Here is a 288,358-nt window from a genome sequence, read left to right on the forward strand (position 1 = left end):
TTAGAAAGAATGTGAAAAAGACCAATAATAGTGGGAGAAAATATTTTCAAATTATTTCTCTGATAAAGGGTTTAATATCTGAGATACATACATATATATATGTATATATACACACGTATACACACACATATATACACAAATACACACTGGTACATACATATGTACCAGTATGTGTATCATTACAACACCGCAAAAGACAACCCAATTAAAAACTGGATAAAGGACCTGAATAGACATTTCTCCAAAGAAGTCATACAATTAGACCAATTAGCTCATGAAAAGGTGTTTCAACCTCACTGGTCATTAACGAAATGCAAATCAGAATCACAGTGAGCTATCAGTTCACACCACGAGACGACCATGGTCAGACACTAACAGGTATTGGTGAGGATGTGGCAAAATTGAAACCTGCATACATGACTGGTGGGAAAAGTTTTATAGTTCCTCAAAACGGTCAACATAGAATGACTGTATGAGCCAGCAATTCCATGCCTAAGTATAGACCCAGGAGAAATGAAAACGTACGCCAACAGAGATACTCAGACACAAATATTGATGGCAGTGTTATTCCTAAGAGCCAAATGGTTGTCAGAAGTGTTCATGGGTGGATAAATAGATAAGCCGGCTGTGGTACAGCGATGCAATGAAATATCATTCGGCCACAAAAGTGAGGTACTCAAACTCGCCATGACTTAGATGGACCTCAAACCCTTGATGCTAAGTAAAAGAAGCTAGTGACGAAAGGTCACATATCGTATGACTCCATGTGTGTGATACATATCCAGGATATGTAAATTCCCAGAGACTGAAAGAACATTAGAGGTTCCTTAGGGGATGGATAAGGGGAAAAGGGGGCGTGACCTCTTAGTGGGGAGGGGTGTTTTTATGGATTGATGAAAAAGTTTTGTTTTTTTTTTTGTTTTTTTTTTTAATTTTTACTTATTTATGATAGTCACACAGAGAGAGAGAGAGGCAGAGACACAGGCAGAGGGAGAAGCAGGCTCCATGCACTGGGAGCCCGACGTGGGATTCGATCCCGGGTCTCCAGGATCGCGCCCTGAGCCAAAGGCAGGCGCCAAACCGCTGCGCCACCCAGGGATCCCGAAAAAGTTTTTTTTTAAGATTTTATTTATTTATTCATAGACACACAGAGAGAGAGAGAGAGAGAGAGACAAGCAGAGGGAGAAGCAGAGGGAGAAGCAGGCGCCATGCAGGGAGCCTGATGTGGGACTCGATCCGGGGCCTCCAGGATCAGGCCCTGGGCTGAAGGCGATGCTAAACCGCTGAGCCACCCTGGCTGCCCTGAAAAAGTTTTAAACTAGAGAGAGTGGTGGTTGCAGGACAGTGTAAATACACTGAATATCACAGAATTGTGTGCTTTAAAGTGGTTCGTTGCATGTTATGTGAAGTTCACCTCAATGAAAGACAAAGGGAGCTTCTTTTTACCTCTCAAGGACTCTGTGTGCCCTGCCTGCAGGCCTCACTGTGTAAACTTCCTTAGAGCAAAGAGTGTTGCCTGCATTTTCCCAGCGTAGGGCTATTAGCGATTTCTTGTTGACCCTCTCCAAGCCTGCAGATTCTTCTGGAGTGGTACAAACCCAAGTGGTGGAAGAAGGATTACCACACCGGGGCAATCGCATCCTATTTGAGCAACCATGTATTAATCCCATGCCCCCTTTCCAACCCCATCACTTGTGTGTCACAAGGACCATGTATGGTAGGCAAGGTAAACCAGAATCAAGACACCACAGGGCATGGCTGCATGTACAGAGGTTACTGTGCCCACCCATTGCTGTCTCTGGCCACAGCTCTGGGAAAGGGGCCATGGCTGAGGCCTGTGCCAGCGGGGTGGCAGTGTCTCCATGCAGAGTTCCTGGAATCCATTCGAATGTTGGAGTGGAGAAAGTTTAGGGAAATGTGTGCCCTACTCACACTTGGACTGCCCTTCAAAAAAGATGGGGGTTTCCCGCTTTCTCCAGCCCAAAACACCCTTTTCTACTCTGCCAGGATATGTGGGAGTAGGCACTATGATTGCCCCACCCAGCTGTTCGGTCAACCCCTATCTCCTGTGCTGATGGGCACAAATCCACTTGGACGTGTTGATACCTACCGTAACCTTGGATCATTCCAGAATACCGTTTGGACAGAAATGCTCGTTCGATGAAAAGTGACCAGAGCAACTCTTAGTTTCAAATCAGCCTGGTGTTTAGGCAATGACTCCAGCTCTCAGCAGCTTCCTGTCGGCTCAGATGTGACTTACATGTCGTATTGTGTACCAGCTGTGCTTCCTGTTTTATAATATCCAAATTTAATACCGCCTTCCTGCCTTCCTGCCCTACGTAGCAGGTGAAAGTTAAATTGAAAGGGACTCTGGGTTTCCTTTCTGGGTGGGTTACCCCTACCATCCTCCCTCTCCTCCTGCTCTATGAATAGATTTTTTTCCCCCAGTTGGCACACTATAAGCCTTCTTCGGCTCCTCCAGCCTCAAGGCTTCTTAGAGCAAAAGGCCTAGTCTCTCTCCATGCTGTTCTCTCTCTCCTGGTCATGGGAAGCACCTGAAGTCTTTGAGAGGGCAGCTCTGCAGTAAGAAGCAAAACTTTCCACCACCAAATGCCAGTCTGCATGTCCATAAACCTATGTCTTCTCTGATCACATATTTTCTTTCTTGACCACTTTGCACATTGCTGCTCAGCAGCAAGATAGCTACGTTGCAGGAAGAGACAGTCTCCTCCTCCACTCAACAAACAGATCACAACTGTGCTCGGTGCAGGGTGGCTTCTGCTGCCAACATGCTGGGGGTGGCCAGAGCAATGCCATGTCCCCACAGGGGAAGCTACACTTCTGCTCTAGTGCCATTCTGAAGTGGAAGCAATTTAGGGGAACCCCATAAAGCAAGTCTGATGTTGCCTGGGCCCCCGCTCTGAACTACTTTCCCCAACTAGACCAAACTTGGATGTCCCAGAGCCCCTAGCTCCCAGTAGACCATTCATTTGTTTTATGAAATTATGCTATCATCATTCTCAACCCAAGCACGGCGCCATGTCTCTGTGGGAATAGGCACTCAGTAAACACTGATGGATCGCAATGAGCCTGACATTTGGGAGGAAAAGGCCAGAGTGGAAAAGGAGATGAGATGACAGCTTGCCAAAGGCTCTCAAAATAACTGGGTGTGTTGGGGCTCCAGAAGTGGTTTTCAGATTGTCCTGTGGGACCTGGTGTTGCTGGAACTGATCCAAGTTTCCATGAACACTTGCTTCCAAATATGTGTGCATAAAACATATGGTATTTAAAAACTGTAATACAACCTGAAAAAACCCCTAACATACCTAATGTCATACATCCAGAATGGCCATCGAAGGCCACCAGTGGGTTAGTGGGAGAAGTGGGGTGGCCTCGTTTCTGTGCAAACCTCAAGAGCGATGCTTTTTCTGCCTGAACTTCTTGTAGGCCTTGTCAATCATGGATCAGAAGGCCGTGACCACACCAGGATTTCACGGTTTAGGCCTATGCTTACCCTCTATCCTAAGACTATAGGAGTAAGATCCTTCCCCTCTTCTATGTGCAAATCAGTACCTTCTTGCTGTGGGACAGCCAAAATGGGGTAAAGAAATAAATGGGGTGCTGAGGCTCTGCTTCTATCATCTGTTGCCCCGATTATAAATTTTTATAGTCATCTGAACAGCCTTGTCATTCTCATGAACTTTATAAGTAACCGGTGGACATTTGTAATGTAGACTAACACAATACTGCCCTTCATCTCATCTCTTTCATATGAGATGTCAGCTAAGCTTTTGATTAAAAAGCAGAGTCTTCCACCATGGAGGGAGACCAGAGGTTGAGCAAATGACCAGCCCCTTGTGACTCAGTTGTGTCTTTTTAGAAAGGGAGCATGGGTTCAAGGACGCCAGGGCAGTTGGTGAGCAGAGAGACATGGTACACGGCCACCACCCAGCTGTGCGCTCTGTACTTAGCGCACCCTACATCTAACCTCTGTCCAACTAATGTGATCATCTGTCATGATGGGAGTCGGCAAGCATGGGTCAGTTATATAAAGCACACGGCTCTACCAGGCCTCTGGGCCTCTTCACTGAAACAATTTGAGATGGTATAATCTGATCGTCATCTGTTAAGGGACATTTTTTTAATAATAAATTTATTTTTTATTGGTGTTCAGTTTGCCAACATACAGAATAACACCCAGTCCTCATCCTGTCGAGTGCCCCCTCAGTGCCCATCACCCATTCACCCCCACCCCCCACCCTCCTCCCCTTCCACCACCCCTAGTTCGTTTCCCAGAGTTAGGAGTCTTTATGTTCTGTCTCCCTTTCTGATATTTCCTACCCATTTCTTCTCCCTTCCCTTCTATTCCCTTTCACTATTATTTATATTCTAAGGGGCATTTTTAAATCCGGTTGTCGCCACATTCTTGGGACGAGGTCGACTGGCTTCAGAACAGTGCTTAGCATCTAAGGCAATTTCCTCCCATTCTTTTTAAGATTTTATTTATTCATGAGAGACACACAAAGAGAGGCAGAGACATAGGCAGAGAGAGAGAAGCAGGCTACCTGCGGGGACCCCGACGTGGGACTTAATCCCAGGACCCTGGGTTCACGACTTGATCCAAAGGCAGACACTCAACCACTGAGCCACCCAGGCATCCCTCCTTCCATTCTTGAACGATCTCTTTCCATGGGCCTGGGGGAACAGGAACCCGTCCCATGAGCTACAGGGTCAAGGGAAGCCTTTTAACGTAGGATTTCAAGCAATATCCCCAGGGCCTGCATCAGTTGCATCCTCCCATTCAGCTATTCCTCCTGCAGGTGAAAGCCTAGGCGAAAATGAGGGCTGAGCCTAAATCCACACTTGGCTCCTGTGGTCAGAGCTGCAGGAAGTGAGAGAAGCCATTCTCTGGGCAGCCATTCACCAGCTCTCCCGACTGGCAGCTCTGCCCCCCCGAGCTGTGATTTCTCCATGGCCGACTGCCCCGCCCCCCCCCCCCAGCTCACAGTGATAAGACACCCTTGGGCATGAGAGGGTTTTCCATCAACAGGACCTGCCACCTCCCACACATCCGTGCGCCAGTTCTTGGAAGCAGTGGAGCTATTTCCAGGGCGCCCTAGTGGGGCCTGAAATCCAGGGAGGAAATGCTGAAGCTCCGCAAATAATTTAGGTAGGAGGAGTATGATTATTGAAGTTGAAATCTGTCCAGACCATTGAGTTAACCACTAATGCGATAAAAATTAATGCTGTAGGCTTGTGCAATTACTTCATTCTACCTAAGCCGATTGATATTGTCCAAATCATTAAAAAAATCTTATGTACCATTAAACATGAATGATGGAACCGAGTAAACCTCAAGCAGATGGCCGACTTAATGGAGCACCATTCCACACTGCAGTCGTCCTCCGGGATCTGAGATGGCCGTTTTTAGCCACCGTGATTGACATGAGCACGTGTGCCCGAATTCACACAGGCAGCGGGGCTTTGGGGCAATGTAACAGAAAATCGGCCCGCGTGTATTCACCAGCAATTAATCCCAAAATATGCATGGGACAGCAGAGGATTGAGAACTGAGACAGCAAATGACTTAGAGAGAGCCCAAGGTATTTGAGCAATGTCCTCGGTGGCCTCTCCACGGGGAAAGAGCTAAGGCAACAGCTGGTAGAGGTAGGCCACCAAGAGCTTGCCTTCTCAATGCTAGTGTGGGTGTGTGTGTGTGAGTGTGTATACTCTCTGAGCAGCCGCATCTTGGGCGTTTTTGGATTAAGTCCCTCCTGCACTGAGAACGTGGCAAAGCCTTGAGGGCAGAAGAGAAGGAAGGCTTCCCACCTCCCCAGACGGCTGTCACCAGATAGCACTGCTATTGCTCCACCAGCTCCCACTGATGACACACTGATCCGGAAGAAATTTGGAGCTGGTGGAATTAAGCACAGCCACACTACCACCAGACTTCGGATCTGATGCTTGCCTTAGGTCCATGGCCAGGGCAGACTGTCCAGTAAAGCCTGGACTTGGTCACCAAGCCAGGATCCAGAGTTAGGCAGGAGGACACAGGCAAATCATAGCTTTCCCGAGTGCCAGTTTGGAAAGGAATCAGCATCAGCTTGCACGTCTTTCAACGGTCAGCATTTTATCAAGAAGCACACACAAGACTGAGATCCTTATGATGAGGCAGGCAGGTTGACGAAAGAGACACCAAACGGTAACTCAGTTTTAACATTTTATTGGGTAAATGATTTTAAAGATAGTAACAATAGTGTCAAAACTACTACAATATCTTTCCACAGCCACACCTTACAGACCCACATAAACCTCATTTTTCCCGTTCACTCAGTTTTCATAATTTCAAGCTATACATATCATATAAAATGCCCATTTCCAATAGTTTCTTCAAACTATTAAGCAATTAAATGTGGAAGGAAGGAGGATCTAGTTATACTTGGAGGGGATTTCAGGTAATCTGTGATCTCTCACCATAATCCAAAAACAGGTTTCTAAGAAAGAAGGAAAAGAAGAGCTACTCCAGGTAGCTTTTGCTCATTACGAGTCTCACCACTGTATCACCAAGAACTCAGTATGCTGGTGACTGATCCAAAGTAATTTTGGGGAACATACAAAACGCTAAAATAACTTAGAAACTAGATCCAAGTATTTCAAAAGTAAGCGACTCTGGTATACAAAAACAGTCAGAGGTGGTTACAAAAGTTGGTTTTCTCAGTGCGTCTATGTACCAGCGCAGTTACTAGGTCCAGAGCAAAATAAAAGGTTTCTCTTCTTCTGAAACAGTAATAAAAAACAAGGAAAACAGATCTTTGTATATAAAGGATCAATGCTGGTCTTCAGAATAATGTAATTGGAAACCCTTAAATCGAGAGGCACACAATGGGTTTCTGCTTTTAAAAAATAAAAGGAAAGTCACCAGTTTATTTCAATGGAGGAGGCGCTGACACCCCCTCAAATAAACTTAATTCAATTTCACATCACTAGCAAAAATCACTTAGAAACTGTACAAAAATAAAAAAGTTAACACATTTAATCCTGCAAGGTTTTTGTAAGGACTGGAAGGCAGGCTTTTGGAGCAGCATTTGGGCATGGCTGGGGGCTTCTTTGGTTTGATCTAACACATGTTAAGAGATGGAACCTATTCCAGATGACAGTTTCAAATTTCCTGCACATTTGAAGACACAAAAAGAGGCCAGTATGCAAGCTTCCGGTGTGCTGGGCACTGGGCCTGTGTGTACTGGACTGATAATCTCACAAGTGCTTTAAGAGGGCAGGAGAACAAGAGCACACCTTGCACTTCCTCCATCAAGTACACAGACCTCTCATGGTAGGGGAGACTGGGGCAGGTAGTAGCACACATTCTCGTGCAGTCCGAAGGCCACTTAATAGGGGTCGGGGGCATGGGTGGGGTGTGGGGATGGGGGGGGCAAGTGTTCTTTTTAGAATCTGGTACCTGGCTGATCTTGTTCAAGAACAAGAGAACCTTCCAGAAACGGAAGCCTTTTGCTACATACCAAAGTAAGTGCTGTTTTCCAAGAGGGGGAAAAAATACCCAGTTGCATTTGAGAAACAAAAAAAGGAAAACAACCAGAAGTGGAACTAATTAACATTTAAAAGGGGGCAATGTAAACTTTGTGCTACTCAAAGAAGTTCAAGTATTACTTCTGAGCCGTTTAAAGATCAGTGAACTTACACGATATTCCGGTGATAAGAGTGCAATTCACATTTGTGTTTCTGAACAAATAAGTCACAAATGGCGAAAACACAACATGTGCAATCCGAATCTTCGTCTGAGTTAAAAACACATGCTACATATTTCGACATGTTCAAAGTTAATTCAAACCACGTATTTAACAGCTTTGTAATATCCTATGAAGGTGAAAGGGCCTAGCATTCATTCGTTTGAAGCACACCATTACAGTTTGTACGACACTCTATGCAACAAAGTCTTTTTAGTCAACAGCTAGAGACAAAAAATGCACTGTGCATTAATTTGAAAACAAAAGGAGACAAAACTATCCTTTCCCCCCAAGCCATGGTGGGAAATATTGCTGACCTTGTCCTCTGAAGCCTGCAGGATGGTTATTTCTTCAGTATAACATTATTACACTGGTAAGAAAAAAAATCTGTATAACATCTGCATATATCAAGAATTTTTTTAAAAATCTGATATGATTTTAGAGTCCGCATGACCAGTCACGTGACCTGCTCAAGATTGATTAGCACCGTTAAATACATAAACACACATATGTATGTATGTACATGTAAGCATATGTATACACACACATATGTATGTCATATAGATCTTTTCTTAAAAACAACAATAACAATAACAACAACAAACAACTTCTAACCACAAGCTCACCCAGGATGAGGAGCCTGCTAAACTGATGAGATGATGGATAAGATGGGTCAATATTGATCTATTTTGTCTCTCTTCGGTTTGCTTGTTTTATTTACTTTTTTTTTTTTTTCAGCAGACACTATCATTCAGCTTATGCTTAGTTTCCCTATAAGGGCAAGAAAAAGTCTCCATCAGGTAGCCATTTGGTTTTATGCTGAAAGACGAATCTGCTCCAAAATGCTCCCAAGGAGAAACGAGAGGACTCAAAATCCCTTTCAATGGCCCAACAGCTAGCTTGCTCTGACTAATCTCTAGGTTCAATGGAACTGGCTACCACGATTGCATTTCAGGCTAACAACTGGCTTCTTAGTTAAGGCATCACAACTGACCATGGTTATTTCCACAATGAGCACTGTGGATGAGGGACTACCAACAGACTTCCAAGGACTCATAAAAAACTAAAGCAGTTTCCTCTGCCACAGTGGTGGGCAGAAGGAATTCAGGCAAATCAGCTCACAAACTGGGAAAGGGTTTTTGAATTCGGAACTAGCAGTCTGTCACTTGTCACGGCCGATTTTATGTATAAGCTCTGCCATTTTTGAGATTCAGTGACATCTCAGAGTTTTAGGCTATGTATATTCTGCACCATACTTCTAGTCATCACTTGATATACTGGTTTCCTATTTGAAAAAAATTACACACAAATACACACACACATACACACATATTTACTATAGTAAAATGAAGGTAATCTTTCTCCAGAATCATCTATCATTTTTCCTAGGGACAGACACATGAAACTCCTACTCCTCCTGATGTTAGGAAATTCTCTTTGTATGCACCATGGGAAGACCAACCCTGCAAATGGGCTGGGCTCTAATAACTCTATCATTTCTAAATGCCAGCTCCATTTTCATAGGTGTAACATAACATCTTATCAACATAGTAAATGTGTTTCTATCAAAAGTATGTAGTGCAGAAAGACTCCAGTCTTGTCCCCGTGACAGACGTATCTGAAATCATGGCATATATGAACTTTTGTTTCACTAGATTATTCTTTACTATTTCTTTAAATAGTAGCTAAAATTGTCTCTGGCCAATCATGACTTGTTGAAACCTAAAGCTAACAGATTTAAATTAATATATAATAGACAAATGTCTCTTTTTGGTTCTCTGCTCAAAATAAATTTTTTCACCTTAAAAAAATACTTAAGAGTAAGGAATTTGTCTAATCTGCTGTTTCACATATAGACACAATAAAATTTTATAAGAATAGTTCTCTAAATTGCCTTTTCCCCCTAACCTCTCTTAACTCCATTTAATTATATTCTTCTCAAAGGCACTAAATTCTGTATCCGCTCTCTTCCTGATCTTTGCTGCTCTTCAAAATGATTTCTGTAGCATATCTGAAAGGTAGCTTGTACTTTCTTAAAACAGTGTTGTAGTCTGTAAGTTGGTTCTATAAAATGATGAAGCCATCTCTTCTATGATAACCAGCACAATAGGCATGAATGGTTTCTCTGTGACAAGCCCTAGCATGGGCCTCCAAATGTTCTATGCTAGAACTAAAGTTCATATATTTTAACCATGGGAAAAACACCTAAGGAGTGAAGACCCACATACTAAGCTCTCATAGCAAAATGCATTTTAGACAAATTCAAGAGTAGCACACAAATACCTGAATTTGATATGAATTTGCTTCTAAGCTCAGCTACCAAAACTTCTTTATCTTACTGAGGAAAAACTAGAGAACAACCTAAATAGAATCCTGAAAAACTGCACAATTTCTTCCATCCACAGTCGAAAGAAGGAGGGAAGAGATTAAAAGGAAGGAAAGTAGGAGGGAAGGTAAGGACAGAAATGCAGAACCCTGATTGAGAGAGCAAAGCAAAATTCTACATAATATGGTGAGGAAAGAAAACCCCAGAAGTTATATATGCTGCAAAAAAAATCAATGATCTAAAAATAATAAAACAGAATCTTCTTAAACAAATGCCATTTTCCTACCCGTTACCATGATGATACTGATGATGTCCAAGCTTCATCATGGCAACGGAAACTATCATCATAAAATGGTACAGTAAAAGAGATAGCTAGACCAAGAAGGGGTAGGGTCTCCTGGGAAGAGGTCTGCAGAGAGGCCCAATGACTGGCTTTGCGGCTCAGTGTCAGGAATAATGGTTGTATGGCGGAAGGGGATGCCCAATGCCATTTTGGAAATGATGATGCTGGCGATGAGCAAGGTATTCAGCATAGCTCAGGGTCATCTTTTCACTACGGTACCTGAAAAAGTCAGGGAAGAGACAAAGTTAACATCAAGAAATAGATGACACACCAATGTCAGAGCTGGAAGGGACCTCAGAGGTAACTCTACAGACCAGGAGAAACAGAGGTCCAGAGAGAAGTCGTGACTGCCCCAATGCCATGCAGCCAAGTGGCAAAGCTGAGCTCCAAACCCAGGAATCCAAAGTCTGAGTCCAGTGTTCTTTCTGCTTTACTACTCCTGGTTTCAATTGTTCTAGAAATTTTCATGCCCACCCCGCCAGGCCCCAGTTTGCTAACAGGAAGGAACAGAGGAAAGCCCAACCTATTGCCATTGTGTACGCCTCTCATTCACTTGACTACTCCTTCTTCTAAGACTTTCCCTCTTTTAGCAGCCCTTCATCTCAGGCTATCCTCAGCCTGGTGTTCCTTGGCTCCTCTTCCATGGAAACTGCTCTTTCAGAAGGGTTTGACCTCTCCATTATGAGACCACACACCATTCCCTGTCTGAAGCTCTCCTGTGCCATGGGTTCTACAATCCCACATGTCCCTAGTTCTTCCCTCTCACCCCCACCTCCACCCCCTGCCGGCTCTCAGGCTGCACCTTATATCTCTGACTATTCCTACCGCTCCTTCCTGGAAGGATTTTACTAGGTTTCTCCCTTCGGTTCTTTTGACCCTATACTCTCTGTGCTCCCTCAGGGAGCCCTGCCTTATACCTTCAACTATGACCTCATCACGGATGATCCCCAATCACCATCTCTGGCCATGAGTTCTATCTATGTATGTTTTTGGTGACACATGGGACATTCCTATACAGATACCCCAGGAAGCACTTCAAATCCAGAACCAATGCATAAATGTGACTCTCCTCCTTTGGTCCCTCCCTTAGTTAAAAGGTGCTGTGGTGCCTTGGTGTTTTTTTATCCAGAGTAAAGCCTTGACTTGTTCCTCTCCCCTACTTCTGAATGATGACTAGGGCCTTTCGTTTCTTCCAGTGTCTTCTCATCTGTTTGTGCCTTTCTTTCCATCCCACTGCCAACAGCTCTTATTAAGGCTACCATTTCACCTTCTTTGGATGGCTGCCTCAGATTCTTAGGTAAGAGTAATGTCTTCTACCTCCTTTTCCTGTTTCCCATTCCCATCTTAAACCTTCCCAAATACACCTGTTTCAAGCCCTTCAATGGCTACTTACTGCCTCTCGAGTCAGGTCTATATTTCTTAGCTGGAAACTCAAGGCCCTCCGTGATATGACCCAACCCACCCTCTGGGCCATGTTTCACTCTAATAACCACTTTCTCTATGTGCACTGAAAGACCAGCCAAATCAGACGACTGAACATTCCTCAGAACTTAGCTCTGTACTTCACCACCCACATGCCTTGACTCACTAAATGAATCCTTGCCTCCCTCACCCTCAAATAAATATTCTACCCATTCTTCCAGCCTAGTCTCAAATCTACTTCTACTCTGAAATTTTATGTTATCTAACCCCACCCCTCCTGGAAGTCCTCTTTTCCTACTTTATGACCTCACATCATCCATCACATTCTGCCTTATATGAATAATTATTTTTGTACATGCCCTTCTATTCTCCTAGACTTGAACTCAGGGAAAGCAGAGAGGGAGGCATTTTCAAATTTGTAACTCCTCAGAGCTGGGAAAAGCCCATTTTTAGACTATAAGCATTCATTGTAGCTCTATGGAATTGAAACAAATGGAAACGGCAATCCATTTTCCTAAAATGTTGGATGTTTTTAAAAAATAAGTATCCCTATCATCCCATTTGGAAATGTATTTGGCATTTGTTAGTCTAGCTCAATTGTGATTTTTCAGTAAGCTTTCATGGTAGACTTCTATCACTGCCAACATCCTAAAGATAAATTCAAATTTGAGGAGTGCTTATCAGAATCCAGGGGTTCTGCTAAGCAATGTCAAAAGCTGGCCAATGGCTAATTCCAGTAACTTTCTTCAATAATATGGTGCACAGGCTCAGAAGACTTGCTCGTGTAAAGCCAGAGTAATCACACAGAGCTAAAGGTTGGAAGGATGGGCTTGTACATCACACAGGCTTTACTGCCAAGCAGAGTTCCATCATATCCACCCCCACTATAGCCCTGAAATTCATTTCCATTCTGTTTCAGAAAAGAGAAGCAAGTAAGAAAGACCAAAGAAACCAAAGGGTTATAGACATATGCATCGAAAGGTACTGGTTAGCCTTGTGCTAGAAAACGCCTTCTGTACCTGGTCAGTTTTATGGTTTTCCTGAATTCATTAGTAATCGGAGCTTTATATCCTCCTTTCCTCAGTAAGGAGTCTATGGTCTGAATATGGTCCCATCCTGTGGAAAGTAGACCAGATAAAATACCAGTCAAGCACATGTCACAAGCACTTTCAGTCAAATACAAAATAACTTTGTAGAGGTCAGCTATCACTGTCACCAAATGCCATCAACTCCTTTGGTCCTAAAAACAGTCACACAAAAGAGCTAAGCTTTCCTCTCATATGGAAGCAGGTTCACCACTGCATACCTCAAGTTCTAGCTACCCATGATGGCTGACAACATTGGCTTTTTTTTTTTTATCTCAACTGCATTCAAAGACAGGAAGTCTAAGAGTCTGGCAGTGACTGCTCAGTAGAGACTCGGGAGCAAACCACGGACACTGCCCTCTTCTCTAACAGTGACATCTTTAAAAGGGAGGGAAAAGCCTAGATGTCATTGTGCCAACTCTGTAGTAGTTAGGATTTCCATGCTAACTCATGGTAATTTACTATCCCCAATGGTATCTTCAGGAGTCAGTCACGTGTATTTGTGTGAAGTATGCGAAGGCATTTTTATTGGTTTTGATGTGGGATGGTATACTTAATATCTGAGCCCCCCACCCCATCCTTTACAAAGCCAAAGGAACTACAGGATTGAGACATTTTCAAAAGCAATCCAAATAAATCTTCCAATAGCTGTCTTAAAGACAAACTCCCTTGTCTGCGGGGGAGGGGGTTATCTAATGCTGTTAAATTGTACAGTTAAATAGCTCACATTCATATGAACCAAACGTGAGGGAAATCCAATTAGAGATCCTTTCTGATGATCAAAACAACAAACAAAAAAACCTCTATAAGATATAGAAGAAATATTTATTTCAACTAATATTAAAAAACTAGAATTTTGTAGTCGCTAGAAAGGACAAAGTGCTATGGAATGAAGAATTCTTTTGTGTTACAGTGGGAGTTCATAAAGATTTGTGTTCTATGTGCAAAAACAGAAAAATGTTTGATGAGGAAGTGCAGACCAAGCATATAAAACACTAAGACTTCATGTGGTCTCCGTGCTTCTAATCTTAATGGGAAACCTACAACCCTCACAGTGGCTGAAGGAGCACCAGGCAGCCACCTAACAAGGACACATTTGATATTGACAATATCCTGGGGGGCTGACTGTTAGACGGAAGGCTTGTTTGTGGCAAAAGGCTACAGCACGATGGGATATGGGCAAATGGCACTTCAAATTCATATTCACTGCCTAAAAAGAAAACCCAACTTCTACAAGTCTTTGCTTTGGGGAAATTACCCATTTGTGGGTTTCCACTATCAACCTTGGGCACAGAGATTCAACTTCTGTGTGAGTTATTCACCGATTTCATACAGACATTGCAGTGGCAGTGATGGAAGAATCATTTCTTCTCATTTGACACTGGTCAATTATCAGACATAACTGCAAGGTCACATACTGCATTTCAATTTGTACTATTCAAATTCTCTACCAGATCATACGAAATATAAAGTACAACCATGACCTTGCTCCTTTGCAACCTCCGGTAGGTAGGTGGCGGTGCGTTTTGATCCTTTTTCATTGATGAATTCTATTCTAATGCCATGTACACCCACCTGAAAGAAATTGGCAGTTTTATTAGTACTGTCTTCTCCACAGAAACAGAAAACTTTATAATTTAATTTTCAAGAAAATGCAGTTCTTCCTTTCCCCTTGTTTTTGGAAGGGCACATATATATCATTTCTCTCCTTCCAAAGGGCTGACTTTGGGTTTGAGGGCCATTATGATGGCCACAGAGACCAAAAACATTGACCGACATGTCTTCAGTGTGTGCTAGGCTATGCTATTCTATCTGGCACAGGAACAACCATTCTGCTGTGTGTAGAATGAGGCAGTCAAGGACAAGAACTCCAACCCCACTCCCAAACTGTGGCTCCTGACACTAGGGAACTAGAGCAAAGGAACTGACTTCAAAGAGACAGCAGACACGCCTTGTGTTTTCAGGTACAATTGCCACTTCAGATGAAGTTCTGAAACTTCTGGGGCTGCCGACTCCCTTCCCAAGCTGTCTTGTCTCTTCAAAACCTCAAATTGTACATAGATGAGCAACCCCAGATAAGGCTGAAAAAAGCCAACATAACCAGATCTGACATCATCCCGTGTTCCCTGTAATATTTCTTTTTAAAGATTTTATTCATCTATTCATGAGAGACACACAGAGAGAGGCAGAGATACAGGCAGAGGGAGAAGTAGGTTCCCTGCGGGGAGCATGATGTGGGACTCGATCCCTGGATCCTGGGATCACGACCTGTGCCAAAGGCAGATGCCCAACCACTGAGCCACCCAGGCGTCCCTCTAAAATATATGTTATGGCTTACAGTGGGCCTGTAGGAAGCCCTCACTGTCTACACCACTGCCCTCATACACTCCTGATAAATTTACAAGTGGTAAAGATCTCAAATCACTTTAGGGCAGGGTATTTTTTGCAGTTACTTTTTTCTTTTTATTTTTTTTTAACACAGTTTCTTATATATTAACCCAGAGATCCCTCTAACTTTATGTGAAGCAAACTTTTGGTGATGCCTCAAGCAAGAGAGTTCTCTAAGTAAACGTGGGCAATTTCTTGGTAGTGTTTTAAGAAAGTTACATCCTTTTTCTCTGATTAGCACCTAGTCAGAAGGAATCTTTTCCCCCTCATACCTCGCCTTGAATCGTGTACAGAACTGAGGATCACATAAGGGTCTTCTTTGTAAACGCTGATAACATAAGTGAAATTTCAAAAGCCTAACAACTCCATTCTGTTCTCCCAAATCTACAGTCGCTTTAGATCAATGGTCCCCAAGTGCAGTGTGAGGGGCCTGAGGGAGGCACAAGACCAGGGAAACACTTTTATCCAGGAAAGAGGCTTCTTTTCAGAGCAGGTGAGTGAAGTCATAAACCTTGGCTCTTCCCATCTGTATGCATGTGGTGGTCTAAAAGAGACAAAAGGGTCCATGAAAACTTCTTCTGCTGCTTCTGCCCTGCACCTGAAATCTTCCAGTTTTTCAGGGAAGAAAAAGACCGTTGGAGAATCCATTTTGTTCTTTCCCCAGATTCTTCTTCACACATCCATCCACAAGAGCCTGTCAGATCTTCTGAGAAGGTTTTTTTTTTTTTAAGACTTTACTTATTTATTCATGAAAGACACACAGAGTCAGAGACATAGGTAGAGGGAAAAGCAGGCTCCCTGCGGGGAGCCTGATGTGGGGCTCAATCCTACAACCCTGGGATCACACCCTGAGCCAAAGGCAGACGCTCAAATACTGAGCTGCCCAGGCGCCCTAAGAAGTTTGTTTTTTTATGAAAGCCTATCTCTGTGGCTGTTTCTTCTATATGATATCAGTGCTCTTATGAATCGCCTTCTGCTGAAGATGCAATCAGGGCAGCTGTTTAAAAACTAACACAATAAGGCCTCCCCTACATATCCTGTGGGCAATGACTGTGGACAGCTGAGAAGAAATATGAGTGCTTAGCTATCAGGCATTTCCAGGATAAAGGACATCTACTAATCTCCCCAGTGCCTGACATGGTATGAGACAATGACAAATTTGCAACAGTTTCTGTATATCAACTTTTTGATCTGTGACTTTGAAGTTCTTTTCCTTCAACCATAGCAGCTCCTTCATAATTTGTTTTTTAAAATACCCAGCATAAATAATCTGTGCTTCCATCATTCACTGAAGTGAATTTTGCATCTCTGACTCAATTGACCAAAAAATCTGTCATGTAAAAATTGGAAAGAAATTTGGTAGTTATTAAGACATCTCATCAAAATCGTGAGGTGAAGAATGTTTCTCTGTTTGTGAGATGAGAGTGTTAGACAAAATCAGGGGCATTTAACTGGTATGGGGGGGGCCTGGGAGGCTGTGAAATTTATCAGAATTTCTGGAGGTTTCATGCTTCAGCAAGTATGGTTTGGAAAAAAAGAACAACTCCCCAGGTGATTTTTATTCTAGGTTAACTAGAAAACCTCTAATAATTGGTCTAGCTCTGACAAACTGTGGCTGTGTATTGAAATAAAAGTGATTTAGGAAAATTGGAGGTAATTTAGACACATTAATCCTTTCTTCATAGGAGTGCATTGTGTTCTTTAACAAAAATTTCAGAGATTTTAAAGCCTAGTAATTTAGCAATTAAAAGTGGTTATGACCAGCTGTATGGTATGTGAATAATACCTCAGTAAAGCTTCTATATGTGTGTGTATCACACACACATTTTATATGTATACATATGTAAATATAAAGAAGAAGGTTAAGATCAAACTAGGAAGGACATGCTGACCAAAATAAAATTTACTCATGGATAAAACTGATTGACTTTTGTATTTTGAGAAGGCCCCCACCACAGAATTTAATATGACAAGAAATTATCAAAATTCTCCCATTTAGAATTAGTACTACGTTTACAATTTTTAGTGTTTTTCTCTGCTCCTATGATTCTGAACAATTGAAAGTACCTATAAATTGGCATGTAAGTATGGTTATTTTAAAGTGAACCTTTTGGGAGAAATAACGCCTTTCTCAGATTAAAAAATATACTCCCCAGTGATAAAAAGCCCAAACCAGAGTGACTCATTTCTTCAGCCAGTGGAATCAGGAGAATGGCAATCATGTTCTGACCAGAATCAAAGCATAATAGCTTTTGGTCACCTGTTGAGCAACAGCATTTTCGTTACCCCCAGAACCACGAAAGCCACCAGATAGTCATACTGTGCAATCAGAATAGGAGAGTGGAAATTGGCCTGCTGTGGAGAATGACCGAATCTGGACAACCTGTGGAAATCACTGGCTTTGCAAATTAAGTCATCTCCACTGACGCAAGCACCCAAACTAACTCCATATTGTTTCAGGGAGAAATCTGTCACAGCTGCGACTCCAAAATGTAACCCTCGTGTAGAATAATCGAATCCTCTCTTAGATTGGAGAATCCTGCCGCTGAGCAGCAACCCAAGAGACAAAGGCTCCAGTCACAATTACCAGCTAGATAAAAGATCAACTAACCAGGGAAGTGGTATCCTCTGAAGCCAACTTCCACTAAAACTCTACCACAGTGTCACAGTAACTTTCCATTTCTTGGGCTGGATAAGGAGGTAGCATGTGGGAAAACGATGTTGTCTCCTACTACCTCTAACATTCTCCTAACTACCACTGCCTAAAGGATGGCCAGGTAGGCAAAAACTGGAGATTTGCAAATCTAGCCTTATGGGAGTCTGCTGGTCATTGCCAAAATTATTAGCAGATCTGAGAAAAAAAATGCTTTCAAGGTCCAACAGCTGTGATAATATCCTTTTAATCAAGACTGTACTTTTGCTAAGCAAAGCTATAAATCAACTCGAATGGTAGTAAATTAAATGTAGGACTTATAGATAAGAGGATATGGAATTAAACAGAGCTGTATCTGTGTGTGCACAGGGAACATTAAGACCAGTTCAACGGATTTCTATTTCATGCTAAAAAAGAAAGCCATATTTGTTCTGAACCATGATAGAGCGAGTGCTTTTTATTAATGCTATTATATCATCTTTTGTTTTTAACATTGCCCAGAATGATTCAACATCAAGATTAATGTTTGGACCCTAAAATAGATCTTGATTATTCTGGAGTTGATTATTCAGTTTGGGGATTATGCATCCCTGCCCCCACCTGGCCCCATCCTCTTTCCGCTTTCCATTTCTCTATCACAGAGAGATACACGCAAATTAATCAATTTTGCTACATGGTAAAAGGTTTGGTAGGAGATTATAAATAATGGTGAAAATGAAGCTTCTAGACTGTCTGTAGATTTCATTTTTCCTCATTATCTGGTCCCTTGTTAGAAATGTGACTTCATTTACAACTATTATCCTCTAATGCAGTGACTCTCAACACAGGTGCATTAAAAACGCACCCCTCCCACCCTCATTATAATACAGGTCCCTATTTTGCTCCTTACAACTGCACAAAGACTGACATCCCTTAGTCTGTAAGGCAAGTGTTAGTCCTATAATCCACTAGCAGCATGACCAAAGGCCTCCCTGTTACTTGCAAGCCTCATCAACAAGCCAACCACCTGGATAGGCTCAAACTTGAAAAGGAGTCATCTGGCTAAAAGTGGCAACGAGCATAAAACGTGCTCTGGCTAGGTCAAGAGGGCTCCACGCAAGCCTTGGACCATTTGGATCCACAATTACCTCCACAGTCCTGACCCTTAAAACAAAATATGTCCCTGATCACATCCTGGCCAATAAAACCAATTACCTCCTCTGGTTCGTCCTGTCTTAGCAAATGCCACAGTCAGCCCCAGGCTTTCCCAGTAACCAAATGTTGGGTTCCTTGTAAACAGTATGACCCTAGCTCACTCCACTGATATTTAGTGGGTACACCTTGAATAAATATAAATATATATATGATATATAATATCATATATAAATATGATATATATATATTCTCTCAGAGAGAGAGTGTCAAGAGTCAAGGAATCGAAAGTGGTTTGACATGTCTTTGTTGCGATATCATTTGGCAAAATATGCTTTGCAATTAACAAAGCCAGTCACTGGTCATTCACATACGATTGACCTGCCTGGCCCAATATGCCAGTTCCATTGAACTGAATAAAAGGACTCTGTTCTTAATGAGAGGAGCTCAGGATATTTGGCACACCCTCTAACCTTTAGAGGCTGGCATCATAGAAGACACACATGCTCTTTCACAAAACAGCCCATGGTACCACAGACAGAAACAAACACCGTATTGGACAGCCCATGGGTCTGACCCAGAGTCTAGAGTTTCTTATATTCTTGGGAGGAAAAAGCCATATGTGGTATTTCTCTGAAAAGCCCAAAAGCCACAATGCAAGACATTCCACTCTGTCCCTCATAGCCCCACAGAGCCTTCTGCCCACTCCCCACTCAGCCTTCTGAAGATGACTCTTCCTTCTCCCAGTGAAAACAAATTCGCCATAAGAGGAAAAGATTCCAAACTTGGGCCTACTCCAAGTTTATCCTCTTGAATAATTCTCACTAGGGCAAGAAAAATTAAAATTTTAATCATAAAGGCTGATGACAATTTGTACAGATCCTAATGAATCACTTCCCCCAAACCCGATCCTACCAAAAAAAAAAAAAAAAGTAGACTACATATCCAGATCTGCCCATCGAATTCTCAGAGTTGTGAATTTGCATTACCTCAACCCACCCGCCAATTTTAGAAGGAAGTCTGAAGTTTAGAAGGTGCCCATCTGATTAACAATGAACACTTAACAATTGTTAGCACTTAACACTTCATAATCTGGCTAAATAATACATTTAAAAAATAGCATTCTTACAAATCATTTTTTGCACTCAGTAATTTTTATTTCTGTCAACCTCAACCATCATAACGTACATAATTTTTTCCTGTTTAGAAAAATAGTATGTGCATATTACTGCAAAGAAAATCTCTTTAGAAAAGTATAAAGGGGAAAATAAAGATGGCCTGCTATCCTAGGACCACCTAGAAACTACTCTTGCCTCAGTGCCTTAAAAAATAACCTGAACCAGGCAGCCCCAGGTGGCTCAGTGGTTTAGCGCCGCCTTCAGCCCAGGGCCTGATCCTGGAGACCCAGAATCGAGTCCCACATTGGGCTTCCTGCATGGAGCCTGTTTCTCCCTCTGCCTGTGTCTCTGCCTCTCTCTCTCTCTCTCTCTCTCTCTCTCTCTCTGCATGTCTTTCATGTATAAATAAATAAAATCTTAAAAGAAATAACCTGAACCAACCAGGACTGTCCTGTTAGGCTCTTTTTAATCCATTATCTATCTGCATCTGTCTTCACTTTCTTTTCTTTTTTTTAAGATTTTATTTTTTTATTCATAGAGAGACAGAGAGGCAAAGACACAGGCAGAGGGAGAAGCAGGCATCATACAGAGAGCCTGACGTGGGACTCGATCCAGGGTCTCCAGGATCACGCCCTGGGCTGCAGACGGCGCTAAACCGCTGCGCCACCAGGGCTGCCCTGTCTTCACTTTCAAATCTCCTTTGAGAGAGATGCTTCTAGAAACAGAAGGAATATTAGCAAAATAAACCAAAAAGGTAACTGAGAGGGAAGCCATCAATTGGGCACAAGTAACCTTTTACTCTAGTCTACTCTGAAAACTAGGCTTCGTCGTCTACATCAGTGGAAGTGATTCTTTTCTATTGTTATTTTGTGAAAACAACCGCAAAGGCCTCCTTGACCAAAATGCATATGTACTACTCTTCTCTGAAATCCCTGCAAATGAGTCACCTTTAGCTTTCAAAATTAGTTCCATCTCCATGGACCAATTCTTGGCTTTTGCAGAGTTTACCAAAGGACCAATTAGTGCCAATTTTAATTCATGTAGGAGACTCAGACATCTTGTCTATCAGGAACACAAGCTTGCCAATTTATTTCACAAAGGCCACCGAACAACAATCTGATAACTTTTATTTTAACTAAGGAAACATACAGCTCTACAATACCTAAACTAGCTAATAATCACCCCCATGAACTTTTAAAGAATTAGTTAAGATTTTAAATAAAGCATGGCTAATGACAAGGTGCTTTGAAAAGCTATGAAGTCAAACGTGTTTATATATCATATGCAAGGAAAGAAACTGTTCTTAGTTCAGGTTTTGTGGAGAACAAGTGACAGCTCAGTGTGCAATTAAGGGGGGAGGAAAAAAAACCTCGATTCTCTGTAATGATTAATTATAATGAGCATTCCTTAAAAGTTGAACATCCTGAAGCTTTCCAAAGAAAGTTCAGGCAACACAGGTGACCTTTAACTAAAAAGCCTGCTTTTCATCAGAAGTTAGAAAAATGCATTCCTACCATTTTTTTAAGGGGATGAGGAAGAGAGTGAATTCACAGACAAAGAAACTCAAGAAATTTTCTTGAAACCTGGACATATGAATCCACTTGCTTTTCAATGGCTGGGGAAGAGAAACACCTCTTGGCAAATGTACTCAAGGTGAAATAATGTTGTTTGTCTGATAAGATACAGAAGTATCTTATACAGGTTAAACTGTACATGGAATATCTGGCTCAATATGGTTTTTACTCCACCTATAAGAAATCTGTTCCTAAAAGGTTACATATGTGTTGAATTTATGTAAGTGGATTTTTTTAAATTTTTTTATTTATTTATGGTAGAGAGAGAGAGAGAGAGAGAGAGAGAGAGAGAGAAGCAGGCTCCATGCACCGGGAGCCCGACGTGGGATTCGATCCCGGGTCTCCAGGATTGCGCCCTGGGCCAAAGGCAGGCGCCAAACCGCTGCGCCACCCAGGGATCCCCTATGTAAGTGGATTAATCTTGAAGTCACCAGGAAGGCAGTAAAAAAAGCCATCGAGTCCTGTGAAGCAAAATATCTTTGTCAAGTCAACAGTCCCTCCCTAATTACTTAATTTAGATTTATACCTGTAACATTGCCTTAAAACAGGGGATGATGCAGGAATAAAACAAGGCATTTGCTGTTTAGAATATTTTTTCTTCCAGAAGAGAAGAAAAATTCTTTGTTGGAAAAGGAATCTAGAATGTCCAATTTCAAAAACTGGACTGTTTCTCACCCTTGTTGCCACCTTGCCATTTTAAAAGTTAGGGACCTCTTAATACCATCTCGATGGCTAGTAGTAATTCGTTCTCTGGAAGTAAAATGAAACAGGAGCCATTTTAAAAAGGAGGAGTCACAGCATCACACTGAGTCAGCCTCCAGAAAAACCACAGGTCTTGTACAACTTTTCCAGCATCCTGAGAAGGAACGAGGGATCCAGGAAAGAGTGCACTATAATACAACTCCTAGTGAAAGGGCTGGAAGGGTCTGTCGATTTGGGGGAAGAAGCAGGGAAATGCCTCCCTCCTCCCACCACACAACACATTGGGAGCAAAGCAGGAAGCAACTGGAGGAGGCCTGAGGACAGACTGTGCGAAGCCCATTTCACCAACAGTATCGATGGCTAATGGAAACTTCCTTGTGTTAAATCACCTTCTAGAAGTTACTTCACTTTGTTCAGCTTGCTTCCTCACTAGGCTTCTAATACACTGAAGTGTTGATTCACAGCAAATTCTTACTAGATGGTCAGGAAGCTTGAAGTATTCCTTTCCTCAAGGTTCCACAGCACTTGAAAAAAATGCTTCTAAGTACAGCATCAGGACAAAGACTAAATTATCGTTAATGATAGTGACATCTTATACGAAAATCTCAAGGTCCTTGAGAAAATACCATGAAAAGCATTTTCTTAGATATACAAAGTGCCCTCCATATACATATATATGAATTTTTTCAAAGGTGGGTATCTTTTTTTTTAAGATTGTATTCATTTATTTGAGAGAGGGGTGAAAGCAAGAGCGAATGAGAGACAGAGAAGAGAGAGAGCACATGAATGGTGAGGAGTGGCAGAGGGAGATGGAAAAGCGGAGTTCCCAGGAGAGCCCAAAAGAGGGCTCGATTCCAGGACCCCGGGCTCGTGACCTGAGCCAAAGGCAGACCTTTACCAACTGAGCCACCCAGATGCCCTAAAGGTGGGACTCTTAAGTAAGAGGGGAAGCAAAGCATGGTGTATATTAGAGGAAAAAATAATGAAGGGGGGCTGGACAGAACATATATGACGAGAAGTCACTTCGCTTGTGAGTCATGCTAAACATCTGTGTCTGAATGGAAACTGTTTTCAGTGGTGCATTGAGAGGAGCTAGAAAAATGTAAACCTTTAAGGGGTGAGAGAGGGAGATCGTGACCTTCTAAAATCTATGAGAGATAATGACCATGGCCAATGTACTCATCTCATCTGTTTATGCTCATGAAGGTTATTACAAAAATGCACTATTATTAACTCTAACCGAACACGTCAGAAATGGAGCCGTGCTCACTCAAAAGGTGTGCTTTTTAAAGCTAAGTGCAGCACTCTGAGTACCAGGAGTCTAACAAGGTCAGGCACAATGACAGATGCTTTGGTACTTTAGGGACAGAGTGAGACTAGGGGCTTGGGGGTGTAACTCTAATGTCCAAGGGGTGGGTTTCTAACATCATCCCAGAATTATATTGGCCAGCCCCACCCAGCATGGGTTGATTTCATGTAAGTGTTGGGTGCTAAAAAGGAATAGCCACGATGCATTACCCAAGTGACAGCTGTATGCACAGTTGAGGTATCAGTGACCCAGGGAGCTAGATATCACTAAGAGGGCTTTACGGCTCGTGAAAATGTACCTGACCTATTGAAATATGACCTAATGGTCTACTGGAGAATACAGAAAATATTTCTTCCTCATACCTTCAAAATGATCTTGTCTCTAAGGCACAGAAGTAAAAGATACCTGACTACAACTTAGAAAATACTTTGTCGGGAACCCTGGGTGGCGCAGTGGTTTAGCGCCGGTCTTTGGCCCAGGGCGTGATCCTGGAGACCCGGGATCGAATCCCACGTCAGGCTCCCGGTGCATGGAGCCTGCTTCTCCCTCTGCCTGTGTCTCTGCCTCTCTCTCTCTCTCTCTCTCTGTGACTGTCATAAATAAATAAAAAAAATTTTTTTAAAAAGAAAATACTCTGTCTTCTGTCAGCAAACTGCTGTGATACAAGCTCCTGCAGGATCACTGGTTGGACTATGCCTATGACCCTACCCCACAGGTCCCCTCCAGGGGATGTAGATGGTTCCAGTCCAACACAAGTTTTTTGACAAGCAAAAAGCTTGCTCATTTATATCATCTTGAAAATGAGCAGCTGTGAGGTACCACACCTAGAAGCACCCCTCAAGTCACACTCCAGCTGTTGTAATGTCTTTAGTTTTATATCCTTTCAGATATTGAAAAACAAACATGGCTTCCAAATAGGATAACTACACAAGTTCTGTCCTATATATTATTTTAAAGGACTCCAACATGCTGCATGAGCTTTTCTTTCCTTCTGAAGACCATGTCCGCCATCACTCTGTCATATGGAATTAAGAGAATGCTGTCAATTGAAGAACACAGAGCAACAGTAATAAGTTTTTGTGTTCAAACACAAGACAGGTCACTTCAGAGGTCATCCTGGGGGAGCAATATCCCTCATGGAACATCCATTTTAGCCCTGCAGGTAGATATTTCAATTTATCAGTTAATGAATTTTCCCCCCAAAATCATTCAACTCTCATCTCATTCAAGATGAGAAGTGGATTATGATGGGGTGATAAGCAATTCTTAGAAGGGTGGGTGGGGCCAGTGTTCTAATTTGTCTTTATGGTCTCTGGGGATGGTTTTGCTGTTTTTAGACACCACCCAGAGTTCTTGATAGGCTACCCATAGACACTCATTTTACATGCTATCATTATTATGTCGAGGGACTATAACATGGAGGCATTACTGATCATTCTGCCAATTCAACACTGAATTGAATGAAACTATTGTGAAACCATTTATCAAACATTCCTCACATTTTCAAAGAGAAGCATTCTAGCCTCTAAAACAAAGTCTGATCCTACCTTCCTACTAACTTCCATTATAAAATTAGAGACATGTTACCAAAAGAGAGGTCCCAAACAGGTTCAGTTAAAAACCTTGAAGAGAAAAGACAGTAGCCAGCCCTGTGACAGTTCACTTAATCACCGATCATTTGAAAATTAGGTGGCTATGACCACTGGTCATATCCCTCACCTTCATGACCACGGGAATGTCTCTCCTGTTACCAAAGTTACTCACCTCTAGACTTTGTCCTCTTCTGCTTTGATCTGGGCATTTTTGCCCCTTTTATTAGGAATTCTATTGCAGTAACACGTTTCACCAGTGGGGGTCAACTCTCAAACTGTACTTCTCCCAGAAAAGCCCTATGAGAGAGGCTTCTGCTTATATAAAACATACTCATTACTGATCTCAGACTTAAAAATTCTCTATTAAAATTCTGTCATCGTTTTCTGTTTCCTCCCTGTGGCATCAATTTATACAGCAGCACTGTGCATTTCAAGTTAAATTTAGATACTTATGGTGAATAGGATATTTCATTATTGGAAGAAAAGTTTTACCTATTTTGACAATCTGAAATTTCTCAAAGTGAAATGTATCCTTTCATAATATAGATGGACCCCCTTGTAAAGGAAATTTGCAACATGAATCATTAACTTAGAAAGATAAACCATAAGCAAAGACTTTCCCACAATCCTTTTTAATAATGACTGTATATTCAATATTATCTCAGTTACATGAACAAATATATATATTCATTGATACAAAGACACAGAAAAATACTTTAAAGAATATTCCCAAAACATTAACAGTAGTTATCTCAGAACGGTGTAATTACAAATGGCTTGCCTTTTGAAATATTTTTTGAATTTTCAAAGTTTTCTTCTTCAACAAATTAGCACTATACTATTATAGACAATAGGTTTAAATATATATATATATATGCATATATGCCTTTTATTGTGGTAAAATACGCATATAAAATTTACCATTTTAACCATTTTAAAGTATACAATTGAGTGGCATCAAGTACATTTGCAGTGTTGTACAACATCCAGTTCCATAACATTTTCATCACCTCGAGTGGAAATCCTGTACCCATTAAAAGCAGTCACTTCTCATTCAGTCCCTCCCTCAGGCCCCTGGCCACCACGAATACACTATCTCTGTGGATGTGCTCATTCGCCATATTTTCACATAAACAGAATCATACAATATATGGCCTTTTGTGCCTGGCTTCTTTCACTTAGTATAATGTTTTCAAGGCTCATCCATGTGTCACCACTTCATTTCTTTTCATGGTTGCACAATATTCCATTGTATGGATATCCCAAATTTGGTTTTCTCCATTTATCTGTTGATAGGCATTTGGGTAATTTCTATCTTTTGACTATTATGAATAGTGCTGCTATAAACATTTGTGTACAAATTTTGGTTTCAACATCTGATTTCATTTCTTTGGGGTCTATACCTAGGAGTGGAAATTCCTTGACATACACTTTTTTAAAAATGCTTTTAATTCTACTTTGGCACTCTGTGTTTCAAGTAACCAATGCTTTTTCAGAAATATTAAGGATGACCCTTATGACATCATCCCCACAATAATACCATTCCGTTTGTAATCATTAACTATGGTATATCTTTTTAAAGCCCAAATCATATTCTTTGTACTTAAAAAATCCAATTTTCACTCTTACTCTTTGGGAACAAATTTTTCTTATGCCAGATACTTCCAACTATGAAGAACTAACTGAAAAGGACAGTCTTTCCCTCTTAGCATAGCCATTCTGGCAGTGTCTAATTCATTTTCAAATACTTCTATGTTAAAAGTACAAAAATACATGTATTTTTTTGTTGTTACTTTAGCCAGAAAGCATCATTAAATAGACATCAATATTTAAGCCTTGGGAATGTATTAAATATATAATATACAAGGCATGAGGTTTAATTTTAGCTGTAGACAGTGCCTGAAGTGGGGTAGATGATGGTGTACTCTGTGCTTGCTCATATTTATTTAACTAATATTGGATTCTCCCATTTTTCTTTCCCTCCAAATACATGCATACATATTTTTTAAATATACTTTCATGTACATGCCACACATGCATGCAGCTACACATGTGCAAGCCCGCACACACCACAACTGTACTTCCAACTCAGTGGTGGCAAGTTAGAGTAGGCATGTTTTTGTAGCTTGGTCATCCCTAGATTTCAGGCCTTTCCACCTGTTATGGCCCCCCCACTCTACCCCCATCACACACATGGCACCCTGAAATACAGAAAACAGAAATAAAATTCTAGCTAGAGAAGAAGCCTCAAAACGTAAAAAGAACCACTCAAATTTGAATACTTGTTAATAAGGGATATAATTTGGGATCATTTAAAACTAAAGTACTGAGGAATGTTTCTATGATACTGATAGACTTCACTTTAAGAAAAATTCAAATAGGTGAACAATGAACTTATAGAAAACAGTCAGGAAATTTTAATTCTGTGAAGGTTTTTACACAACCCAACTTCAGTAGGATCAACACTTAATTAATTTTATTTTTCCCCTTAAAAAAAAACCCCGAATGCCTTTGTATTCTGAGAATACTCCAAAAAACCCTGACATACTACAAAACTCAGGAGGAAATCTTTTATCCTACTCTCTGTAGAATGTTTTTTAAAGCTCTGGCCTAGGGATCCCTGGGTGGCGCAGCGGTTTGGCGCCTGCCTTTGGCCCAGGCGCGATCCTGGAGACCCAGGATCGAATCCCACGTCGGGCTCCCGGTGCATGGAGCCTGCTTCTCCCTCTGCCTATGTTTCTGCCTCTCTCTCTCTCTCTCTCTCTCTCTGTGACTATCATAAATAAATAAAAATTAAAAAAAATATATATAAAGCTCTGGCCTAACAACAGTAATTTATATTGTAGGGATTTTTTTTCCACTGAAGGTTAAGAACTTTATAAATGTCTTATTCTGTATGTGGAAAGCTAACTGGCAGCGGAATAAGTTGTCCAAAGTCTCACAAGGAATCTGAGTAACTTCAAAAATAAAATTCAAGTCCAATTAATCATCAAGATGGTAGTCTGTCCACAAGGCAAAATATCTCAGTTACATGGGAGGTAGTCATTCTAAAAAGTCAATAGAATTAAAACATGTTATACCATAAAGATCCAGTCATGTTACTTATGAGTGTTTATGTGAGAGATGCTAAGTGCATCACTGAATCCCCATTGTTTCATTCTTGTACTTTTTTCTTTATGCTTTGTGTATACTTCTTTTCTCTGCTATTAGACTGAAGGATGATTCATGGTGGAGAGCAAATCTTAGGACTGAAGGATGATTCATGGTGGAGAGCAAATCTTAGGACTTTTGTATATGTGGCACAGTGCCTCAAATACAGTAGGTATTCAGTGACATATGCACTATTATGTGTGAAATTTCATAAACACACGCTCAGCTATCTCCTCACAATGACCAAAACAAAATCATGGTGAGAACCTTTGAACTTCCTTAAAAACCCAACCCCACATACTAATGAATAAAAAATATGACAAATCTAGGCTACTTCAATCATGACAATGTTCAGAGATAATCATGATATAACCTTAATATTATTTGTTAGCATGGTTAAGTGCACAAAATAAGGTAGCCAAGAATGAATAAACAAGATTTAACTGTAGTTAACAAACACTCTGATCTGTATCCACAGTCTGATTTCCCCTACTGGTGTATTATCCTAACTTTTTGGCTCCTTGCTTCTGAGATGTGTCCTCACACCACCCAATTGCTGGGTGGCAGTTACACTGAAATACATCAGAATGGAAATAGAAGGAATAAATTCCGATCAGTCCTTCTTACTACTTATTAACAGCTTTTATGAGGGGCTGTGCTAAAGTAATAAGATAAAAATAAACAGCAAATTCAGTTTAAGGACAAAAATGACACATGGCACTTTGCCTTAAAAACAAAAACAAAAAGAAAACAAAAACGGAAAAAACCTCCTTCACTGATATCTCATTGATCAGCTGTGAGGTTTATTTCTCCACCTTACTCTCCTCACCTGCACTACAATAGAGAATGGGCTGAAAGAGTTGCTTCCTGGATCTAATTTTTAACATTTACACAGGAGTTACCTTCATTTCTCTTTCAAAAATGTCTATACTCTTACCTCCCAGTCCAAATAATCACAGACATCTTCAAAGTTAGTGAGAAGAGACACTGAGCAGAACAGCCGTGGCAGCTCATCCCTTGTCATTGGGGGGAAACGGCTATCTTTAAGGGCACTGTGGAAAACAAAGCAAATATTAAAGCAACTACTAGGTATGAAAAAGTTCCCCTTTCAAATGCAGACAATCATTTGAAAAAGGTAGGAGATTTTAAAAAAATCAGTAGGTGACAAAGGTGCTAATAATCTGCAAATGTATTCAAGGGCCCCAGAGATTTTAGAAGTCAATTTATTTTTTTCAATAGACTGTTTATTAGCCAATCCTGTGATCAAATGTAAAGCACGAATGATCAATTACACTTCCTATACAGTCATTTCCTGGTCTACTTCCCTGTTACTTGGAGAATCTGAGAATACTTTACTTTTGAGAAGAATAAAACCTAGGCTAGTGGACATTTATGCAAAGACTTCTAGACCTAGGGCCGATGGAAAAAAATGTATATAGTTTTAAAAAAAAGTTCATACCAGGTTGGCCTTTTACCATAGAACAGCACTCAGAGTTCAAAAAAGACCAAAATTTCATTTTCTTCAAGCAAAAGAAATCAAAGAAAATTTAAATAATCATGCAAATTACAGACTAAAAATACAAATATTTCAGGCCCCCCATAAAAGATAATTCAATATATGACTCAAAAATTGCGAAAGTACAGGAAATTAGGCTAATCTAGGAAATAAAAGTATGATTAGGAGACCATTAATCACATCAATGGATTTCTGAGTACAACTCTGATTGGATCCTGTAATCAAGGGAAATATACTACAGTGCCAAATTCTAGAAAAACCCCTACTATAAAGGACAAAGATGTTGGAAGACCATAATTCTTCCTGCAATGGAAGAACAGACAGAAAATACATAGACACACACACTCACACAGGCACAGTACGTTTCTTGTACTTTTAAAAGAAAACACTTCCTGGTCAAGAAAAACAAACATACCTCTGATTACACTTTATATTAATGGCACTACTGGCATTTGCACCATCAATCTTCAAATTTAAATGTCCTATACAGCAGCCAGGCTTAGAAAATGTTTTCACAGATTAATCCTTAGAAGTTACAAACAATTCCTTTTTCAGTGACTCCCTCATTGCTGATTTTCTTTTTTCTTTTTTTCATTTTTCCATCCCTTCCTTTGCATTCTAAAACTCACCTATTGTATTGTACAAATAGAACACCTATGTGAGTACTTTCAATGCACTTTGGTGCTCATTCTATTCTACTCTACAAAGGAAAATGCTTATAGAAAGATATGTTTTATATATAAAAGTATAATTTTTTCCCATTCCAGGAGCCAAGATTAATCAAGAAAATCAGGACATCTGTGACAATTCATACTCTGAGAACAGCATTTGCCCATTTTATGATTTAACAACATAAATTTTCCTACAGTTTGGCCTCTTTTATTTTCCTATTGGCAAATAAAGTTTTAAAAAGCATTTTCAAATTCTCATTCAAAGCCAAGATAAAGACATATATGTGTGTGTATAACCAACACTCCCTTTCCTAACAAACACACATATTGAACAGAAATTCTAAAACAGAAGAATCCCATCCACAAAAACCAAAAGGCCAATCACACTTTCAGTCTTCTTGCTAAAAAGAAAAAAAGAGAGAGGGGGGAAAAGCCTTATATACATTGGAATAACATAAAATGTAATTTTTTTGGATTATAGATTTTTATTGTGGTAAAATAACTATTTTTAAGGGTACAGTTCTGTGTAATTAAGTTCATTGATGGCTCACCACCATCCATCTCCAGAACTCTTAGCATATTGCACAACTGAAACATAGTATCCATCCAATACTAACGCCCGCTCCTCCTTCCTTCCAGCCTCTGGCAAAAATGTAATTTGCACACACTTTTCCAATTTCAAGTAATTAGGATAATATAGTCACTAATGTTTTTGATATATAATAGCTTATGGAGATGTAATTCACACACCAATAAAATTCACCCATTAACATATACAATTTAATGTTTTTTAGCATATTCACAGAGTTATACAACCATCACCATCATTCTAATTTTAAAACATTTTGTCACACCAAAAAGAAGCCCCATACCCATTAACAGCCAGTCTCCATTTTTCCCTCCTTCCAGCTCCTCGCAAGCATTACTCTCGGTCTATGGATTTGCCTATTCTGGTATTTCATAGAAGTGTAGTCCTACAAATATGGATACACTGACTTTGAGCATAATGTTTTGGAGGTTTCATCCATGCTGTAGCATGTATCAATACTTTATCTTTTCAACTGCCTAATATTTCAATGGTGTGGCTCTATCACATTTTGTGATCTGTTGATCTGTTGAGAAACATTTGAGTTGTTTCCACTTTGGGACTACTATAAATAATGCAGCTATATTCATGCATGTATGAGTTTCTGTGTGGACATATGTATTCGTTTCTCTTGGGTAGATACCTAAAAGCTGAATTGCTGGGTCATTTGGTAATTCTATGTTTAACTTTTTAAGGAACTGATAAACTATTTCCCACAGTGGCTGTACCATTGTACATTGCCACCAGCAATGTGTGAGGGAGTTCCAATTTTTCCACATCCTTACCAACCCTTGATATTTTTTCCAACCCTTGATATTGTCTGCCTTTTAAATTATAGTGCTAAACTTCCTTTAATGAGGAGATTTATAAAAACCTCTCTCTCACTTTTACATTAAAACAATACACATCCTGAAGTTGCCAGACAGTTAATTTCTCAATGTTTGGAGGCAAGGTATTTTGTTTACTTTTTTCCCTAGCAAACCAAGGAAAGGTAAATTTTAGCTTAGTGCAATTCACACTATTTCAAATCAATGAAATTTTCAAGTACCTAAAATGTAACTCTCATGATACAGAGCCTTGTTGTTCAATCATTCTGGGCTTTAAAAAAAAAAGGTTAGAACAATGAATAAGTGGGAGAATATTAACATGGTTAATAGGAGAAACTGACAATCATGCCTCGCCATACCAGGACTCAAATGTATTAACTTCAAAACTGAAATAGTGAAGGTACATTAGTCATGATGGAAACAGTCTGATTTTACAGAAAGTCATTCGAACAAGATTTTTAATTCGGGCATTTTTTGGTAACTCTAACTTTTCATTAAATTCATGAGCATAGAAAAATTCCAAAAGGTAAGAAGCCCTCAGTATTTCTAAATGCAAATTCCTAGGGGGAAATAACTAGCAAGGAAAGCCTAGCAAGTATTTCAGGGATTATAAAATAGACAAAAAATGCAGCTAGAGACTGACCTCCAGAGCTGTTAGGTTGGTATGCATAGCTGATAAAAAACAAGAGGATTCAGCCTCCCTTGGACCTGCTCTCTTTAGCATATAGAATCTGCAATGTGGAAGCTGAAACTTTGGAGGGGCTATGCTATCCAGAGTTGGGAAGTGACTTGGTCAAGATGACCCAGCAAGTTAGTGACACAGGTGGGGATACAACACCAATTCTCTATTCTTTGACTCAAGCCCAAAAGACCTTCTAGGATCACACTTTTGTTGTCACCTTTGAATGGATTTGTCTTTTTTTTTTTTAATTTTAAAAGTAAATGCTTGCCTTACTTGGCAATTCTGATCTCATACCTGTAGTGCCTCTGCCTAAAGAAGATGGATAATAACTTAATAGCATTCATTAGTAGCCAAAGGGTAAAGAGAGCTAGACTTCCTGTCTAAGGAAAATCTACAGGAGCAGAAAGGATTTTAAAATATTAATAATATCCGTGGAAAACATTTTATACCAGCGTGGTATCTGGGAATTTAAATTCTAGGCAGCCTAAGAAACTGACAAACAAGGAGATCTTGTATTAAATTTATATGACGTTCTCTTTCCTACAATAGGAAACCATGTTATAATGTTTAAATATTGCTGAAGGGGGGGGCGCCTGGGTGGCTCAATCAGCTGAGTGTCTGAGTCTTTTTTTTTAATATTTTTTTTATTTATGATAGTCACAGAGAGAGAGAGAGAGAGAGAGAGGCAGAGACATAGGCAGAGGGAGAAGCAGGCTCCATGCACCGGGAGCCCGACGTGGGATTCGATCCCGGGTCTCCAGGATCGCGCCCTGGGCCAAAGGCAGGCGCCAAACCGCTGCGCCACCCAGGGATCCCGTGTCTGAGTCTTCATTTCGGCTCAGTTCAGGAGCTTCGTGATCTCAGGGCCGCAGGATCAAGCCCTCCTGTGTGGGGCTTTGTACTCACTGGGGAGTCTGCTAGGGATTCTCTCCCTCCCTCTCCTTTTGCCCCTCCCCCTTCTAAAAAATAATATAAATAAATAAATAAATATGACTGGGGGGACCTACTTACATACAAAAGCAGCCAGCTGCTCCCTCACTCATGTGATGGATGGGTAAGGTTTAAACAACAGTTTAATTCACATACCAAATTCAAATATATTCAATTCAAATTGGCACCTCACCAAGAATATATTTTACCTAATTGAAAAGCAACATTAACATCTGTCAAAGTTAATATCTAATGTTAAGTAGCTCTTTAATGAAAATGAACATTTAAAAAGGGGAATTAGAACTTTAGCTATCAAAGAATCAAAATTGGTGACAATGCCTGGAAACTATGAAAAAAAAAACCCAGCGGAAAAGAGACGAAACCTTAGCTCTTATAAGGCTCATCATAAATGATATAGCATGGAACAGCAATGATGTAAGTGAATCTAGCTGCTTTGCCATTTACTCACTCATTCCTTCATTTCTTCACTTTCCAAAACTTGGATGACTTTAATCAGTTAACCAGTGGAAAGTTACCAAACTGAGAAGGGCTTCAGGTTATAGGCCACCATTTTTCAGGACAAGGCAACAATTAAAACCAAAATTAAAAATCCCTTTTTGGGGGATATCTGGGTGGCTCAGTTGATTAAGTGTCCAACTCTTGATTTTGGCTTAGGTCATGATCTCAGGGACCTGGGATCAAGCTCTGCAATGGGCTCCTGATCAGGGCATAGTCAGCTTGAGATTCTCTCCTCTCTCTCTCTCCCTCTGTTCCTCCTCCTTCCTGCATACTCTCTCTAAATCAGAAGATAAAATCTTTTTTAAAAAATCCCAGTTTAGATAGGTGAAGAAAAGCAAATCCAGCATCCATGAATCTAAAGTTTAAAAAAAACAGTGTTTTTCATGAGAGGTTTCAATCATCTGGAAACTCTGCCATCCATCATCAGAGATTCTGGAACAGAATGTACACATGGCATGTCTGAATTCCAGAAACTTAGAATGCTAGAATCCTAAACCCAAATCTGAAAAATTATCCATAACCTCTCCTTCACATTAAGTAGTGATTTTAGCTTCCCATTATGAAAAAAAGGGGAGTATAAAACAGAATGCAAAACAGTGACCATTTATCCAACACAAGGGTAGAGAAGAGCAACAAAGGACATGACTACATTAGGTTAAGAAAGGAAGAAGAGGACCCTATTTTGGTGAGTGAGGGCAGTGATCCAGAAGGAAATTTTCAATTGTAAGCCAGATTTAAAATGTTCCATAATTGGGGGATGTTTTTCCCCCTTAGAGTAATAAATACAACCTACTCAGTGCTGGATGCATATAAACATTAAAATGTACTGATTTTAATATATATTTCAAAATGTGCAATATGATGGGGAGTTTATGGGGACTGGAGGAAAGAACTAAAGCATGGAGGGACGCCTGGGTGGCTCAGTGGTTGAGTGTCTTCCTTTGGCTCAGGTCCTGGGATCGAGTCCCGCATCAGGCTCCCCATGGGGAGCCTGCTTCTCCCTCTGCCTATGTCTCTGCCTCTCTCTTTCTGTCTCTCATGAATAAATAAATAAAATCTTTTTTTTAAAAAAGAACCAAGGCATGGAACAAAAGGAAGGGAAAGAGAGCAGGGGACAGAAAAAGAGGAAGGGCACAAATATGAAGAAATAAAAGATGGAGAGGAAGAGAAAACAAGAAATGAGAAAAGCAAGTGGGAGGCAAAAAGAAAAAAGGGAAAAAATAGAGACACACTCACAAAAAGACAAAAAGAGAAAGCAAGGAAGAGTAAAGGTTAGGAGGGAGGGGGAGCAAAAGTGCAGTAGGTCCTGCAGATTTTCATATGTACTATTTGGGTCCTATCCTCTGGGATTCACTTAGGCTTTAGAATGTTCTTGTCCACTGCCCTCTGACTAGCTTCAACTTCTTGAATCTCAAGCTCTTAAAAGCCTTTATTCTCAGAGAGCGCTACAGCTGCCCACCAGGAGGGAAGAATACTCCCTGGGCTGCACACTGTGATGACCATAGCAATATTGTCAAGAATCTGTGTCTTCACCAGGCAAGTTCTTACCTTGCCTTTAAATTGGGAGAATGGGTTGTGGGTCTGCTTTAATGGAGCACAATTAAGACTGGAAAATACAAGATGCACAAAGAAACAGATGGCTATGTGTTTAGTGTGGATGGCAGGTGTTCCTCATTTCCCTCCAAATAATGTCCACATAATGCTCTGTCTGCAGATTTTTCTTGATTTATTCTATCTTGCTTTTAGAAATGAACTACTAGGAACAGTTTTTGTTTTAATTTTTTGGATGAAAAGCTACTGAGTATAATGAACACAATTTAATTTTCTCTTTATGACCCTGGTTCATCTTTTTTTATTGAGGTATAGTTGACAGGCAATATAATATTAGTTTAAGGTGTACAACATAGTGATTTGACATTTGTAAACACTGCAATGATCACCATAGTCAATCTAGTTAACATCTGTCACTATACAAAGTTACTACAATATTATTTACTATATGCCCCTTGCTGTATGTTACATCCCGCAACTCATTTTCTAACTGGAAGTTTGTGCTTCTGGATCCTCTTCACCCATTTCACCCTTGCTCAACCCCCCACTCCCCTCTGGTAACCACCAAAATGTTCTCTGTTTCTATGATTCTGTGTTTTGTTTTGTTCGTTTTCATTTTGTTTCTTAGACTCCAGATATATGAAATCATATGGCATTTGTATTTCTCTCTCATAGCACAATACCCCTAAGGTTCTTTCATGTTGCACAAATGGTAAGACTTCATTCTTTTTAAGATTTTGTTCTTTTTATGGTTGAGTAGTATTCGTGTGTGTGTGTGTATGTGTGTGACATCTTCCTAATTTATTCATCCATTGATAGATACTTAGGATGTTTCCCTATCTTGGCTATTGTAAATAGTGTTGCAATGAACATAGGGGTGCATATATCTTTTTGAATTAGTGTTTCTATTTTCTTCAGATAGGTATCCAGTAGTAGAGGGATGCCTGGGTGGCTCACTGGTTGAGTGTCTGTCCTCAACTTGGGGAGTGATCCCAGGGTTCTAGTATCAAGTCTTCCATTGGGCTCCCTGCAGTAAGCCTGCTTCTCCCTCTGCCTATGTCTCTGTCTTTCAAATAAATAAATAAATAAATAAATAAATAAATAAATAAATAAATAAATAAATAAAATCTTTAAAAAAATGAAAGATACCCATAGTAGAATTTCTGGATCACATGGTAACTACTTTTAAATTTTTGAGGAACTTCCATACTACTTTCCATAGTGTCTACACCAATGTACATTCCCATCAACAGTGCCCAAGGGTTCCTTTTGCTATACATCTTCACCAACATATGTTATTTCTTGGCTTTTAAAAAAATTTTTTTGATAAGAGCCATTCTGATAGGTGTAAGGTGATATCTCATTATGGTTGTAATTTGCATCTCCCTGATGATTAGTGATGCAGGGCATCTTTTCTTTTTTTAAAAGATTTTTATTCATTTACCCATAACAGACACAGAGAGAGAGAGGCAGAGAGTGAAGCAGGTTCCATGCAGGGCGCCCGACGCAGGACTCGATCCCGGGTCTCCAGGATCATGCCCTAGGCTGAAGGCGGCACTAAACCACTGAGCCACCGGGGCTGCCCTAGGGCATCTTTTCATGTCTTTTGGTCATGTGTACACCTTCTTTGGGAAAATGTATATTCATATCCTCTGTTCATTCCTTAAAAGGACATTTGTTGTTGTATTGTGTTGTATCAAGTTCTTTATATATTTTGGATATTAACCCTTTATCAGATATGATTTGCAAATTTCTTTCCCCATTCAGTAGGTTGCTTTTTTGTTTTGTTGATGCTTTCCTTTGCTGTGCAGGAGCTTTTGATATAGTCCCATTTGTTTATTTTTGCCTTTGCTTCCCTTGCTTTTGGAGTCAGAGCCAAAAAACAAACCCCATCATTAAGACTGATGTTAGAGAGCTTACCACCTATGTTTTCTTCTAGAAGTTTCATGGTTTCAGGTCTTATATTCAAGTCTTTCATTCATTTTGAGTTAATTTCCATAAATGGTATAAGATATTGGTCCAGTTTCATCCTTTTGCATGTGACTGTCATGTTTCCCCAACGCCATTTATTGAAGACACTGTCCTTTCCCCATTGTATATTCTTGCCTCCTTTGTCATAGATTACCATACATGCACGAGTTTATTTCTGGGTTCTCTATTCTGTTCCATTGATCTTTGTGTCTGTTTTTATGCTAACACCATACTGTTTTAATTACTATGGCTTTGTGGTATAGTTTGAAATCTGGGAGCGTGATACCTCTGGCTTTGTTTTTCTTCCTCAAAACTATTTTGGCTACTCAGGGTTTTCTGTAGTTTCATATAAACTTTAGAATTATTCTAGTTCTGTGAAAAATGCCATTGGAAGTTTGATAAGAATTGCATTGAATCTGAAGATTGCTTTGGCTTTTATGGGCATTTTAACAACATTAAATCTTCCAATCCATGAGCACCCCTTCTTTGTGTCTTTTTCAATTTCTTTCATTAATGTTTTATGGTTTTTTAGTGCACAGGTCTTTCACCTCCTTGGTTAAATTTATTCATAAGTATTTTATTCTTTTTGATATGATCATAAATGTGATTGTTTTCTTTTTTAAAAAAGATTTTATTTATTTATTCATGAGAGACACACACAGAGAGAGAGGCAGAGACACAGGCAGAGCAAGAAGCAGGCTCCATGCAGGGAGCCTGATGTGGGAATAGATCCTGGGACTCCAGAATCAGGCCCTGGGCCGAAGGCAGGTGCTAAACCACTGAGCCACCCAGGGATCCCCTTGATTTATCTTTCTGATAGCTTGTTATGGGTGTACAGAAACAGAACCAATTTTTGCATATTAAGTTTGTATTCTGCAACTTCATGGAATTCATTTCTTACTTCTAACTGTTTTCGTTGTGGAATCTTTTGGATTTTCTATATACAGTATCATGTTATCCGCAAATAGTGACAGCTTTACTTATTCCTTTCCAATTTGTGTGCCTTTTATTTCTTTCTCTTGTCGAATTGCTGTAGCTAGGATTTCCAATACTGTGTTGATAAAAATGGGTAGAGTAGGCATCCTTGACTTGTTCCTGATCTTAGAGGGAAAGCTTTCAGCTTTTCACCATTGAGTATTATATTAGCTGAGGTCTGTCAGATACGGACTTTATTACATTGAGGGTATGCTTCCTCTCTACCCGTTTTGTTGAGGCTTTATTATAAATGGATGCTAAACTTTGTCAAATACTTTTTCTGCATCTTTTGAGATAATCATGTTTTTCACCTTTCACCCTGTTAATGTGGTGTATTATACTGATTTGCAGATGTTGAATTGTAATAAATCCCACTTGATTATGGTATAGGATTATTTCAACATACTGCTATATTCAGTTTGCTAATATTTTGTTAAGGATTTTTTACACCTATGTTCATCAGGGATATTAGCCTGGAATTCTTTTTTGGGGTGTCCTTGTCTTGTTTTGGTATCGGGGTAATCCTGGCCTCATAAAATGAGTTTGGAAACATTTCTTCCTTTTCAGTTTCTGGAAGAGTCTGAGGAGGTCAGGTATTAAATTTTCTTTGAATGTTTGGTAGAATTCACCAGTGAAACTGCCTGGTCCTATACTTGATTTGTTGGGAGGGTTTTGATTACTGGTTTGATCTCCTTACTTGTAATCTAGGAATCTGTCTATTCAGATGTCCTAGTTTTTCATGATTCCGCCCTAGAAGATTATACATTTCTCGGAATTGATCCATTTCTTCTAGATCGTCCAGCTTATTGGTATATACTTGTTTATAGCAGTCTCTTGGGGTCCTTTGTATTTCTGTGGTATGTTGTAATTCCTCTTTCACTTCTGATTTTATTTATCTGAGCTCTTTTTTTTTTCTTGGTGAGTCCAGCTAAAAGTTTTCCAACTTTGTTTTTTCAAAGAAGCACCTCTTAGTTTCACTGACCTTTCTTATTGTCTCTTTGTCTGTTTCATTTATTTCTGCTCTGATCTTTATTATTTCCTTCCTTCTACTGACTTTGGGCTTCCTTTGTTTTTCTTTTTCTAGTTCCTTTAGGTGTAATTAAATTATTTACTTTGAGACTTCTTATATATTTTTGATGTAGCCCTGTACAGCCATAAACTTCCCTCTTAGAACTGCTTTTGCTGCATTTCATAGACTTTGGTATGTTGCATTTCTATTTTCATGTAATAGTCAAGACCTTGTATCCTGGAGTCAGATATACCTGCAGGTGGATCCTGGCTCCATTGCTTACTAGCTGTGTGACATCTGTGCAAGTCTCTTAACCTCATAAGCCTTAATTTCATCATCTATAAAATGGGGGTGATAATACTACAGAGCTACTGTGACGAGTAAATAAAATAATACCTGCATAATTACCTTGTATACACTATGCTCAATAAGTAGTGGATGTCAAAGAACTTTCACTGTAAGTTTATGTCTACAGAACTGTCCCCATATCATAGCTTGGGGAAAAGAAAGGGAACCCCAAGAATAAGAATGACTCTTCAACATTGATACAGGGGAATCTAAACAAGTTATCTTCTCTAGGAATTAAATGAGGCCATCTCAAGGGATAATGGTTACTCTTCCAGGTATGGTCTTTTTGAGGAGCCTTAATTTGATTTTCCTTCATTTTCAAAATATATGAAGTACCTACTATATGCTTTTTATCATGTCAAGAACCATGAGGATATAAGAAAAGATTAAAAAAATAATATATGGGTATGTATAAAAGACTTATTAAAGGGATGCCTGAGTGGCTCAGCAGTTGAGAGTCTGCTTTCGGCTCAGGGTGTAATCCTGGGGTCCGAGGATTGAGTCTCACATTGGGCTCCCCGTGGGGAGCCCGCTTCTCCCTCTGCCTATGTCTCTGTCTCTCTCTCTCTCTCTCAATTTCTGTCTCTCATGAATAAATAAATAAAATCTTTTTAAAAAAGACTTATTAAATCACATGCAATGGGAATACTGAAAGGAATGGTCAGACAAGGTTTGTTTCTTTTCTGAAAAGGTCTGTTTTACCCTCTCTGCTATTGGTTTACTGGTTACGATGGGACCCAGAATTATAGGTAAATTTATAGAAATGAAATGTATACACTTTTTTTTTGGTTAACCAATCTACTATGTCAAGTAGGTGCTTTTTCATCAAGAATTTCTATTATCCTACAGGCATGCCTTCATATGTTGCTTTGTAACAGTGTTCCTGAACTAGATTTTAAAAATCTCCAGGGCAAGGATTGGTCTTTTACTTTCATACAAGAAATGTTTACTAAGAAATGCAGTTCCCTGAATTGTGATCAGTTTATCTTCAATGGATTTAAACACATTATTATTTATCATAATGCTTGTGCTACATCAAAATTCCTAGGAACAAAACAAGACAAAACACTTTCTAAGCAACAACACAGAATGAGGAATGAGAGGCTCCATGTTTTCCTCATCTAAACCACTGGTTTAGAGGTTTTGATTCTTGTTAGTAAAGAAAGTTTGATCGCATACCCCAAATATGTATATTTATTTATAAAGTGTATACATGTACTACTATCACTAGCTAATATATCCAAAGTACAATATATATTTGAGTAAGCTTTGGTGTTAAAGATAGCATGTATAAATACATACTTTCAGTAACATTCTCGGTCATTTCTTTCTTATTTAGGGGCTGACATCTTGTCAGGTCTCATTAGATTATCTTCATATTTACTTTATAACTCGTCCAAACAAGTTATAACTTGCAGAAGTGTCAGCTAGCTCACCATGTTCTTGTCTTTGCCTTATGTCTATATCATTACTATATCACCAATCCATCATTCCTGTGCAGGAATTTTCTTAAGCCACTAGTCCATCCTGCATGGATCAGCTTTAGCTAACTTATAAACAATGGTCATATGGCTTCAGAAGACTCCTACAAAGAAACTGCAGGTCAAATACTAAGAACCATGAATCCACTTAACCAGATGCATGTAAACTGAAATCCACTGCAATATGCTAAAAGCAAATGAAAGGAGGATGCCACTATCAATTTCCATCAAATCATGGATCTCATATATTCCTCAAGATCCCTCATTTAGAATGTGACAGTGACTTTCAGACGTAGACCTAATGAGGGCACCAGGGCCAGTCCATACATCAAATATCTGTGGAGTTTAAGTACTTTCTTATATTTTAGATAAAAAGATCATAAATCGAATTATTTTCTTCTCACCCTGCAATGGATCATCTAGGTACACCCCTCTTTGGAGACTGCAAATCTAAATTCTAGGAGACTGGTTCTAATAGGTACATGGTTCTAAGAGTTACTGGTTCTAAGAAATAAATCTAGATACATGATACTATGAGCAAAAACAGCTTTAAATACAAAAAAGCCAATATCTGTTGAGGAGCTACACAAGCTAATCATGACTTGCTAGATGAGCCAGGTGCTATAAACTACCTTGCTGGAGTCCTCAAAACCACCCCGTTTATAGATGAGGAAACTGAGATTCCCTGAGTTCAGTGAAATTAAGCAACTTGCCAAGGATCATAAAAATAGGTAACTGAGTTGACATCTGAACTCAACAGGGCTGCCTACTTCTAGAACCCCTTCTCTTTTCATGTTACCACTTCTAGAATATTAGCAAATCAACATAAATGTATGCATACAGGGATCCCTGGGTGGCGCAGCGGTTTAGCACCTGCCTTTGGCCCAGGGCGCGATCCTGGAGACCCGGGATCGAATCCCACGTCGGGCTCCCGGTGCATGGAGCCTGCTTCTCCCTCTGCCTGTGTCTCTGCCTCTCTCTCTCTCTTTCTCTGTGTGACTATCATAAATAAATTTAAAAAAATGTATGCATACACATGTAATCAGTTTTAAGGAAAATTTCTCCAATGAATGCTGCTTCCCCTGGGGTTTCACCAAACGCTTTGGGTTCTAAGGGTGAGCAGGTTCTGAAACTCAAATACGTGGTACATTTTTTTTTAGTCAGAGTATTAGCTTGCTTTTGTTCTCTTGTTTTCTCCATTTAGATCTTGGTGATTCAGAGCTGCTGCCATTGAAAAACACGTTTCATCTCAATTTAATAAGCCCTATCAGTGAGACACTAAGCCTTCCCCCAACTGGAAATTTCATCTGCTGAAAATCATAATAGCATTACTAAAGAACTAGTTTAGGACAGATCTAGACTACAGGCCTGTTTCAGATTTTTAACTTTGCTTTTCCAACCTGAATGAATATGCTCTCACCTACTCACTACACATGCAATTTTTGTCCTCTCCTCCTTCCATGGGAATCAAAATCTAGAGAGTAAACCCTGAACTGCAAAACATATACTGTCACTGTCCTTCACGTACCACGTTAGGGTGGTTTGGTCTTACCCTCTGGTTTACTGTCCTTTCTAAAACGATTGGCAGCCCTAAATGGTACAGGTGTGCTGGGAGCTAGCATGCTGGCTCTGCCTGTGGGGCCTCTGATGCTCTTAGATGTCACCGATGGAGGACTACCAGTAACCAAGTAGGAAAGTTCAGTCACTCTTAAGGATGGAGTACAAAGTATACTTATCAACTTGGTTATGCTGAGGAAGAGAGAGAGATGGAATCCAGCCCCTCCCCACTGCCCCTGAGATGTCTCATCTCTATTTTTCCATCATTATTTTTCTTCTCTTCCACCCCCCCCAACTCTGTCCCCCACCCTCTGGATGTTTTCCTCTCTTCTTTGCTCTTTTACATTAGTAAGGTAAGGAAGAAAGAACAGTAAAATGTCACAAGGAGGAGATGAAAGAAAGGAAACATCACACCAGGCCAGGGTGCAAGGCAACTGCAGGTTCTCATGCTCTGCCATTCAGTCAAATTGATCCCCCTTCCTTTCGGTACTGGTTTTAATGTTATATCTCAGCTTTTGGGTAGTGGTTGGGGGACAGTGACAGAGAAAGGTACAAGAGCCACTACTGGTTTCTCTATAGGGTTTTGCTTTTTTTTTTTTTTTTTTTTTTTTGGAGAGGAAACATCACACTGTATTTTTCTATTATAAACCTAGTGTTTTGAAAAGCTTTCTTTTGTTTCTTTTTAAAAAATATTTTATTGAAATTCAATTTGCCAACATATAGTCTCTCTAACGTTTTAATGGTAACCCTGAAAAGCAGAAGGGGAAGAAAAGTCAAGTGCCTCAACTCCCGCACCACTTCAACAGGCAATGGTTATAGAATCGGTCCTTGATTTGTACAACTTCCAATGGCATATTTTTCTATAATGAAGCATAACTACAGATCTGCTTTTAAGGTTTCTGTAAGTTGCCTTACACTGATTGAAATGGAATGATTTTCATTTTTATCACTGTGATATCTTTGGGGAAGGGTTTCAATCATTCCATCATCTTTGTTTTATACAATGCTTCATAGTTTCCAGAGGGTTTTCACATCTTTTAGCCTAGCTGGCCCTCACAACAGCCCCATGAAGTAGACAGAGCTCATGTTACATTACATCAGAAACCATAATAGGGGGATCCCTGGGTGGCACAGTGGTTTAGCGCCTGTCCTTTGGCCCAGGGCGCGATCCTGGAGACCCGGGATCGAATCCCACGTCGGGCTCCCGGTGCATGGAGCCTGCTTCTCCCTCTGCCTGTGTCTCTGCCTCTCTCTCTCTCTCTCTCTCTGTGACTATCATCAATAAATAAAAAATTTAAAAAAAGAAACCATAATAGGTGTCCTCCAAGAACAAAGCCCCCTATACTCATCGAGTCATCTGATGTCAGAGCTATAAGCATTCAGAGATCATTCAGTTTGCACTCTTGGTTTGACATGCAGGGGAACTAGAGCAGAAAGTGACTGTGCCCTGCATCTCCTGACTTCCTTCATCCCTCCTCCACTGACCTTTCACATATTTGTTGACCTACTCTGTCTTAAGCCAATTCCACTCCAGAATACTCCATGTTCAGGGAGCAGAGAAGAAAATGATACCACAGGCACCAGGGAAGAGCTACAACAATAAGCAGTGAGCTTCCCAGAATAACCCCACACTGCCAGACACCTGGCACCTGTCCACGTGCTGAAGCCGTGCAGGATCCCAAAACAAAGCAGATCAGGGTGGGGAGCAGCAAAGTACCAACCCCAGTGCGGGTGGCAAATGCAGTCCTCACTAGTCCCCTCCTTTGCGTTTCTAATTCATTCCCTCCCCATGTTACTTTATTCTTATATGCTAGCAGGGGTCTCATTACACTTTTTCTTTGCTCTTTTTTTTTGCCCTTGCAGTCCATCCATTATGTTCTACCAATTCTCTCTCATTGCTGAGCTACAGAGAAAGGAACATTCAACAGAAAAGTTATGTGTTTGCTTTTTTAAAAAATAGGGGCAGCCCAGGTGGCTCAGCGGTTTGGCGCCACCTTCACAGGTCGTGATCCTGGAGACCAGGGATGGAGTCCCATGTCGGGGTCCCTGCATGGAACCTGCTTCTCCCTCTGCCTCTCTCTCTGTGTATGTCTCTCATGAATAAATAAATACAATCTTTTTTAAAAAATAGGGCATTTAATGCCTTTTAATCAAGCTCCAACAATGAGAGAATCTGTCCCTGTTGTAAATGCCACTGGATGTTCTGGTTGTGTGTGTTTAAATAGATCAAATTATATTTCTAAAGATTTATTTATTTATTTTAGAAAAAGAGAGAATGAGAGCTCATGTGAGCAGATATGAGCAGGAAGAAGGGCAGAGGTAGAGAGAATCTCAGGCAGACTCCCAACTGAGCACCAAGCCCGACCCGGGGCTCAATCCCAGGACTCTGAGTTCATGACCTGAGCTGAAATCAAGAGTCAGCTGCTTAATCAACTGAGCCAGCCAGGTGCCCCTAAATGTATCAAATTATAAGCTGGTCAGGGCAAGATAATCTTAATGCCCACGTTCAAGTAAATATCACAATGCCATGCATAGATTGAGGACAAGGGGATATGTGGTTCTTGATGTCCTGCTGAACTGCTCAGACTTTAATCCAGCCTATCTTCCAATCCCTTAACATGAACAGATTTTCTTTTATTCCTTTCAACAAATGTGTTTAAAAGTGAGCCTGATCAAAAGGAAAAGGATATTTTAGCTCTCCGTCTCTTGATTGTAGTTATATCTTGATAAACCCGATTTTAAAAGGCAAAGAAAAACTCTACTTGTATAGTTTTCCATCCTCTCACCAGTAAACATTACTTAATTTTCCCATTGAAAGGGTCCTACGCTGATTTTGTTTCCAGGAGAGAAGCACTTGGGGTAATAAAATATGTTGGCAAAGCTTTGCGATACACTGCTGAAATCATGACAATTGCGGATTCTGTACTACAGTGCATGCGTATTAGGGAAACCACACTAGATACAAAAAGGAAATGGCATCATTTGAGGATGGAAAAAATGCAATGGATAAAAGCCATGCAATTCAAATTACAGTCATGTGACAAGAGGGCTGTCCCCCACAGCAGCAGAACTTGCCAGTGGCAGTCCTAATGATTACTGGTGGAAGAGAGTATCTATGAATGCAACTTAATTAAGTCAGCAAATATTTATTCAGTGCCTGCTATGTGCCAAGCAGACTTAGACAACCAATATGGACACGGTATGTTCAATTGCAGATATGTAGGACACCTTACCTCAAAGAAGTTTTATTATACTACCTTGGCACAACTGACACTTATATGCACAACCCAGAACACCTAATGACAAGGACAAATCTCGTACAATAAGTCACATTTCAGAGATGTAAAACAAACAGAAAAGAGGGGGGCACCTAAATTTGCAAGGCCTTACTCCTTCTGGCTTTACAGATAATCATCCTGTTTGTGGAAAATCTACTAGGCTAATAAGAAAAGCCCTATAGAATGCAATGGCGAAGTTTTTTACACTTTCATACCCACGTGTGTGTTATAACATCGTTAGACTGTGAGCTCCGTGAGTATGGTGACTATGCTCATTTTTGCTCACCACTGTATAACTGGTACCTAGCGTTCAGTAGCTGCTGAGTAAATATTTAATGAGTAAAAAGAAAGCATATAGGAAGGTAGTCTCAAATTTAATATACATTTACCGGTAATATAATAAACATTAGATGACCCTACTGCTTTTACTTTATTAAATAGCCAACATTGCCCCATACACTGAATAGCCTTTTATTCATCAACTGAACAACTGTCCACTGAAGTGTGTTTTCCCCTGTTGGATGGCTATTAAATGCTGTTAATTTAGGTGGTAACTGGCCTTTTTATCCTTAAATTACTGTGCATTCACAGTGCAGTACAGTTTGGCAACATTTTTCCATCCCAAACTCAGAGACTGCTATAAATAGATAATAATCCACTTCTATGATAGAGTTAAAGAGTTGCCTTGATCTCATGGGCCCTTTTTCCCCCCAAGGAAAACACAGATACTTTGCATCCTGAAGGAGCTCAATGGCCTCTTATGTTTGTGGGGTTATTCTTACTATTTTGTTGTAGTTTGAAACATATAGGGACCCATATTACCAGTCTATTCTTACACTTTTCACACCTTCTTATAAAAGAACATCTTACGAAATGGATGAATCACGAGTCAGCAAAGGCAGGCACAGAAAAAAAGAAGCACAAGGTAACAGTCTCTCTAAAAGAACACAGGCCTCAAGGAAACCAGACACAAAAAAAAACCTTTACAAAGTCCTCTGCCCACTCTTCGGGTTCTCTGGGCGATCTCAGGAGAGTGAGCATCCAAAGTAAAAAAGGGGACTTGATGGAGATCAATCCTCTGAAGCCATGAGAATGATCTGGTGGGAGAGGAGCTGCCTCTGGGGAAGACCAGTTGACCCGTCTCTGGCGGGGCTGTTGGAGTATTTGTCAACTACGAGGATCTACAACTTACCAGGCTGGCAGGGGTTAAAGTATTAGTATGCACCAGCACACATTCTCTCAATCACATTAGACTTTTAAATTCCCAGGTCTGGTTTGCCTTTTACAAGGAATAATATTGGTTTAGAATGCTGCTCAGAGCCTGCTCCACAAACCTGAGAGACCAGGTTACAGCACCTCATTTTCCTTTGCTAGTGCCATGTCTTCTTCCTCCCCCATGTAACTAAAAGCCACTTCTTAAGACTTTGGCAAACAACATTAAGGAAACTGAAAGAATATTTTCTGTGGACTTAAAACTTTCCTGGAAATAATTATCAGTGATGGAAAGCAAACTCTCCATCACAGAATCAAACGTCATTAATTTGCGATCCCCTAATCCAAGATTTGTGCTAATTCAAACAGACCTAGGCAGACTGGAAAAGAAGGGTCTGCTAGGCTCGACAAATCAACTTTGTAATTAAGGTTGTGAGAGGAGTACGAGACTTGCTGAAAGAGAAACTATTTTCAGGACTTTAGAATTAGCCATCTCCGTGCACTGTAACATCATAATTATGAATCCTTTGTGCAGACGAAAAAGCAGCTCTCTGGAAGGCATCTACTTGGTAGTCCTCTGTTAGCCCGTTCTGAGCTATCTGTGTCCTTAAGACAAGCAAAACTCTTTAAAAATAAATGTTTCATTCATCCTTTATTGATCATGCTGGACTTCCTGCAATTATTTTGAATTAGGGAGCTTTTCTGTTCGATTCAGTGAGGCTCGTTGCTCGCCTACAGTTATAATCACACTGAAGGACCTGTAAGTACAAATCTTATGGTGGGTCATAAATACTGAATCAGAAATATGGCTCAGCACTTGATAGGATGAGCACTGGGGGTTATACTATATGTTGGCAAATTGAATTTAAATAAAATTTTTTTAAAAAAGAAATATGGTCCAGAGCTCCTGATTGAGTTCAATCACTTCCTACCTGATCGAAAGACGGAACAAACTTTTCATACCCTGGGTTACATCGAGCTGTAAAATGGGGGGGGGGGGCGAAAAACAAGCCTACATCCCTGAGGTGATCGACGTACGTGCCAGAACAAACAAAATAAAAGGCAGAGCAACAACACTCTTGGGAAACCCGTAAGTTAAGTACTAAAGAGTCAATCACTGTGAGACAAATATCAAAGGAAAGCCCAACAAAGTAGCATCGCTGTCCAGAGGAACCATTCCTAGTGGTTGTTACTCTTCACACCTCCATATTGGTTTGCATTTGACTCCGTGGGCCTGGCCCACTGCCTCAGAGGCCTGGTTACCTTGTCATAAGGACACGTCTGACCACTCAGATGATATTGTAAATCCCTGGATTTGTACAGGTTTCCTGTAGGCCGAACACACAGAACTAGCATGTCATGGGTGGCTAGTCCATCAATTTCACTTGGTTTAAGGTGGTAAGACTCCCTCTTTTCAGATGCAGAATGGTAAATTAGAACAATAAGGTTAAAGAAAAAAAAAAGAAGGCTCAAAGACTTCCAGTTTCTATAGAAACCTTGAAAATACCAGAACCACCAAATGTATTTGCTTAAGAAAATTCGGGACACTAAAATTGGTGGGGATCCCACAAGACTACTGAATCAAATAATCACAGGTCGATGTTTCAGAGCAAAATGCTAGCCAGTAGATTTTATGGGGGAAAGAAAAACCTGCAACATGGTGTTGGGTGAGAAAGTCTGTACTCGTTTTTGCAAAGCAGGTCTCTCTTCATCTACTGGGTTGATGATCTGTGTCATTTCTGTATCATTGGTGATAACTGAGAGGAATAAGAGGGTCCACAGTCCAAAACTCATCTGCCAACTGGACACCAGAAGCTTGTGCCTCTTTAAAAAAGAGAAATTTTGCTTTTTAAATTATGCCTGGCTTGGGTAAATATTTAAGATAGTAAGCAAACACAGCGCACAAACCAACTGCTGAGCAGGGTGAGACAGCCTGGGGTTGTTCCGTTTTGGGAGGGCTTTTTTTTTTTTTTTTTGGAGGGCTTTTCTATGGAAGATCATAAAAGGCATAATCTACACCTGGATAAAACCAGATTTTCTAAATATTAAGAAACAAATGTAGGGCAGCCTGGATGGCTCAGCAGTTTAGTGCTGCCATCAGCCCAGGGCCTGATCCTGGAGACCCGGGATGGAATCCCACATCAGGCTCCCTGCATGAAGCCTGCTTCTCCCTCTGCCTGTGTCTCTGCCTTTCTCTCTCTCTCTCTCTCTCTCTCTCTCTCTCTCTCTCAGTGTGTGTGTCTCTCATGAATAAATAAATAAAATCTTTTAAAAAAAGAAACAAATGTAGTCATAACACAAAGCAGACACTTGTCTACAGTTTCACTACTTAATGCCAGACTATTGTAATACGTTAACATTTTTTAAAAGTTTGCAGTCTTTTATTCGGGAGAAAAAAAAACTTTTTTTTTTTTTTTTTACTATGTCTACAACAGCAACCACCCTGTCATTTCCACTGAATTTCAGGGTATCTCTTCCTTTTGGAAAAGGCAAATGGACATCTGTACCTAGGGAAGCTTCTTTTTTTCTTCCTAGGGAAGCATTTAAATCATCTTGTGGTACTTGCTGTTCATTTTCACTGCACTATATGAACATTGCTCCAAATGTAATGACCTGGGCTGATACCTGGAAATGTTATTTTCTTTGTTAATGGAAATTACTGCAAGAGGGGCTGGATTCTTCGACTCCAGGAAACTGCCTCCACAGGCAGCTCTGAGAATCAAGGCAAGTCAATAAAGCCAAAGTATCACAGGGCACTCCTACACACATTTCAGAGGACCCCTTGGCTAGAATTACCCCAGTCTAAGTAAGAGTTTCAGAGTTAGAACATTGCTCAGCTACAATATAAAAACAACTCTTCTAAATTGGAATCATATTCACAAAACATCTGGAAAGTTCCCCAAAGGAGAAGTGATTACCCAAAAGTATTGCTAAATAGATGGAAGAGAAGATGCTGACTTGTATCATAATACAAAATTCAGTCAGTTTCCATTGTCTTAGACAGATCAACAGATGTGTTGTTTACCTTTAAGGAAGCCTGGAATCTATTTTAATTCAGCCTTGAAACCCAGACATTCTTAGGTAATAAGTACAGATATTTAAATTCCATAACAACTGCCCAGTGTTTACAAACATTTATTTCTTTATAGCTTTCTCATTCACAAAATGTATATTTGGTTACAAGGAGGAATTTTGAGGGTTCAGCTGTACTTTACCAAATGTTATAACATCAGTGTTCCTTCAAGCTAGTGGTAGCCCTGTAAAAACGATCTTTTATATACAGTCTAAGCTTTGCTTTGTGGTATGGGCCAAAAGAAGAAGGGGTCTTGTTCCTCTACTGTTTTTACTACAGTTTTACATAAAATATTAAATACTATATAATGTAATAATATATTAAACTGTAGGCTCCTCAGGGGCGCCTGGGTGGCTCAGTGGTTAAACGTCTGCCTTTGGCTCAGTTTGTGATCCCGGGGAACTGGGGTCGAGTCCCAAATCGGGCTCCCCGCAGGGAGCCTGCTTCTCCCTCTACCTATGTTTCTGCCTCTGTGTCTCTCATGAATAAATACAATATTTTTTTAAAAAAGAACAGAAACACATTTCATATAAAAAGTCAATCATAGGCATCTCTGTCGCTACTATATCCTGAAAGGAAGCAATGTTCAATAAATCCTTAATTTATTTTCTTAAATTTTTATTTATTTATGATAGTCACAGAGAGAGAGAGAGAGAGGCAGAGACACAGGCAGAGGGAGAAGCAGGCTCCATGCATCGGGAGCCCGATGTGGGATTCGATCCCGGGTCTCCAGGATTGCGCCCTGGGCCAAAGGCAGGCGCCAAACCGCTGCGCCACCCAGGGATCCCTCAATAAATCCTTAATCTAAAAAGAAACTCAGTGACTGTAAGATTAAGGTCAAAATCACTTTGATGTTAAAAATGACTCTTTTACACGCAATGTGTCAAACATGTGCCTCTTCCTGGGCTGCCGATTAGCAGTGTCATCTGCCCATCGCGAAACAGGAACCTTTAAAAAAAAAAGAAAAGAAAGAAAAAAGAAAAGAAAAGAAAAGAAAAGAAACAGGAACCTTTGACCCTGTCTTTTTTTTTTTTTTTTACCCTGTCTTTAATTCGTCCCTTACCCTCACTCCCCATACAAAGTCTCCTCTTGTTCTGGTGCTACCATGTCTCTGTTCTGTGGCTCCTTACATCCTTCCTGCTACTAATCTAATTCACATCTGTAGCATCTCTCATTTAGAATATTTAAAATTAGCCAATTCTTCTCTCATTTCTATCCTTGCCATTCTATTCTATATATAAGTGGCCAGAGTCCTCTCTGAATGACATTATTACCCTGCTGAAAATCTTTCAATGCCAACTTGATGCCTTGAGAAAAGACCCTGGCCCCGGTCTACCATTTTATCACCCACTATCCTCACTGGAACTCAAGCCACACAGGGTTACAGTTCTCCCTCAAACAGAATGCACTGTTCTGTCTCCTTGCATTTGGCTCAGAAAGTTTTTTGGACACCTAATGCATACCTTCTGCACATCCTTAACTTTTCAATGTTGAAATGGAGTCTTAAATGTCCAGAGAGATTCCAATTAAATGTGAGTTGTTCTGTAAAACCTTCCCCAGCATATGCAGCCAGAGCTGATTTCTTTCACTTCCAGCAGTGTTGTTTATACATTTGATGTAGCACTCACTATGTTCTTCCGTGTCCTTTTGTGCACGTGTCCATCTCTCTTATGATACTACAAACTCATTGGGCGAAGGGACCAGATAGTTTGTCTCTATATCTCCACAGTACCGACCACAGTACCTTGCTCAGAGTTATGTGCTCAGTAAATCGAATGCACCTGAACAGATCTTATTTCAACCTGATGTCATTGAGAAGCACGACTGTCAGGATTTATAATAAATTCTATCTTTAACTACAGCTGTGTTTTATAATTGCTGCTTATTTAGAGAAAATACTCAATGCATCTTTCAATCAAGCTTTGAAACTATAGTAACTATTCTAAGTTTGAATTACCTTCTTAAGAAAAGAAGTAGAACAGCAAGAACACTGAAATCTGTAGTAAAATAATGGCCACAAAGAAAGCCCTTTTACAGTACATTCAGCTGAACAAGTTCAGCCAATAAACCACAGTCTTTTTTTTAAACCCAGAATATAAAAAGAGCAATATTAAACATATTAATGAAGACAAGCTAGGAGACACTGGGTAACGCCTTAGTTCTCAATGAGTAACTGCTCCCTACTGCAGCTGGATCTGGATCTTCTCCTACTGAAGGGCTCAGTAGATTTGATCCCACTTAATTTCCAAGTCTGACAAAATCACAACATGGAAGTGGCCTAACTACTGGCAATTGTTAAGCACAGTAAATCCCCTCTCCTTCTCTAATCCCCCTCAGAGGTCCTACATTCACAACTTTTGTTTGAAACCAGATGTTTTGTGGAAATTAACACATTCCTATTATTTTTTTAACACATTCCTATTAAATGCATATAAACAGCACTTTTTTTTTCTCCCCAGTGCAACTGAGCTTTGTAAAAATTGAGCATTCTGTTTAATCTCCAAACAGTTTATTCATTACATAGATAGGTACTGCATAGTATATGGCTGGGGGAATGACAAGGAAAGTTGAGCTCAGAATAGGGTGGCAACCTTTCAGGAGCAAATATTCCCACAGTTGATAATTGAGGCTAGGATAGAGGCCACATCTCTCAAAAGGACTTTTTTTTTTTTCAAAAGGACTTTTTTTTTTTAAAAAAAAGATTTTATTATTTGAGTAAGAGAGAAAGCATGAGTGAGGTGGAGGGGCAGAGGGAGAGCAAGAAGCAGACTCCCCGCTGAGCAGGGTGCCTGACATAGGGCCCTGTCTCAGGACCCTGAGATCATGATCTAAGCCCAAGACAGACACTTAACTGACTGAGCCACCCAGGCATCCCTCAAAAGGACTTTTTTAAACTTGTTAATATAATGATCCAAATGCTATCACAATCCCCAGCCCAAAACTTCTTCCTTGGGGAAATGGGGGGGGGGTCCTGTTTTGTTTGTTGAATTCAAGGTTTATTTCTGTGTCAACGCAGATAATCTACATGGTTTCATTAACAGAATTATTAAGGATAATTAATTAGATATTAATAAATGGCACAACATGAAGGCATGATCTGGGATCGCTTACCTGAAACTTTGGGCCCCCTTCACCCAAGGTGTTTAGCCATCACAGGTAGATCATTTCTGACAAATCACCACCCACTCATCTGAGCTTTTTAAGACTAGGAACTATAAAACTTCACAGCAATAGCCATCTCTCTCTTATAAGGAGTAAGAAAGTAAATACGTGGACACCAGTGCCATTGTGAATAAAGTATCCTTCGTGAAACAATTCCAAAAAGCATCCTTATGGCACCAGATGCTTGTAAGTTGCAACTGTGCACTACAAGCAATACACAGGATCTTAGGCTCCTTCTGGTTCTCTTTTATCTCATCTGTAGAATGAGTATGTATAAGTTTTTCTGTGGGAGCACTTTTTAAAAAAAGTTTTGTTTATCTGCTTGAGAAAGAGAGAGAGAGAGAGAGAGAGAGAGAGAGAGAAGAGGGGGAAGGGCAGAGGGAGCGTGGAACCCGTTGCGGAGCTCGATCCCACAACCCTAAGATCAGGACCCGAGCTGAGACCAGGGATCAGATGCTCACCGGACTGAGCCACCCAGGTGCCCCTGTGGGAGCCATTTTAAACTTTTCATGGTTACATTTTTTATAATAGCAGACCTTAACAGCTACAACTAGTGTATCTTAAATATTTTGTCTGCCTAAAACCTCTCATAAAAATGAAGGGGTTTCAAATGACAGCTGATGCAGTTATAAGGCAAGTCATGCAACAAAAATATCTTGATCTAAGATTATAAATAGAAAACAAAACACAGATTTGTCTCACCTTAGGTTATGTTCAGGTTCCTCAAAAGGAAAGTGAATCGCTTCTGCAAATTAATTTTATTTTCCTCTGATTTACCTTTTCAGAGACTTGTTACCTTCACTGCTCACTTCCCTTGCATAGGCTATGGCTCCTGGTTCTTTAGTGATCGTAACACACCTAGCAAACAACTACTGTGGTATACTAAGGGAACTCACTCTTACTCAAATATTTATTTTGATCTATGCCTAATTCCCCACAGCTACTTAAGGGATGCAAAGGTGTAAAAAATTTAGCTTAGGTCCTTAAGGGACAAGCAACCTAAGTGAGAGAATCACGTGCAAAATTAAGGATGCTGCAAGGCAAGACAAATAAGATGCTGTACCAAAGGTACTAGCACAGTGTAATGAGCACACAAAGGAAGAAGCAGTAACTCTGGGGTTTGAGGAAAACCCTGGGTGGATCCTTTGGGAAACAGAACTCTGCAGTGTGATGCTGGAGAGCCATGAGCATTTACAAAGTTATTTGCTTTGGAAATCAAAGACGTTCCTTCAGAAGGTTCTCTCGGTCTTGAACTTAAAACAGGATACACCTCAGGCAAGAGACAGAACAGCAGCAATCAACTTGGACATCTAACTAGTTGGCAGAATTTCTGCTCTACCAGGCCCCATCACCCTTTCCTCTCACCTCTCTGGCCTATGCCACAAGTCTACAAATGACACTTAAGTGCACTGGTTAGCCTCTCTGACATCCCAGAAACTAAAAATGTTACTAACTCCTGGATAGGCATCTTTAGCCTTGTGCTGGTTTCTCTTTCATGGCATCATTAATTTGCCCTGTTGCCATGATGAGTCTCTGGTATGTGGGACCTGAATATGTGAAATGATGACTTCATGTGCTGGCAACATTCTTTGAAATCCTATTAGGAGACATGAGACATGGACAATGTATCCAGCAACACTGCCATTCCTTTTATAATAATTAGCAGGCTGTATATGAATTTTTAAAAATGGAAAAGTATTTTTCCTGTCAGGCTTTAAAATGCCTCTAACCTGAAAACAGACTTTTGATGATGTGCTATTTGTTTCAGATAAAGATGTTTTTAAAGGGATCAAGGGCAAAAACAAGATACAATGCCTAAGGTTCTAGTTTTCATTACAGTTTACCTCAAAGTTGATAATGTGCCCATAAAAGTCCCATATACAATTTTTTTAAGATTTTACTTATTTATTCATGAGAGACAGAGAGAAAGAAAGAGGCAGAGACACAGGCAGAGGGAAAAGCAGGCTCCACGTAGGGAGCCTGATGTGGGACTTGATCTTGGGGCTTCAGGATCATGTTCTGGGCTGAAGGCAGGCACTAAACCACTGAGCCACCCAGGGATCCCTACAATTTTTAAAAATACATTTAACAAATCTCCCTTGCTTTTCAGATACTCAGATCCCCAAATCCCAAATGCAGTCAGAAAGAGACACAATCTGGATAGTTTCTTTTAAATTATTTTTTTAAAAACCTTCTGATTATAAGACATCTAAGTATGGTACAAGAGACATCATCCATGTCCAAATACATCTAGTTCCTTCTTAAGATTCTTTTTTCATTTCTACAAGAAAAATGTCAGTCATGGATATATTTGTCCTCCATTTATATAGCTGTTTCTTGTTTTATGGTAAGTTGCCCCAAGGAACGTCAACTTGCAAAAAATGAAAACTAATGCCATAAATTTGATCTAAATTATGTGGAATTTGTTCCCTTAATTATAATTTCTAAGAAATGGACTGGTTTCTTACTCCTGAAATTCTCCCTTTTCGAACAGGTGTAGAGAAGAGAAGAGCCAGGGCTTTAACCTACAGTCCCTTTATGGGGAAGCCTTCCCTAACCCCCTACCAAAGTCAGAGTAGATTTCAGCCAGGTTATACCCAATCGGAAACCTGAAGGCTGAACTCGTATTCCATGTAAACTTGCTGGGATGAGATGCAGGTGCTGCACAAAGCAAGTCAAAGCTTGAGAGGGTGGCCCTGAGGAGATGATCTGTCCTGAGGGGACTGAGGGGATCAGTACACAGACCTGGACCAAGAGGATAATAGCTGTGAAGAACACGGGCACATGAAGGAAATGGCATGTCACATGATTCTAAAAGGAAACAGGATCTAGGAGAAGTGGAGTAAAGACTGTAGCTTACGGAGTGCAGGTGTGAGGGATTTTGAGGATGCTAAGTCGAGTAACTGAGACACCACATGAAAAAAAGAGTTGTTCAGTGTTTACTTTTCCTATGAATGAAGGCCGGGGGATGCCGACTGAGTTAGGAGAAAAAATAGCTATAAGAGGCTTTCATAGGAGAGAGAGAGAGAGTAGTATACTCAGTGGCTGGGAACACAGACTTCAGAGCCAGATAGAATCAGGTTCAAATTCAGGTGCGGTCACGTATTAGCTGTGATTCAGCAAGTGCCTTAACCTAAGCTCTGTTTTTCACTAACTGTCATATAAGTGAAATACCTTCAACAGCACATATAACTGACAAGATGAAATGAGGTAACTTACATGAAATACTTTGGATGGGTCCAACGCAAACACACAAATAGAAGCTATTAGTGATTACTGTGATTAGTAAATATAACTAATAGTATGTTGGAGGCCATATTTGAGGAAAAGAGAAATGTAAGATAGGAATAAATATATTTATGTGTATGTATGTATCTGTGTGTGTGTGTGTGTGTGTGTGTGTGTATTTGCTTTGGGTTTTGCTTTGGGCTTGTCTCACAGATTCTGTTACTCCTGGAGTTTTGGTCGAATAGTTCAAAGGGTATTTATTCTTCACTTTATGGAAATATGCCAAAAACTCGATACAAGGCAGATAACTTGGGTGTTGAGACTCTACATTACAAATTGATTATTCTATTACAGGGTGCCTTGGCATGGTATGCTTCTTAACATGAAACTAATATAAATACGTTTTCCTACTTTTATAGAAGCCTTCTGTTGTGAAAGTTGTAGTGATGGTCCCAGGCAAATGTCAGAACACCTGTGTTCTCACTCTGGTTCCAACTTTGTACTATGAATTGCTGGATGGTATGAAAAGATCTTGTACCAGTTCTTTCTTGGAATCTATGGACTCTCTGGCCCAGCCAATTCCAGAAGTTTAAATGTAAGCAGTGAGAGAAGCTGTGGCAGCAGCAGCTTCAAAGCTTTCAATAATAGGGGGCCAGTTACAGTTGTTATGGGTGGGTGGATGGGAGTCAGTTGTAAAGCTACATATCTTACTACTCTTCAATTTCTAAAGGCTCAGACATTACTCAGAGGGTAAGTTTAACCACTGCTGGTTAATGTGGCTTTCTATAAAGAATAAAGTGCTAAATATAGGCAATCTTTGACTTCTGGTGCTTCAACTAAAGCTATGTGGTAACTGAAGTTGTGGCAGTGGGTTTTGAGGTGTTTGAAAAGGAAATGGCTTACTTAACTAGTAGTGAGATCCAAGTCAATGGAGATACTCTGATAGAAGCTCCTTGCCCATTTCTTGGAAGATTTTAAGAGGGATTCAAGTATCTGTTAAAGGTTGGACTGGAGTTTCTTGCGAGGATTCCCTCCAACTCTGTGGTTCCATGGTGAGCAACAATTCGCATTGTGCTTCTTCAATCACTTCTAGCACCTATCCCAAAGAGATCAGCCTTATGTTAACTTGCTTTCTAAAGTGTTCTGGATAAGCATCCCTATCTCCAGGATCAGTCTAACTCCAACTGGCATTAAATTATCCCTCTCACTACCAGTCAGAATCAGAAACTTCTAATAGCTCAAGTACAGTGGCAGCAGGGAACAGTGACAAAGGTGAGCTAACTGAAGCAGACAGAAAGGAAGAGAGTGGAAATAGTTATCTGGATCAAGTTGCTCTACAAAGTGATGACACTTTTTCTATTCATTTGCCTTGATATGGCTTGGTAAACTACTGCTGAGGGTAATTTCAAAAGGGAGAGACAAACATGTAAAGTTAATCATTACAAACCAGCGTGTCAAGTGGTGTCATAGAGGCCTGAACAAAGTGCTGGGCAGACAAAGGGATTGGCCAATTTTCCTGTGGGAGTGTCAAGGGAATTTCACAGAAGTAAGGAGCAAGCTGTGTCTTGAAGGATGGGGAGGAGTTGACTGGGTAGGAACAGAGAGATACGTGGTTGGCAGAGAAAAAAATGGTTCAGAGCCAGAGAGACATGAAAGACATGTATTTGGGAAGTGGTGGATAATTGTGCATGGCTGGAATGTGAGGTTAGGAAGGCTGTGCTTCTTAAGAAGGATGGGAGGAGGGGTACCTGGGTGGTTCAGTTGGTTAAGCATCTGCCTTCAGCTCAGGTCATGATCTTGGGGTCCCGAGATGGAGCCTGCTTCTCCCTTTCCCCCTCCCCACTACTTGTGATATTTTTCTCTCTCAAGTAAGTAAAATCTTGGGATGCCTGGGTGGCTCAGTGGTTGAATGTCTGCCTTTGGTTCAGGGCATGATCCCGGGGTACTGGGATCAAGTCCCGCATCAGGCTCCCTGCAGGGAGTCTGCCTCTCTTTCTGCACATGTCTCTGTGTCTCTTATAAATAAATAAATAAAATCTTTTAAAAAAATAAGTAAAATCTTAAAAAAAAAACAAGAAGGATGGGAATAGGAGATGGGCAGGGGTGAGGCAGGGCTAGACAGAGGGTGATGGCACTGTAAAGCATTAACTTCACTCTAATTGAAACAGCTTTTGGAATGACTTTGGTTTTTACTCTAGGCAAGACAGGAGGGACACAGGGGGACTTCTCGTCTCAGGCATTAGGATTAACAGTCAAAGAGGAGAGTTTAGTCTTGCCAAGGGGTGTGTTCATGCCCAGTGTGGCTATTGGGGTAAGTGTGCTACTCTGAGCAGTAATGAAGCTCTGAAGAGGGAATTAAAATAGCGTGAGAAGCACGCACGTATGCTTAAGACCACACACACACACCTTAGTAAGCAGATTCAGGAGGCACCAGAGCATCTCCAGACACCACAGGTAACAACCTGACAATGGGGCCTTTTAAAAAAGGGCCTTTTGAAAAGAGCGGGTATATTTTACCATATGTCCTCACACATTGGTGAGTTTAACATAGTCCTCCTTTCACCACAGAGGTTGGAAAGAGTGGCTTCGAGCTGAGACTCCCTCTCCTGGCCACTGTTCTTGATTCGAAGTGAAACTCAAGAGAGGAACAAATGAACAAATTCTCCTCTGAGGCCAGGGATGCAACCAGAAATCTCCCCCTTTGTCTATAACATCTCCAGGCCCCCTGAAACCCAACCTGTGTTGGCATTTCCACTTGCTACTCCAAAGAGCTTTCTCCCCCCACATCTTGTTGGCTCTCTCCAGAGGGCTTTTGAAAAGAAATTAATTTTAAAAATATCCTCATTTTTTTTCTTTTAAAATTCAAGGCAATTATTTTTAGAACTATTTGGGAGAAATCTCATGATTGGGTCTTCCAAATGTAGAGTGTTTCCTATTGCTGAGACAAGCCTGAAGTTTTGGGTGTGGTACTGAGTCATCTGCACGCTCTTGTCTGAGCCCCCTTGGAAGTGGGTGCAGTCTATGTTCAGCTGAACAAAGTGACCTGGCCCACACGGGGACTGAACCCATGACCTCATTAGCAGTGTTAATCTAACCAGCCACGTGTGGTTATTTACTGCTCTTATATGCAACACCGCTCCACTCATTTCAAAGGATTAGCAGATTTCTCCAGACCTAGGTGAGCAAATCAATCCCCCTCAGCTAGGGAGCAACAGAAGGTCATCTTAGAAGAATGGCTTTGATTTAAAGCAGCCTAAAGAAGTTTGCGGGTTTTTTTTTTTTTATGTTTTTCTTTTAATTCCAGTATAGTTAACATACAGGTGTGTTATATTAGTTTCAGGTGGACAATATAGTGATTCAGCACTTCATTCATCACCCAGCAGCCTGAACAATTTGAAAGAGACTTTCCTCCCATTCTCAGTGAAGTAGCAATAGTTGAAACCTTTGAAATAAGCTTTGTGGACCATATATAAAGCAGTCCTGAAAGTCGTTGGGTATAGCAACAGGAAGCTGAGTTCTGGGCAATCCCTTTAATCAAAGCTTCTGACGAATTTATTTTTATGGCTTTTTCTAATCTTTTCTTTCACCACTAGGAAGGACACAAAAGTTGGCATTTCAATGTATAAATTAAAAAATGAGGGTTAAAAATAGTGATGTCATGCTGATCTAATTTCAATGATGAAGCCTATACTTCCAATAGATTTATTTATAGGATAATTTTGTGAGCTGAGGTAAAAAGTGTAAAAGAAATAAAAATGAGGGGAATCCCTGGGTGGCTCAGTGGTTTAGCGCCTGCCTTCGGCCCAGGGCGTGGTCCTGGAGTCCCGGGATCGAGTCCTGCATCGGGCTCCCTGCATGGAGCCTGCTTCTCCCTCTGCCTGTGTCTCTGCCTCTCTCTCCCTCTCTCTGTGTATCTCACGAATAAATAAATAAATCTTTAAAAAAAAGAAATAAAAATGAGCTTTCTGAACATGAGACAAATTGTAAAGCTACACTCCACGACTCCAATATATTTTCTTCACTTTTAAATTTTAAACATATGGAAAATGCAAATTTGATACTAATAATTAGAGCCTCATTCTCAACAGAATATGCTAAATACCATTTCCCATCTTTAAAAATTCTCAGCATCCATGAAACTCTTGTTCTAACAGAACTTTTCAAAAAAAAAGCCTCCATTTGTCCATGCCTATTTTATTATATAGTATGGGTTCTTAAACCTTTTTTGTAAAGCAGCAGCTCAGATAAAGTAGCTCTCTTTAGGACAAGACTTTTTTTTAAGATTTTAATTATTTATTCATGAGAGAGAGAGAGACAGACAGACACACACACACACACACAGAGAGAGAGAAAGAGAGAGAGGCAGAGACACAGGCAGAGGGAGAAGCAGGCTCCATGTGGGAGCCCTATGTGGGACTCGATCCCAGGTCTCCAGGATCAGGCCCTGGGCTGAAGGCGGCGCTAAACCACTGAGCCACCAGGGCTGCCCTAGGACAAGAGTTTTATATCAAATGTTTGATCTTTATGTAAAAAGTGAGAGAATGTAAAAAAAAATCTGGAAGTTATTTCTACAACAAATATATCTACAACATGAGATAGAGGGCTGACTAGTGTTTTAGCCTTTAAAGAACACAAAATTGTTATCAATGATGAAAATGAAAGTTTTCCAAAGGCTACTATTTTGGATATCCACGTGAGGTGGTTTAAAGTTTGAAGGAAGGCAAAGAATACAGAGGAAGGCTTTGTTTCTTTACCTTTTAAGGAAATCTTTGAAAAAGTATTTTCTCATGCTTATAAAATAGGAACTAAAAATTTAGTATTATTTGCTGCACCATGTCTCAATATTCAGTTATTTTAAAGTACTAAAATTACTAGCAACACTGTTCCCTAGAAGTGTTAACACATTATTTGGGGCAGCCCCGGTGGCTCAGCGGTTTAGCGCTGCCTTCAGGCCAGGGCATGATCCTGGGGACCCAGGATGGAGTCTGTGTTGGGCTTCCTGCATGGAGCTTGCTTCTCCCTCTGCCTGTGTCTCTGCCTCTGTGTGTGTGTGTGTGTGTGTGTGTGTGTGTGTGTCTCATGAATACATAAATAAAATCTAAAAAAAAGAACATATTATTTGTATGATACCCTAGACAGGAATAATCGCCATGAGCATATATTGGTGTAAGCATCTTATTCTTCCAGGACACTAAGATACAAAATCTCTTCTCTTGTTCTTTCAGGTCCTCATGATTCAAATACTTTAGATACTTATAAGTAGATTCATTATTTATTTTGTAAATGTTCAGACAAAAATAAATATATTGTTAAATGCCTACAGTATGATTTTAGACTGCATCTAATATAATAATGATTTCACACAATTTTGTGTTCTAATTTATCTTTACCACTTCGGTCTTTCATCTGAAAAAAAAATGGAGACAGTCTCAAGCAATGATTCTGACGAAAGGAGGTAGATATCAATTTACTATACTGAAACAAAATATGAATTCATTTTAATGGGACAAGAGAGAAATTGAATCTAAACTATTAACTTTTAATTTTCTTCATTTGCCAAGTATCAGGCTATAACTCAACTGGTTCTAGTTAGTCTTTGGTGAACTGTGTATTCACCACACATGCTCTTTTAAATGTGCTCTATTTCTGGGGTTTTAATTTTTCAATAATAAGTTCATTTTTCCCTTCAAAATATGTATTAATCTCTCAAAAAACTCAATACCTTGTATATGGTACTTTGATATTAATAATTTATACATGTCCTTGGGATTTGGGACTTTTTGTCCATATGGATAAAAACAAACCAAAAAAATGGTTTAGTGGTTTTTATTTTTACTCCAAGTAGACAAAGGATGGACCAAATAAAATAATTTCATTAATTGCTTTAAATGTATTTCTACTTTTATTGCAGATGTACAGTATCTGTTCATCCAGTGCCACCTCTGACTCTTTGGCAAAAATCACCTTCTATCTAGGGCTATAATTATTTATATAACTTACTCTTATCTCTCCTACTATATTATAAATTCTTAAGGGAAAATTTAGACTGGATTTGCAGGATGAGCTGTTTAAACGTGAGTAAAGGGGAAATAGCAGCCTCCCAGGGGCAAAGAATAGGGTCAATTTCTTGTAGTTTACCCTCTTATGAAATGGAAGAACCAAGAACTCTGACATTGCAAAAGCCTATTTTCTGCTTCTCTCACATCTTCACCTTTTTACAGATGGCCTATTCTGCTTTTTCTACTCAAAGGCATTGTGCCTGTGGCCCTAAAAGCAACATGGGGATTCCAACGGGATATCTGAAGATCTGAAAGATATGATAAGGAACTGGAACCTGACATACTCACTACACTTAATTTCTGCAGTAGTAGGTGCTATATGAATTCAGATCATTCTCTATAATTCGGGAGCCATTACCCATACTGGGAATGGTTCATACTCTAGTTTTCCCCTTCCACATTCTGCTGGCCATTTTTCGGCCACATCTCTGTACATTTAGCACAACCATGGAACAACAAAAGAGTGCATTAAACTAGTGGCTAAAAAGAGGATTCCAGATTTCCATAGATTATATTTAATTGTGCTACCTTATGAATAATTTTTAGTAGAGGGTATATAACAATCTAGGTTTCAAACTACACCTTAAATTAAATGCTTGCACAATCTGAGAAACAATTTCTCATTTGGTAACTTATACACTAAAACTAACAAATTAGGTACAAGTTTTAGAAGTCAGGCCAACCTGCCTTTTGTACAAAGGCAACAAAATGTGGACAAATTAAGCTAATTAAGTTTGCATACTTAATTTTTGATACTTCTAATTTATTTTTCCAAAAAGCATATTTTAACCAGGAGTCTTGCCACAGACACTTGCCAAAAGTAGTCTAGCCTGAGCATCTCCAGAATGAGCCTCCATGACAATAGTGTAGTTAGAAGTGACTCATGTACAGCTTTTCTTTTCATGAGAAAAATCAATCTGGGTGATGCTACCATGAGCACTAATATTAAATAAGGTTGTGTGAGGGGTTTGTTTAATCTAATTATTCTCAATGAGCCAAGTCCAGTTACCTAAAATAATTAAGAATAACAATGATCACAAAATAGTCCCCTCTGAAAGGGAAAAACATAATTATGCTGCTTATAATGGTTTTAGTCTCATATTGCCTTAGAAAAATGACAGATGATAACACTAAACACAAAAGCGAATTTGGTTTACAACAAATCTAGTCACCCAGAAGAACCCAATCTAGCCAGGGCCTTTGAAAGTAATAAAGTAGGTCTGTCAGCTCTTTCTAAAAGCTCAAAAATCCTAATAGAAAATGAACATTTATAACATAGAAACAGTCGATCTCAATATCTCTCTCTCATACACACACACACACACACACACACACACACACACACACACACACCCTCTCATTCACAAAACAAACTCCAAAACAAAACACATCACCTTTTATGTGGTCACCCTGTTCTTTAGAAATGAACAAACCTCCATTGCTAATTTCTCAGAATTAAGTAATGCGACAAAGTGGCATGGTTCAGAATCAAGCTCCAGACACTGCCCACACACCTGCATAATTATTTCACTGCTGAGAGGTCTAAGTCCAACAAGTAAATGAGAAGAAAAGATAGTCTTTTAAGTTTGATGACAGGCCACATTTCTGTTTTACAAAATAAGAACATCTCTATTATTCACTTATATGTTCCAGAAGAATTGCCACCAACTTGAATTTATATAAGGAATCAGACCTATGCTTTGCTGGGCAACATATTGGCCAAAATTTTAAGGAATCTTTGTCTGACATGTTTGTGTTCATCTATGTTAGTTGTGATTCTCTTCCTATAAAAGTATATGCTCTAAGTACTAAAAGAAAGGAAATAAGTTTGCCTCAGCTTTCTTACATGTAATGGCCATAAATGCAAGTAACTTGGCAAATACTAGACATTGTTCTTCACCGGGGACAAAGAATATTTCTACTTTGAATCTCTGACCACTAATAAATATAGTAATTTGTGGACCTGAACATGTCACCATGGATAACTTCTATAAATAATTCTGAGCTCTCCATCCTGCTTCTTATTTGCTCTAAGCTTTTCTGCTTTTACCCAGAGTCTCCAAGGACAAGGAAGGAATAGTCTATCTCATAGTTCTACATTATAATTCTCACAGTCTTTCTGCTATCTACACAGAAATTATGCATTTTTACAATTGGGAGGAAATCAGCCTATTTATAAGGTTTCAGTTCAGTCTAAAAGTTTCAATTAGGAGAACATAACTTGACTATGACAAGTGTTTTAACTTTAAAACTGTATGTTTATAAATTAACTTAATCTATGATAGACATTTCATTTAAAAAGGACCTGGCCAATTTTAGATTTAGGTTTTAGAGATCAAGGGACCATAAACAAACTAGATCATTGTCTTCTATAAAATGGTTAGCTTTTTTTTTTTTAAAAAAAAAAAAAAAAGGTCCTCAGGATCCCTGGGTGGCGCAGCGGTTTGGCGCCTGCCTTTGGCCCAGGGCGCGATCCTGGAGACCCGGGATCGAATCCCACATCGGGCTCCCGGTGCATGGAGCCTGCTTCTCTCTCTGCCTGTGTCTCTGCCTCCCTCTCTCTCTCTCTGTGACTATCATAAATAAATAAAAATTTAAAAAAAGGGTCCTCAACCAGATATGTGTATGCCCATGTACACAGCATCATTATTTGTAATAGCCAAAAGGTTGAAGTCACCCAAATGTCCACAGATGAATGGATAAACAAAATGTGCTAGATATACACAATGAGATATTCCTCAGCCTTTTAAAAGAGAAGGATATTCTAACACCTGCTACAACATGGGTGAACCTTGAATTATGCTAAACCAAATAAGACTATAACAAAAGGACAAATACTATACAATTTCACTTATATAAGGTATGTAGAAGAGTTCTATTCAGAGACAGTAAGTAGAATGATAGTTGCCAGGGGCTGGGGCCGGGAACAATAGGGAGTTTAGTGGGTACAGACTTTCAGTTAGGAAAGATGAAAAAGTTTTGGATATGAATGGTAGTGATGGCAGCACATCAATATAAAGAATTATACACTTAAAATTGGTTAAAATGGTAAAATTTCATGTTATGTATATTTCACAATAAAAAAGGGTATATCTGAGTAACCTTTTAAAAACAATAGTCTTATCTAATCACGGGTGAAGACAGTGAAAAACCAGACATTCTAATTTTTTAAAAAAGACATCTCTACCTGGTGAGTCTTTAATTTCAGTTTATTTTTTGTTTTGCTTTCTCCTTCCCTTTTATCCCTAAACCTCTATGTTCATTTGATTCCATTTGTAAATTTTGTGGTTTATGGTCTTTTAAGATTGAAGAACAAATTTCAATAATCAGCAATCATGTTTTAAAAAAATTGTATTCTTCTCAAAGTCCAGTCCATTATTTATGGGTGGCCAGAGAAAACAATTTCAAAACATACAGAAGGATATTTTTGTAATAAGCAGTGTCTCTTTGTACAGTACTAATCCAAGTCAGTTTTCTTCTGACTAGTCTATACGACCCTGTATTATATACTTTTCATAATGCTATCTGTAGATTTTCTGGAATTTAAATAACGTGCCAAAATTTCAATCTTAACTCCTAACTAGATTTTGTGAAGAATTATCAGTCCATGATTTATACAATTTATAGTAACTCTCTTTGAAGTTCATTATTTTCACAACAAATCTGCAAAACATAATTTCTCAGAAAAACTTACATTGTCTTATCTTGAATGTCGTAATTAAGAGCTTGGACTTTATAGTCAGATGGCCTAGGTTTGAATCCTGGTTCTACCACTTACTAGATGTGTAAGTGGATAAATTATTTAAATTCTGTAAACTGCAGTTTCCTCATTTTTAAAATGTGGCATTAATACCTGAGTTGTAAGTAGCATGCATATAAAGCTCCTCTGAAGTTTCAACAAAGTTTTTACTTTGCACGTTTTAATAAATGACAGCTATCAATAATACCATCAACAGCACCTTGTAGAAATGATAAGTGCCCCCTATTTAGCTGAAAGATATTATGCTGCAACTTTTTTAAAGATGACTCCACAGTTTTAACTCTAAGCTGAATCTAGAAAAAAAAGAGCAATTGTATATTGTAAGATGTGTTTTCTTTTGTTCATCTCTTCCAAATAACTACATTCTTATTGCTATATAAGCAAAAGGAATTAAGCCAAACAGAAGCAAAAAGACAAGGGGGATCCCTGGGTGGCTCAGCAGTTTAGCTCCTGCCTTCGGCCCAGGGTGTGATCCTGGAGTCGCAGGATCGAGTCCCACGTTGGGCTCCCTGCATGGAGCCTGCTTCTCCCTCTGCCTGTGTCTCTGCCTCTCTCTCTCTCTCATGAATAAATAAATAAAATCTTAAAAAAAGACAAGGTATGTACATGTGTATACACACACATGAACACACATATCTACTGTGCCATACACCATTTCAGGAAGTTGTATAAAAACATGAGAAGAAAGTTGAAAAATAAACAGGAAGACCATAGATTACAATGAAGGTAACCATATATACAAATGCAGGCAAATTTCCAAGTTGAGCTATTTGAATGTTTCATTCAGAGTCACATTATTGTCAGAAAAATACTAAAATTCTTCTGGTAATACCCCTAGGAGACAGATCCACAAGTCTGGAAAAGTTGAATATTTTCATTCCTTCTTATCAGTGTAGGTAAAGATTTCATCTTTTCTTTAAACAAAACAAACTCTTACTACAGTCACTACTACTACAGATTTCTAAAGTATATAACATTTGATACTGGGATTTCTGCCACAATTTCATTAGAAAGTACAAAGGGTTTCTGTACTATCCACTTGGACTTTTCAACTATAAAGAAAAATGGAAATTTTATGACAGACTTATATTTCTAAAAATGTATTCCTTGGGATACTAATGGCCTAAGACAATGAATGGAGTGGGAGGATAAAAGGGTTCTGTGGTCAAAAGAGTTGAATTGGGAAATGCTGCATTCTAGATCCCACTCTTAGAGACTCACAACACTATTGACGTAAAAGGTTCTGAGAAGTCCTGCAGTGAGCACAGCTGCTTAAATTTGCTTAACCAGTGTTCCCCAAATTTATTTGGCTATAGAATCCTTTTTTTCCAAGCAATAACCAAGGAGCCAGTGTTCCTCAAATAACTTATTTTAGGAAATGTGTAATAAATTGCCTTTGATTATCTATTTAAAAAGTAATTTTGTATGTACTTGTCCCAAAGAGGTAGTCTCTGGCAGAATTTGCTAAAGTCCCAAAATGAGTCCATGGTATTTCATGTCAGGAAAAAAAATCTAACTTGCTTAGACTAGCATTTACGCTATCTTTGGCAAGTTCAAGTCATTTCTAGAATTCGTGTTTTGATCTTTTTACTGCCTGTATGTTCTTAATCAAGTCCAAACACTCAATTCTAATGCCTGTGCAAATATAAAAAGTGAAGGTGACCCTCCAAGCCTTTGCTTTTCTTTCCAGTTTCACTGTAAGCTAAGAAAACCCTGTAGTTGTGAGCTGTACCTTCAACTATAAGAATACTAAACTCAAAAAAAAAGAATACTAAACTCAGTTACCAGTATTTTATTAACTGCTACCACAAGCTGCATTTATACAATCCTATAATAAAATAATGAATGTTCTGCAATGTTACTCCAGAAGCAAAGTAGTGACTGGATATTATTTCATTCCCCTAACACCTCCCTAACATCCCTACTAAGTATATAGAACAAAACCCTGTAATTACTACTTTATCTGTTGGAGGTTAAGCAACGTGCCCCAAGTACCAACAGTCAGCAGGGACCAATTTGTTGTTGGACAGATACTTGTGCATATTACAACTATAGAAATTGTATCAGATAATCACCCTGAAATATGAACAAAAACAGGAAATTCCTTTACTAATAGCTTATTATTTAAGGAATTTTCTTCTTTTGAAATAATTCTGGAACATAATTTGCTAGAAATCTAAACTTGAACCAAAAAAAAAATCAGATGGCATACTCGATAGCTTTTTGTGCGTTTGGAAATTAAAAACAAAGCCTTAACAACTGCAATGAGGCATTCATTACTTTGTCCTTGTGTTAGACGAAACAAAATAAGTAAGCTACAATTAATTCTGGGTAAAGTGTGAATGTGAATGATAACACTGCCAGGCTGTGGCATCCCTTTCCTCCTAGGCTCTCCCCTCCATTGCAGGAGTACATAAAAGTGTAACAATACATGTAAGATGACATCAACAATTCTTACAAAGCCTAACAGAGAAGACACAGTGTTATTAAGGAAATAATACATTGTGGTAAGCCATTGACTTTTGGGCATCCATTTTCAAGTTATACAAAATAAGCTGGCCTTTGAAAGAAAACACTTTAAAACATTTATGGCAAAATACAATGTAATCACAGTATTTTATATTTTGATAAAATGTGGCAATAAAATTTTACCAGGGATAAGGCAAATGTTGAAGAGAAGGAAAAATCTGATGTGAAAGGAGTCAAGAATGTTAACAATTTAGTAAAGCAAAGGAGTTAAAGTATCAGGTTCAAGTTTCATAAGTTTTTTTTTCTTTTAACGTAGAAGCAGAGGTAACAAAAATTGTCTTCACCTGGTAAGTGTGTACTCCCTGAGTCCTGAATGCAAGTTCATGGCAGAAAAAGTACCTATGCATCCACGCAATCTTTTGTCTCGACCAATCTTCCATGTTACAAACAGTGGGCTGTAACGGGAGATAAAAATAAGGTCAATCCATCAATTCAACTCAAGACAGTTATTTATTGAATAATTATCATATGCATGGTTAGGTACCTGAGACATAAAGGACTACATGACAGGCCCCCCAAGGGGCTGGGTCTAGCCCAATGGGACTGCATTTAACAATAATTATTTCTGGAATGTACTGAGTGTATTCTATATGTTAGGCAGCACGATAAATGTTTTAAACAAATTATATTAATCCTCATCAACAACCCTAAGAGGCTGAGTAATTCTATTACAAACATTCCTATTTTACAGATGAGGCAGTCCCACAGTTAATATATAATGAAATAATAACTACAACCTGGACAAAGCCATAACCAGCATGGCCCAACAGCTTGAGTCCTCATTTAAACTTCACGTTATTGATTGATTTGTTAAGTCTAGTTTAGAAAAAAAAAACTCCCAAATTTCAACAAATACTGAATATTATGTATTATGAATGGTGCTACAGGAAATACAAGACTGCCTAAAACATCATCAGAGTGCTCTAGGAGCCAGTACAGAAGGCAGGCATGTTCATGATTAACCAACACAGGCAAAAGAAATTAAGTGCTATAAACTATGTCTAAGATGCCATGAATGAAGCCACAGGGATATAAGAAAATTTCAATTGGGTTTGATTCCCTTCAGCTTGACCTAGAAAAATAAGTAGAGTTTGGAAAGGTAAAGGGCAAGAGCAAACATTAACAAAGTAAGACTCTGAAACCACAAAAATTATTATAATTTTTAGGGAAAAGTATGGCCAACAAATACAATCTCTCAAGCATCAAATACGATGGCGTCAAGAAAGTTCTGTAGTTTTAAATGAAGTTTAACATAGTAGGTATTTTGGATCCTGTAGCAAACCAGTAACAGCCTCAATTAATGGTTGATTCTAGAAACAATTCTAGTTAGAAGCAACTTTATATGTCAGTTTGTATGAGATAAATTAATTTACACATTTTAGCACATTGTGTAAAAAAGATAAATACCCTAGAGTTGGGGGTGGTTCATGTTAATGTGAGTATTCACAGTATTATGGGTATAATATAGTACATTTCTGCTTTCTAAAAATTTAAATTTAAATTTTAGGGGGACATACCATATGTTATGTATTTCTAATAATATGCTGTTGAGTTGGAGAACACATTCTGTATTTAAAGTACTCTCTAGTCAGTCCTCAGCAGTTGGGTGAGAAGATCCTGTTCAACTACTTCAGTCACCCATCTCAAACATTTAAATAATGCCAAATTCTGACAGGTGGTCACAAAGACAGACAGGTTCCCAAATAAATAATGTGTACAAACCAGGAGCAGTGCTAAGAGTTACCTTCTTCCAAGAAACAAATGTCCAGATGCATTAAAAAAATGACTAAAGTATAAGGTCAAATGATTGTCAATGTTAGTATTCAAGTGTTGGATGACCTACATTAAAATTATGAAGATAAAAAGCAAAAGGAAAATTTGAGGTTTTCTGCTTCTACATCATATGAACCTAAACACCTTATAACTTGAGACAAGATACTGATGCTCCACTTGGAGCATTTCTCTAATTGCTCTTGACTAAGAATTATTAGGAAGACAAGAATTAGACGTATAACTCGTGTTAATACTACTGTCTTTAATGATGAATCACCTCTTTATTTTTCATTTTGTAATTTGGAAGAGTCAATGTCAGCAACAATTCTGTGGACAGTAAGATGCCACTCTTCTCCCATAACAGCACTGATAAAAATCCTATCTCCATAATATGTCTCTTGGCAGATTCAGAACAAAGTGAATCACACTATAACATATATATACTAACATGTCTTTAAAATACCATGATGGCTTTTTGATGACCTGGAACTAAATAGTGTATTCTCTTCCTCAGTGACTTGAGTGAGAAACCTAAAAGTGTGAGTGAATTAATTTCCCATCAAAACCTCTAGAGATGAAAGTCATTTAAAAGTGCTCTACCTGGGTGCCTGGGTGGCTCCATTGCCTGGGTGGCTCCATCAGTTAAGCATCTGCCTTCAGCTCAGGTCATGATCCCAGGGTCCTGGGAAAGAGCCCTGCATGACACTTCCTGCTCAGCGGGGAGTCTGCTTCTCTCTCTCTCCCTCCCGCTGTCCCTCCCCACCACTTGTTCTCTCTCTCAAATAAAAATTTTAAAAAAGTGCTTTACTTTCAGTTATCTTATTTATCCCACTAAAATATATGTGTACATCATTCTTCCATAATCCTGCCTATTCAAGCAAACATTTAAAACGTGTAGGGTAAATAGAAAAAGAATACAAATTAACCGCTATATTATGTAATATGTTGGAGGCCATTCAAAACACAGAGTAGGGAAAATGATATACAGTTTCTTATAATGCTTGCTATCACTGATGAAGGGATGATGAATTCAAGGATTAGAGTGCTAGAGGATAAGCTGCATTTTGCCAGGCAGGCTGGGAGAAAAGATACCCCATAATAAGCAAGGGCATGGGGATGTAAAAGAACATAGCACTTTCAGAGAACATAAAGTAGTATGTTAATCTTGATAACTTGCTGTGGTCTCTTGCAGATTTAACATTCTCTGAATCTTAGAAACTGTTGAACATTTGTTCTCAGGAGCCCTCATAACAGGTAAAGCAGATGCAGAGTTGTCTACACTCTCCCTGTTCTTTACCTGCCCCTGGCAACACACGCTTTGGGGGTTGGTATTGCGGGGAAATATCTGTGTCAAAGATGGGAGAGATTGCTACTTGACAACCTCACTGTGTGTAGAGCAGATGCCTGAAGATGGAAGAGATTAGACTTTTAGGAGACAGAATACAACTATGCCTTCACAATCTGGGGCTCTAATTTCTCATTTACAAATGCTCATCCAGCGTACATTATCAAGAACACATATGTGTTCTGTGTTCGAACAAAACACAAACAGACTCATAGATACAGAGAACAAATGGATGGTTGCTGGGGAGGGGAGGGGGATGAATCAAGTCAGTGAAGGGGATTAAGAGATTCAAGGCTATGTATGACAGCTTAGGGAATGTAGTCCATAATATTGTAACAACTTAGTATGGTGACAGATGGTAACCAGACCTAATTGTGGTAGCCATTTCAGAAATGTATGTAAATACTGAATTACTATGTTGTACACCTGAAACTAATACAATATTGTATGTTGATTATTCTTCAACAAAAGAATTTAGAAAAAAATTTTTTAAAGAACACATATATGGAATGGAAAAAAACAAAACACCTACAAGCAACATGTCATGGGGGAAAGAACTTGAGAAAAGAAGCATTTTAAAGTACACTGAAACAGGGATCCCTGGGTGGCGCAGCGGTTTGGCGCCTGCCTTTGGCCCAGGGCGCGATCCTGGAGACCTGGGATCGAATCCCACGTCGGGCTCCCGGTGCATGGAGCCTGCTTCTCCCTCTGCCTGTATCTGTGCGCCTCTCTCTCTCTCTCTCTCTCTGTGACTATCATAAATAAATAAAAAAAATTAAAGTACACTGAAACAGAATAAACATCACTGAGCACAAAAAAATTGTATCTGGTGTGTGATAACTACTTTGTACAGGACAATGACTATGGGAACATTCAATATATATGACCTAAAAATAGCAACAATGCACAGAGGAAAGAAATAGGCAATTTCATCCTCAAATGTGTTATTAAAATGTGTATAAGTTCTCAAAAGGACTTATGAGATCTATGTAATCAGAGATAGATCAAAGTAGAAAAAAGGGATTTGAGCCTGTCGAGAGGAGCTGCTTAGTGACAAGGAACTCTGGAAAAGAGTTCATAGTAAGACAAAGATTGAATGTTTTTGGAAAATGCTTTTACCATATGGTTTGAAGCCACCTACATACACTGAAAAAAAAACTACTACAAGCTATAAAGGGGCTCAAAATGAAATGAAATATTAATGGAAATGTTTATCTGAGAGTAACCAGACATAGCTTTTTAAAGCATTTTCCTACTTGTGAACATTTTGTACCACTATGTTCTAAGAAACCTTTGGAGGAAAGTAAACTCTCCATTTTTCCAAGTCTGTAGACAGGAACAGGAAGTAACCACCTAATCTAGGTGAATCCTCTCTGCCAACTGGCAGTCAATACCATCAGGTCAATAGTACTAGCTCTCAGAGAAACGTAGTTGGAGGGATTCAGCAAAAGTACAGAAAAGCAACTTAAATATGAGCAGAATATTCTCAAGCCCAAGTGGCAATGCCACTGCCTATGCCCCTCTTTTTTTTATATTTTTATTTATTTATTAGAGAGAGAGTGCACAAGTAGGCAGAGAAGCAGACAGAGGGAGAAGGAGAGGAGGGGCTCCCTGCTGGCTGAGTGGGACTCAATCCCAGGACCCCAGGATCATGACCTGAGCTGAAGGCAGACGTTTAACCCACTGAGCCACCCAGGCGCCCCACTACATCCCTCTTTTGAGACTACTGATGCAGAACAGATTAGACACATATTTGTGGGAGAGGGGTACAACTATGAAAAAGGCGTATTCACAAAGAATATTTTACCATAAATCCTGTCTCCCCTCCATACCACAGTAGAAATAGGTTAAATAGGTTGAATAGGTTAATTTGCTCTTCTTTAGAATGAGATTTGTAGCGGGTAATGTTAACAGGATGATATCAATCCCTACCAATATAATGCTAATTACTATAAATGGGTATTCACCAAGGTTATTAATATTACGCATATATATGGGAAGAGAGAAGCTACCTAGCATGGTTCTTTTCTTTTGCCATCAAATAATGATGGCTTTTCAATGATGCTCAGGTTCTTCTGCTACTTAACTCAGTTATCCAACTAAATTACTCATAACATCCAACTCAATACTGTAATTCCCCAGGATCTAGGAGCTCAGAGAAAAACAGAAATGGTATTCTTTCCACCACAAGGTTAAAACATTTCACTTCCTGTTTCAATACAAAGAAGTTACCTACCTCATTTACAAATCACAGAATCTCCACATTCCATTTGTAAAAATGTACTCAATGTGGTTAAATCCTTTATTAGTCTATTTAGGTTACCATAACAAAATACACAGACCAGGTGGCTTAAACAACAAAAATGTATTTTCTCACAATTCTGGAGACTGGCAAGGACAAGATCAAGGATCCAGTGGGGTTCTGTTTCTGGTGAGAGCTCTCCCTCTGGCTTGTAAGTGACTGCTTTGTAATCACTTGGCGTTTTCTCTGAGCATGCAGAGAGAATGAGTGTGTGTATACAAACTTGCTAGCGGCTTTTCTTACAAAAACGCTAATCCTATTGGATCAGGGACCCACCCTTATGACCTCATGTAACCTTAATTATCTCATTATAGGCCCTATCTCCAAATACCATCACAGTGGAGGTTAGAGTTTCAACATATTCATTTTGTGGGGCCAAAATTCCATCCATAGCAAACCCCTAGTGAGAGTTTTAGCACATAGTTCATAATTTATTCAATTACCTAAGATTGTTAGATGAAGGAAATTTTAGGAGATTATATATTTCCTCTTGATTTTACAGGTAAAAAATGAAAGTGATCCAGGGTGATTTAAGTGTAGAGTCACCTTACTAGCTAGTAATAAAACCTGGCTAGTTCTCCAAATCTTACTACCAATGTCATTTCCCCCCCCCCCCAGTATAGGGAGATAAAAAATAGCGAGTAGCAAAGCTAGATGTCTTCTAATATACCAGAGAATAGGAAATTCTTAGGAATACATAAATCTTATTCTCCACCTCCAAGGAAGAGAGAGAAAGATTAGCTAAGAAGATACCAGGACACACTGGAAATGGCTGGATCAGCCTAGACACACTAAACCAACCTTGTAAGTATAAGCTTCTATACTATTCCTGTTGGAAGCTCACAGCAAAACCTATTTTATCTTTGATGGCCTCCCAACACTCTTTCGACTCCCTCTCAACCCTCTTTCTTCACTTTTTTTCCTCTTGTCTAGCCAGCCTTCATCAAACTCAAGTGATCTAATAGCTACAAATTTGTGTCCAATCAAAATTCCCGCCAAATGAAAATTTCCACTTACCACCCCTTAACAATTATTTAGCTAGGTATTGATCTGTTGAGATATTATGTTAAGGTATTAAGTTAAGGTATTGAGCCTTAACTCTTCCAGGTAATCTGAAATTCAAATTAAGAAACCTTAAAGGGAGAACAATAGGAGGTGGTAAATGGGGCCAGGCACGGGGAGAAGGTAAGGTTCTTTTTTTTTTTAATTTTTTTATTGGAGTTCAATTTGCCAACATTTAGCCTACACCCAGTGCTCATCCCGCCAAGTGCCCCCCTCAGTGCCCATCACCCAGTCACCCCAACCCCCGCCCACCATCTTAAACTTGTCTCATCCAATCCTTTTCTGCAGATAAGGAAAATACACTAAATCACCATCACAGCCTCATATGACACTCCTCTCCCTCCAACTTTTGTAAATATCCTGGATCCCATGGGGCTCAGGAAAATAAGGAGACACTATCCTTTTTTTAAAAAAGATTTTATTTATTTATTCATGAGAGACACAGAGAGAGAGAGAGGCAGAGGAAGAAGTAGGTTCCCTGTGTGGAGCCTGATGCAGGACTTGATCCCAGGACCCCAGGATCACGACCTGAGCCAAAGGCAGATGCTCAACCACTGAGCCACTCAGGCACCCCAAGAAGACACTATTCAAACAGACAGCATGGGTTAGTATAGAAGACCACAAATATCTGGAAATGGGAACCAGGAATTACCAAATTTTCAGTAGTTTTCTTTGCCTGGTGTTCCTAGAAATTCTATCATGCAACATTATATTTGCCCTGCCCCCTGCCACCACCATTTTTAGCACCACCATAATGCTAATTTAACCGGCAAATGCCAAGGAAGATAGCCTAAAGTCTTACAGATGACTGGGAAGGTTGAACGATGTGTATGTGTATGTCTTATAAATCAAGTGTAATAACCACCAACATATAACCAGCCAAATCACAAGCATACTTTAAGGGATTAGCTTGGATTCTGCCAAATTTTGAACTGAAAAAACCATTTCTTCCTTTTAGGAAGACCAAATCAATGGTTTTCAGTAAACTTAAAAAAATTCAGTCTCAGACTTGATACATTGAGATAGCCTAATTTTTATAGTCTTATTTTATTTCTTACAGCCCCGAATTAGATGAGAAAGCCTGCCTGTACTGGAAAAAAATACTATATTTAGACATATTTTCTAGTCTTAGCTTAGACTACAGTGAGTATTAATATATGATAGCATCTTAGGATAAAGCTCATAAAATAAGCTTTAAATGACAAAATGCCATAGATTCCACAATGAAATAATTTATATTTGGAATTCCTGTTCTGAAACAATTTGTTAAAAGATCTTTAAGGGCTGGGACTCAGCCTTTACTATGAAAAGAATTAATTATTTTAATATAAGAGAGACCAGGCAAAAAAAAAAAAAAACATTCTACTGAAGTCTTAAGTATTCATTCAATAAGCACAACTGAGAGAGCTAAATTCAGAGCTTTTAGAATGCTTTGATTGAGCTGGTCAACTTTTATTTTTTTAATGCCCTTAAAAACTTTTATGGAACTGTGGTACCAAACGTCTTGTTCCACTTGACAATTCATATGCTGGATGGTTAGGGAATACTTAACACTTCAAACAATGAAGACAACTAAAAGTTTTTCTTTTTTTCACATGTATCTTACCTCCCCACTAATGATCTATCTTCTCCACCATCTTGTCTTATCCTCAGAACCCACTCAGTGACCAGAAAGAGTAGACAGGAAATAAATAAGCTGAATGATTTAAACACTAATATAAAGAGAGCTATAAAGTTATCTAGCTTCTTCATTCTAGATTTCCATCTTTCTTGCTTCCCATTCCAAGGAGCTCCAATGTAATGAGCCAGGTTCATAAGACCTACAATAAATTTGTGATGTAGTCGTTTATGAAGTTTTCTGGGTTTAGAAAGGTAACGGTTTTGATTTTAAGGTCCTTGAGGGATCCCTGGGTGGCGCAGCGGTTTGGCGCCTGCCTTTGGCCCAGGGCGCGATTCTGGAGACCCTGGATCGAATCCCACATCGGGCTCCCGATGCATGGAGCCTGCTTCTCCCTCTGCCTATGTCTCTGCCTCTTTCTCTCTCTCTGTGTGACTATCATAAAATAAATAAAAATTTAAAAAAATTTAAAAAAAAGGTCCTTGAATTGGATTACTTGCTCCTTTGAGAGAAAGGAGCTGGATACTCTCAGCTTTGTAGCAGGAATTCCCCAAACCCTTTGCATTTTAGGGGTTATAAGGAAAGGCAGGATCTAAGGACAAATCAGTCAACTGAGACCATGTTTTTATAACAGGGCTGCTTATGTTGCCTTTATATTCCCCCACTCCCCCCCCCTTTTAACTTTCAAAAAACAGTTCAACCTCTTAAGAACCGCTATTTTGAAATGCCCCAAGAGATTCAGGGGTTTTTTTCTAACACAGAACTGAATCCTCACCTCCAAAGTGTTTTTTAAAAATCACCTTTCTACTTCCCATTAAAGTATAACTTATATACTATAAAAGTACCCATTTTAAGTGTAAAATTCAATGAATTTTGGCAAACGTATACATACATGTAACCTAAAATGCAATCAAGTTATAGAACATTTCCATCACCCCAAAAAAGTTCCCTTGTGCCCCTTGGCAATATAAAATCCCTCTCCATACTTCTGGACCCTGGCAAACACTAACTTGTTTTTAGTCTCAATAATTTTGTCTTTTCCAGAATTTCATATAAATGGAATCATCCTATATGCAGTCTTTTTTGTCTGGCTTCTTTCACTTAGCGTAATGCTTTTGATATTCATTCATGTGTTTTGTTCTTTTAATTGCCGAGTGGTATTCCACTGAACGGGATATACTAAAATTTGTTTCTTTACTCACTCATGTATGGATCTGAGTTGCTTACAGTTTGGGGCTATTATATATAAAGCTTCTATGATAATATTTACATTCAAGTTTTTAATGGGAATATAAGTTTTCATTCCTCTTAGAGAACCACCTACAAAGAGAATTGCTGAGCTATGAGTAGGTGTATGTTTACCTTTAGGAGAAACTGCCAAACTATTTTCCAGTTGGCTGCAACAATTTCCAATAGCTGTACTGACTACATTCCTACCAGTATTGTATGACTGTGCCAGTTGCTCCACATCCTCATCAACATTTGATTTTTTTTAATTCAAGTTAATGTGTAGGGATATCTCACTGTGGTTTTAATTTGCAGTTCTCTGATAACTAAGGATATTGAGTGACTCTTCAAGTGCTTATTATTCATGCACATATTTTCTTTTGGGAAGTGCTTGTTCAACTCATTTACTCATTTTTAAATTGGATTGTCTTCTTTCTACAGGAATTGGAGGTTTTTAAAAAGTATGTTCTGGATGCCAAGCTTTATCACAAATGTACATTGCAAATATATTTTCCTAGTCTGTGGCTTGCCTTTTAATTTTCTTAATGTTATCTTTTGAAGAGCACATGTTTTTAATTTCGAGGAAGTTTAATTTTATGAATTTTTGTTTTCTGGTTCATGTTTCATGTCGGATAGAGGAATCTTTATCCAAAGGTCATGGAAATTTTCTCTTATTGTCTTCTAGAAGTTTTGTATTTTTAGCTTTTACATTTAGGTTTATGATCCATTATGAGTAATTCTTTGTGTATACCGTGAGGTTCATTTTTAAAATTTGTTAATATTTGGTGGTGGACTTTTGTGTGTATGAACATAAGGAATACTGATCTATGGTTTTCTTTTCTTGTAATATATTTGTCAATTTTTGATATCATGGTGATGCCAACCTCATAGAATGAGTGGGGAAGAATTCTATCCTCCTCTATTTTCTAAAAGTTTGATTTGATTTGTTCCTTAAATATTTGGTAGAATTCACAATGAAGTCACTAGAGCTTAGATTTTAATTATGGGATGATTTTTAATTATGAATTCAATTTATTTGATATAAGACTATTCAGATTTTCTAGTTCATTTTGAGTCAATGTTGGTAATTTGTGTCTTTTGAGGAATTCTTCCATTTCATCTAAGTTGTGGAATTTATCGGCCTAGACTTATTCACAATATTCTTTTGTCCTTTTCATGTCTGCAGGATCTATAGTGATGTCTATTGCACCCTTCCTAATATTAGTAAATTGTGCTAACTTGTAGCTTTTCTTTTCTTATCTGTATCGGTCTAGTTATAGGTTTATCAATTTTATTGATCTTTTCAAAGAGCTGGCTATTGGTTTCATTGATTTTTCTCTGTTGTTAGTTTTTTCTGTTATTGATTTCTACTCATATTTTCTTCCTCTTACTTGTGGTTGAATTTGCTCTTCATTTTCTTGCTTAAGGTGGGCTGTTAGATAATTCATTTTAGATCTTCTTTAATTTAAAGCTATAAATGTCCCACTAAGCCCTGTATAAACTACATCCTACAAATTTTAATATGTTGTATTTTCTATTATCATTCAGTTGAATTTTTTTAAATAGGCTCCACACCCAGCATTAAGCCCAATTCAGGGCTTGAACTCACAACCCTGAGATCAAGACCTGAGCTGAGATCAAGAGTTGGATGCTTAATCATCTGAGCCACTGAGATGCCCCAGTTCAAAATATTTTCTAATTTCTTCTTTGACCCATGGTTTATTTAGGGCGTACTGTGTCATTTCCTAATATTTGAGAATTTCTGAGATATCTTTTGTTATTCATTTCTCATTTGATTCCATTTTGTTCAGAAAATATACTTTGTATTATTTCCCTTCTTCTGAATATACTGAGGCTTGTTTTATGGCCCAGAATATGGTCTATTTTAGTGAATTTGAAAAGAAAATATATTCTGGTAGTGTTAGGTCCAGTGTTTCATAAATGTCAGTTAGGTACAGTTGGTTAGGTATAGTAGTGTTGGTCAGATTTTCTATATCCTCACTGATTTTTTTTTGGTCTACTTACACTGTTAATTACTGAGTTAAAAGTGTCAAACTATCCATCTCTAATTGTATATTTGTCTCTATCCTTTCCATTGTATCTGGTCTTTTTTTTTCATGTTTTTTTGAGGCTTTGTTAGAAGCACACACATTTAGTATTGTTGTGTTCTTGATGAACTGACCACTTTACCATGATGAAATGTCCCTCCTTATCCCTGGTAATACTGTTTGTCTTGAAGTATAATCTGTCACATATTGACAAAGTCACTCTAGCTTTTTGATTAGTGTTTACATGACATATCTTTTTCCATTTGTTCATTTTTAACCTATCTAGTTCTTTAAAGTTAGTTTCTTATACATAGTACGTAGTTGGGTCTTACATTTTTATGTAGCCTCTTAATTGTATTTAGAGTACTTATATTTAATGTAACTTTGATATGGTTGTGTCTATCACCTTTACATTTTATATTTGTTTTTACATTTCCTATCATTTCCTTGCTCTTCTTTTTCTGTCTTGTTCTGGATTAAATGAGTGTATTTTAGTATTTTAGTATCCATTTACATTCAAGTTTTTAATGGGAATATAAGTTTTTTAATTATTAGCTTACTAGTTATGCCTTTCTTGGTGGTTATTCTACATTGTATATGATGCATCTCTAGCTTACTACAGTCTACATTCAAATAATATTACATCACTATACATATAACATAAGGGCCTTAGCAGCATACTTCCATTTCATTCCTTCCATCCCTTGGGGCTATTGTCATATTTTCAGATCTATATACCTTATAAATTCCACAACAGATTATTAATTTTGCTTTAAACAATCACTTAGCTTTTAAAGAAATTTTAAAATGAGGAAAAAGTCTTGTATATTTACCCACACTTACCGCACTTATCTGGCACTCTTCATTACTCTGTAGAGATCCAAATTTCCATCTGGAATCATTTTCCTGCAGCCTGAAGAACTTCCCTTAATATTTCTTGTAGTTCAGGTCTGCTGGTGACAACTCTTTCAGTTTTTGTTTGTCTGAAAAAAATATATTTCACCTTCATTTCTTTTCGCTTTAATTTTGTATAGATATTTTCATTGGAGATAGGATTTCAGGTTGACAGTGCTTTTTTTTCTTTCAGCACTTTAAAGATGTCATTCCGCTGTCTTCTTGCTTGCATTATCCCTGATGAGATGTATATAATTTCTTATCTTTGCTCTTCTGTATGTATTGTGTTCTTTTTTTTCCCTCTAGTTTCTTTTCAAATGCTCCCTCTACCAATGGTTTTCAGCAATTTGATTATAACAGCCTTAGTGTGGTTTCCTTTGTGGTTATTCCACTTAGAGGTCACTGAGCTTCTTGGATCTATGGGTGCATAGTTTTCATCATAATTGAAAAATTTTAGCTATTATTTCTTCAACTGTTTTTTATATCTATCCCTCTCCTTTCCTTCTTCACTTTTTTCCATTCTCCATTTTTAGATGGGATAATTTCAATTATTAGATCTTCAAATTCATTGATCTTTTTCTTCTGGAGTCTAATCTAATCTGCTATTAATTTCATCCAGTGACTTTCTCATTTCATGTACTATACCTTTCAGCTTTAGAAGTTCTATTTGGTTCTTGATAGGTGTTCAATTTCTTTCCTCATTATATTCATGCTTTTCTTTCAATTGTTCCACATAGTTTCATAGCTGTTTTAAATTCCTTGTCTGCTAATCTGTAACTGTCATTTCTGCTCCTATTTCTATTGACTGACTTCCTCCTGATGATGGGGTCACATTTTAGTGCTTCTTGGACTATCTAGTAATTTTTTGCATATCAGACATTATAACCATTCTATTTTTGAGTGTTTTGATTTCACTGCCTTCCTTTGAAGAGCGAAGTTTTTTTGTCATGCATCTAAATTATTAGTGGATAATTATTTTTCAAAGCTTGGATTGAAGTTTTGCTAGTTTGGGTTCAGAGTATCCTCTACTTTAGGGCTAACAGTAGCCCTATTAATAAGATATAATCCTTCTGGCATCTCTATTTAATACTTTGTGTACTCAATGAGGTGTCTCATCTCTTGCTGTGGCAACTCAAATGTCTCTCAGTCCTGTATGAGCTCCAGTAAATTTTCAACTTTCTAGCTTATTTTTGCCCAGCCCTATGGTGTTTCTCTCAACACATGCACAGATTCATACTTAGCCAAAGATAAAAGGGAGAAGGGGACATTTATGCAGATTTCTGAAGCTATTTCTGAGTGGCCCCCCACTCCCAATACTCTGCTCTACAAATTCCTTCCACCTAGACCTCCCTGAGTTCCTAGCTCTGTCTCACCAATTCAACAAAACTGCAGGCTCTGCTTGGGTTCCCTCTTACAAGGCTATGGTCCAGAAACTGCTCGTAGGCAAAAAGCCAGATTGACTGGAGGGCTCACTTCATTTGGTCCCTTTTTTCTCAAGGATCACAGGTCCCCTCTGAAAGCAGTTGCTTAAAATCTTTTGCCCAGCTCCTAGCTATTTACAAGGTAGGTGAGGCAGAAGGGAACAAGTCTTATACCAGTTACAACTTCTTGGACTGAAGTGGAAGTCCCAAAGCCTTTTAAAATGGAGTCAGTCACTCTAAGGGTCAAACTCTGTGGTAGGTATGTATTAAATGTGAAAAAAGCCTACCACAAATAGAAGACCATGGCAAACAAGAAAATGGATCAGGAAGACAGAAAGTAAAAGGGACAGATCTCTTCAGCTTTGACAGATGGTGAACTCAGAAGAATATGAAGTGACTCAACCAATTTCAGGGGCAATGCACTACTCAGAACCAAAAGGTTAGAGATGTCAATCTTAAAAAATATCAACTCAAGAACTCTAAAATCCAAAGTAATGAAATAAAAAAAAAATCAAAGCAGTCAGTTTGAAACTGAACTTGACAAAAGTGTCCGTTACAAGTCACACTGATATGACCTTCTTTAAGTCAAGGTCAAAAATAGCCCATCCTCTTATTCTCCCTCCATACAAGTTAAAATGAAAAAAACCCCATAAATGCAATTTAAACAACCTTATTTACCACACCTAAAAAAATCTTGAAGAATTTATTCATAATCATGAATAATGTCTGATATATATATATATATGTATTTTGTTACTGCTACTTTTATAGGGCTATTTTTTCAGCTATGATGATTTAAACAATCTTATGGCACAGCTATTTACCTCACTGCTGTACTAGCTAACACTAACAGTCTTAAAGGTACAAATCTTGCGATCACAGCTATGTCTATAGTAGGGCAGCTGTCTAAGAACAAGCTCCATATTAAGGAAACCAAATATGCAAAGGTTTTTTTATTATGGAACAAGCAGAAAAACAATGTGATATGTGCCATTAAATTATCCTATCAAAAATTATTTTTAAAAATCTCCCACTAACAAGGGCACCTAGGTGGCTCAGTTGGTTAAGCATCTGCCTTCGGCTCAGGTCATGATCTTGGGGTCCTGGGACTGAGCCCTACGTGGGGCTCCCTGCTCAGTGGGGAATCTGCCTCTCCCTCCCCCTCACTCCCACCCTTGCCCCTGCCTCACTCTGCTCTCTCTCTGGCTGTCTCTCTGGCTCTTTCTCTGGCTCTCTCTCAAATAATCTTTAAAAAAATTTTTTTAAATTCAAAAATTTCCCACTAACACATCAGGCAACATCATGATGATTCAATGTTTAGAAAGTAAGCACAGAACAACAGAAGTTTCCACAGAAATTTTGCCTAGCAATAAGCAAGCCAGTGCAGAACCTCTGAGAGAAAAAGCAAAATCCGTGAATGACACTGCCTGAGAAACCAAGGTAAGAAGGTAATGAAATGAGAAGGATAATTGCTTACCTTCTTGTTTTACGCTTCTCTTTAGGTAGTCCTTTATAGCTGCCTACTTCAAAGCCTATAACTTTGTAATCAAATGAAACACGCTAAACAAAGGGACCAAACTCCCTGGGAAGATAAGAAAGAGCACAGAAATCCTACCAACAAGCACCAGTACATCGACTTCCTCTTTATATTCAAATACTCTGGTTTAAAAAGACTCCAGCTAAACTGCTAAGTACTTGCAAGACTACGAATTAGCCAAAGGTGTACCCGGTCTGGAAATGATGGGGACCTACTCAGCTTCATCACATCAATACAAGAAAGATATGCCTCCTGAGCTCCTGAACATGCTCATCTCTGAAAGCTAATTTTGGCCCCCTCAAGCCTAACTCGTCCTCTCCTTTAAAACCAGCAAAATACCCCAAGCCTTTGCTTTGCAGATAGACACCACAGAAAAAAAGTCTTTTATTTTAAACCCAAGCTGTCTCTCTACCTCCAGATCTGAAACGCACCTATGGGAACTCACACTCAATTAATCCAGTGTTTCTATAGAGCTGGAGAACCAAAGACCAGGGAAAATGTAACTTCTCATTGGACTTACCTCTCCCAGCCCTTCTTGATATTAAACTCTAACCAAATTTCCAGTTAAAGATGCAGATCTCAGGATTATAGATGTCTCTGTTGAATACTGCTAGATTGATGAAAAATCTTGCTATTTAAAAAGAGTCCTTGAGTGACCAGCTCAATGCTTTCAAACTTGCCCTGCGTCTTTCCTCATTCTGCCAATGTAAACATACCACAGAAGCACGTCTTCTTCAAAGAAATGAAACTGAGCCACAGCAGCATTACTGCAATCAGCTATAAGAACAGTGAATCAATTATATCCAAGTTGTTTTCTATAGGAACACATTTCTCATTTTGTAGTGCCTGACAGCAAAATTGCCAAATGACTATTTTACTTATAATAAAATGGTTCTCATATGGACTACAAAATTACATAATATATGTGTCTAGCCCAATGCACGATTCCCTAAAAGGCAGCTCTCTTTTCACACCAAATTGGAGAAGATCAATTAACTGCATTGAATTAGAGAAGTCTGGATTATAGAGTTTACAATGAAACAAATGCAGTTTTATCGCTTCAGGCTACACTCATACTTACCTGCCCATCCCGCCTTCTTCTCTACTAAAGTGGTACTTTCATAAATAAGGTAAATAATTCAACAGATGAAAATAACTGTTAATGAATACATCAACGATCTGTATGCAAATGGAAGTTCTTTTAAACCTGAACAAAGCCAACCTTCATTCCATCCAGCCCACATGAATGATCATTAATTTCAAATATGAAATAGGAAAATATGACTGGAAGCCAATCAATAAGGTTTCTATTACTGAAAATATGGGAGCTTTTAAAAATAATTTCAAAGCAAAACAGGAAAACTAACTCAGAATAAGACAGATTCAAATTTTTAAATTACAACTATAAAAAGGAATAAGTCAGGGCACCTGGGTGGCTCAGTGGTTGAGCATCTGTCTTCGGCTCAGGTGGTGATCCCAGAGTCCTAGGATCCAGTCCCTCATCAGGCTCCCCGCAGGGAGCCTGCGTCTCCCTTTGCCTATGTCTGCCTCTCTCTGTGCGTCTCTCATGAATAAATGAATAAAATCTTTTAAAAAAATTAAAAAGGAATGAGTCAGATAAAAAGGAGCATCTAACAAATGGTCGTGACAGCATGTATACATATATATATGCATACACACGTGACTAAAAATGGCTTTTACCAAACATTTACTAAGTGGCAGGCCTTTCTCAAGTGTTTACATGTAATAACTCTTTTAAATCCCTACCACAACTCAATGAGGTAGATCCTATTATTACCCTCCATCTTACAGATAAACTGGGGATCAGAGGAGGCAATTAACTTGTCAGTGGTAACACAGCTACTACTAAGTGGTAGGGTTTGGATTTGGAGTGAGGCATTATGGTATGGCCCCAGAGTCACCTCTGTTTATCACAGTCTACGAATGTGTGTGTGTTGTTTGATATAAACCACCCAAAAAACAGTATTCCAATGGGGAGCTGAATTATTGGCTTTAAAGACTTAACAACAGGAAATTAGAACAAACATAAATAAAATTCTGGACACTGTGTATATCATAAAAATTAAAATAAACAGAAGGTTAAAAGCCTAAAACACCAGAAAGAACTGCCGTAAAGACGAAAATCTGTAGAAAATTATGTTGTAATAATATAAATGGACAGGGTACTAATAAAAAGCATCCCATTGAAAGAAGATCAAAACACTTATATAACATTTTTATTTATTATAAATGTATCGCATATTCACTGTAAAAACATTTTGGAAAATACAGAAAAGTAGAAAGAAGAAAATAAAAGTCACACATAATCTCACAACCAAAGAAAATGAAAATTTACATTTCCTGACAGTCATTTTCTGTGGAAATATGTTCCCATAATGTCATACTGTATGTTTTCATAGTTTGTTTTTCAACTGAATTGCATCAACATTTTCTTACATGGTTAAGATTCTTCAAAAATATTTTACTGGCTCCATGATATTTCATCATATGGGTGTACCATAATTTAGGCAATCATTTCCTTCTTTTAAAACTGGGGAGAACATCTCTGTGCATTAAAGTTTATCCAGATCTCAGATTTATTTTCTAAGGATAGAGTTTTTTTAGAAACATAATTACCAGATCAAAGTACATGAACATTGTTTAAAGCTCTTGATGCATGTTACCAAATTGCTTTCCAGAAAGACAGTGCCACTTTAAAAAATGGACTTCATTGAGTTAAAACTTCAAGAATATTTATTTACAACCAGCATTTATGAATCATTTTAATTGGTGGCAGCTGCTTTAAATGTTCTCATTGTTAAACCAGTAAAACTCCACAATGGAAACACGCTGTCTTAATTTAAGGTCAAATGGCAGTTATAGTTTAAAAATTAAACTCAAGTATATTTGCCTCATGTTAAGAATGGCTTCCTTCCAACTTGCAGAATCTCTGTTTTTCAAAACTTTTAAAAGACGTATGTCAAAAAACAAAAAACCCCATAAAACAAAAGTCCTTATTCTACGGTCTTAACGCCATAAAACAAGAAGCATCTGAAGAGGCTACTTTTTTTTATACCATGTTTTGTTAAACAGAGAAAAGTTGAATAGATATTTAAAAATCCATCTATTTTCATTGTTCCTCATATAAAACACTATAAGGCAAGAGATTACATTTAAAAATAAAGGATAAACACAACTCTATAAGTATTTGTTGGGAGATTGTTTCTCCAGCAGTGTTCTATACCTAACAGCCTTCTGCTACAAGCCTTCTGTCCTTAAGTGTTTGGCCATGTCCTTATACTCCAGCTCTGTCAGGATTACTCACAACCGTATAAAAAAGCAAGGTCTTAGTCCAAAGTATGAAAAATAGAAACTGCTAAGGGGTGTCAGAGCAATGTTCCTTTCAGAGGCCATTTTCCTAATAACTGACTTTTTCAGACAGTCTACCAGGAGTCACCGGTAACTATCACAATCTTTTGGTTTGAGCAAAAAATTTAAAGTGCTTTATTTTTCTTCACAGTGCATATCACTACCTATTTGTTTACTGTCTAACTACTAGATTCCAAGCTCCAGGAGGACAGTCTGTCTTTAGCATGGCTGTTTACCTAGCCCCTGGCACATAGTAAGGGCTAAATATACGTTTGTTGAATGAAATAATTTAAAAGATCTAATGAGGATCACACTAAAAGGGACTGTTGTTGTGGGTCTAGGCCCATCAAATACTGTGTTTAAAGGTGTAGTGGGCATCTAATTGTGGCACACAGAATTTATATCAAAGGCATGGAGCGCATGGGTCACTCAGTCTGTTGAGCGACCAACCGACTCTTGGTTTTGGTTAAGGTCATGATCTCAGGGTCCTGAGATTGAGGCCTGTGAGGATGAATGGCTCCACACTCAGTGGGGAGTCTGAGATTCTCTTTCCCTCTCCCACTGCCCCTCCCCTTGCTCACATGCGTGCACACTCTTTCTCTCTCAACAAATAAAAATCTTTTAAAAAAGAATTTATAGGGCAGCCCGGGTGGCTCAGCAGTTTAGCGCCGCCTTTAGCCCAGGGCCTGATCCTGGAGTCCCGGATGAGTCCCACATCAGGCTCCCTGCATGGAGCCTGCTTCTCCCTCTGCCTGTGTCTCTGCGCCTCTCTCTCTCTGTGTCTCTCATGAATAAATAAATAAAATCTTTAAAAAAAAGAATTTATATCAAAGGCATAAACAGCTCTCTCGGCCCTCTAGGTAGAGCTTTAAACTCATACTTTATAGAGATATCTCTTAGGGAGATAAATGTCTCATGGTTATAATCAAGGGGAACTTAAGAGATGTTTTGTTTAAAAAATAAAAAAAAATTTAAAAAGAGATGTTTTGTTTTAAAGATTTATTTATTTATTTTAGAGAGAGTGGGAGGGGAGGGGAAGAGAGGGGGCCAGAGGAAGAGGGAGAGCGAGAGAGAGAATCCCAAGCTGACTGCCCACTGGGCGCAGAGCCTGCAAGGCTCCATCTCACAACCCTGAGATCATGACCTGAGCCAAAACCAAGTCATTCAACCGACTGAACCACCGAGGTCCCCCCAGAGAGGTTTTGTTCTTAGAATTCTAGTGCTTGGATAACCAGAACCTCAGAATTCAAATCAATGCGGTATAATAGGATAAAAGTACTGGGATAAGGTGGGAAGAGGACAGAAACAGGCTCGAGGCTCTACTCCACTATTCATTAGTCTAGAGACCATGAAAGAGTCCTCTAATTCCCTTCAGCTTCAGACATGAATGCGCAAGATGGGGAGGAGTGCACCATCTGCTCAATGGACTACCACAGGAATCCAAGGATACTAGCCATTTGAAAGGTCCTGAAACCACCAAGTATTATAATGCTGTATCAATAAAGGTAAAATTCTTGTTATCATTTTTGGCTAATGAGACTTCTATTAAGTAGCTCCTCAGGAACCATTAAATTCCTTCCTTGGATATCTAGGAGAAGGAGGGATTCTTGAGTATTATAATTTAGTGTTATAATTTGTTATAGGATGTATTATAATTTCACAGGTGGCTCTTGAATGGATTCTCTATCTGGAGAAATTTAAGATTCTGGTGCTGACAGGTGCACCAGAGAGACTGTGCCTTGCTCAATTGGTGGTTCAGGACTGGAAGAACATTAAAGAGGAAAGTGAGAGTCAACATTCAGTAAGAGCATACTATTAGTCAAATATGATTAGGTGTTTTCACATGCATTTTAATCTTCACAACAACACAATTTTATTTTTTAAGACCTTATTTATTTCACAGAGAAAGAGGGAGAGTGAGAGAAAATAAGCAGGGGGAGCAGCAGAGGCAGGGGGAGAAGCAGGTCCCCACTGAGCAGGGAGCCCGACATGGGGCTTGATTCCAGGACCCCGGGATCATGACCTGAGCCAAAGGCAGATGCTCAACCAACTGAACCACCCAGACACCCCACCATGACACAATTTTAAAAAGGCATTTACAGATGAGAAATCGAGCTGAGAGGCTGATTTACTTCAGCCTAGGACACTGCTACAATGGGGCAGAAGTGACATTATCACCCAGGGCTATCTGACTTCAAAGCCACAGAAAAGGTTTATCGTCTTCAGATAAAAGTGAGCTTCTGTACCATTTCTTTTTTGTTATTTCAATCATTATTGTGATTGATATATGGGCTAACAAAAAAATGCTAGTCCACTCTATACCATCAGCAACCAGATAAGCAGTAAGAAAATTCTGAATATACAGGGAAAGGGTGATTCTCAATCTGGGGAAAAGTAGTTAAATCTGGCCCCCAGGTGCAGGTGGGTAGAAGAGCCATCATAACCCACTAAGCATGTACTGGATGACTGTTTAAAAGATTTCTTACCTCAGGATATCCTCAGCAACCGGAAAAGTCAATTTCCAGTATTCCCTATATGATAAACCACCTCAGGTTCAGGGATTTATAGAAAGGTGCCTAAGGAAGTCTGTTATCTCCAAGAAGTATACCTAGGCTGAAAGACATGCTCTGTCTGAAAATACCCAGAGAAATACCTGGTAAAAGTCCCTTTACTTGTACAGGAACAGAATACTATAAGAAATGTTTAATCAAAAAGGAGCAAAACTGGACATAAAGGAAATGGTTCTGGAGGTAGAACGTTCTAAGCAGAAGCTAGTTAAATCATGGCAGGCAGGGCATATCCAGAGCAAAAAAAAAAAAACAAAAAAAAACAGTAAATAATCAAATTTCAGAGCTAAAAATCTAGGTCAAGAGATAAGGAGAGGTGGGAGCATAGTTACCTCCAAATGCCTAGAATTTTCCCAGACTTGTTCAACACAACTAGAAGCAAGGTTTGGGCTTGTGTTGCTCATATAGCCTTTTGGAAAGCACAAAGCATCCTCTTAGACCACAAGAATCTGGGAGTTCTTTTTAAGGAAACCCAACATCAGGGTAGCTAGGGAGTTGTGTGGATTCCTATACTGCCACTCCTTTCCGAGCAAATTTGCCAAGTGGCAAATAAGGCAGAATCTTAAAATGTCACTAATAGTTACAAGGTGAAGGCAGTGACCATGAGCGGTAGATCACAGGCACAATCCTTGGTATATATTCTTTCTAAGCCATTGGATACCAAGGAATGTGACCTAGGTGGAGCCAGAAGACAAAATTAGCCTACCCTTCAAATTCCTCTGACCCCTGTATCTTTATTGAGGGGGGTGGGGTGGGAGAGGCCGAGGTGAAGAGGAGGGACCCAGTCATAGAGCAAGTATGGAATCAAGCTTGAACAAGGCCACAGAAAGTGCCCAAGGAATGCACTGCCCAGAGGTCAGTCTGAAATCCATGGAGTTCTACCAAGGTATTGTCACCAGTGCCAGCAACAGAGGCTGGAACTGATAAAACCAATGCTGAAAGCCATAAGGAGCTCTTCATGCCCTTTAGGTCTTAGACTTAATATCACTTTCTCAAACAGACTTTCTCTCAACCTATCTAAAGCAGAGGATAGCAACTCTGTTTTTCTCTGTGTTGATCCCTGTTTACTTACCCCAAATACAATTAATTTAGTCTGTTTCCCCCACTAGATTATGCGTCTACTCTTTATCATATCCCCGGGGCTAGCACAGTGCCTAGAACACAGTAAGTGCTGAATAATACTTTAATAAAAATATAATCTATGACAATGATTATCAAAGTATATTCCTTGGACCACCAGCATTGAGGTTCAAATTCTAAGGCCCCACCCCAGACTCACTAAATCAGAAACTCTGGGAGGGGGGGCCAGCAATCTACATTTTAACAAGCCATCCAGGTGACTTTTATGCATGCTCAAATTTGAGGGCTGCTGGTATATAACACGGATGTACAAAAAATGCAACTATCAAGAATAGAGAAATATACATTTCCTGATAATGGGAAGTATAAAGGTAAAGGTTCTTTTATAAGATGGGGTTGGAATGCTCAGCCAGGTCATCCACAGTTCTAAGTCTGGTATGCCAACAATTAATATTTTATCTGGAATGTACCAAGGATTTCCAAATAGAGGCTACTAAATAGAAATCCTGGACAACTGACTTAACCTCTCCAAGCACATTTCCTTATCTATGAGGAGAGACTAATACCATCCTAATAGGTTGTAAGGATTAAATGAGATTTAAAAAATGTACCCAAGTTCCAGTGCATTAGTAAACAATAAATGGTAGTAGATGCTGCTTCCTACTGAATCCATTTTAGAGGCCTGTGAAGATAAGTATCTCACAGGTGCAGTTTTCCATCTCTAAGAATGTCCCAGAAAGAAAGAAAATTGTGCTATTTTTCAAAAAGGTAGCACCCAAATGCTAGGATACAAGTAGCTTAGTGAGACTGTAAGGATACACACCATTTGCAGGACTCCAGTGCAAAGAAGACAGCCAAAGGAAAGACATAAGTTACCACTTGAAGGGTTATAGTAAAGGGAGGAAACAAGATGAGAACAGAACTAGCAACTGCTAGCAGGGGGTGAGAATTTCTGGCAGTGAAAATGGCCAAGCTGAAAGAGCAAGGGTATGCCATGATGGACTCTTCTCATCTGGCAAGAAAGATGTCTTTCTGTGTGTGGTATCTGTGTTTTCAGAACCAAAAATGGTAAGTCTAATGAATCTGAGTATACTTACGGACACAATGGGCTAAACTGAAATCAGGACTGCTCTGGGAAATCCAGAATATATAGTTACTGTCTGGAAATGGTCTATTTTTATAAGAACCCAATACCAGTATGGCTAAAGAGCTACACAGAATTTCACAATACCCTCATAAAGTCTCTGGTTATGACTCAGCCTGAAGGATGAAGGCTGTATGGGCACATGACCCCAAAAAACTTAGAGCATATGTGAGAAGTTACTTAGGGTCATCTTCTCTGTCTTCCCATTCTACCAGATCCTTCTAGTTTTATAAATTCGTTGGACAAAATCTGGAGACCTTAGTAAAAGATCATCAGGTTTATCTCAAGTACCCTAGATTAGATACTACTGCATTTTAATACCAGTTCAAGGGGTTGTTTTGGATGATTTCACTGCCTTTGATGATGGTAAGGAGGGATACAAGGTCTTTCAACATTGAATCATGTTCATGAGTGAGCAGTTTCCTGAGATCCAAATGGAGAGCTAAGCAGACTTTTATAACCACTGGTTATAAAAATAGGGCTGGTTAGAAAAGTTAGTGGTCTTACCGCCAGTGATTCTGTCAATTATGAGGCCTGCTGCCATCAAGTCAGTCACAGGTGGGTGAGTCTGAACCATTTACCTTCTGGTGGAAGTAGCAGGTTTAAGAAAAAGAATTCCACCTACTGGAATTTAAAAGTAGGAGGTCAAAAGAGAAGGATGAAGTTTAGATAAACCACATCTTGCTGTTCTGTCAATTTTCCTTCTAGGAATGCTTTTCCCAAATAGAAATCCAATGCAGAGACACACTAACTGTGCAGGCACCTGTGGAGACTGAGGCATTGTTGAAATAGAGAATCTTCCACTTCAGGAAGATGACTATGCCTCCAGACCTAGGTAAGAACTTTCACATTGTTCTGATTTCTTCTCCAACCCTGGAAAAGAGAGGTCATCTTGCTCTTGGGAGTTGGAAAGAACACAACTGACCACTGGGCCTCAGTCGGAGTGACCGCAATTAGTATGACTTAAGCTAATTGCAATCTGGAGCTGTTTACACCTCCTCAGGTAACCAAGGACTCCATGGTTTCCTGAGTATCAATCATTCTGAGGAAGAAATTAGCATGTATACTGCTGCTCAGAATTCCTCCCCTCAGCCAGTTCTTGTATCTCAATCTTCCAAGTTACTAGTCTACCTGACACTGTGTAGTAGTACCTATCAGAGCTGGGTATACTATGTCCTTGGAGGACTGAGTCTTTTAAATAGAAGCAAGTCAGAACTAGGTTTTGGTGGCATACAGTTGTCTGGACTAAGAGAGATTACAAAGAAAGCTAAGAGGTTTTCCTTGCCCCACTCTGTCAGTAGAATGTGGGGGGCCATCCGACAGGGATAAACAGGATAAAAAGCTAAATACAGTTGATAGGGTCAATTTAGTACAACAAATCATTATGAAGCACCTTCTCTACTATCTGCTAGGTACTAGGGATCAGAAATGAAAAAGACCAACCCTACTTGTCAGAAGCTTATAGTCTGATAGTAAAAGAGGAAAACTCATAAATAGAATTTAATATAAAGCAAATAGCTCTGAATAAGAAGTGTTGGGGCAGAGAAGAAGGTCACTTAATGTGGGAATTCAGGGAAGCAAGAAAGGAGAGGACCATGACTTGGGAAAGAACATTAGCTCAAGATCTGTGGCTCAGAGCCACCAGATTGTATAAATGAAAGGTAGAGCAAAAGGAAGAGAGAAGGCTAGAAAGCTTCTGGTCAGATCCGAAGGAGAATCATTGCTTTCGGACTTCTTTAGGTGACTAAGTCTCTGCCAGGGTGGAGACTTCTCTCTGCACAATGTCCATTCATCTGTTCACATGCACATATACCCTTACCAAAGATCTGACTCGGTGGAGAAATGGGAAAAAGTGGATGTAAAACACTCAGCAGGGTGCATGCCACATAAGTTCCCAGCAAACATCACTGTACTGGGTTTCTCCTCACAAGCTCTACCAGAATTTCAGGAGTCCGAGTATGCACTCTCAGGAGTTGAGAAAAAACTAGAGATCTCTGAAGTATACCTGGAGGCAAAACTAGAGACCTTACTCTGCAGGGCCTCTCCAAAATCCATTGGGTAATGGCAGAGTCCTTCTCTTTGGATGAACAGCGAGAGCCTAACATGAACCCCTACATCACCATGCACATTACCTGGTAAAATGCCAAACTATACCATTTCTCTCCTGTACCACCATTTGTACCTACTTTTTCATCTCAAGCCTAACTTCACAGCTAATCCTTATGTAAACCAGTGTCCTCTCTGAGCTAACCCATTCCAGTCTTCTCTTCACCAATGACTCTGTTCTCAAGGTACCAATCTCTCACTCTGATTCAACCATACAATGCCTATGCCAGTATTTCCCAAGAGAGGAAAAACATCAAGTCAAAATGAATGAACAGATGCTTTAATTTCAAGCCTTTCTCTACAGCACTCCCCGTCCCCCACCTCCCCGGATTCAAGATTTCCTGAATATACTCATTTCCTGATAGTTCCCTGAACAAAACTACTCAATTAATTCTGTTTATGATACTCACTGATTGTAATACCTAGTCACCCCTCAAATTCTAAATCCCTATGATTTCAAACATAATTCAAAATCTTCTGTGAATTCAAAATCCTTCCCCAATTCGCAAGTTTAGTATGACTAATACACCACCCCATTCTCATGTATAATCATGAATACCCAACTCTCCATTATCCATGTGTGGCCATTTCCTCTTTTCACTTACTGGCTTGGGGTACGCTCACTCCAGTAAAGGTGCTGGATGGAGCACAACAGGGAAAGCACAAGCAGACAACTCACAGAACAAGAGGAAAAGTCAAGAAAAAGAGGCAAGGAAATCATTATTTTGCACTATTTACATTAAGATCCCTTTACAGAAGCAGAGATAATGAGAGGTGATTACACATATATGTAAAATTTAATTATATCAATTCATATTAAAAGTTGAAATATACCTTGTAGCCATAGACATAGGCACCTGCTCAGTTAAGTAGAAAAGATGGTTTACTTCTGTATGTCCCAACAAAAAAGCAGACTGGTAAATTATTTGAAGTATACTGGGAGTTTATAGGCCAAGATTAATATGAAATGTGTGTGTGCATAAACACATACTTACAAGGTAAATGTGTCTGTCCTATTCATCCCTGTAAGAAATCTTGCCATATCAAACTGTTCTTTAAACTCCTATTAATCCACAGTAAATTGTCATATACATAGGTGGCACCCAAGTGGTAGCTGACAATGAACTTCAATACTAGCTGATTGAAAACCTACCCAGCCACATGCAGGAGGAAATTAATCTTTAATCATAAAAACACCCAAGAAAAAGATCCTGTGTGTTACAGCATTCTTATAATTGTTCTGGAAGATATACTGTAATTTACTTAGTATAGCCAAGAATTTATAGAACCATGATTCAGAGTTGCACACAATCTGATTTTAGCACTAAAGCTGAAAAATAAAACCTATTGGAATCGATCCAACTTGCTTTATTTCCTGAAATACAGGTAAAAACCCATTATGGCTAACATCAGGATAACAGAGCTTCTAAATAATAATGATCTCTCTCTCATAATGAACCCACGGTAGTTTGTTGATTTAGTTACCAAAAAAATTATTTACAGCAAATAATCAAGGGAAACAAATGTTTTGTTCAATTCTCTTCCAGTAACAGTCACTCCGTACAATGAAAAAATATTTATGTGCTGCTGGCAAAGCAACTCTCAGTTGATAATTCACTGTGAACTTCAGATCTGAAGAGATTTTCCTCCAGTTTTATGTGGCACATCCCCTGTGCTTACCCCCTTAAATTTTACACACAAGCAAATATAACTAATATAGATGACAAGTCCATTCACTGCCTATGCCATAGACATAATCCTCAGAATCAAGCAATTTTGCAACTACTATTAACTATTTTAACTTGTCACGTGTAGAAGATTTAGGCCGATTAGGTTATATGCTTAGTCTGATAATTTTAGTTACACTGCTCACATAAAGATTACACAACAGAAGATGCATTAAAAATACATTTCCATTCTTCTTTCTGTATTCATAGAAGTATTGATATGTACCACATAGGGTTCCATTGATGGAAGTTTTAATGAAATATTTAATGTAATTAAAATTCCATAAAACATTTCTAATGTTCAATAGTAATGAATGGCCCAGTGGTAAAAATGGACAATTTTCATCCTAAATCAATGGCATATAAAATTAAGACCTGATGAAATTAGGCATCTTTAGGGCCTAAGGTTTATGCAACTTCTCAAAATTGTACTTACTAAACATAAGTGTATAAAATAGGTTCTTTGTGAACAGAGCTCTAAAATGCATTCTTTTATCTCTAACAGTATGTATTTCTTTTGTACACATTATGAATTCTTTAAAAAGCCCTTATCAGGGATTATTCTTACTGCTATTTTTAAATATTCAGTGGAACCAGAACCTAATAACCTGCTTACAATTTCTCAAGGAATTCAGCTAGTCTATTTTCTTCCTTTGAATATTATAATGCTTAATGTTTTTGAAATTGTAGTAACCCATTATTAGTTGGCTGACTTCGTGACACACTCTTTTTCTCTCCTACAAACATGGTATGTGTGGGTATTTTAATTCAAAATAATTTTGGTTTAAAACTTTCCTGACACCTTTTGAAGTACCAAGAGGCAGATGAAAAAATAACCTCTTGGGGATCCCTGGGTGGCTCAGCAGTTTAGCGCCTGCCTTTGGCCCAGGGCGTGATCCTGGAGTCCCGGGATTGAGTCCCACATCAGGCTCCCTACATGGAGCCTGCTTCTCCCTCTGCCTGTGTCTTTGCCTCTCTCTGTGTGTCTCTCATGAATGAATAAAATCTTAAAAAAAAGAAAAAATAACCCCTTAACTTCCTTGCCTTAAGACAATTTTTAAACAAAACTTTGCTCAACACTTTTTATCCTACATATATGTATTCCCACTTATGTACAAAGAGGTACATGCAGAGATGCTAAATACAGTTAATCAGGTTGTATTCTGCTCTCCTAGACATACACCTATGATGCTATATCCTCCCAGAGCGGGCATTTTTTTTTTCTAATCCACACAAAGGCAATACATGTGCTAGCAATGACCCTGAATACATGGATATTTATTGTTTCCTATCTTTCTCTCCACCAGCAATGCTACCATTTCCAAGTCCATCAATAAAGCACTAATTAAATGGTACATCCATATAGTGGAATATCTTGGTATATACAGGGAATGAAGTATCTTGCAGGCATTAAAAAACAGGCACTGTAGTCTAATTCTATTGTAGCAATCAATGTTTTGGTATTGACAGTACACTATAGTTATGGAAGATATCATTAGTGGGGGAAGCTGGGTGATAGGTACATGAGAATCTCTGTACTATTTTTTAAAAGATTTTATATATTTATTTGAGAGAGAGAGAGAGAGAGAGAGAGAGAGAGAGAGAGAGACTGTGAGCCAGAGAGCGCAAGAAGGGGGAAGGGCAGAAGGAGAGGGAGAAGCAGACTGCCTGCTGGGCAGGGAGCCCAACACAGGGCTCCATCCCAGGACCCTGAGATCATGACCTGAGCCAAAGGCAGACACTTAACCAACTGAGCCACCCAGGCGCCCCCCCATACTATTTTTGTAACATCCTGTGATTCTATAATTATTTCAAAATAAAAAGTTAAATGAAAAAATAGAAAAACGAGGCATTTCTAGGTGTGCTGATATAGAAGTATATCCAAGATTGACTCTTTACCTGCAAAAAAGATATGGAAAAGCATGTATAGTATGCTACTCTTTGTGCAAAACAAAAGGGTAGGTACATGTGCACAGATGCTACTACATGCATAGGCTATCTCTGTAAAGATAGAGGAGAAATGGCAGCAGCAGTGATTGCCTCAGGGAAAGGGAGCTGGATAGCAGGGAGTCAGGGGTGGGGGTGGGGAAGCTCCATCTCACTGTCCCCTCCTGATGCGTGTTTTTCATACCATGCACACAAACTACTTCAAAAAAAGTTCATCCCTAGGGGGCACACTTTTCTGACCAGATGGTTTTAAAGTATCCCTTCTATCTGATGTATTCCTCTTCATCCCAGGGATTATGGAGTGGGATTTAGAGATAGGTTTTCCATTGATCCAGCATTCTGGGTTCTCCAGCCAGCCAGTGAGCTAGGTACTCAAGGGCAAGGGACCATGGCATTTGCTCTGCTCGGCACAGAGTCTGACATATTTAGGGCCACAGACCATAGGCAGTCTCGAATTGATTTGACCTATTATCCTGTCCCTTTTGACCTACTCTTAAAACCAGAGACCTAGAAGGATTCTTTACCACTGATTCTGCCCCTGGTATGATGTTTAAAAAATTAACTTCTCATTAGCACAAGTCATTCCAAGTTCAACGACTGTCTATCTCCAGACACCAATGCTCAAAAAGATGCAGGCTTATTCTAGTAAAGGCAAGACTTTTTGTGGGAATATGGGTGATCTGTAAAGTTCCTTTTGGTTTTTACATCTGTGTGTCTGTGAACCAGATGACTCCAGTCAGCTAAAATCTTCCATCCACGCTCATTACTCCCTAACTTCTGTAGGCTTTATTTGTCCTTCCATAAGGAGTTTACTCATTTGTATTACAGTTACCTCAGTGCATAACAGCTCTTTTACTAGACTATAAACTTCTTTTTAAGATTTTGATTTAATTGAGAGAGAGAGAAAGAGAGAGAGAGAGAGCGAGAGAGCGCACATGTTTAAGTAAGCAGAGGAAGGGCAGAGGGGGAGGGAGATGGACAAGTAGATTCTGGACTGAGTGCATGAGCGTGAAAAGCCCAACCCAGGGCTTGATCTCAGAACCCTGAGATCATGACCTGATCTGAAATCAAGAGTCCAGGAGTTGGATGCTTAACCGACTGAGCCTCCAGGCACCCCTAGAGTATAAACTTCTTAAGGGCAGGGATGACTTATCTATCTCATTATTACCAAAGTAACTAATATCTAAGTCAATCGTCTTTGGACAGTTCATTTAATTAAGACTTTCCAATTTAAAAATTAACTTTAAAAACTTTTCATGGGATCCCTGGGTGGCGCAGGGGTTTGGCGCCTGCCTTTGGCCCAGGGCGCGATCCTGGAGACCCGGGATCGAATCCCACGTCGGGCTCCCGGTGCATGGAGCCTGCTTCTCCCTCTGCCTGTGTCTCTGCCTCTCTCTCTCTCTGTGTGTGTGCCTATCATAAATAAAAAATAAAAATAAAAAATAAAAACTTTTCATTTATAACTGAATTAATTTGCTTAAAATAAATAGTACAAGTGGGTTTGTTGTGAGGGCCATAAAAGACTTTCACAAGTATATTACAGAAAGAAATTATGGTGTCATAACTAACAAGCTTCATTCTTAAGGAGGTTGCTCTGAACTTCTGGAGGTAAAACCACACCTTTTTAAATCTATATAGTAGAACCTCATCCTCTCTCTCTTCCTCAACTAGGTACAGCTTGCTGCTAAGCTGAAACATCACTACAAAATTGCTAAGCTACTCTCTCTTTAAAGGTGGTAAACACATGCTAACAAAGGAGACTAAGATCCCTGGGCGGAGAGAGAAGATGGTAGTCCCTTCTGAGAGCACTGGTTTAATAGCTTCCTACTTACAAGGAATCCTGCTTTGTCTGCTGGACATCCCTGATCCTGACAGCCAGCTCCTAGAAGCAGTGCAGTTCTTGTTTCATGCTACTTGCAGCTGGTTCAAGATCCCATTCAAAACTGTTCAGAGCTTTTAATCATTTTGTCTGCCACATTACGCTTCCTCAAATAAACAGAACTGAAAGCAAATCAAAATTAGAGCCGATTTTTTCCTCATAGGAACAAATTCCCAATATTATAATGTAAGATATAATGGCATTTATCATTTAGAACAGTTTCTGTATTTCACTAGCGAGTTAGGTTATGCAGTTTCCAAAAGGTTAGGTTACACTAAAACTCTATAATTCATTATTATTTTTAAAGTCAGCAGTAATATAAAATTAATTTAATATTACAATACTTCACACTTGTCCTTAATAATAAGCCTTAATAAGGGCAAGAAATACATCTTTTTTAAATTTTTATTTATTTATGATAGTCACACAGAATGAGAGAGAGAGGCAGAGACACAGGCAGAGGGAGAAGCAGGCTCCATGCACCGGGAGCCGGACGTGGGATTCGATCCCAGTTCTCCAGGATCACGCCCTGGGCCAAAGGCAGGCGCTAAACCGCTGCGCCACCCAGGGATCCCAAGAAATACATCTTATCTATCTTTGAATCTCCCAAAACACCTTGGTCATAGTAATTCTTCAGAAATATTGATTCATATTAACTTTCTCAGGGATGCACTTAATCTACACATTGACAAATGACTCATTTCTAAAATTCAGAAATTTCTATAAAAATGGTACTTTTTATTGACATGCCATATTTATTTCAGAAAAGAACAGATTTTCCGCAGTCTCTTAAGACCTCCATCTGAACTAAAAACAACTTTCCTAGCAATAGATATACACATTTTGTGACAGACACTGCACATCAGACTGAAGGTCTCTTTGAATTAGTTCTAGAAGAGAGGCAAGCAAGCCCAAGGAGAGATTTTTCACGTCTTCAGTTCCTTAAGGGTTGTCATAAAATTCTTAAACATATTAATTTTAATACCAAAAGATAAATATGTGCCATTAACCACTTTTAGGAGAGGGGAGGGCTATGTTATAAAACCAGTGCTTGAGTATTGCAACTCTTACAATGTTGGAAATCCTACCAAGAAGAAACAAGCAAGGCTTAAATTCTCTGCACTATAGTTTTCACATCTTAGGAACTGGATAAGAGCATAATAAATTAGATTAGTTCAGGAGATTGTTCTAAGAATTGATAATTATGAAGTGTTTTCAGTATTTCATCAAAGTTTATCTGGGAAGAGGCCAAACTATTCCATGTAGGCAATACAGTTCAACCTATTTACAGTATATGAAAAAAAACCTTTCAAATAAAACTTAACTTTGAAAATCTTAATTAATCTATAATCTCACTTCCTAGAATCTAACCAGCATGTCATCACAAAGAGATTTCTAAAGCTAACTACCAATTCTTTATTCTGGTTTGAGTCATTTTTTTAACGGTTGCCTTGAGAGTTATAATTAACATCTAACTTTCAAAAATCTAGTTGAGATTAATAGCAACCAATGTCAATAGTTTCTAAAATGTCTCTTCCACTATAGCTGTGTTCCCTACCCTGCTCCTTTAAACTACCATTGTCATTCAAATGACCGCTTTGTTTGTGATAAGCCCCTCAACAGTTTTATAATTGTTGTTTCATTCAGCTGTCCTTTAAATCAGATAGGAGAACAATAGTTACAAACAAGGATAACTTTACCCTTTTATATTTACCTTTGTAGTCACCCTTAGGGGTGCTCTTTATTTGTGTACATTCAAGTTACTATCTAGAGTCCTTTCATTTCAGCCTGAAGGACTGCCTTTAGTATTTCTTATAGAGCGGGTCTGTAAGCAACAAATTCAGTTTTTGAGTATCTGGAAATGTCCTAATTTTTCCTTCATTTATAAAGGATGGTCTTGCTAGATATAGGATTCTTGACAACCCATTTATTTCAGCTCTTTGAATATTTCATCCCACTACCCTTCTGGCCTCCATGGTTTCTGATGAGAAATCAGCTGCTAATCTTTATTGAGGATCCCTCATCTTTGTTGAATCCCTTCATTCTTTTTTTTAAAGATTTTATTTATTCATGAGACAGAGAGAGAGAGAGAGAGAGAGAGAGAGAGAGAGGCAGAGACACAGGCAGAGGGGGAAGCAGGCTCCATGCAAGGAGCCGGATGTGGAACTCGATTCCAGGTCTCCAAGATCACGCTCTGGACTGAAGGTGGAGCTAAACTGCTGAGCTACCTGGGCTGCCCCCTTCGTTCTTGCTACATTCAAGATTCTCTTTGTTTTTGTCTTTCAACAACCTATCATGTGTCTAGGTGTGAATCCTTATGAGTTTATCCTACTTTCAGTTGAGCTCCTGAATGTTGCAGATCAATGTTGTTTAACAAATTTGGGACATTTTCAGCCATTTTTCCTTCAAATATTCTCTCTGCTTCCCCACCTTCTCCTTCTGGGACTCCTATTATATGTATGTTGGTATACTTCATGGTATCTCATAAGCCTCTTAGGGTCTGCTGATTTTTCTTTTTCTTTTCTTTTTTTTTTTTTTGTTCCTTAGATAGTATAATCTCAATCTATTGTCAAGTTTGCTGATTCTTAATTCTGCCACTCACATCTGCTGCTGAACACTTTAGTAAATTTTTCATTTCAGTTTACTGAAATTTTCAACTCCAAATTTTCCATTTGGTTCTTTTAAAAATAATTTCTATCTCTTTACTGATATTCTTTGATGAGACAGTCACATACTTTCTTTTAATTGTTTAGGCATGATTTCCTTTTAATATTTATAATAGCTCATTTAAAGTTTTGACTAGTAAGCACAACATCTGGATTTCCTCAGGTACAGTTTCTTTCTATTAACTGCTTATGCTTATCTCCCTGTGTCATACTTTCTCATGTCTTTGTATTTTATTTTTTGTTGAAAATTAAACATTTTAAATAATATAATATAGCAAGTTTGAAAAGAAGATCCCTCCCCAAGGTTTGTTCTTTTGTTATTTGTTTGTTTAATGACTTTCCTGGACTGATTCTGTAAAGTCTGTATTTGTTGTCAGGTGTGGCCACATGAAGTCTCTGTTCAGTTAGTTTAGGAGTCAACTAATGATTGGAAAGAGATTTTGTAAAATGTCTTGAACCAGAAGATCTTCCACCCCGTGTCAAGAAACCCTGTGTGTGTGTGTTGGGGTATGCTTTCAATGTTCTAGCAGTTTATAGCTCTGCCTTGGCCTTCATTTCCTGCTTCCACAGGTTCTCAAGGTCAGCCACAGGTGAGCAAATAGGGACTCCATAAGTCTTTCTTGGGCATAAACACAGCCCTACACATGAGCGTGGCCTTCTAGACAACCAGGAATATCTTAGAGCTTGCTAAAGCCCCCCATCTTATCCCCAGATCCTCCTTTTAAGTTTTCTGGCCAGCCTCTTTGCCTTCCTCTGGTATCACAAGCTCAGACAGATGCAATGTTAAATAATTGCCCTTGATTGTTTTCAACAAGTACCCTGAGGACAATGCTTTTCACTGAGCAGGGATGAATCAGGTCAAATAGAGATAAGGCTTGTGAATGGAGCTTTCCCAGGGAGCTTCCAGGTAGGTCAAACAGTGATGATTCTTGGTGACAGGAATATTTGGGGAGCTTGACCCCTCCTGTGGGTACTGGTTTTCATAGCTACTGTGGTTGCAAGGCTACTGGTTTCCTTGTGGAACCAGGTAAAGGGAGAAAGGATTAGGGTAAGTTAAAACACAACAAAGCTCACTGTTCTTATGGAAAAATCACCTGTTTTTTAATGAGTAAATGCTCAGGTTGTTGGAAGTCTTTGGTTAATTTCCAGAATTCTAAAAAAGCTGGCTTTGAAAATTTTAGCCAGTGCCCATTCTGCTTGTATAGAAGAGTAGATTTTCTAAGGTTCTTACTCTAATATTCTGGAAATATTTACTTAATTAAATCATCTTACTCTCTATTTGAGTTTGAAAATCATTCTGAAACTGGGATCTTCTAAAAAGACTATAACCTTCAGCTCTTAAAAGGACCCAGAAAAATACGTGGGATCCTTGAAGATATCTACACATTGACTGTTAGGTTAAAGTATTCATGAACATCTATAAAATTTAGAAGAGAGAAAATATGATCAGCCTAGATTTACATTCCATTTTACCTTTGGCGACTATAAGGAAATAAATGTGTTTTTTGATAACAAATGCAATAAAGAGGTATTTATTGTTATTAACATTTGGCTGCATTTCAAGTACTTTTTAAATATTAATTATTTTTAAAGATTCACATTATGTTAGTTTTAAATAAAAGAACATGAGAAATTAGGACTTATCTGAGGCATGGTGGGACTGAAAACATAGCATCTAGTTCAATGCCTAGAGTCATAACAGATGAAAAGTCACTAAGAAAAGGTCTCAGTGTATTTTCTTAGATGAAATGGAGTAGATAGTGATTATAAGCTCTAAGTCTTGAATTTTATGAAGAATCTGACTAAACATTTTAAAAACTCATTTTAATAAGACAGTTACTATCTTACCACACACAATTGATGATTCATTATAATGTTGCCAAACCGAATTACAAGTTATGAAAAAGTCTGACCTCAATGGTAGCATTGTCCTAATACTAAATTGGGAGATGTCAAAATATTATAAGTGGTTCTTCATTTGGATAGTTCTGGGGGTCCTGAATTTAGTTGCAGATATGATATGAAAACAACCTGCTCATACCTTTGTTATGTGTGTGTATTTGAGAAGGAGAAGGAAAATGGGGAGAAGAATAAGAATAAACACATAATACTTTCAAAATAACTGACCTGCCCCTCCTAAAGTACTACCTGGAATTGTACACAGAACTCTGGGTTTAGGGATCATGCTGCAGGGCACAGAGTCATGTTGCAAGAAGAAAAATGTTGAGAATCACTCATGACATGTTTAAAACACTGTGAGAGAGATTACAAAGCAGAGCACCTGGTTGGCTCAGTTGGCTGAGCATCTGACTCTTGATTTTGGCTCAGGTCATGATCTCAGGGTCCTGAGATCAAGCCCCATGTCAGGGTCTGCACTAAGTGTGGAATCTGCTTGTCCCTCTCCCTCCCCCTGCTTGTTCTCTCTCTCTCTCTCAAAAAAAAAAAAAAAAACCCAAATAAATGAAATATTTTAAAAAGGTGATTACAAAGCCATTAAAATCTTGTCTGAGAAAACCAATTTAAATTGAGCATATCCTTAATATAGAGGAAATCACTCATTCAAATAAAAAATAGTCTCAGTGATATTAAGAAGCTATCATTCAGAATTTCACTGTCCTATTCCATACATATTTTTAAAAACCAGCATAAGCATACAATAAGGGTATATAACATGGAAGATTTTCACTGTCTTTAGAATTCATTAGCTTAAAATCTGCAATTTCAGTAATTTATGAGCAACCATTAAAGTCCTTCATTAAATAATTTTTCATTTTGCTAAGACAATAATTTGAAGAATCTGAATCTTGTATACTTTAAGGCTAATATGTATGAATAAGTTGCTAAATTAGAAATTAGTAAGTCTATCCTGCTGTCCAACTATGCTTCGATGTTTTCTTTGCATTGCAAATTATGCAATAACTCAGGAAGTGAAAAAAAATGTTTTTAATGGCCCCCCAAATAAAGCACATTTCTACAGCTGGTGATTAATATAAGGAAATGTCTTAAGAGTCATAAAGCTGTGTTGGTTCTTAGCCAGAAGATATTAATTTTGGATAAGTTAAAGACTAATGTGTTGAATTCAGCTTTGACTCAGAACTATGACATAAACAAGTCTACCATAAAATATGTTATGAAGGAAATTACATGCTAAGATATTATTTGTGCTTTCAGTACAACTTAAAATCCCTTAGGTCAGGCTTCTTCAAATCTATATTCCTTCATCTAAATTATATTAATGTGAGAACAGACACATCAAGAATTTCCATAAAAACAAATAAAGGTATTCCTTTTTTCACCAAATATAGGATTCATCATGGTTGCTGACCCTCTAAAATCCATTCTTAGGCAGTAGACTAAGAATTTCTGGCTGTAGAAATATTAGGAGAGAAGCATTTATCTAAACAGATGGGAACCTATAGTTTAGAACCAATCAGCAGAAAATTAATAGTACCAAATAGCCTTCTTAGTATTCCAAGATTCTGTATGAATGGAATCATAGAGTAAAAGAGAAGTAGGTGATTAAAGCCTATGCCATACCTCTATGAGAAGTATAAACACGTCTCCCCTGTATACAGCTACATATAGCCAGGTCAGTTTCCAAATAGCAAACAATATTAAATAAATCCACAAAGATCTTACAGTATCAGTTACACACATACAGACACAAAGATACCCACTTCCAGGTAAGGCATAGGAAGAAACACAATAGAACATCTCTCATTCTCTGCTTTAAAACCCCCCTAGAAAAGCTTCTAGAAATCTTTGAGATCTAGCACTGCCCCAAATTCAAAATCAGTCCAGCTAAACACACTACTTTAGATATTCAAGTCTGCTGTTTGAAAAAATTTGGAAGTCATAAATTTACAACCTCTCTGTCCTCATCACTCCACCACCCCAAACTGGAAGTCTAGTAGAACCAGTAAACGTTCTAGATAATGCAAAGTGGAAAACACTGCTAGAATTTAAGTGGTAAAAAATATTTAATACAGTTGCTACAAAGTCTTCAGATATTCAAGACTGCTGTCTTCAAAAATGACAAAGCTCCAAAGACAAATTATGTTGAGGAAGGAGAAGAGAAGGATATTTCTAGATATATCCTTTAGTTTTGGGGTGGGGGAGATAAGAGGTCAAAAATATTCAAATAAATCTAACAACAATTTTAAGAAGAAGACAGCACCAGTGACCCTGCTGCTTGCTGCAAATTAATTTAGTAAAGGGTTAATAAATGGTTACTATGGGATGGTGAATAATTACACTCTTCATGGAAATGAAAGAAAGCTTCAAGACTAAAATGCTCCTCTTCTGTAAAAACTGACCTGAATTTCCCTAGACTGAACTGAAATAAACACAGCAAAGGTTCTAAGAATAGTCAATGGAGACAGGAACCAGGACCCTTTGGACCCACACCCAATTTTTCACTTTAAAATAGGACTTGCTTGTTCTCTTACCATCGCCAAAACGGAAAACCACTGACTTTTTTTTTTTTTGCCTTGATTGTGCTCTACACTATGGAAGCCACTGCCCAAGTAACATGCCTATTGTTTGAAGCCTGTGAAAGTGAAATTGGCCTCTAAATGGTTCAACCCTGTATAAACAAAATCACCTCTCCTTCCCTTGATGAGAGTATTCACCTTTGTTAACAAAGATTTCAAACATATTGAGAGTGACCACGGGCCTTTGTGTGGTCTGTCCTAAGGACCATTGGATTCCATTTGGCCTCCTACCCTATTACGTGGAAGGGGGGTCCATGATCACAGACATAGGCCAAACTGTCTCTTCTTCAAAAGCTTGGACTTAAACATATTCACTACCACTATTTTAACATCTGGTATTTCTTTACCTCACTGTAGTATGTAATTCAAATTACAGATTATTCATGTTTCAAGTCTATGACATGAGGGAGAGCTCATTTACTTATAAAAAAAAAAGAAAGGAAAAAAAAACCTAAACTGACCACACAGAGAACACTGTTAATGAGCACTGTGCCAGTGTTGTTTTTTTACTTCCTGAGTACATTGGCACAACGTTCATGGTTATGTGGCTAGATCCTGTCAGAGATCAGTCTAACAGGAAAGAATTTTCTTGTATTCTGAAGCATATTCTGGGGAAAAAAGGAGAGAGGAAAAATGAAATGAAATGAAATGAAATGAAATTTTATAGTGATCCCTGAAAAAGAAGTTTGGGGTTTGAAACTTACCTCTTCATTTAATTAAAGGAAAAGACTAAGAATTTGCTCCTTCTTCTTCAAAGGGTAATTGTTGTTCAACATAAAATTAAAATATGCTGCTTTATTGTAATCGGGAAACCATTTTAGAATTTTGTTTCTAAATAATACTATGAAACCTTTACAGATTTTGCTTATATAGTTTGTGTTTTAGAGTGGTAGCATTCTTGAGTAGGGTCTGTTAAGAACTCTGAGGAACATAGCCATTAGACTAATTGATGTTGAAGCTAAATTAATAAATAACATCATTCAATAATTAGTACACAATTCTCCTAGAATTATAATTCCTAGTACCTACCTTATATGAGTTACACTTGTAACATCCAAACAAAATTCCTTCATTAATTTAAGGAGAAAAAAAGTGGCTTAATGCCATTTAATTCCATAATAATTAGGGTAGTTTATTTTTTAAATTACGTAATCTTTGTTGGTACTCAACTCTCTTAACTTTTTTTTTTAACTCTCTTAACTTCATGTCTGAGACACTGGTTTAGAAGAAAGAAAAAAGAACATGGAACTTAGAAGGCACTCAGGCAAAGGGTGATATAACCAATGTTAATCTAACTGATTTATGCTGAATGTCTATAGATAATGAAAGCACTTTGTCTACACAGCAGTCCTGCTTGTGTTATTTCCCAGTCTCTTGTCCAGGCTTCATGACATTCATGACATTAAAGGAGCTGCTGAGGCATAATTAACTGGACAAAAGGGAAATTTTACCAAGAAAGAGGCAATTCACAGGCCATTAATAGTTTAAAATTGTCAACTGGCGGACCTTCATTTCCCAGTGCTTGAATTATAGCAACAGTCTCCTCACGGGGTCCCCTTTCTTGCTACAATCTCTCCAACTTTAATATACCTTTGATTGGTATCTACTGACTACCGTATAATGCTCATTCTGACCTCTGTATCTTTTTTTTTTTTTTGTGATCTCTCCTTTCTCATTCATGATTTTATTAATTTGAGTCTTTTCTTTCTTCTTTTTTTTTACTTTTATAAATTGATTTTTATTGGTGTTCAATTTACCAACATACAGAATAACACCCAGTGCTCATCCCGTCAAGTGTCCCCCTCCGTGCCCGCCACCCATTCACCCCCACCCCCCGCCCTCCTCCCCTTCCACCACCCCTAGTTCATTTCCCAGAGTTAGAAGTCTTTATGTTCTGTGTCCCTTTCTGATATCTCCCACACATTTCTTCTCCCTTCCCTTATATTCCCCTTCACTATTATTCATATTCCCCAAATGAGTGAGAACATACACTGTTTGTCCTTCTCCGATTGACTTACTTCACTCAGCATAATACCCTCCAGTCTACGGCCATACCACCCTGAACGCGCCCGATCTCGTCTGATCTCGGAAGCTAAGCAGGGTCGGGCCTGGTTAGTACTTGGATGGGTGACCTCTGTATCTTTAAGCTGTTTCCCTGTTTAGAATGCTTTATTCCTCTGCAAAAGGTCTACCCAGCCTGAATCCTACTTTGTCCATGGAGCCCTCCTGTATAATCCCAGCCCACATTAGTTTTTGTCCAAACTCTCACAGGCCTCATTGTCTCCATCAATTATTTAGCCATTAAATCATGTGATTACATTACTCATTTCATGAATCTTGTCTTCTCAATATGACTGCAAGCTTTTTAAGGGCAGGAAGCATGGCTTACACCTATTACAGACCTCTCACCCCCAACCACTATATTACTTGTTGAACTGAAATGTTAGAATTTACAATATGAAGAGCAGTTAGTACTGCTAGTACTAACTGTTAGTACTGTTAGTACATGATAGGTTTTGATATAAGATACACTGTCTTAATATAATGCTGGCAAACAGATCTTGAAGTTTAAACAAATATTCACTTTATAATGTCTACAAAGGGATAATCATAGTGGAAATTCTACTTTCTTCTCTAAAACTATCTCTAGGGATCCCTGGGTGGTGCAGCGGTTTGGTGCCTGCCTTTGGCCCAGGGCGCGATCCTGGAGACCCGGGATCGAATCCCACATCGGGCTCCCAGTGCATGGAGCCTGCTTCTCCCTCTGCCTGTGTCTCTGCCTCTCTCTCTCTCTCTCTGTGACTATCATAAATAAATAAAAAAAAATTTAAAACTATCTCTAAATGAAAGAAGTTAGAAACTGCTCTAAAATCCAAATTAATACACCACAATTCAGTGACAATATTAAAAGATATCTGTACCTCTCCTAATGATAAAGAATCTCATACAGGTTGTGCAATGAGGTAAATAAACAGTTTTAAAGACCCATGACTTGACCATATCTATTATTTCACAGATTCCACTACCACACTGAGTATATGTGCTCCCAAAGTGAGTACTCCACTAACCACCTTTAGATATGAGCTTTTCATTAAAGCAAATAAGGAATTCCAAGAAGTGCTCAACTAAAGTGGTTTATATATACACATACGGACTTAAAAGGCCTTACTTATAATTGCCCATTAGGCAAGGTGTTTTCCAATTTTCCATCTCTCTAGGAAACACATTTCCTCGGAAGTATCAGGTTCAACAGTCAAAACAAATGTTCTACCTTTAATTCCTTCATTGTTCTACCATTAAAAGTGGGTAAGCAAGGGTAAAGTTCCCAACAAAGACGTTTCCTTATATTATTAGCAAATTCATTAGAAAGCCCTAAAAGACAGAGGATGAGAATAACAACTTAAAAGGAAAGCTAGAAAAACCAGTTCTTTTCAAATACAGGTAGGCAGTATTAAGTATACTAATAAAGTAAATGATAAATGCTATATCAAATACTGACACGCTACTAGTTTGAAACATTTTTAATGGTGATTTCTGACTCGGATGCCTTTAATCTAGTTTACTTATAGTTTTCAGTAAGTTTGGACAAATAGATACTTCAAAGCCTAAATTAAGCTCTCTTGTAAATAAGCTCGGTGCAGCTTTAATGTATGTTTGTAAAGATTTTTTTAAAGATTCCCAAAATTATTATGAAACATTAGTTGCTTTAGATAGAGCTACTATCATATACCTTGAAAAACTAAGCTAAACCTGGTGCTGACAGTTATCAGTACTGTGCTAGACACTTAAAATTTTGGAAAAAGGGGTGCCTGGGTGGCACAGTCAGTGAAGTGTCTGATTCCTGATTTCGACTCAGGTCATGACCTCAGGGTTGTGAGATTGAGCTCCACACATCTGAAGAGAATGCTTTAGATTTTCTCCCTGTGCCCCTCCATCTCTGCTCTCTCTAAAAAAAAAAAAAATCTGTGTTTTTTTACCACTGAATAAATACATTAATCAATTAATTTTCTAAAAGCAGCATACATCTGTACAATTGAAGAGAAACTGACTAAAAATGGCTGACAGTCCAGTTATCTGTGAGAACATAACTTACAAATTAGATTGACCATAGTAGGTCCTGTTGAGACACACTGGAGAAAAGCTACAGAAGACATGAGTATGATCAATAGAATGCCTTCCTATGACTGCATTCTGCAGTCAGAAATTATTGTGGGGTCTATCCTTTAACATTATCTGTTCCATAATCTCTATTATGGAGTATGGCTGTGAGGAAGCTGTATAAATGAAACCTTGGGCACCTGGGTGGCTCAGTGGTTGAGCATTTGCCTTCAGCTCAGGGTGTGATCCCCGAGTCCTGGGATCTGCATCAGGCTCCCTGCAGGGAGTCTGCTTCTCCCTCTACCTATGTCTCTGCCTCTCTCTGTGTGTCTCTCATGAATAAATAAATAAATAAATCTTTAAAAATAAATACATAAAAAATAAAACCTCCTACATCTATTACTATCTCAATAAACACACCTGAAAATGAGACACATCTGAGTACTTGAGGATTTATAACTATGTTTACAAACAAGTCAAGAAACAAAGAAAGGATAATGATCAGAGAGTTGGTTACATTTATCTGTTTGGAGTATACTTAAGCTACTTGTCCCATGGCCCCCAAACTTGCCCAGAGGCCTTATTCTCATTCCAACATGGTCTCTTGGAAGAACTAAAGGGATGCATAGGCAAGTCTTCTTGTATAGCTAAACTTTATGCTGTGCATCTGTTTCTGAGAGGAATAATATATACTTTTTTAAACAAGACTGCCATGGCCACTTGTAAAGGAGGGATACTCAGGTTTCTGCACTGTAAAATATGCCTACTCCAGACCAGGCACTCAGTCTCTTTTTCTGACCTGAATCCAGGCTTCACCTCATTTGACTACCATCACATTCTTCTCCCTCCCTGGCTCTCATGTGCCCTCTATTCCTGCCTCAGCCCTAGGTGACTGTTTCTTCACAGAGCTAATGCTTTCACAGTATGAAAGAGTGGATCCTGCAAAACAATTTCCCACACAAGGCAATGATTAGAGGACTTTGTGGAGTAAATCACACCACAAACCACACATCATCTCATTAGTGTCAGAAAAAATAGAAGCTGTATCATTCCCATTTGTTCTTATGAGGATTTTTTTTGAATTGACAAGAGTGTGGGGTATATGGACCCATGAACTGAACAAACAATTTTAATCACTGACTACCTGGCACCTAGTCCTAACATCAAAGAGCTATTCCACAAAATCACCTGGCTATGCCGGCGGCAAGTTTTTGGGTTGTAGTGCCAAAGTGTGGAGAGTTGTTTGTTTTAATCATGGGAAACTTCATAAAATGCATTGAGGGCAATACTCTAACACAGAAAAAGGCCAGAAGACTTCATGACGCTTTCCTTTAGTGAATAAATCACCAGCACCATCTTCCACTTAACAAATAATAATGTGAGAAGGATGTAAAAAAGCACCCATCATCTACACACTTACCTCACTGTTGTTCAAAATCAGGATACAAAAGGTATTTTCCCTTACTACAATGAGGTGTGTACTGAGGCCCAAGTTTCACCAGCAATATATGACTTATTTGCACACCAGGCCACCTATGCCTGTATGGTTGCTAGGCTACATAAGCAATAACAATGTCACAGAGAAGCAGCACACTAGTGTAACTAGCACACAAGCATCTCTTTGAGGCCATCACAGTGCTGTGGGACCTGGAGGCTGACAGCACAAAAACCATTTTTTCATAGATTCTATTCTATGAGAATGACTCAAAGACCCACTAATGCCTGAAGCAAAGCAAAGAATTTGGTGTTAATACCTTGCAGCAAACCAAAGTCTCACTATAAGACATGTTTACTAGAATTGTGTGTTATATGCTTACAGAAAGTATACAGAATGGCAAGGCAATCTACATAGGCTGTTAATCTCACTACTTTCCATTACTAGAGAGCTGGTCAGCATCTTCTGGCAGGATATTGCATAATACAGTCAACTGTGCTCTCCCAGCATTGCATGTGGCTTTGGGTCACAATGTGGATTATCTGTAAAATGAAACAGATAGGGGAAAGGCAAGAATCATCAAGACTATCACAGACCTTATTTTTTAAAAAAAACAACTAATATTAGTAGGCCTGGACTCAAGTAGAACATTTCATATTTGCCCATCCACTGAACATTGCAATGATCATAAAGCAATATGGCTGATCCTGTCCATTGATAGATAGCATCTACCCTTCCTTGTGAGCCAAGCTGCAAAGTAGATCCAGCCTGATTCCTTACTTTCTAAGCCTGAGGACAAAGGCAATACTTCCAGTCCTTCAGAAATTTCCTTTAATCCACAGTCTGAAACTACAAATTCTTGATGGCCCTCCGTGAGGTTCTATTTTGCTGAACACTGTGCTATGACATACGCTACAGAAATATGAGAATTGCTGACTGCTTTACAAATTGATGATATATAATATATATAACATATAAAGTTACCTTAGGGAGACCAATATATTGTCAGGTATTTTTACTAGCAACACAAAGCTGAAAACTACCACTGATCTCTACCCATCCACACATTCAAAGTCAAAACTGAGGTGGAGGTGGCTGGAGAGATCCAAGAGACTGACCAAATCGTCACAACAGCTCTGTCACTGCTCTGTGGTTCTGTTAATTAAAACAGAAATGACGTTTGATAACTGCTGACACTTGAAAAACACATAATAAGAAATCCAACTGCATCTGACCAACTATGTGTTCCTTCCCATTCGTTCACATCCATGCTTTTTAGTGGCACCACCATCCTCCTGGTTCCTCAGGCTTGTAAACTCTGAATTACATTCAAAACCTCTCCCCAACTTCACTTTCCCTAGCAATGGGAATTTGGTCAATCTTTTTTTTCTGCAGTGCCTCTTTACTTACATGCAATCGGCTAATTTCAGGTCCTCCCCCAAAAGCTATCTCATCTATCTTTATATTTGATCCGAACTCTATAAACCAACGTGTCTTCTCCTTTCTCTCAAATTAGATACAGTTGGGAATAGATGAAGAGGGGAAAGGGAAGGTTCTTACACTTCTGATCAAATTTCATAGCCATTCCAACTGAGCTGTTGAACAAACTTTTCCTGAGCACAAGAATAGCTAGGCACAGAGCCAAGAAAAGAAGAGGCAAGGATGGCAGCCAAGGAACAGGTGAGCTGCAAGCTTTCCACTCCTACACAAAACCTGGCCTTGGAGTGCAAGTCCCTCCGTATGTTGATAATTTCTTCCACTTCTTGATTTTGCAACATTCCTATATTCATTAACTCTGCCCTTCGGGTGCCTCTCCTACTTTTCCAATGTCAGTCTTCCTAGTACCCTAGGAACCTCAAGCCTAGCTGGTTTCCCTTACCATGAGATTATTCTCCTTCAAAGTCATCTTACGTCCTGGAAGAGTCTTCTGCCAATACTGTTCTCTTCCTCACACAGGAAACTATATATAATCAGATCCAGTATCTCTTACCCAGCCTTCCCAGAAGGTTCCCAAGAGAAAAAGCTACTTATAATTTCCTTTAAGTTTTCTGATCTTTGAGACCAGAGGAAGGGGAGTGGTATGGAGAATGCTGGGGATGAAAGTTGCTGGCTGAAGACAGCTGCTGGGAATCACCAAGTGCTATGGCAAGGGGTGTGGTAGTGAGCAATGAGTTCAAGAAACACCAGGAAGACCTCAAGATCTACTGGTCATACCAGACTCTTCACCAATAATTTCTGTACCTTTGCCATTTCATAATTGGCTCAAAAGCCATCCTCTTCCTAAAAGCCTTTTACCTAACCACTCCTTTATTCCATGGCATCACCACACTGACATGCTGTTTTCTACTTTTTAACTTCATCTACAATCACATATATAGTGCGTTGTCAGCATTTTAAGGGACTTTGATGTTTGTGTCATACCTTGAACAAGACTGCAAGCTCTGTGAGGATAGAACGACTTCTTTGGTTTCCCACCATGGAACTCAGCATAATGTATATGCTAAAAGGAATAACGGGTTTTTTTTTCCCCAGTGACATATAATTTCCACCCAGCTCTTCAAAACTCACATTTTTAAGGTTGAGCAGGTTTGAAAGTATGATACATTAAGAACTGTAGAAAATACACCCACACTAGATAGAAAAGATGCCACTTATCGTTGGACCAAACATAAAATATGCTCCACCCAACCAACTGCACTATTACACCATACTTCTTCCTTCAGGCTCTTTTATTTCTACTACATAAACTTGTGGCTCGTTTCTGCTCTTAGCAGCACTGTAACTATAGAAGTTCAACTCTAAATAAGTTTACTGTTGGGGAATCTGCTCTTTCCACCTATACAACCACTGGCTTCCCACACCGTCTCCAGTGTCCTGTGAGCAACTGCCCAATTACTGATTGCAGAAAGACAGCTTACACATTGAAGGTCCATTCTTGGCAGACCCTGGCTTTTACTGCTGGTCCTTACTAAGCTTAATTGATTCAGAACAGTATCAAAAAGAGACATTATTACACAAGTTCGGGGTGGGGGGAAAGACTATTGAAGAGAATTTAAATGTAAAAGCCCTGGTCATTGTGCTGTTTTAAAACAGGCAAGCATGTGTGACATTGAGAGAACAGAATAACGCCTATTGAAATAGGGAACTTTGACCATCTTATTGCAAGGTTTTAGTGTTTCACACATATACATTCTCAGAAAGTAAGATGGTCTATAAATGGGAAACATAACTGACTTCAAAATTATAATCCTTTGCGGTAATAAGTTGTAGTGTTTTAACACAAATACAATTGCAAAAAGTGTACAGTTTTCTAAAGACAACAATGTGAATGCTAATATTTCTCTGAGAAACACAGGAAAAAAAACCTACTCATGCATATGGGCTAACAGAGTATTTTCACTTGCTCAGTAGTGGTCTTTCTTCTCATTGGACTGAGAGATCCCCCAGCAAAGATTCCTTCTTGGTTGCCTCTCGCTAACTGGGACCTGAATGCAGCACAAATACAATTCATAAGCAAGCAAAATTATGAGCTAGATTATCATTCTCTTTGGCCATATGGGGGAGAAGGTAAAATAAGCATTGAATTTTTCTTTTTAACTAAATATATTTTGTCCTATATACACCTTTATGCATGTATACAAAAATAATTTTGTAATTTATATTCTTACATCCTTCCATTTCAGTCACTGGCTGTATTTACAGCATAAATGACAACTGGGGGCGTGCCTTCTTTCTTTTCTCTCAGTAAAGACAGGACACCAGACTGCCTTCAAATGGAAATCAACATTGTTGAAAAACAATCCGTGTAATACCTTCAAAAATGCTCAACAATTTTCCAGACAATATGTGTTGGGGTTTTTTCTTGAAGAAGAAGAAGAAGAAAAACTATACATTATGACCACTATGCTAGCATGGATGAGGAACTCTGCAGTGGCATAATAGCATCATCTGCAATAGACAGATAAAACTTTGAACTATTCTGATCAGTCTTCATTTAAAAAAAGATATAATATAATATAATATAATATAATATAATATAATATAATATAATATAATATAATATAATATAATATAATAGCTTGTGTTTAAATGCTGTATTAATACCACTTTGACCCAACCTTCATTCTCAAATCACCTTTTTAACTAACACGTCATAGGACTGCTACCATTCTGGTGAAACAAAGTGCCTGCTTCATCTTTCAAAAACAACCCAATTCCTCCCAAGCATGCTGGAAAACAGTAATTTGACTACTGTGACAAGACAAGAAAAGAGTTAACTGTTCAAACACCTGACTGGAGTCTCTCAAGAACTGCATATCCAGGAGTGGATTTTTTAAATTATATTTTATTCACTGCAATGGAAAACCATATTATTGATGTTAATAGTAAAGTATCTTTTATGTGCCATGGTCTATACAAAATGTAGTAGTGCATTAACTTCAAAGGTGGTAAGAAGATTAAAACAAATAGTTCATGGGACATGACATGCAATACAGCATTAAAGATATAAGACTGAACAATCCCAGTGCCTTGGCAGGATCCTTTTATATTTCTTTGTTAATGAGGGAAATTTTAAAATCCAATCCAGCAAGCGTAAGTGTAAGGAAAAGCTTTTAAAATCTTATCACAACGTGTTATTTAGTGAGCTAATCATCAAAGCATTTTTTATGGCAACAGAAGGGAGCTTTACTTATCAAAATCAATACAACTAACTTTAAGAGACCATATTATGCTGCTTTTAACTCCTAAAATATGCCCCTTGTGTTTAACATTTCTGAAAAAAAATACCTAAAATCATACCACCCGTTTCCAAGAGTCGCCCCTCCCCCCACCTCAGACTGAAACCATCCCAAGAACCTGGGACTCTTACTAGGATCTTGGCACCATTCAATCTCCCCGGTGCTAAGTTAGAAAGAACATGACAAAGCCTGGTGACATGGAAACAGGAAGTTCTCCACTCGAAACTGGCAGGGAAAACTGCCATTCCCTTACAGTTACCGGATGACTTTACTGAGGTCCTCAACTTCTCTCTCTAACCCAGGAGGGGTCTCAACGTGTGGTCCTGGGAACTGTGGCAGCATCACCAGGGAGCTTGTTAGAAATGCAAATTCACGGCCCCACCCCAGACTGACTGAATCAGAAACTCTGGGAATGGGGCCCAGCAATTTGTGTTTTAACAAGCACTCCAGGAGATTATGATGTACTCTAAAGTTGGAGAACCACTCCTCTTCAAACTTTAATGTGCAGAAGAATCACCTGGGGAGCTTGTTAAAATGCAGATTCGAATTCAACAGGTATGAGGGGCGACCTGAGAGCCTCCATTTCACAGCAGCTCCTAGGTCAGGTCTTCTGCAGACCACACTGCGAGGGTTTCCGAACCCGGTTGTTTACCAAAATTACCCAGGGTGCTTATAAAATATGGGTTCCCAGGCACCACCCCAGATCAAATTAATCTGAGTCTCCGGAGAAAGGGCTAGCTGAATACTGCACGACCAGCGGTTCTCTGCCTCAGCTGCACGTTGAAAATCACCCGAGGAGCTTTTAATAATCCTGATGTCCAGGCCCCATCCAAGACCAATTAAATCGGAATATCTGGGTTGTGACCCAGGTCTCCACATTTTTAGTAATTCCCCAGTGGTTCCAATGTGCGGCCCAAGTTGAGAACCGCTGCACTGGTGTCTAACTGCCTCCACACCTGGCACAGTGGATCCCTTTATAGTAGAAAATGTTTTCTTGTAACATGGCTATCTGGGTTCCCACATATTAATCCAAGAGCTCTGATTTTGAATAGTAAAATGCATCTCGGTCATTTTTAAAATGTCTTAAACCTTATTTCTGTAGGCACATGTGCCTATACAACTGAGACCAAGGATTTAGTAATGCAGTCCTAACTTTTAACACGAATATTAGGGGTCTTCCATTAAACAAGTTTTCACTGTCCTCCCAAGCTGTAGCTACTGCTACCTCTGTGCAACGAGGTAGGTATTCCAACAAACAGCAGCCAACAGTAAAGAATTTGTATCCACACAGCCTGTTCATATATTGAAATCCTCTCCCCAAACCTGAAACAGATAGAGGAAATTTCTAATAACCATTCAAAATGGAAGAGTGACTGATCAATCTAGAACTTTTGACCCTGTAAATGGCAGATTTCACTAGTTACAGACATTTTGACAGAAAAGGTTCTGGGAAGGGATGAAAGTGATGTGCTTTTTACACAGGAGGATCTGAACTCTTGAAAGCATGTCTTCTGGTGTCGGGGTGGAGGGGAGGGGGCAGAGACAAGACCTGAAACACTGCCACTAATGACATGACACTAATAACTCAGGGGAAAAAAAAGAAATATGTCTATTTATGGCTTATGTTCTCCAGCACAAAGCCACTAATAAGTACACAAAGCTATTAAATATGTAGTATGTAAAACAGAAAATGTGTGGTGGTTACTAAGGCACTGTCAAGTGATTACAGTTATTTTACTCCCGTGATCAAACACTGCTTTTAAGACATCTTCTTGAATTTTCCACAGTACACCTCAAAAAATACTTTAAAATAAATGAAGAGAAGATGCAGTCCTCTTTCCACTTAAGTAAACATGAGTTCTCCCCTTGGTCATGTTCGGTGTCTCTTCTAAGTTGTTTTGTTGAACACATGACATATTCAAGGCCTGCTAAATGATAATGGTTATTCTTCCATCATCGTTTCAACATATCCCTAGTGGTAAAAAAAATGTGTCTTATTTGGTCTGTTTAATTCCCCAAAAAGAAATCCAGTGGGTGGGGTATTCAAAGACAAGCAATACCTAAACACATGTGCAAAGTAGCCACTGTTAAGATGACATTCTCAAAAGCATTTTCTGTATGAACTGGTCAAGCTCACTTTCCTTTTAAACTTCTTGTTATAGTCATTCAGTTAACCCAAACTCCCTTTAAAATGTGTGAAAATAGCACCTCCTGAAAGTGTGTTCTCATATGCTTTGGAGCAATGGAGCGTGAATAGTAAAATCGCCTTTGCCAAACTCATGTAACTGAACAGGAGTGAATTTTTGCAGTCCCATGACTTTGCAGAGCCAACCTATGTATCATCCCACAACTGGCTTTAATATATCATAGACATCCAAGAGAAGGCAGAAAAGTCATAAATAAGTGAATCAAGCCAATAAATATTTCATAGATTTTTTTTACATAGCAAACTTTTTTAAATGAATCTGACATCTTAACCAAAAAACAAATTGGCTAAGCAAAGGTGTGAGTTTAGGATTTAAGCTCCTACAATTAAAACTATGAAATTTATAAAGACAGTTAATTTACTGGGCAAAGTGTCAGTCTGGATGCTCTTTCATGCATTTTTTATGAATAAGTGCCCAAAGATGAACCAAGTCTGAATGAAAATGCACAGATCACAGAAGAGTGGCAAAAATACAAAATTAAATACATTTAAAGTATTAAAGCCAAAGAAAACAAACAATACAAATTCACAATTTCCAGGACACTTTATTGCAATTTCCACTTTACATATTAATTTAATATTTTTAGTGTAGGCAGAAGTGTTTATACTTATTTAGTAGTAGTCTAATCACCTAATCTCACAAGATGAAAAGAAGCAGTTTAAAAAGAACATCAATTCAGGTATTTATGATATGGGGACAAGGGGCACTCGTCTTAGCAAGGAAAATGGTTGATGGTTCTCAGCATAAGTTTCACTGAAATTTTTCTCCATTATTTTTGTTGTTGTTGATGCAATGTACTCATAATAAAAACAATTGACCTCTGTCATTCTGCCCTTCCTTGGGCTTTACATTCTGTCTAGCATTTAACTCAAAAAGTCAGTTTACACTCAGTTTACACATTAAAAAAAAAAACATATGCCCCATCTCCCACACATCCAAATGGACAGGGATTAGAATTAACCTGCTTTTAGCTGTAACAGTGCTATTTTAAACAATTTCAACACTTGAAGGGTAAAATAACTAAAAGTACAAGCCAAAAGAAAACATAAAAATTCCTACACACTTACTGTTGGATTAACTATTTCTCAAATCGTCAAGCCTAACATAGATTTCTAGAAAGTGAAATCGACACAAAAGCGAATACACGCTTTATGTACAAACTGACAGTGGCTCTATGGGGACAGCTCTTTTTGAATGAGCTGTTACCCAGACGGTGGAATTAAGGGGTGGGGGGGAAGGTCTCACTCTTAAAATGTGAGAGAACTGGCGGTGCGCTTCACTAGAAACACATTTTAATGGGTATATTTGGATAAAAATAGGTAGTAATGGGAAAATGTGTGTGTGTTTTTTTTCTTTTTTCAAAAAACGAAAACAAAAACAAAAACAAAAACCAACCTTCTCCTTCCCCAGGGCAGAAGGAAACCCGAAGGAAAATATGGGTAACCTCATAAGCTCCGGAGCTAAGTTCCATCACTTAGGCAGCACAGAAGTTGGATAGTTGCTATTTTTCACCCTGCAGTGGGATAGTAACTCTCCCTGCGCAAGGTACGCGGGGCGGGAATACTGGCGGGGCTTTCACGTGGGGTAAATGGAAACCAAAGTGAGGAGAGGTCAACACCTAGAGTAATCCAGTTCCCCAAAAGAAGGGCGGTGGGGACGCGGGGTGGCGAAGGCGAGAAGGGAAGGGTCAAAACTCTTCGAAGTTATCGCAAAGAGAAAGCGAACACTTTTGGGAACCAGCGAGCCATCTCTTGCAAGAGCACCCTGCTCCAAGTGTGGGGTGCTTGCCTCGGAGGGCAGAAAGCGCGGGGTGCCCTTACTTAGGTCGAGTGGCTCCGGGGACTGGGGCAGAGAGAGGGGCAGGGGCAGCCGCCGCCGGGGAGGCGGACTCGTACTTTGCTTCAACTCTGAGCCCCATCCCGAGCGCAAGGGAGAGAGTGGCGGAGGGCACGGTACTCACTAGGGCTCGTTGGTGAACCGGGGGGTCCGGGGCTGCTGGTATCCGTACAGGTGACAGTAGAGCACATCGAAGCAAAAGCAGCACATCTCCGCTGACACCACCATCTTCCGGGAGCCGGGCGATGAGGACGAGGCGGCGGACAAGGAGGGTGAGGAAGAGGTGGCGGCGGCCGGGGTAGAAAGTAGGGTCCCCACTCCACAGCTCGGAGGTGGCGACAGGGAAATCCCCCCGCCGCCGCCGCCGCAGCCCTGGGGGGGAGAGAGGGTACAGCCACTGCCGCTACCTCCTCCAGATAGACCTCCCAGCCCGTTGAGCCGCGTGCCGGCGCCTCCTAGTCCCAGCTCCCCAGCTCGGCACTGGCTCTCTCCGCTGCAGTGGGAGGAGGAGGAGGCGCCACCACCGCCACCCGAGCCAGAGGGGGGCGAACTGGACAGTTTCTGCTTCTTCACCCCGCAGCAACCCGCCGCCATCTTGGAACAGTCTCCCCCACGCAGCGCTTCCGATCCATAAGTGAGGCGAGCTGGCGGCGGGGGCGAGCACGCTGCGGCCCCGGCCGCCGGGGGCGCGCCAGGGGCTCGCGGGGCGCGCGCGCGCGCCACAACCCGGCCGGCCGCCCGGCCACACGGCTCCCGCGCGCGCGCCCTCGGCTCGGCGCGCGCCCCGCGCTTTCGCCGCTCGGCACCTCGCGCCTGTCCCGCGGGACTCGCGCCTCCTGGGAGCCGCAGCGTCGAGCCCCGTGGCCCTCAGAGGATGGATGAAAGACGGGAAGCTCTGTCGAAAGGAAAGACAAGGAAACAAGAACGCGAAAGCGGAGAGTAGGAGCAAAGGAAGGAGGGGGACACGCCCGGGGAGGAAGAAGGGAAAGGAAAACTAGTTGGGGGAGGGAGACAAAGAAGAAAGTCCGAAGTTAAGTGTCTGAGTCCCAAAGCACACAGCTCGATGACCCACACTACACAGAGTGTCAGTGACACTTGAGCCGAGTTACGTGAAACCTGAGCCACCGGCCTCAAATACGCTGGTTTCTGAACTGCCAGAGCTGAACAAGCAGGTGCTTGGAGCTCCACACCTGAGGCCGCCCCTGTAAAGTGCGTACAAACCAGTCAGGGGAAATGGCCACACTGCGGTCGCTTTAATACCCACCTAAGCACGCACCCGGGGTCTTCCAAGATTATGGTAAAGGGCAATAATCTTTCCTTATGACAAACATTCAAGCCTGGTTGAATCTATATACTCCTCCCTTGTCCCCCCCCCGCCCCCACCTTTCCCTCCCAGCCCCTTGCAAATGTTTTCGAAAGCAAAAAATAAAGTCCTCACCAACACCTCCCTAGTTCAAAGATGTTGGTCGTGCTCTGGAACTTGCTGCGGTGGGTTATTGTGTGTGTGTGTGTGTGTGTGTGTGTGTGTGTGTGTGTGCTGGCTTGGGAGCAAAGCAATTAGAAATATATCTGTAGTCAGCACAGATCTTACAGGTAAATAGGGCAGGTAGTATCCTTAGTCACAAATTGAAAGGTTTTGTTCATGTATAGAATTAGATGCCTCTTAGTATTCATTTAAAAAAAATTCTCAATCAAAGAATGCTTGAATGAATGAGGAGGCGTGTGATTGAGTCAGTCCCATTCTGGGCACCTAAGACAAATCAAGTGTTACATTCATAGAAATTAGCCTGTTAGAAACAGAAAGTGTGAATTATTTGCGTTGTGTCTACACCATACCAAAACATATAGACAAAGGCAGGTGTCTGTAGATTTGCAGACATCAGAGAATTGATTGATTTTTGTCACCTTTGAGCTAAATGTGTGGGATCTTGCAAATAGCTAAAGGCTATTCATTCCACTCAGGAGAAAAGTTTATTCATGCAACGAATATTGAGCCTCTGCACCACCCTATGTGCACGACACTGTACTTATGTCGAAATCCAGGAAGTATACTTCCCACTCTCAAAGAGTTTATGAATTAAGCCAGATCCGCGTACACAATCCAACAAATAACTACTATTTATTGAGCACTTCTTGGGTGCCAAGTACTATGACTCGACTTACCCCATCACCCTTCAGAATGATATATTACTTCATTTGATCCTCACAGTAACCCTCTGAGGTTGCTCATTTACAGATGGGGAAATTGAACCTCAGAAGTGACTTGCTCAACATCACCCACATAGAGAGTGATGGAGTGAGGATTTAAATGACTGATTTCAACAACCATGCCATTGTGCTATACTGCCTCTCAATGTTACTATTTGATACCAAGGTTAGCGATGGATACAAGATGGTGATGTTAAAACTACACTGGGGGGGATGGAGGTTAAACAAAAATAAGAACTTCATAATTGGGGAAAGATTGAGAAACACTAAATATTACCAAGTAAAAATGAAAAACCTTAATTTGTTTGCAACTGGGTCAAATACAGTATCAGACAATAGGTACTGATTTACTCACCACTCCACTAAAAAGTGAGCACTTCTGGAGTAGAAAACGAGTGCCATTCAATATCACACGACAGTTTAGCAAAGGAAGCAAAGTAGGATACCATGGATGGCTGCTTCTGCTAAAGGAATTTAGGAAAGCAGAATGTAATCTCCCAATTTAGAATTTGGCCAGGAGACAAGAGTCTAACGCCCCTACTTTTGTGAAAATAGCAAGGAATCTTTAATAAGCACCATAATCATGTCCTTATTTCTGCACTTCATCTAAAAGACACAGCACTATCATGGATATCATGGCAGCCTAAGGGACTGAAGCAATGGGAAACCCTAAGACAAGGACATCCCAGCTGAATAACAAAAATAGCTTTTCCCCCAAGGATGTTAAATGCCAATTTCAAACCTCACAAGCATAAAGAAATTAGGCAAACCCAAACCTGAGCTTTGCAGAAAATACACCATTACCTGACCACCAGGAGTTACTATCTGAAGCGCTCTGTTGTATTAGCTGGCTAAAAGTGGGAGAAAAAACACTCTAACCTTTTTCTCTGTGTTAACTTCTCCTGAGCCTGGCTCATCTCCTGTATCAACCTTAAGCCTCAACATGCTTTGCAAATCCCCTGGCAAGTAGTGGTGGTGGTGGTAATGCCTCCTTTTAGCCTTTGAGGAAATGCCTCTTCTTTCCTCGTTTTCTTGCAAAGTCACCAGCATAGAAGTAAATGTATTTCATTCAAACATGAGTGAAATCTACAGATCAGATTCTGTGAAAATGGTGTTGTGGTTACTTTCTTATTTGCTTGTTTGTTTGCTTTTACATCTAAGCAAAGTGCACACTAGATGGAAAAACTGACCTTGCTCAGGCTTCTCTTGACTTGAAGTGTAAAGGTCAAAGTATGATAGAGCACATGTGTTTCTACCCGCCACTAACACTGGAGTGAAGTGATAATACCCTCCAGAGGAAATGTTAAGGTATCTTCTGCTTTTTGCGACCAACTGTCAACTGGAAGGTAAAGATTCCATGTTTCTTTTAAATAAAAGTAAATAGGCCATAGTCTCTTTGTCAACAAAGCACATTCAAGCTATAAGCACTTCTGCATCTGCCTCTAAATTGCTATTAACTAACCATTGTCAAATGTTTTGTTATACAACTGTGAAAAACTGCTTGAACAAAGGTTATGCACAGTATTTGCTATGTGGTAAAGCTGGAAATTGAATTTAACCCAGTAGTTAGTGATTATTTTATCATTACCTCAATGTATCCACATGTTTACAAATATAGTTATTTTTTTATTTCAGGAAAAAAAGAGAATTGTATTTCAATCAGGTAGTGAATACATGCTAACATTGCAAAATTATTTTCTTAGGTTTCCAGGGGTGTGAGTGGGATGAAGAATGTGCACATAGTTCAATGAGAAAAAACTTCCATTTATGCCCAAACAAGTGTTATTTTTATCCTCTGTCATCAAACTTTCTCAACTGTCATCCTTGAACAACTGCAAAATGTAATATTATTAGCCACCACTTTGATCTAACCTTGTACACATATAACACATGGTTGTGGTGGTCGAGGTGGTGATTAGTTCCCTTTTATAGTTGAATGAATATGCAAATAAATACCAGGATTCTTTACCTACTTTTCAATTCAGACTGATAAAACACATTTTCTTTTCTTTTTTATAGATTTTATCTATTTATTTACGACAGACACACAGAGAGAGGCAGGGACATAGGCAGAGGGAGAAGCAGGCTCCCTGCGGTAAGCCTGAAGTTGAACTGGATCCCAGGACCCCAGGATCATGACCTGAGCCAAAGGCAGATGCTCAACCACTGAGCCACCTAGGCATCTCATATTTTGTTTTCTTCGTGACAAAACAAATCTTCCCTCCTGGATTCTTTCTTGATCTAATGAACAAAACGTTAATAAGCCAAAGGACCAGGATCTACTTTGGACCGTTTTCTACTTGTTTCATTTATATCTTCTATTGTCAACTGGAGTGCAGACTAATTGAATGCTGTCTTGTTAGCTATTTCCTTGAGGCAAAATTGTATAAACTCCTTAATGAGATTTAGATATGCTAATATCTACAACAAACATGGAAGAATTAACAAAACTCACTAGTTGTAGATTGGAAAGGGAAGCTTTATTGGGAGGAGATGATCACAGAGTATCCTGTGGCCAGTGGGAGGAGTCAAGTACACCTAAAACAGGAAAGTGTCTACCATAGTTTGGATACTCTTGCTTGACTCTTTTTCTCTTTTCACTCTTCTTTAAAGACTTCATCTCCTCTTCTCTAGGCATATAATGGGGCACAAAAATGTATATACCACAACTGTGCACCCACTTATAAATTTAATTATAGACATTTAGTTATTTTTTCTATAACTACTCTCATCATGTTCTGGAACTCCTACTCCAGTTGTCAGTGCACTTATAGACAGGTGAGACATAATGTCAAATAAAATATAAAAATACGTTCTGAAATAAAAGTCCCTTCTTTGCAAATATTAGTTTAAAGTTAAAACTCCCCCAGGGCAGTGAGGAGAGGAGAATCTGAACCCCATAACCTTGGCTGGATCCTGGTTGAAGAGTAACTCATTGAGCCCCACTCTAGCCATTGGCTTAAAGGTCCATAATTTACAATTTACTCTCTCACCATGGGCAATGCACAGTGATTGTGGCAGGTACTCAGCCATCTCTTCTTATTTACTTACTGGAACAATTTCACCATCTCCCAGAAAACCCCATGCCAAGATGAGCACTGGGTGTTATACTATATGTTGGCAAATCAAACTCCAATAAAGAAATATACAAAAAATAAAAAAATTTTAAAAACCCCTACCAATAAGCACTTTCCATATTCCTTCCACTCACCCTACCCCTGGAAACCAACAGTCTACTTTCTGTTCTTATAGATTTGCCTATTCTGGACATTTTCTATAAATGGAATCCTACAATATCTGTCCTTTTGTGGGCTGCCTCATTTTACTTAGCATACTGTTTTCAAGGTTGTTTCCTTGTCACAGCATCTATCAGTACATCATTCTTCTTTATGGCCAAATAATACTACACTATGTGGATATACTAGATTTTATTCATTCATCGCTTGACTAAATAGTTGTTTCTATTTTTTGGCTATTATGAATAATTCTGCAGTGAACAGTCATGTATGACTTTTTGTGTGGATGTGTGTTTTTGTTTATCTTGTGTATGTATACCTAGTGGTGAGAGTGCTGGGTTATGGTGACTCTACATTTAGCCTTTTGAGGAACTGCCAGACTGTTTCCAAACTGGCTGCACTATTTTAAAAGCCCCCTGCAGTATATGAGGCTTCCAATTTGTCCAAATCCTTGTCAAGGCAAGTTATCATTTTTAAAGATACATTATTGTAGCCATGCTAGTGGGTATTAAGTGGTATCTCAATGTAGTCTTAAAAAAGACTGTATTTTCAAGTAATCTCTACACCCAATGTGGGACTCAAACTCATGACCCAAAGATCAAGAGTTGTGTGCCGCACAGACTGAGCCAGCCAGGTGCCCCTCAACGTAGTCTTGATTTGCATTTCTCTAATGACTAACAATGTTGAATATCTTTTCATATGTTTATGGGCCATTTGTGTATCTTTTTTGGAGAAACATTTTTTAAATCCTTTGCCCATTTTTAAATTGAGTTATTCACCTTATTATTGAGTTATAAGAATTATTTTTATATTTTGGATATACCAGTCCCTCATTGGACCTGTCATTTTCAAATATTTTCCTCCATTCTGTGAGTTGTCTTTTTCATTTTCTTAACATTGTCCTTTGAAACAAAAAAGTTTTTAATTTTGATGTAATCCAATTTATCATTTTTCTCGTTCTTTTGATATTATGTATAAGAAACCATTGCCAGATGGTCATGAAGATTTTCACCTGTTACCTTTTAAAAGTTCCAATTTTAGCTCATATATTTTGGTCTTTGATCCATTTTGAGTTAGCTTTTGTATATGTTGTGAGGAAAGGTTCCAAATTTATTCTCTTACATGTGGATATCCGGTCATCCCAGTAACATTTGTTGAAAAGACTCCTTCTTCCCTATTGACCCGCCCTGTTGAAAGTTTTGGCACCCTCCTCAAAGAATCAATAAAAAATAAATAAAAGGATTTATTTCTGGACCTTCAATTCTACTCTATTGATCCATATGTTTATCCTTGTGCCAACACTACACTGTCTTGATTACTGTAACTTGGTAATACATTTTGAAACTGGGAAGTATGATCCATCTAAATTTGTTTTTCTCTTTCAGGATTGTTTTAGATGTTCTGGGACCCTTGCATTTCCATATTAATTTCAGGATCATCTTGTCAATTTCTGAAAGGTGCCAGCTGGGATTTTGATAGGGGTTGCATTGAATATAGATAAATTTGAGAAATATAAACACCTTATCAATATAAGGCTTCCAGTCCATGAATATAGGATTTCCTTCCATTTATTATGTTCTTCTTTAATTTCTTTCAAGAATACTTTATTGTTTTCAGAGTCAATTTTGCACTGTTTTGTTAAATTTATTCATAAGTATTTTCCTCTTTTGGATGTTACAGTAGACAGAATTGTTTTGTTTATTTAAGTTTTGGATTATTCATGGTATAGAAACACAACTGATTTTTATATTGATCTTGTATCCATCCTACAACCTAGCTGAACTGGTTTATTAGTTCTAACATTTTTTTTTTTGGATACAGGATTTTCTATATACAAGATCATGTCTTCTGCAAACAGATGTTTTTCCTTCTTCTTTTCTAATCAGGGTGCTTTCTCCCCTCCTCTTTCTTACCTAATTGCTTTGGCTAAAACCTCCAGTACAATGTCGAAAATAATTGGTGAGAGCAAACATCTCTGTCTCATTCCTGATCTCAAAAGGAAGGCTTTCAGTCTTTCACCATTAAGTACAATGTTAGTTTTGGGTTTTTACAGATACCCTTTGTTAGGTTGAGGAAGTTCCTTTCTATTTACAGTTTGTTGGGTGTCTTTTTGTTCTGAAAGGTTAGATTTGGTCTAAAGCTTTTCTGTATCTAATGAAAAGATCATGTGTTTTTTGTCCTTTATTCTGTTGATATGGTGTGTTACATTAATTGATTTTTGAATGTTAAACCAACCCCCAATACTGGGATGAATCCTGTTTGATCACAGTGTATAACTCTTTTTTATGTTTCCAGGTCAATTTGTTGGTGTTTTGTTGAGGACTTCTTGCATCTATATTCATAATTAATATTGGTCTGAGTTTTACTGTGACATCTTTGGCTTTGGTATCAGGATAATACTGGCCTTATAGAATGAGTCAGGAAGTTTCTTTCTTCTTTTAATTTTTGGATGAGTTTGAGAGGAACTGGTGTTAATTTGTTTTGTTTTGTTTTGTTTTGTTTTGTTCCATTGACTCAATCTGATTACTTGCTATATGACTATTAAGATTTTTAATTTCTCGGGATTCCTGGGTGGTGCAGCGGTTTGGTGCCTGCCTTTGGCCCAGGACACGATCCTGGGGGCCCCGGGATTGAATCCCACGTCAGGCTCCCCGTGCATGGAGCCTGCTTCTCCTCTGCCTATGTCTCTGTCTCTCTCTCTCTCTCTGTGACTATCATAAATAAATAAAAATTTAAAAAAATTAAGATTTTCAATTTCTCTTTGAGTCAGTTTTGGTAGTTTGAGTGTTTCTAGGAATTTGTCCATTTCATTTAGACTTCTAATTTTTGAGATAAAATTTTTCATAATATTCTATTCTAGACCTTTTTATTTCTATAAGGTCTATATTGATGTCCTCTTTCATTTCTGATTTTAGTAATTTGAATCTTCTTTTTTTCTTGGTCAGTCTAACAGAAGGCTTGTCAATTTTGCTAGTCTTTTCAAAGAGCCAACTTTTGTTAATTTTCTTTATTTTTAATTCTCCATTTCATTTGTCTCTTCTAATCTTTATTATTTTTTTCTTATGTTTACTTGGGCTTAATTTGCTCTTCTTTTCTAGTTTCTTACAAAATATTCCATGTTTACTTGAGAAGAATTTGTGTTTTACTGTTGTTGGTTGGAATGATCTGTATATGTCTCTTAGGTCCACTTGGTCTACAGTGCTATTCAAATACACTGTTTCCTTATTGATCCTCTGTCTGGATGATCTATCCATGGTTGAGAGAAGTACATAAAGGCACCAACTATTATTATATTACCAGTTTATTTCTCTTTCTTAGATCTGTTAGTTTTCACTTTATATATTTAGGTGCTCTAATATTGGGTGCATAAATAATTACAATTGTATCTTCTTGATGGATTGATCACTTTATCATTACATAATGAGCTTTGTTTCTTATTGCCATTTTTAGTTTAAAGTCTATTTAGAATGGTATAAATATAGCTATCTCTGCTTTTTTTTTCTGGTTACCATTTGCTTGAAATGACTTTTTCTATCCCTTCACTCTCTAAGGCTAAAGTGAGTTTCTTGTGGGCAGCATATTGTTAGATCTAGTTTTCTTGTTTTTAAACCATTTGGCCATTCTATGTCTTTTGATTGGAGAATTTGATCCATTTACATTCAATTATTTATCAGTAAGGACTTCAACTGCCACTTTGTTCATTTTTTCTAGTATTGTAGATCCAATGTTCCTTATTTCTTATCCTGCTGTCTCTTTTTCATGTTTGGATATATTTTCTCTTCTAGTTTCCTAAGGTTGAAGGGTAGGTTATTGATTTGAGATGTTTCTTCTTTTTATTTTATTTTTATAAAGATTTTATTTATTTATTCATGAGAGACACACACACACACAGACAGAGAGAGAGAGAGAGGAGAGAGAGAGAGGCAGAGACACAGGCAGAGGGAGAAGCAGGCTCCATGCAGGGAGCCCGATGTGGGACTTGATCCCGGGTCTCCAGGATCAGGCCCTGGGCTGAAGGTGGCGCTAAACTGCTGAGCCACCCGGGCTGCCCTGTTTCTTCTTTTTAAATAAAGGTCTTACAGCTATATAGTTCCCTCTAAGCACTGCTTTAGCTGTATTGACTAAGTTTTGGTATGTTATGATTTTGCTTTCATTTATCACAAAATATTTTCTAATTTCCTTCTGGTTTTTTTTTTTCTTTGCACCATTGGTTATTTGGGAGTATGTTATTTCCATGTATTTGTGAATTTCCCAAATCTCTTTATTTATTTCTAATTTTATTCTTTCATGCTAGAGAATATACTTTGTATGATTTAGATCATTTTAAATGTTTGAGGCTTGTTTTATGGCCTAGCATATAGTCTATCTTGGAGAATGTTCCATATGCACTTGAAAAGATTGTTTTCTGCAGTTATTGAGTGGAATGCTCTAATAATGTATGTGAGGTTTAGTTGGTGTATAGTGTTGTTCAAGCCTTCTTTTTTACTTATTGAGGTGAAAGTGAATCATGCATAGCCAAAGTAAAGATTTGGGCTTTTATGCAAAGAGCCAAATGAGAAGCCATTGAAGGATTCAATAAGATCAATCTTGCTGCTATTAGAGGAAAACAGAGAGGAGGTAAAGAGGCCAGTCAAGAAACGTCCATAATCCTGGATAGGCCACATTGGACCTGGGTGGTAGCAGTTAAGATGAAATGAAGGGAGGTATTCTACATGAATTTTACAGGTAGAGTCAATAATGCTAATATAGATGTGTTATTGAGGTGAGGTAAAGAAAGGAATTATGAATGATGCCTAGATTTCTTGCTTAAGTAGCTGAATCAGTGGTGGTGACACACCGAGATGGAGAAGATAGGGACAGAGCTGGTTGGAGGAGGTATCAAGAGTTTTTGGAATAAGAAGTTTAAGATATCTGTTAGATATCCAAATGGAAATGTCAAATAGATGGTCAAATGTACATGTCTCAAGCTCAAATGAGTGTGTTGACTATAGAGAAATAAATTTGAGAATTATCAGCACATAGATGGTAATAAAAGCCCTGTCTGGATGACATGACTTACAGAAGGGATAAAGGGGAAAAAAAGGACCCAGAGTCAAGTCTTGACGTATCACAGTATTAGGAGAAATCTGCAAAGGAGACTAAACAAGAGTGATCAGTGAGGTAGGGGACAACCCGCAGTGTCATGTTCCAATATGCAGAGAAGAAAATGTTTTAAGATGCAGGAAGTTCAAATAAGATGAGGATAGAGAAGTGTCTAGTCGATTCGGCAATGTGGAGGTTGCCGGAGTAGCTTCCTGAGAAAGGGAGGGCCAGAAGCCAGACTTAAGTGGGTTAAAAGGTGAGTAGGAAGATGAGGAACTGCAGATAGTGTACACAGACAACTCTGTTAAAACATTTGGCTCCAAAAAAGAAACAGAAAAATGACAGACTGGCTAGAGAGGAATGTTGGATCCTAGGAGGGCTTTTTCAAAATCATTGATAGTTTTTAGAGCAATTTTAAATAGTTGTCATTATTATCATTGGTAGCAATATTTCTTTGGTGGTCATCATTACACAATTTTCAGTGAGGTACACCTATAAGAAATTCTTAGATGAATTAGCCCAAACACGTTTCTATCTTGAAAAACACAAATACTGAGATCTCGAAGCATCAATTGTTATTCTTTCTGAGTCTCATAAAGAGGGAGATTGATGAGATAGGATGAAGCCGAGAAGAGAGCGGACTGAGCTGGATGGAAATGGTGAGCACAGAGAGAAGACAGGCAATAAAATGCCTGGGTCTTGGTAGCGATTGAAGAGTAAGGAGAAGTGGACAGTTGAAAGGCAAAGAGGAGGGTGTGCATTTTGTAAACCAGCGATAAGGTTGCAGTGAAAATTTTGATGCCGTGATGTTTTCACTTCTTCAGCAGAATTTTGGTCTCCAGAATCACAAAAGGGCCTAATGATTGCTTTCGGCATAGCTCGTATGGGGCCATAGTAAAAATCTACTCCCAGGCTTTTTCCAGAGTAGCCATTCATTCCTTGTACAACTTTGAGAAAGTTACTTAACTTCACTTTCTCTATCTCTAAATTGCACATTAGTACACACCTCATAGAATTGTTCTAAGGATAAAATAAAAAGAATGCGTGTAAAATGTTTAGTGTAGCATCTCTATTAGTTAGGGCAGAGAAGCATTTATTGAGCATCCACTTTGTACCAGACCCTGTAATAGGGATATAGGTTTCCTGTCCTGTAAGGTCTTAGAAATTGGGCAGAGTAAGAGAAAGACTTGTGAATGGATCATTAAGTGTACTCCACCTCATTTCAGCAACCCTACTTACATGGCCACACGTGGAATATTTTCTTCATTCAGAACTGTTTCACAAATAAAATCTTTAAAACTCCATGTAATCAGAAACTCCGATGCAATCACCTCTCACTCCCTTACTCCCACTAAATTGCTTTGTGATCTCCTGTCTTTGTGGCCTTATGTCGTTGGATCCATTTCTATTCTCTCATCTTCCCTACATCCCCTCCATTCCCCATCTCCACTTCACCTCCTTTCCTGCTCAGCTTGATCCCCATTAGCAATAATTTTGACCAGACTTTCACTAGCTTCTGCAATTCCCTCATATTTAATGCCTTCAACGACAGATGCTTTGCTATCTTCTAATCCTGGATCAACTGCACTGTATGTGGGTTTTCCCCCTTTTCTTTTCCTTGGATTTATTTTGTTGTTCTTTTTTAAAAAAATATTGTATTTATTTATTCATGAGAGACACAGAGAGAGGCAAAGGGAGAAGCAGGCTCCCTGTGGGGAGCCCAATGTGGAACTTGATCCCAGTACCCCAGGATCACACCCTGAGCCAAAGGCAGATGCTCAGCCACTGAGCCACCCAGATATCTCTATTTTGTTGTAGTTGTTGTTGTTTTAAGTTAGATGCCTAAATCTTTTATTTTCAACTTTTGTTTCCTTTCATATATAAGTATTTCAGGCTACAGCTTTTCTTCTACGTGTTGTTTTAGTTGCATCCCATAGATTTTGATAGGTAGGATTTTCATTTTGGTTCAGTTCAAAATATCTCACAATCGCCAATGTGATTTCTTCTTTGATCCATTGTTTATCTAAAAGTATGTTTTTAAAATTTTCAAATATATGTGGTTTTTTTCCAGTTACCATTTTGTTGTTGATTTATGGCTTAATCGCATTGTGATCATAAAATTTCACTTGTATTATCTTAATCCTTTGCTTTACAATCCAGTATATGGTCAATTTTGGTGAGTGTTCCATGTGGGATTAAAAAGTATATGTATTCTGTAATTGTTGGGTTCATTGTTCTACACAGTATCGGATCAATTTTGTTAATTGTTAATTCAAATATTCTTGATACTTATTGATTTTTTTGTATCTAGTAATCAATTAGTGAGAGATGTGTGTTAGAATCTCTCATTTTGATTATAGACTTGTTTGATACTTCTTATACTTTTGTTGATTTTTGCTTAATTTATTTTAAGGCTATTATAAGGTTCTTGCAGATTTAGCATTTTTATATCCTCTTGATGGATTGTATTTTTATAAAAAGGAAATTATTCTCTATATCTTTAGTGGTGCTTTTTTTGCCTCAAAATCTATTTTGTCTGATACTCATATAGCAGCAGTACCAGCTTTCTTTTGGTTAGTATTTGTGTGAAATGTCTTTTTCCATCCTTTTACTGTCAATCTTTCTATATCTTTATGTTTTAAATGTAACTATTGTAAATAGCATGTGGTACGATTTTTTAAATTTAGTCTATCTCTTAACATAAGCATTTAGTCAATTTGTATTTGAATGTAATCACTTATATATTTGGATTCAAATCTGTCTCATTTGAACTTCTTATTTGTCTTACGTATGGCATCTTCTTTTGTTGTGCACTTAGTGATTCTTAACTAAGATCTACTCATTACTTTGAAAAATTATTTGTGAGAATATTTTGAGGCTTAGGAGGAGGTGGGTTCCTGCAGAAAGCATCTGCATTCTGCCAGGTGCCTTCTGGGACCACCAGTCTGGGTCTACTTTAAACTAAATTCAGAGCTTAATGTACTTTGGAGCACCTGGATAATGTGAATTTAGGCTGCGAATCTTTATTAGATGGGATTGTATTCAAATCTCTCAGAGCAGGTGCCTCCCCCTCCACTCAGTTCCAAGGCTGCTTGCCTCAAAGCTTTCTTATGGGTGTGTAGGGAGTTAATTCTGGTTCATAAATACAGTGATGGTTTAGTTCTGTATTATAGTTTTATCTGGAGAGGGACTCCCCACTATGGGTAGGCCCTGGCTTTGTGTTTTCACATCACTTACATCTTATTCTCTGAAGCTTAAATTAAGTTCAGTGAATTTTTTTCAAAGAAGGCACTACATCAATCTGCCCTCACTACCATCTGGGATTCTGATTCCTTACTCCTTTCCAGTTCTTTGCTACCTTGAAGATGTTCATTGCATTTTATCCAGCATTTTTAGTTGTTTTCCATGGGAGAGTCAGTTTGCACACATATACCACCATATTACCAGAACCCTACCATATGTTTCTCCACTACTGCTCTGAGGCTGCAAAACTGCTAGGCAGAAATTGCAAAATTGAACTGATTGGCTCCATAACAAATTTATGATTTCCAGCCTCAGCTGGGCCTTCTCTCTATTGTTGTTGTTTTTTTTTTACAACTCTTTTATTCATCTTTATTCAGTTCCATTTCTCATTTCCTACAGCAGCTGTTTCAACCCATTACTACACTCCTCCAACCCTCCCACCCCATCCCCTTCATTCCTAACTCATTTTAGAAGGTCAGGCTTTCTGCTTCACTACAAAAAAGAAAAAAAAATTATTTGCAGGTGGGGATTTTCCTCAACTCTCCTTCATTCCACTCCTAAGTGTTCCCTTGAATCCCATACCCTTTCTTACTTCCTTCCTCTCCCTTGGAAGAAAGAATGTTCTGGAATCGTGCTACATAAAGTATGGTGGTGACCCCTTTCAATCCTCGAGTTGTTTGAAACTGACCCACAACAACATAAGCACTGAAACTGAGAGTAGGAATTTAAAAACTCTTATGGCAATTTGATAAAATAACTGTGCATTTATCAGATCTAACAATAACAATTTGGGGCTTCTGTATTTTGAATGTTTTTTTTTACCGCATTTTCTAGTATTTTTTACTGTATTTTACAGAAGGACCAGTCTGCAATTGGAAATTTCAAAAGCTGATCCTTCATTACAGATAGTTTGAGACATATGGAACCAGAACTCATTCTCCCCTGACTTGTCTGAGATGCAAGTCCATGTGTTAGCCCTCTCTTTTCTCAGAGCTTCTCTCTTACTCTCCATAGGCATTCTCCCTTATTAAACAACCTTTCTTTCAACTTTGCCTACTGTGCTGCCATCTTATTTCTCACTTTTCAGTTACTGCCAGGCTTCTTGACAGAATAAGCCTCATATGCTATTCCCCTCTTCCTTAGCTCATCTTATGCCATCACATGGCAGCAGTCTGGCTGCTTCATAATGGTCCTTCCAATCCTTGCCCTCTCTGACCTCTCCTCTTCATTCGTTACACATGACCACCCCTTCCTTCCAGGACTTCTCTTCTGTGTCTCCCATTCCCCCTTTCATCACGTGCCCTCCTTAACGCCCATCACCCAGTTAACTCATCCCCCCCACCTCCTCTTCAGCAACCCTTTGTTTGCTCCCCAGAGTTGGGAGTCTCTCCTAGTTTGTCTTCCTCTTCAGTTGGCTTATTATTATTAGAAAGTTTCAACTGGATATCACAAAGATACCTCCAATTCAACATATCTAAAACAGAGTTCATTGTACAGTACACAACTTTGGCCCTCTTGGGCATTTTCTTTTTTCTTTTTGATTAAGACAAACACAAGCTTTATTTGGTCATTGCTATTCATGAATGCACCAGCCAGGGAACAGCCTTTTATTCAAAGAGGTTACTATCTAATATAACATGTATTACATATATAAGTATCCTAATGCCTTAGAGCTCTGCTACCCAGGATACCTTCCTGTTGGGAGAGAATGCTCATACACTTTCTTCCCTGCAGTAACCAGAAAGATGTCTACCCAACACTTAAGGCCAAAGAGAAACTTACATATGGTTGGAAGTGGGGCTTTGTTTTACTTTATTTTTATTTTTTTATATTTTATTTAAATTCAATTTGCCAACACACAGTATCATACCCAGTGCTTATGTCATCATGTGCCCTCCTTAGTGCTCATCACACAGTTACCCCAGTCCCCCACCCACTTCCCCTTCTGCAGCCCTTTGTTTGCTCCCCAGAGTTAGGAGTCTCTCTTGGTTTGTCTTCCTCTTCGGTTGGCTTATTATTATTAGAGAGTTTCACCTGGGTATCACAAAGATACCTGCAATTCAACATATCTAAAACAGAACTCGTTGTATACAATTTTGACCTTCTTGAGCATTTTCCATTTTATGTAATGTCCTCTCCACCTACCTGATTACCTGGGCCTGGGAGTCATCTTTCTCTCTCCCCTCTTGCACTTAGTTCATCAATATAACCTCAAATCCATTCATGCTTGTGTCACCTTTGTTCATCAACTCTCACCAAGAGCCACTTGATTACCCCCTCTGTATCTAGTCTCACCCTCCTCCAGTCTGTTCTTGGCACTTCAGCCTTTAATAAAGAGCATCCCAAAAATGCTGTTCTGGTTTTGTCACTTCCCTCCTTGCACCTTTGATTGCTTTCTTATTGCCTGGAAGAAGAATCCCCGACTCTTTTAGCACTGCACACAGGAGTATTTTCCATCACACCCCAGACTAGCTCTCAGGCCTTGTCTCTCACTGTTGTCTCCCACCCCAGACTTTGCACACCAGTCAGACGATTGACAGTTCCCTGAGCAGGCTATATTCTTTCATTTCCCTCTTTTTACTTTTGGGAAATGCTTTTCCTTCTTTGCCCATGTTGTTGCTCCCTTCTGGAATATTCTTCCCCAGTCCTTTTGTAGTAAAGCCCAATTCATCTTTTAAGTCTTAAATTAGGGCAGCCCTGGTGGCTCACCAGTTTAGCACCGCCTTTAGCCCAGGGCCTTATCCTGGAGACCCGGAATCAAGTCCCATGCCTGACTCCCTGCATGGAGCCTGCTTCTCCCTCTGCCTGTGTCTCTGCCTCTCTCTCTGTGCCTCTCATGAATAAATAAATAAAATATTTTTAAAAAGTCTTAAATTAAATATAGCCTCCTCTGTCAAGCTGCTTTGATATTGTAAGTGTATTCTCCTCTTCCACCTAGTTTCTACTTCTTGAGGGCAAGGACAGTGCCATCTCTTTATGTCCCTGGCCCTGTGACTAGCATATAACGTATCTCAAGTGAATAAAGAAGGGGAAAAAAAGAAGAAAAAGAAGACACTCTCTGTGAAAGGCATAATCTTTATTTTTTTATTTTTTTTAAGGCATAATCTTTAGAAGAGAAAATTCTAGCTCCTCGGATAGTGGGGTCAGAAAGTTACCAGCAGCAAAGATTGTCAAAGAGTACATTGTGGATTCATTTCCTTACATCTCAAAGACAAAAGCCATACATTTTTCTTCTTATAGATACCATACAATACATAGTTGAGTAGTAGGAGCATTGTGCATGTTTAATAAATATGTCCAGAATCGAAATCAACTGCTAAAATGTAGATCCACTGCCCACTGCTGACTTACAAATAACATGCCCAAAATCAAACAAACAAACAAACTACCAATAGGAATTGTAACAAAGTTTTCAGTAAGATTATTTATCAAGACATTAAATTTTTTTATGATTTGTTGCTGCTGTGATAGGTCTTTTCCTCCTCCCCCAAATTAAAACATGGCCATGTCTGTCTGTTCCCTTGCCTTGGGAGTTTTCGTTTCATAAGGTCAAAAGCAGAAGTTGCTAGGTACATAGAAGATCATTTGAATCCAGAGCTCTTGATTTCAAAAGGTGCACTGAGAGATACTAAACTGCCTTGTCCCAGAGGGTTAAGATGTGAGCACTTCTGAGTAGAGGTGACAGAAGCTATCTGAAGTTCTAAAAGTCCAGGACTGGAGACGAGGTGGGAGTTATGAAAGATTCCCTGAGCAGCAAGGATTAGCCTTGCTCCCTTTTAGTGCCCCGAAGAAGAGACAAGATCTCAAAGGAGATTGGTGGCACGGTGCACTTAAGAGAGGCTGGATACAAGGCCACGAGACTGTCCACCTCAGCAAAGGCCCCCTCACCAATGTTCAAGGGTGGTGCAGAAGCAGCTGACACATCTTTACTACAAGAGGCCTGTGCATTTGCATGATAAACCTCTCCGGATGGACAAAAGGCAGAGGGCCTGTCCTGAAAGTTCTGGTCTGCATGCTTTGCTAGGGCTTTCTACAACCTTGGCAGAGGGAGGGCCTCTAAACACCAAGAGTGAGAGTGAATCTTTAGCCAGCTAGAAAAGTGGAAGGCTCGGAGCAGATTCCATTCGTTGTAGGGATATGAAAACAGTGTGACAATTTTGCACCTTCAGTGGGAACCAGATTGCATTGCTTCCATTCTGATTTGGGACTTTTGGTTACTTACTTATCCACCTTGCAGTTTAAATGTATACTTTTCTAAGACTAAGATAATACCTTCCCTCCTCTACCTTGCAAGGTTCTTATTATGATACCGAGGTGCAAAAAGGTAAGACAAATTGCTTTGAAAAGAGGCTGAACAAATGAATGTATTTCAGTAAAATGCAGAATCAGTGTAAAGCCAGAACATATTTTAAAGCTTTTCATTCTATGTTGAGCCTACAGGATAGATGATGATAAAACTGATGGCAGAAGTATATTTATTATTTTAATCCGAGTTGCCTATATTGAGATGTAGCTTTAATATTTCCTCCACAAATGCACTGGTTGTTTTCCTTGGCTTTTCTTTAATTGCCTCGTGTGCTATCAGTTTTGAGTGAAAGAAGTCCAGATATATGCTGTTTTCCTCTTGAACTGTATTTCAATAATTTGATCTTTAATGAGTTGGTGTTCTTCCTAGGGTGTAATGAGTCATCACAATGGCTTCGTAACGTATATCCACCAGTTCATATTCTGAACCACATGGGCAGATCTTGAAACATTTTGACCTCAGGCAAACGCTTGTACCCAAGAATGTCTGGATTGTCATAATCTCAGAGCTGGGGTGTCTGGGTGGCTCAGCAGTTGAGCATCTGCCTTTGGCTCAGGGTGTGATCCTAGGGTCCTGGGATCGAGTCCTGCATCAGGCTCCCTACAGGGAGCCTGCTTCTCCCTCTGCCTATGTCTCTGCCTCTCTCTCTAGGTCTCTCATGAATAAATAAAATCTAAAAAAAAAGAATCTCAGAGCTAGATGTCCTAAGTGAAAGGAGACCATACATCACTCACAAGAAGCACCACTGCACACTCATGGTTAAGGACAGTGACTCTGGAGGGTCATTGCATTGCACAGCTAGAGGGGGCACCCTGCCCAGCTTTTGAATCCACTCTACCACATAACAGCTATTCATGTCATTGGGCAAGTCCTTTAATCTCAGTGAGCCTTGGTTTCCTCCTCTGTAAAATGGGGATAATAACAGTACCTTCTTCGTGGGGTTATTGGAAAGATTTGATCACATAATGCATAGAAAGCCTTCAGCATAGTGCCTGACACACAGTGCATACTCCATAAATGGATGGTAGCTATTATAAATATAAGTGGGTCAGGGCAGATGAATCTAGGACCACTTTGGTTTTTTTTTTCTAGGACCACTTTGAAAGCAAATATCTGGTTTTGCTAGAAAGGTAAAGTATCACTAGGAAGTACCATCTGGGAAAAACTATATTAAGGTATGTGCCTGATCTTGATTTAACCTTCTCTAGAGGGCTGGAACTTTGTCCTGCTTACTGCTGTATCCCAGCATAGAATGGTGCTTGACATAGAATCATCACTCAGTCAACATGAGTTACATCAATAGGACTGGGGATTACCAATACATAGACCCTAGAGCTAGATAGTCCACAGTGGAATAGCACAACATGGTATCCTGAACACAGTTAAGTGCTCAAGAAGAAATGAGGGCTGTAAGCACCTCAAACAGTTTTATGCCTCCTCAGGTCATTGCTCTCTTAGATAAATTACACCATCCAAAGTTTAGCTTTCCTTATGTTGCCTGTTTGATCAGCTCCATGGCCCTACCCTAACTTTAGAGTCCCTACTTCATCACATGCATTCATTTGACAAATACTCCTTGAACATTTATTGTATGCCAGGCATTATGCTAAATGCAAGGGCTTATTATTTGGTAGGGAGATGGCAGCATACAAGCCAACAAACAGACAAGGGGCTTTCAAATAGTAATAAGTATTAAGAGAAAAGTAAGACAGTGTAACATTATAGGGGGTTACTTCCAGACTGGGTGGTCAGAGAGAGCTTTGCTAAGGTTGTGACACCTGAGCTGGAGGCTTGAAGATCAGTAGTTGTGGAAATAGAAGCATCGTGTTCCCTTGGAAGTGCTCCATTTCTTTTGAAAAGCTGTGAAAAAGTCTCTCATAAAATGGAAGACAGTTAAACAGACTTCACTATTTTTAGGGTTAACTGCTACACTGAATGTCAAGGTTAGAAGGTCACTTAGAGATCATCCAGATCAATGCTTTTGTCTATGTGGTATATGTTCCTCTGGCGGTACTGAGATGATTTTGGGTGGTAACAGGTGAACATTACTTATTTCAATGTACATTTAAGGATGCATCTAACATCCAAATCATGATTTCATGATTACTATTGCTTAAGATGAGGTTAAAGTAGAAGAGTTATCATAGTTCACTTTCCAGAGACCAACATGGCTGGCCAAGAAGGAATCCTAGGTAGGCTTATGGCGACAAGACTAAGATGGAAAAGGCTGCCACCACAACCCCCATAGAATGAGAGAGAGCCTACTTGAACACCCTGCCTGTAATTTATATTGTCCTTGAACATGGCAGTAATTGCTCAGGTCACACATAGATGGAAATATTTACTTGGCTCCTACCTTTGAATCACTTCTGCAAAGAAACTATTAAGAGCTTAAACATCCAAGACAATGGCAGAGCCCCTTGGTGATCAAGAGAAACACTTTTGGAGTTAGAACTGGATTTGAGTCCCAGACCTGCCATATAATTGCCATATGACCTTGGGCAAGTAGTCTTAACCCCAGTATGCCTCAGTAGCTTCATCTGCAGAGATGGGGACTCTAGGATGTACCTCTTAGGGTTGTTGAAAGGATTAAATGAGATAATATACATAGGAAGTATTTTTCCCAGTGCCTGGCACATAGTGCTCAAAATATATGATAGCTATACTTATCCAAGCTTTCTGGGGCAGTCCTGATTTCAAATATTCTGTTCCATTTTCAGACTATGCACTCCCATTTGAAATTCCAAAATGTGATCACTGCATTTCTCTTCAGCCTTTGAAGGTGGTTTTGTTTTTTCAGGCATCAAGACTTAAAACCTCCTCCAGTCCCTGCACTTGATTTGATACCCTCAATCCTAGTCAGAAATCTCTTCTTAAGACCCAAAGCAGACTGATGCCCATGAAGAATTGGTAGGGCATCGAGTGGAGGAAGAGATGTGATCTTGAACCCAGAAGTATTGCATCGATTAAAGTTTTTAGTTTTCCACAGAGGCAGGTACCATGAATGGACAGACTAGAAAACAGGGTGGGGGGTGGGGAGTCTTTTAACCAGGTGGTGTTACTTTTCATTTCCAGTTTTGTTTAAAGGTTTGCTTTAATTAACAGAAAGGTGAAGTTCAGATTGTAGATGGCCTGACATTGCTCAGGAAAGTCATTTTTATAAACGATCCACACTTCATTAAAACCATACATAGAAAATGCCCTGTAATAAAACTTCATTGTAATTACACAGCTGTCAACATCAGCATTCAACCTGCAGGCTACAGCTGCCCTCTGACATTCATTATAATCAGGTTTCACCTGTTTACAAATATCAGGGTAAGGAAACCCACCAAATGGGGTTTTTCTCTGGAATCTATATGCCCACTAGCATCAGCCCAAACTCAGAAACTTGTCTTTTGATATTTGAACCAACAGGCATGTATCCATACCATACCCTCCTTCTTCACCAACTCTTGAGCTCTTCATAACATTGTGAAAACAAGATTTCTGAGACAGAAAAGATTAAGCCATGGGCCAGGCAGGCAACAGCCTGGGGTGCCAATTTAAAAGGGGTATTTACAAATCTCTGGGATAAATAAAAAATCTGGTGCTGACTAGCCTTGCGTTTCTGCCAACACTTCCCAAAGTAATTGGTGAGATGGAAGTTGGCCACCTCTCTCATGAAGGAGCCTGGTGCCCTTGGGTAGAGAAATCAAAAGCAAAAAGAAGCCAGTCCTCGCTGGTGCCAACCAAACCATTTCTGCTATGAGCATGCGCAAGCTGAAGGGTGTGCCACCAACTGCGAGATGAACAAGCTAGGGGTTGCTTAAAGTGAACAACTCTCCACAAGCAGCTAGAATTATGAAACAAAATACTGCATGCCACAGGGCTGTTTATCAGGAATAAGGGGTTGATCACCTTATCTAAATTTTAAATTCTTTCCTACAACTTCCTGTGAGGTGCCTGAGAGTTTGGAAAGTCGCAAGAGGAAACTGAAGACGGAATGGGCACTACAGGAAAATAGGACGTGGTTTCTTATCAAGAGAATTGAAAAACACGGGGGAAATTCTAAAACCTTTTAAAGGTGATTTTGTAGCCATATCCTTGACCTCCATCATGTTCAGTTTTGAGGGATGAAACAATAGAAATGGGAGAAATTGGTAGGTTAAAATGTGAACTTGGGAGTTTTGCTACAGTTGAAGGTAGTCAAACATAGTGGTTAAGCTCATAGACTCAGGTGTCAGCCTGCTGGGGCTGAAATCCCGACTTCTCTATTTACTGTGTGACCTTGGCTAAATGATGATGATGATGCTAACCTCTTAGGACTAAATGAGACAATGCATGTAAAGTGGTTAGCACAGTGTCTGACACATGGTAAGTGTTCAAGAAATAGCTGTTATTGTTATAAGTGTACGTGGTGAACATATTCTGAATGTAAGGAAAAGGGTATATACGTTTACAAATAGAAACTCAGTCTCTCCCTACTCTCATTAAGTAAACATTGAGCAAATATTTTGAAAATATTGAACTGAATTGAAGAGGCACCAGAATATAAAGCCTGCCTGAGCATTCACATGTCTCATCCTCTCTTGCTGAGGAGGGCTGTTGAAGGACCATCTCTGCCATTCAATTGCTACTAGTATGACCATAAATCACATAACCTCTCTGAATTACAAATTCCTTAGATGAAAATGGGGATACCTATTTTGGTGATAGATCAGTGATGGTGATGGTGAGAAAGATCGTATATAAAAGCAGCTGGGCCTATTTAGCACTCGGCAAATGTTTATTGACTCTGAACCACAGAAAGAAAAGAATTCTATGGAGTTTTTAAAGGATTTTTTTGGTATGTTTTGTTTTGAATCACTGACAAGATTATAGTCCAATCTCTATTGACTACTGAACAATATTGCTTGCTAGACACTTCTGTAATCTCTTTGGCTAAGGCATAGCCTGATTTATTATACACAAAATTAAATTTAATGTGGAAACAGAAGTTAACAGCAACAAAATGATTGCAGGATATTCATAGAACTCCTAAAAATATTTGACAACATTAGCTAACTTAAACTATGACAGTTTCTAAGCAAATTTGGCTGTCTCTAGAAACTTCTGCCCAAAGATAATAAAGTCAGGTAGATGGTGTGGTAAAAGGTAAAGAGTCCTTACAAATAAATAATAAAAAGGCCAGTAGGAAAGTGAGCAAATTATTCAAAAAAGGGCAATACATGGTTATATGCTCAATAGACATATGGAAAAGTGTTCAATGTCACTAATATTCAAGGAAATGGTAAACTACAATAATATATGATTTTTCACTAATACAGCATTGCTAAAGTTATTTCAAAATATGCTATCAGAAGGGCTCAGAAAAACAAGTACTCCTATCCATGGCCAATAGAAACTTTCTAACTGGCAATGTGTGTACCAGTACCTGGCATACAGCATGCCCTCAATAAACATTTCTTCAGTGAATGAATGATTTTGTTGCTGGAATTGGAATATATTTTCAGACATTCAGGAAACTTTTAACTACAAAAATTTTCCAAAACTTGGAGACAAAATTCATGGATTGCTAGTTCTGTGAGGGCCCACCTTTGAAACACATAGAAAACTCATGCACTTGACTATAACTGTTTTAATGATGTGCCTTGGTACAATGTACAACATTCATAAAAACTACCACTGAATTCACATAATGTACCACTCTTATCATCATTGGCTCCCAACCTTGTGGGAGTTTATAACACAGTTATTGTTAGCTTGATTTCAGGCCATCTTCCCCTTTTCCTCAAAATGCTGTATGGCATATCCCTTTTTAAAATTAAAGTGCCTCCTATTTAATTTTGTTTTGAGGAGTTTTCAAAGAGTTCATGATGATCCTCAGGATAATTGTAGACACCCTACAGGGTGGTGAATTTGGGGCTGGGAATCACTGCTTTTTGCAGCCATCCATATGATACTTTTCAATAGCTTTTCACAAGTCCCGTAATGTACTCTCCTCACAATATGAACAGATCCTTTCTGTCAATAAGGAAGGCATAATTTTGTTAATGATAGGTATGCACCTTGTTATCTGTATTTGGCAGGCTTAGACACAGGGCTGTCTTTTGGAGAAAAACAGCTGTTTCCAGATGTCACTAAAGCAAGCATTACCAACCACAAAGCTCTCTCATAAAGTATCTTACAACAGTTCTGTGTGCTGTCAGAGCTGCTTATACCAAAAAATTCTGTGGGAGATAGGGTGCTGTACTTTCTAATTGCTAACTGCTTTGATTGCAGCCTCCTGCTCTGATATTACAGTGAGTGACATTTCCATGATTCCATTTATACACATTTTCTTCTTTTATAACCACATTGCTTCTGTGTTATGACACTTTTGAACTTTGTGAATACTTGCCCAGAATACTGACACCTCCCTGAGTAGCACATAGACAGTTTGGGGCTGTTGGAAATTGACATGATGTATTTTGCTTATTCTAGAAGCATTAATTTTAATTTCTCCTTCATGGATTTATTTATGTAAATGTAATCATTTTAAATACATGGTTATAATTTTGGGGGCATTTCTCAATTATTTGGGCTGGTTTCTCACCCAAAAGAGTAATTATTATAGTACATTTTCAGGAGAAAAGATTATTACAGTTCCTTCAGTGTTTTATCCACCAGATCAAGTTATTTTTGTATTTAGTAAGCTTCTCAAGATCTTTGTTGAATTTATGGACGTTCCACTCCAGTCTTCTTTTACATTTAATTTCTCAGCATTAGAACCCAGTGAGTGTCTGGCTGGCTCAGTCAGTTAGGTATCTGGCTTGAGCTCAGGTCATGATCTTGGAGTCCTGCGGTCGAGGCCTATGTCAGGATCCTTGCTCAGCGGGGAGTCTGCTTTCTCCCTCTGCCCTTCCCCTCGCTTGTGCATGAACTCTCTCTGTCTCAAATGAGTAAATTAAATCTTTTTTTTAAAAAAGAATCCAGCAAGAAAAAATATTTGAACTAGAAGTCCTAGCCTCAGCAATCAGACAAGAAAAAGAAATAAAAGGCATTCAAGTTGGAAAAGAAGTCAAACTCTCCCTCTTCACAGATGACATGATACTGTATATAGAAAACCCAAAGTCTGCACCCTGAGATTGCTAGGACTCATACAGCAATTCGGCAGTGTGGTAGGATACAAAATCAATGCCCAAAAATCAATGGCATGTCTATACACTAACAATGAGACTGAAGAAAGAGAAATGAAGGAGTCAATCCCATTGACAATTGCACTCAAAAACGTAAGATACCTAGGAACAAATCTAACCAAAGAGTTAAAGGATCTATACCCTAAAAACTACAGAACACTTCTGAAAGAAATTGAGGAAGAAACAAAGAGATGGAAAAATGTTCCATGCTCATGGATTGGAAGAATTAATATTGTGAAAATGTCTATGCTACTCAGGGCAATTTACACATTCAATTTAATTTCTATCAAAATACCATGGACTTTCTTCAGAGAGTTGGAACACATAATCTTAAGATCTGTGTGAAATCAGAAAGACCCCAAATAGCCAGGGCAATATTGAAAAAACAACAACAAAGCCAGAGGCATCACAAAAAAAAAAGACAGTCTCTTCAATAAATGGTGCTGGAAAAATTTGACAGCCACGTGCAGAAGAATGAAACTAGACCATTCTCTTACACCATACACAAAGATAAACTCAAAATGGATGAAAGATCTAAAGTGAGACAAGAATCCATCAAAATCCTAGAGGAGAATACAGGCAACACCCTTTTTGAACTTGGCCATAGCAACTTCTTGCAAGATACATCTATGAAGGCAAGGGAAACAAAAGCAAAAATGAACTATTGGAACTTCATCAAGATAAGAAACTTCTGCACAGAAAAAAAAAAAACAGTCAACAAAACTAAAAGAAAACCTACAGAATGGGAGAAGATATTTGCAAATGACCTATCAGATAAAGGGCTAGTATCCAAGATCTATAAAGAACTTATTAAACTCAACACCCAAGAAACAGACAATCCAATCATGAAATGGGCAGAAGACATGAACAGAAATTTCACCAAAGAAGACATAGACATGGCCAATAAACACATGAGAAAATGCTCTGCATCACTTGCCATCAGGGAAATACAAATAAAAACCACAATGAGATACCACCTCACACCAGTGAGAATGGTGAAAATTAACAAGGCAGGAAACCACAAATGTTGGAGAGGATATGGAGAAAGGGGAACCCTCTTGCTCTGTTGGTGGGAATGTGAACTGGTACAGCCACTCTGTAAAACTGTGTGGAGGTTCCTCAAAGAGTTCAAAATAGAGCTACCCTATGACCCAGCAATTGCACTACTGGGGATTTACCCCAAAGATACAGATGCAGTGAAAAGTCAGGACACCTGCACCCCAACGTTTATAGCAGCAATGTTCACAATAGCCAAACTGTGGAAGTAGACTCGATATCCATTAACAGATGAATGGATAAAGAAGATATGAGATATATATATATGGAATATTACTCAGCCATTAGAAACGGTGAATACTCACCATTTGCTTCAACGTGGATGGAACTGGAGGGTATTATACTGAGTGAAGTAAGTCAATCGGAGAAGGACAATCATTATATGGTTTCCCTTATATGGGGAATATAAGAAATAGTGAAAGGGACTATAGGGGAAAGGAGAGAAAATGAGTGGGAAAAATTAGAGAGGGTGAAAAAACATGAGAGACTCCTAACTCTGGGAAATGAACAAGGGGTAGTGGAAGGGGAAGTGGTCAGGGGAATGGGGTGACTAGGTGACAGGCACTGAGGAGGGAATTTGAAGGGATGAACACTGGGTGTTATATGTTGGCAAATCGAACTTCAATAAAAAAATACAAAAAAGAAACAACACTTGAAAGCTGATAATAATATTGGAGACTCATGATGCTATCTTAAGAACAATGAGATTTTAAAAAGTAAGCCATTGGCATATCCATCCTTTGGATTACTGAATGGCCATTAAGAAGAATGAAGTACAGCTTTATGTACTCAAATGAGAAGTTGTCAAAAACACACTGTTGAGTAAAATTAGAAAGTCACAAAATAATATATATAGTAAGGTATAATTTATGTAGAAATATATGTGTGTTCTTATGTATATATTCATATTTACGGATATACATAGACGACGGTCTGGATGGACATATACCAAACTGTTATTGTTATTTCTGGGAAGGAAATGGGAAGGGGAAGGGGTATATAAAAATAGCTTTTGACTTTTCACTATACACTTTTGTAAAATTAGAATTTTTTTAAAAAGTAGAGTCTACACTCAGTTTAGGGCCCAACATGGGGCTTGAACTCAAGACCCTGAGATGAAGACCCAAGCCAATATCAAGAATCAAGGTGTTCAACCGACTTAGTCCCCCAGGTGCCCAAAATTAGAATTTCTTTACAAGCATATGTTACTTTTGTAATTTTAGAAACTTTTTTTTTTCAGCAAACTAAAGCCTCCTGTAAAACTTCCTCATCCACAGGCATAAACTATCAAATGAGCAGAAGTTCGGGGATAAGACCTCACTAGCCTTGAAATAAGAAAATTTAACTAAAGCAATGATAATAGCCATTGCCATGTGTTCAACAATAACTTTATCCTAGGGATTTCACAGGAATTATCTAATTCATTTTCTCTTGTAAGCCTGTAGTGTAGATTCTGATTCCTATTTGGAATGAAAAAACTAAGTCTCCAAGAGATGAAGTAATTTGTCAGAGGCCAAATAGCTAGTAAAAGCAGTTGAGCAGGGATTTAAGCTTGGATTTACCTGGCTTTTAAACCCATGTTTACATCAGCATTATTCATAATAACCGGAGAGTGGAAACAACCCTAATGTCCATCTGCTGATGAATCCATAAACAAATGTGGTATATCCATTCAATGGAATATTATTCAGCCATGAGAATGAATGAGCTACTGACATGTGCCAACAGTGTGGATGAACCTTGAAAACATTATGCTAAATGAGAGAAGCCGGGCATGAAGGGCCACTTGTTTGAGTCTATTTGTAAGAAATGTCCAGAATAGGCAAATCTAAAAAGGCAGGAAGCAGATTGGTGGTACCCTAGGTCCTGGGGGGAGGAGTTGTGGGTTAATGGCATTAATGAGGAGTGACTATTAATGGGTATGGAGCTTCTTTTTTGAAGTGATGATGATGTTCTAAAATTGATTGTGGTGATGGTTGCACAGCTCTGTGAATGTACTAAGCTTATTTGTGCATTTTATTTTTTTAAAGATTTTATTTATTTGATAGAGAACAAGCAGAGTGGCAGAAAGAGGGAGAGGGAGGAGCAGCATCCCCACTGAGCAGGGAGCCTGATGCCAATGCAGGGCTTAATCCTGGGACTCTGGGATCATGACCTGAGCTGAAGGCAGACACTTACTGACTGAGCCACCCAGGCACCCCTAATTGTGCATTTTATTTTTTTATTAAAGATTTTATTTATTTATTCATGATATATATATATATATATGTATATATATATATATATATATATATATAGAGAGAGAGAGAGAGAGAGAGAGAGAGACAGGCAGAGGGAGAAGCAGGCTCCATGCCGGGAGCCTGACGTGGGAACCGATCCCAGGTCTCCAGGATCACACCCTGGGCCGAAGGCGGCGCTAAACCGCTGAGCCACTGGGGCTGCCCCCAATTGTGCTTTTTTTAAAAATTTTTTTTTAATTTTTATTTATTTATGATAGAGAGAGAGAGAGGCAGAGACACAGGCAGAGGGAGAAGCAGGCTCCATGCACCGGGAGCCCGACGTGGGACTCGATCCCCGGTCTCCAGGATCGCACCCTGGGCCAAAGGCAGGCGCCAAACTGCTGCGCCACCCAGGTATCCCCTAATTGTGCATTTTAAATGGTGGGATTAAATCTCAATAAAGCTGCTATTGAAAAATTCATCTTGAGTTAATTGTGCAGCTCCCAAGTATGATTAGAAGCATTGACACAGTCAAACAACTCCCCTAGACCTTCAGATACCTTTCACATAAATCAATTCACCCAACAAATACTTCCTGAGCACTCACTATGTTAGGTAATGGGAACCCAACAGAGAAGATGGGGAAAAACTGCCACCATGAAGCTTACATTCTAGTAGAAATACCAACAAAATCTCGTAACATTTGTTAGACACTTATCATGTGCCAAATAGTGTTCTAAAAATTTGTGTATGTATTATTTCATTTAATCATCCCATTGAGGGATCCCTGCGTGGCGCAGCGGTTTGGCGCCTGCCTTTGGCCCGGGGCGCGATCCTGGAGACCTGGGATCTAATCCCACATCGGGCTCCCGGTGCATGGAGCCTGCTTCTCCCTCTGCCTGTGTCTCTGCCTCTCTCTCTCTCTCTCTCTCTCTCTCTCTCTCTCTCTCTGTGACTATCATAAATAAATAAAAAAATTCATTATCCCATTGACATTCTGTCATAGGTGCTATTATTATCCTTATTTTGCAGGCAAGAAAACAGAAGCTCAGAGAAATAAAGACCACATAGTTAGCAAGAGATTGGAAGGAAATCAGTCGGTTGTACCTGATTTTTGGGTACAAAAACATTATTTATAATGTTTTACATTATAAATTTTGCGTCCTTGTATTGAAATATTGAAACCAATAAGCCTAATGAATTTTAGTTCTTCTTTATTTTTATTTTTATTATTTTTTTAAAGATTTTATTTATTTATTCATGAGAGACACACAGAGAGAGGCAGAGACACAGACAGAGGGAGAAGCAGGCTCAATGCAGGGAGCCAGACATGGGACTTGATCCCGGGTCTCCAGGATCACACCCTGGACTGAAGGCGGTGCTAAACCGCTGAGCCACCCGGGCTGCCCTTCTTTTTTATTTTTTAAGATATTAATTCATTGATTTATTTGAGAGCGAGAGCCGCGTGCGCATGCACTAGCAGGGAGGAGGGGCAGAGGGAGAAGCAGACTCCCTACCGAAGAAGGAGCCCCATGCAGGGCTTGATCCTAGGACCCTTGGACCATGACCTGAGCCAAAGGCAGACGCTTAACCAACTAAGCCACTCAGGTGCCCTATAGTTATTATTTTTATTTAAAAAAAAAGGCTTTATTCATTTGAGAGAGAGAGGGCATGCCCATGTGTCAGTAGGGGGAGGAGCAGAGGGAGAGGATCCTAGATCAAACCCCCCACGGAGCACAAAATCCAATGTGGGGCTCAGTCTCAGGACCCATAAGATCACGATCTGAGCAGAAACCTGAGTCCAAGCCTCAACTGACTGAGCCACCCAAGCGCCCTTATATTTCTTTTTGAAGTATTATTTTTCAATGGTCTTTATTTCTTTGTAATTTGTTAGTAAGAATCTTCTTATTAGAAAAATGAGAGCTGAATATTTCTGCATTAGTAACGATCAGCTAGTATAGATCACCTATATAAATGAAATTTGACATCCTATTTATTTTTGAATGATTTAAATGAAAATTTAAAGTTTTCAGATATATGGGAAAAACCTAAGTTTTTGTTGAACCTCCAAAGTAGGTGCATCTAACATACACATAACATGTTATATATGTATTTATATAAAATATATATTTGTAGATATACTCTATATTTTATATAGTGTATATATAATATATGTGAACAGTTGCTGTGAAACATATTAGATGTTGGACCTAAAAACTGCTCTAAAATACCTAAAGACTATTTTTTAAAAATCAATAATATTTCAACTTAAAAATCATAATTTATGAAGTCATTGACACATATATCAGAGAATAAGAAGTAACAACTTGATAAATTACTATTTTTTTCACACTTTGTTTTACACTCTTACTTCAAAAAATATTTAGTGTTATTTGATTTGATTAAAGCCATTTGAGCCTGGTTCCTCGATTTGAAATGCAAGCACACTCATTAATGATCATAATCAAAGCCAAACAGTTTTTGCCAGCAAACAATTAGCTCTGAAAACAAATGCATAAACCCAAAATAATTTATTATTTTGGTAATCATTCTTTCTTGCTGCAGACATTAAATAGTATTCGATTGTCGGGCATGACATATATTTAATCTAGCCATTAAGTATAGTTGTATTGTTGAAGCACGGGACAAATCTTGTCTTCCCACTGAGCATAATTCTCCATATGGTGTGTCAAGGATGACAATGGAATAGCTACAGGAGGGAAGTCCTCCATTATTTCCATGTGGAGGAGAAAACACGATACTGTCCCCAGTGGATGCAGGGTGTGTTTCTACACACCCACTTTGTGTGGGAGGCAGAGTGGTTATACCTGCTCTTCTTGGATTGCTTCTCAAAGGGAGGCCCTGATTGTTTCTTCCACACTCACTTTCTAGTCCCTCTCTCCAAGCAGAGGTGCCTACCAGATTCACTTGGGTGACTTTTGCAAAATGTACTCGCCTGGCCACTTGTCTCCCCACTCCCCCAGATTGGTTTCAACAGGAGACCAGTTTCTAGGGTAAATGCAAGGATGAGCGTTTTGAAAAGAAATCATTTGCCATTTTACAAGAAGAATATATTTAATGAAATTAAAACTAAAAATGGTCATTTTGATGTCCATCCGAGGCTGCAAGCACTCCATTACCTTTGAGGTACTCACAGATATTGAGATCTGTGGCATGCTTAGAGTTGCTGGTTCTTTCTCCATAATTATTTTGAAGTGGGCATAAACCTCAAGTGGAGTAAAAAATGCAGAGAGAATGTTCTCAATTTATTGGCTTGAAGAATTTTTTTCTGCACCATTTTACTCTGGAAGGGGCAAATTGAAATGATAGAGCAATAGTGGATGGAAGCTATAGTGCAATTAAATTATATCCTAGAAAGGGGCAAATCAAGACCCACAATACTAGGAATTATTAATAAGAGTTAACACTTTTTGCGTGTTTGCCATGTGCCAGGCTCTGTGCTGACTGCTTCATGTCCATTTTCTCCTCTGATCCTGACAGCCACCTCTTAGGCTTCATTTGACAGATGAGCAAACTGAGGCTTAGAGAGTTTGATTTGTCCAAGGTCATTCAGTTGCTTATTTGCAGAGCCCTGATTCAAACTAGCCTTTGCTTAATTGCAAAGCCACTAGTCTTAAAGATGAGGCAATTGGGACTCTGTTTGCTTTGGGGAGCTCATGGAATCCACTTCGATTTGTCCTCACAATGGACACTATTGGGTTTTGAAAAAGCCTGGGGGCACCTGGGTGACTCAGTGGTTGAGCGTCTGCCTTTTGCTCAGGTCGTGATCCCCGGATCTTGGGATCAAGTCCCGCATCGGGCTCCCCACCCAGAGACTGCTTCTCCCTCTGCCTGTGTCTCTGCCTTTCTCTCTGTGTGTATCTCATAAATAAATACATAAAATCTTTTTTTAAAAAGGCTGAAGTATTGTAAAAAATTTCTGTAGGCTAGAAACCTAATGAAAGTGCCAGTGTTCTATGAATCCTAAGATTCCAGGCTCAGAGGACTGGGCTCTGGAACCCAGAAATCAGACATGTTTACTGGGGAGCAACTTGAAGCTTCTGTGGGCTCTAGTTCAGACCCAAGGAGGAGGTCCTAGCCATCGAGGTTGAAGTACTGCTTGGCAAGGAAGAGGAAGGCCATTGTCTGACCTAACGCATCTTTTATGTGTCAGGCATTGGTTCATGCTGCTCTAAGCACTTTAAAAACATTAACTCATACAAGTCTTACAACAATTCCCTTGGAATTGGTACTATTATTATACCTGTATGATGAGTAAACTGAAGTTCAGAGATATCAAATAACTTGTCCAAGGTCACACAGCTGCTAAGTGCCAGAACCAGGCTTTGGATCTAGGCATTCTGGATCTAATGGCAATGTTATACTATTTCTCAACAGAGAAACTTGAGTTTTCTGTCTCTTGTGCTTGCCATCCTTTTCCAGCCACTGCTGGGCACTATTTTGCCAGCAAGTTTCTCCTATCCCACTGGCTTTTCCTCCCCACCCCGCCCTGTGACTTTTTGCAGTGTCCTTGACAAGCTCTTTCTTCAGGCTCTATACTACTTCCTTTGGCATTACTCATGAACAACCTGCTCTTTTCATCTGCCAAATAATTTTCCATACAGTATCCTTTCTCAACTTGGACATGAGGATGGAAAGTATTGTTCCTATTTTACAAATGAGAAAACTAAGGCGAACAACTAGTCTAACATTTCATCCAACTATTCTAGTGGCAAAGTGGACAAGAATCCAGGTTCTCTGGGCTCTTAATCCAATGTTATTTTCCCATTGTGCCTTCTGGTTGGTTTTATAAATCCATTCATTACATTCATCCACTTATAAATCCATGCATCTGTTTGTACATTCATTATTTTCATAGCAATGTGTTAAGTGCCTAGTGTATGCTAAGGCAACAGTTAGGGGGAAAGGCAGGTTTAAAAGCCTTTGCTCTTAAGGAGCCGAAACACAACTGAGATAAGGTGTCGGCAATAAAAAGTTGAATAATACAAAGTTAAAAGTACTAAGTGCCATATGAGATGTCTAATCAGGTCAGACAGGAATTTTGAGGCCGGGCATACAACATCAGAGACTGCTTTATCAAGAAGGTGAGTCTTGAACTTGGCATGGGAGGGCACTTAGAACTTGGAGAAGATGATGGGGCAGCACATCCTAGGCTTAGGTGAATGGTGTGCACTAAGTCAGTGCTTCCCAACTCACATCATGCCATGGCATGCAGAGAAAAGCGTAGTATCTGCAAAGCACATTTGGGTAAATGGAGGAAGCAGCTTCAGCCTAAAAACAAATAACCTAGGAGCTTCAACTATACTACCTTTGGCTCAGCTGAAGCCAGAGGGGAGGATTCATAGCCTCAGATACTTGCAATCTGCTTGGGAAGGTCCGCACTGAGGTATTGGGACACACCATGGATCTAGAGACTATTGATAAGGCCACAGGGCTGCAAGAGAAGCAATATCCAGAAGAACCATGACAGATACCATTAGAGAGAAAAGCTAAGAGCCAAATGATGAAAACTCTTTGAATTTTATTCCATGGACCTGCAAAACAGGTAAGTCAAGTCCATACAGCGTTATTTGAGAAAGAGCCTAATGACATCAATATGGAGGATGGGTTGGAGGGCAGGAAAGTAGTTAGGAGGCTCTTGTCCATGTGGGATATGAGGGCATCTTAGTCTGTAGATGTGGTAACAGAGACTGAGAAAAGAGGGCCGTATTGTGTTATATTTGGAAAGCAACAATGACAGTGCTTGGTGATAGATTGCATGTGGGAAAGTAGGAGAGACAGAGGAGGCAAAGGTAATTTATAGGTTTTAAGCTCAAACAAATAGGCATGAATGGTAAGGCTATTCTTGAAGATGGGGAGGCCAGGAGAAGTAGAATTGCTTGGAGGGGAGGGACAAACGAGATGATGAGTTTCAAGATGGCATCGAGAGGCAAGGAAACCAGTTAGGAAGCTATTGCAAATGGCCGAGTGAGATGGAATGACCTCCTAGATGAGGATGGTAGTGGTGGGAATGGGAAAAAATGTTGGGTTGAGAGACATTATAAAAGAAGAATCCATAGGGTTTTGTCATGGACTGAATCTCAAGCTGAAAGGTAAAAGAAGGCCTGAAGTCCTAGATTGCTTCTGTTCTTGATCTTCTTCTCATGGCTTGAAAAACTATCTGCTGATGACTCCCAGATGTGGATCTCTAACCTATACCCCTCCATCCTTTTATATCCAACTGCCTGCTTGACATAGCATCCTAAATTCAAGGCATCTAAAGCTGATTTATTGGAGCACCTGGGTGGCTCAGTGGGTTAAGCATCTGCCTTCAGCTCAGGTCATGATCCCAGGGTCCTGATGTAGCCTCACATCAGGCTCCCTGCTCAACAGGGGGTCTGCTTCTCCGTTGCCCTCTGGACCCTCCCCCTGTTCATGCTTACTCTCTCTCTCTCTCTCTCAAATAAATAAATAAAAGTCCTTTTTAAAAACACCTGAATTCTTAAATCTCCCCCCACTGCTGCTCCCAGCCCCCGTCAAAACCTACTCCGCTTGTCAAACTGGCTCCTCACAGACATCCCCATTGTGCTAAATGGTAACTCCATTTTTCCAATTGCTCAGGCAGAAGATCTTGAAATCATTCTTGAGTCTTTTCTCTCTCTCATATCCTACATTTTATTCTATCCGCAAATCTTGGTTCCACCTTCAAAATATACCTAGAACCCAACTACTTTTCATCACCTAGTTAAAGTCACAACGATCTATGCCCCCATATAATTAATTGCACTAGCCTTCCAACTGTTCTTATTACTTTTGTCCCTGCCCTCCTCACCTAAGTCTATTATCCCCTTATTGATTTGAAAGCCAGACTAATCTTATTAACACAGAAGTCAGATCATGTCTCTCCTCTGCTCAAAATTCCTCCAGTGACATCCCATCTCACACGCGGTAATCGTAAAACTCCTTACAATGGCCCACGATGCTGTATACAACTCAACCATCAATATAACTTACTCACTGACCTCTTTCCGATATTGGATCAAGCGCCCTCTATGCAGGGAGATCTCTGACAGCCATGTCCAGAGTTGTCAGCTCCCCCTTCCCATTCCCTATCTGCCCTCCCTCTTTTATTTTTCTTTCTACTTTGAATTTGACATTATATTTACCAATTTAAAAAGAATTGGGGATTCCTGGGTGGCTCAGTGGATGAGCATCTGCCTTCAGCTCAGGTCGTGATCCTGGATACCCGGGATCGAGTCCCACATCAGGCTCCCTGCATGGAGCCTGCTTCTGCCTCTGCCTGTGTCTCTGCCTCTCTCTGTGTGTCTCTCATGAAAAATAAAATATTTTTTGAAAAATCATCTTCTGCTAGAATAGGAGGCTGGCAAGCTTTTATTTTTTTAATAAGGGACCAGATAATAATTTTTTTAGGCTTTGTGGGCCAGAGAGTTTCTGACACAACTACCAAGTCTGTTGTTACACAAGAGCAGTCGTAGAGGACACATAAACAAATGAACTTGGCCGTGTTTTATTGAAGCCATATTTACCAAAACAGGTGATGGGCCAGATTTTGCCTGTAAGCCATAGTGTGCTGACCCCTAATGGAAAGCATGTCCCAGGAGGGTAAGGCTTTTTGTTCACTGCCATATTCCCCACATCCAGAACAACGCCTGGTGTGTAGGAGGCACCCAGTATATTTTTGTGGAATGAATGAATCAACAGGAGACTGGAAAACTGGGGGATCAGGAGAACTAGCTAGCACACAGCATCACTGGTGCAGAATCTTGAGCAGGAGTTGCTTCTAGCTAGGTTTACGGCATATCAATTCTTCCCTCCTTCCCTCAGTGTCCCTGTGCTACGACTTAAAGCACGTCATGTGAAGTAAAATTTGCTTTCATTGCCTGTGCAACTCTCCTGATGTGTGAAATTTCATCTGACTTCCCTTAACATTATCATTTGTCTATGCAATCCTCCTGACTCCGACTCTCTCTAATAACAATAATAACTCAAATACTCTGCACTAAAATGAGAATGCTGGAATCAGTATTTTTGATTAATTTAGAACCACTGCTAGCAATAGCTTCTATTGACAACGCTACACATTTCAACACTTCATCATATTTTGAAGTACTCTCTGAAGTTGAGCAACTGTTACTGTTATGATATGAAATGCTATTTTCCTTCCATGCGTTGGACATGAATGGTTTGTTCTGATAAACTTCAGCTTGCACGTACTCTCACCAGGAGGAATCACGTGGTAAGAGACATGGTAAAATGGAGTATTCCCTGGCTCTTACTGGCTGTTCTCTCATCCTTTCCTGGATCTCTTATAGGCACTAAAAATTTTCCTGGAGTTATATGCCTTCCTGTTGAAAATGCATATCCCACTCATTTATTATTTCATAGAGTCCTTCACACAGTGATAAAATTTACTGAGTATTCCGTATGTCTGTGGTGCTGGGCTGAACGCTTTATATATATGAATGCATTTTAATTCTTAGAAAACATCTAAAAGGTAGGTACTATTATCATCATTTTACAAACGAGGGAACTAAGGTCCCCAAAACTGAAATAATTTGCTCAAGGCCCCACAGCTAGCAAAAAGAGGTCTAAGATTTGAACCCAGGTCTGCCTGACTCCAGGGCCAAGCTTTATTAATTGTTTTCTCCCACCTTAACAATATGCCATGCAGCATATTAGACAGTAGGGGTAATAAGGAATATGGCACGAGGGACGCCTGGGTAGCTCAGTGGTTGAGCGTCTGCCTTGGGCTCAGGGCATGATCCTGGGGTCCTGGGATTGAGCTCCGCATTGGGCTCCCCACAGGGAGTCTGCTTCTCCCTCTCCCTGTGTCTCTGCCTCTCTCTGTGCATCTCTCATGAATAAATAAATAAATAATTTTTAAAGGAATACAGCACAATCTCCCTGGCCTCTCAAAGCTAACACCAGTGTGCTGGGTGGCAGTGGAGGCTGTCAGATGCAGAAACTAAAGAACTTTCTGTTTACGAAGAACAGGTTGGTGAGAATATGGACATAGGTCCATGAATTCATGGAGTTCCGCAAAATGGAGACAGAGAGCTACAGACTAAAACTGAAAAGGACCCTCAACTGTAGAGTTGAGGTCAACCAATAGGATGGAATAATGCCTCTTTCAGGGACTTAAGCTGACAAGCAAGTTTCCCACTATAGAAGTAGGATTGGCTGCTCACCACAACAGCATTTATTGATAAGACAAAAAGCTTCCCTAGATGTCATTAACAAGCAATGTCTTAAAAAGCAACTAGTGGAAAACACTACAGTTGCCTTGTAAATGCTATGCCTGGGAGAGTACCATCAAAACTAAGAAGGGATTCCTGATATCACTCCATGTTGACCATTATAGAAATAAAAATTAAAATAATTAGAAAAAGAAGTTGTTTCTCTCCTTCAATGTCCTGACCTGTTGATTTATTGACTGTCTTTCTGATGGGGCCATGAATGCATGCATTTGGTCTCCATCTTTTCAGATCATCTCATGCTCTCTGCTAACCTCATGGCTCACCAGTAACAAGAGCCACCATTTAACAAGTGCTTGCTCTGAACCAAGCACTTTACATAAACTATGCTATTTAATCCTCACAGTAGCCCTGTTATCTCATAGGGTTTTGTTATTAACACTCAGTTTCAGATGAGGGAACTGAGGCTTAGAGAGTCTATGGGATTCACCCAAGCCCATAAAACTAAATGAGTGGTATTGGTTTCCTGGGGCTGCTGTGACAAACTACCATAAACTTGGTGGCTTGAGACAGCAAAAATTTATTCTCTCATAGTTCAGAAAGCTGCAAATCTGAAGTCAAGGTGTGGCAGAGTCATGCTTCCCTCCAAAAGCTTGAGGGGAGATTCCATTCTTTGCTTGTTCTTAGCTTTTAATGGCTACAGACTTTGCTTGACTTGTGGTGGCATTACTCCAATCTCTCTCCCTGTCTTCTCATGGACTCTCCCCTGTGCATCAGCCTTCTCTCATTCAATCATTGGACTTAGAGCCCACCCTAATCCAGGACCATCTCATGTAGAGATCCTTACTTTAATTACATCTGCAAAGACCTTTATTCCAACTAGGGTCTTATTTTCTGACATTCCAGTTGGACACATTTTTTGGCAGATCATCGTTCAGCCCACCACAAGCAAGTAACCTAGCTAGGATTCTAACCTAGATCTCTCTGACTGCAAAATCCTGGCTCTTTTCACTAAACTAGGCTGCCTCCACCGAACAGCCTTTTGCCTTTATTTGGTTTCCTAATTAGATTTCCAACTGGGATGAGGATGCACTGATTGACATAAGTTTGCTTTGTAGTTCATTATCAAGATGAATTAATAAAAATGACATTTTGGCTTCTAAAACATTGCCTTGTGAGTTTAGATTGTGTGAAATTTGTCCCCCAGAGCCTAATTACTTCCTGATTAAAACTGACAAAGTTGAGTTTTGGAACCTTTGGAACTAGGGATTGGATCTTGGCTATAAGGACCAAGATCCCTTCAGGATATAGGCACCCACAGCCTACAAGCTATGTCTGTTTCTTTACTCTAAAAGTGACCACAGGGATCCCTGGGTGGCGCCTGCCTTTGGCCCAGGGCGCAATCCTGGAGACCCGGGATCAAGTCCCACGTCGGGCTCCCGGTGCATGGAGCCTGCTTCTCCCTCTGCCTATGTCTCTGCCTCTCTCTCTCTCTCTGTGTGTGTGTGTGTGTGTGTGTGTGTGACTATCATAAATAAATAAAAAAAATTTTAATAAAAAAATAAAAAAAATAAAAGTGACCACAATATAATGAAATGCCACCAACTTCTGGGCACAGGGAAGAATCTCTGATCACTTAAGAGCTCACATAAGGAATTTTGATTCCACCAGAATGTTATGTCCCAGAAAGACACCTCATGGTGTGCACTGTATTTCCTTCTGAGCCTCAGCTCCTGCCATCAAGTCACAGGGAAGAAAATGCATCTAAGGGTTCATTATCACATTAAGATGAGATTCTGTAGAAATGGGGATCCGGGAACATGAGGGACTTCCTGTGTCTCTACTTTGATCACTTTGCAGGGCAACTGCTCCAGAAAACTAGTTGAGATTGGTTTGCTTACACCTTGATTAGGAAGACAGTATCCCCAGAGATGTGTTTCTTAGGTTTGGTCAATTGCTGGACCACACATAGCAGTGTACTGCTCACTGCTGCCCAAAGAGCTTGTTAAAAATGCCAATTTCCTGACCATCACATCAGGCTTACTGAATTAGTATTTCCTTTTTTTTTTTTTTTACGATAGGGTAAGAGGAAGTGAGTGGGAGGGTAAGAGAAGGAGGGAGACAGAAAATCTCAAGCAGGTTCCACATCCAGCACAGAGCCTGATTGATGCAGGGCTGGATCTCACATCCTGAGATCATGACCAGAGCTGAAATTAAGAGTTGGGTGCTTAACCAACTGAGCCACCCAGGTGCTCCCTGGATTAGTATTTCTGAAGATGGGGCTTAGGAATCTGCATTTTTTAAAGATTTATTTATTTTTTCATTCAGAGAGAGCGAGAGAGAGGCAGAGACACAGGCAGAGGGAGAAGCAGGCTCCATGCAGGAAGCCCGATGTGGGACTCGATCCCGGGTCTCCAGGATCACACCCTGGGCTGCAGGCGGCACTAAACCACTGCGCCACCAGGGCTGCCCAGGAATCTGCATTTTAAAACAGGTACCTGGAGTAATTCTTATACACATTCTGGTTTGAGAACCAATGCATTCTGGTGAAATCAAGCCCCTACAACATTGAAACAAAGACCAAATTTTCCAACATTCGTTAGCAATTCCAGCCAAAAACCAATTATAATATCATATTCCTGCTGCATGATCTATAGATTTAGTTCATATGACAATATAATTTTCTACAGCTTGATCTAAATCAAAGCAGTTATGGCAAAAATTTCTTAATCTATCTTTCCTGAGACCATTTATGTAATAACTTTTGGGAGGATGCAATAGCCTCTTTTTCATATCTGAAACTGATCTCTCAGGTGCCTTTTAGTCCCAACATTCTCTTTCTATGAATGTTCCTAGGGTTTCCAATCTGTTTGTGATGAACACATTGTTTGTTAAACTCTTAAGTAGGCCTATTTCCTTTCTTCTAGGCAACAAGCTTCTAAAGAAGACTGGTTGAAGGGAAAAAAAAAAACGACTGGTTGAAGGGGCACCTGGGTGGCTCAGTCTGTTAAGCTTCCACCTCCTGATTTTGGCTCAGGTCATGATCTCAGGTTTGTAAGATTGAGCCCCATGTCAGGCTCCAAGCTCAGTGTGAAGTATGCTTGAGGTTCTCTCTCTCCCTCTCCCCCTACCCCTCCCCATGCATTCTCTCTCTCTCTCTCTCTCTAATAAATAAATCTTAAGAAAAAAGAAAAAGAAGACTGATTGCCAGTGATTTTCCTGGTTGTATGTATGTATGTATTTAATTTATTTATTTGCGGGGGGGGGGGCAAAGAAGGAAGGAGAGAGACAGAATCTTAAGCAAGCTTCCCACAGGGGGCTCCATCTCGAGATCATGACCTGAGCTGAAATCAGGAGTTAGATGCTCAATCAGCTGAGGCACCCAGGTGTCCCTCCTGGATGTTTGTCTTTTAAATAACATATACTTCCTCACTGTATTGTTGTGAAGAGTGAACGAGAAAATATATGTAAAATGCCAAGCATAGTGCCTGATGAAAGGAAGTGGTTAATAAACATTCATGCTGCTTCCAGTGCATTGTCACAACAATATCTCTTGAATTATTTAAGATACAACTCTGAGAACTGCAGCTGAATGAAAACTAGGGAATCAGCTGTACTGGCAGTATCAGGTTTATTTGGCTGAAGGGGAATGGGACAGAATCCAAGTCTCTGGGGGCCAGCTCAGCTGCAGCAGAGTGAGATGGCCTGAGGAGGGCGTGGGTTCCTGCCTTGGAAAAGGTTGCAGTAAGGTTTTGGCCTACGACTCAGCTTCCAATCCCCAGGATGCTTCCTAAGTTAGTATTTCTCAAAGTGTGTTCCATGGAGTATTAGTCCCTGGGAATGGACATTGATAGAAGTACATAAGAAGTAACCCTCCGAACAAGGAAAGTTGTCAGCCACTGGGTTAATCAAAAGTAGTTTCCCAACTGCCAGAATATTCAGAGTCCTTAATATGTTAACAGGCAAAGTGGATCTCCAAGAGAGGGATGAGGGACATGGAGTGTTCTAAGTTTCCTGACCTCACTCACAGAGATGGTAGGGAGGGGCTAGTGGTTCTGGGGAATACAAGCATGAGAACACTGCTCTAAGGTCACTGGTGTAGTCCTAGTTGCTAACACAAATGGACACTTTTTAGCCCTCCTATGAAAAAAGTAGCAAGAGAACAGTATCCCTCTGCCCCCTGCTATCCTGGTTTTCTGCTTTGTATGGCTCAGATTCTGTATCCATCATTATATCCACTCTTTTGTATACACCCTGGCTTACCTTGCCTCTCTGCCCTCATCATATTCACGTGACAGACATCTAATTTTGGTTAAATCCAACTCTCTATTCTAAACCTGTCCCAGCAGTTGAACAAGGTTGTATAAAAACTTAAAACCGTGCTGAATAGTCTCACTTTAGATCCATGACCACCAACTTGAGGTGGGCCCTTAGACCTACCATCCAGTTTCACTAGATTTCCTTCATCTAGTCATTTTTGAACTTTCCTGGATGGCCATTCTACACCCTCCTTATCCTCAAACTTCTAGCACCTCTCCCCCTACCACTCCTCTGAGCTACTGACTGTGTTTCCTATTTCACTGAGAAAGTAGAAACCATCAGAAGAGACACAGACTTCTACAAACCTACTTGTCTCTGTCTTCACATGACCTATGTTTCCTCTTGTCACTCTAAATGAACTGCCTGTGATTCCACTAAAGACTGACCTCCTCTACTTGTGTCCTAAAATCCATCCCTCTTGGCCTAATCAAGATAATTGCTCTCATCATTTTCCCCTCTTTCTGTGACATCAGCAATTTTTCTTCCACCAAAACAACACCTCCAATGTTAAGAAGAAAAACTCTTCACTTGACTTCAGCTATAGCCCCCATTCAGCAAATATTCTGGAAAGAGTTGTCTCTGCTCATGAGCTCCAGATTTTCTCCTCCTTTTCCTTCTTGAACCCTCTCTCATCAGGCTTTTCCTCCCATCACTCCACCAAAAGGATTCATGTCCCTGTTAACAATATATCCTCAATGTTAAATCCAATGATCGCTTTTGTATCATCATTGTACGTTACCCAATAGTGGCATTTGACAAAGTCAATCACCTTTTTTTGAAACACTTTTTTCACTTGACTTCCAGAATGTCACACCTCCTCAGTTCTCCCCCTACTCCACTAGCAGCTCTTTTTTAGTCTTCTTCCAAGGCTTTCCCTCATCTGTATGACCCTTAGGTTATCTGGCATCTCAACTTGAAATTCTTCAAAACCAAAGTGACTTATTTCCTTATACTTGCTTCTCCCACAGTCTTCTTTCTCCATTCTTCCAGAGGTTCAGGACGAGCTTGGAGTCTTCCATAACTCCCCTTTCCTCTCACACCCAACATTCAATCTATCAACAATACTGTGTATCTTACAAAATTATTTAGAATCTGAACAGTTCTCACCATTTCCTCTGCTATTCCTTTCATCCAAGCCAGCCTGCTTAAAACCCTCCCATGCTTTCTACATTGTTCACAGTAAAAGTCAAAGTTCTTAGAATGATCTATAAGATTCTTTTTGAGGTGTCTTCTTCCTTGTTATCTTTCTGACCCAAACTCCTACCACTCTTCCCCCTTGATGACTCAACTCTAGTCATGTGGACTCTGCTATTTCTCAGACATGCCAAGATAACTCCCAACAGGCCTTTGCTGATCTCTCTAACTAGAATGTTCTTTCCCTCTAGAGCCACAGGCTTACTCACTTGCTTCCCTCAGATCTCTGTGCAAATGACACCTTATCAGAGATAGTTCCTTGGCCACCTTGTTTAAAAATTGCCACTCTCTGAATGCTTCCATATCACTTTACACCGCTGTTTTTCTCCACAATACTTATGAACTTAACATTTTCTATACAATGATATTTACTTGCTTGTTCCTTATCTGCCTTCACTGCTAGAATGTAAACTTTGGGAATGCAGGAACTTATTTTATTACTGTTATGTTCCCCCATACCTAACGTGGTGCCTAGCACATAATAGGTGTTCCATAAATATCTGTCAAGTAGACCAAGAGTGATTATTAATCTACTAGGAGTTCTTAGACTACTGGCATCTTCTGGTGAGGACAGAACACTCCCATGACCTAAAGCAACACCCCTCCAAGTGTAGGACTTCTCAATACCACATTGCTAGGGATGAACTTAGTGTTTACATGAGGACTGCCAGGAAGCTCCATATAGTCTGAAGCAAAATGCTCCATAGAGGAGTTTAATTCCTAGGAAGATCTTTGCCAAGAGCCCTTTTAAGATTCACAATATTTTTGAATAGGTATTAAATATACATAATACAAAATGCCAAATGTTCAGGGAACAAGTAGTGAAAAGTATATTCCAACACTTCCCACTGCTACCACCCTACTCTAAGCTACCCTTATTCTGTAAACCAGGATCATTACACAAATCCTTTAGAAACATAGGTCAGATCATGTCGCTCATCTGCCTCAAGGTACAAGGTAAAGTTTCGATCTGCCTTCAGCCACCAAGTTCCCTCTTGGAGGCAATCAGTTTTGTCATTTTTTTGTAATTTTCTAGAAGTAACCTGTACATTATACATTACATACTTGTGTGTGCATAATCCTTTTATGGAAAACTACGTGCTCTATTTGGTACTTTTTCTTTTTCTCACTTGATGCCTAGGTCATTCTTTGCCATGGCTGCATAGTTATCTATTGTGTGGCTGTCCTATTCTCCAGAAATCCTTAACCTGGAGTCCATCTTTGCACTTCACTGGCTCTATGGGCTTCCTGAAATTGCATGTGGATATTTGCGTGCGTGTGTATATGTACATCTTTCAGCAGAGAGGGCCCATACCTCTTATCAGGTTCAAAGGGCACTGACACCAAAAATGATTAGGAATCATTATCCTGAGTTTAAATCTGCCTTCCTGACATGTATAACTCCCTTGTCCTAATTCTGTTATTTGGAGCAGTTCTTTCAGAGCCTGGCACATAACGGACATATGACAAATATTTGTCAAATGAATGAAGGGACAGCACAGAATGAATCTACTCTCTCTCCTCTGTGAGTAGCTTTTGATTGGCTTGAAGAAAGACATGTTCTCTTAAGCTATCTCTTTTCTGGGGCTATAGTGGCTTAGGTCCTTGAACCCTTAATGTGACATGGTTTCCAAACCCATCTGCTTTGTCCTCTGTTGAACCAGCTCTAAAATGGATTTTTCCCCCCGGAATGTCTTCAGGGGTAGGTAGCTAATTTTAAAAAGGTGAGGTAGCTCAGGTGTGAGACAAAAGATGTTTGCAGGCCAATTTTGTCCCACGGGTTGGCAACTGGCAAGTCTGAAAATTTGGAACTCATAGTTTGTCAGTACTCCTTTCACACCTTCCACACTCTATCGCTTGATGAACTCTACTTTGTTCAGGCCCCAGCTCCTCTGTGAAGCTTCTCTGAGTGCCCTTCCCTCTGACAAAGTCAGGAATTCCCTTGCCTACTTGCGAACATTTCTTATAGCACTCTGTGCTTATTTATGGCTATCTCTCTCATTAGATCTTAGCTTCTTGTGGGAGGAATGAAGCTTATTCATCATTATTATTTTACCTCCTGGCCAAGTGGATGATTGGTAAATGTTATTTATCTTTCTTTTGAGGGGGGTGAAATCGGAGAGGGAGTAATTTTTGAGATTCTTTCAAATTATTTGCTTTTTTAAAAGATGTCTGCACATTATTTTTTAAAATTATAACAGAAGGGAAAAAGTGAAGTAAAAGTAAGGGTCTATCCCTTACATCTATGCTAAAAGAAACCAGGGTAAAAGGTTGTGGTGCACATCCCTCTGGCACATTTTTTATGCATACAAATGCATAAATGTATAGACATATATCTCTTGGCTCCTTGCTTCTTCACTTAATAATGCAATATAGGTGTATCCTTTGCCAGATCATATAACTATACAGACATATATTATTTTTCTGGTTGCATTGTATTCCATTTGAAGGATGTACTACAATTTATTTAACAAATGTCCTACTATTGAACAGTTAGTTTATCTGCTATTGTTCACTATTTATTAGCAACACAACTCCAAACACAGAGACCCACTGAATAAAATGTAACCATAAAAACATGTAGCTGAACTCAAGAGGCAAGAAAGGAAAAACCCCAGATTCCAGGAATAAAATAAGACTCAAAATCACAACAATGAGCAGGATTGAAGTTTCATGACTAATGAAAATAATGGGGCCAGACAATGTGCTTTAGAAATGGAGGTTTTGAGTTCTTTGAAGGACTTGGAACTGAAATAGAATTGTGCTTCCTGCACAAAACAAGGAGCAGAGGAGACCTGCCTCATCTGTGAATTGAAACCAGATTTGCCCAATAGCCAGGGACACAAGAATAACAGATATTATTTAGTGCTTACCATGTGCCAGGTACTTTTCTACCACATGTTTTGCATATAATAATTTGCTAAATCTTCAAAAACCCCATGAAGTAGGTGCTATTATAACCCCATTTTACAAATAAAGAATTAAATGTTTAAATAACTTGCTTAAGGTCATATAGCCAGGGATCCCTGGGTGGCGCAGCGGTTTAGCGCCTGCCTTTGGCCCAGGGCACGATCCTGGAGACCCAGGATCGAATCCCACGTCGGGCTCCCAGTGCATGGAGCCTGCTTCTACCTCTGCCTATGTCTCTGCCTCTCTCTCTCATTCTGTGTGACTATCATAAATAAATAAAAATTAAAAAAAAAGGTCATATAGCCAGAAGGTGGCAGGTAGAAGATTCAGATCCAGGGGCCATGCTCTGAGCTATTATGCCATACTGAGTGTTCACAAACAAGATATAGGCCATCTTCCCTAGAATGGGATAGAAATATACTCATAAGAAATTTAAAAATGTAAGTCTGAGCCACCCACTGGTATAAGACTGGAATCCATAGTACCCAGAGTTCACAGACTCTGAGCTGAGAAATTCTCATAGAAGCCGGTCCAGAACTAGGAGCACCATAGATCTCTGGTAGAAGAAAATGGAAAACTGCTGATAAGGTCACCTCTACAACTCAGAGTCAAATTCTCACAGAATACAGCTCCTACAGAAGAGAAGCTCAAAAGGAAAATTATCAAGCAACGTGAAGAAACCCACAACAAGAGTTAGTATGTACAACAAATGGGAGAATTCAGTTCTAAGGAACTAAAGATACTACAGCAATCTTTTTGTTTTTAAAAGATTTTATTTATTTATTCATGAGAGACACACAGAGAGAGGCAGAGACAGGCAGAGGGAGAAGCAGGCTCCCCACGGGGAGCCCAATGTGGGATTTGATCCCAGGAACCCAGGATCACGCCCTGAGCCAAAGGCAGACACTCAACCATGAGCTATCCAGGTACCTTGATACTATTGCAATCTAAACAGGTTTTAAAATATTGTATGTTTAAAGGCTTTAAGAGGTCAAAAAGAAACAGAATAAATAAAGCAAGAATATATATACACAAATACACATTGAAGAAAAGTTCCAGAAATGAAGAATATAGAAAATGTGGGACAAGCATTGGAAGACCTTAGCTCAAATTCCCATTGAAATGTAAAAAAAAGTCAACTGGCAGGTTAAACTACAAATAAGAGGGCAGTCCCGGTGGTTCAGCGGTTTAGCGCCACCTTCAGCCCAGGGCATGATCCTGGAGACCTGGGATCGAGTCTCACATTGGGCTCCCTGCATGGAGCCTGCTTCTCCCTCTGCATGTGTCTCTGACTCTCTCTCTCTGTCTCTCATGAATAAATAAATAAAAATCTTTTTTTTATTATTTATGATAGTCACACAGAATGAGAGAGAGAGGCAGAGACACAGGCAGAGGGAGAAGCAGGCTCCATGCACCAGGAGCCCGACGTGGGATTCGATCCTGGGTCTCCAGGATCGCGCCCTGGGCCAAAGGCAGGCGCCAAACCGCTGCGCCACCCAGGGATCCCAATAAATAAAAATCTTAAAAAAATAAGCTACAAATAAGACATAAGAGAGGGGAGAATTAGTGACATAACAAATAGAGCTGAGATATTCATAGAGTATAACACAATACTATAAAAATGCTAAGTATGAAACAGAAATTAAAAGATACAGATGATAGACTAAGACACTCCACATACATCTAATAGAAATTCCAGAAGAAAAGAAAATAGGAAGAGGTAATGTTTGAAGAGACGTGGCTGAATATTTCCAGAACTGATAAGACAGGAGTCCTCAGGTTAAAATCCTATACCTAGTCCTAAGCAGAATAAAGGAAGACAAATTGATAACTCCTGGATGCATCATGGTGGGACTTCAGGACATCAAGGGAGAATCATAAAACTTTCCATAGATAAATAATGCTAAAAGGTATTTCTGGAACGAAGGGTCTGCACATTGAAAAGAAATGAGTGTTTTTTACATGAATGAGTGAATTAGTGAGTCCAGTAATTATTTCAATCTAAGCATGATATTTCTTCTAGTACAGGCTGAGATTCCATCCTTCAGCTGTCTATTTTTTAAAAGATTTATTTATTTATTTATTTATTTATTTGAGAGGCAGAGGGAGAGGGAGAGAGAGAATCTTAGACTCCGCACTAAGCATGGAACCCAATGCGAGGCTTGATCTCACGACCCTGAAATCATGACATGAGCCAAAACCAAGAGTCGGATGCTTAACCGACTGCACCACCCAAGCACCCTGCCTCCAGCTATCTATTTACTTATATATTTGTAACTGCATCATTTCAATTGATTCATATTAAGCATGAAGCCAATTTAAATCCCCAGGACTTTTTCAAATGAAGGGCTGTCTGCTTTAGTTTGCACTTGGGCAATTAATTTTAAAACCCAGGTGTAAGTCTACTTAGTTGTTGATGAGATCCTTGGGAGCTGCAGCCATTTACAGAAGGCTTCATGAAGAAAGTAGGAGTTAGGCTACATAGGACTTACTTTAGATGGAAGGGACAAAGGCGAGCATCTAGTTTCGTGGGATGAAGGTAACAAGTGTGATGAGGTGTGTGAATAGGCCACAGGCTCAGAAATGAGCTTGTAGTGGATGTGTGAAAGGTGGGGGAATAAAGAGATAAGGTTCAAAGGCAGTGTGGGACCAGATAATAGAAAGCTGTAAAGCCAGGCAGAGTGTTTGAACTTGATAGCATATGTGGGCAATTGAGAGTCACATTAGGCTTTTGAAGAGGGAATTCTACATTACCTAGCCAAAGAAAGGGTGAATTAACCCAGGAATGAGCAGGAAGGCTGACTGAAGTAATCCAAGCCAATCCAGTAACCCAATCCAAGTTCTGCTTCTGGGTTACTGACAGGTTATCCAGACAAGTAGTCAAGATCAGCAGACACTTCAAGGACACTAGAGTGACTTGACTTTGAACCCCTGGACGATGTTTAGAAAGGAAGGCAATGAATGCAGGGGAACAAGAAATGGACTGGGAGGGTGGAATATACACTGAAGTAAGCATCTGAAAACCTTAAGTCTGATCCCACATCTACCCCCTACAATGCATGTGACCTAGTATAGATACTACATAAACATTGAAGTTTATGTACTGAAGTTTACTTCCTCATCTGCAAGTCTACTAGAATATGACCTCTATAGGGAGGGTCCCCAGGATTGCTTTGTTCACCGTGGTAACCCTAGCCCTGAGTATAGGACTTAGCATATAGTAGAGCTTCAGGAGAGAGTGATGGAATAGATGAATTAATGAATAGATGATATGAACTAATGTCTACCCTGCCTGCCCCATAGAGCTATTGTGAGATTAAGATGCAATTAGGGATGAAAAACTATTATACAAAATTAAAACACCAAGCAATCTCCCGGTAAAATACTACAACTACTACTGAGTGTATTCTTTGTTAAACTAGGTTATATTAAATTGCTGTACTTTCAAGGTGAAATGATAAGTGGGCTGATGATATCAAGTTTTCTTAGTATGGAAAGTAAGAAGAATAGTGACAATATAAGACTTTTTAAGAGTGATTTTCCCCATTGAGGCAAGAACACATTGGGATCTGTGTTCTATACCATGTTCTGTACTCAATATACTTATGATAGGGGTCATGAACGATGTTAATTTCAGTTACCATTCATTGACTACCTCCAATGTGCTATGTCCTATCTGTCCTTAAAAAAAAAACCTGCAAAGAAGGTAAGAGTATTGCCATTTCAGAAACAAGGAAACTGAAGTTCAGAGAGGTGAAAATCACTTGCTTATAGCCACAGCGAGGAGGTTGCTGAGCTAGAAATTGTATCTCAAGTCTGTCTCTGAAGCCAGTGGGAAGAACCTCCAGATACACAGATTTCTTCACACCATAAGAACACCCTTGCTAAGAGACGGTGTAGTCCAAAAATGGAAGGGGCTACCTCCTGAGCTAATGAGTTTTTTTTCCACTAGAAGCAGGACCACTGCATAATTTGGGGGGCCCAGTACAAAATGAAATAGCCCTATGTCCACAAAGCTAGCTCGGAATGGAAAGTTTCAAGCAGAAGTTAGCAGACTTCTAGACAGGAATGTTATAAAGAGTAGTTGACAGGAGCTGAATCTGAGGTTCTCCCAGTCTGAGACCAGACTGGGTTAGAGTAGCTTCCCAAGGTGACTAACGTAACAGCTCAGAGGCCATCAGATGAGTAGGAATTCTACAAGGTGACTCAGAGAGATCCATGGTGCTATGATCATCAAAACATGCTCTACCCTGTGAAGCAGCACAGTCAGGAGAAAACAAGAAAGAAACTCTTTTCGTGGTGGTGAGGCATGATAGAGTCAGGAGGTGAGGGTTCAAATTCTAACTCTGCCACTTCCTGGCTAGTGTGTGCCTTTGAATGAGTCACTTAAAACTCTCTGAGACTGGGTCACCCGGCTGGTTCTGGATTTTGGGGCTGTGAGTTTAAGCCCCACGTTAGGTGCAGAGCTTACTTCAAAAGAAAAATCATTTTAAAAATCCCTCTCTGAGACTGTTGTCTCACCTACGATATGACCATAGTACCTGCCTTGCAGGGTTGTGGGGAGGTTTTAGTGAGATGAATCAAGCCAAGTGTCCACGGCACTCAGTAAGTCCTCAATCAATGCAAGCCATTGCTTTCTCTGTTACTGAAGTGGGAGGGATGGATCTGGTTATTTGCTTCTTGTTGATCACTTACTAGCTCAGTAGACAAGTCTGCCAGACCCAGCCAGAGACACAGAAACTCACTCCCACTGTGGTCTCCCCAGTCAGCACGATCCAGGTGGTGGGCTGGGGGTGAAGTTTGAGTAGAGCCACTAGGCGATGGTAATAACCATGAATCTTCAAGAAGAATGGAACTCGGGATGCCTGGGTGGCTCAGTGGTCCAGCATCTGCCTTTGGTTCTGGTCGTGATCCTGGGGTCCTGGGATCGAGTCCTGCGTTGGGCTCCCCGTAGGGAGCCTGCTTCTCCATCTGCCTATGTCTCTGCCTCTCTCTGTGTGTCTCTCATGAATAAACAAATTCTTAAAAAGAAGAAGGAGAAGAAGAATGGGACTTGTGAGGTTTTCCCCTAGCCCTGAACACACTCCTTCACAGACGAGGACTGTTTAGGCCCAATGTGGAAATCCTGCCAGGGGAATGTTTTACCAATGCTGACTATCAGAACTAAGAATCAAATTTATTCCTGCCCAGTAGAAGTATACACATTAGCCGGTCGGACTCTCAAGAGCCACCAGCTCTGTCTGCAAGACCTCTATCCCACGTCTTCATGATTCTGTGAAATAGCCAGCATAGCAGAGCACAGATGCCCATGGTTTTCCAGGAACTTCATTGTTTCTTACACAGTGCAGAGAGAATGCTGTGGGGACTGCGGGAACATTGAACTAAATTACTGAATAGCTTGGCTTCTTTTCTTTTTTCTTTTCTTTCTTTTCTTTTCTTTTTTTTTTAACACCCCAACCAAACCATTAATTAACTAGGCAAAAGGCTGAAACTATTATACACTAATCCCCACCCTCCATCCCCCTATGTCCATGTGCTTCACAGCAGTTTCTTACTCAGGACGGGTGGACTATTTCTTTTGCTTTTGTTTGAAAAAAAAATACTTTTCATTTGGCCTTGGGCTCAACTCATAACTTCTCTTTCCCCTAGATTACCTAAGCCATATATCTGCACCCATTTTAATTTGTACAGGGAGTGAGGATTTTAATATCTACCCTCACCTCCAGTATCTCTCCACTTTCATCCTTTTCTTCAAGCTCCCTGATTTTCCGTGGACATTCATTTTGAAATCTGACATGCTGGCTCTGCCCAATTTCCTTTGCTACTGTTTACCACAGCTTTGGTGCCATAAATATTTCCAATATGACCTATCTTTGGGGCCTGGGAGGTCCTTAATGTTGGAGAGGAAGACAGAGGAGGTCACGGAAGCTCAATGAATAATTACCTATTTAATAGATGTTTGTATTCTTTCATCTTTCCTCTCTCCTGCATTCCTTGGGCCACTACTCTAGCTTGGTTTTTCATCCTCTCTTCCCTAGACTGTGGCAAAAGCCTCCTAACTAGTTGCTCTGAATCCAGCTTCTTCCTCTTTAAATGATCCTCAACATAGCTGCCAGCCATCTCTCTAAACCTCAGATTTTGTCTAAAGACCCTTAGTGGCTCTCCATTAACTAGTGAGTAATGTACAAACTCCTCATCCTGACATTCAAGGATCTCCTCAATTCCTGGCTGCACTGATCTTCTTTTTCAGCCTTTTCTACCATGACTCTTCTTCTGCCCCATTTCCTCTGGCTTCAGTTGAACTGGACCACTCCTTGCTTCCAGAGCACCCCCTCTGTTCTCCTGCTTCAGGGTTTCTTCCACCTGGGATCACCTCCCCTCCCCCACCCCCGCAGAGTTCTCTGTTCTCCAGTCTGTTCTCTCTTCATTCTTTAGTGCCACACTTCAAATTTTTTTTAAAAGAGTTAATTTATTTATTCATGACACACACACACACACACACACACACACACACAGTCAGAGACATAGGCAGAGGGAGAAGCAGACTCCCTGTAGGGAGCCGGATACAGGACTCAATCCCAGGACCCTGGGATCATATCCTGAGCCTAAGGCAGACGCTCAACTGGTGAGCCACCCAGGCTTCCCCCACCTACTTCAAGAAGCCTTTCTAGGATGTCAGCTGGCTTCGAGCTTACCTATCCATGAAATTCCACAGCATTTAGCATTTCTTTTAAGGCACTCATCATAGGGAGCTTATCATGGCTATAGGTATAATAAGATTAACAACTTACATTTATTGAGTGCTTACTATGTGCCAGGCATGTGCTGAATGCTTTTCGGGTATCATGTGTACCACAGGTTTGCATTTTTTTGGCTTCAGGATTTTTACATGCTTAAAAATTATTGAGGACCCCAAAGAGTATTTGTTTACTTGGCTTATATTTGTCAATGTTAAGTTTGTTAGATATTAAAACTAAGAAATTTTACTTTTTTGTTTTATTTTTTTAAGATTTTATTTATTTATTCATGAGAGACAGAGACAGAGAGAGGCAGAGACATAGGAAGAGGAAGAAGCAGGTTCCCTGTGGGGAGCCCATGTGAGACTCGATCCCAGGACCTCAGGATCATGACCTGAGCCGAAGGCAGATGCTCAATTATGGAGCCACCCGGGTGCCCCAAAACTGAGAAATTTAAAAAATATATTTATTTATCAGCTTATTAAAATGATAATAGTGCCACACATGGGGCCCTTGGGTGGCTCAGTTGGTTGAGTATCTGCCTTCGGCTCAAGTCATGATCTCAGGGGCCTAGAATCCAGCCCCGTGTTGGGCTCCCTGCTCAGTGGGGAGTCTGCTTCTCCCTCTGCCCCTCTCCCTGCTTGTGCTCCCTCTTCCTCCCTCTCTGTCTCTCAAATAAATAAATAAAATCTTTTAAAAAATAAAAAAATTTAAATGACAATATTAAACCTATTGCATATGTTAAGAAAAATAACATTTTTATGAGAAAGAATGATTTTTTCCATAACTCCTCAAAAATATAGTGAGGATAATAGCATTGTTTCCTATTTTTGCAAATCTTTCTAATATTTGGATGAAGAGAAGATAATTGGATTCTCCCATCTGCTTCTGCATTCAACCTATTGCTAGATCACACATCATGCAGCCTCTGGACAACTCCACTATACATTTGTAAGAATACGAAAGTGAAAAAAGCAAAAACCGGCCTTGGTATTTTTATGAAAGTACTGTTGACGTCACAGATCTCCAGGGGTTCCCTGAGCCACACTTCGAGAACTGCTGGTCAACATCAAAGTGCTAACATATATAAATTGCTTAGAATAGTGCCTGGCACATCATCAGTAGTATGTAAGTGTTGGCTATTATTATCTTCTTCAATCCCTGCAGTACCACCTCCTGCGTGGTGTGGGTACTTATTATTCTCATTTTATAGGTGGGAAAACTAAGGCACAGAAGTTAAGTAACTTGCCCAAGATGATGCAGAGGCAGATCTAGGGTTTGAAGCCAGGTAGTCTTTCCCCAACACCTGGGCTCTTGACCACTCTGCTAGATTGCCTCTCCACCTACTCAGTAAAGGAGTTAAAGGGCAGAGGTTATGTCTTGTCATCTCCATATCCCCACGGTCTCGCCAACCCATTGAACTTTGAATAATCTGGGCATTTATGATTGGCTGTTTGTCAGTGGTCTCTAAAAATCTTGAGCATGATGAAATTGACCCTAAGGGTCTGTGGAAGGTCAAAAAGTTGAAAAGGAGAAATTTGTGGATTTTGGAATGAGACAGACATGGGTGGCTTCAAATGTCAGTTCTACCACTACTATTTGGCTGTGTAAGCTTGGCCTGGTTTTGAATCTGTTTGAGCTTTCGTCTCCTCTTTTGTAGAATGGTACTATAAATCTTTCCATAGGTTCATCCAGACTAAATGGATGTAAAGTGCCTGGTGTATCAGAGAGGCCCAGTAGCAGTCAGTTTGCTTTATTCTTCTTTGACCTCATTAAATCAACTCCAGGAGAGCAGGGTTTTTTTTTCTTTTGTCTGTTTTGGTCACTGCATTATCCCCAGGGTTCACAGCAATGCCTGGCATATAGTAGGTGCTCAATAAACGAATGATCCTGGGTGTGCTAGCATAGCACAAATACATACTGGGTGGCTCAATACTATGTTGAATTTGATGAATTGAAGAGTCGTGCTGATTAGAGTGATTATAGTGCCCCCCAGGAAACTCTACTTCCATGAATAATAACTATTTATGAAGAGCCCTACGGAGGGTATGATTATGGCCACAACTACCAATCAGCTACCAATTGATTGTGCCCTGGGGGCCACCCAAATCCCTTCTGGGAATTGTTCTCTGGGAAGACACATTTGAGTGGTCCTTAGAGACACTGAAATGACAACTGCTGTGCCCCACTGCTGGCTCTGCCAATCTAGTGGGATATGGACTTTTATTTTAGAGGGGGATGGGATTAGGGAGGAGCAGACGGAGAGGGAGGGAGAGAATCTCAAGTAGGTTCCATGCCTAGAGCTGAACCCAACATGGGGCTTGATATCATGACCCTCAGGTAGTGACCTGAGCTGAAATCAAGAGGCACTTACCCACTGAGCCACCCAGGCGCCCCCGGGATGTGCGCTTGTAACACCAAGCACAGCTGCTTCTACATGTTCCTCGCTCACTCTCATGCTCTGTTCCTACTACTGTGCTCACACCTCAGATGATATATTGAGGCACCTCCCTGGGTTTCCTTTTTAACAACAGGCTTGCTCTTTCATGATATTCATATCATCCCACCCCCATCCCCTTTTCACTGCACCTTTGAATTGCTCCCTGGTGTTCTATTCTTGATTGCTTTCCATTTCTATGATAGTTCACAGGAAGAGCCTTTTTGTGGCCTACTTTCTTAGTAAATGGTTTGGGAAGATTCTGATTTCCATCTGATATTAATTCTCTATGAGACACAAAAAAAGAGAAGGATCTTCTTTCAGCAGTTCTTTTAGTGTTATTTTAAATTGTAAGGCACAGAAGTCTTCTGTCAGGCTGTCTCCTTCATTTCAAGAGACTTCATTTTCCTTCAGTGATGAGCTGGAACTTCAGAGCTGGAGAACCATGCAGCCCATCATGGTTTTCGGCTAAACCCTACTTTTTTCCTCTATGTCCACTCTTGACCTTAGAGTGGTTTTTACCTATTTTGAAAACAAGTCTTGTTTCCTCAGTTCACTCTGAAATGTAGTTGCTGAGGTAAATACCTATCCTTCTCCCCAGCACACATTTTTTCACATATACTCGTGCACAGGTTCATGTGTGTCACATGCGAGCATACTTTTGAGCGATGAGGAAGACAGTGGGAAATGGGGGAGCAAATATATTATTTTTCATTCAGGTAGACTTTCCAATATTGATGAATAAAACTCCAGGGATTCCTTGTTTTGAAATACATGGATGGCCTTTGGGGGTCTGCCACATCCCCTGAAATTTAGGCATTCAATAATTTATTGAGCATTTACTATGTGATGGACACTTCAGTAGATGTACCTATTTGTGTAATATACTTTATTCTTCACTACACCTCTAAGAATAGGTTACCATGATCTGCATTTACATATGATGAAAGAGTCTCAGTGAGGGGAAATGGCTTGCCCAAGATCACTCGGTCAGTAAGCAGTAAATCTGGCTTTGAAAGCCAGTTCTGATTCCTAACCATCATCAGGCCTTCCAGACACAAAGGAGCAGCTGGCATTTCAACAGATGGGAATGGGACAGAGAAGGAAAGCTAGCATGAATAACATGACTGCAAGGACAAGCATGGGAAAAGAAGAGCTACTTATAGAGTAGTAGGAGTTAAGGTTGCAAAATTATGTTGCAGCCAGAGCCTACAAGGTTTAGAAACATGAACTTCTTTCCATCAACCTTTTTTCCAATCATCTGGAGTAGGACAGTGGCCTGGACAGATGTGCTGGAGGAAGATAAATCTGATTTGGGTCTGAATCCATGGCTCCTCTATGGTGTTGATAGTCTTTTTAAAAAAATTCTTTGCTAAGAATGTTAGCAAATAAATTCTTAGCAAAGAATTTATTCACTCCAAGCCAATGCTTCAGTCAGAAATCTCTCTTTGTATTTAAATGCTGTAGCAAAAATTCAGAAGGCCACGTGGAAAAACACAGAGAGGAAACAAAGCATACACAAACACAAGATAATTATGTACAAGTCTAGGAAGAAAGAGCACGGTGGGTTATGATGAACTCTATTGAACAGAATATGAGTCAGCAAGGTCCCAATCACAGAGGAAGGGAAGCAGCACCCAGAGTGCTGCCATTAGTGAGGACCTGGGAGACATGGAGGAGCGGTGTGGAAATGACGCTTTCAGACTTTCTGATTCCTTTTTTTTTTAATTTTTAAAGATTTTATTTACTTATTCATGAGAGGGGGAGAGAGAGAGAGAGAGGGAGAGAGAGAGAGAGAGAGAGAGGCAGAGACACAGGCAGAGGGGGAAGCAGGCTCCATGCAGGGAGCCTGATGTGGGACTTGATCCTGGGATTCCAGGATCACGCCCCGGGCTGAAGGCGGCGCTAAACCGCTGAGCCAACAGGGCTGCCCCTTCTGATTCCTTTTGTTACATGAGCAGAAGAGAACCTACAAAGGAGGCCGAGGAGAACCATGGAGTTCTAGACTAAATAAGAGAAAAGAGAAAGGAGATAAGAAGGAAGGGTGTAACCCATGGCTGGCTTTGCTGTCAACACAGTCAGACAACCAATGCAAGCTCACTAGCTTTAGAAGACTACGCAGGAAGTAGACAAGTGTGAACAAATCTCCTCCCAAAGTGATGAGTTTGTCAAATTCACTTGTCAGAATAGTTGGCTGTGTCCCAGAGTCCTCTCTCCTTTTCCCTTATTCTCTGTAGTCAGTTGGTCACCAAGTGGCTGCTAGTCTACCTTGGAAGCCTATCCTGAGTTGAGGCCCTTCTCCTGACCGCCACCAATGGGGTCAATGGTGTTAAACTCCATATCCTCTCTCACCTGGACTAGGCTTCCTGCTTCTAGTTAGTCCCTTCCTCCCTGTAGCTCAGGCTCCAATCAACCTCAAGACTGAGCCTCCTAATACTTCCCTGCTTATAAACCCTCATTGGCAGTCCATTGCCCATAAGACACAGTAGAACTCTCTTAGTTTTGCACAGGGAAGTAGCAAAGGAACCAAAGGATATTCTTCCCCCAGGCTTGTGGATGAAGGGACAACTAAGGAGTTAGACCTCAGGTGAGAAACTCTTGAAACAAGCTAACTAGTAGCTTCTTCCTCCTGATCTCAGAACCATCCCTCTTCCCAGCATGTGTATATATGGTAGTTGAGTGGGTATTGATTAACCTATGCTTGCACTTAACCTAATGGTAGATTAGAGGAGGGTAAATGTCTCTTTCTCAAGTGTGTATATGAGACTCTTTCTTCCAGGAGACTTCTCCATGATAATCTTCTTTACCACCATGGATCATCTCCTTTCCATTAGCAAGACTCATTGCCCAGGCTTGGAGAAATCAAGAGTGAATAAAAAAAGAGGGAGAATCTCACGGTCGACATCCTGGTCCAGCTCACTTTTATTCATTCTTCTGCTGTGCATACCTTCACTCTGACTGCCCAGCCTACTTCTCCAGTCTCATCCTCCACTAGCATTGCTTCTTCCCACCTCTTCGTCATCCCAACATACTCTAGCCTCCAGTCATACTGAACTTTTCAATGTTCCTCAGATAAACTAGGTCTTTGAAGAAGTTCATGAACATGTTGTTCCCTCTGCTCAAAACACCCTTTCTCCTCTTATTGCACCAGTAAATTCTTAGCCTCTTTTAAGACCCAACACAACTTTTGCGTGCTGTGGGAAACCTTTACTGACGGCCCCAGGTAGATTAATAGCCCTCTTCTTTGGGGTCCCCTAGCATTTTCCCCCCAAACCTTCGTTATGGTACTGCACTTAGGAAAATCCAATGTAATGACTAGAAGATGAGGTTCTGGAGGCATCTTGCTTACATTTGAGTCCTGACTCTGTTACTTACCAGCTATCTGGTGCTGAGCCAATGACTGCATCTCCTTTTGCCTGCTTCCTCACCTATAAAGTGGAATAAATGAGACCATAGTTGCAAAACCTTTAGAACAGAGCCTGTCGAATAAATAGTGGGCATCCCCATCTCTCCTAATGTTGTGTTGTTCCTATATAGAGAGCATATTTATACATACATAACATACCTACATTATCATATTATATGAGTATATTATTGGTATAGCACTATTTAACTTTTGCTTTAATATTTTTTATATCTTGGGATCCCTGGGTGGCGCAGCGGTTTGGCGCCTGCCTTTGGCCCAGGGCGCGATCCTGGAGACCCGGGATCGAATCTCACGTCGGGCTCCCGGTGCATGGAGCCTGCTTCTCCCTCTGCCTGTGTCTCTGCCTCTCTCTCTCTCTCTCTGTGTGTGTGACTATCATAAATAAATAAAAATTAAAAAAAAATAAAGTAAAAAAATATTTTTTATATCTTATCTACTCAGCTGGTTTATAAGTGTTTTGAGGACAGGACCTTTGTATTACCCTGTAGTGACTTGTGTAAGTATGGGCTCATTAAATATTGGTGGGAGGGAGTATATTATAGTGGAAAGAGCACCAGGGTCAGAGAAAGTTGGGTTTGAATCTCAGCTTCTTCATCTGTAAAATAGGGTGATAATAATACTTACCAAAGGTGATGTTTTAAGGATTAAATAAGTCAGAACCTGAAAAGCCTAGCACATGACAGACGTTTGCAAAAATGGTCATCATCATCAACTTTGTGTCCCCCACTCCCCCTATTTAGCTTAATAAATACTGGTGCTAGAATAAATGAACCCAGCTATCTTCTGAAACTTGGGGCTCTAGGGGAGTCAGGCAGGCATTATAATTCCATTTACTCCTAGGAGTCAAGAGGAAAATGTGAGTCATCTCCACTCCATTTCATAGATCACTCTGAACTGGGGTGCCCTCCTCCAGAAAGCAACAGACATGACCTGCTGAATCACTGTAAAGTCCATTCTGTACAGATTACTCTGACACCCTCTGCCTCCCATATAGCTCATCAGACACAGTCACCCACATATTAGGTACAAAGTGCATACTCTTCCTGGGATGGGCAGAAGGAGTAACCAAATTGCTTGTGGTGCCAAAATGTTTATAAATCCATTCCCCTTGTTTTCCCCTCTTATTTGCTAGTTAACTTGCCCTACCCTTACTCTCAGCCTAGCCTGAGTCTGTGAAGATTGTCTCTTCCTCGCTCCAGCAGAATAATGGAGAAATGGCAAGCGTGGAAGAATGGAACACTCTAGATGCAAACGGCCTGGATTAGAACTCTACCTCCACCACTCCCCACTGTGAGACCTTTGGCTAATCCCTTCATGCTTGTGTGACTTCATTTCTGCATCTGTCAAATAGGGGCAGTAAAAGTACCTTCCTTCTGGGGGTTTTGTGAGGATTAAATGAGTTACTACATCTAGGAGGTTTAGAAGACTGTAACACAATAGATGCTATTTAAATACTGGCTATTATTGTTTTAACAACTTTATGGAGACATCATTTGTAGACGGTCAAACCACAGAATTCACCCATGTATACAGTTCAGTGGTTTTTAATATAGTCACAGAGTTGTGCAGCTATCCCCACAATCTAATTCTGTAATGTTGGCATCACCCCCAGAAGGAACCCTGGAGCCATTAGCATGTGGTCATTCCCATCCCTGCCTCCCTTCCTCAGCCCCAAGTAACCACTAATCTATTTGCTATAGATTTGCCTCTTCATATACATTTCATATAAATGGACTTATACGGCACCGGGTCTTTTGTGATTCACTTTTCTCACTTAGTGTAATGTTTTCAAGGTCCATCCCTGTTGTAGAACGTCTCCATATTTCATTCCTTTTTATGGACGAATACTGTTCCATTGTATTGGTACATCACATTTTGTTTACCCATTCCTCAGATGATTGGCATTTGGGTTGGTTTGGCTATTATGAGTAATGCTGCTATGAACTTTCATTTACAGGCTTGTGTATGAAAAATATGGTTTCAAAAAAAAAAGAAAGAAAAATATGGTTTCAATTCTTTTGGGTGCATACCTAGGATTGGAACTGCCAGATCAGATGGTGACACTGTGTTTAACAGTATGAGGAACTACCAAACTAGATTCCACAGCGGCTGGACTATTTTACATTCCTGCCAGTGGTGGCAATGAGAGTTCCAATGTCTCCACATCTTCATCAACACTTGTTATCTATTTTATTAAAGCCATCCTAGAGGGTGTGAAACGGTATCTCATTGTGATTTTAATTTGCCATTCCCTGATGGTTGTTGATGTGGAGCATCTTTTCATGTCCTCATTAGCCATTCTTATGTCGTTAGAAAAATGTCTATTCAAATCCTTTGCTCATTTTAAAATTGCATTGTCTTTCTATTACAGGGTTGTAACAGTTCTTTATGTATTCTGGATACAAGTGCCCTGTCTGATAAGCGTTTGTAAATATTTCCTCTCATCCCCTGTGTTATCTTTTCACTGTTTTGAAGCTGTGTTTACTAAATAGAAATGTACAGTTCCCACATAATCAAGAGCACAGACTATATTGGAGAGAGTACGATCTAAAAATCAGCTGAGAGATTCCCTTAGGTATACTACTCTTTTCTACTATTCTCCTTTGAAATTAAATCCAAAACAGACTGTTCTACTCTCTGTCAGGCAGTGTAAAGAATAAGATCTGGCCTCCATTCTCAAAGAGCTTACTAACTTAGAGGAAAGTAAAGACATAAACATATGGACACTTAAATAATTATAACATGTTTAAATAGCAGTTCAAGACCACAAAAGAAAAGATGCCACAAAGCACCGTGTGATTAATTGCCAAATGAATTGCATGGAAAATAATTGCAATGGGAACTCCAAGAAGGGAAAGAGAGCACTTGGGGCTGGCCTGGTCAGGGAGAGCTTTAAGGAGGAGCTATTTAAGCGGTCTGTAATTGACTGCAGCCATGCCTTTATATAATAACAAATGAAAATGTGGAGAGCAAAAAAATATTGACCTGGTTTGAAGTGAGGCATTGTCACAATTACACTGATCACACCATTTCACTTCAACCTCAGCAAAAATCCCCACAGTTCCATCTTCCTTGTGAAGACTTCTGTGGATCCTGTCTAGTGCTGAGGTTACCAGTTAGCAATATGACCAAAACATTTGGCTCACAGACATGTTTTGTTTGACCCAATTATAAAACTTTAGAATTAGCTGCAAAAAGAATTGTAGTGGGCAAGTGTCACACAAAATAAGTATTTCTGTTTCTCTAGAAAAATCAGAAGACCTGGCAACCCTGGGCTAGAGCATGAATTCTCTAGCACCATGGCTAATTCACCCCTGCTTGCACCTACAGACTTTTCCATTTCAGACCTCTTAGAATCGTGGGTCTTATACTGAAAGCTACCTCAAGAGCACATTTGGCAGCACCTGGGTGGCTCAGTCAGTTAAGCATCTGCCTTCAGCTCAGATCATGGTCTCGGGGTCCTGAGATTGAGCCCCGCATTGGGCTCTCTGCTTGGCAGGGAGCCTGCTTCTTCCTCTCCCTTTGCCTCTTCCCCTGCCCATGCGCTCTCTCGCTCTCTCTCTCTCCTTCTCTCAAATAAATAAAAAGCTTTTTTAAAAGAGCACATCCATTTCCACTCCCTGCTTTGGGGCATGTGTAGTATTATTACCTTTAATTTACAGAGTATTAATTAAAACCCATACAGGTTATGACTTGCCCAAGGTCACAGAGCTATTAAGTGGGACAGGGAGAACTCCAACCCACGTTTTCTGTTTCTCAACTCAATGTTCTTTCAATAATGTATCTTTCCAGTCCAGATATTGCTTAATAGCATTCTTCTGGCACTTTCTGGTCACTACTCAATGCAGTTGAATGGTTTTTGATAGGATAGCTGTCTCTCTGAAACTGCGTGTAACATCCCAGGGGACAGGCGGTCCACATCGTGTTCTCTGAAAGCCCAGAGCGTGGGCACAGTGTCTTGCACTGGAGAGGCACTCAGTAGATATTCGTTGGCTTGTTGATCAGTAGGACTGTGAAGAACTCATAGTATAGCTTTCCTTTAAAACTTGTGTGTGTATAAATGGCTTATTGTTCAGAGACAACTATGTCTGGTGCCTTTAAGAAGTTTCAGCATTGCAATGACTTGGTGGGGCAAGCTGCTTGGTGTGGATAGGCTGGCTTAAGGGATAATCTCCACATATTTCATGCAAAGCTTTTTATCCTAAACTGAATATATCAAAAGAGGGAATGAGTGATTTGTTTGCCAAAGGAACTGTCTTTTGATCTAAGGATGGGATATGGAAGGGACTATTATGTAGGTACATGTCATATGATGTAGGCACCTTTCTTTATCTTGGCTGTTTTCTGAGTAATGAGAGGCAAAATGAAATAATAACAGATGTAGGGAAAGTGGTTTAAAGCTTTGCCATAGAAGATAGGGGATTTTCAAACCTGAGGGTGCATCAGAATCCCCTGGAGGGCTTGTTAAAATGCAAATTGTGGGACTCTATCCCAGAGTTTCTGATTTGGTGGGCCTGAAATGAGTGAGGCCCAAGAATTTGCATTTCTGACAAGTTCCCAGGTGATACCGATGCCACTGATTCGAGGATCAGATTTTAAGAACCATTGCTTTAGATCAACAAGGTAGTTGTCCTGAGAGTAGTTAATTTGAGAGATCTCAGCAAAAGTTAGCAACCGGAAGAAAAAAGACCGTGGGGGAAAGCATGCAATGTATGCAGTGGGGAAAGCATTAACTGGGACCATCTGAGTGGCTCAGTCAGTTAAGTGTCTGCCTTTGGCTTGGGTCATGATCACGGGGTCCTGGGATGTGGCCTCACATTGGGCTTCTTGCTCAATGGGGGATGGCTTCTCCCTCTCCCTTTGCCCCTCTCCTGGCCTGTGCTGTCTCTCTCTGGTTCTCTCTCTCTCTCAAATAAATGAATAAAATCTTTTTTTTTTTAAGGAAGGGTTTTAGAGTTTTTTTTTATGATAGTCACACACACACAGAGAGAGAGAGAGAGAGGCAGAGACACAGGCAGAGGGAGAAGCAGGCTCCATGCACCGGGAGCCCGACGTGGGATTCGATCCCGGGTCTCCAGGATCGCGCCCTGGGCCAAAGGCAGGCGCCAAACCGCTGCGCCACCCAGGGATCCCTAAAAAATACTTTAAAAAAATACTTTATTCATTTATTTGAGAGAGATTTCTTTCTTTCTAAAAAGATTTTAGGGATCCCTGGGTGGCGCAGCGGTTTGGCGCCTGCCTTTGGCCCAGGGCGCGATCCTGGAGACCCGGGATCGAATCTCACGTCGGGCTCCCGGTGCATGGAGCCTGCTTCTCCCTCTGCCTGTGTCTCTGCCTCTCTCTCTCTCTCTCTGTATGACTATCGTAAATTAAAAAAAAGTATTTTTTAAAAGAAAGTAAGCATGAACTGTCCAAGAAACCAGTGGTATTTTCTTAAGCAGTGTCCAAAGCATAGTAAGTACAGTTTAATTCACGTTACTGACTTAGTTTACTAGCATTTTCCAAATTACAAGTTATAGAACACTATAAGGTGTTAATAGGCATTATTAATAGGATCCATAGTTAATAGGATCCATCGTCTGATAAGGTTGGAAGATTTTGAGTTAAATAAAATTAAGCAGAACTGTTTACTGCAAGTCTTCTCAGAGCCTTTAAAATGCTAACATGCATGGCAAATCTCCAAGTGTAGATAGAATACAAAGCATTTCTCAGCTTTAGTTGGCTAAGGATTCTTTATTAATTCCTGGCTAGTTTTCTGTGGGATATGGCTTGAGAAATATATGTTGGTGTACACCCAAGTGCCAAAACATTTTATCAATGGGTGAGGCTGCTTAGGACAATGGAAATAGCCCTGGACAGGGAGTCGAAAGGTCTGGGATTTTGTCCTGTTTCTGCCATTTTGTTCTGCCACAGATTAGCTTCTTGCTCCGATGAAGACAGGTGTGACTGAAATTTATCATTCTTTTGCAAATGTGGATAGTCAATAACCCCTGGCCAACACACATACACACACACACACACACACACACACACACACACACACACACACTTTAAACCTGGAATTTAGCATGCTCTCAGGAGTATTCAATCTTCAGAGCCAGAACGGTGAGAAGCTCTATGCTGACAGTTTGATAGGAAGGAAGAAAGGAAGAAAGGAAGGAAGGGAGGGACAGTCCAGAGTCAAGTCGTTGCAGACTGTGATTCCAACTGCAAAGAACAGACTGAGAGGCATAGACACATCCTGTATTTATTGGATTCCTGGCTCTCAGAAAAAGTTTTGTTTCACCAAGGACACTGAGTCAGCTTGTTTGTTTACCCAAAGCACTGGAAGTCTGTCTGTCCCCCATTTAATGATTAGTGTTGGGTTTTTTTCCATTTGAACAAAATACAATGTTTCCCCAATAGAAAAACATTGCAAATTGAATGTGATTAGGGTGCCACAGCATATACACATTGATATATAGTTAAAATGCATGCCCACCAGCCTGGGTGACTCAGTGGTTTAGTGCCACCTTCAGCTCAGGGTGTGATCCTGGAGACCTGGGATCGAGTCCCACTTCAGGCTCCCTGTGTGGAGCCTGCTTCTCCCTCTGCCTGTGTCTCTGCCTTTCTCTCTCTGTGTGTCTCTCATGAATAAATAAATAAAATCTTTAAAAAAATGCATGCCCACATTAAACAATGGTTTGAAAAGAAGCAGATGGGATCTCTGATTAAATTAGTATTTGCAACATTTCTACAAGGTACACAAATCTATGCAACATGGGGTCTCTACTAGTTCCGTGTGAAAGATCTCTTTAAGAATATAAGGGTAACTGCAGCTTAAAAAAGTAAAATGTTTACAAGCTCTCTTTTTTAAACTTCAAAGCACAAATCATATTTAATTGCAGGGGAAAAATATATATACATATATGCTAATAAATCTGATCACCTATTCGCATCGAAGAACGACAAGAGTATCAGCACTGCTTTTGACTACAGTGTTTGAGAAGTTACAATTCAGAAGCAGCTTTTCAATCTTTTATCTTGAAATCAGACCTCCTGGATATCTTGAAGCTAAGTGAATTGAATATGCTCAAAGGGTCTCAGGGGACTCCTCACTTCTGTAGAGCCCCAAAGCAGAAGGCTAAGTAGAAATTGCACATGCTGTCATACAGCCCAATAGAGAAGGTTCTGGTGAGTTCTTGGATCCTGGCTAGCTTTCAGGAGGGGTTGAGCTGTATTGACTAAATTGTCTGCTTACTCCAACCCATCTGCTGCCTCATCCAGTGAACCTTATCAGTGAAGTCAAGAAGGTGAAATTGGTTTTTCATCTAGATTTTGACCATGAGGACTTTCAAGAAAGAATTTTCCCTTTCTGCAATATGCCTTTATTTTCCATGGCCATTAAAACTTATTTACTCTTGAGCCAGCCTCAGTGGTGAAAAAGCAGCTGGTTGCTACTCTTTCCTATCTACTTTTTGTCAACTGAAACGCGGTAATTCAGAGTAATCACAATTTCAAAAGGAGGCTGGTTCACTCTGGAGTGGAAATCGGGGAGAATCACTGTGAAGCTCTTTCACTTTGCCTATTTCCTTCCACGATTTTAAGTTGCATTCTATTGATCTGTAGTTTTAAACTGTGTGCCAAAAGCTCTGCTCTTCTGTATTGCTTTTCAGTGTTTCTACCGAGTTTTTCTGGGTTTGCTTTTCTATAATGAAATCCCCTTGTATGGTTTTCCACACATTCACACTGAGGCTGTGAATGTCCACTGACTCAATTCAGAGCTACAATTGAATAGTGTATTAAGAGTACATGTGACTGCCACATGGGTTCTGGACTCCTGAATTCATGGGCAAGTCATTGTTTCCCCAAGCATCATGATCAGGGGCATTACATCAGTCCATGGTGAATATGGAATAATAAGCACGGCTTAGCCTAGTTTCCTGATAAGTGGTGTAATATTGATGATTTCTTTTTCCTCTTGTTTAAAATAGTAACCATGGTTTTCTTTTTTCAGATTTATTTGTTTATTATTTGAGAGAAAGAGAGAGAGAGAGAGCAGGAAGAGGGGCAGAGGGAAAGAGAAAGAATCTCAAGCTGACTCCCTGCTGAGCATGCAGCCTGACATAGGCCTCAATCCCATGACCCTGAGATCATGACCTGAGCTGAAATCAAGAGTCACTGGCTTAATAGACTGAGCCACCCAGGCACCCTGTAACCACAATTTTCTACATCATGATTGCAGCCTTCCCATACTGCTTTAATGTAGAAAATTTGCAAATTCTTTTTCTAGGGCTACAACCCCATGGCAGTGACAGAACCATTTTAGGAATGTCTTCTGCCACAATTTCCCCTTTGTCTATGCCTTCCATTTTTAACTTCTCGTTGCTTCCATATATTATCTCATAAAGGAGGCATCCAAGTTGTTCAGTGAGAAGCCGTTGATATACACAAAGCCGTCATATGTGGTTGAAAAGCATACACTGTCAATCCTGTCCCGCCAAACACCCAGATGTTGGCAAGTAGTGCACAAACCAAACAGCCTAGTCACTGAACAACATCACCTCCTCCTTTTTATTCATTTGGATCTTGCAGCATCACGCAGACATAGCCGGCTTTTAGCCATGATTTTGTCAAAGACTGAAAAGAATATGAAAAATATTATGCTTCTCCTATGATGAACAATTATCAATGAACTCTTTGTTCAGAAGAGCAAACGGATAATGGATAATGTTTCCCTTAGAAAGACCAGTTATACTGAATTAAAATTCCCATGGGACTATTTTTTTTTTACATTCTCATGAATCACAGATGAGTTTAATATGATCCACGCTTGTAGGAAAGAATGACAAATGAATTCATATTGATTAGACATTTAAAATAACATGTTCAAAATGTTTTGTGTCACATTAAATATCAGGCAATTATTCATCTACCAGCTTTGAATGTATGTGGAATGAAAATGGGGTCCAAGGCCCAAGATGGAGTGAAAGACTTAAATGCTCAATTTTCCAGCAATTTCTAAGTCTGCATTTGATTGGAAATTTATATAGTTAGCTTATTATGCCTAGAGCGTTTGGAAGGTAGCTGTGGCTTACGGCAAAATGACTCAGTGGATGTACTAAGTTACTGATTGCTTCAACCCTCAGAGGCACCGGGAGGGGTCAGGGGCAGCAAGGGTCTTGGGGCCTCAAAGTTTTGGTTCTCTGTAGCCCACAAAATGAAAGCGGATGAGAAGTACTGAGGAGGCGTCAATCAAAATATTTGATGATACGCGTGTGCATGAATGTGATTGGGTGAGCTGGGCTGGGGGTAGGGGGGCTGCAGGTGGTTTTGAAAGTATAAGGCTGGAGACGTTGCACACATTGCCCTTCTGCTCCCAGGCCTGCTTCCCCCAGAGACCACATCTCCCAAGAGAATAGGGAGACAGTAGAGAACTTAAGAGCTTTTAGCTGTACGTCTGCTGCCTGGGTTCAAATACTGGTAGCATCACTAATTAGCTATCTCATCTTGAGCCAGTTGACTACCTTGAGCCTCACTTTTCCCTCTTATGAAAGGGGCTAATCACAGCACTTATTTCATAGTCAATATAAGGGATAAATAAGAGAAGGCATGTAAATTGCTTATCCCATTACCTGTCTTACAGTAGGCACCTATTCAATGTTGGCTATTATGGTTATTGACCAGTGACTATGGACCAGGCACTTTTCTTCATCGTTGATCACCATAACAATCATATGAGGTGGATACTACCATTCCTTATTTCCATCTTACAAGTGAGGAGGCACTGAGCTGAAGCTCAATGAGATCAAGTACTCTGCCCAAGGCCACACCATTCAGAAGAGCGGAAAGCAGGCTCTGAGCCCCGCACCCCCTTGCTCCCAAGGTCCATGCTCTTTCCACTACTATCCCGCCATCCATGCTTCTGAAGATTCCTCTGCCTCATAACAAGCAATGGACAGGTCCAGAACCCACAACATTTCTGCAGTTTCCAGGTGTATGAAAAATTGCAGAAGATTTCGAAATGAGCAAAAGAAATAATTGGATCGGCTCCTCCCGATGTTATTTTGGAGAAAGACATGACTGGATACTCTCTCGGTCTAATTCTGGAGGCTCTGGGGATTAGATTATATAGGTCTGGTGTCTGGTGGAATATAATTGATTATTGCTGTGAACATTAACCAATTTTTTTTTGTCTTACATGTATTTGTAAATTCGGTTTAGCACTCCTTGAATGAGTATAAATGTCTGCCGTGCTGAGCTGTCCCTTACACACATTGATATTTTCTGGCTTCCTCACTCATGAATTAAATAAAGCCTTCAATGTGTTTATTTAAAACAAACCATGGCCAAGTCACCCTTCTTTGAGAAGGAGAATTCTTCTTCTAGGGATCTCACTTCCTCTCTCCATTCTCCCCCTTGCCTACCCTGTCCTGAGGGCCACTTGCCACCAAGATACACTAGGAGCCGGCAGGGAAGCCAAGAGAAGGGTGCTAGTTGGAGGATGAGGAGACCTGCAGCTCATTGCAAGCTCTGGCTCCCTTGTTGGACCATGGTGGATGATCCACTTATCCTCTCCGTGCTTTTGCTCCTTCTCTTAGAAAATGGAATCCATACACTGTACCACAAGGTTGCTTCTTGACATTTTACTTGGCCTTCAGGGAGAGCAGACAATCCCTTTACATGTCCAATCAGCTACCCAGGGCTGTGTGGGATTCGTTCAGCAGGTGCTGGCCTGTCCCCAGACTCATACTCCCAGATCCTGAGCTAGTGGCTGGGGCTTCTGGATCTAAAATAACATAGGGCCAAAGATCCTGCTCAACTCAAGGGCAACTTCTAGATAACTGTTGGGGTCCAGGCAGAGCATTTGACCAGAAAGGCAGGGAATGTATATAGGATGCTTCAGGGGTGCCTTGTAGGAATCTGCCCAAAACCTCTGGTGTGGGCTCAGAACTGGGTTCCATTCTTGAGTTTCCTCTAAAATCCTACAGTGCCCCCCAGGCCAGAGAGTCTCCACCTTATCCAGGGCCTCTGTGTGATCCCTAGCTCAGTGGGAAGGCACATCGAGTCTTTTGCTTCAGGTTCCACGGTAAAAAGGAGACCTGCAGCCGGATCCTCAGACTGTGATCCAGAGAGACCTCAATTCCTGTTTCCCTGCTTCACCAGAGCAGAAGGATGGATGCTTTCCCCCACCTCTCCTTCAGCAATAGCAGTACTCACTTTGGGGAGGATTTACCTTGTATCTGGTGCAGTGTAAGCACTCTACATGTGTTTCCCCAGTAACCTTCACATGACCTTGTAAGGGAGCGGGGGCCCTCCGCGCATGATTTTACAGAAGAGATAATGGAGTCTCAGAGCAGGAGTGACTTACTCAGGGTCATACTGACAGTGAGTCAGTGAAACCAGGATTCCAATGCAGGTCTAAGTTTTGAGAGGCCTCATTTCCCACCTGATTTCAGTTACAACATCTTGTGCAGGGTTGAGGGCGAGAAACGGGTGAGGGAGGGAGAGGATGATGTGCACTTGACTCCAGAGTGTCCCGTGGAGGCTCTGAAATCTCCTAGGAATGAGGATTGAGTAAGCCTATAGAGGGGCTCAGGGCCCTGGAAGGACTGTAAAGGACTTCCTACTTGCTGTGCCACTGGCTACAGCAGCAAAGGTGGCAAAAAGAGAGCTCCAGTGCCCTTCCAGGTTGAAGTGCCTTCTGCCTCCGGAGATCATAGAATTCATTAAAGAGCACTCTGGCCCGGGCAGCCTGGGTGGCTCAGCGGTTTAGTGCTGCCTTCAGGCCAGGGCGTGATCCTGGAGACCCGGGAACGAGTCCCACGTCAGGCTCCCTGCATGGGGCCTGCTTCTCCCTCTACCTGTCTCTGCCTCTCTCTTTCTCTTTGTGTCTCTCATGAATAAATAAAGAAAAAAAGAGCAATCTGGCCCTCTCAAGTGGAAAGTTGCATCAGAATGGACAGAGATTAGAAAGAACATAGACAAAATGGACATTTGTCTTTTTTTTTCCTGGCCACCTAACATCTAGTGCCTTTCCTGCATTTGAAAATCCTGACCTGGTCTGTCTTGTGCCCCTCATATCCACCTGTGCTGAGTGCTGGCATCCCATATTACTTTATACATATTTGTTGCCTGAATTAATGGGGTTGAACCCAAGTCTCGCTCTAAAATGTAGATTTTCAAAAATATATTATGAAAAGTGTTGCACACACACAAAAGTAGAACAGCGTAACGACCCCCTATGAACCCATTATCCAGATTCAGTAGCCATCAAGATTTCTCATGTTCTCTTTATTCATCTCCTCCTCCCCTTTCTCTTTTTATGCTTTGCCTTAATATTTTGGAGAAAAAGGGATGCCTGGGTTGCTCAGCAGTTGAGCATCTGCCTTCGGCTCAGGGCATGATCCTGGAGTCCTGGCATCAAGTCCCACGTTGGGCTCCCTGTACGAAGCCTGCTTTTCCCTCGGCCTATGTCTCTGCCTCTCTCTGTGTGTCTCTCATGAATAAATAAAACTAAAATTAAATTTAAAAATATTTTGGAAAAAATCCCAGTTATTATAGCATCGATCTCTATGTACTTGATTATGCATTTCAAAAAAATCAAGGCTATTTTCATAAACAATGATATTGTTACCGTCATTGATATCCCAACTGATAATCCTTTCTTTAAAAAACCTGATAAAGGGTCCCTCCATTCTCTTTTCTTTTTCAGCCCCCAGTAGGGAGCATTTCTCAGGCATCTGCTCTTGCATCAACCCTGAGCTGGAATTACAATCTGATGTGTATTGGGTACTCGGAAAGTGTCCTTTTAGGTAAGCAGGGGGCCAGACTGCCCTCTCCCTGTTTTACAAGGTCACATAGTCAGTTAGTGGCTGATGAATGAGACTCCAGAGCTGTGGCTGGGTCTCTACAGCCCCAAACACAGTTTGCAAGCAAATGCAGTGAAGCGATTCCTGTCCTGGGGACAGTCCTCCATAGTTTCTGTTGCTGTTGAAATCCTCACCACTCAGCCTCAAGCAAATCCCTTCCCTGGGACTGTTCGATACTGGCCCATTGGGCAGACTCCTGGATGGGATGGGTGGGACCTCTGGGTTTGTGCCCCTCCTTCCAATTAGAACGCAGCCTCCTTCTACAGGCAGGCCAACCACACTCCAGAGCTTTTCTTTCCATGTTTCTGAAGCCAATTCAGGGGCCTCAGCTGTCCTCTCTTTCTAGGTTTCGACTTGCTCTCTGCCAAAGCAGAAGATACCTCCAGCATCCACAGGTCGGGACAGGGTAAACACCAGAAGTGGCAAAACAAGCTCTGCTGCTTCTTTTCTGTTCTTGCTTCCTTCTCGTTTCAGGGACCTCTTAGGAGCCTAGACTCTCCTGAACGTGACCCCCATTTCTAATTCTCTGGACCTCTTCTGTTCCCTTGTCTCCCGCCCAGATTTCCCAGATAGGTCTCTTGAGGCCTCGCATTCTACAATGAAAACTGACTAGTGCAAAGAAGGAATCCTCACTGTCAGCTGGCAGAGGATTGATCAGCCTGTTCCAACTGGGATAACAGGAACCACTGAATATTTAAGGGAGAAACAATTCAGTGTGCAAAACTGGTTGCACAGCTGAGGCGAGAGCTTTGATGCCAAGCTGAGGACAATGAGGCAACCCAGAGATGAGCCACACTGAAGGGAGCTCCTACGGTGCAACCTAAATGCTGAGCCACAGTAAACCTGGTCAGCAGTGCTGGAATCACAGGGCGAGATGTAGTCACTGCTGTGGATATCCCACCTAGCCAAGAGGGAGGGGAAGAAAGAGCTCTTTCTCCTGCCTCCCAGTGTCTGGCCAGGGCCTTCAGTTGGCCAAACCCACCAGAACCTGGGAAGCAGCCTGCAAAGGTCCACTTGTGTCCCCGACCCCCTCCCTGTCCCCCTCCTACTGCAAAATGGAACAGGGAGGGGAAAAGGAAAGTGTGGGTTTAGAAGAAAATTAGCCTGGGACCAAGCATGGACCTAATGGCTGAAGATACACTCCTGTCCACACCTCAACCACCAAACTTATTTGGATATATGGCACCTGCAAGCCTTATTTAGATCCTACCCAGTTCTTTTGTTTTAAGATTTTATTTATTCATGAGAGAGAGGCAGAGACATAGGCAGAGGGAGAAGTAGGCTCCCTGTGGGGAGCCTGATGCAGGACTCAATCCCAGGACCCCAGGATCACAACATGAGCCAAAGGCAGATGCTCAACCACTGAGCCACTCAGGCACCCCTCCACCCAGTTCTTAACCAGGTCTCTCATTTCCCCTTCACTGAGCATGCCCCCGCAACCCCCGCCCCATACACAGAGTCTGACAGAGGTAGGCGGGCCACTTATGCTTTTTGGCAATGTGTGACACATGCATTGGCTCCTAGGACTGCATAAACCCAGCCTTCTTGCCTGCAGCGCTTCTTGACTTGGCAGGGAGGCTCTGAATTGCAATGCTGTCATGCAGGTGAACCTGCTGGCATCACAGTCCAGAAAGCAGACCTACCGATTTTTCAGGTGTTCCAGAAGTTCAAATGTGTAGGTGAATGGAAATGCCTGGAAGAGGAGAGAGAAAAGCACCAAATGACATGCTTCCCCACACCTTATCTCATTAGATCTTCACAGTCCTCCAAAGTAGCTTCCCCACTGCCCATTTGTAAAAATAAATAAATAAATAAATAAATAAATAAATAAATAAATAAATAAATAAAAAATAAATTAAAAAATAAAAAAACAAACAAAACCTTTCGAATTTTGGAATCATTTTAGATTTACAGAACAGTTGCAAAGATAGCACAGAGTTCCTATATATTCATCCCATTGCCCCTCCTACTAACATCTTACTTAACTATCCCAGGTCTGTTTTCAAAAATGAGGAGACTGAGGCTCAGAGAGGTTGTGATGGCCTCTCAGGTCACAGAGCTAGAACACCACAGAAGAAAGGCACAAATCTAGGTTGCCCCTATCGCATTACACCAGTGGGTTAAATTATCTGCTTCCATTTCATTAGGTGAGAAACCACCCTCTAAGCCTGGAACCCTTCACTTCACCTCTGAGTGGGTTTGAGAACATGCTCAGAGAGTAGTTCTTCCCCAGAGCCATAGAATGTTCACACTAAAATGTCTATCTGAGGCTATTTAATTAGGGGAAGGCAAATAAGCTTCACTTCATTTGCCAACTCTAATCGAGCAGTAGAGCCTATTTGGGACCTGGCCTTAGGAATGAATGAGTCTAAGTCTGTGTGTTTGCTCATCAGAAAGAATAGTGTGATCGGTAACTGACACCTATCGTGCCCATTGAGGAGGAGACCAGTGTGGCCCACGTGACCCATTAGCCATCAATCAGCAAAGCTCCTCATTTCACCAAGTGTCTGAGGTCCAGAGAGGCAACAATGTTTTTGCCTCATTAGTGGGTCCAACTAAGAAGAGAAGCCAGGCTCCTGACTCAGGGACTGGGCTTCTTTCTGCTTTGCAATAAACTCAGAGTTAGGTTTACAGTAACTGCCTGTTAATGCATGTCTGCTTGCTGCCAGGCACTGTGCTAGCCACCTTCCACTATCCATCCATTTTTTGGTCCGTGGCTGAACACGATGCACACTTACTACCTTAGAGTGCAATAGATCAGAAAGCCAACACAGGTCTCACTAGGCAAAAAATCCAGGTGTCATCAGGACTGTGTTTCTTTCTTGAGACTCTAGGTAATACTGTGTTTCCTGCCCATTCAGGCAGTTGGCAGTATTTGATTCCCTGTGGTTTATGAGACTTGGGGGCTATCTATTTGCTGTCAGCTGCGGGTCAATCCCAGCTTCCAGAGCCTGCCTCCATGCATCGGCCCAGTGGCTCCTTTCTCCTTCTCAAAGCTGGCAATGGTGGGTTGAGTCTCCCTCATGCTTTCTCTTTCATAACTCAAATCTCGCTCACTGACCCATCCACCTTCTTCTTTAACTTTGAAGGGCCAGTGTGATGACACCGGGCCCACCTGGGTAATCCAGAATAATCTCCCTATATTGAAAGCCTGGTAAGCCTATTCCATCTACAGGTTACTCTTTTGCCATGTAATGTTAGCTAATGTTCACAGGTTCAAGTAATTAGGATGTGGAACTCCTTGCCGGCGGGGGTGGTGGTGGGGTGATGGATTATTTTGCTCAACTACGGTTCATTACTTCATACCTCTGTGTTTCTATGAAGTCTGTAACATCCTTATTAAATTCCCATCATTCAAATATAGAGAGTTAATATAGCCGTGCAAATGGATATGAGTTGTATGCAGCTCTGTATACTTATGCACCTTTCATATTTAATTGAGTCCATTCCTTACTTTTCATTCTCACAACCACCCTGCAAGGTAAGCATTTTTATATCCAACTTACCTAGACTCGGCAAAGTAAAAAAGGTTGCCTAAGGCTCACAGAAGGCATATGGTAAAGCTGGAATTTAAACAGAGGCTAGTCCGGCTCCAAAGCTTAGATCCCGGGCTCTCGCTTCCTACAAACACAATGCTGAATTTGCTCACCTGGCCTATGGCAGGTGGAGAGATGACCCCGGTCCCACTGATTTGGTTAGGATTAAACCATGGTGGGAAAAAATCATTTTTGTTCTTAATAATTTTCTAAAAAAGATTTGTTTGCAGGCTGTTTCCCAAATGGAACTGATTTCTTTGGGCTGTTTCATGTTAGATGTGTTAAAAATTGACATGTCAGGATTGCTGATGTGAAAGGTGACCTGTTTCCCTTACAAATAAATGATTAATATAACCTCATTGTGTGGCTAGTCTGCATTACTGATTCTCTCTCACTTGGCAGGCCAAGAAAAACAACAGGTCAGACAATAAAGTCCATGCTAGCAAAGGACTACTGTGTGGGATGACCATGGATGAGTCAGGGAGAATCAGAAGATAATTAACTAAAGGAAGCTCCAGAGATAATTTAAAAATGTTCCTTCTCTAACCTAAGAATATCTGACATTATTAGCAAAAGCAATGAATGGGCTAAGGGGAAGAGGTGAGTTAATTAGAATTATTAGATAAAACGTTTTAAAGAAATTGAAAGGGATCAAATTTCAAAGGGAAGACATTCAATTCAACAGATTTCATTACAGCAATTCAACATTGATTAGAGGTGTATTATGGATGTGGCCATGGCCTGCGTGCCCTGGGGAGCTATAAACATACTGTAATCTTCCTTCCTGACCATCTATGGAATAGACCCCCACGTTTGAGCAGGATAGTAAAGAAACTCTCACCTACACATATGGGTGCAATTTATAAAATTGTTTCTGTAAAATAGCATCATGAGCCTCCATACACATAACTTGTATGCCAGATATTATGGCAATTGTCAGGTTAAATATTCAAGCAGCACAAAACCTTGGTGTTATCAAATGCACTAATTATCCATCTATATTCACTTCAGTTGCCAAAACTATTCTAAATATGAGGAATCCTTCCCTTGGAGGTCCCAAGGTAGCCTTACTTGTTTTTTAAGGCCCCTGGGTCCTTTCAAAGTGTTTAATGCCCATGCCACCCTGGTTATCGTGACTTTTGGGTATCACTCCCCTCTGCTCAGAGGTGTCACTGGGTACCACCCTACCCCTTCTGGCACCTCCAGCATAATCTCTCCCCAGTCCTCACCATTCCAGGGCCTCCTCAACTAGTTTTTTAAGATTTTACTCATTTATTCATGAGAGACACAGAGACATAGGCAGATGGAGAAGCAGGCTCCCTGTGGGGAGTCTGAGGCAGGACTGGATCCCAGGACCCCAGGATCACAACCTGAGCTGAAGGCAGACGCTCAACCACTGAGCCACCCAGGTGCCCCCAACCTGCCATGTTTTGTTTCTTCACATATGCTCTTCCCTTTGCCTAGAATACACTTTCTTTCCTTGCCTGCCCAAGGACTGCTGCTTGTCCTGAAAGTTCTATCTCAAATATCTTTTCTGCAAAGCTTTCCCAATGCCCTCAGGTGCCCCACTTGCCCTCCCCAATCTGCCTCTATTATAATGTATTCCATTGTACGGGAGTCGAGGGTTGGATTTGTGCTCATTAGAGTGTGAGCTCCTTGAGAAGAAGGACTGATTTATTCATGGCTGACTCTCCGGGGCATAAAGGAAGGATTCAGGGCTTATATATTGAAGGAAGCAATGAATGTCCTAGTCCTTACTTACCTTCAGAGACTATTTCCAGGGCTTTTAAATTTGGTCTCCCTTTGCCGCCAAGAGGTAGTGAGAGCCGGACATACGGATCTGATATTTAATGAGTTTCTACTAAGCACCAGGCATGTTGCCGAACATTTCACACATGTGATCTCATGTCTGAAATAGATGTTTTTAAATGCCCTTCTGTGTTTTACAGATGAAGAAGTGGAAATTCAGAGCAGTGACTTGCCTAAGGTCACATAGCTGGCAGGCTACCAAGCCAAGATTTGAACCAAGGCTTTTGGTTTCCAGCTTCTCCCCTTTGTGCATATGGAAGGTGGGGCTACCTTTGGGTGAACCAGTGAAGTTAAGTCAATTTTGCTTTGACATCTTCAGATTCCCATTTTATCTGGGAGACACAGTGTCACCATAGTGTCACCTGCCTCTGCAGCCCCTGCTCTGTAGAGTCAGCCCATCCTTGCTGACAGTTTCATCTTTCTCAACTCCTCGAAGATCTGAAAACAGGGAAGGCTTTTCCCTGGACTTGTAGGTTGTATTAACCTCTTCCAGAGCACATATTTACATTTCAACAGTACGCTTTCCCATCACAGTCTTGAACCCAAAAGCCATAAGTCTCTTAAGCTCAGTAAGCCTCTGTTTCCTCTCCTGTAAAATGGGTCTAATCATAGTTCCCACCCCCTTGGGATAACATGAGGCCACACAAGTACAGTGTCCACTGCTTCTCCCCTCACTCCTCTTTTCCTTCTTACCGACACGTTTCTCTTTTCAAAATCTCCCCTTCCTCTCCCGACCCTTGCCTTCCAGCATCCTCAACCTTTTGCAAAACTCCATCTCAAGACTTTCCAGGTCAATCTTGATCCCAGATAGTCCCTCCTAATGTCCGACTAAGGAAACAAAGCCCATTCCTCTGAGGAGTGTTGCCACAGATCCATCTTAATTAAGGAAGGGGAGGCCTTGGTGGCCCCACATCATAATCTGATGGGTGCTAGTCCACCTGCCCCCATGTATCTCCCTCGTACCTGGGAGTGCTGCCACAAATACCACCATGGGTTTATGGTTCCTATGAGTTCAATTGCGGGGGCGCCTGGGCAAGGCAAGGTTATTATTTATATCAGAGCCTCGCAGTCAAGGATAGGGGAGGGCAGTGTTATAGGGAGCGGACTCCCCAGTGGAGAGGAAGGCTGGCGAGCAGGGGCGAGGTGTGGGTGTGTGTGTAGGAAATAAGCCCGCTGAAGGCTGTGTCCCCAGCTCAGTTTGGCCTAGGGTGGACCCCTTGTGTTGCAACAGTTGTGTGGTTTGGAATCACCAAGGCTGGGAAGCCAGGCCTCAGAGGGAGTGGTTGTAGGCTGAGCTCATCCTGAAATGATGTGGGCTGAGATTCCCAGAGGGCAGAGAGGAGGACCAGGGTGGAGGACTTGCTTTGGTGGTGGTGGTGTTGGGGGGAGGTGTCTAAAGACGGAGAGAGGGCTTTCATTTCTTTGAGCTTGAAGTGTAGGTGGTGGTTGTGGGTAGGTGGTAGCAGAGAATGCCCCCCCAGGGGGCCTCCTTTTTCTGATTGGGAAACAGAATGAGAATGAGCTCCAGGACTGGCCCCTTTACTTCAGGAAGCCAACTACTTCTGGGGGTGTGACAGAGTTCACTGGGTGTCTCTCTTCGAGGGAGGTTAACCCCTGTGGGAAGCTGCTTGGCCAGGAGAGGATAATTGGGTGCTCCTGAGTCCAGATAACCAGGCTTTCAGGTGTCCCCTCCTGTAGGCTTTTCAGCTTTCTTTATCCCTTGCAGAGCTCTGGCCATCCCCTGGAGTAGGTGTGAGAGAGAAAAGAGGGTGGCCGGTCTCTCCTTGCCCCGGTTCTTCATAGAACACACCTTCCAAAGGCAGGGGGGCCAGAAACATGACTCCTCCCACACACAGTGATTCTACCACACCCTGAAAACTCCACATGAGGATGCTTATTCGGAAAATCTGTGGGTGTGTTCATAGGCGCTACAGGGCCAAATATTTGACATCATTGTAACAATAACAAAAACCAGCTCTTGACCATGTGGCTAATTCCTTTGAGAAGTATTGCCAGGGTCCACTTTATATATAGGTCATTAAAATATATATTTTATTTATGTATTCATGAGAGACACACAGAGAGAGGCAGAGACACAGGCAGAGGGAGAAGCAGGCTTCATGCAGGGAGCCTAAGGTGGGACTCGATCCCAGGACTCCAGGATCATGACCTGAGCTGAAGGCAAATGCTCAACCACTAAGCCACCCACGTACCCTACATATAGGTCTTGAAAGTGGGCGTAGCTGGGGAGCAATGAGGAGGTTCCCCCTGCTACACACACATACACACACACACACACACACACACACAGCTATCTTCCTCGAAATGTGTCCATGGTGCTGAGGCAGTGGAGTGGGGTCACATTAGAGATACAAGCTCCGTCCACAGCCAGAAATTCCCCATCATTTCCAAGTCCTTCTGTTGAACCAGATTTCCCTTAAACAGCTCACAGTCCCATATGTATATCATTCCAAAACCCCAAGAGCTATGAGAGCCTTTTGTAAGTTAATGGCTAACTCATTTGGCAGCAAAACTTGAACCGGCATGAGGCATGAGGCTATTTCCAGTCTTTATTACACCCTGTGTGCATATTCGTGTGTTTGTTCTCCAGAAATATCGATGTAGTTGGTTATAGGGTGTTCCCTCAGACCCCTCTGGAGGTGATATGTCATATTATGCTGTATGCACCCTATTGCCTCTTTAAAATCCAAACACATTCCAAATTCCTTCTGTTACAGAACCCATCCCACTGTCTCATGATGATTGATCTGGCATAACCCCCACCACTGTGAGCCTGTGAACTTCTCCAGGGCCTAGCACACAGCCCAGCCCATGGTTGGGGCTCTACCAATGTTTCAGGAATGAAGAATGAATGGATTTGGATGGTTAAGGAGACCCATTGTTATGGAGTTCTTTCTTACATCTAACCTGAAGTGCCTCATGCTGCCATTCATGTATTTTGTGCCATCAATAGCGAGGAAGAACAGCTGGTCAGCTTCCTTCATTTTATTTTTCCTCTTGGGGCCAAATCGTCCTTATAATGTTAATACCTTTAACTTTTTCCCCCAGATCCTCTCTTCCAATCCCTTAATCGTCTTCATTGCTGTCTTTGGAAGCCTTTATAGGTTCTTTCGTTCTGAAATTGTGGCCTAGTACTTAGGATCGGGCTGCAAAGAGCTTGGCTATTACACATAATAGGCCTTCCGTTTCTATGGTGAACTTTGCCAATCAGTTTCATTTGGCTGAGCTAAGAGGCTTTGCCTTTTAAAATACACTTATAGGGCAAACTCGAGGGGACATGGATGACTTTCTTCCAAGCACACTGGTGGGTAAAAGGGAGAGAAAAAAAAAACGCTATCTGACCATAAGAAATGGTCATTACAGAATGTTGAAAGCAACAGGTAATACACGTAATCGTAACCTCCACGTAAAAAAACACTATTGATAATTACGGTGACCTCAGCCTGTCATTTCTACTTCGGGAGAAGCAGCCTTATTTGTGTGCATCCTGGGCCCTTTCTCTAACAAGATTGCTGATGGCCATTTCTGACCACTTAGTTCCCATTAAATGTGGGGAGTGAGACTGCCTTGGTCTGGGTTATTGCAAAACCACTGGATTAAGTTAAACTCCTCACTAATTAAGCCTGTGAGGCTTCCTGTAACTCACGATTTTTCTTGGCATACGCCAAAGCATTTGACTCAGAGGCAAAATGTATTGTATGAATAGCCAGGAAACAACAAAATACACATGGTAGCATTTTCAGAAGCAAATTCAGTCATCCACATTCTGTTGGAACTGCCATAAAGATTTCTCATAATAACCCATGTTGTTTCCTTTTGGGGCAGAAACTATACATACTGTGAAGGAGATTCAGAGAGCTTTTTGCCTGTTAAATCCGAAAAATCTATTCAGGTGTGCATGGTGCTTCTCTTAAGCATGAATCAGAGCTTTTTGTGGGGTTTTATTTACGTGCATGCATTTTCTAAGAGGCACCGTTGGGTTTTTAAAGTACTGGTCATTCTTCTTTAAAAGGTCACATTACAATTTTTCTATCCTTTCTTGTGTTGTTAAATACCTCAAGGAAAGAGATGTAGGATGCCTAATTGCAAAGGCAGGTTGTAAGGGAAGGAATATGGAAATCAGATGACCAGCAGCTCCCAGGGAGAGGGCTCAGTGGCGGAAGAGAGCTCCTTCTAGGCAAGTAGGTGGGAACATAAAACCCAGATTAATCTGGGGGTAAAAGTTGCTATTGTATGATTACTTTCTTCACCTCAGCATTTTGCCAGGCCCAGTACACTCTTCTTTAAGAATGCTTGTGCTCCAAAAAGCAAGGGAGAACCTGCCCTGCCCTCATCGTTATGGAAGAGACTGGCATTTCCTGTCAGTTTCTGGATGTCTTAATCCAACACTAGTAATGGTCGTTTTCTCTCTTTTATTTCAAAATATCATTTTTAAAAAATCTGAGTATAGTTGACATCCAATGTTACATTACTTTCAGGTGTATAACATAGTGATTCAACATCTCTATACCTTAATGCTGTGCTCACCACAAGTGTTGCGACTGTCACCATACAATGCCATTACAATATCACCATGTTTCCTTTGCTCTGCCTTTAAATCTGATGATTTCTATTCATTCCCTAATAAAGGTCATGTATGAAAAACCAGCAGGCTGACATCATACTCAATGGTGAAAACCAGAACTTTTCCTCAAAGATCAGGAGCAAGACAAGGATGGTCACTCTGAAGACATGTATTCAGTATAGTACTGGAAGTCCTAGCCACAGCAGTCAGACAAGAAAAAGAAATAAGATGCAACCATATGGGTAAGGAAGGAGTTAAACTGTCACTACTTGCAGATGACACAACACTACACATAGAAAACCCTAAACCCTAAAGACTCCACCAAAAAACTACTAGAAGTAATAAATGAATTAAATAAAGTCGCAGGATACAAAATGAATACCCAGAAATGGGTAGCCTTTCTCCACACTAATAACGAAGTAGCAGAAAGAGAAATTCAGAAAATAATTCCATTTACTATTGCAGCAAAAAGAATAAAATACTTAGGAATACACTTAACCAAAGAGGTGAAAGATCTGCACTCTGAAAACTATAAAACACTGATTAAAGAAATTGCAGATGGCACAGATGGAAAGACATTCCATGCTCATGGATTGGAAGAATCAAGGTTGTTAAAATGTCCATACTACCTGAAGCAAGCTACAGATTCAATGCAATCCCTATCAAAATACCAATGGCATTTTTCACAGAACCAGAATAAATAATACTAAAATGTGTCTGGAGCTGCAAAAGACCTTGTAGAGCCAAAACAATCTTGAGGAAGAAGAACGAAGCTGGAGGTATCATCACAAGACCAGATTTGAAAATACACTACAAAGCTGTAGCAGTCAAAACATTTGGTCTCTTTTAAAGATTACAGTAAGCTACCTTGCTGCCTTTTAAGTGTATATTAGCTATGTGGTAGGTTCTATGCTGTGTGCTTTACATCACTTCTCTTTTAATCCTCACAACCATCTTTCAAAGAAGGTGCTGTTATTACCTTCAATTTCCACAAGGAGAAACTGGCTCAGAGAGGTTAGGCAATCTGAGCAAGGTCACACAGCTAATAAAATGGTAGAGCCACAACTTAAACTCAGATCTGTCTGATACCAAAACCTGGTTCTGAACCACTCTAAGTCCTTGTAAAGTCAAACAGCCATCCTCATAAGCTTGACTGTATACACACACACATATATATATACAGTCAAATATATAAATATATATATTTATAAATATATATACACACATATATACAGTCAAATATATATATATATATATATTTAACCAAATAGCAGAACATCTGGTCTGTTGATTTTGTAGGTTTTAATTACAGCAACCAAAAGGAAGCTGACTTCCTTTTGTAGCTGAAGGACTTTCGATTGCTTTGTCTATGGATTTGTTCTTCTCCCCCCTACTCTCTCCCCGGCCATGCCTTTGCTCACTTCCCAACTAAATAACAAGCTTTTCCAGGGAAGGCTCTAGACTGATGCTTAGACTCCTCTGCTTTCTATTGCCTGTGTAGTGCCACACACATAGTAGGTGCTCAGTAAATAATGACTGATTGATGAATGATTGGAGGTCCCTGTCAATGACTCCTGCATTGTTCAAGACCCTTTCTTAATGTAAAGCAAACAGATGAGAACATTCAAGATGTCTGTTCCCTCAATCTAGCTGCTTGCACTGAGATGACTTCTTAATATTGTTTCTTCCCAGAAGCTGAAGGCTCTCCTTGGCACCTGGATGATTGATTGTGTTTTCTCCCTCTTCTCCAAAAGCTCTGACATTGCTTGAGGTGATTAAACATGGAGCCCACTTTACTGGACATCTTTTCAGACAATTCTTGAATTTTCTAAGCAAGTGGGTGCTGTATTTAAATATAGTTCCTAGTTAATTCTGCTTCCCGGTCCTTATCTGCTCCATGATTGCCTCTCCTATTTGTATTGTGGAATGAGACAGGGTAGGAAAAATAAAAACACATTCTGGTCAGCCCCACAAAAACTTCTAATTTGGTTCTAGAAGATAAAGTGGAAACATGCAGGATGAGACAAGTAAAGTTCACAGAAGTCGATTTTTGGAGCATATCACATGATTCCCAGAATAGCAACAATAACTATCCTTTTCTGGGGGATTACTATGTACCAGGCCCGCTGCTATGCCTCTTGTAGACATTCATTTCATTTCATCCTTAGAAGGACGCTATGTAGGTAGGTACTGTTCTTATTATTAATAGTATCTTCCAGGTGAGCAAACTGCAGAGCAGGGGGTCAAAGTGAAAACTCTCTAAGTCCCTCAGTAGGATGAGGTATAGACCCTGGATTGAAGTCCAGGGCTGTCTGATTTCAGAGCACATACTCTGGGCTACAGTGCTGGACATGGCACTGGGCTGGCTTCTTAAATGGTTTGGGGCTATCTGTGTGATGCTGAGCAAGAAAGTGGTTTAAAGGCTGATAGAATATAGCCTTGGGGCTGACACTCATTGTCTTCCTATTTGTGGAAGAGAGTTCTTTCATTTTTCAATATCGTAAGGGAATCTAGCTGCAGGCAAAAGTCCACAGGGATCTGGTGAGACCCTACCTCCAACCGGGCTGTATCGGGACCTGTTCTGCTGTTTATCAGCAGTCCGGGGCTGACATAGAGGATGGGCTGGGGGCTGGGGTGCAGAGAGGAAGGCATGGTATCTGTAAGTAGTGGCACCCTGGGGAGGGGGTAGGAGACTTGGCTGTTGGAGCTGATCTCAGTGGGGGCGCCCAAAGAGAGTGGCAGCAACAGGTTGCAATCTAGACAAGTAGCTGGCTTTGGTAGAAACAGCAGTCCTACACAGCCTAGCTAGCTGAGGTGATCAAAAAGAGGTGGGGCTTCTGAGTCCCAGCAGGGCCCTGGTAGCAAGAATGGGACTAGATTCCTCAATTCTTCCGGGGCAGGAGTGAAGGGGATGAACTAGACAAAGCCCCTATTTTACTGGAACCGAAAGACTAGATCAGTGGCTCGCAACTGAGGCAATACTGCCCCCTAGGGGACTTTTGGAAAATTCGTGAGGTCATTCAGTGGACTCGAAACGGGATGCTATGCTGGATGTCCTGCCATGCCAGGACCCTCTTGCAAAATAAAAAATAGTCTAGCATCATGCATGATTAATACTACAAATATTTTACACAGAGGCACAAAGGGTTTTTATTCCTCCCAGCATCCCACAGTTGCAATCAAACTATTGTGTAAAGAGATGGAAAATCGCCTTTTTTTTTTTCCAGAGGTTTAACCAGAGTTGTTATCCATTTCAGAAAATCACATTGATAATTGTGATGCTGCTTTTGGAATTAGAGACACCAGTGCAATAGTCCTTGATTGGTTTGTAGCTATTGCATTTTTGGGGATTCTATATGAAAGCACAAGCCTCTGCCTCCTTTGTCAGTGGAAGCCCTCTGTGAGCATTTACATATTTAAATACACATTAGTTTACTATGGATTACTTTCATTTCCTCTTGATGTGGCAGAACGTTTATTGATCTTTTTGAATTTATGTGTGTAGACAGATTACAGCATTTATGAATTTCATTTCAGGGTAGTAGAGGGGTAAAACAAAAAAAGATGTATTGTAAGAAAGAGGTGTTGCTTCTGATAAAGTTGAAAATGATCGTGCTAGCTTGTTGGCTTCCTAAGGGCCAGGACCATGTCTGTTTTGCTTCCATTTGGCTTAATTAATCCAGAGCCAGGTCAGAGTATGTGCTTAGTAAATAACAGGCGAATGGAGAATGAATAATGAACGTGGACTGAAGCAGAGACTAGAGAGCCAGGGAACTAGGTCACCAGAGTGGGGGGATGAAGTGGTCAGGAGATGGGGGCTGTTGCTTGCCAAAAGAGGGCAGGATTCCAGCTATGAGAAGAGTGCCTCGTGCTTCTCACAGGCTTCTCATTTCAAGTCACACTTTGGCCCGAGGACTATCAGATGGTCCCAGGGGTAGAGAGAGATGTGCGTACACTCTCACCCCCAGGAGCCATTAGACCCCACCAACTAAAGGGAAATCTATCTTCCAGTGGTGCCCTGCCTCTCTGCATTCTGTTCCCCAGGCTGAGGCAGAGGTGATCCCAGGGAAAATGAGCCTCCTGTACGGTTCTTACCATAAGTCAATGTCTTGTACATCCTCAGCGGGGACTTAGGCTGTCCTGGCTTTCAGGCAGATCCAATCTCCCATTTTCCTGCTGTTGCTGCTGTTGCATTTCACTCTCTTGACCCCCATCCCCATTAGTAATGTGTGAACCCCTTCTTTCTGGGTCCTGTCCTCAAAGGTGACTGCTCACTCTCTGGTAAATTAATGGCTACAGCTTTCAGGGCTTCTGATGAGATAATAGGCTCCCTTTGTGGGTGTGTATTGGGGGGCAGGGGCAGGTGAAGGGAAGCAGCTCTCTTAGAGATAAAACAGAGAAGTGAAAAGGGAGGATCAAGCCACCTATTGCCAGAGGCCTGGTGGAAGTGACCCTGAGGTCACCTGGCTCACTGCACAATGGAAACACAGTGGGGGTTTTTTGTTGAGATTCAGATATGGTGGCTCCTGGGTTTCAGATAGTCTGATTCAGTGAGTCTAGCTTGGGGCCTGAAATCTGCATCCTGATAAGCACCACTGGTAGTCTTGACATGGAGCCTGGTTGGAGAATCCACTTACACTGACCTTTGCGTTTTACTGGAAGTCAGCTGAGTCCCAGAGAGGGTCAGCAACTTGCCCCAGGGTGCACAGCAAGTCAGGGTAGAGTCGAAACATCTGATGCTGTGACTGGTTAGCAAGATCCTGGGCATGGAAAGAAAGACTTGAAATCACACTGCAGACACCAGCTTCCCCCTCTGCCTGTAGGTAGGGGAGAGAGAATATGCTAAAAAGCTCTGTCACCCTATTCCAAACCATAAATTTATGGCAGGGTTTAGGAGAGAAGCAACAACAACAACAAAAACACACCAAAGGTAACAGGACAAGAACTCACCAACACCTTCAGCTGTGTCGGTCCATGGAAAGCCCAGTGAAATAATGGAGGCAATTATCCACCTGTTTTTTGTTTTTGTTTTTTCAAACATTTTGACCTAAGATTTCCTGGTAACTTACAGAAAATATCACCCTTAAAAAACTGTCACTTCGAGTCGCCTGAATGACTTGGACTCCCACTTCACCATTCTTTTTTTTTTCCTGGAGATACCCCCCTGCTTGCCTGTCTCTTGGGGGGGAAGGTGGAAATGTAGCAGGAGAAGGGCAAGCCTGGATAGGAAAGCTACCAAATGAAACGGAATGTGAGGGACGCCTCTGTGGCTCAGTGGTTGAGTATCTGCCTTTGACTCAGGTTGTGATCCCGGGGTCCTAGGATTGAGTCCCTCATCAGGCTCCCCCACGGAGCCTGCTTCTCTCTCTGCCTGTGTCTCTGCCCCTCTCTGTGTGTCTCTCATGAATAAATTAATAAAATCTTGAAAGAAGAAAGAAGAAAGAAGAAAAGAAAGAAAGAAAGAAAGAAAGAAAGAAAGAAAGAAAGAAAGAAAAAAGAGAATGTGAAGCCAAGCTGCATTGCAGGTGGTCCTTGCAAGAGAACCTGATGGGTTCTAGGTCTGTTCTGCCTGGAGCCCCAGAACTCATCATATCACTTTGGTATAATTTGAGGCAGCCCCCTTGGAAGGCTCCCGGGACAGCACTTGCTCCATTAGTAACTGAATGAACACAACACCAGAGTTCTTTATTTAGGAGGGACACTTCCTATTTTGGTTCTGAAATGGTGAATCTGTCTGGCCTCTGCCCCCAGCCCTCTGCTGCCAAAGCTGCCCCAATGCGAGGTATCTCAGCAGAGATCAGCAGGTATGTGCCTATTTATAAGTAGCAGAGCTGCTACGGAGTCACTGCACTGTTGTCCGGGAACGAGAGGTCAAGGGACTTATCGGAAAGGGGAATTTCCATGGTGCAGATGGTAAATATTGGCATGGGTCGGGGAAGGCAGTTCAAGAACACCAGGGGATAGAGCAGGGCAAGCTCAGTTGTGTATTGTTGCCATGAAAGTCAGCACCCCTGGGACCTTCCCTTTCTGCCCAGCTCTGCCACCACCGATTTGTTACATGACCCTAAGAAAGGCTCTTCCTGTCTGTGTGCCTCGCTTTATCATCTCTGGGGACATGGATGCACAGCTTAATACATGGTGCCATTGATTGTAACAACTGCCTTGCCATCAGGAAAAAAAATAAAGCTGAATCTTTATCTCACTCCTTATTCCAAAATATATTCCACCTTAGTTCAAGGATTAGATTTTAAATACATTTTTTAAAGATTTATTTATTTATTCTCGAGAGACAGAGAGAGAGAGAGAGGCAGAGACACAGGCAGAGGGAGAAGCAGGCTCCCTCCAGGAAGCTAGATTCGGGACTCGATCCTGGACCCCAGGATCACACCCTGAGCCCAAGGCAGATGCTCAACCAGTGAACCACCCAGGTGCCACCAAGGGTTAGATTTTAATCAGAGAGACCCTGGAAAGGTTGGAAGAATGCACAGTAGAGTACTTTTTAACTCCTGAGGTAGGAAATCTTTGCTAGGCAAGAAGAAACCCTAGCAGCTATAAAGAAAAACAATGACAGATTTGACTATGCAAAAATTGAACAATTTCAGCTAGGCGAAAGATATCTCATGCAAAGCCGAAAGACAAAGTGCAAACCAGGATAAAGTCACACAGAGAAGGAAGACAGAGGGTGATTATTCATAACAGTTTAAGAGCTCCATTATAGGAAGTGCATTATTTTCCTTATAGCACTCACCCTGATCTCCAATTACATTATTTAGGTATTTGCCAATTACCTGTTTCCTTGACTTACATGTGAGCTTCACGAAAGCTGGGGCTCTGCTTACTTGCCACCATCTTCCTAGAGCTAGGGCAATGTGTGGCACACAGTAGGTGTTCGGTAAATACTTGCTGGGGGAACCTAAGTGAGCATGAGCTTCTATAGATCGGCAAGGACATGATGAACAATCTGCTAGTAAAATGGTCAAAGACTAAGGAATAGGCAAGCCAGGGGAGATAAAAAGGACTTCTGCCGTAAAAAAATGTTCACAAACTCAGTAATAAATAAGCAATAATAATGCAAATCAAAACAGCATTTAGATCATTGAAATGTCATGGCTCACCTTGCGGGGTGGCCACTTTCAAAGGTTGCTAAGACCCCATATCTGTGAGGATATGGTGAAGGAGGCACACACATTTGCTCTTGGAGCATGTCTAACTGAGCACAGCTTCTCGAGAGTGGCTTGCAATAATCATTTGACCCAGTAAGGTCTTCTTTGAGGGGTTGCATCCATTTGAAATGGTCTATGTCTAGAATGTTCCCTTAGATGTAGTTCATAAGGAGCAAAAAGTTGGAATAAGCCAAAGCACCTCTAAATAGAGGCACACTAAGTTTCTTCACAATGCTTATGATTAAGAATGTGAGTTCTGTGCTCAGACTGGCTAAGTTCGAGTTCTTGCTGTTGCCTCTGTGAGCTGTGGGGCCTAGGACTAGTTTCTAACCCTCAGCGTGTCTCGATTCTCTCATCTGTAAAATGGGAACAATACCAACTCCTTTTTCAGAAAGTTGTGAGGAATCCAGAAGCTAATCCAAATGAAATACTTAGCACCCAGCACAGAGCATGCAGTAAGTGCCCCTACTATGTACTCTGATGATGACAATAGCAATCAAGCGACAGATTAGGACCAGTTAGATCTTTATATGCTAATATGCAACGATATTTCCAATATAGTATTGTGACAAAAGCAAGTTGCAGAAGAATTGGTAGAGGAGGATCTGATTTTTGTTAAGGGTATTATATGTTATACATAGGAAAAAAATCTGGAAGAACAGACAGACTGTCAACAGTGGTTACCTCTGGGGAACAGTATGGGGGAGGCAGATTTTCACTTCAGTAATGATTAGAATTGCTTGAAACAAGCATGTGTTACTTTTATAATAAACAAAAGACGTAAAGGGAAAAAGCTCCATTTAGAAGTCTGAGGACAGTTAATCCCACCAAGCCTCACATCCCCCCAGTCATTGGCTACAGCCCAAACGTGAGTCTCCCTGCCCGTCAACTGTCTTCTCCTATACCATTCCCATTCTGCTCTTTGCTCACATTCCCCGCTACCCCTGACTCATCTGTTTCCCTCCTGCTGCCCTCTCCTATTCTTCTTTGCACCGTTTGGAATAAAACCCCCTTGTCTCCCTGCCTCGTCTCACGGGGAAACAATCCCCAGAACACTGTTCCCCACCTTGGCGCCTGCAAGCGCTGAAACCTGTCTCCGTGGAGGGGCTCACGACTTTGCCTGCTGCGCCCTCTAGTGGACACTGCTCATACCACAGGCACCCTAGGGCTCGGAGGTGGGGTCTGTGCTCCAGCTTCTCCTGTTTGCTTCCAGACCGGTTACTTCTCCGCCTTCGGCCAAGAAATCCTCCTTTTCATGTCATCTGGCTACAGCACCCTCTTCTCTCCTCTCCTCATCGACCCTTCTTTTTAACCATCCCCTCCTTGCCAAACCACCCCCACTCATCCACTCAACGAAGAGTTCGACATCTGGCTCACTGTCTTCTTCTCCACCCCAAGTCCTGGCATCATTCTGGGTGAGTTCAACATCCATGATCCATGTGCAGGACACATCCCCGTTCTATTCGTACCATACTTCATCACCAGTCAGACCCGCTCCATCTCAGCACCCCTGCCATCCACATCCCATTCACTGACCCCCAAAGCTCATCGGTTTTACGCCCAAGAAGATCTCTGAGCTCCTGGGCCCCCTTCCTTCCCCCACCCAGTCAGCTCCTTTCACCTTTCTCTCTTCCCTGTCCATCCTTGAAACTGATGACGAAGATGATGATGATAAAATAATAATGAATATGTATGTGCCAGGCACATCTTACATCATCATTTCAGTGATCTTGTGTAATTCTCACAGTAACTTTAAGACAGGTACTGTTGTCTTTTTTTTTAATTGTTTTACCAAGTTGACTGGGGCTCAGATAGGTTGAGTGACTTACTTGAAGTCCCACAGCTAGTACTGGACAGAGATGAGATAGGAAGCCAGATGAGATAGGAAGCCTGTTTGCCCAGCTCCCAGAATATAGACCTCAGGATCCTGCCTATATCCTGAACTCCCTTGCCCCATGTCTTTCTGACACATCCACTAGGCAAAAACCCAAGCTCGGATAAATTTAACTGACAGTCTCCTCCTCTGTGCTTACACCCAGATGGAGGAACACTGCTGGAGAAAATCCCATCACTTTGTTGATTAGTCCCACTCGAAAGTCATAGTTTCCAACCTCAGCTGGGTCCTCGACTCAGCTAAACAATCCTTCTAAGTAACTGTCCTGACAACGGCACTTTCAAACTTTCTCCACTGCCCTATGGAGTCAGACTGTCTGGGTTAGAATCCTGCCTCGGCCACTGCCATGCTCCATACCGTGCGTGCCTTTAAGGAAGGGTGAGGTGGAAGAGAAGGGAATGAGGGGGGAAGGGGAAGGAACATGTGCTGAGTGGCTTCCAGGCAGCAACCCCTATGCCAGGCGCTTTGCATGCAATATCTCATCTAACCCTCCTCTCCACGGTCCCACCAGGGAGATGCTCTGGTGATTTTTGCTTTACAGAGGAGAGGAGACTAAGGCACAGAGAGGTTGAGTCACTCACTAAGGTGACCCAATGTGTAAGTGGCGAAGCCATCTCATTCATTTTGACCCTCCTTAATCTTGAGTGATTGCTGTGACAGCCTGCAGGTCCCCCTGTTACCTAGCTCATGTCCTGTTACCTAGCTTGGGTCCTCCCATCTAGCCTCCATTCTGTTGCTGGGGCAATCTGCTTAAAATGTACATCTGGCTGTGCTACTGCCCTGCTTCAAATCTCTCTCTCAGAATGAAACTGAGACTTACACCCCTTTCCTGCCCACCTGCAGTCCTCCTTTCCTCTGTGCTCTCATTGACTGCATGTATGCATTGACCCTAGTATGCTGGAATTTCCTGCTAACTTGTCTGTTTCACCCCAAACTAACTCACTAAAGTGGGAGCTGCTTGAGGGCAGGGACAGCGACGTAGTCATCCCCATCCTCATGCTCCCCAGGGCGACGCACCAGAGCCTGGTTAAATCCGTGTTTGTCAAATGACTGAATGAATGAATGGAGTGAATGAGGGAGGAAAGAGCCCTCACTTGGAAGGTGTAGTGACATGAGCTGTATGGTATCTGGTTCTTGGCTGAAGCTGCTACAGTTTTTCCCTATGACTACAGTGCTGTACAAATATGTCTGCACGTGGAGAAAGCCTGGAAGAGAACTTTCCACACAAAATTAAGAGTTGTGTTAAAGTGGTGAGTTGATGGATGCTTTTTCCCCCCGTTTTCAAAATGTTCTTTGGGGCTGCTTTCAGAGTGCTTTGGCAATGTAGCAGACATTGTAGAAATAGAATCTGGGGCTCCCATGGAGAAATCGAGAACCAATGTCTACTGGTGCCCGGTATATCCTGCTGGGTTCTGGTGCTGTGGGGAGGATGGTGGGTAGAGGCAACTCATTCTGACTCAGGTTCACATGGCCAGGAGTCTTGCCAATTTGGTTGGATTTGCTGGAATAAAATGAGGACTTTCAAGAATTTTCCAAGCTCCTGGGTTGAGATTTTTTTTTTTTCTCCCAAAGCTGGGCAGCAAACAAAGATGGCTTTTGTTTGCAAGTAAAATACTCATTCCTTCGATTTTGTCCTACAAAGTGCCTTCTGCAGCTTTGGGCGGGGGGGGGGGGCGGTCAGAACTGCTGACTGGGGCAACTGATTGCCCATGCTTGCATGGTTGATAAATGACCAAAAATGTTTCCCTTTTTCCGGCTCTCGGATACAATGTTTAAGAATTTCATTGGCAAAAGTATGAAATTGCTCCTTTACTGCAGTAGGATTTCTAAAACTACATGTCGTGTGTTAACCCAGAAGAGGCAAAAAAAAAAAAAAATAGGAAGCAGCACTCTCCAAGGTTCAGATGATGAGTCCTTTGTCTTTGTTGGGTGCTAACTCACTTGGTGGCCGCAGGCACTATGTTCACGACCTGGGAGCTATCTCATTTAAAACTTGCCACAAGCTTCAGAGGGAGGACTGGTGCTGTCCCCACATTAGAGATGGTAAGACTGAGGTTCAGAGAGACTCAGCTCTGAAATCATGTGACCGGGGTAGGAAGCAGAGTTCAGCCGGCACCCCAGGCAAGCTCTAACCATTTGGCAACACTGCCCCCAGGCTGGTCTTGCCAACCCGGGGCAGAGGTAAAATTCATTCTTATTTAACCAACAGTCAGTAGAGTATTTACCGGGCACCAGGCACATGGTACCTTTACCAACACTACTACCTCATTAAACTCTCATAGACAACCCTGCGAGCAGGTAACTGTTTTTGGCACTTTGCATCAGATGAGAAAACAGAGGCACAGGGAGGTGATGTCACTTGCTGGGAGTCAGGTAGACTAGTAAGGGACAGAGCCAGAGTTACAGTCCAGGCAGCCAGGTCCTGGTGTCTGGCTCTTAGCCTCGACCCTGTGCTAGACAGCATACTACTCCTGAGGCCCTGTCTGTCCAGCTCTGGTTCCGACACACTCAAGACAAGGGTCCCTTTTTATAGTCTTACAACCAATTTGTCCCTTTACCACCTCTGCAAGAGAAGGGAGCTTTCTCCTGACACCTGTATTTATTGCCCTTTTGGGGAGTTTCGGGGAGGGGTGGGTTTCCTCATTAGCCAGCCCTGGCTGGGTGAAGGGCTTTTGGCATGTCACTTTGGGAATCAAACCCACCTCTCTGCATTCAACGCAGACATCAGCATAACACCCTCCAAAGGCAGTGTTCTCAAAGTCACCAGGAGCAGACAGAGGGCTCTGCCCTACCTTCCCTTCCCAGCTGGTCTCACCTCCCCTATCCCCACCCCTTCCTATCTCTCCTCACCACCCAACTTCATTCCCCAGAACCACTAAGACAATGCCCGCCCCCCAGCTCCAAGGGAGGGGGAGTCAGAAGGGGGCAGCAGCAGGCCCAACCCACCAGCTTGAAAGCTTCGTTTGACAGGGGGAGAGGCACATCTGGTTTGGGTTTTCAATTCAATTCAACAATGATTTATTGTGGGCCTGCCAGCTGCAGAGGTTCTGGGCTAGGCCAGGCAGGGAGAGATGCAGAGATAAGTAAAGTATCGTCCGTGCCCTGAAAGGAGTTTTATAGGTTGTTGGGGTGTGTAGACCTGAAGGAGCAGTGTTGATGCAATGAACCCAGTGCGTGCTTGCTTGGTTTACCTTGCCCACCTTACATCTTTGGGACCCTCCCAAACAGGTTCAGTGATGGGGGTGGGGAAGCTATAATGACTTCATCTCACACGTGAGGAAGCTGGGCCTCCCAGAGGAAGTGACTGGCCCAAGGGCATGCCGTTAGGAAGCGACAGAACTGTGCCCAGAACCTAGAAGCGTCTGGGTCCCAAGCCCACATTCTTAGTCATTTACTTCACCCTGCTTCCCAGAGACGATGAAGAGGATGATGATAAGTAGCACTTACTGAGCTCCTTAGGCCAAGTCTTATGCCGGGTGGGAGGCAGGTAGCATCATGCTGTTGGCACCATCCCATATCCCATGGAGCTGGATTGTTATCCCCTTTTTCAGAAGAGAAAACTGAGGTTGCTTAGAGAAGAAGTGGGGTTGGGATCTGAACCTAGGTGTTTCCAGCCCACTGGCTCCGGATCCTGAAAGGGACAGACGCAGGGACCCATGAAGGGTTGGAGAGGAGGCAATGAATTGTGCCCAGGATGGAGCAGGGCCACGGCAGAGATGGCATTCGGATTTGACCTCGAAGAGGTTTTTGGAACGTAGAACTGGGAGAGAGGACCAGCCAGTCAGAAGGGCTAATTATAGGCAAAGAGCCACATTGTGGGGGCATTTTGATGGAGAAGCCTGCAGGTCCATCCTGTCCATAGGCAGGGATCCCCTCACCACCTCCCCATCCCCACGCCCCCCCCCCAAGGGTGTAGGGGAGCAAAGGTGATGGCGAGGTAACCAGATACCCCTGAGGGTGTTCTGCAGTTTCATCATGTTGAAGTTCTTGTTTTCCAGTGAAGAGCAGGTACTCTACCCAAAAGGCTTTTCAAATGCTACTCTGGGGCAGCTCCCGCAACTCCTGAGGAGAAGCCCTGTGGAGTTCTCACTGCATGCTGAGGGCTGTGCCCAGAGCGGCCGGGAATGCAAGCTGAGGGCCCCCGTGTGGTTGGGGAGATGAGATACACACAGGCAGTTTGCTATCAGGGCCAAATGAGTTTTCCCAACGGTCAGATTTCCAGGAACACGAAGATGGGGAGGAAGGGGAGGGGTATGTGTTGGGAGGCACTGCTGAGGGACGCTTCACCAGGAGAGTGGCTTTGGGCTTTGAGGGCTATTTCAATAGACGTGGATGAAGAGGAGGGCTAGCAAACTTAGGACCAGGTAGAGCTACTAGCGTGGCCGGCCGGGCACCAGGCTCTGCAGAGACTCCCCTTCCCACTCGAAGCTCTACCGCCCCCATCCATGTCTTGACCTCTGGGAGCTTATCAGGGAAGATGAGACTGTATGGGGTCAGAGGCAGCCTGTGGGTGCAGGGAAACGGGGTCGGGTACCCGACATTCCTGATCCTCCAATTTTCTACACTTAGCCTCAATTCCTGGCAGCTCCCCCAGCTGCTGAATTGTATGTGTATGTGTGAGCGGTATTTTAAATTAAGCAGTGAGTGCTTTCAGCTCATCATAAACATGCTAAAAAGCTTCAGCCACTGCCTGAGCCCACCCCCGCCCCTTACACTCAGGCGGCAGCTGGGGCCACTCGACCCCACACTCTAATGTGCGTTGCCTATGACTCACCAATGAAAAAGACTGTACATTTCAGTCTTCCTGGGTAGCTGATTCCTAGTTGTGGTGGGAAATCTCAGTCCGAATTGGAAGGCGGATGACTTCAGCCCCGCCCTACTGACTGGGAATTCTGCAACAGATGGAGCACCTACTATGTGCAAGGCATTGTGGGTAAGTCCATTAAGCAATCCGGTCTTTCCGTTCTTCATCTTCAAAATGCATAGGATAATCCTGCTTGCTTTTACTCCCTGCCGGGGCTGTATGTCCCAGCCAAGCTGTTCTTTTGATTTCTGGAGCATTCGCACAGTCTTCCTGCCCCAGGGCCTTTGCACATGCAGTTCCTTCTGCCTGGACTACCTTTGCTCTTGCTTTTGACCTGCAAGGCTTCTTGACCTTTCAGTATCAATTTAAAATGTTACCTCCTGAGATAAGACTTCTCTGACCACCTTAGTTCCCTTCTGACTCTCCCTGATATTCCTTTTATTGGTGACCCTTCCTTAATTGCACTTGCCTCTTGGTAATTTTGGCTGTTTATATTTGTCTGTGTATAGTCTGTCTTGCCTATTGGAATGTAAACTCCAAGAAGACAGGGACCTTGTCTTTATTGCTCAGCAATGTATCCCTTTCACCTGGAGGGCTGCTTGACACATAGTAGGCTGACAGAAACAAAACCATCTGGGAAATATTTTCTCCCTGAGGTTTTTGCCAGACATATGGTTGCTGAGGGAAAAATCATGACAGAACTGTGTCATTCCAAATGAAAAAAAAATCAGGCTAAAGGGAGGAATTTGTTGAGAGCAGTTCTGTTTTAGAAACCAGTCCTTAGAGTCCCATCACCAAACAGAGAGTCTTACAAAAATCAAACAAAAGGAACAGAGAGCATAAAAAGCTTTTTGCTGGGTGCTTACTAGGTGCCAAGGACGGTTCTAAGTGTTCTACACAGTTTATCTCATTTAATTCTCGTGATAACCCAAAGACATGGGTTCTATTATTAGCCCCATTTTACAGATGAGGGAATTGAGGCCCCGAGATGTGAGGTCACATGCCCAAGGTCACACAGCCAGTGAGAGGCAGGACCAAGAGTTGAACGAGAGGCAGCCTGAGTCTGAGCTGGTGCACTAAGTCACCCATGCACCCTGAGACCCTTTTCATACCCTGCAGTCCCTAATATACCTCTCCTGAAGCACTAATCACACTGCAGTGCACAGGCTTGTTTATTTATCTCCCCTTCTCACTAGACTGTGAGCTTCTCAAATGCAAGAACTGGGTCTTTTTCATTTTTGCTTCCCCTGTGCCTGGCTGAGCACTTATTCCAGAATAGGTACCGATCAATATTTGTCCGTGAATGAATAAAGGAGAGAGTGAGGGAGGGAATCCACGTTCTTTTATTTTCAGGCTTCTGGGTTCATGTTTATTTCCCTGGTTTATGTTAAAACATAGCAGTGGAGATGAGGATATTCTGGAGCAAGAGGTCCGTCTTACCATAGGCTACAGGGAGGACCAGCTCTGGGAAAACCAGCGCAGTGTGTATAGAGCAAGGCGCTTGATTCAAAAGGTTTCATTTTTGTCGTCAATGTAAAAAAAAGTAGCTGGACCTGTTTAGGACTTAAACAAACTTTCAGTGTTCAAATCCCATCTCAAATCCTTTGCAGAAGGAGGCAGGGTGTGGGGGAGGTGGGGGGTAGTTATAAATAAACAAATACCCACAAGCAGGCTAGTTTTTTAAACAGAATTTGCTTCAATCAGCACTGCACCACATTTTCCCAACTGGCCTCCGTCATGAGAACAAGTGGGAACTTTCATACTGAATGGCTTTATTTTTTTCCGGCCAGATGAATGGCAGGAGTTTTGGCTAGGGAGGCAGGTTTCAAATCCTCGGCGCACAGTTTGCTGCCCTACTGTGCCCCATCTATCACACACACAGTGCCCTGCACAACATACCCAGTCATCACATCTGCTGCTTTAGCCCTCCAAAATAATTGGGTCATTGTTTTATTACACCAGTGAGAGAGCTGCAAGCCTGTTAGGATTATGTCATTGACATTGGCGTGAAAAGGCAATCATGATATGCTGGTCATTTCACACAGCTGGGAATGCAACTGTGTTGTCATTGTTTGAGGTTCTTATCCGACCCCTTGGACTTCGTTTCACAGCCCAATCAGTGTAAATGGATTGCTCTGACGTATGTCATATTTAAAATGTTTTCCAGCCCTTCAAAGGACCAAGCAGGACCTAACTCTTTCCGTGTACTTGGACTGTTCTGCTTGTAGGCACAGTGGTCTGAAGGTGAGAGGCCTGCTTTCCATGAGTGTGGGAGTTGTACACTCTAGTGGTAGGATGCCGTAATACAGTGGCATTTGTTCGCTAACTGCTAATCAGAGCCAAGGACAGTTTTGGCTCAAGAACAAACAAGGGCTAATGTCGTCTATGAGGGAAGACTATTTAGACATTTATGATTCAGAATTCTGTTGCGACTTCCATTGTGTGTTTCAGTAGGACCTGTTTTTTTTTTATTGAAGCTATCAGTATGCTTAAGCGTGGGTCCCTGCTAATGAAATTCAAGCATATTTGCATCTATCAACAGGTATTAATGATGGCAGAACATCTTATTTCCAAACACAGAAATGATTAGCATTGATTATGGCAGTATAAACAGAGCATGAAGTTTTCTATTGCAACTCCTCGATCCTCTTTTCCTACCAGAATGCTAGCTGGGGTTTAATGGCATGTGGCCATTAATATATTCATTGGAGGAAGCTAGTACAGACACCTGTCTATCCCTCTTTTTTTTTTTTTTTTAAAAAAAAGATTTTATTTATTTATTTTGTGTGTGTGAGAGAGAGAGCAGGGGGAGGGGCTGAGGCCAAGGGAGAGAGAGAGAGAGAATCCCAAGCGGACTCCATGCCGATGATACGGGACTCGATCCCATGATCCTGAGACCATGATCTGAGCTAAAATCAAGAGTTGGATGCTCAACTGACTGAGCCACCCAAGTGCCCCTAGCCCTCTTTTTAAAAAATATTTTTTTAATTTTTTTTGATTTTTATTTATTTATGATAGAGAGAGACAGAGAGAGGCAGAGACATAGGCAGAGGGAGAAGCAGGCTCCATGCACCGGGAGCCTGATGTGGGATTCGATCCCGGGTCTCCAGGATCGCGCCCTGGGCCAAAGGCAGGCGCTAAACCGCTGCGCCACCCAGGGATCCCTAAAAAATATTTTTAAAAATTTTTTAAGTAATCTATACACCAATGTGGGGCTCAAACTCACAACCCGAGATTAAGAGTCACACATTCCACTGACTGAGCCAGCCAGGCGCCCCTCTTCTGATCCCAGTCCCCGTCAAACCAGCCCTTAACAGCCAGCTCGAGGTGTGACAGGCAGAGCCAACCCAAAAAGGGAGTCAGCTAAAGAGATGGAGTGCTTAGATGCAAATCTCCCAATCCCTACCACCATGACTACAAAGAGCTCAGGTTCCTGAATGTTTCTTGGCAACAGATACCAAGTCCCTTGCCTTCTGGACACTTTGGTATATGTGCTCTTCCTTGTTCCTGCTTTTGATCCATCTTTCCCTTAGAGATGCAGTTTCCCTTCTGTAAAATGGGGCTCTTGCTGGGACTAAACGAGAGACCATATCCCAACCTGGCATGGTGCCTGGCAGACAGCAAGTGCTCAACAAATGCTGTTTGTCAGCTTCTTTACCCATCCAACTTTTTTCTGTTTCTGCTCTCTACACATCCAACAATGGCCCTGGACCAGGACTTGTTCTGTCCTCTGGCAAGCCAGATCACCTGCCGCTCCGATGAGCTTGGCTCCCTTCTCTGGAAGCCTTCTGTTGTCATTACCTTTTGACATGTGGCATTCGCTATAACTGAGGGTGGACCTCTGCTGGTTGCTGACATTAACCTATTGAATTATGGCAGGAAGAATGAGTTTGCAGACAGGAAGTTGCATGTCTGGGCCAGATACAAGACCAGGAGGCAAAGCCATATTTACCTGCCCTTCCCAATTGTGAGCAAATCACCCATGTTCTGGTTAGAACCAGATGTTTCACACCCATGGCTGTGATGCCACATATCACACAGTGGCTTACAAGGAACACAGAGCAGTTTTCACATCAGAAACATAACCTGCATGTCACTTCTCAAATTTCGGAAGAGCAGCTACCATACTATACTATACGATACCATACCATACCATACCATACCATACCATACCATACCATACCATACCATACCTTTTCCCTTGAAAATGACTGCTTTGTTGAGCATTTTATAAGGACTTTATTTTGGAAGCCCCTGGGAGTACTTATAAGCTTTTTCCAAGGGGGTCTCTGCCTGCTATAATTTGCAGGGAGGTAAATTATTGGAGAAGATAAGAGATCTTCCCCAAACTCACCTGCTCTTTGAAAATGCTCTTCAGTTGCCTTGGCGAACAGCCAATCCAAACAGTAAAAAAAGTTAGAGAATGCAGGAATCCTGAATGCTATTCTCTGTGCATGTCTAAACAAGAATGGAGATGGTTGGGGCAGTGGGGGGACTCCAGAAAGGGGGATAAGGCCGCTTTTGTATCCTAGGCAGGGAGCTGATCCTACCCCATCATGTTTGGTCTCCCGTCTACTCCTAAAGAGGAGAGGGGACAAATGGTGACATTGTGACACCAGATTCATCCACTAGGGTCAACTGCACACCTTGAGAGGTTCTCCAGTGTGGCAGGCCACACCGGGGCCAAGAGTGAAAGGTCAGCCCGGTAAGGTCACCTCCATGATGAGTTTGCAATTGCTTTGACTCAGGTTTTCTCTTTGGGCTTCTTTATTACTGGCACAGCTGTTCTGACCCAGTTGGGAGGTGGTGACATGATCCACTACACTGTATGTGTTAGTCATCCTTTTCAACCCTTAGTGAGAGGGTTAGAAAGTCACAGACCCCGAAGGACTCTGAGCTCTGGCTACTAGGTGGTTACACTGCAAAACAGTGACTTCTTTCTCCACATCCGCGAGGAATGCTTTGCTCTGTGGCATTCATATTTCCCATCTCGGAAATAAAATGTTCTGCCATCATTAATACCTGTTGATAAACCTGTTGATAAATATGCTTGATTTTCATTAGCAGAGACACAGCATTCGACGTCAGCTGTGACATGGTCAGAGACAGGTGGTTGAGCATTCAACCAGTTAGCTCTTGTTAGGAGTTATCGCCTCCTTTTCCGGACCTGTGACGTATGCTTTGCAGACCATATCTCACATCGTCCTTGGCACAGAGCTGTGAGGCAGGTACCATCATTATCTTAATTGTACTTGATGAGGAGACTGGGACTCAAGGAGCATAAGGTACGATCACACAATGAACACATGGGCAGCTGGGAGTCACACCCGGGCTGACATAAGTCCTCTGCACCATACTTCCCCCACATTGCATATTTCTGGCCCCACAGAGCCCTTTAGAACAAAGGTAATCCTTAGAGAAGTCTTCCTGCTTTGCAGTTTGCTACTAGTTATTATTACTATTGCTGTTTGTTACTATGGTTACTGATGCTGCTGTGATTATTATTAATACTGTCACTGTTTATCTAGCCCCACATTTTCTCCAGCACTGGTAGGTGCTTTACACCCAGTCACCAACTATAGAGTTCAAACCTACACCTAGAGGAGTCTGATGCTCCTATTCCACTGTCCTGTGCGGCGTGCAGTGCAACACGGGAGGTGTGAGGCATGCGTGATTCACGTAGGTTATTGATGGTGGCTCAGCTCCCAGCACCCACTCAACGTTTATTGAGCACATATTAGATGAATGACCCATAGCTCCTCCCCTGAAGTTGCTCGTCAGAATTTCCAGGTGGACAGATAATGGAAAGCATACCTTTCAACGTCTCAGATTTACTTGGTGTAAAAACCAAGCATGACCTGGAATGAATCTAGCAGACTTTGTCTGAACAGGGGTCTGTGAAGGGTTTCAAAGAGGCAGGCTTGTTTAGTTCTGAGAATAAGGTGCGAAAAGACTTGCCACTACTGTAGCTGGCTACAGGAAAGTGCTCAATAAATGGGGGCTGCAGGACGCCTGGGTGGCTCAGCAGTTGAGCATCTGCCTTCGGCTCAGGGCATGAACCTGGGATCCTGCGATCAAGTTCTGCATCAGGCTCCTTTCGGGGAGCCTGCTTCTCCTTCTGCCTATGTCTCTGCCTCTCTCTCTGTGTTTCTATGAATAAATAGAATCTTTAAAAAATATAAAAAACAAATGAAGGCTGCGACTCCTATTTTGGGGTCTCAGATGTAGAAACAGAGGCTCAGAGAGGGGAAGGGGGCAACCGTTATTCTCACTTTTCCTTTCTGACAGCCAAGGCTCAGAGATGTTAGTAGTATGCCCTAAGTCACACAGCTTTTTGGTGGCCAGCTGTCTGTATGCCCAGAACCGTCTCATAGCCACTAAGTGGTACGACCTCTCTTAGCTTCTGACTGAACTCCCAAGTCAAGTGTTGTCTACTTGGTTGCCTGAAAAATTAAAATCAAAATCAAGGACAATCTTGTTCCATGGAGCCAAGAGGATAAACGTTAGAAATAGCAATTAGTGCGTAGAAATGTTGCCAGGAAGAGCTATACGAAAGTGCAGGAAGATACCCGAGGAAGCTCCCAATGACAGGGTGCTGGGTGATGGGTAACTGGATCCCTGCCAGCCCTCACCTTCCTCTGTATCTTTCCTCTCCACAACGTCTCAGGCTTCTTTCAGAGCACAGCCCACCTAGAGACAGCCAGGGCCGCCATGGGAGGGCACCAGGCCAGGACCGGCAGGCCTAGGGCAGTAGGGCTCTGGGCTGGGAACCATAAATAACCATTTTAATGAAAAGCAGCTTTGGCCAACAGCCTTGCCATTACTTGAGAGATGCTGTACCTCTTCTACGGACCTAGATACTCGACAAAGGCCTAGGCTCATACCTCCAACACGATGATAATTATGATAATTATAGTTGCCCTTTAGTGAGCACTTACTAGGGGCCAGGCCCTGTGCTGAACACCTACGTCCATTCACTCAATTGCTCCCTCGCGCAGCCCTCTGAGAGCGAGAGCTATTGTTTCTCCCATTTTGCACAGGAAGCCATCAGGCTCCAAGAGGCTAAGTAACGGGCCCAAGTTCATCCAGCTGGTTGGAACTGGAATTTGAAGCCTGAAGCATCTGGTTCCCAGGCCAGAGCTCTTAATTCCCGTATTTAATGAATGTCTGTTGAAGGAATAAACAGATGAATGAATGGACAAATGTATTAATTCATTTCACTTGACTTTAACAAACATTTATTGAGTGCTCTGTATGTGTCAGCCCCTGTGCTAGGCATCGAGGATTCAAATGTTAAACATTTAAACATAGGCACACCCCCTACGTGGTTGCTGCCCATGAGTTCACAAAAGCACTCTCTAATGTGGCATGATTTCTTCTGGGGAAAAGTGATTTGAGTTTTTTTGAACAGCGGGTTTTAATGACGCTATTAAATTGAACCCAAAGTGGGGGGGGGCATGGTTTGTGCACCGGTGAACCAAGACTTTCAAATGAGAATGTGCCTTTGATTAATCATTGATTCAGGCAGGGAACGGTTACTACCAGGAATGGAGCTGCGACTCCTTATCACTTTAGCTAACTGTTTTTCCATCTATCATGTCTGTCTCCTGTCGAACCCTCCCACTGTACCAAAGTTATCTGTACTCTAATGGACAATTATCCCATCTATCATCCTGCTGGTCCTGCTGATTGCTGGCAGCCTACTTGCCCACAGAGGAGACTTCCATGTAGTCACGACTGATGATGTGCTGGGAAATTGCTCATCTTTACACATTTTAAATCCATGCAGAATGAATGTCTTTGCAGGTCCCCTTTTTAGTTGCATTTGTTTTCCTGGTTATAGAAGAGCGGGTTGTACATTCTTCACCTGCACCTGAAACGTGGCCTCTGAATATTTCACAAACCCTCCAGGCAGCAGCCCTCCAAATGTTACAACGACAAATGAATGAAATAAACCCACCTGGGGTAAGAGCAGAAGTGCTAGCCCTGGACCTGGGGCTCAGGTGGCTGGTCATCACGTTAGGGTGATCCCCATCTGCCTTTTCCCTTCCAGGTATTTTGAAGAGAATCCCATGTAGATTAGGGTCGAGGTGAGGACCCATGGTGCTGAAAGGAGAGGTTGAATGGACAATGGGATATTACTGTTGAACTCCTGGAGGCTACAGCTATGAGATTTGAGGACAGGGATGCCATCCTCCCCCACTTCCCACCCCAAGTCTGGTAACATGTTTAACTTTAACTTTCAATTATGGTAACCAGCATGGTCAGCTCAGTCAGAATCACCAGTTCCCTCAGGCGAAAACCGGAGAGTTGTCCTTCCCACCTTATTTCTCACCTTTGCATTCAGTTAGTCACTAAGTCCTGTGAAATCTTCCTAACCATTCCTCAAATTTGGGCTATTTTCTCCAGCTCTTCTGCTATTTCTTTGGTTCAGGACTCTCACTGTCTTCTCTTGCCGTGATTCCTTCAATAACTTCCTGTTTGTTTGCTTAAACCTTTCATCCCCCCCTTATGTGACCATTCTCCCCAAAGTGGCCTGAGTGATCTTTTAAAGATGCAAATCAAATAATTTTCACACACACACACACACACACACACACACACACACACACACACTCCCTTAAGTATAACCAGCTTCACAGGAGAGACTAGAGGCTCTCAAAGTGTGGTCCTGGGGCTTGGTGGCAACAGCATCTCTGAGAATGCGTTAGAGTAGGTAGTTGTTAGAGACCTACTGAGTCAGAAACTCTGAGAGTGCTCCCCCAGTTTGTGTTTAACAAGGCTTCCAGGTGATTCTGATAGCACTCAAATGTGAGAACTCCCACCCTAAAGTCATGGTCTAGAATAAACTGGAGGAGCTTTTAAAAATTCCAGTGCCTCAAAAAAAATTTCAGTGCCTCCCCCACAGAGTTATTAAATCTGAATCCTTGGGGGTGGGATCTAGTCATCAATGTTTCTTAAATCTCCCCCAAGTGATGCAATGTGCAGTCGAGGCTGAGAACTACTGCTCTATAGGATGAAGTCCCGATTCTTCAGCTTGGCACTTGTAACCTCTTTACTCCCATCTTCCCGTGCTCCTAGAGAAGGCGCTCAGGCTGTAAGGGAACCAGAGGGCATCATTTACAACTCTCTGAGAGCAGAGACAGTCTCTTACCTCTGTGCGTTTGCACCATCTCTCTCATTAGCTGGTCCTCCCCTCTCTCCCTCTCTTCCCCTAGCTGATGTCTTCTCTTCGACTACACATAGTTCAGAAGACACCTGTGGGGAAGCGACTTCCCTGACCTTTCCAATCTGGGTTAGATTACTCTTCTCCATACTCCCACAGCATCTATGGCATAGTACCTGCCACACCATCTTGTTATCCTCTGTTCAGTTGTCTGCCTCTGCACCCTTAATGTAATCTGATTCTAGCCCAAAGCATGTGGGGCTGTCACGGTCTGTTTACTTAACTGCCTCCATCACTGTGATCAGCTTGAGGTCAGGGGTGGAGTCTTGGGCATCCCTCAATCTCAGCCCCTAGCACAATGCTCAGCACGTGTCCAGTCCTCAGTTGAAAACCTGTAGAATGGACAACTAAATTATGTGAAGACTCTTTTCTTCTCCATGTCTTCTGCCACTACTCCTGTCTAGGCTCCCCATTGCTTTATTGCAATAGTCTCCTAATTAAGCCCCACCTCTTCTTTCTCTGATCCCCCTGTATTGCATCCACCATGTGGTTTCCTAAAAACCACATTCACTATGTCCCTCCTGTACTCAAACACATTCAGTGATTCCTCACTGTCTGCAAAACAAAGATCATTCAAGGTCCTTCCCAAGAGTGCCTCGCCCCTGCTTTTCCAGCTATCACCCACCCACCCCACCCCACCCCCTGCTCCCTGATACAGGACTGGTTACAACATTTTCAGGCCCTGGTGCAAAGTGGAAATGTGAAGCCCTGTGTTCAAAAGTTATTAAGACTTTCAAAACAGTGACAGCAGCGCATTAGCATGGGGCCCTTGCGAGTGCCAGGTCTTATGTGTTGGCACAGGCCTGTCCCTGCATGCATCCAGCATGCTAGCCAAATGAACTCACTGTTCCTTGAACTGCTCTATAGCATCATTTTCTCCATGATGTTGGTCAGAATAAATAGTGCCCCGTCTCCTCTGCCTTCCTCACCAAATCAAAGCTCCTTTTCCCACAGATACACTTCTCTGTCCTTCAAGGACCTGCCGTCCCTGTCTCGCCTTTCTGCCACACAGACTAATTTCATGGGCTATTTTTATATGTGCAGAGCCATGGCTCACTATTGGATTTTAATCTACCTGAGGCCAGGGACTCGATTGTGTTCATCTTTGTTGTTTGTATGGACCTAGTGCAGCAAGGCTGCCAAAAGGATACTAGACACTAAAAACCTGACTCGAATCCCTCGTTATCAGCTGTGTAACATAGAGTCACTTTGTTCTGCCAGTGTCTTGTTCTTTGTTTATGTTTTCAAAGTATTTTGCTTTTTTATTTATTTATTTTTTATTTTTATTTTTTTTTGTATTTTGCTTTTTTAAAAAAATACTTCCAAAACTTAAAAAAAAGTTCCATCACAAAACTGCAATATCTGAATCTGTGAGGATCTAATACTGCTTTGGTTGTTTCTGGCTTCATTGTGTGCTTTGTAATTTTGGATTATGAGTTCATGTTTGGCCACACTTTATCCATGGTAATCCGATTAAAACTGATGGATGGTGTGTTCCTTTAGGGAGGATTTGTTTGCTTCTTCCAGATGCTCCAGGCCACTATTTAGTCTCACAGGTAGGAGCCATGTGTTATTTACCTATATAAACTGGGCTTAGGGATGCCTGGGTGGCTCACTGGTTGATCATCTGCCTTTAGCTCAGGTCGTGATTCCGGGGTCCTGGGATTGAGTTCTGTATCAGGCTCCCCGCAGGGAGCCTGCTTCTCCCTCTGCCTATGTCTCTGCCTTTCTCTCAGTGTCTCTCATGAATAAATAAATAAAATCCTTAAAAATATAAACTGGTCTTAGCTCAGGGACTTGTAGATGCTCAACATATATTTATTGATTAAATGGATGAGTGAATAAGACATCCATGAGCTTCCTTTGGAAGCCCAATAAGAATAGTGACCTCTGGAGGTAACAAAGGATAGTAGGTAAATGCTAACATTTCTTGAGTTCTTTTTTTTTTTTTTTAAGATTTTATTTATTCATTTGAGAGAGAGAAAGAGCATGATGGGGGAGGCGCAGAGAGAGAGGGAGAAGCATACTCCTGGCTGAGCAGAGAGCCTGATGAGGGGCTCGATCCCAGGACCTTGAGATCATGACCTGAGCTGAAGGCAGATGCTACACTGACTAAGCGTCATTGAGTTCTTATAAGGTGCCAGGTATTGGTCTAAGTGTGCCATGTGTATTAGCTCATTTTATTCTCTCTACAACTCTGTAGAGATGTGCTGTTATTGTCCTCATTCTACAGAGGAGGCACCGGGCTCAGAGGGGCTGAGTAACTTGGCCAAGTTCACATAGCTAAGGAATGATGGAACTCAGCTATGAACCCAGGCACCCTAGAGATATATCCACCACCATCCTATATTGGAGAAGAGCACAACAGTAGTGATAGTAGCAGTAGGGCAAAAAGATTTACTGCCAAAGGGACTGCAAGAACCACAGGACGCATGCTTGAGACTTGGCATGGTCCTGGATTGTCATTTAACCCTTGCATATGGTTTTTCTCCCCTCAACTAGAACAAGGGCCGTCTGAAGGCAGAATCCATGGATTATGGCTCTTTGATGTGCTTAATATATCTGTGCTGACTGAACAAATGAATGTTTTGAAATTATACATGTGTGCCTTAAATAAATTACTTCATGTCTTGTGTGTCAGTCTGGAATCGATGATAGAGCTTTTACTTTGCTTTAAAATCTGAAAATGCCTAGATGTGGCTATACTACAGTGGTATAATGACACCTTGCATTTGTCCTGGTGTATGGCACTCAGGACCGCTGGGAATGAAGGAAGAAATTTGGATCCTGCCTTCATAGGCCCCAAGGCTGTTAGGAACCAAAGGCCACTGTGTTTGTAACCCATTCCTTTGGCTGTTGTCCAAATGCAGGAGGGCTTATAGGAAAGGGGGGCTTTATTTGCTCTTATCCTTGCCAAGACGAGGAAAGAATTCTAGTGTGGACTCTCGGTAAACATTCTAGGTCTTCCCTGAAGTGCACCTCTGATGGAATGAAATCCCCAGTTTCCACTAATCTTGGATCAATATTTATCTGGTGGGGGGTGGGGGTGAGGTGGGGTGGCAGGGTTATGGTGAGCTTGGGGACAGGGTTCCAGAATGAAGAGGAATGGTAACCAGGATCTTAAAAGCCCAGATTGGGCAGTTAGCCGCCTGAGTTCCCAAGTTTGCTTTCCCTATGGGTGGGAGGTGACTATTATAAAGGTGAAGGGAAGGACTTGGCTATCCTAGCATGAAGACAGGCCCTAGGATTGGGAGTCTGCCCCATGACTGTGCTAACGTGCACATTGTCCCTAGCCTGCTAGGGGGCATACAGCAAGTCCTCCCCCCCTCCTCCCATGGCCCCTCAGCAGACTGGGACTCACACACAGTTAGAAACCTCCCCTGGGATGTCATTGCTGACAAATTGAATATGTGTCATGTTGGGTTTGAGGAGTATGAGGGATATTCGGGCAGCTGGCAAGGTCTGGGCTGGAAAGAGCAATACAAAGATCAGGAGCATATAGGGGAGAGTTGAAACTGTCCAGGGGGAGTATCTGGAAATCAAAGCAGGGGAAAGGGCTTGCAGGGTTCTTGTGGTCTGTGAGGTAGGAACAGGGCTTGGGAGGAGTATGGGTTTGAGGAGGGTTCATGTATTCATCCATCCCTCCATTCAGCATTTCTTGAGCTTTTTGCCAGATACAGAGTTTGAAGAGGAAGCAGAGGATTGAAGAAGAAGGGTTAAGAGGGGATCCCTGGATAGATTCAGATGAAGGAAGGAGGGAGGAGCTGAGTGCCTGGGCTCTCTCTTGCCAGGAGAGCACATCTGTTAACACAAAGCTGCATCTGTATCCCAGCCAGCTCCCCGCCCCCGGCCCCCCTAGCCCACTTCACCCCCTCCTTCCCACCCACCCCCACAAGACAGGGAGCCACATGGTGGCTTCCTACACCTACATGCCTCTACCCCCCCCATGTTCTCTTTCTAGGTGGTGAGGGTGGCGCCAGTGAAGCCCCTTCTTAGAGCTCAGGCAATCCCCAGGGGTGGGTGCTGGGGATGGGGGTAGGGGTTGGTGGAGAGTTTCGAGAAAAAGAGCTGGAGAAGGAGCTGTTGTCTGTAATTAGCTCCAGCTGCTGTGGCGTGGCTGCATCAGGGGCCGTCAGGAGTGTGAACGCGCGCTTGTGAACCTGTGTGCGTGGCGCCTCATCGTTATCACTCTATTTTTCAAAGTATTGTGCGCTGGCTTCAGCCATGCTGCTCTGCAATCTCTCCTGTCCCTGAGGAACTCGAAGGACAGAGTGTTCGCAGGCAGCACCAGCTTGAATCACTAATGCTGCTAAGCGGGAGGACAACAAATATAGGCCTCCATATGTCCTGGATACGCAAGCCCCTGCTCTCTCCCTCCATCCCCACTTCCTAAATGTTTTCTACTGAGTGAAGTCCTGGCACTTGAAATTAGCAACACCACACTTCTGCACAACCTTCTGGCAAAGAGCTTTCACAGCTGTCATGCCATGCACCCTCAGACAGCCCCAAGGGGCAGCGTTTTATAGGTGAGGACCCTGGGGCGCAGGCAAGCAGGGCGATCAGCATGGGGTCATCAGGCTGGTTGGTGGCAGAGCTGCATCTAGAATGTAGGCTGTCAGCCTCTGGGCCTGGTACCCCATCCCCAGCAGGGTGCTGCCAGAAGGGCTTCTACCCCTTGGCTCTGGCTGCTGCTCTCTCTGTGCGCTTGAGAACCTGCCAGCCGTGACTCAAAGACCTGCCTCAGCGATTGATGAAAACTAGGACCTCTTCAGCTGAGCCCAGCCTAAGAGCTAATTGAGAGCCTAATACACGTGCCATCATGCCAGCGCTTATGTGGGCCTCAAACAGGGTACAGCATGGCCCCTGTCCTCAAAGAAAGTGACAACTTCTGTATTCACCTCTCTCCTACTGCAGCCCTGGGGGAGGGTGATGGGTAGTGAGGGCTAATGATAAAGGTTGGAAAGATGGGGAAAGAAAGGAAAACCAGAGTCCCCATTAAGTGTCAGGTACAGGGTGGAGTACATAGGTTATAATATATGTCATCTGTATGATGTTTGTAGTACATATTGATACACACACATACACACAATCAGTCTATCAGTTTCCATGGATTAACTCATCGGTTTAGCTGACTCATCCACGCAAAGAGTTTAGGACGGTGTCTAGCCCCTAGAGAGCACTGAATGAATACTAATCATTCTTCCTTCCTATCATCAACATCTTCCTTGTCATTATCTGCAAAAATATTAAATACATGATCTCATGTAATCCTTCCAACTCTAGGAAGTAGCAACTATTATTCTCATCTGCAGTTTACAAATGAGGAAACCAGCCGCTTAGCATATCCAAGCCTGGGGAACACTGAGAATCCAAAAGGGAACCCAATATGGTCCCAGGCAGCCTTTGGGGATATTTCCATATAATAGGAGAGACAAAGACACACAGTACTCGTAGTTCAATAGGTGCTGTAGCTGAGAAACATAGCATGGGGGCACCAATGGTGAATGACCCAGTATCTGGGGAAGTTGGGGAAGCATCACAGATGAAGGACGTTAGAGCTGGATCCAGGCGGATGGAGGGTTTTTCCAGGAGGAGCAGTGGGGGTGGGGAAAAACATTCCAGGCAGAGGGAACAGTATTTGTGTGAAGGTTCATGTTCTGAATGGTGGGGCACCTAGTGTGGGATGCACAGTTGGCAGCAGTTGGAAGGGAGTGGAAAAGGTGGTTGGGATCAGCTTGTTCAGGGCTTTGTTGGCCAAGCTGAGTTTTTGCACTTTGTTCTGTGAGCAATAGGGAGCCATCAAAGGTATTTATTAAGGAAGAGGAATGACAGACCAGGAAGACAACTTTTTTTTTTCTGGGTGCCAGAGTGTGGAAGGACTGGAAGGGAGAGAAGACAAAATCAAGTAGACCCATTGGAAGCCCATCGCAAGGTCCTGGCAAGAGGTGTCAAGTGCTCTGGACCAGGACTGTGGTAGTGAAAGCAGAGAAGAGGGGCCACTCCAGGGACGTGTCCACAGGGAGAAATCACAGGACTGGGTGTCTTGGAAGGTCAAGGAGACTGAGAATGTGACAATGACCCTGAGATGGCAGCTTGGGTCTGTGGCGATATTGTTAACCAAGATGGGGAATACAGACTATTAGTTGGCCGAATAATGAGTGGAGATAGGTGACAAGCTCAGCTCGGACACGGATGCAGTGAGGCTTGCAAGTGGACATGTCCAGAAGGAAGCGGGATGGGAGATGGAGGCAGAGATGCCACCAGGGTCCAAGTGGCACTGGTTGACCCCATAGGACCAGATGGAGTGTCTCTTCTCCCATTTACTCCCCCAGGGCAAAGGCTGGGGCCAGAGCCAGGTGTTCGGTGGGGAACACCAGCCTGGGGTGACAAGATATGTTTTTTCCAGGTGCCCCCAGAAACATCATCCCTTCCCCTCAGGAGCAGTGGCCACTTTCCAGGGCAAAGGGAGGTGTTTCGTGTGCAGAACCCATGTCCACACAGGGGCCATGAGCTTTGAATTCTTGGCGGTGGGTGGAGGTGGGGGGTATCTTCCAATGCAATCCAATGCATTGATGACTGGGCATTTGGGACAGAACAAATACCACAGCTACACAATGACCTCCAGAGCATTCAGTGTACATAACTGAGTCTTCAGTGCTAAGGAGCCAGGAGTACATTCATGAGGCATTTCTAAAGACCCAGTCTGTATGAACCACAGCCGGTCTCCTAGGAGTCCTAAAACTTTAATTAGGCCAGGCAGGCCCCATAACTAAATCCCATAATCCCACAAATTCACAACAAGTTAGGCATGAGAGTTTTAGTCATACTCTGAATTTGTAAGAGACCCCAAACTGCCATCTTCTTTCTGAGCCTCTGCATGACCCCTGACCAGCTCTTCTCCCCACCCAGATCTATGTATCCAGAACAGCCTCTGTCTCTCCTGAAGCCCTGAAGACATCTATGGATTTCTTGGTTAAATCCCTGGGACCACCCTAATAATGGTTCTACACATTTTATACGCAAGAACTCATTTATTCTTCATGAATATTACAGGCCCTGTTTATGCATATAGATGTAATATTTACGGTAACAATAATAATGGATGTTTGCTGCATGCTTAATGTAGGCCAGCATGGTTCTAAACATGTTATAGGAGATAACTCCTAATTCCACGAGAGCAACTCTACCAGGTAGATGTTATTACTATCAATAGCCCCAACCAGCTCAAAATGCCTTGAGATAAAGGCTCTCGCCCATTTGGCACCTCAGGCGGATTGAGGTCTGCAGTCCAGATACGTGAAATTGTTCGGGGTCTTTGTGAAGCAGCTTAGAAGCTACTACCTGGACCGGTTAAGGTCCGGGACTCAGAAGGCATTTACACGTCCTCCCAGAGAGAGTCATGTAGGCTAGGGCTGGTTACAGGAATCTGAGTCCTGTGACTCTGTCCTCTCTGTCTTCTGATCCTAGAGGAACCATAGGCTTGCCTTGGGGTCCATCCTCCCCTTCCCCCCAGCCAAGCGGAGAAGCCAGGAGGACTAGAATGCAGAGAGCACGCTGAGGGCATGCCTGCACAGAAAACAGCTCTTTCTGCCACCACACCCCTTGCAAGAGAGTGGATTCTGTAACCTCCGGAGTGGGTGGGGAGGGAGAAGAAGAGAGGAAGTGAAGGAAAGCCTCTTGAAGCTGCGGCACCCTGAAGCCCAGACAAGGGAGTGTCCTGAGGGAGGGAGGGGGAGAAGAAGGGGTGTGTGTGGGGGGGAGAGCAGCTGTGGGCCAATAGCTACAGGGTCAGGGAGCCATAGTTGGTGCAAGCGGCAGTGGCTAGGTATCTCTGCATGCTCCAGATGCATTGAGCCTTGCAAGAGCCAGACAAAGTTTTAGGTGGGACTCTTTTCCTTCTTGTTAGTGCTTTGGGACCTGCATGCTTCTGGACCCTGCCCTCCCAGAGATAAGTCCCTTTCACTTCAGTGAAGCTCAGACTGTGTGGTTGGGGGAAGGCCAGGGAAGGATTTCATGAATCCTTAGCAGAGGTTCTATTTAGTTAGCGGGGGGGATGGAGTGAAGGCAGAACTCATTGTGAGGAAAGGCTTGGGGACACTCTTACCTTGTGGGACTCAGTGGAAAAGGAGTGGAGGGCTACTTTAAGGAGATGGTGAGCCCCCGAAAAACTAGTGGTGTTAGATCTGCACTGTGCAGGACCATCTGATGCTCTAATCCATTCTCTGATGCTGTGCACAGCAGAGAGCTGGGGATCTTAGCCACTGTCGATTTTTGTTAAGCACTTGCTCTGTGCCAGACACTGTGCTGGGCTTTATAAGCATCAGCTCATTTGAACACTATCTGTGTGATCCTACTATTATTGTGCCCATTTTACAGATGAGGCTTAGGTAGGTTACATGACTTGCTCCCAGGCCGCACAGCTAGGGAGTGGTATAGCCAGGATTTAAAATCCGGTAGTCTTCCCCCAAAACCCTGTCTACTAGGCCCTAGGAAGGATGTGGGAATAGGGGAATGCCTTACAGCTTTTGGTGAACAATGCAAGTCAGTGTTATCTATCATGAATCCCCAGAGGTAGAAGTTCAATGCTGGCCCCAGAGGGAGGAAAGCCCAGGAGCAGAGTCTCAAAGCCTAATTCCCTGTGTGCTCCCCCTTCCTTAATTAGGCCCATCCTCCTGGACTGGAGGAGTGCCAGGGTTAAGGGGTGACAATTTGTTTGATTCTTTGCACTGTTTTTTTAACCATTTCGAGAGCCCAAGGGTGCCCCAGCAGGGGAACTGTCCTACCTTCTGTCCCACACTAGTACATGGGAGTCTTTCTACTCCATGTACCTCTGTTTTACAAAGTGGGTCTTTGTCTTATTACCCTAGTCCTGAGTCTCTGCTTCAGTAAGCTGCTGTCAGGATGGGATGCATCCAGGTAAAGCTTAACAGATTGACCCTCCCAAGAGGTTGGCATTTTAACTGATGCCAAAGCCCCAAGTCAAAGAATTATGTACTTAAGAATTTTCGAGCCCTTGGGAGTGGATGGGGAGAGATTTGGAAGGGCAAGGGAACGTTCTTAATACTCCTGGAATGCCATAAGGTTGATATAAAATGCAGGCGGCTGCCAAGCCAGAACCTGGATTATTTTGGTTATAATCAGAATCCATCACATAGAGCGACCCCCCTCCCCCCACCCAGCACTCAAGGCTTCGACAAAAAAGTCTTCCAGACCATTAACTTCCATGATTCAAGCATCTTTTTCTCAGAGCTCTTTGGAAGGAGGAGGGCTGAGAAACTGCATGAGTTACTAAAGACCACACAAACAGGCAGTAGTCAAAGCAAAACCAAATTCCTCCTGAGGCCAGTTTCCTTGTAGAGCCTGAGAACTCATTCAGTCTCCACCGGACACAAGGTGAATTTCCCATTTTAATTCCTCCAGCACCCATATTAACGGCCTGAGAAATCGAAGGTAGCCATCCTTGGTCTAATGATCATCTTACACCTTTCATCATCTTATGCCACATGAAAGGATTTCTTCTATGGGGCCATGTGGAGATAACAGAGCAAGACCTGCTGGCCTTTTCCCGTCCTTCTTCAAGGCTGAGGAAGTAATCACAAAAGCCTACAAGGACACTGAGTTTGGGATGGCTCACAGTGCATTTTCCAAATGACTTCCTACCAAACACAGTCCTTACCCTTGCCTCCAAACAAAGTCTGTAACCTACGAATGATTTGGTTTTGGTGTCAAAGGGGGGTGGTAAGCAATAGGGCCTGGCTCTGTTATCCTGGGCCATTTTGAGAGCAATTCAGGGAGCAGTCCCCAACAGAAGGGCTAAATACCACTCCCCCCCCCCCCCCATTTGTTATGGCTTCAGGAATGACAGGCTGGCCAGAGGCAGTCCAGCCTCTCAGGAAAGTGGTAAATAAAAGCATCTGAAATGCTTCTTTCCTGAGGAGCCTGTAGGCTATTTTGGTCTTTTTCCATTAAAATAGGAAGGCAGCAAAAGGGACCCTTTCACTGCAGAGCATGAAGCCTCCCCATTGTGGCAACCTTTCTCACTGGGCTGAACCACATTGCTCCTCCTTTTTTTTAAACCATGGAAGAGTTTCTAAATTCTCATTTATATCCTCCTTCTTACCACATCTTTCACTATTTTAGCAAATTGCTGCATAAAAGATGGAGAAGCCAGCAGGGGCTGTGCCCACAATAGTAGCTGTGGTGGCATTGAGGAAATTAAAATGCCAGGGGTGTGCTTCTCCCATTAAGTCTAACATGAGAAAGTGTGCACAGCATTGATGAACAGAAGACCCTGAAGGATGGGCGAAGTTTCTGACATGCCTGGAGGGGGGTGCTTGGGAAAGAGTAAAGAGATGTTTGCATTCTGTAAACTAAGAAGCAGTTCCGAAGGGTGGGGGGGGGATTGTCAGGAATTCTTCCAACGCCATGGGCCTGCCCACACCTGAATCAGATTTTGATGACCTCCCTCGGGCCCTGCCCCTACCCCCCTCCCCAAAAGACAGTGTGAGCGGCAGTGAGCCCCGGTACTTACAGGTGCAGAGGATTTTAGGGCAGGAAAATGGAGACCACAGGCTCTTGAATGCCTGCCGAGTCACTTGCATCAGATTAGGAAGTGATGATTGGAAGAATAAGATGTTTGGAAAATCTTATCATTCTCCTCCTCCAGCCCGTGTCTTTTCATTCCACATGCACACTCGGACCACCCCCTAGGGCATCTGTCTCTCCAGGCTGCCAGGGACCTCTGTGCCCCTCACTGTGAGGGTGCTGGCAGCCACAGTGCCTCTTGGACCCTGTGTGGCCGGGCCAGGTAGTCAGGCTCCTGGGATTAGGTTGGCAAGAGCATCTGTCCCCCAAACGGATCAGCCCACAGAAAAAGGGAGAGCGAGCAAGCCTGAAAATGGGTCCGGGACCGAGCGCTCCAGGTTCTTAGCATGTTCCTGGCGTATTCTAAAAGTGGCATCCACAGCAGAGAAAGTGTCCCAAAATAGCTCAGGCTGCCAATGCCTTGCTGAAACCTGAAAAAGAATTGCTGAATTGAAACATCTGGGTCTCTGTGGGTGTGTGATCAAAGTGTGGATTTGTTGGGGGGTGGGGGAGGAGGAACTCCAGCCATGAGCTTAGTAGAGGCACAAGGTCACCTGGGGCATGGCCTGCCTTCCCTTTGCCAACTTGCTTGAGTTGATGGCAGCGTCAGAAAGCTTGCACATCCGTGTGGAGGCAGGGGACTGGTGGCAGGTCCCAGGGCTGCTTCTTTCATCCCAGGTCTCTGATGTGCTGACACTCTAAAATAACAGCACTCTATTTTCTGCATTTCAAACGAGGGGGATTGATACTGGGTGAAGGTCTCTTTAAGGTAATGCTTCAAAACTGGTGGAATTCCCTTTCCAGCAGATTTTTTCATTACCTTCAGCCTTTGGCTTTGGCGTAAGTCAATGTCAGCTTCTTAAGTCAACAGAGAAGAGCAAATAGTGGGGGCTCTCCATGTGACTTTGTTGGCATTGGGGCAATCTCCCATCTCTGGCTTCTGAGCAGACAGCACCTGTACATCCTTGCCAATGATACTGAGAAGGATGAGGTCTCCACCCAGATATACAGTCTCATTTTAGTATTTGCTGTGATCTCAGGATGCTCTCCTTTCATCAGGTATGTTGAGAGTTTTCGGGTGATCTGCAGAGAAAGTGGGTCAGTTATGTAGGAAGTTTAGCATATGTCTTCCATAGACCTGACTCGGGTCGAAGAAGATAAAGCACAGAGGTTGGGTTTTTCATTCCAGCTCGGCCTGATTTCTGCTGTGTGACTTGGGGCAGTTACTTCTCTTCTCTGGACCCTAGCTTCCACCTCTGTAAAATGCAAATAACCACAATCCCCATTCTAACCCTAACACAACAGTGTATGTAAAGATTAATGCACAGAGTCAGAAGAATGCTACTATGGGACAGGCTTGTCACTCTCAGTAGATGGTGGCATTTTTTGGTTCTTCAGGGGACCCTCCTAGTTAGTAGCCACTAGTTTCCTGCATCAACGTGTGTATAGTAAGCCTGAAGCATACCATCGTACTAGACACTGTGGGCTTCATGCTTAAGGGTCAGTATCATTTCTACTTCCAAGGTGTGGGACTTGGGCTAGTTGCTTAACCCTCAGTAGCTCCATTTTCCCATCTGTCAAGTGGGTATACAAACTAATAATAACATAGGTGCATAATTCCTTGTCTCCAGTCCTTGCAGTTAGGTGTCTTTTAGAGTTCAGGAGTTTTGGATTTTAGAAAAGCACTATGGTACATATCTGTTATACAACACCCTTAGTGGGATCTGGGGCAGTCTTCTATGCCTGAATACATTAATATTTATAACTGGGATAAATTAATAGCCTGTTGATTCGAGTCCAATTTTGCCACTGAATAAACTTGCCATAAAGTTTCAGTTTTCGGAATCTCTTAGTTGTTAGAAAGGCAGGTAAGGAACTGTGGATGAATGAAAGAAACAAACAGGGCACCTGGGTGGCTCAGTTGGTTAAACCTCTGCCTTTGACTGAGCTCATAATCTCGGGGTCCTGGAATTGAGCCCCGCTTTGGGCTCTCTGCTCAGCAGGGAGTCTGCTTCTCATTTTCCCTCTGTCCCTCCTCTCTTGCTCATGTTCTCTCTCTTTCTGTCAAATAAATACAAAATTTTTTTAAAAGAAAGGAACAAATATTTAGTGCTTGGCACATGCCAATTATTGTTTTAAGTAGTTTGTATGCCTAAACTCAATTAGTGAGACCCATAACCCTATGATATGGACATTACTGTCATAATCCCAAGGCCCAGAGAGATTAAATCACTCGCCCAGGGTTCCAAAGCCAGTACAAGATTGAGTTGGGATTCTAACCCAGACAGTTGAGCTTCAGAATCTGTGCTCTTAACTGCCTTCTCTATCTAGTCCGTGGGGTTCAATTGAGACTTTAGATGCCTATAGGGGCCAGATAAGTCATTGTGGAAAAGTAGAGGTGGCTGGGTGGGTACTGAAGCAAACTGGTGAGCCAATGCCTCACATACAAGAGAAGCATATTTAGCTCCAGCTGACTGCTGCCAGAACGTGGAACTGAGTTTTTCTGTTTTCCCCAGAGGAGCCAGAAATCCCGCTCTTTATAGGAAGTCCCTGACTTTTCAGGGTTGGCAACTAATTTTTAAAATATGCTCAGAAACATTGTATGGGTCAAGGAAAATCTGTCTGCAGTCTAGACCCAGTCTGGGACCACCAGTTTGCAAGCTCTGCAATGAGGAAATAGATATGAAAGTGCTTTAAAAACTCAAAGATGTCTTCTAGAAATGCACGGTCTCATTTTAGGGTTAAGCTTTTCGTTGTTCTTGTCACCTCCCCCAACCCTTTGACTGTGGTCTCGTTTTTTTTGAAGACTGGTGTTCCTGGCCTGATGGAGATGAAAAGTCAGAATTCAGTGAACTCGAATGCTTCATTCCTTTGGCAGGCTGGATAAATGAGAAGCCTAGGTGTACTGGATGGGCTAAGCCTCAGAATTCCTGTCACACCCACGGGCCCCTCCTAAGGAGTTTCCATCCACAGACCCTAGCTGGGGGAAATAGCAGTTTCTTATGAATAGGTGGTTATGTTTGGTACCACGTGACCCAGCTTCCTTCTGGCAATAGCTGATTGAGCCAGGAGAGGGCATCTGATCCAAGAGCAGTCACTCTATAGGCTGGCAAGCAGCCTATGAGGGACCCCAGGATGAAAACTTGGCCCAACAAGCACAGTTGTGACTAAATTTGGGCCAATGAGAGTCTCGCACTTGGGGAGTTTGAATATGAGCTGTAGAAAGAGGGAACAGTTGACACCTGGAGCAGAAGGTGAACGCGGAGAAGCAGGTCCCATGAATAAGCAGGAGCAGGGGAGATTACTGAGCTTCACCTAGGTGCCAGACACTTGTCACATGTTTTGTTGTTTAAAACATTCCAAGAGCCTTTGAGGTAGGTACTATTACTCTCCCTGTTTTGCAGACAAGGAAACTGAGGCTAGGTAATTAAGTTCTAGGGTTGAAGCCCAGGCTTGTTGTATGTAAAAATCAGGCTGTATGACTGCCCCCCCAAGCCAGTGGTTCTTTATTTTTTTAAAGATTTTATATATTTATTTGAGAGAGAGAGAGGGAGAGACAGAGACAGAGATAGTGAGAGAGAGCACGAACAGGGAGGAGAGGGAGAAACAGGCTCTTTGCTGAGCAGGGAGCCCAATGTGGGGCTTGATCCCAGACCCCAGGATCATGACCTGAGCCAAAAGCAGATGCCTAACTGACTAAGCCACCCAGGTACCCCTAAAGCAATGGTTCTTAAGTTTTAGGGTTTCAGAATCACTTGGGTCAAAATGCAGCTTCCTTGGCTCCACCCCAGACCTACTGAGTCTGACTCTTGGAAAGTGGGGTGCATCCCACCTCCGCCCAACCTCCTCAAATCTGCATGTGCATTTTAGCAGCCCTTTTAGGGGGTGGCTGACACAGAGGTTCCCTGATCACACTCATTGAAATTCAGTTTGGGAAAGTTTGGGAGGTACTGTGTACTGCCTTGCCCTCATCTTCAAGAACAAGGTCAATGTCAACAGATGGGGCCAGACTCCAATTTAAACTCCTTGGATCTGGGGCTGATTCTGCAAGAGGATATCAGCTTGTCCTCTTTCCTGATCCGGGAAGTGAACCCCGACACTGGTTATCTCAGGGCAAGTGACAGGGCTGAGATGAATGCCCAGCAGTTTGTCTGGAGGACCCCATCTGCTCTGCAAGGTACAGAGCTCCCAGCCCACATGTGTTCACTAAGCATTTTCCACGAGGAGCACAAATTGCAGGAATTTGGGGGCATGGACAACAAAGAACAGGAGAAAAAATGACCAAATACGGAGAGATGGATTGTAAACCATGGGATTGAAAATGTAAACCTAACTTCTTCGGCCGAATGTGGCCATTCTCAGCCCTACAATTACTGTGTAAGAATTCCGTTCACGCCTTTATTGATGCCATTGATAAAAATGTTGGACGGGACAGGATCAAGGCTGGCAGCCACTTCTTGGGTTGCCGTGGAAAGAGCCCTACTCTGGCCATGGTATTGAGCCAGTTTTGAATTGATCTGCCTTTAGGAACTCTGCCTGGGAAGACGAGTTACGGTCTGAATTTTGCTTGGAGAGCCTTCAGCCGGAAACAGGTCTGTGATCCAAACACTTAATGGCATCAGGCACGTATCAGACATGAGGGCTACGTCGTCCAAGGGGTGGCATAGGTCAGATGTGTTGGCTAAGTCCTGTTTCAGCATGGCTTGAATCTGAGCTTGGCCACTTTTATTTCTCTTACATTCATTCCTGCGGACGCTTTCTTTATCTAATGTGAATGTCTTCACTTAGGCTAAGGTCAAACTCTGCTCTCCCGTCTTCTGGCCAGAGAGCCTTCCTGTCTTATAGGTATCTGATCTTATCTATGTTGATATTCTAGCTCTGAATGATTCCCTAAAGCAGGTCCTTGGACAAATGCCCACCTTTCAGGAAAATTGCAGCAGCCCTCCGTGCAATGAGAATGCCCGAGGACTATGTAGTCCATGTTCTGTAAAGTGAAATCTATTTATTTAAACGACTGTCCTTTATTCTGAGAGGATTGCCTTCTCTTTTTGTGTTTAGAGAAAGCCCTTGCTTTTTTTTTCATGAAATGATAATTTGGGGTTGTTTTGTTTTGTTTCTTAATGCCTTTCCTTGGAAAAATCAAAATCCAGCAAAGTCCCCCATTTCTTTGCTTTGCAATAGCTGTGAATCTGGGAACCTGGTCTAATTGGTCCAGTTTTGCCAGTACCTCGAGGTACCTCCTCTGACCACTTATGTCCTAAGTGCTTATAAATTACCTGCTTCATAATCTGCAGCAGAATCTCTCCGAGGATTGACATTAAGCTTACAGCTCTGGAGTTTATAGTATACTGGTCTGTAGTTTCCTTATTGAAGAAAATTGGGACACTGCCCACTCCCAGTCCTCCAGTATCCCTCCTGTTCTCTCTGATTCCACAGATCCTTCAGGACAGCACCTAACATGAGGCAGTTCCGTTTGCTCCTCTTATAATGTTCTTATCCCTATAGAGTTGGACATGCATATACATGTTGTTTGGGGAATTTGCAGCAGATCCAATGAAAGCGTAATTCCCAACTAACAGTCAAATCTTTCTCCTTGGAGCTCCCCGGAACACACCTACCCTCTCTTCCATATGACAGCCCTTCACAGACTTGAAGACCGTGTTGTGACTCTCCCGTGAGTTAAGAGCACCAGCTGAGTCAGAGAGACCCAAGTGACAAGCGCAGCTTCACTCTCTCAGCTGTGAGAGCCAAGGTAAGTAGCTTGATTTTATTTTCTCTCTACTTCAGTTCTTTTGCTGATTTATAAAATGGGGTTTAAAAAAACCACCCCACTTCATTGGTTTATTGGGCAATAAATAATGTGATGTATGTAAAGTGCTGCCTGGCAGGATGAACATTCAGTAAATGCTGGCTATTTCCACCTCCCCTTCATTTATAAAGAGCCGAGTGGGCATTTGAAGCATCAGGGCTGTTGGGGAGCAAATAGCTGAGGAGAGTTTCTCCCTTCCTAATTGATCAGGGAAGGCAGAGGACCCTGACATAGACCAGGTCTTTCTTTATCATTATCCCGAGGTGGTCTATTTTCACTTAACCAGGTGCTTGTTTGCTAGGGCTGGGGGAGAGAATATTGTTGAGAATCTAGGGAAAGGTTTATTTTCAAGAGCTGGAGAGCTATTTGTTGACATATTGAACCGTCTCTTGTTTATTCTTATTTCCCCGAGCAGCTTGCCACGCAATCCCCCAAACTCAATTACCGTTTGTGAGGCGGCAGGATCATGACACCTCCTAGCCATATTGATCAATGCAGACTGGGCAGGACGTGAGGGACCTAAGAGATGCTAAGCAGCAATTTCTGGGCTTTTCTTTCCTTAGAAGGTCTCCCCTTTCTGTGTTTGTAGAGGCACTGACATTAATAGTCTGTGCCCCAAATGGACTGAGCATGCAGTGAGAACTGTGTCTCTCTCAGTAGCCTCCTTCGAAGTACGCTGATGACGACTGGTCACCAGCGACCAGACCTTGGAATCCTGGCGTGACCAGTGCCAGAATGGTTTTCCAACTGTAGCTCTTTGCACACACTGGGTTTTGCAAGCAATTGCATGATATGAACTCTGAATGCCATTGCAGCTAGAAAAAGTTTGGAAGGAGACACACCCAACTGTGAACAGACGGAGGAATGGGACTTGAGGGGATGGGGGGTGGGGTAGGCTCGGGACTAGCTTTATCTACATGTAGAATTTCAAGTTTTTATCCTGAGACTATGTTCCTAGATTATTTGTGTCATTATCAGACATAAATAAAAGTTAGAAAAATGAGAGATTGCTTTTCACAACAAAACAGAGCAGAACAAAATACAAAATAAATGCAAGCCACTGGATACATTTTTCAGAGGTCACTACTAACCGAGGAGCCGAAGAGCACAAGTCTTAAGTGTGTTGGGAGAGTAAGGTTGCTTGGAGATCCCTAGAGAACATGCAGGGAGAGCAGGAAAGAGGGCTAGACATAGAACCCCAGGATAACACACCTTTTTGCAAAAGAAAAATAACTTTTCCCCCCCTCAAATACAAGTAATATGGATCCATTATAGTTTGTATCTGTACAGTCTATACATTATAGAAAATACAGATAAGAAAACGATAGAAATCCCTTTTAATCCCACTGCTCAGGTATGGTCACTGTTAACATTTTGCTCTATTCTATATCCTTCCAGATTGTATGTTTTTCTTTCTTTTTTTAATTTTTTTTATTTTATTTGTTTATTTATTTATGATAGTCACAGAGAGAGAGAGAGGCAGAGACACAGGCAGAGGGAGAAGCAGGCTCCATGCACCGGAGCCCGATGTGGGATTCGATCCCGGGTCTCCAGGATCGCGCCCTGGGCCAAAGGCAGGCGCCAAACCGCTGCGCCACCCAGGGATCCCCAGATTGTATGTTTTTCTATGCAAAAATACACACAGTTATTTTATAAAAATCAACTTGTCATTTTCAATGGCTGCTACAAATCCACCATGATTTGTTTAACCATCACATGACTTGTGTTCTAACACTGGCATTTGAGGTCATTGCCAAATTTTTCTGATCATAAACAACCATGCTTTCTAGTTGTGTGAACTTGGGAAAGCGAGTTAACCTCTCTGTGCGTCTGATTCCTCATCTGGAAATGAAGGTGATAACCATACCTGGCACATAGGGTTGTCATAAAAAGCAAGATCATGTATGTAAGGTGCTTGGCACAGTGCTTGGCACAGTAAATGCTAGCTTTCCTGATTAGGTATAATAGTAATAATAGCAATTGCTATTGTTGGTTTTCCCATGAGTATCTCTTGGTATAGGGGAGGGGGGGAGCTCTGGGGTCAAACGGAGCTGTGTGCTTTTGGTCATGGCAGTTCACCTCACTGGAGCTCAGTTTTCTTATCTGTAGAGTGGGAACTAATAGAACCTAGCTCACAGGAAGGCTGTCAGGATCAAATGAGAGAATGTAAAGCCCTCAGTGCCATTCTTGGTCTATGGGAAGAGCTCAATCAAAGTCAGTTGGTGTTATTATTATTAATATTACCATGATTATTAATATTAATCATGATTACCATCACAGTGAGTCAGCCACTGGTGGGGGGTGGAAAGAGGAAGATGGCAGGGAATTTAGCACTTGTGGCATTTCCAGCCACTTGTCTGATTCCAAAGAGAGGAAATGATTCGGGGATCACATTGACCCGGGCCCAAATCTGAGCTTTGCCATTTGCTAGTTCTGGGACTTGGTTGCAACTTCTCTAAGCCTGTTTATCCATTTACAAAATGAAAATGGCATCGGTGCCTATGTTGTAAGTGTTGTCTTGGGTCCCAAAGGATATAACCCAAATATAGTGCTTATCCTGAGTGGTCGAGTATTGTTAGTTGCTAATTATGAGCGTGGAAGGGTTTATAAATGACCTGAATGCCCCCCTCAAATCCTCAGACTCTGATTCCCTATATACCCGGGCTACTTAAACTCCCCCCCCCCCGAAGGCTTTGCCTTGCTCAGGGCTCAAGGACCGATTCAGCCCCTAGTCTGGTGGTTAAAAGAATCATGATTTGGACAGTTCGAGGGCTCTGGTAAACCTTTCTGCTAGTTCTACTCTGACCTTGTGCCTCAGATGTAGAAAGCAGGCTGGAGCCCTGCTTCTGTGAGCAAACCCTCACCTGGCATGCTCAAGAATGGTGTGCTTTTTTTGCCGGCTGTCTGTGCACCCTAGAGCTTCGCAGTCATATTCTTGCCCTGTGGCAGGGACACTTGTTGCCAGATTCCCCACCATGTATCTGACACTGGGGCAAATTGGCTTTTTGTTATTACCATGGCAGGCGTCTATTAATAGCACCACGGTCCATCCTCTCAAACCTTGCTCTCCCTGCACCTGAAACTCTTGGAACTCTCCGGACTGTTGCTTGCACTCAGCCTCTGGCCGTGGCTGTGGTTCACCTTACCTCTAACCTCTGCCCACACTTCCACATTATACTGGTGACATTGCCTGGTTCCCAGGACTCCTGGGTCTGCTCAGCTGCAGAGGATGTGTCTCATTTCTGTCTCATCTCTTTAATTGCGTGCATCTCCTCTTTTCCCTGGGACAGCCAGAGGTGGGCAGAGTGGGCTGGTGCAACTATTGGGGGTGAGGGGAAGAGAGGTGGAATTGCATAGGCCAAGTGCTAAAACGGAGCTTCTGGAGGGCTGTCAAATGAAAGGTGGCCAGAGGCAAATGTCAGAGCCTATATAGAGGCAGGAATCTGGGACCAGAGAGACAGAGCAAGCACTAGCAAGTCAGGAGCAGTGGGGCGGGTGGGCGGGCAGGCTGGCTGGCTGGCTGGCGGGCAGGAGGGGGGCGTGGCAGGGGATAGCTAAGGGAGATTGCAGAGAACAGCTGCTGGTACTGGGTCTTACTTTAATGAACTGGCTGGGCATGGGGCATAAGTAAACTGGCCAGCCTGAAAGAGCCAGGGGCGCAAAGGACATACTCTCTTCTCCCTAACTGGCAAGGTAAGATCTTCCTGGGTTTTGCCTGGTGGGAAACTGTAGCATGTTCAGGGATTTTTCTGAAGATGAGAAGTGGACATCTGTGAATGGTCTTTTGACTCATCTTTCCCATTTCACCGATTATTGAAGTAATCAAGGTGCCAGCAGGAGGCTAGTATTTCTCTTACTGTGCCCTGTTTCAGGGCTGTCCAGGCTAAAGATGGGTGGGAGGGCTGTGGATGATGTGACTAAGAGGAAGAGAAGGCAGACACGGTGGATCATTACAGTACAGTGAGAGCACATTATGGCATAGTAGGGAGGCTCTGGCATGGAATGTACCTGGTGATCTGTGTGACTGCAGGCAAATTATTAAGCTTCTCTGGGCCTTAGATAACTTGTTTGTAAGATGAAGATGGAGTACCAAAATCTCTTAGCTTTGTTGTAGGGACCAATTGAGATGGTGCATATAAGTGCCTAGTGGAGTGCTTGTCAGTCAATGCATGCTCAAGAAATGTTCACTGTTGGTCTTTCTGTTGCTAGTAATCTCATTATTATTATGGAGGCATAATGCCATGAAATTGATGACTTTTGTGACATTGTCAAATAAGTGTTCCATTTTTGGCATGGGCAGGCTGTGGGAATGCATTGACATTGTGTGATATGTGTGTTCCTTTCCAAGCTATGTGCCAAGAATCCCCTTCTGGGGCCACTTATGGGGGTGGGCAGGTGGGGGTGAAACTCTAGGACTGCCTATCCAAGCGTCATCACAGAAACTTGAAATCTGTACAAGCTATAGACTATTCAAGAGATGTCGGAACAGTAACTTAATGAAGTGTTAGGGATGCCAAAGGTTAGACAACCCCGAGGAGGACGTGATAGTAAAATCATACAAGTTTTACTATCACAGTGATCCTATTTTAGCCCCAACCCTGACTAATCTGAGAAAGCTGGTAAAATGGGAATAATACCATCACACAGGGTATCAGATTCAAATGGGATATTGCTTGCAAATCTCCATACCTTACAGTTTGAACTTGTATGCAGTTGCCTAAGTACAGTGCCTGGAACACACTAAGTCAGCAACACATGGTAATAGTAGTGGCTGTGGTGTTTGTCAGTAATGAAAATGATACACAGGATTTTCAGTTCATGGAATGCTGTGATCATAAATAGGATCTTCAGTTTGTGGCTCAGATAAGTGCCTTGCTTTTCCTGAGAGAAACCTTCAGGGCCATCGGAGTAGCAGAATGAAGACTCAACCCCGGGCAGGTCTCAATGAGCCCTAGGAACTAATGATCAGCATGGGACAAAGGGCTTTCTCCTGCAGGTCCGCCAGTCCTTTGGCTGCCTTGTGAGTGCTCTGGTGGGACAGGAAGCCGTACTTCTTACAATTTCCCACAAGGTGGCGCTGCTGCTTCATTTGATCCAGGCTGGCCCAGACTCCTGTAGGCTTAGCTAGCAGAGGTTCATAGCATCTATAAATGGAGAGGTTGTGCTGTGCTGTGCTGTGCTGTGCTGTGCTGTGCTGAGCTGTGCTGTGTGACCAAGTGGGTTGGTTTGAAAACGATAGGGGTGGAAGGGATCTTTGCTCCAGCTTTAAGTTCATTCATTGCTGTACAGCTTCTTTATCCTGATGGGCCCATTTCTGGTACCACATAGCTGGCAACAGGTGTAAAAGGTCTCTGTCACAAATCTTTGGTCTTTTCCTCAATCTTTTCAATACTGGCTTTTGACTACTAAACTTGTTTCCCGTTTACAGATTTTCTTGCCATTTGGGCTTCAGCAAGACTTCCTGATACCATCACTTTAGGGACTCTCTCCACATTATCTTGTGGCCATGGCAGATATGTCAATACCTTTACATTCACTCCGATTCAACAATATGCTGAGGGAAGAAAATGTTGACCGCCGAAACAGGGGGACAGCCTTCTCTGGACCAGTACTAGAGACTCGAGCGGAGGTCCAAATCCTGCATTCCCATGTACAGCCTATAATCTCAACATCAGCGTCAGACCCTGGAGGGATGTCTGCACAGTTGATGACCTCCCCAGCCTTTGATGCCATGTCTACCCCTCTAATGGGAGCACCAAACTCTGGAGCACTGTCCTCACCACTGATGCCAGCCTCAGACTCTGGGGCACTGTCCCCATTGCTAATGCCAGCTCCAGATGCAGAAGCACTGTCCCCTTTGCTAATGCCAGCCTCAGATTCTGGAACGTTGTCCCCATTGCTGTCCACTTCAGACTCTGGATTAATGTGCCCAGGGCTGATGACAATTCCCGACTTTGGAACAATGTCCACAGCACTAATGGCAGCAGCACATCCTGCAGAGATCTCACCATTGGCAATGCCAGCTTCATCCTCTGGAGCGATGTCCGCACCTATGATGAGCACTCCATCCTCTGAAGCGATGTCCGCACCATTGATGCTGGCCCCAGATCCTGGAGAGGTATCTTCACTCCAAATTTCAGACATAAACTCTGGAGTGATGTCCACACAGCCAATGCCAGCTCCAGGCTCTGAAGCCATGTCACCATTGCAAATTACGGATGAAGACACTGAAGCAATGTCCAAAGTCCTAATGACTGCTTTGGCCTCTGGAGAGATATCTTCACTGCTAATGTCAGGCACCGACTCGGAAGCCATATCCTCACTGATAATGTCAGCCCTAGCTTCAGAAACAACATCAGTCCAGCCAACAAGCACCCAAGACTCTGGGGAGATGTCCACTCAGCTAATGTCAGGCCAAGATTCCGGAGGAATATCTTTACCGCTAATGTCAGCTCCAGGTTCTGGAGCCATGTCTACACCACTCCTGTCAGTCCCAGATGCTGGGGAGGCATCCACAGTGCCAAAGGCAGCTCCAGACACTGAAACAGTGTCCCCACTGCTAATTACAGCCCTAACCTCTGGAGTGATGCCCACCCGGCTGATGTCAGCCCAAGACTCTGTAGTGATGCCTCCACAGCTAACACCAAATCTAGAATCTCAAATCATGTCTACTTCACCAATGACAGCAGCAGCCTCTGGGGGGATGTCCACAGCACCAGTGAGAGTCTCAGACTCTGGACCAATGTCCATATCATGCATGAGAGCTCTAGCCTCTGGCAATGTGCCAACATTGCTAAAGACAGTCCCAGACTCTGCAGCATTGTCCACCCCACCAATGATGGTCACAACCTCTGGAGCCATGTCCACTGAGCAAATGTCAACCATGGCCTCTAGAGTCATGTCTACACAGTTCACAATGGCCAGAACTTCTGGAGCAGTGTCTACAGGCTATATGAAAGTGACAACCAGTGGGGCAATGTCCACGCCCCTAAGGAGAGTCCCAGCCTCTGGGGCAGTGTCCACACACCCAATCACAGCCCAAGCATCTGAGACGATGTCCACCCCGCAACTATCAGCCCCAGCCTCTGGGGCAATGTCCACACTGCAAATGAGAGCCCCTGTCTCTGGGACCATGTCTATGTCACAGAAGAGAGCCTCAGCCTCAGGAGTGACAGCTGTACCACAAATGAGAGCCTCAGCCTCTGGAGCCGTGTCCACCCCACGGATGACAGCCAAAGCTTCCAGAGCAATGTCTACACTGTTAATGAGAGACACAGCCTCAGGAGTGATGTCCCTGCCACAAATGAGAGCTATGGCCTCGGGCACGTTGTCCAAACCACTAACGACATCCAAAGCCTCAGAAGCAATGTTCATGCAGCAAATCACAACCACAGCTTCTGGAGAGGTCTCCACCATGCTAATGAGAGACACAGCTTCTGGAGCTCTGTCCATCCGGCAGATGACAGACATCGCCTCTGTGGGGATGTCCACACCACTAATGCAAGCCCCAGCCTCTGGAGACATGTCCATACCACAGATGACAGCTGCAGCTTCTGGAACGATGTCCATGCCTCTAATGGGAGCCCCAGGCCCTGGAGGAATACCCACAGCATTAATGAGAGCCACAGCCTCTGGAAAGATGCCTAGTCAGCCAATGAGCACCCAAGACTCTGGAAGGATGTCCATGTCGTTCATGAGATCCATGACCTCTGGAGGGATGTCCTCACTGCAGATGCAAACACCAGTTTCTGACATGATGTCTACACCAAAAATGAGAGTCCCAGCCTCTGGGATGATGTCCATACCACTAATGAGAGCCCCAGACCCTGGAGAGATGTCTGCACTGCTCACAAGAGCTTTGTCCTCTGGAGAGATGTCCCCACCACTAATGAGACCCCCGGTGTCTGGAGAGAGATCCACATCTCAGAGAGTCCCAGCTTATGGAGCAATGTCTACTCCACCAATGATGGCTCCAGCCCCTGGAATGATGCCCATGCCACAAATGAGGGCTGCAGTCCCCAGAGCAGTGTCCACACCGCTAATGAGATCCACAGCCTCTGAAGTGATGCCCATGCCTCAAATGACAGCCACAGCCTCAGGAGGGGTAGCCCTGCCACTAATGAGGACCCCAGCCTCTGGAGCAACGTCCATGCCACAGATGATGCCTGCAGCTCCAACCTCTGGAGTAATGTCCCCACCACGAGTAAGAGCCCCTGTCTCTGGAATCATGGCCACACCACTAAGGAGACCTTCAGCCTCTGAAGCTGTGTGTGCAGAGATATGGAGAGGTCCAGCCTCTGGAAATATGTCCCCTGCACAAATGAAAGCCATGGACTCTGGAGAGATGTCTAAGCCATTAATGAGAGCCACAGCCCCTGGAACGATGTCCATGCCATTGATGTCAGCAGTGGCTTCTGGAGACATGTCTGTGCCACTAATGAAAAGCATGGCCTCTGGGGCAGTGTTCGCACTGCAAACAAGAGTCACAAATTCTGGATCCATGTCCTTGCCACAAACAACACACACAACTTCCGGAAGGATGCCTGCACCACCAATGACAGCCTCAGCTTCTGGAATGATGTCCATGCCACTTGTGAGAGCCACAGCCCCTGGGGGGATGTCCGTGCCACAGATGAGGAGCCCGGTCCCAGGAGCCATGTCCACACCACAGATGGCAGCCGCTGCCTCTGGAATGATGTCCATCCTAGAAATCAAAGCCACAGACTCTGGAGAAACATCTGCTTCTCATGTCACCATCACAGCGTCTGGATCAAAGTCCACACCATGCACAACTGCCCCAACCGCCGAAACAATGAAGCCACCACCAGAGGAAGTCCCATCCTTTGGCATGCTGACCCCAGCACTCTGTTACCTCTTAGAAGAACAGGAAGCAGCCCGGGGTGCCTGCTCGGTGGAGGAGGAGATGGAGGTCAATGAGGAGAAGCAAATGAAGGGCTTTTTGAACGACTCCGAGAAAATGGCATTTCTGGTGTCTCTGCATCTGGGGGCAGCGGAGAGGTGGTCCATCTTGCAGATGGAGGTAGGAAACCCCCTCTCCAATGAAAACAAATCCTTCCTGAACAGATCACAGGGGTTATATGACTCCCTCTCCGAGATAGACATCCTCAGTGCTGTTCTTTGCCACCCCAAGCAGGGCCAGAAGTCCGTCCGGCAGTACGCCACTGACTTCCTGCTGCTGGCCCGACATTTGTCTTGGTCTGATGCCATTCTACGGACCAGGTTTCTGGAAGGACTCTCGGAAGCTGTTACTACCAAAATGGGCCGGATCTTCCTGAAGGTGGCCGGCAGCCTAAAGGAGCTGATAGACAGGTCTCTCTACACTGAGTGCCAGCTGGCTGAAGAGAAGGATTCCCCGGGCAGCTCCAGCCAGGTTCTGCTGTCAGCCTGTAAACGGAATAATGAGGAGGCAATGGAGAATGAACTGAACTCTTATCAGCAGACCGAGGAGGTAATGATGGGGAAATACACTCAAGGGGAGTGGTGGGGAGTGATGGCGAATGCTGCTTTGAATAGAATAAGGAAGAGATGAGGGGGAGATGTTGAGCTTTTAGCCCATAACCCCCAAGCTGGAGTTTCATCAGTGGCCTAGCTAGGCAGTTATTTGGGGGTGTATTAACCATTTTGAAGCAACTCCCCAGATCCTGTTCGTGGGAGCCTGGAGTGGCTAAAGGTCTATGTCTTCTGATTGTGAGGGAACCAGTTGGGGCCCAACTCTCCAATTATCCTAAGGGAGGGATCATCTTTGGGGGGGCTGAGTCTTACCTACAGGCACATGTGTTGTGTACCCAGATCACTAGGGAAATTGGCTAGCCTAGTCCTCGGTCACAGATTATGCGCTAACATGGTATATGGTCAAGCCAAGTTTCTTGAACTGCTAAGTTACTGACAATAACCATGCAGAACTCTCTTATCATAGTAAGTGTGGCTCTTACCTCTGCTGGTTTTTGTTTGTTTGTTTGTTTGTTTGTTTTCTCACTCCCAGCACCAGCATGTTCCCAAACGCTGTTACTACCTGAAAGAGCATGGAGACCCTCAAGAGGGTCTGCATGACCACCTTCGACAGAGCACAGGCCATAACAAGGCCCCCACCAACAAGTAATGCTTTCTGGAATCTTCTCCTGTGATGTCTGACTCTGCTGCTAACTTGAGGACTGGTTCCTGGACCCATTCCATTCAATTACATCATAAATCTTGTGACCTTCCCCCCTTCAGCCTCCCCCTCCAGGCACATCCCACCCCCCCCCAACTCCCAGTTGTTTGACTTGTCCTTCTCTTCTATCCTACATGCCTATGACTTGCCCTGACAATCAGAAGTGTGGACTTCAAGAGTGTTCGGTGTGTGAGGTTCTGAACTCCTATTGCCATTGAGGCCAGCCCTAGTTCCTGGTCCAGGGAGCAGTCTAGGCAGGAGAAACCATATCCTACCTCAAAAACACCTTAGAGTGTCTTGCCACATGTCATCAGGCAAACGTGAGGAAGCCCTGGTCCCATTTCACCTGGCAGGGGAACCTATAAGGAGAGTGATGCCCACTCCTAAACCACCCTTTTCATATGCCCCAACTCATAGCACCCAAAATGGGTCTCCAGGGCCCTTGCCCTGTTAATAGTATCCATCTTGAACCATTCATTTTGACCCACAATAGTAATCATAGTAATGGCTGACATTTACTGATTATGTATTATGTCACAGGTACTGGGCTAATTGACAAGCACCATCTCACTACATTCTTATCATAACCCAATTTGTTCTTGTGTTGTCAACTTATGACTTCTTGATCTTTTGTCTATGGCCCTTGTTTTGTTTCTCAGTGTCAAATTGCTAGCTCTGACTCTTGGTGGCCCCCTCAGTAATTAAGTGCCCCTGCTCCCCTTGGCTATTGTGCTTTGTGGCCAGCACTCTTGATAAAGGTCTTGTCTTTAAACAGGCATAGATAGTTAGAACTTACTATGCACAGTATTTGCCTTCAGGTGGTAGGATTGTGGGTGTTCTTACTTTCCTCTTTCTACTTCTCTGTACTTTCCAGATTCTCTGCAGTAAGCATGTATTACATTTGTATTCATAAAAGTCAATAAAGTTCATTTATGAAAAACAGAATTAACTGTGGCTGACAGAATTTGATTCATGGAGTTCTTCATTCAGTCAATATTGGTTGATCTAACATGTGTCAGCCACTGTTTTAGGGACAGATAGATAAAAACCCTGATAGAATGAATACTCCATTCCCGTTAAAGGGGTAATGAGTGAGAAAACACATATGTAAGATGGACTGAAATAATGGTAAAGGCTATGAAGACAAGAAGTCAGGATAGTGGGGAATCTGACACTAATAGGGCCAATTTATTTATTTAATAACAGTCCATGTAATTGGGTTACTCATAGATCTTTTAAAAACAGTAGGAGTGGCATGATAAGAAACATTATAGAAAGCTAACTTGACCACAGTTTGGAGGCAGGATAGGGGAAGGGGTCAGAGGGCAGTTGTGAGTCCCCTGATGTAAATAGTACAGGTAACTGTCTTGCCAGCTCACTCAGTCTAGGGCTGGGGCAGTGGGGATGGAAAGAGAAGACAGACACCAAATTCTCTCTGAGGACCCACATCTGCTGCTCCATTACCCTAAACATTGGGTCTGATTCCAGGAAGAGAAAAATGATTCTCAGAAAAAACAAAGGTTGGCAGACAAATTAGTAGCCCCATGGTAATAAAGATAAGAATCTGGCTCTGCAGGCTGCCTGATGTATCAATCACCAGCAATGGTGCCTCTGGAAAAAAAAGGGGGCAATAAATTGGGAAACCCAACTTTGAGGCGAGGAGGCAGTGGGCCTTGGGGGAACCAGCTTTAGCCTCTTCTCCAACCCCGTTGGCTCACAATGGCCCACTCCAGGCCAGAGTGGAGTTTGGATCTCCATGTTCAGCCAGGGTTGCTCAGCAAAGCACTGTCAAGCTTACTCTCTACTGAAAAAAAAAAAAAAGGATGTACTGAATCATGATTGGTGTATGGAAAATGTATTTGGGAAAGAAAATGTCTTAAAATGGAAACTTTTAAAAGGAATTTGTATTGATTTTTTTAGAGAAGGAGAGAGAAGGGCAGGTGAGGCAGAGGGAGAAGGAGAGAAAGTATCTTAATCAGGCTCCACGCATAGCACAAAGCCTGATGTGGGGCTCAGTTCCACGACCCTGAGACCATGACCTGAGCCAAGATCAAGAGGAAGACGCTTAACCGACTGAGCCACCCAGTGCCCCCAAACTGATTTTCATTTAGCCACGATCTTAGAGAGCAATAGCAATTATTTTTTAAAGAAAATTTCATCATTGAAGTATGATGAAGTATGAAGTTGGCATACAGTGTTCTATTTGTGTTCAGATACACAACATAGTGGTTCAACTATCTGATATATTACTCAGTGCTCATCACAATGAGCGGAGTCACTCTCTGTCATCATACAACGTTATTACGATATTATTGCCCATAGTCCCTAGGCTGTACTTTTCATCCCTGTGACTTATTTATTTTCTAACTAGAAGTTTGTACCTATTAATCCCCTCTTTTCCTTCTTTTTCTCCCTATTTTTCTTCCCTTTGCTTTTGCCTCTCCTCTTTTTTTAAGTTAATGTCCCTAGAGGTAAATGGAACAAATGAAGTCCAAGCAGACCCTGCCAGAACTTGATCCCTGCTTCTCTACTCACCCCAAAGGTTATATTTAGAAATGCTTCAAAGCCGCTCAGCATCTACAGAGTTGGACTATCCCATGCCCAAGTACTCGAGACAGTTTTGTCTGCTGTAAAATAGTGTTTCAATTTTCTCCAGGCCTCACTGGTCCCATAAGCAGTAAAAACTCAGATGGCACTGGCCCCTGTACCCACCTGTGTGTTCCACAACTTTAAGTCCTTGAAGGTTTCCTCCAGGGATCTGTGGAAGACCCTGGCAGCTTCCTGTGTTCTGAGATAGTCTTCTCCTGTTGTGCTCTGGTTCCTACCCTGCCTCATGGCTGTCTGCTACCGACATTGCCACCTGTGGATAGCTCCTCTGTCCCAGCTGCTGGTAGGTGCCTCTGGCTATGGGAACACAGAGGCCCCTGCTGGGGTAGGACATGAAATGGTGCTGCACTCCCTTCAGGCAGCTTTGGCTGAAGTCACTGGTGGTTCACAGGGGGTGGGGGGTGGGGTGTGGTGGTGACGGTGGTAGTGGTGGCAATTCTCCTCCCCCTTCTGTGCCACACTGCCACTTTGTCACCCGGACACCAAAACATTGCTTTTGCCCTGTATCCCAATGAGGCCTATGGGGGAAGAGTGGCTTCAGCTGCTTCCTGTGACAACTTCTCCCAGCTACACACTACCCTGCCACCCATTGCCCCAGCTCAGTGTTGGAGTAAAAAAGCCACCGAGTCCTCTAACCAGACCCAACCTCCAGCTCCCATTTCCACATCTCCATCCGAGCTCCTTGAGGCACTGTTAAGTCCACAATCTCTTCAAAACCACTATCCTCCATGTGAATAGACACCAGGAACTCTCTCCACACACCCAGTCCTGGGGCCTCTCTTCCAGTCGGGGGGAGAGAAAATGTCACCCTGTCCTGTTCCTCTACCTTCCTGCCATTCTCTCATCCACCAGTTGGTCTCTGTCTTTGCTTCTCAAGGACCAAGAGTGTATAAAACTTCTTAAAGACCACTTTCTCCAAGCAAGTATAGACTTGGGCAGCCACTGAGTGTCCAATGTTTCAGTTTCTGGACATTCGAGTTTCACTTTGGGCTCAGACAAGATGCCATTGCCCTGGACTAGTTTGGTCGGCTCAAATACAGGAGCTCTTCCTCTCAACCTCATTCTCCAACCATAATAATTACAGATAAAATAGCTTACCCTGCCTAAGAGCTATAGAGGGATATTTTGTTATCCTTATGGATCATGAGCTTCCTTCCTTCTCACCTTGTCTGAAAGCTCTGTGCATCTTGAACACATGCAGGGTGGGGGAGGCAGGCTGCTTGATTCCTTTGTGATCTACTGGAGGCTTTACAGGACATTAGGCTTTGTAGGCCACTTTACCTCTCAGGGCCTTGGGTTCTCAAATGGAAATAATCATCACACTAACCTCACAGCATCGTGGAATAAAGCCTGGAAAAGTGTTTGGAAAAAGCAAATGCGAGACATACCAATATAAGATCTCTTTATTACCTGGCAACCTAAAGCTCAGCCCCGAGGAAGTTGGGAAGAGGAGGGTAGGGCTCGTTGGGACATCTTCAGCACCAAATCTCTTCAGGGTTTCTATTTAAACTGTGGAGGAAGATATAAAAGAAAATTCTTGACTGAAGCCTGGCAAAAGCTCCATTTTCAGATGAGTATCTATTGAGTATTTACCAGAAGCTCAAGCATCAGGCTAACTTCTTTACGTACGTTGTCCCATGTCCTCTCCAAAGCAACTGTGAGAGGTGGGTACTCTCATTAACCTTCTTTTACAGACTGAGAATCTCTGGCACAGAGAGGTTGAGTAACTGGTTCAAGGCTCCAGAGCTCAAAAGTAGCAGAGCTGGGATTTGAATATGTGTGGTCAGGATCCAGAGCCCCCAATCCAGTATGTATACCTGGCTTTGTTATTCAGATCGAGATGGCTGCTGTGAAGATTTACCCTGTGGCCCAGAACAAATGTGCCACCCAACAGCAGCCAACATTTGAAACTCAAAGTCTGGGGTCTGAACAAAAATGGCCCTGATTTCCCCTTTCCCTGTCTTAGATCCAGATGTGAATCCTCCTTGCGGTATCTGGGGAAAGTCTTCAATATTCAAGGGAAATGGAATAATTGCGGGATGCTTCTGGGCTCAGGAGATTCTGCCCAGGGGCTAGCTGCAGCCTCAGAGTGGAGCAGCCTCTGTTCTGAGCTCGGGGCTAGGAAGGAAGCTATGATTCTTCCCTGGGCATCTTCCCATTGAGAAAAAAAAAAATCATCCTGGACCCGGGCATCTGTGGAAGGGTGTAGGACTCCAAAAGTGGAAGGGATTTTTGTGGCTGCACCAAGAACTGGCTTTTCTTTCTCAACAGCTATTTTTCCCTCTTTGTCACTTCTCTTTCGGGAAACAGGGGAGGGGTAAGGAAGGAAGATGACCTATTATTTGAATACTTCGCTCCCCTCCTTTCCAACATCACCCTCCCCATGGAAGGTGATCATAATTTCAACACTGGGTGAATGAATATATTAAAAAGGCACCAGACATTTCCAGTTTAAACAACTTGATCGAGATAATCTGGAGTGGCTTCTCCCATTACAAATGCAAAGACATGCTGGTTAAAGTGTGTCTGTATTTATAGGGGGTGGTGGTAGTGGGGACTCACAGCTGAGTGGCAAAAAAAGAAAGGGAAATCCCCAGTAGCAAAAAAAAAAAAAACTAAAGAGGGGCTTTAAAGGCAGGCCAATAAACTCTTGAGCCTTGCAGGGTAGAGTTAGAAGAGATTCAGCCTGGCTGACAGTAGAATACTCATACAAAACTGTGAACCTCTGATCCTACATACTGCTAACCTATCACTAAAGATTCAGTATGAAATGTAGACATTTTCTAACAAAGACTGAGTCAAATCATCATTCCTACAAAAGGTGCTGCTCTTAGAGCTGGGCTGGGCTTGGGAAAGCTGGCAAGATTTAAAGAGAAAGAAGTTCCTGCCGTTTGACAACCTTTGCAGAAAATTTCACTGGTCTAAGCACTGATGTATAAATGGGTATTGAACAAACTGACTGTGGCTTTCCCACAATACCCTCTAACATCTTTTTAAAAGTTCAACTAGTTTTTGGTCAGAACTTTACTGAGATATAATTCATGTGCCATATACTGCACCCATCTATTTTTTCTTTTTGTTTTTGGTAGAGAAAGAGAGAGATAGAGTGCAAGTAGTGAGTGGGGGTGAAGAGGGGCCAAAGGAGAGGGAAAGAGAGAATCTCAAGCAGACTCCACACCCAGCACAGAGCCTGACACAGGGCTTGATCTCATAACCCTGAGATCATGACCTGGGCCAGCATCAAGAGTCAGATGCCCAACTGACTGAGTCATGAAGGCACCCCTACTTCACCCATTTAAAGTGTATAATGCAAGATTGTTGTTATTTTTTAAGTATGTTCACATAGTTGTGTAACCATCACTGCAATCTAATTTTAGAACATTCCCATAACCCCCAAAAGAAACTCTGTACCCATTAAGTAATCCCTCCCCAGGCCCTCTTCCCCCAGCACCTGGAAACCACTAACCTACACTTTCTGTCTCTATAGATTTACCTCTCTGGACATCTCAGATAAATGGAATCATATGTGGCCTTTGTGGCTGGTTTTTTTCACTTAACACAGTGTTTTCAAGGTTCACTCATGTTGCAGCATGTATCAGTAGTTCATTCCTTTTTTCCAGATGCATATTATTCCATTGTGTGTATATACTATGTTTTATTTATTCATTCATCATTTGATGGAGATTTTGGTTGTTTCCACCTTTTGGCTATTATGAATACTGTTGTTATGAACATTCTTCTTTAAGTTTTTGTCGAAACATTTATTTTCTAAAAAAATACTTTATTTAAATTCAATTTGCCAACATATAGTGTTAACACCCAGTGCTCATCCCATCCAGTGCCCTCCTTAGTGCCCATCACCCAGTCGCCCCTTCCCCCCACCCATCTCCCCTTCTGCAACCCTTTGTTTGTTTCCCAGAGTTAGGAGTCTCTCATGGTTTGTCTTCCTCTCTAATTTTTCCCCATTCAGTTCCCCCACTTCCCTTATGGTCTTTTTCACTATGTGGAAACATTTCTGATGCAAACATAACTAGGAGTGAAATTGCTGGAGCATAAGATCATTCTATGTTTAACCATTTGAAGACTTGCCAAACTGTTTTCTGAAGTGTTTGTACCATTTTGTATCCCCATCAGTGGTACATGAAGGATGCAAGTTCTCCACATCCTCATCAACACTTGTTACTATCTCTTTTTGATTGATAGCCATCCTAGTGAGTATCTCATTGTGGTTTTGAATTGCATTTCCCTAATGGCTAATGATGTTGAGTTTCCCTCTAATATCTTTTTGCCACAAACTCAACGATCTTGCAACATATTACCATATATCTTGTTGAAAGCTTCACTTTTGGAGAGGGAGGAGCTACTATTCCCTTGCTATCCAGCCCACTTCCAACTATACTCTTGCCCCAAACTTCTCAGAATTAGAGGGGAAAGGTTTAGAAAGGCAAAGTCTCATGGTGCCATGGAGACCCATAACAGCTTTCTTTTTTCTTTTTCTTTCTTTTTTTTTTTTTTTGCTGCTTTCTGGAACAGAGATTGCTCAGAAGAAAGGTGAGTGTGGGCTTATAGTTTAGGGTTTGCTGGAGGCCCAGAAGCCCTAGCTCAAAAGAAAATTTTCAGGGGCATGTGGCCTCTTTACTGTGGATTCTTCCTCCTTTGACCAAAATTAAAAATAGCCCAAATTAACAATTTATTGCTGTGGTCTTCTATTGGGCTAAGACACCACTCAGATTCTCTCCATGACCCAATCTCTCTCTGTCTCTCTCTTTCTCTGTCTCTGTCTCTCTCTGTCTCTCTGTCTCTGTCTCTCTCTCTCTCACAGACACACACACACACACACACAATGAAACAAGATGAAAATATCCACTCCAATTCCACCTGTGCCAGCGACAACATGTGTGACCTTGGGCAAGTCATTTGACCATTCTGGACCTCAGTCACCCCATCTTTGTCATTGTTTGATTCTTATTAGAGGTGATAATTCCTTTTCTGTTTAGACAGGCTCTGGGTGTAGAAGATGTTTAAATAGCCTAGGAAGAGGACTTCTGGGTGGAAGCCCAGTGTGAGCTATTGCTAGAGGGCAGCATTGTATCAATAATTATTCTAATGACACTGGCTGAGGTGTGGTCGCCTCAGAATTCTTTAATTAAAAAATGTAGTATTATCCTCACTCATAAGTGGCATATTCACAAAAGGGAGGTCATTTCTGAAAATCTGTAGAGAAACCAGAGAGAGAAGAGTGCATCTGGCCCCCTTCACATTTCAATGTCCATTAACAAATTTAAGATCACAAAAGAGAGATAGTGTATTTTGATTTCTAATTAAACCTGTTTGATTTAGGTCCCAGTTGGATATAGTCACATAAATATCTTTTCCTCCTTGAAGATCCCACCAGCACTATGATGGAGATGTTCAAATTCAATTGCAACCTCTTCTAGAGATTTAACAGTTCAGTGACAGAATTTCTTATTAGGCCATTTATTATTTTAAGTTTCTTCCTTCCTTAGCTTATATTTATTACACCCAAAAAATAGAACATTTATGAAATGCATCTGTAATAAAGAATCATCCAGGGGCACATTGGTGGCTCAGTCAGTTAAACATCTGACTCTTGATTTTGGCTCAGGTCATGATCTCAGGATTGTGAGATCAAGCCCTGCATTTGGCTCTGTGATCAGGGAAGTCTGCTTGAGAGTCTCGATCTCCCTCCTCTTCTAGCTCTCTGCACACTCCATCTTTAAAATAAATAAATAACCCTTTTAAAAAGAGTCAGGGCAGCCTGGGTGGCTCAGCGGTTTAGCACCTGCCTTCGGCCCAGGGCGTGATCCTGGAGACCTCGATCGAATCCCACGTCAGGTTTCCTGCATGGAGCCTGCTTCTCCCTCTGCCTGTGTCTCTGAATCTCTCTCTCTCTCTGTGTGTGTCTCTCTGTCTCTCATGAATAAATAAATAAAATCTTTTTTTAAAAAAAGAATCATCCAGAAATTCCCATTAAATCTTTTGATTACTTTCCACATTTCACAGAAGGTAAATTTCTGCATGTCAAGGTGGCAGCCCAAGTCACTTGTCTAGGCAAAAAATATATATGGCTTTAGCAATAACTGTTCACACTGTGTATTTCTAGCTGTCCCCTTCAGCTATTGTAAGGCAAATGAGCAATTAATCAGTAATGTCTGCTAAGAACAGGGATCAGGGGGATCCCTGGCTGGCGCAGTGGTTTGGCGCCTGCCTTTGGCCCAGGGCATGATCCTGGAGACCCGGGATCGAGTCCCATGTCGGGCTCCCGGTGCATGGAGCCTGCTTCTCCCTCTGCCTATGTCTCTGCCTCTCTCTTTCTCTCTGTGTGACTATCATAAATAAATAAAAAGATTAAAAGAAAAAAAAGAACAGGGATCAGGGTGTATAAATTGAGAAAACTGCCATCTGTAAAGTGATGCAAATGGAGTTAATTTACTATTAATAGTGATATAAATAAAGAAAACAGTATTTTTAGTAGCAAAGTAGGGTATTAGTGTATCTCAATACACCTCCAGACTATGGCTGGTCCTGGGTGGGAGGGTGAAGCTAATACTCAAGAACGTCTAGAATCAGGGACTTGAATGCCACCATTATTCTTGGTTTTTCTCTCTGCTTCTCAGCTCTGCATATCTCTGCACATTGACTTACTTCTTTTTTTCTCTATAGGCTGGCCTTCTCCATGTGGTGGGTGATAGGAAACTCTAGAGCGAATCTGTCCAATATGGCAGCCCCCATCACATGTGGCTATTGAGACTTGAAATGTGGCTAGTTTGAATTGAGATGCAATGGCTGTTAAGTGTAAAACACACACTAGATTTTGAAGACTGAATATGAAAAAAAAATCAAAGTATCTTATTAATTAAAAATATTGCATGTAGAAATAACATAGTACATGAATTGTGTGAAATAAAACACATTATTAAAATAAATTCCACCTATTTCCTTTCTTAATGTAGTAATTAGAACATTCAAAATTACAGGCTTGGCTCACAGTCTATTTCTATTGGACAGCAGTGCTCTACAGCATTGCAACTTATAACTACTTGGAAAGTGATTGATTGAGTTCTCTTGGAGCAAAGCACAAAAAAAAGAGAGAAAGGGGCCTTATTGATGAAGTTGGGCCGAATATCCACCAGAGGCATTTTTATGTGGCTCAAGGGGGAGGATCATGTGAAAGCACAGCAGCTCCAGCTGGCATATAAAGTTGGGTTAGCCAGAGAGACAATTGCCAGAAGCATGGAGGGGACTATTAGATCAATAAAACAGAAGGTATTTTCCAATATGAGATGAATCTAAATGCCATTTTTTTTACCCTCAAGCTCCAATAAGCAATTATGTAGTGTGTTCTATTTATTCTACCTCCATCCGCTTTTTGCCATCTTCAATATATCATTCTCTTAGTTCACTCACTGTCATCTTAGTTGGGGTTATGCAGTCACTGGCAAATGACTTTTTTTAAAGATTTTATTTATTCATGAAAGACACACAGAGAGACGCAGAGACACAGGCAGAGGGAGAAGCAGGCTCCATGCAGGGAGCTCGATGTGGGACTTGATCCCGGCACTCCCGGGATCACGCCCTGAGCCAAAGGCAGATGCTGAGCCACTCAGCCACCCAGGTGCTCCCTGGCAAATGACTTTTAAACAAGTGTAATATACACTTGTCTGACTGTCTCTTCTCTCAAGACAGGCATTTGGGAAGATACACACTTATTTCCAATTAAGGTGGTTTTAGTTATGTACAGGTTCTGCCATTCATCATACCTGTGAACAGACCATGCCATTTAGCTGTTCTGGGACTTAGTGTGCACATCTCTAAATTGAGACTAGTGTGAATCCTACTTACCCGGGTCATTGGTATCAGGGAAAAACCATCATGGGAATCCTTTCACATGGAAAGTGTAATTTTAGAGAATGGACCAAACTGCAAAGTTAGCTGTGCAACACCTACTGTATGTAGAATTGCCTTAGCTTCAGGGACACAGTCATCAAATATTTTCAGCAGCAGCAACTCTTCTTTCTTTGAAAGTAGACTTGATTTTGCAAATGGTCAGAAATCACTGAAAGTCAAGTCTAATGAGATGTGTGCTCAAACTGGGTAATACCAAGTTTGGCGAGAGAGAGGGCAATGATACTAGTTTTATTATCCTTCCAAGAGAGGTTCTGAAAGCGTTTATTGCAGTAACAAACATTGTTGGGCTAAGCAGGTGGTCTTCAGCATGGATGATTCTGATACACCATGCTCATTTGCATGTGGAGACACTCAAGTGTCGTTTTTTCATGTTTTTGGTTTTTTAAAAGGTATTATTTATTTATTTATTTGACAGAGAGAGAGAATGCAAGTGTGCACTAGCAGAGGGAGCAGACTCCCTGCTGAGCATGGAGCATTATGTGAGGCTCCATCCCAGGATCCTGGGATCACGACCTGAGCTGAAGGCAGATGCTTAACCCACTGAGCCATCTAGGCACCCCTCAAGTATTGTTTTTATATATACATTAAGAACAGTCTGACCACTGGTTGGCTCAACCTTGGAAATAATTCTTTATGTTTTAAAGAGCTTTCTCTTACAAAAGTTGTTTCTTTTGAATATTGCTAACAACTCTGTAGCAAATGGGTAGGTCCCACTCCCAATTTAGAGACTTGACAACTGAGATCACAGATGCTAAATGACCTATTTTTGATGACAAAACTGCCCAGAGACAGAGTCTGGATGTGATTAGACCATTTGGCTCTGAGCCTTGTCTTCTTTCTGTTGAACATGCTGTCTTCTTGGCATCTCCATTTTTATACACGTAAATCATAACAATGATAATATTTACAATGGTAAAACCAAGGAACAGAGAAGGGAAAGTATTTGTCCAAGGACACAGGTTAAAGCTTAGGTTTCGATGCAGAAATCACTTTGTTAGTCTGTTTGCTGCTGATCTGGTCTTTTTTTTTTTTTTTTTGCAATCAACACTTGCCTGTCTACTAACACCTGCCTGTCTACTCACCTTCGACATCATATGAAAGTCCTCTATATCCCCTTCCTGCTGCCACCATTCTACTGGCATAACTTCCTCTGATGCCCTCTTAGATAACAAATCCAGTGGCATGAACACATAGGTAGTCTCATTTTAGAAGTGTGTGTGTGTGTGGGGGGGTCCAAATCTGTGTAGTAAGATTATAACCACAGCAACAAATGAATCAGAAAATGTCAGTGGCTTAACACAACAGAAGTTATATTGCAATGTAATAGACCAGTATGGGTGTTCTTAGTGCCTCGCCTTCAGCCATGAGGTGTTTCAGGAACCCTGAGCCCTTCCATATTGTGCCTTGGCTATACTCCAGGGCCTCAGATTCTATTCCATTTATGAACACTAGTCACATGGCCTCATCCAGATGCAAGGGAGACAGGAAAACATAGTCCCTGACTGGGCAGCCACTTCCCTGTAACAACTGAACTCTAGGGAAGAGGGAATATAAATATTGGTGGACTACTGTTCTTTCCTATCACACAAGCTCAGAAATGTTGCAAAGTCACACAGCTCTTAAGTGGTAGAGAAGGAATTTGAAACCAAGTCTGTCTAAATCTACAATTTGTCCTCTAAATTATCATGCCTTCTGCCTTTTTTTCTTAAAAAAGAACTCAGATGATCTATCTCATGACCTCCAATCACACACTGCAATGTAGAAATACCAGGAAAGCTGTGGACTGGCTATGCCCTGGCTTCAGACTTCACTTTTGTACATGGAGTTCATATTCAGGAATTCTGAAATGATGATAATGATGTTCACAGTTTACTTTTATGGGTTTCATCTCCATCCTCCCCTTCCAACTGATCTTTTCTCACTATTTCTCTATTACAATCTACCACTCTGAATCTACTGATTTGTCTTACCTATTATGAAATTAATTTGCCTTTCATTTTCACTTATACTCCAACAGGTTGGGCATGGAGAAGTACAAACGGTAGTTTAATTTATTCAAGTAGGTAGATATTTTAAAAGCCAACAATTCAATATAAGTAACTGGTTAATTGCAAAATTATTAATTGGTTGTTTTAAATTCTAAAACCAATTATTTGACCTGCCCCCAATTTCTTCTCTCCTCAGAAGTGCTTTGAGACTCTGGATCCAACTATGGATTGAGCCAAAGGAAATATTTACATTTCCATGTGTCCGTGTTCTCTGATACACAGTTGACCCTTGAGCAATGCCAGGGTTAGGGGTACTGACCTCTAACAGTCAAAAATCTGTATATAGCTTTTGACTTCCCTAAAACTTAACTACTAATCGCCTGTTGTTGGTCAGGAATCTTACCAATAGCAGAAACAGTTGATTAACCTACATTTTGTATGTTGTGTGATTTATTCTTACAATAAAGTAAGCTACAGAAAAGAAAATGTTATTAAGAATATCATAAGGAAGAGAAAACATATTTACAGTACTGTACTGTATTTATGGAAAAAATCAGCATGTAAGTGGACTTGCACAGTTCAAACTCTGTGTGGTTCAAGAGTCAACTGTAATTCTCCTTCCTTTATTTTACTCACTCTAATTCAAAGTACTTCTTTCCAGAATCCCTGATTAGGAAATCCCCTGACTGCCTTAAAATAATTGAGATATGTGATCTTGGCTAAGAATGCTTGATTCTGTGAGAAACTCCTGGAGATGGCTAAAGACAAAGGTATAGGCTTTACTAGGTGGGGACCCAAGTGTTACCAAGGCCAAGATCTCAACTCCCACTGCGGCCTTGACTCAAGCTTTTATTTTCTTTCTGGAGAGAAGACTGTTCATCCCTTATCTAATATGTAGGAAGGGCCTAAAGACCAACCTTCTATAGCAAGAGGTCCCATTCTGAGTTTAAACTACACCCATGACTAGAATTCAGATGTGTTCATGCATGTAAATCTATTTGCATGAGAGACTTAGAAATTTCCTAGGAGAGAATTCATCCCTACTGGAGAGGGAGCTAGGCCTACAGTCTTGGTCCACTTATGTACCCCTAGTGTGGGAAAGGGGGAACACAGTGCTGTCATTTGGCTGTGTCACTAATTCAACATCCTTTTACTAGAGTGTGAATAAAACAGAAGAATCATTTCTTCTACTGCTTCACCATAGAATTCCATGAAGCTTTGGTGCCTTGAGGACTCTGTCAGTCCCAGTAGAAGCAGAAGCAGTGTCTGGAAGAAGTGACAGTGGCCAGTGGTACCCAGCAAAAGCCTATTATGGAGGCAAGAGTGTCAAATCTCAGAATGGCAAAGTGAATTATCATTGTCACAAAGTAATAATCCATGTTTTTGCTGACTTTGGTGCCTAATCCCTGCAAAGTTTTCTCTGAGAGTTCTGGATGTTGTCTCTCGGGTAGGCATAAAGATGGATAGTCAAAAAAGCATTTGGTGTCTGCCATTCTTCCCCTTAGCATGATAGTAGGCTTTTGAAGACATTGCTTCAACCGCAACTCCTGAGATGAGCACATCATTAGGAACCCTGACAGGAACAAAGGCATTCTCTGCCTTTGAATTGGTATCAGGATCTCTAGACCCCCAAATAAAATGGCCACATTCTGGGCAGCCCCGGTGGCACAGCAGTTTAGCACCACCTGCAGCCTGGAGTGTGATCCTGGAGACCCGGGATCGAGTCCCATGTTGGGCTCCCTGCATGGAGTCTGCTTCTCCCTCTGCCTGTGTCTCTGCCTTTCTCTCTCTCTCTCTGTGTCTCTATGAATAAATTAAAAATATATATATATATATTAAAAAATAGCCACATTCTTATGATCCAAAGAGCATGAACATATGAACCATGTGGAAAGTCTGATTCTTTGTGCTAGAAAGATAGATGTGAGATGAAAACCAACCCAATTTGAAATGGAATTGCAAAGACTCAGAGCTGCAACTCTTGAGTAGAGCCAAATGAGGATGACTTAATCCACAGAAATACCTGCTTCATGCCCCTAATTTTCAGAAATTTTGTTGTATAGCACTTAGCTTATTGATCTATTACACTTTCAAGATAACACAGGACATCCAGTATTATCTTCACTACTGACATCAGGAGAAAGACATCATGTATCCCCTGAATGCAGTTTTCTCTGATGAGGCCCAAAAGGCATTAGCCACTATTCTTACTCTGTTGCATTTATTTGGCCTTGATCCTGAAGATTCTACCCCTACTCTTGACACTCTAGCCTCTAAATTTCTCTCTTAACTCAAACTGTGTCACACAGGAGATTGGGAGCTTGATAGGGTAGTAATGATCGTTTTTACTGGGGCACAGGTAATTCAGGACAGAAAAGTGTGAAAAACTTCAGGAAAACGTACATTTGGAAACATTATTTTTTCACTCACTCATTGAACATTTGTTCAGTGGCGAAGTTATTTTAGGCTTTGTCCAAAGTGTTTATTGACCACACATAAATTTAAATGAACACCTATACATGAATGTGTGACTGTGACTTTCTTCAAATGCTCTAAAGATAAACAAAACTGATATGTAGCTTTTCCTTTTGGTATACATTACTTTTCCTTTGTCTAACCTTTACCCCTTCCATGCAGAATTATAAATGATCCAGGAGAGGTCCAATTCTGGTAGGCACATAAATGGCTCCCTAGAGATATCTGCATTCTACTTACTGGAAACTATAAATATGTTAGGCCACATGACAAAGGAGAATTAAATTTTACAGATGGAATTAAGGTTGCTAAGTAGTTGACCTTGAGATGAGGAGATTATTATGGATTATCCAGGTGTGCCAAAATAATCACAAGGGTATTTGTAAGAGGAGGAAGGAGGCAGAAGAGAGATAATGCGAGTAATGTAGCATGAGAAGTACTTGGCCCTATGTTATTGGCTTTAAAAGATGGAAGAAGGGAGCCAAGAATTAAGAAACACTTGCAACCTTTAGAAGCTGGAAAAAGCAAGAAGTATAATACGTGTGGAGCCCCTAGAAAGAATGTAGTCTTGTCTATCCCTTGATTTTAGCCTTATGAGACCAATTTTGGACTTTTGCATTCCAGAACTATAAGATAATAAATTTTAAACCATGAAGTTGGTGGCAATTTGTTACAGCAGCAATAGGAAAACAAATACAGTAAGAAATTGTCTAAATCAGTAATTCTCAACCTTGATTGCACTATACAATCACTTGTAGATCCTTTAAGATCCTAATGTTCGGGTCACACTTCAGACCAACCAGAAACTAAGGAACTGATATTCAAGCATCATTTTTTAATCTTTCCAGATAATTCCATGTATAGCAATATTAAGAACCACTGGTCCGACTAAATAATTTTTTTGTACCGTTATATTTTAACAGTGAAATTCTTGCTTGGTTGAGCACAGTCTCTTCTTATCTCTTTCTACAAGTTTGCCTTTCAGCAGGACAAGAAAAAGTCAAAAGAGATTCAATGTCCAGAATCCCAGGGACATGAGACCAGATAAGAAGAGCTTAAAACATCCTCCCAAAGAGCTGAAATAGAAGGTAAAGCATTGGCAGAGGCTCTCATCTAGCTTCAGTTTTGGTAGATCCATTCTCTTTTGAATGCCTGGATGTATATCTATTTATAAAATGCCATTTATTTTATTTTCAGTAAGGCATCTAAAAGTCATTGGAGGATGGACACAAGCTGCCAAATTCACCTTAAAAGGTGACCTTTCAAGACTTCCATGTCAGAAAGCAAATTCAATTGTGTGCTGACCAAACAGACCTGTTACTTACCAGAAAAAAGTGTGAGCCATGTCTGTGTTACTGGCATCAGCAAGCTGGGGTTTGGAGTTCTTAGCCTAGGTAATGTAAAACTAAAAGTTGCTTTCTGATGAATGAGAACTAAGGAATAGAATGTATATGAAATTAACTGTGTCTTTAGCAAAAATAAATTATATATACCCTGAACTTGATTCCTCTTATAGGTTCAGGCAGAATGTACTGTGGCAGTTTGGCCAAGACATATAGATAATGTGAGCCCAGACAGTCATATTAAATCTTTCTTGTCACTAAAGAACATGCCGTTTCATTGCCAGTCTAACAGTGAAGCTTTCCAATTGACTATTTTCTGATCTGGCAAGGGGGCTGGTAGATTTCTGTACATTCATGGAGAGCAATGGATGGAGAATACAGAAAGCCTGCTTTAGTCCATAAAGGTAGGATATATGTGTATCAGGTTGCCATGATACAATGTTCCCTGGGTTAGGATTTGGTCCAAGGCAGATCAGATGCTTTCTGTAGAATTGACTCCACAAGCCTGAGCAGGGTCGAAGGGCCAAGACTAGGGGAAGTGCAGGAGGTGACCTGCACCAGTTCATTAGCAGTGATTAGACACATCTCTGCATTTAATACCAACATAACAGTAGCTTAAAATTGGCTACTTTGTGGTGGAGTATTTGCACCATAGAGCTTGGCAAATGCTCCAACTCAGTCTCTCCAATCCTCCCTCTTCCAAAGAGCTGGTTCTAAATATTCACCAATGTACTGGGATTTACAATACAATAAAACAGGCTGGGTCTGAGAGGTGTGGTAAGAGGATGAGGAATGTTTTGTTTGGAGAAGAAAAGACCTGAGTGGACCTAACTGCTGCTAGGGGAAGAAAGCTCAGATCCCTTCTTTATTTCTCTAAAGGGTAAGTCAGAACTACTGTGCTTATGTGTACATGTGTATATGTATGTGGGGGAGGATTCCATGGAAACTGGATTCAACTCAATATAAAAACAAGACATTATTAATGCTCAGTACCATTCAAAAGGGAAGAAATTTATCTCAGGAGATAGTGAGATTCCACATCACTGGAAGTGAGAAAATAGAGGCTTAAAAACCAGGAATCTAAGAGTTCAAAACCAGTATGACGGGGAAGATTTTGTAAGAGCTCAAAGATTGCTTCTCTTCCCATTTATATTGTCTCTTCCCATTTATTATATATATATATATATATATATATATATATATATATATATATATATTTGCCAGCACAATGCTACCCAAAAGGGTTTCCCAAACTGAATTAAGGTAAGCATTCTACCCACGCCAGGAGAGAAAAAAAATTCACATTAACTTAAACAGGCTTTGGAAACAATTATACTACAGTGGGAAGAGTAGTTACATGTTTACATTGCTTGAAACTATGTTCTACAAAGTCATGTCAAACATAGCAGCTATGAAAAATAAACACAAGAAACAGAGGAATTTTATTAGATTAAACATCTTTTTCCGAGCAGCAGCTCATGGTTCTCTTTAGTCCACTGTCTGTTTTCATTAAATCAATCATGATTTTTTGAAGCCCAGAGGCACAAGATCAAGGAGTGATTTCCATGGTTTGGATAGTTATCTACCTGCATGGGATGTTTGAGGTATTCACAGGGAGAAATACAGCTGAATTTTCCAGTATCTCCATCTTTCATCACAATCTACCTGGCTATTGATAGAATGGAGTGAAAACAGAACTCTTAGTGTGATATATGTGGCTGTGAGTAGTATATATGTATTACTGGGTTTGGTGATACTTAGACCTTGTTTAGAACAACAGTTTAGGATTAAAACAGAATTATAAGAAAGTGTTCCTGGATTGTCAGATACGGATTTAAAAAAATCTGCTCCTCCATAAAATTAACAAGAACACAGTAAATTGTCAGAATGAGCTTTTTCAGAACTCTGAAAATTGACCAAAATCACCTAACCATCAAGAGCTATTTATTCAAGAAAAATGGCTGAATCTCAATAAGACCAATGAGCTTCGTGGTATTTTAACTTGCTCTGTTCCCATTTTCTTCTCCACAGCTTAGTGGGAGCCTTAGAAACTAGCAGCTTCACAACTATGGTTGTTGTGAGAATCAGGTTATTGGAAGAGGCAAAGTAGGTTTTGAGCTTGCTCATCAAGCCCCATTTTCAGAAAATAGCAATTGTCATTATTTGACTTGCCTAACACCTTCCTGGAAATCTCCACCTGCAAAGCTTGTCTTTATTTGACCTGACGCAGAGCTTACTCACTGTGAACAGTCTTTTCCCTGGGCCATTCAAACAAAAATAATGGTGCTAGAAAATTATGGAGGCAGGACAAATGATAGGTTGGATGCTCAGGGGAAGTCTTCATTTATAAGGTAATGCTTGTTCAGCCACCTCCGCTAAATGATGGAGTGAACCATGTAGCTCTTTGGAGGCATTAGAAGGGAATTTTAGGATGAAGTAATAGCATATATAAAGTCCCTGAAGTGGGATCATGCTTGGTTCCTATCAGGAGGAGAAGATAACTTGATTCTAATCTTTCTTCCTCTGTCTTTACTTAGGAATTCATTGGCTCTTATGACTTCAAAGACCATCACTACAGCACTCCTCACCAGGTCTCTGCTATACTACCTTCATATTCAGAACTCATTCAGGAAAGGTTTCACGAAACACTGATTCTGTCAAGTTATTCCCCTGCTTAAGAACTTCTAGGTGGTTCCTATTTACTTACAATAAAAATCCAAATTCCTCCCCAATCTTCCAAAGATCTCCACCAACGTGATCTTGTGTTCTGTTTGTCACTTGTGCTATTTTATAAACTTTGATTCCTATTACTCCTGCACTGACCACTTCAGTTCAGTGGTCCTGCATGTAATTCTCTCCTGCGTGTAATTTTTTCTTGTGGCAGAATATACATAAAATAGATTTTACCATTCTGTTTGACGTAGTTGCTGATAATGTAGCTTACTTTTGCCATTTTATTGTTTGTTTTCTATATGTTTTAAATCTTTTTTTTTCCTCACACCTTTCATTACTGTTTTGTTTTTGTGTTTGGCTGTGTCTTTTTATACTGGCACGTTTTGACTCCCTTCTCATTTCCTTTTCCTTATATGCTGTAGATTTATTCTTTTTGGTTACCACAGCAATTTTACGTGTAACACCCTGATGTTTTGGGAATTTATTTTAAATTGTTACCAACTTAACTTCAATTATATACACAAACTGCATTATATTACAGCTCTGTTACTCTCCACTTTATGTTAATAATATAAAAAATTACATCTTTAGTTCTTTTGCTCAGGCCCATGGCACTGGCAGGATGGGCAAGTGTCATGGCCTTTTGTACTGCCAAGAAGCTCCATAGCTACCAACAAAATCAGAACTGGCATGATAAGTAGTACAAGAAAGCCCATTTGGGCACAGCCCCAAAGGCCAACCCCTTTGGAGGTGCTTCCCATGCAAAGGGAATTGTGGTAGAAAAAGTAGGGACTGAAGCTCAACAGCCAAATTCTGCCATCAGGTAGTGTGTCAGGGTCCAGCTGATCAAGAATGGAAAAGATCTAGCCTTTGTACCCAATGATGGTTGCTTGAATTTTATTGAAGAAAAGGATGAGGTTCTTGTTGCTAGATTTGGTCACAAAGGTCATGTTGTCAGTGACATTCCTGGAGTTCATTTTAAGGTTTAAGCCAGTGTATCTCTTTTGGCCTTATACAAAGGCAACAAGGAGAGACCAAGATCATAAGTTTTGATGGTGAAAATAATTAATTCTCATATGCCAAGAAAATTACATCTTTATACATGTGTACTCATTAATATGGACTTGTTTTTAAATCTATTAGTCTTTTAAATCCTACGTAAAGTACAAAGTGGAGTTACAAACCAAAATTACAAAAATACTGATATTATATTTCTCCATGTATTTATCACTTATCAAAGATCTTCTCATTCTCATATGATTAGGAATTACTGTGTAGTGTTCTTTCATTCTGATTTGAAGAACTTTTAGCATTTTTTATAGGATAAGTCAGTGGCAATGAATTCCCTCAGCTTATGTTTATCTGAAAATGTCTTAATTTCTCCTTAATTCTTGATGAACAGTTTTGTTGAGCATGGAATTCTATTTTTTTAATTAATTTTTTTAAATTATAAATTAATTTTTATTGGTGTTCAATTTACCAACATACAGAATAACACCCAGTGCTCAACCCGTCAAGTGTCCCCCTCAGTGTCTGTCACCCATTCACCCCACACCCCGCCCTCCTCCCCTTCCACCACCCCTAGTTCATTTCCCAGAGTTAGGAGTCTTTATGTTCTGTCTCCCTTTCTGATATTTCCTACCCATTTCTTCTCCCTTCCCTTCTATTCCCTTTCACTATTATTTAAATTCCCCAAATGAATGAGAACATACACTGTTTGTCCTTCTCCGATTGACTTACTTCACTCAGCATAATACCCTCCAGTTCCATCCACGTTGAAGCAAATGGTGGGTATTTGTCGTTTCTAATGGCTGAGTAATATTCCATTGTATACATAGACCACATCTTCTTTATCCATTCATCTTTCGATGGACACCGAGGCTCCTTCCACAGTTTGGCTATTGTGGACATGGCTGCTAGAAACATCGGGGTGCAGGTGTCCCGGCGTTTCATTGCATCTGAATCTTTGGGGTAAATCCCCAGCAGTGCAATTGCTGGGTCGTAGGGCAGGTCTATTTTTAACTCTTTGAGGAACCTCCACACAGTTTTCCAGAGTGGCTGCACCAGTTCACATTCCCACCAACAGTGTAAGAGGGTTCCCTTTTCTCCGCATCCTCTCCAACATTTGTTGTTTCCTGCCTTGTTAATTTTCCCCATTCTCACTGGTGTGAGGTGGTATCTCATTGTGGTTTTGATTTGTATTTCCCTGATGGCAAGTGATGCAGAGCATTTTCTCATGTGCATGTTGGCCATGTCTATGTCTTCCTCTGTGAGATTTCTCTTCATGTCTTTTGCCCATTTCATGGTTGGATTGTTTGTTTCTTTGGTGTTGAGTTTAATAAGTTCTTTATAGATTTTGGCAACTAGCCCTTTATCTGATATGTCATTTGCAAATATCTTCTCCCATTCTGTAGGTTGTCTTTTAGTTTTGTGGACTGTATCCTTTGCTGTGCAAAAGCTTCCTATCTTGATGAAGTCCCAATAGTTCATTTTTGCTTTTGTTTCTTTTGCCTTAGTGGATGTATCTTGCAAGAAGTTACTGTGGCCAAGTTCAAAAAGGGTGTTGCCTGTGTTCTCCTCTAGGATTTTGATGGAATCTTGTCTCACATTTAGATCTTTCATCCATTTTGAGTTTATCTTTGTGTATGGTGCAAGAGAGTGGTCTAGTTTCATTCTTCTGCATGTGGATGTCCAATTTTCCCAGCACCATTTATTGAAGAGACTGTCTTTCTTCCAGTGGATAGTCTTTCCTCCTTTATCGAATATTAGTTGACCATAAAGTTGAGGGTCCACTTCTGGGTTCTCTATTCTGTTCCATTGATCTATGTGTCTGTTTTTGTGCCAGTACCACACTGTCTTGATGACAACAGCTTTGTAGTACAACCTGAAATCTGGCATTGTGTGCCCCAAGCTATGGTTTTCTTTTTTAAAATCCCCCTGGCTATTCGGGGTCTTTTCTGATTCCACACAAATCTTAAAATAATTTGTTCTAACTCTCTGAAGAAAGTCCATGGTATTTTGATAGTGATTGCATTAAACGTATAAATTGCCCTGGGTAACATTGACATTTTCACAATATTAATTCGAGCATGGAATTCTAGTTGATAGGTTATTTTTGTTTCAACACTTTAAATATATCATGCCTTATCCCCCCCAGGTTTTCTGCTCAGCAGTCCACTGATAATCTGGTTGAGGATCTCTTATATGAGACAGGTCACTTTTCTCTTGCTACTTCTCTTTGATCTTTGACATTTTGTTATAATGTGTCTTAGTATGACTCTCTTTGGGTTTAGCCTACTTGGAGTTCATTGGCCTTCTTGTATCTATACTTCCATGTCTTTACACAAATTTGAGTTTTTCTCTATTATTTGTTTCAGTAACCTCATGCCTCTTTATCTCTGATTTCTTATTAGACTTCCATAACGCAAAATAGTGCTGGGCATGGAGCCTGCCTGAGATTCTCGCTCTTCTCCCTCTGACGCTCCCCCTCTCTTTCTCTAAAAAAGGGGGGGGGCATAAAACTTCATATTGCTTTGAATGTGGCTTTAAAAAAATTGAATGTTCACTTGGTTGCTGTAGACCTTTGACTCTTTTCAGAGTTCCTATAATGTTATTTTAGCCAGCCTCTAGTTGTTTTTCAAATGTTTCTGTGGGGAAATGTAGATCCATAGCTTCCTAGTCCACCATCTTACTGATATCTCTGTTGGATATGACATTGGGTTTACTTTTGCCCTTCCTTACATGCCATCACTTCTACCCACAGTATCCAGGTTTCTCTTTCCTCCACCAATTAGTTTAATGCAATGGTGAAGAATAGGGGCTCCAGAGTCAGTCAGACATTACCTTGAACCAAGATATGCCACTTGCTTCAGATGTCATAATGTCACTGAGCCTCAATTTCTCATCTCTAAGATGAGTGTGCAATAGTAGCAATACTACCTTCCATTTCAGGTAATAAGATAATGTCTATAATGTAAAGTGCAAGCATATAGTTATTTCTTAAGATTAGTTGTTTCTACTGTTATTACTGCAGAGAAATACCATTTTTCACTTACTAGCTCTGTGGCCTTGAGTAAGTTACTTAACCACTTCAAGATTCAGTCTTGAAATGTAGCTAACTATAGTATGCACCTCATAGAAAATGTTAGGATTAAATGAGATAACACCTGTGAAATGCTTGTAATAAAGTGGGCAGTAGTGCTCAAATGAATGGTTAAGAACTTTAGGGGATCGGCAAAGGTGAAATCCCATTGTGTGGAATGATTGGAGTAGTTACATAAAAGTTAGGATTTATGTTTGGTCCTTAAAAATAAGTATAATTTGCAGGGGCACCTGTGTAGCTCAGTTGGTTGGGCCTCTGACCCTTGGTTTCAGCTCAGGTCATGACATTATAGTTGTGGGACTGAGCCCTGCGATGGGCTCCACACTTGACATGGAATCTGCTTCTGATTCTCTCTACCTCTATGCCCCTCTGCCCCTCTGCCCCTCTCCCTGCTTGCACACAAGCTCATTCTCTCTCTCTCTCAAAATAAATAAATAAAATATTTTAAAAATAAGTATAATTTGTGGAGTTGGAGAAAGAATGAGTGAAATCAAAGAAGAAGGAACAGCATATGTAAAGTTCAGGGAGGTGAAAATAAGTGTGGTATGTCAGAGAACAACAAAGACATTATTAATGTTGAAGAGCTGTAGGAAGAAAGTGTATGATAAAATCAGGGACAGATTGACAGAGCTTTGGTATTATTTAAAGTATCACTGCTATAACAGATTAACCCTCAATTCTCAATGGTTTATAATATAATAAATGTTTCTCATTCAACTCACAATATGCTGGGAGTGTTCCTGGTTGGGCAGCTTTCTACTTATGCCATCATATAGGGACCCAGGATCTTTCCATTGCATGGCTATGTCCTCCTCTAGATCCTTGGCATTCTTTCAATTCAGCTGGAGGAAGGGAAAAGAGAGAATAGGGCAGTTTGTATAGGTTTTTATGTGTCAAGCTGATAAGTCATACACATCACTTCTGTTCAAATTTCACTGGCCAGTACTCAGTCACATGGCCACACCTAAAGGCAAGGGAGGTTGAGAAATATAGTCTAACTTTGAAGAGTCTATGAGTTTGTTACAATGATTTAATTATATGAAGATATTTTTTAAAGAATACATTGATTAAATTTTTGTGTAACACGTTAGCTTTTTATTCTTAAAAAACTCTGTCCAGACGTCAGATAAAGACCTTTATAGGCTTTGTTTATTTTATTTTATTTTTCTTTTTTCTTAAAGATTTCATTTATTTATCCATAAGAGACAGAGAGAGAGAGAGAGAGAGAGAGAGAGAGAGAGAGAGAGAGAAAGGGGGGGCAAAGGCACAGGCAGAGGGAGAGGGAGAAGCGGGCTCCATGCAGGGAGCCCGACGTGAAACTCGATCCCGGGTCTCCAGGATCACGTCCTAGGCCAAAGGCGGTGCTAAACCGCTGAACCACCGGGACTGCCCCCTTTATAGGCTTTAAATGGAATGCCAATACTATGTTGAATAGCAGTGGTGAGAGTGGACATCCCTGTCTTGTGCCTGATCTTAGGGGAAAGGCTCCCAGTGCTTCCCCATTGAGAATGAGATTTGCTGTGGGCTTTTCGTAGATGGCTTTTAAGATGTCGAGGAAAGTTCCCTCTATCCCTACACTCTGAAGAGTTTTGATCAGGAATGGATGCTGTATTTTGTCAAATGCTTTCTCTGCATCTAATGAGAGGATCATATGGTTCTTGGTTTTTCTCTTGCTGATATGATGAATCACATTGTTTTACGAGTGTTCAACCAGCCTTGTGTCCCGGGGATAAATCCTACTTGGTCATGGTGAATAATTTTCTTAATGTGTTGTTGGATCCTATTGGCTAGTATCTTGTTGAGAATGTTTGCATCCATGTTCATCAGGGATATTGGTCTATAATTCTCCTTTTTGGTGGGGTCTTTGTCTGGTTTTGGAATTAAGGTGATGCTGGCCTCATAGAATGAATTTGGAAGTACTCCATCTCTATCTTTCCAAACAGCTTTAGTAGAATAGGTATGATTTCTTCTTTAAACGTTTGATAGAATTCCCCTGGGAAGCCATCTGGCCCTGGACTCTTGTGTCTTGGGAGGTTTTTGATGACTGCTTCAATTTCCTCCCTGGTTATTGGCCTGTTCAGGTTTTCTATTTCTTCCTGTTCCAGTTTTGGTAGTTTGTGGCTTTCCAGGAATGCGTCCATTTCTTCTAGATTGCCTAATTTATTGGCATAGAGCTGTTCATAATATGTTTTTAAAATCGTTTGTATTTCCTTGGTGTTGGTAGTGATCTCTCCTTTCTCATTCATGATTTTATTAATTTGAGTCTTCTCTCTCTTCTTTTTAATAAGGTTGGCTAATGGTTTATCTATCTTATTAATTCTTTCAAAGAACCAACTCCTGGTTCTGTTGATCTGTTCCACAGTTCTTCTGGTCTCAATTTCATTGAGTTCTGCTCGAATTTTAATTAACTCTCTTCTTCTGCTGGGTGTAGGGTCCATTTGCTGTTTTTTCTCTAGCTCCTTTATGTGTAAGGTTAGCTTTTGTATTTGAGTTCTTTCCAATTTTGAATGGATGCTTATATTGCGATGTATTTCCCCCTCAGGACTGCTTTTGCTGCATCCCAAAGATTTCAAACGGTTGTATCTTCATTCTCATTAGTTTCCATGAATCTTTTTAATTCTTCCTTAATTTCCTGGTTGACCCTTTCATCTTTTAGCAGGATGGTCCTTAACCTCCACGTGTTTGATGTCCTTCCAAACTTCTTGTTGTGATTTAGTTCTAATTTCAAGGCGTTATGGTCTAAGAATATGCAGGGGATGATCCCAATCTTTTGGTATCGATTCAGACCCGATTTGTGACCCAGTATGTGGTCTATTCTGGAGAAAGTTCCATGTGCACTTGAGAATAAATCCTAGAGGAGAACACAGGCAACACCCTTTTTGAACTTGGCCACAGTAACTTCTTGCAAGATACATCCACAAAAGCAAAAGAAACAAAAGCAAAAATGAACTATTGGGACTTCATCAAGATAGGAAGCTTTTGCACAGCAAAGGATACAGTCCACAAAACTAAAAGACAACCTACAGAATGGGAGAAGATATTTGCAAATGACATATCAGATAAAGGGCTAGTTTCCAAAATCTATAAAGAACTTATTAAACTCAACACCAAAGAAACAAACAATCCAACCATGAAATGGGCAAAAGACATGAAGAGAAATCTCACAGAGGAAGACATAGACATGGCCAACATGCACATGAGAAAATGCTCTGCATCACTTGCCATCAGGGAAATACAAATCAAAACCACAATGAGATACCACCTCACACCAGTGAGAATGGGGAAAATTAACAAGGCAGGAAACAACAAATGTTGGAGAGGATGCGGAGAAAAGGGAACCCTCTTACACTGTTGGTGGGAATGTGAACTGGTGCAGCCACTCTGGAAAACTGTGTGGAGGTTCCTCAAAGAGTTAAAAATAGACCTGCCCTACGACCCAGCAATTGCACTGCTGGGGATTTACCCCAAAGATTCAGATGCAATGAAACGCCGGGACACCTGCACCCCGATGTTTCTAGCAGCCATGTCCACAATAGCCAAACTGTGGAAGGAGCCTCGGTGTCCATCGAAAGATGAATGGATAAAGAAGATGTGGTCTATGTATACAATGGAATATTACTCAGCCATTAGAAACGACAAATACCCACCATTTGCTTCAACGTGGATGGAACTGGAGGGTATTATGCTGAGTGAAGTAAGTCAATCGGAGAAGGACAAACAGTGTATGTTCTCATTCATTTGGGGAATTTAAATAATAGTGAAAGGGAATAGAAGGGAAGGGAGAAGAAATGGGTAGGAAATATCAGAAAGGGAGACAGAACATAAAGACTCCTAACTCTGGGAAATGAACTAGGGGTGGTGGAAGGGGAGGAGGGCGGGGTGTGGGAGTGAATGGGTGATGGGCACTGAGGGGGACACTTGACGGGATGAGCACTGGGTGTTATTCTATATGTTGGTAAATTGAACACCAATAAAAATTAATTTATTAAAAAAATAAAAATAAATGGAATGCCAAAAAGATGATTGTACTAACTGGCATACACAATTTCAAGTTAGAAAAAGTATCACTAAACTTTAACAAAATTCAAGAAGGTTTTGGTTTTTTTCCCTCCATGATGATTACTTTGATTCTTTTTAAAGAAAATTCAGTATCAATTTTTTCCCCATAAGCTTTTTATTCTGATTTTGGGGGCATCTTTGTTGATGCATCTGTTTTAGCTATTTATTGAATAATCCAATTCAAATTTGGCCTTTCAAAAACCATATTTAATGTACAATTATTCTTTGGTTTCACTTTGAGGAGTTTAGGGCAACTGTTAAAACAGGGGGCCATACCTTCACTTCCTCCCTGCTCTCACATGTTGTTTATAGATGCAGAGAAAAAGAGGCAGTTCAGAGAGATTTACTTCTGACAGAAAATAAGAGGGCTGTATTTTTCTGGCTTAGGACTTGCTGTACAGAGTTGTTCTAGACAGTAATTCAAAGGAAGACCTATTTTATTTTATTTTATTTATTTATTTATTTATTTTTATAAATTAATTTTTATTGGTGTTCAATTTACCAACATACAGAATAACACCCAGTGCTCATCCCGTCAAGTGTCCCCCTCCGTGCCCGTCACCCATTCACCCCCACCCCCCGCCCTCCTCCCCTTCCACCACCCCTAGTAAAGGAAGACCTATTTTAGCAGAAGAGCCACAAAAGAGAGTGTTTTACATTGAGCTTATTTTTTGACTTTCCATTAAGTGGTGATTATCGTTCTGAAATTCAGATCTACAGCTCACCACAAAATAAGAACAGAGTAGGAAATCAAAATCAATCAAGAAGTATGGTAAAATAGGGATCCCTGGGTGGCGCAGCGGTTTGGCACCTGCCTTTGGCCTGGGGCGTGATCCTGGAGACCCGGGATCGAATCCCACTTCGGGTTCCTGGTGCATGGAGCCTGCTTCTCCCTCTGCCTGTGTCTCTGCCTCTCTCTCTCTCTCTCTCTCTCTCTCTCTCTCTCTCTCTGTGTGTGTGTGTGACTATCATAAATAAATAAAAATTTAAAAAAAATTTTTTAAAGAATTATGGTAAAATATAGCTGTTTTTTTTAAATAGCTCTAAATGACATGTGAGAATGAGATCAGAACCAATGTTTCAAGTGTAGTTATAAAACTGATTATGTTTCTTTCTTTGTGTTTCCCTTTGTCCTGTATTTTTTATTTATTTCATGATGGTTATAAAGTCTGTTAACCATTTCATGTTTTATCATTGTTAAATCACATGAATTATTCTCTATGTCAATAGTATTGTGGATGTGACATTTTTCTACAGTTCTATAGTATTTGATTATAAGGTTTGAGACTAAGCATCACTATGTCACTTGAGCAGTCATTCCAGCTCAACCTCTGGGAGAGTGAGCAAGCAACATGTCCAACTTAGGGAAGACACAACAGTCTCCCCAAAGGGACCATGTTGTCTTAAGGTGATGGAACCTATACTGCAGTGTTGGCATAATAGAAATTGGAGTAAGGAGTATATATCAGAGGTATCAATAATGTCAACCTGTGAAGCCAAACAAGGTCATAGGGATGGATTTTGTTCAATGAGACATGAGGGAGGGCAGAGGGCATGTCATCTAAGTCATATGATCAATAGTAGGAACTAAGATTGGAGGTCTTGAATACTGGGTGACTATGGCCCAAGGAGGTAAAGGTAAGAATCAAAAATGACTTACTCCAAAAATTCAAGCTTACATGATTTGGGAGACAGAAGAAAAGGGGAAAAGTTTATGGGAAATAATAATGGCTTAAAATTGGAATAAGCTTGATTTTGGGGTGGCTGAGGACCATTGACATGGATGGTGTAGATCTGGGAGTTAGAGAAATAAGACTATTGTTCCAGGGAGATTCCTGCTAAAGCCATAGTTGGGAGTCATGTACATCAGTGAATATGGAGAGAAAAAAAGCCTAGGGCTGGAGAGGAACATGATAAGGGGGATATAAAGTTGGGGGATGTGGTTGTTTTCTTTTTTCAAAAGATTTTATTTATTTATTCATGAGAGACACACAGAGAAACATAGGCAGAGCAAGGAGCAAGCTCCCTCTGGGGAACCCGATGTGGGACTTGATCCCAGGATCCCAGGATCACAACCTGAGCCAAAGGCAGATGCTCAACCACTGAGCCACCCAGGCATCCCTGGGAGAACAGATTCTTGAAGAAGACCATATAGATTCAAAGTAGACAGATTGGAGAAAATAATATGGGTGGGGAAACACTGTGGTATAGACAAAAGCATAGCAAAAAATGAAAGCAACAAAAACACAAAGCATATATTCTTTTCCTCCGAAGTATTATTGCCCTCCAACCATTCCTTTGTGGGTTCCTGGGTCCAAAGCATAGCAAGGGAAGTTGAAATTCTGCTGGAAGACACATTACCACACATGTCTCAGAAAAAGAGAAGATCTACATGGTAAAAAAAAAACAATGAAATGGTTATGTTTCATGAAGGAAATGTTAAAGAATAAGGCTTTTGTTTGCTTGTGTTCTTTTTTACCTCTAGAATGCAGCAATTAGGGTGTAATCTGACCTTTCAATACACAGCTGACCCTTGAACAACATGGGTCTGAACTGTGTGGGTCCACTTATATGCAGGTGTTTTTCGATAAATACAGTACAATACTGTAAATGTATTTTCTCTTCCTTATAATTTTCTGACCAAGAGTCAGATGCTTAACTGACTGCACCACCTAAGCATCTTTCTTCCTCATGATTTTCTTTTTTCAAAAGATTTATTTATTTTTTGAAAGAGAGAGGGGGGGGGCGAGAGAGAGAGAGAGAGAGAGAGAGAGAGAGAGAGAGAGAGAATCCGTGTGCACACAAGTAAGGGAGAGGGGCAGAGAGAGAGAATCTTTCAAGCAGACCTCTGCTAGGCATGGAGCTCAATACTGGGCTCAATCTCACAACCCATGAGATCATAATCTGAGCTGTAACCAAGTTGGACATTTAACCAACTGAGCCACCCAGGTGCCCACTCTTATGATTTTCTTAATAACGTTTTCTTTTCTCTAGCTTACTTTATTGTAGGAATATAGTCTATAATACATATACAAAATATGTGTTAATCAACCGTTTATGTTATCGATCAGGCTTCTGGTCAACAGCGGGTAGTTAAGTTTTGGAGGGGTCAAAAGTTATATGTGGGGGTTGGTACCCCTAACCCCCACGTGGCTAAGTGTCAACTGTATGTATGTATTCAGCATTGGTGAAGAGGAGCCAATGGGCCAGAACTGGGATCTAATGCCTACACCCCCCCCCTTTTTTTCTTCCTGACTCACTTTATGTTTTTTTAATCCTCTTGAAAAAAATTTTAGCACCATTGCAAATATGTGAAGGATTTATGAAAACTCAGGACACAGCACTAATTTTGGTACTTGCTCAATGTGGAGTGAGGAGTATGTCAATGTTTTTGTTCTGTACTTGTATCTTAACAAACATATTATTTGGGTAAAAAACTAGACTTTATGCTGTAATATAGAATATTAGGTGTTGACTCCAAAACAAATTGGTTTTCACTGAGATTCAAAACAAGTTTGTTTATATATTTGAAATTAAGATTCATTTCCCCTATCATACTCATATTTTTGATACATTTTCCACCCACAATTTTCATCAAAATAGAAAAATATACACTCAAGTTAAGCAAGCAATACATCCTTATTAATACAGAGTATTTCTGGAAGTAAGTCATATATCAAAATAGCTCTCAATTACAACTTTGCTGAAGGCTTTCCTTCTAAAGAGAATCTTTGTCCATTTTGGTAGATAGCCACTGAAACAACCATTTTCAGTTGAAGCAGCATTGTTATTGTTTTTCTTCAGCTATCTGGTTGATTTGTTGCTCTACCATTGTTTGCCACTATGTACACTTAAACATAACAAATAAGCACTACAAAATCTGCTTTCAACATGGAAACATGTTTGAATTAATTCTAGTGGAGGCTGAGAAACCAGGAACTAATCAATGTCTGTTTTATGGTGGTGTGGCCACCAATTCCTTTATACCTTGCTGATAAAACCCAACAGCAACAACTACTACAACAACCCAACTATTGTGAGCACCATGTAAAATACATCACTTGCTTTGTCTCATTGAATCCCTATGACAGTCCTCTAAGATGATTACTATTATATCCCTGTTTTGTGAAAGACGCTGATTTAAGTGATTTGCTTCAAAGTCACATAGCAAGTGGCAGACTGAGATAGGAACACAAGCTGATCTAACACCAAGGTCCAGGTTGCTGTATTTCTTCTCAAAGTGAGGCTATACTATAGACAGCCCAAGTAATTTGGAAAAGGAGAAAATATGGTGGAAACTGTGATGAAGACATCTTAAATATTTGTTCTGATTGTAGGGATTTACATTCAAAAAGTCAAACTGATTTGAAAGCTTTTACCTAACTCCTTCCCCCTACTCCTAGTTTGCTGTTCAATTAATATATATATATATATATATATATATATATATATATACACATATATATCTAGAGGTAAATGCCAAGTGGGCCAATTCAAGTGTTTATCAGAATTGTGTAAAATACTATCTTCTCAGTGAAGTCTACTTTGCTGTATTAAAAATTGCACCATTCCCGACCCAAAATACTCTCTATTTCTCTTCCCTGATTTAATCTTCTCTTTAGCACTCACTGCCGTCTACCATACTAAGACACTAACCTGTTTATTTTGTTCATTGTCTCTCCAACCAGGATGTAAGCTCACCCAAGAGCAAAATTTGCTCATTATGATATCACCAAAATTGTGTTTAAAATGGTGTCTCATATATAGTAGACTTCCAGTAAATATTTGTTGAGTGAACAAATCTTAAAAGTCCTCCTTGGCCTCTAGAAGAAGGTCAGTTCTTTGACTAATATTGTGTACTGGTTACTGATATTTCCATTCTTTTAAGTCTTTTTATATATTTTTCTGGGCTAAATAATGGAGATGGAGTTGTTTAGGCAAGGCTTCCTAGAAAGTGAGTTTGGAAGTGTGTTTCAAGAAGACTGAAGTCCAGAGAATAGCAGAGAATAAAAGAAATATCTCCCAAATTGAGGAAACATTATCCTCCAGAATGGGGATAATTTGGTTGGTTAAAGGGGAAAGCCCCTGTTCAGCAGTAATCAGAAATTAGGATGAGAGCAGCATAGTGAGCCAAGGGCCCTGAAAGCCAGATAAAGACACTTAAAGTTGATATGCCAAAGAGTGATAATGAGAGGAACACGATCCACAGATGTCAAGTTTCCTACTATTAACTGTGTGGCCTTTTCTAAGTTAGTGTATTTCTCTGGGCTTCAGTTTTCTCGTCTGTAAAATGAGGGCAGACATAATTGAGTCCCAAGCTCATAGAGTTGTTGTAGGACTTGAGGTAATACAGACAACGTGCTTGGCATGTGACAGTAAATGAATGTTACTATCATCATCATCATCATCATCATCACTACCTTTAAAATATTATCAGTCTTTTAATACTTTATCATAAGTATTTGACATTTACTACTCAAAATGTTGTGGCTTTAGGGGACTATCAAACCAAGGGCAGTGGTTGAAAATATGCTGTGTGTGTGTGTGTGTGTGTGTGTATGTGTGTGTGTGACTGGTATGAAAATTATTCTATCCACAGCGCAGAAACCATGAATCACTTTTACGGGGTTGCCCAAAGAAATGCTGACACCAGTAACTACTGGTTTCAGTGGATTTGTGACACCTTCCTGGATTCTGGGCAGTTTAGGACAATGGACAGAGTTGAGTAGGGGAAGGCAGGTCATCTGAAGTTTTCAGTTTTGGTACTGAGGATCAGTTCTGCACATACACTACTACTACCTTTTTATACAAACAAATGCCTGAGTATAACTCCTTACACTTGACAGTTTTAGCAACTAACCTATCAAACAAGACAGAGGGGAAGAAAAGCGATGTGGTAGAATTGGTAAATGAAGTCAAGGCCATCATCACCATGTTAGGTTCTGGCCACAAGATATAAGGTTTCTTGGTGACCAAATATAACAGACAAAGAAAGAGAGGCAGCTGGAATCAAGGAGAAAGTCAGTTTACTAGGACAATGCTGGCAGGGTACTCAGGGTAGTGGTACTTGTAAGTCAGCTAGGTCATCATGAAGTAAGTCTGTTTACATGCAGTGGAGGCCCTAGGCCCTGGATTGGGATCTGATCCTGGGGAAAATGCTGAACAAAAGCAAGAGTGGCTGGGAAGATCATTCTATGAAGGGAGGGAGTATTTGAATGATTATTCAATTTGATGACAGAAGGACCCTGAAGGTATGATTAGAACATGTGGAATTGCTTGTGGAGAGAAAGGAATTCAAGCCAAAGGGAATAAGGTAGGCAAAGCAGTGGAGTTGAAAAAGCACAGAGAGGCTGAAATGTCAGGGTAGTGTAGGTCAGTTGTGTGGGTCAAGGCTAGAAAGGTAGGTTGGGACCATGTTGTGAATGGTTTTAAACACCGAGTTGAAGAGTTTTAGGATGAATTCAAAATATGAAACTATTGAAAGTGTTGGCATAGAAGCATAACATTCTTAGAGCTATGCCTTAGAAAGATTAATTGGTTAGCAAACCAGAGGTTAGGTTTCAAGGGTGTTAACGCAGAGACAGAAAAGCTAGTTAAGAGACAATTGCTACTGTTTGGATAGAAGAGAATTTGGAACTAAACTAGTGACAGTGGGGATGGACATGAAAAGCCAGAGCCAAATCATTTAAATAATTATAGCAGAGAATGGCATCTCACTGGCTCCAAGCAGAATAGACAGAAGCAGATTTGTAGGCTCTGTGCTATGGGGAAGAAATGGGCAAGAAATTCCCTATGTGATAACTTGGACAACAGATTACAATTTAGTCTTAAACACCCATTTAGTAAAAATTCTCTCATAGATAGAATCCGTTTTAAAAAGAAAACTTAAAAAGCAGCCCATCTTGTCAATTTGAAATAATGTCAATTATTTATCCAAGTTTTAAGAAATACCACACATTTTGGTTTCATGATAGTATACTAGAAATGCTTTTTAGACCCTAGTTTTGAAAGAAAAAACCCTGATTTTCAGGATAGCCAAATGCAACTAAAGACAGAGATGAGAGGTTAAGTTCAATTTTGCTATATTTTTGAGGTCACAGAAGTTCAGAGCAACCAAAGTGAATTGAGGGGAACCAAGAAAGCCAAATAAAATTCTTAAGAGTTGAGAATCAAGAAAAGCTTCATGACCATGCTTGAATTTGAGCTTTTAGTTAGGAGGCACTACAGGCAAAATTGCAAGTAGCTTTGAGCATTTTTAGAAATGGCTAGTGTTTAAAATCACATTCATCTAGCATCCTTATGTAAGACTTCTTATCTTGAGAAGGCTTAGGAAATGCTGGGTTCTTATTTTCCCTTGTGTCCTTTTAGCAGTAAGTTAGATACCTTGGAAAGCAAAGACATGCAGCCTGGCTACTGGGAACAATTTTTTGCACAGCTGGAGAGAAATATGGTTCGTCTAATTCACACAAAACCTCCTTACAGGTAGAAGTCTTATTTCAATTTAGTTGAGAACTTTTTTGAACTGTTCAAATGTCACTTTTGCTCCTATTCCCCCAAACCAAATACTCTCCTTGATGCGAGTGACTCAGGGTCTGACAGAGTTATAAGAGGCCATTAGGCTTGAGCCTACTGAACACTACAGGAAGATTTACAGTTAGCCAGCTGAGACTGAATGTCTAATGTGAACATAAGCAGAGAAAATTATTTTGGCCTCTTAAATTCCACTTGGATGGACCAATTTATCTGAGTTGATTGCCTATACTGATCAAGGGAACTTCCAGTTCCTCTTTCACAACTTTATGGAGGGGCCATTTGACAAAGTCAAATATAGCTACTGGGTTCCAATTAGTGACATCTCAAGGGAGCATAGCAAGAGCCTATGTCGTAATGATCTTCAGGAGTGACAAGGTGATTGAAGAAGCTTGGGCCTGTGTCTTTGCTTATGGTGGAAGAAAATTTTTCTCAAACATATTGGTGAAGCACAATATGGTGATTTTGCTACCTTTTAGATGAGCCAGAGT

The 288,358-nt window shown here is 41.3% G+C and overlaps 2 protein-coding genes and 2 pseudogenes across 2 annotated transcripts; 3 read left to right on the forward strand and 1 right to left on the reverse strand.

Annotated features, from left to right (window-relative positions):
* Positions 1-6,207: 6,207 nt before the first annotated feature.
* AMMECR1 (AMMECR nuclear protein 1) lies at positions 6,208-122,598 on the reverse strand. The gene is made up of 6 exons (XM_055337576.1): positions 122,104-122,598; positions 69,744-69,854; positions 29,473-29,587; positions 14,403-14,493; positions 12,853-12,949; positions 6,208-10,630 (listed from the first exon to the last, which is right to left on the reverse strand). Exons 1-6 carry the CDS (start codon positions 122,571-122,573, stop codon positions 10,516-10,518), a joined length of 999 nt encoding a protein of 332 aa, XP_055193551.1. The 5' UTR covers positions 122,574-122,598; the 3' UTR covers positions 6,208-10,515.
* Positions 109,706-109,820, forward strand: LOC129519007 (5S ribosomal RNA; annotated as a pseudogene).
* A 125,907-nt stretch (positions 122,599-248,505) lies between the features above and the next one.
* RTL9 (retrotransposon Gag like 9) lies at positions 248,506-253,110 on the forward strand. The gene is made up of 2 exons (XM_055337499.1): positions 248,506-252,459; positions 252,994-253,110. Exons 1-2 carry the CDS (start codon positions 248,506-248,508, stop codon positions 253,108-253,110), a joined length of 4,071 nt encoding a protein of 1,356 aa, XP_055193474.1.
* Positions 253,111-272,798: 19,688 nt separating this feature from the next.
* LOC129518772 (40S ribosomal protein S23-like) lies at positions 272,799-273,222 on the forward strand (annotated as a pseudogene).
* The last annotated feature ends 15,136 nt before the right edge of the window (positions 273,223-288,358 follow it).

Source organism: Nyctereutes procyonoides, unplaced genomic scaffold (assembly GCF_905146905.1).
Source record: "Nyctereutes procyonoides isolate TBG_1078 unplaced genomic scaffold, NYPRO_anot_genome, whole genome shotgun sequence".
NCBI lineage: Eukaryota > Metazoa > Chordata > Mammalia > Carnivora > Canidae > Nyctereutes > Nyctereutes procyonoides.

Excerpts from the sequence above, each read along its gene's own strand:
- RTL9 (XM_055337499.1), top strand. The coding sequence starts at position 248,506 with ATGTCAATACCTTTACATTCACTCCGATTCAACAATATGCTGAGGGAA. Across the intron at positions 252,460-252,993 it reads CTTATCAGCAGACCGAGGAG|CACCAGCATGTTCCCAAACG; the intron begins GTAATGATGGGG and ends TCTCACTCCCAG.
- AMMECR1 (XM_055337576.1), bottom strand. The coding sequence starts at position 122,573 with ATGGCGGCGGGTTGCTGCGGGGTGAAGAAGCAGAAACTGTCCAGTTCG. Across the intron at positions 12,950-14,402 it reads GGAGGTTGCAAAGGAGCAAG|GATGGGACCATATTCAGACC; the intron begins GTCATGGTTGTA and ends TACTTTCCACAG. Across the intron at positions 10,631-12,852 it reads AAAACCATAAAACTGACCAG|GTACCGTAGTGAAAAGATGA; the intron begins GTACAGAAGGCG and ends TGACTTTTTCAG.